Genomic DNA, 251,247 nt, shown 5'->3' with positions numbered 1-251,247 from the left:
CATTCAGTGGAAGTTTCCCTATGAACAACCTTTTTTGCGGCAATAAATTAATAGCCCTGGTGACATCCGAAGCTTCAGAAAGTTTCCATTTCTGCCTGAAGGAATGAGTAAATATGCTTTATTGGCATCTGGATGACGCTCTTTATGAAGACGCACAAAATCAAAATTGCGTTACTTCAGCCATTTAGGCTTTATTTTACTGACGTGGTTGCGAAATATGTTCCTTGTGCCATCATAAATGATAGAAGAGCAGATGGAAAGAAAAACTAACTCTTCAATTAAGATTAAAATATGCTGTCGTGCCAATTCCGCTTCATTGAAAGGGTTTCATAGGTTTGGGGTGTGACTGAAGGATACATTGCTTCTGGGGAAAGGGGAAATCCATAAAGAACATGCAGCTTGTTACGGAAATTACGGGGGGGGGGGCACATCTTTAAAGCTAAATATTTCAAATATTATGCCTGAATATATCCTTCCAACTTGACAGCTCAGGGAAGTCACCTAGCCTTAAAACTACAGTGGTGCCTCGCAAGACGAATGCCTCGCAAGACGAAAAACTCGCTAGACGAAAGGATTTTGCATTTTTTGAGTCATTCCGCAAGACGAATTTCCCTATGGGCTTGCTTCGCAAGACGAAACGTCTTGCGAGTTCTTGCGAGTTTGTTTCCTTTTTCTTAAAGCCGTTAATAGCCGCTAAGCCGCTAATAGCCGCTAAGCCGCTAAGCCGCTAATAGCCGTGCTTCGCAAGACGAAAAAACCGCAAGACGAAGAGACTCGCGGAACGGATTAATTTCGTCTTGCGAGGCACCACTGTAATATAAAATCATCTCCTTTCCCAGTTCCCCCCATTCCAAAGCTATTTTCCCCTAGCAAAAGGACTCCAGGAAGTTCCCAGAGGTGACAATTGCTGGGCTCATTGTTAGCCAAAGGAAGCCAAATCTCATCACCTGACTCGCCTCAGGCTCCAGACATGCAAAGGAACTTCTATTGTACTTTTGGGTGGTGGGTACTTAAGACATATTTGTCTATGCTAATCTTATACCTGAGTCTTGCTCTGCCATGTCTGCTTATGCTAATCTTGTACCAAGGACTTGTCTGGACATGTTTGCCAAGGTTAACCCCTCCCCTTCAAACTGTATTCTGGGAAAGTTTTAAAAGTCTTTGTCACCCCATCCTCGGGGTTCAAAATTTTGCTCTTTGAACCTATTGCGCAATAAACTTTGGTCTACAGCTATTTGCTCCGGTGGGCTGGACTCCTTCCTATATTCCGCAGGGACCCGTGGGCTCTGCCCGACGAGCTGGGTGACTGAGCAGCCTCACACCTAGATTTTTCCCTAACAAGCTCATCAGACCGATTTCATAATTTATCATCAACAAGCTGAACACTGTTATCTCTGCTTTAGTGTGGTGAAGCCTGTTGTGGAATGATCCTAGAGTTATATTCCGAAGGACTTGCAGGTCAGAGCTCACTCTCTGTTTCCTGTTTCTGATCATGGTGGCAGATGCCTCTGTTACACTACATGGTGTCCGTCTGTCACTAATCTTTTTCTCTAGAGGAGCAGCAAGAGAAAGTAAAGGTTATTTCAGGGGAAGTAGAATAAATCTCTGGAAAACTTCAGCCAAATACACAGAGAACAGTTTGAATGAGTGACAGTCACAGTTTGTAAACTGGCTGGCGAAGCATTTATAGTATTATTATTGTTTTTTAGAAGAAGCCGTTTTTGTGAAAGGAACGTTAATGAACAGAAGAAGTCCAAGCACATCAGGAGAAATGATTGTGTCAGGAAAAGATTATGCAATCTACCATATTGCAAAAGCAGAGTCCGTCTAGGATTTCTGTAACCATGGTATAAAAATTCTGGCTGCAACGGCAGCCTAGACAGGCCGCAAAATAAGAAGAAGAAGAAGAAGAAGAAGAAGAAGAAGAAGAAGAAGAAGAAGAAGAAGAAGAAGAGGAGGAGGAGGAGGAGGGGGGGGAGATTAACATACTACAGTTTTAAACAGAAAAGACCACTGATGAACAAGATAGACAGATAACACAGAGACCTGGAATTACTGTGCAAAGGTGGTTCTAAAATGGGAAGGTCCTTTACCAGCCTTCTGACCTCACCTGGAAATGAAAGGGAGTTTCTTTCCCACTACTGAAAATGCTATTGGCAAAACCTATTGGTGTTTTGCAACTTTCTGACTAGTTGCAGGAGCAGGACCTTAGCCAGACCTAGCAGAGTAAGCGCAGAATCCACGGATGCAATTGGCGACTTGGCTGCGGACAGGATAGACAAAGCAGGAACCAGGAACTTGTAGTTAGGTGTTTATTATATACAGTGGACTATTTACAGGAACAGAACACGGATCTTTAGCTAGCTCTCTCATACACGACTCACAACTCCTACACTGACACTGAACCACTGAACTCCTGAACTAACACATTCCACTTAGTAGGCCATTAATTATCACTCTCTTGAGAGAGCTTGACCAATCAGGGAGCTGTCTCCATGCCTTCTGCATCACCAGGCAGACTTACTCCTTCAGATTGCCTTCTGGCTGTCTGCCAAACCTTAATTGACTCTGTGTGAGTAGCTGCACGTACACAGTTTCCCAACAAATGCCTGCTCCAAGTTACTGTGCTTTTTACAGCTGACGTTCAGAGCAAGACGCTGCAGGTAACCCCGGGAAACTGGGTGCTTCCCTATCATTCAGTGGCAGAGCTAGATCCATAAATTACCCCCAAAGCATTTAACATTATCAGGTGCGCTGTGACTTCCTCCAGAAGAAGGTATTCACCTGCTCCACCCCTCTACCCGATCCATCTTATCTTTCTTCCTTTGCCCTCTACATACTCTCCTGCTGTGGCTGTAGAAACCAATACAGGAGAGACATGTTTTGTTGCAGCTGGGGCAGATGAAGTCGTCCAGTTGTGCTGATGCATCTGTACCATGGCATTTCTTCTCTCTGTGCTCCTCCTAGAAGTCATTCCTCCTCTGGTCACTGCTGTGGCATGGCAGTCATCCGCAAGGGATTTCCACAGACGGGGGTTGCTATTGCCAGCCTCAATGTCTACTTCTGCTTCATTGACTATGCAAAAGCCTTTGACTGTGTCAACCACAGTAAACTATGGCAAGTTCTTAAAGAAATGGAGTGCCTGATCACCTCATCTGTCTCCTGAGAAATCTCTATGTGGGACAAGAAGCTGCAGTTAGAACTGGATATGGAACAACTGATTGGTTCAAAATTGGGAAAGGAGTACGACAAGGCTGTATATTGTCTCCCTGCTTATTTAACTTATATGCAGAATTCATCATGCGAAAAGCTGGGCTGCATGAATCCCTAGCCGGAATTAAGATTGCCGGAAGAAATATCAACAACCTCAGATAAGCAGAAAGCGAGGAGGAATTAAAGAACCTTTTAATGAGGGTGAAAGAGGAGAGCGCAAAATATGGTCTGAAGCTCAACATCAAAAAAACGAAGATCATGGCCACTGGTCCCATCACCTCCTGGCAAATAGAAGGGGAAGAAATGGAGGCAGTGAGAGATTTTACTTTCTTGGACTCCATGATCACTGCAGATGGTGACAGCAACCACGAAATTAAAAGATGCCTGCTTCTTGGGAGAAAAGCAATGACAAACCTAGACAGCATCTTAAAAAGCAGAGACATCACCTTGCCAATAAAGGTCTGTATAGTAAAACTATGGTTTTCCCAATAGTGATGTATGGAAGTGAGAGCTGGACCATAAAGAAGGCTGATCGCTGAAGAATTGATGCTTTTGAATTATGGTGCTGGGGGAGACTCTTGAGAGTCCCATGGACTGCAAGAAGATCAAACCTCTCCATTCTTAAGGAAATCAACTAAGAGTGCTCACTGGAAGGACAGATCGTGAAGCTGAGGCTTGGCCACCGCATGAGAAGAGAAGACTCCCTGGAAAAGAACCTGATGTTGGGAAAGATGGAGGGTACAAGGAGAAGGGGACAACAGAGGACGAGACGGTTGGACAGTGTTCTCGAAGTTACCAGCATGAGTTTGACCAAACTGTGGGAGGCAGTGGAAGACAGGAGTGCCTGGCGTGCTCTGGTCCAGGGGGTCACGAAGAGTCGGACACGACCAAATGACTAAACAACAACAAATGTCATGTTAGCAGACATCTTTGTAACACAGACCTGAATCTAGAGCATGCCCTTGGGGATCTGACCAGTGAGATACCCACTGGAGATGTGGGAGTAACAAGTGCAGATAATTGCTGGAGATGTGGAAGTAAAAATGCGAACTTAATACATATGTTGATTAATTACCCGACGATCAGACCATTCTGGAGTGAGGTGAGGATATTTATAGCAAAAGTAATAAAAAGAAATTGTTATTTAGGGGAACTGAATTCAATTCTAAATTATATTCCAAAAACCTGGAAGATCTCAAAGGGCAAAAAAAAAGTGGTTGTATTACACTATATTAGAAGCAAAAAAACTTGTTTTGATGAATTGGAAGAGTTGCAAAAAGATTCCACTGAGCATATGGATTGATAATATGGACAGATTAGCTTCATACAAAAGAATTGCTTGTCGATGCAAAATAAAAATGGATAAATATAAATGGAACAAATATCTAAGTGACAAGGAGGATAACAGTGGGAAATAGAGAGGGGAGAGAGTGGTGATAAACAAGGAGTAGGCATAGGGATATTACTGTATTTAAATTTGTGTTGTCAATTTGTGTTATTATTGTTATTATGGTTTTTGTTGTACGTATCTTTTTAGTTTGGTGTTTGTATTGATTGGAAAAAGTGAATAATAATAAAGGCAACCTGTAGTGCTCATACTTTATGCCAATTGGGTTGAGCTCATAACTGCTACCTCCCACATTGTTTTCGCTGCATTAGCAACACTGAAGTGACTTCTTTGGGACGCAAGCCTGGGCAGTGTGTGCGGCAGTCCTGGGGCTGCCCAGATGCCCCTCTCGGCCTTGCTGATGTGGTCCAAAGGAAAGGAACCAGCTTGGCACCAGCTTGGCTGCAGGAGTTTCTGGAAGGAGGTAGGCAAGGCATCATCCAACAGCCTTAGGGACTCCACTCTGGCCTTTTCTTCTCCTGAAGATGCCCCACACGGCAACGAGTATGGATTGTTCCTCAGGGTTTACTCCCAAAGCCTTTGCCGAGAATGAGAATAGCCGCAAGGCAGCAGAGGTTTAGGATCAGAATATTCTTTCTCCTAGATGGGCTACATTTCCAGGTGGACAAACCATAGCTGTCAAGCGTCCCTTCTTTGGCGGGACAGTCCCTTATCCCAGCGCCATGTCCCGCTGCTGTCCCTTATTGATGATGTCCCTTTAATAAGCTACTGAAGGTAATGGGGCCCTTTCTATGTCCAGCTGTCCTTTGTCAACAACAAACTGTTGCTGCTTTTTTGTGTTGAATATATGCTATATGGTAATTTATGGACCGAATAGGTATCTAAAGCTATTTGCACGCAACAAAATATGTATTTTATCAAAGTAATTGTTGATCCCTTATTTTGGCTGCTGATCCCTTATTTTCGAGGCTGCTGGTCCCTTATTTTCAAATCTGTAAGTTGACAGCTATGGGACAAACCCCACCTGCCCCTCATTTCCCCATCCTTCTTGACCATTGGGCCCACTATTGGTCTCACCTGCTCAATCTGCCAGATCCTGTCTTCACATCCAGGGGATGGACAAGTCCCTAACTCACTGACAAGTCCTTAACTCATCAGCTACGCTCACCTGGTTTAGACAGCCAGTCAAAGCTGTTTCTTAGGATGTGGCTGCTAGGAGCCACGAATGCGAGCTGAGAGCAGGGTGGGGATCAAAGATGGAGGAACTACTCTAGAAGAAGCACGATGTGTGTCCCCCACACAGCAGAGATTCTGCCCCTCCCCAAATACACCCCAGTTAGTGAAGACATTACTTACATTCCATTTTCTGGTTCCCACCACCGCCAATATGTGGGCCTCTGTCCTCATGAACCTTGTTTTTTTGTTGACCTCTGTGCATATAAGCAATAAACTCCATTTGTTTGTCTCCACAACTGCTGCCTGTCGTCATCTCTAGACTGCACTGCACTATGAAAATAGATTAATTTTCTTTGGTTGGACATTACCACAATCTCCCTTTCCAGCTGGCGGGAAAGATCAGGCTGTTTTACACCAGCCAGAAGAGGGTTTAATCCTTGATTCCTCCAGCTTCCATAAATCTGTCTGCGTTGTACCACTGCTAAAATTCTTTGTAGCTTGCGTCATAGCTTGTAAAATCTGTTGAGCTTTTCCTGAAGAACACAATCTCTCCCTAGCAAGAACCTTGCTCATGTTGATCTGCGAGCCCAAGAAAGTTCACTTCCTATGGGAATTCTGTTTCAGGGATTAATCTCGTATCAGAAATGTATCACCCCCCAAATTAAGGAAGATGTATGTCTCATGCAGTTCTTTTTCATATATATAAACCTACAGAAATGGATGTGAAGCTTGACTGCTTAATAGGGACAAGAGGAGAATGTAGACCGTGAACGAAAAACAAAAAGCAAACACAAACAAACACACCATTTGGCTTGCGAAAGAGCGCAGGAGATCTTTTGAGGGTTTAATTTTCAAACAGATGCAGGCATCCTAGCTGTAGCAAGCTTTTAGAAACAGATAACATGGTGGGTGGGATGGGAGCACACAGTGTAGCAGCTCCTCACTGCTCAACAAACTGATTTCAGAAAGCTCAAGGAACTACTGAGTGAGATCCCATGGCTTTGTTGTCGTTTAGTCGTGTCCGACTCTTTGTGACCCCCTGGACCAGAGCACGCCAGGCACTCCTGTCTTCCACTGCCTCCTGCAGTTTGGTCAAACTCATGCTGGTAGCTTCAAGAACACTGTCCAACCATCTTGTCCTCTGTCGTCCCCTTCTCCTTGTGCCCTCCATCTTTCCCAACATCAGAGTCTTTTCCAGGGAGTCTTCTCTTCTCATGAGGTGGGCAAAGTACCCAAAGAGAAGGGAGACCAAGATGGATGGGTGTTTCCAAAGGTGAGATATTTAAGGAACAATTGCAAAAGCCGTTCCAACAAGAAAGAAAAGTGGGAGGCATTTGAAGAAGCATGTGTAGCCGCATCAGAAGCTCACGGGTGACCTGAGATTTATTTATTTTTTTTTATAAGATATTTATTGGAATTTTTTTTTTTTTTTGAGAAACACCAAACATACAAATTACCATCACCATATAACATACAAGAATATAAAGTAAAATTGACAAAGAGAAAACGAAGAAATAGAAAAAAAACAAAAGATATAGATTAAGATAAGTATTATTCACCAATCATAGTTTCATAATCTTCAGACTTCCTCACATCTCCCTTCCCTGCGTTCTCAGTCATATCATTACATACAGCAATTTATTGCCTTATTTTCATTCTTATTATTTAAATTTCCAATAGTGTCACTCCCAATTACTTCCTTTTCATCTATTTTCATATGTCTTACAATAAGATCACTGAAGCCATATTTCATTCAATCGTGCATTGTCCTAACATTCATACAGCTTATAATGTTTTTGTAGATAGTCCTTAAATTTTTTCCAGTCCTCTTCCACCATCTCTTCTCCCAGGTCTCGAATCCTGCCAGTCATTTCAGCCAGCTCCATGTATTCCATCAGTTGCATCTGCCATTCTTCCAGTGTGGGTAAATCTTGGGTCTTCCAGTACTTTGCAATAAGTATTCTTGCTGCTGTTGTTGCGTACATAAAAAAGGTTTGATCTTTCTTTAACACCCCTTGGCCCACGATGCCCAGAAGGAAGGCCTCTGGTTTCTTAAGGAAGGTATACTTAAATACCTTTTTTAACTCATTATAAATCACTTCCCAGAAGGCCTTGATCCTTGGGCACGTCCACCAGAGGTGAAAGAATGTTCCTTCAGTTTCCTTACATTTCCAACATTTATTATCAGGCAGATGATATATTTTTGCCAGCTTGACTGGGGTCATGTACCACCTGTATATCATTTTCATAATATTTTCTTTCAAGGCATTACATGCCGTAAACCTCGCCCCGGTGGTCCATAACTTTTCCCAGTCAGCAAACATAATGTTATATCCAATGTCCTGTGCCCATTTTATCATAGCTGATTTGACAGTTTCATCCTGCGTATTCCATTTCAGCAACAAGTTATACATTTTTGAAAGTACCTTAGTTTTTGGTTCTAACAGTTCAGTTTCTAATTTCGATTTTTCCACCTGGAAACCTATTTTCTTATCTAGCTTAAAGACCTCTCTAATCTGAGCATAATGTAACCAATTTTGCACTTTCTCCTTTAATTTCTCAAAACTCTGCAATCTCCAAGTATCTCCTTCCTTCTCTAGTATTTCCCAATATTTCGGCCAATTGGCCTCCATATTGAGTCTTTTCGGGGCCTTGGCTTCCATAGGTGACAGCCACCTTGGGGTCTTATTTTCTAATAAATCTTTGTATTTTACCCAAACCTTAAACACGGCCTTCCTGACAATATGGCTCTTGAAAGCCTTATGAATTTTTACCTTGTCATACCACAAGTATGCATGCCATCCAAAAGCATTATTAAACCCTTCCAGATCCAGGACGTCCGTATTCTCTAAGAGTATCCAATCTTTCATCCAGCAGAGAGCTGCAGCTTCGTAATATAACCTTAAGTCCGGCAGGGCAAACCCCCCTCTTTCCTTTGCATCCGTTAAAATTTTAAATTTTATTCGGGGCTTTTTGCCCTGCCAGACAAATTTAGAAATATCTCTCTGCCACTTTGTAAAACATTCCACTCTGTCCACAATCTGTAGGGTCTGAAACAGAAACAACATTCTTGGCAATACATTCATCTTTATCGCAGCAATTCGGCCCAACAAGGAAAGTTTTAATCTTGACCAACTTTCTAAGTCCTTTTTAATTTCTGTCCAGCACTTTTCATAGTTGTCCTTAAATAAATTCAAATTTTTAGCAGTCATATTTACCCCTAGGTATTTTACCTTCTTAACAACTGTTAAATCTGTCTCTTTCTGAAATCTTTCTACTTCCTCAGTTGTCAAATTTTTTTCCAAAACCTTTGTCTTTTGCTTGTTTAATTTAAATCCTGCCATCCGACCAAACTCATGTATCAATTCTAAAGCTCTTTTCGTACTAGATTCTGGCTTCTGCAATGTCAAAACCAAATCATCTGCAAAAGCTTTCAATTTGTACTGTTTATCTCCGACCTGAATCCCTTCAACCAACCGGTCCCCTCTGATCATATTTAAGAGCACCTCCAGGACCGAAATAAATAACAAAGGGGATATGGGGCAACCTTGTCGTGTTCCTTTCTCTATCTTGAACTCTTCTGTCACCACATTGTTAACTATCAATTTAGCTTTTTGTTCTGAATATATTGCCTCTATACCATTTTCAAACCCCCGTCCCACTCCCATCCCTTCAAGATTTTTCCTCATAAACTTCCAGGAAATATTATCAAAGGCCTTCTCCGCATCTATAAAAATCAACACAGCTTTTGTATTAACATTTGTTTGTAAAAGTTCCAAAATATCAATAATATTCCTAGTGTTATCAAACAAATGTCTACCTGGGAGAAAACCAGCCTGGTCCTTATGAATTACTTCCTTTAAAACTTTTTTAAATCTACCTGCCAAAATGTCAGCAAAAATTTTATAATCCACATTCAGGAGAGAGATGGGACGGTAGTTCTTAAGTTGTGTCTTTTCAGTTTCTGATTTAGGTATCAATGTGATGAAAGCTTCTTTCCACGATTCCGGTGCCCTCTTCCCCTCCATAATCTCGTTGCAAACCTCCATTAACGGCTGCGTCAAATAATCTTTCAGTATCTTATAGTATTTGGAGGTAAGCCCATCTGGCCCTGGAGATTTGCCCAATTGCATATTCTGAATGGCACCTTCAATCTCTTGTTGTGTTATTTTGTAGTTCAAGATTGTCCTGTTCTCTTGAGACAATTTTGGTAGTCCGTTCCTTCCCAGAAATTTATCTATCTCTGTCTCATCTTGTGGCCCTTGGGTGTAAAGTTGCTTAAAGTATCTCTGGAAACACTTTCTAATCTCCACAGGATTCTGTATATTTCTCCCTTCCATCTCTAAATTAGTCACTGTGTTTAGTTTTTGTCTCTTTTTCAACTGCCATGCTAGCAGTTTCCCACATTTATTTGCCGATTCAAATGATCTTTGCTTCATTAACTTAATTTTCCACTCCACTTCCTGATTTACCAATTTGGAATATTGTGCTTGAAAAAGCTTAATTTCTCTCAGAATTTCCTGTGACTTCGGTTTCGATCTTAACTTTTTCTCACAATCCTTAATTTTCTCCAAGATCTTATCCTTTTTCTCATTCTGTGCTCTTTTCTTAATAGTATTCTGTTGTATCAGAAACCCCCTCATAACAGCTTTACTTGCGTCCCAGATTACTCTTTTTTCAACAGTAGTATTCAAGTTTATTTCGAAATAGTCCTTTAAAGTTTTCTGGGCCTTTTTAATAATCTCTTGATCTCTGAACAGGTTGTCATTCATCCTCCATCTAAAGGAGCCGGTTGTAATTAGTCTCATATCCATCTTTACTGCATTGTGGTCGGAGCAAGTCTTTGGGCAGATTTCCACTTTTCTGATCTTAGGTGCCAGACCTCTAGTTATCCAGATTTGGTCAATTCTTGTCCACGACAATTGGGCTTCAGAAAAAAAAGTTCCTTCTTTACCTAGTGGGTTTTTTGTTCTCCAGATGTCAATCAAGTCCATATTGTCAGTCAATTCAAAAAAAGTTTTGGGTAGTCTGCCATCTTTTGAAATGTTTTGACTTTGTGATTTATCCATATTTGTAGACACCACCCCATTCATGTCTCCCATCATAATGATGTTGCTATAGTCCAGATAGTCCAGCATCATCTCATGCAACTTCTTAAAAAATTCCGATTTCCCTTCATTAGGTGCGTATATTCCCAATATCAAAAACTTTTCACCTTGAGTTTGTATTTCAATTGCCAAAATTCTTCCTTGCTCATCTTTAAAAAGGAATTTTGGTGATAGGCTCTCCTTTACATAAATCACCACTCCTCTTTTTTTAACTCTGTCCAATGAAATAAATTCTTGGCCTAATCTTTTATTAATTAACACCTTTCTATGGAGCCTAGTCACATGTGTTTCTTGCAAGCAAATAATGTCCAATTGTTCTTTCTTTAATATATGAAATACTCTTCTCCTTTTTTCCGGAGAATTTACGCCATTAATATTCCAACTAAGAAGTTGCAGAGACATCCTGGAAAAATCTGTTATTCGGTAGATGGGGGCTTTTCTTTCTGGTCGTCAGATCCCAAAGGTGTAGGTCCAGGCGGTGGTGGTGGCCAGGCCTCAGGCCCCGTAATCCCTTTCAGAAGGTCTTCTCCGTAGTCGTGTAAAAATTTATCTTTATCTTCCGGTGTCTTAATTTTCACTTTTTCCCCTCTAAATGTGAAGGATAATCCTTGAGGAAATTCCCACCTAAAAAGAATTGAGTTGCTTCTCAACAATTTTGTTAGTTCCGTATAGGTGGTTCTAAGATCCAGAAGTTGTTTAGGGATATCTTTGTAGATTTCAGCTCTCTTGTCCTGAATTACAAGTGACTTTCCGTAGTGTAAGCCTAGTATTCTTTCCCTTTCCTCCCTTGATCTCAAAGTGATCAAGCAGTCTCTGGGTCTGTCTTTCTTCAATACTCTTCCAAGTCTAAAGGCACTAACAATTTTAAAGTCTTTATCTTCCTCCAAATTCCAGAACTTAGAAAATTCTTTAGTCAAATAGTCCATCAAGTTCCCCTGCTCAGATTCTGCAATTGATCTAAGCCTCAAATTATTCTCCCTAGAGCGTAGTTCAACCATAGACAGGTAGGCCTGATGTTCACCCACCTGTTTTTGCAAAGGTGTAACCTCCTTTTTTACTGCATCCACTTTCTGGTTGGCCTCCTCAGCCAACTTACGATTCTCTGTGGTTGCTTCAAAAAGCTTACCAATTGATTGTGCATGCAGGTTAGATTGTTCAGTCAGTTTATTTAGGCTGGCAGTATTTTGGTCAATCTTAGCCGATTGTGCATCCACTTTTTTATCTAAAGATTCCAATTTCTCAAAGATTTTTTCTAATACTGATTCATTTCCTCCAGATGCCATGCCTTCTAGTGGAGTCAATTCAGTTTCTATTTCTTGTGTTCCCAAAACCGTGGGAACTGATGATCGACGCAACTGGGAAGTCAATGTTGTTTGAGAAAGTTGTGAAAGTTGTTTTGCTTTCGCTTTAGCAGCTCTTGTTTTCCCAGTGCCACTCATTCCAGTCCTGTCTGTATGTCAAGGTCAAGTTGTTTATCTTCCCATGGGAAACTACCAGCCCAGAGAACAAACAAAAAGTTACGGCAGAAAAGGGAAAAAACACCAGTCCCAAGCGATTATAATCCAGTCCAGTAGAGGGAGTTAAAACAAAAGAAAGTTTCCAAAAAAATTATTCCTAAATTTAATAAGTTTCCCTAAAGTCAGACAAAGTCCCACCAGATTTATTTAAAAGAAAAAGAGATAACCTTCCAGCCTTCTTTTAATAGCAGAGAAAGTCCTTGTTTACACACTGTTTCAGGAAAAGTGCCAATAAAACAATGTATCCAAATAACTAGTCCAGGAGCTCAGATGTAGCAATTCAGTGAAACATAGTAAAGTCCGCAAACTGACAGCTTCAATATTCAGGCAGTCACGTACCTGGGTTCCCTTGCCAAATTTGTAAATCCACAGGGAGAGGAAAAAATCAATATCCAAAATCCAAAAAGAAGAAAAAAAGAAGAAAAAATAGGATAGATCCCAAATCCACGCGACAGTTCAGCTCATGCACCGAGTTAATAGGAAATTTAAACTTGTCTCAAAGGCTTCAGAGAAAGGGTCATTGCTTTAAATCTTCCGCAAAATAGGGAGACGGACTTCCTGGTTACATCTCCCGCTTTGACCAAATTTTAAAGGATTAATTTAGGTTATTTTAGTCCCCTTTACTCACGGGTTGCAGTTTCAATCCAATAGTCCAGGAAAAAAGGCAGCGCTCTTCGGCAGCAGCTATGCGGCTTCGCTCACACGGAAAGAGCGATCGACTCACAGCACCGCGCTCCCGTCCACGTTCCGAGGCCCCTTACGGGGTCCCTTCTGCGTTTCGGGGGGCGCTTTTGGTGCCCGCCGAGTCCCACGGCCACAGGCTCACTCTGCCTATGGTTTTCCGATGTGGGTCTCCGCTTCGCCGTAGCGGACGACCCGTTTCCGCGGAGCTTCCCCTTCAGCAACTGAAGAGGACCGCCATTACCGAACGCGCCGCCTCCGGAAGTGATTTAAAAGGGTTTTGTATATCAAATGGACGAAGGGGAGAATCCTGAAAGAAGAGTGTAAACCCCAGTAAGCAAGGCTTTTTTCGGGGCGGGGGGGTGAAATGGGACATGGCACCCCTCAGGCGAGGTGTGTGCTGAGTTTTTGTTCGCCCATGTTGAAGGAGGCTGAAATTAAAAGAGAAGAAATGTCAAAGGAAGTAGCAGCATAGCAAACAGGCCAGGCTAGACCACCTATTCCAGGAAAGAAATAAAAACCCAAGGAGCTATAATTTGGCTTCTATGCACAGGATGAAGCCCATGCTTGTTAAAAGCTGCAGAAAACCTTGATAAAGATTACCATATTTTCGCTCTATAAGACGCACCTTTTCCCTACTAAAAAGTAAGGGGAAATGCGTGTGCGTCTTATGGAGTGAATGCAGGCGGGAGGCTCTGCTCAACGCTCCCTTTAAAGAGCCGCGTGGAGCGTGTGTGCGGCTCTTCGGGGCTTTTCCCCGAGGAGGGAGAAGGGCTGTTTAAAGGGAGCACAGCTCTTGGGGGAGCCTCCCCCTGCCCAGGCTCCCCCTGCCCAGGAGAGGCTGCGCACAGCTATCCCATAAGCGAGGACAGCCAGCGGGATCGCTGCACAGCGATCCCACTTCCTGTCCCGGCTTCTGGGATTCAGAATTTATTTCCCCCTTGTTTTCCTCTTCCAAAAACTAGGTGCATCTTATGGTCTGGTGCGTCTTATAGAGCGAAAAATACGGTATGTTGGAATTTTCAGCATTTTTCGGTCTGTCTGTCTTGACTTTGAAACCAGTTTTATATTTAGTTACCTGATGCAACTAACCAGTATTCACAATGAGTTATATGCTTGTTTTTTTACATTTTTGTTGTGGTTTGTTTTGTTTTTAATTATGTAACCAGCTCCCTTAATGTGACATAAAAGTTAGCTAGAGTTTGTTGCTAGAAAATTGACTTGGAGCTGATGGATGCTTTTTCTGCCTTTGTTACATTGAAGATATAAATAGTTCTGCCTTCACAATAGCTTGCTTCAAGGGCTTCTGCTGAAAAGGTTTCATAAGCCTGCAGTTCCTACTCCCCGATGTCAATGACTGGGGGGGGGGCAGTTAGGATGCAGCGCTCTCACCTCTCTCCCGGAGGATGAGGAGGGGGGGAGTCTTATGGTGAAGGTGGACAAAAAAACCCTGAAACAAGGCATTTCAGGACAGCGCAACAGAGGATTTAGATACGGACTGTATCTCTGGATCGTTCAGCTGTGATAGCTTGGAGCCGGCACAGCCAAAGAAAAAATCCACAAAGGGAGCAGTTTAACAAGTAGTTAAAATAGACCCACTTAGAGGAAGATGGAAGTGTGTTTGAGAAGAAAAGGAATTAGCTTTAAAGAATATGGTGGCATAAGTCCGTATGCAAGAACTTATGGATTTATGGTTGTATGTATGTTTTTTCTTGTTTTTTCTCCTTTCTTTTTGTTTTCTTATTTTATTATATCTTCGTTTGTAGTTCTCCTTTTATTATCTTGGTGATCTTATTGTGTATGTTTGTTTATTCAGTGAGAAAATTAATAAAAAGCATTTTTTTATATTAAAAAAATCCACTTCCCCACTCTAATGTAGCAGGCAAGAACTGGCAGGGTTTCAGGAATAGCACTGTATACTGCACTGGATCTGGGCCACAGCAGGGGGCAAAGGGTTAAAGCCCCCTAATCACCCCATTTGTTATGGATGGTCTCTCCCCCCCTCCCCCGCTAGTGCACACACTCTGCGCACACCCCCCCCATTGCTCGTATTATTGTTTGATTTGGCCTACAAGTGATTGGCAGGTAGAAATTGTGAACTAACTGGCACAATAAACTGATTTTATATGCAGGCAACGTGCTTCTAACCTTGCCTGACTTTAAAGCTTGTCTTCCCCAAAAGTCTGAGGTCAGAGAAACTTAATGGGGGAAATGGCTGAATAATTATCGGTGGGATGAGATGCTGCAAATACAGTACAGTGGTACCTCAGGTTACATATGCTTCAGGTTACATAGGCTTCAGGTTACAGACTCCGCTAACCCAGAAATAGTGCTTCAGGTTAAGAACTTTGCTTCAGGATGAGAACAGAAATCGTGCTCTGGCGGTGCGGTGGCAGCAGGAGGTCGCATTAGCTAAAGTGGTGCTTCAGGTTAAGAACACTTTCAGGTTAAGAACGGACCTCCGGAACGAATTAAGTACTTAACCTGAGGTACCACTGTACAGTCATACCTCGGGTTGTGAACGTGATCCGTGCGGGAGGCACGTTCGCAACCCTCAGTGCTGCGTTTGTGCACGTGCGTGAAGCGATTTGGCGCTTCTGCGCATGACGTTATTTTGTGCTTTTGAGCATGTGCGAGCGCCAAAACCCGGAAGTAACCCATTCTTATACTTCCAGGTTCAGCGCGGTCCGTAACCTGAAAACCCACAACCCGCAGCGTTCACAACCCGAGGTATGACTGTAAAAGCAAGTGAGAGCAGGAAGTCATTGAGGCAGGACACTATTGGCATAAACACCTTCAGTGCTGCATTTATGTATAAGCTAAATAAATTATAGCTTAGGGCCCCACTCCCTTAGGGGCCCCCCAAAAAATTAAAGGGAAAAAAAACTGGATGTACGTTTCCAAAATATAAGATAAAAGAACAAATAAAATAAAACCTACATACAGCAACAGTGTTTTGTGTTGTGTAGGCTCCTATTTTGTTATGTGCAAATGGCTTTAGATACCTATTAGGTCCGTAAATTACCATATAGCATATATTCAACACAAAAAACAGCGACAACTTGTTGTTGACAAAGGACAGCTGGACATAAAAAGAGCCCCGTTACCTTCAGTAGCTTAGGGCCTCATCAAACCTAAATCTAGCCATGGACACCTTCAAGAGAATAACTTTCAGCAGCTGAGCTAACAATTTTTGGGAAGTGGGGCCTTTGCTCTGTGCCTGCAATGGGCGATGGAGCAACCCTAAATCATTCACTGCAATAAAGATTGCACAAGCATTGTTTTCCCCTCACATAGATTGCTCAAGCACATGTCCTGGTGAATGTTCTCCCCAGGGAGACGCTCCTGCCACCAACCTTGTCAGTCTTCAGGAGCCAAGCTAAGACATTTGTGTGTGCTCAGTCCTCCCGCAGTGGTGATCATCTTTTAGTGGGGTGGGTAGACCACAGGGACACAAAAAGTTGCCTGGCCATTGGTCCATTTTGCTCAGTATAGTCGACACAGGCTGGCTGCTCTCCAGGGTTTCAGGAAAGCAATCGACCTGGAGATGCCAGGAGGAGGAGGAGGAGTTTGGATTTGATACCCCGCTTTATCACTACCCGAAGGAGTCTCAAAGCGGCTCACATTCTCCTTTCCCTTTCTCCCCCACAACAAACACTCTGTGAGGTGAGTGGGGCTGAGAGACTTCAGAGAAGTGTGACTAGCCCAAGGTCACCCAGCAGCTGCATGTGGAAGAGCGGGGAAGCGAACCCGGTTCCCCAGATTACGAGTCCACCGCTCTTAACCACTACACCACACTGGCCAGGCATTGAAAGCAGATGTTCTGCCGCTGAGAAGATTTCTTATTAATGTGTTACAGTGGAACCTCTTGTTACGTACCGTCCTCCTTGTGAACACTTTGGGTTACGAGCTCCGGTAACCCGGAAGTAGATGCTCCCGGTCGCGAACTTTGCCCCGGGATGCGAGCAGAAGTTGCGTGGCAGCGGCGGCAGCAGGAGGCACCATTAGCATAAGCACGCCTCATGTTAAGAACGGTTTCGGCTTAAGAACGAACCTGCAGAACGAATTAAGTTCGTAACCGGAGGTACCACTGTACAATGGTACCTCGGGTTACAGACACTTCAGGTTACAGACTCCACTAACTCAGAAATAGTACCTCGGGTTAAGAACTTTGCTTCAGGATGAGAACAGAAATCGTGCTCTGGCGGCGCGGCGGCAGCGGGAGGCCCCATTAGCTAAAGTGGTACATCAGGTTAAGAACAGTTTCAGGTTAAGAACGGACCTCCAGAACAAATTAATTTGTAATTGTTCATTTGTTTTAAAGTTTTCTGGTTTAAAATTGCTTTTGTTTGTCACTCTGAGACTTTGTTTTGTTTTGTTTTGTTTAAGCAACGGATAGATGTAATTATTATTAATAATAATATCAATAACAACAATAGTAAATAGCTTTAGTATAAGAATTTTATAGGGTAATCGATTGCCCTTGTTGTCATGGAATGTAGGAAATAGGATCACATCCTCTAGACAGTGACTGTCAGGCTTCGGGGAATTGGCTTCCTCCCTCGTGGCAGTAAACAAGAAGATCAAACGAAAGGAACATCTTACCAATTAGATTCTTTAATAATCACAGTGAGAGAGAAAAGAACACGTCTCCCTAGAAATGGCGGTGCTCCCAATTGAGGCTCACTCCTTCCTCCTTATTAAGCTACATCACTCTTGTAATCTGAGTTTGCACTTTCTGCGCTCTCCTTGACCTTGGGCTGAGCGGAGGAATGCTATCCAGAGACTGTGTTTCTGTTAACTCTCACTCTCTCCCAGTGTTTCTTAGAATCATAGAATCATAGAGTTGGAAGAGACCACAAGGGCCATCGAGTCCAACCCCCTGCCAAGCAGGAAACACCATCAGAGCACTCCTGACATATGGTTGTTAAGCCTCTGCTTAAAGACCTCCAAAGAAGGAGACTCCACCACACTCCTTGGCAGCAAATTCCACTGTCGAACAGCTCTTACTGTCAGGAAGTTCTTCCTAATGTTTAGGTGGAATCTTCTTTCTTGTAGTTTGGATCCATTGCTCCATGTCCGCTTCTCTGGAGCAGCAGAAAACAACCTTTCTCCCTCCTCTATGTGACATCCTTCTCCTAGCTGTTCCCCATCCAGTATTTCCCAGCTTCCGCCTTCTGAACTGTGCCCCTCTACAAACCACTGTTCCAAATCTATACTGTCCTCCTGCTCCAGGGAAGGTTCAGGATCGGGGGAGGGGGAGGAGGTGGCTCCCATCATTCTTCCTCAGTGCAGCCCTCCTCAGCACGGTCCCTGACAGTGACACTAGCCCCACACCCTGCAATTATGCGCTTAACATCAGTTGTGTGTATGGGGTCCACTAGATGAGCAAGGACATTGGCCTGTGTACCTTTTCCTATAGAGGAACACCTAGATGCGAACAGTGGTATATGCATCAGGCCTGTTTATGTGCACAGCCACCAGGTCATGAGACCAGCTGCTGCAACAAGCAAGCACAACTTGACTCCTTAAATAAATGCCCCAGTCCATTATATTATTGCAAATAGAAATCTTTTTTCTTTTTTTTAGTTTGCTGTTTCCATCTTTATCAAAATGTAGTGATTTCCCATTTTCCTTAGTGACTGGAACGTGTGCAGAAGAAGGCGACCAAGATGATCAAGGGTCTGGAAACGAAGCCTTATGAGGAATGGTTGAAGGAGCTGGGTATGTTTAGTTGGGTAAAGAATCATGGCAAGAAAAACTGATGGACTATGCAGAACTGGCAAAACTGACATATAAGCTACGGGACAAGTATAACTGTGACTTTAAGGATGAATGGGAACCCTTTACAAAGTATCTGAAGACGCAACAAAGCGAACTGGACTCCTTGGCTGGCTTTGAATAAACATTCACAAACTTTTTATTGATAATAATCAGCTAAACAGTTTGAGGATCTATACAACTGTGTAACATGCAGAAAACACCATTCTTAGAGAAATCAAAGACTGGAACTGAGGGAAGTTGGGGGGTGGGTTGGGTGGGTTTTGTGTGGGAGGGTGCGGGGAGGGAGGAAAAATGGGGAAAAAATAAGGATGATATGCTTCTGGATAATATGTTTTGTTTTAATTTTGAATAAAAAAAGTTTTAAAAAAGAAAAGAAAAATGAAGAGAGAAAAAGGGGGGGGGGGAGAAGGAGCTGGGCATGTTTAGCCTGGAAGACTGGAGACTGAGAGGAGATACGATAGCTGTCTTCAAATACCCAAAGGGCTGCCACATGGAAGATAGACCAAGTTTATTTTCTCCTGCTTCAGAGAGTAGGACTCAAACCAATGGCTTCAATGTACAAGAAAGGAGATTCTGACGAAACATCAGGAATAACTTCTGGCGGTAAGAGCTGTTTGAAAGTGGAATGGACTCTCTTAGGGGGTTGTGGACTCTCCTTCCTTCAAGATTTTTAAGCAGAGGTTAGAAGGCCACCTGCAATCAATGCTTTAGCAGAGATTTCTGCATTGTAGGGAGTTGAACTATCAGGGGTCAGCAAACTTTCGCAGCAGGGGGCCGGTCCACTGTCCCTCAGAGCTTGTGGGGGGCCGGACTATATTTTGGAAAGAAGGAAAAAAGAACAAATTCCTATGCCTCAAAAATAACCCAGAGATGCATTTTAAATAAAAGTACACATTCTACTCATGTAAGAACACCAGGCAGGCCCCACAAATAACCCAGAGATGCATTTTAAATAGAACAACACATTCTACTCATGTAAAAACACGCTGATTCCCGGACCGTCCGTGGGCCGGATTTAGAAGGCGACTGGGCTGCATCTGGTCCCCGGGCCTTAGTTTCCCTACCCATGAACTAGATGGCTCTTGCGGTCCCTTCCAACTCTATGATTAAGTGATTCCCTGATTCTATGACTGCAACCCTAACAGTAAAAGATATGCCATTTTTTTCCTGTCCTGTTGCTTTTGTGACAACCTTTGAGTCAAGTGCATAAATGAATAAACATAAAAGGCAAAGAAGGGATTTCAGGGCTCCCAGTCATACTTGGAGAAAGAAAATAAAATAAGAATAAAGAAAGAAAAAGATCTAAGTTCAGCAGTTCTGGAAGGGCAGCTGACTGAATGACCAAGGACTGGGTTTGCAGAAGGTGAAATCCATTTTAATTTAAAAACATTGCCCCTTTTCTATTCCCTTTCTGCTACAAGGTGATCCATTGAAACTACGAGTAACTGTCTTAGTAAACCCAGGCAGCGGTGTAGCGTGGGTTGTCAGCACCCGGGGCAAGGCAAGTAATTTGCGCCCCCTAACCCGGGGCAAGGCAAGTAATTTGCGCCCCCTAAACCCTAACCTGCCGCCGCTGCCAGCTTCTTCTTGCTGCTGCCTGGGCTGGTCTGGTGTGGTTCTCTCCCGCGCTCAGCGCTGCGCTGGGCGGCCGCTGCACTGTCCCTCCCCCAGATAGTCCCTCGCTCTCTCTCCGCACCGCACGCCTGGCACCCACCCCCTCCACAGTGGGCGGCGACCCAGCGGCTCGGATCAGATTCACACAGCCAGCACTGCAGTGAGAGTGAGTGAGTGAGCCAGGTAGGGGCAGAGAGCTGCGAGTGCGAGCGCGCCCCCCCCCCCGATGTTGCGCCCGGTGCGGCCGGCCCCCCTGCACCCCCCACACTACGCCACTGAACCCAGGTAAACTTTGTTCTGTGCAACAGTGCTTTAAATGTTGCTGCTGGACTGTTTTTCTAATCATATACTAAGGAGGAGACGTTGTAAGTCTCTGAGCAGCGAAAGGCCAACTGGCAATTGTATCTGGAGTAGGTTTCCAGAGCAAGATTCATCTTACAATTATGTCTTTAGTCAAGGCTGATTGCCCCAGGGGCCCTCCAATGTGCTCTCCAGATGCAAATGACATTGAGAGCTTTGCTGAGGAGGTTTCACCTCTAAGTGCACTTTTTCATGCCATGAAAAACAGAGAAAAGCCTAGGTGGATTTTCCCCTAAAATACTTGAAAGAGGAAAGTGATTCCACCCCAGGGAGAGAGTGACCTACTGAAATCATTTCCAAGCCATAGCAACAATCCACCTTTAAATGATAGGTGCTTTTCTGCTGGACATGTAACATACTATACATTATTATTGTTATTATTAATTTTTTTAAGAGTTTTTATACCACTCTTCAGCCAAGAAAGGCTTGAGGGTCACAAAAGAAAGTCAGTCCTGCCCTCAAGATTACAGCCATGACACAGAAGGAAAACAGATTGTGGAGGGAGTAAACAAGTTCTTAGTTACAGGTTTTATTTGTCTTTTGGTTTTTTTCATTTCTATATCACAAATGCACATGCAAATATATCTATGCAGTGCAGCACTCTGAACCTCAGACCAAAAGTACATAACAAATAAAATCACAGTAAAATATATTAAAGAAACAGAAGTACAAAATGGATCATCTGAAAATATTATTAAAAACATCGTTTTCATAAGAAAGCTTGCTGAAATAATACAGTCTTAAGTTGGCACCTAAGGCTCATTACAGAGGGAGCCAGCCTGATCCCATTAGGTGGAAAGAAACCAGTTCCACCACTGTTAAATGTGCCTCAGTGGCAGATCGCAATTATCGGACAGGGCAGAGTGAATAAGGCAATCATTTGAGTACATAGACCCCAGGTTGTTTAGGTCTTCATACTCGTATGTATAGCGGAGTACTGTCAGCCAGTTGTCACCATCCGTCTGTCTCGGGAGACAATAATAATAATAATAATAATAATAATAATAATAATAATAATAATAACAATTTATTATTTATACCCCGCCCATCTGGCTGGGTTTCCCCAGCCACTCTGGGTGGCTTCCAACAAAACACTAAAATACAATAACCTATTAAACATTAAAAGCTTCCCTAAACAGGGCTGCCTTCAGATGTCTTCTAAAAGTTTGGTAGTTATTTTTCTCTTTGACATCTGATGGGAGGGCGTTCCACAGGGCGGGCGCCACTACCGAGAAGGCCCTCTGCCTGTAACTTGGCTTCTCGTAGTGAGGGAACCGCCAGAAGGCCCTCAGCGCTGGACCTCAGTGTCTGGGCAGAACGATGGAGGACTGCGCCTTTGGTGGTGAAGTCAAACTGTTTTGAAGGTTGCAGTGCCTGTGGCTGTAGAGATTGATATGGGAGAGACATGTTTTGTTGCAGCTGGTGAAGGTGTCTGGCTCTGCTGATGCAGGGTTTGTGTTGCCAGCCTTCATGTCTTGTTTGCAGATGTCTTGTGCAACACAGAGTTGGTCTGCCAACGGGCCTGGGGCCTGAACTCTCCATAGAGCACATCCTAGGGGAGCCAGCCGTCTTCCATTCTGCGTACATGACTAGCCAGTGTAGGCAGTGAGACAGGAGTGCCAACATGCTGGGAATGTGGACTTGGAAGAGCGCATCTTTGTTTGAGACTCTGTCCTGCCATGTGATGCCCAAAATCTTCCTGACACAGCGCATGTAGAAAGCAATGAGGCGTCACTCCTGCCGGTTGTAAATTGCCTGTGGCTCACTTCCATAAAGCAGCGTGCTCAACACGCAAGTCTGGTAGGCCTTCATGTTAGTATTGGACGCTAGCATCCTGTTCTCCCATACCCTTTTAGAGAGCCAGTGCAGCTCCCACAACACTGGTATTACATGTTGTCAGTGTCAGGATGCTATCAGCGGCTCCCGGCTGGTTGCCCAGGAATTATGAAAACAAGGAAAAGTTTCTTACAGTCCCTTTTTTATTTCAATTGTTACAGAGAGAGGCTATAGCAGGCTTCCTCAGCCTCAGCCCTCCAGATGTTTTTGGCCTACAACTCCCATGATCCCTAGCTAGCAGGACCAGTGGTCAGGGATGCTGGGAGCTGTAGTCTCAAAACATCTGGAGGGCTGAGGCTGAGGAAGTCTGGGCTATAGCCTCTTAGATAATGGCGCTGTCCCGAGTGAATCACCACCCCCATCTCTCCCACTTCCTCATTCGTCATTCTCATCTTCTCCTCTACGGGTGCTGCTAAGTGCCCTCTGTCTTCAAGCTCTTTGCTCTCCTACTTTTAAGGCTCGCCGGGTTCTGGAAGATGGATGGTCTCGAATGCTTTCTAATGACAATGTGTCAGCTGAGTATTCTTCTGGCTCTCCCATGATTCCCTAACGTTCCCCCTCATCTGCCTCTGAGCTGTGACCTCCCCTCAAACCCGTGTTGTAAATCTATACTGTCTTCCTCTTCCTCCTCTCTGGAAGGGTCAGGATGGGGAGGCGGTCTCCCACCATTCCTCCTCATCTGGCCAGTCTGACAGTCGGTAGTCAATGCCTAACGGCAGTTGGACTTCAGAATTCTGCACCAGCTGCAGCTTCACATAGAATCACAGAATTGTAGAAATGGAAGAGACCCAAAGCATCATCCGGTCACATCAATGTCTCCTTCAGGTCACCAGTGGGTGTCCCAGTCCAGTTGCAGTCCCAGTCCAGTTGCAGTCATAGATGACAGACGCACCAGTTGAAGCTGGTAATAATGCACACCAACCTCTGAGGTAACCTGAGCCACAAGCAACAAAGCTGAATAATAATAATAATAATAATAATAATAATAATACCCCACCCATCTTGCCAGGCCTCCCCAGCCACTCTGGGCAGCTTCCAGCAGGATATTAAAAACACAATAAAAGTTCAAGCATTAAAAACTTCCCTAAACAGGGCTGCCTTCAGATGTCTTCTAAAAGTCAGATACAGTGGTGCCTCGCAAGATGAAATTAATCCATTCCGCGAGTCTCTTCGTCTTGCGGTTTTTTCGTCTTGCGAAGCACGGCTATTAGCGGCTTAGCGGCTATTAACGGCTTAGCGGCTTTAAGAAAAAGGAAACAAACTCGCAAGAACTCGCAAGACGTTTCGTCTTGCGAAGCAAGCCCATAGGGAAATTCGTCTTGCGGAACGACTCAAAAAACGCAAAACCCTTTCGTCTAGCGAGTTTTTCGTCTTGTGAGGCATTCGTCTTGCGGGGCACCACTGTAGTTGTTTATTTCCTTGACATCTGATGGGAGGGTGTTCCACAGGGTGGGCACCACCACCGAAAAGGCCCTCTGCCTGGTTCCCTGTAACTTGGCTTCTCACAGCGAGGGAACCACCAGAAGGCCCTCAGAGCTGGACCTCCGGGCTGAACAGTGGGGGTGGAGATGCTCCTTCACTTTGAATTGTTCTCGGAAATGTACAGGAGGAGTACAACCCTATCCTCTAATGACCAGCTGGGATAGAAAGTTCAAGCAGAGAAGGGATCAAACATTGCTGGTTTCTCCGCAGTTCTCCTCTATCTCCGCCTGCCTGCCTGCCTTCCTCTGCTGCAGCCTGATGTAATGACTGCTGCCAGGCGACGGCTAACAAATAAAATATATGCCACTGTGGTGCTCAATAATCAAGACCACTCGACTTCTGCAATGCACTTCAGCTCTCGGGGGCAGACAAACTCAGGACTGCATTTCAGAATTACCGTACTTTTTGCTCTATAAGACTCACTTTTTCCCTCCTAAAAAGTAAGGGGAAATGTGTGTGCGTCTTATGGAGCGAATGCAGGCTGCGCAGCTATCCCAGAAGCCAGAACAGCAAGAGGGATTGCTGCTTTCACTGCGCAGCGATCCCTCTTGCTGTTCTGGCTTCTGAGATTCAGAATATATTTTTTCTTGTTTTCCTCCTCCAAAAACTAGGTGCATCTTGTGGTCTGGTGCGTCTTATAGAGCGAAAAATACGGTAACTTCGTAGCAAAAGAGTAACAACTCACATGATGTGTACACTGCATTTTACTTCTAGGTTAGGTGTAGAAAAGTCTGCATCCATGCCAACTCAGTTTGCATCACACGTAGAAACAGCGGCCGAAATCCCCTCATTGTGGGGACCTTTACGTGACCAGTGTTTTCTGTCTTAAACAAAGAGCAGAGAAGTCCCAGATGGTGGTGGCTTTTATGCGTCATCCCGCAGGGCGATAGTTCATCCTCTTCCTTGCTTAGCTCAAATGAAACAGCTATGGCGATAATGTCCTGTGGAACTAAAACTGAACTTTTTCAATTAAGGAAAAACAGCGTAGAGAGGAAGAATCAGAGGAAGGGAATGCTGAGCTCTGCCTCTCTCACAAATTCCGTGTTTGTGAACACACGTCTGCTGGGAGAACAGTTTGTGTGAAGCAGGCATTGCATGCCAGGATCCATTTCTGTGATAAAAGAGCGCATGTCTTTTCCAGCAGCTGGAAATCACGGAGCCAGATGCGACTGCAGTGTGACTTGGCAACATGAACATTCGCGTACACGTTCATAATTTTAAAATAAATAAAAAATATCCATTTTCAGGTTGCAGTCTTTGTATTTAACCCCCCCCCCCCATTACTGCTTGCTCTTTGGCAATTCATACACAATAAGAAGGAATCAGGGACGCGGGTGGCGCTGTGGGTTAAACTACAGAGCCTAGGGCTTGCCGATCAGAAGGTCGGTGGTTCGAATCCCCGCGATGGGGTGAGCTCCCGTTGCTTGGTCCCTGCTCCTGCCAACCTAGCAGTTCGAAAGCACATCAAAGTGCAAGTAGATAAATAGGTACCGCTCCGGTGGGAAGGTAAACGGCGTTTCCGTGCGCTGCTCTGGTTCGCCAGAAGCGGCTTAGTCATGCTGGCCACATGACCCGGAAGCTGTACCTCGGCCAATAAAGCGAGATGAGCCGCAACCCCAGAGTCAGTCAGGACTGGACCTAATGCTCAGGGGTCCCTTTACCTTTACCATTAAGCAGGGATTAGCAACGGCATACTCAACACCATTCAGCGGGCCCAAAGCATTTTGCTGCCTGGACGATTTGTTAACTTCCTATGTCTTTAATATCCTCCTTTTCATTGAATGCAGTTCCAGTCGCGGCGGAGGAAGGGGGTGCGGTGGGGGTGGGTTGCCCCAGGTGTCACCACAGAGGGGGTGACAACATGCCAGGGCGACACTCACTGCGGGGCTTGCAGCACACCCGAGCCACACGTCTCTCCTGGGAGTGACGCGGGTTGCTTGGGTGCCTGCAGGCTCCGTGCTGCCCCAAACGGTCCGCCCGCCAACTTCCCCCCAGCTGTAGGGCAGTTGAGTGGGAGGAGGCAGGCGGACTCCTCGGAGGCCCCACAGAGCATCCTGCCTCGGCTGGCCCCGCCCCATGGATGGCTGGCCCCGCCCCTGGGTGCAGGGCAGGCGCGCCATCCTAGGCGCCCGATCTGCTTGCCCCGCCGCTGGGACCCATATCAAAAGAATTGTGCAGTACAGTGGTGCCTCGCAAGACGAAATTAATTCGTTCCACGAGTTTTGTCATCTTGCGATTTTTTTCGTCTTGCGAAGCACGGTGTCGGGAAAGTTTTGGAAAAGCTTCAAAAATCACCAAAGTCTTTAAAAACCTCAAAAAAGGCTACCACACCGCGTTCTATGAGTTGCTCCTCGAAGTCAAGTCGCAACTGTATTAACGGTGTTAAGAAAAAGGAAACAAACTTGCAAGACGTTTCCGTCTTGCGAAGCAAGCCCATAGGGAAAATCGTCTTGCGAAGCAGCTCAAAAAACAAAAAACCCTTTCGTCTAGCGAGTTTTTTGTCTTGCGAGGCATTCGTCTTGCGAGGTACCACTGTACTTTCTCACTTAGCCTTGGTTGCTATCTTGATATTATTATTATTATTATTATTATTATTATTATTATTATTATTATTATTATTGCAGCCACACACGCTGGGACAGGTTAACTCTTTAACATATCTTTAAGTTAAATGGGAAAGAAGAAAAATGCTTAAAGGTATCTAAAGAAGTACAAGGGCATGGAACACTTTCACATGTTTTCTCGTTTTAACAGTTAAGCCAGACCCTAGAAATTAGGTTGGAAGGAAGTGATTTTGCTTCTTCTGCTCTGGATAAAGTGGGGAAATCTATCAAGCTTCCAGGACGTGCAAAATCACAACAGGACAGAAGAAAGGTTAGTCTCTCTTTTGTCAAGTTGCTAACGATCGATAACAGTAAATCTGCCTTCTTGTCTCAATAGGTTTTGGGCATCTTAATATGCAAAATGCCGGCTGCAAAGAATGTACTGTATTATAATTACCGGTTGTGTGTTGCACCCCAAAATCAGATGATTTTGTAACGTATCTCAGCATGAATACATTAATACAGTATTTTTGCCACCTAGTGGTAACTACCAGTAGCTTAAATACTTTTAGCATCTTCACCTTTATGGGAAACATAGGAAATACGTGGCATGATCCTGCCAAAGTTCAATACTTTTTTCAGACAAGCTTCAGGACTGCCACACGATCCATCACTCAGAATCAAACGAAACCATTTCTTAGCTGACTCTGGGGTGTAATGATAACCAGTTCCACACTTCCTGATATAAAAGGACTAGTAGGGAGTGACTGGGCTGCCTGGGGAATCTGTAGAAAGCAAAAGACATTTGAGGGTTTTGTTTTTTGTTTCTAACAGGTAGTATAATTTGCGAGTTTGGACTGGTCATGTCAAAAATCAGGTGGTGTCGTGCAAAACTCATGTTTCAGTTTGCCAACTTTAATCAAAATGGCACCTGGCATCCACATGGCAACAAAGCCCTCTGCTGCCCCCACTTTGGGTACCCGTCTGCTGAGTTTGGCCAAAGCGACATTTTGGTCTACCATCTTGGTTCAAAACGGGGCCAGTGTCCAAACGCCAGCAAAGATTGCCACCCCCACCTTGGGGACCCTCGTGCCAAGCCTGGTGACAATATATTGAGAGGCGGTTGAACCTATGACCGAAAACGGGCAAAGTCACACCAAAGTGACGTTTGGGGCCACCATCTTGACACAAAATGGCACTATGCATAGAAATGGCGATGAACCCTGAGCTGAGTTGGCTGGCAATATCTTGAGAGGCAGCCAAGCCTGTAGAAAATAAGACAGGCAGGCAGACAAGCCGCTTTCCAGATACATAGTAGACTGTCTGAAATCTAAATAATCTGGAGGGATGAGGGTTAAGAGGTAGTTAGGAAAGGGAGGGACAAAGCCATAATGCGAAAATGTGGAAGCCACCATTTAATCAAAAGATAGGAATGTAATTACAAGATCTAAGGGGAAGAAGAAGAAAAATGAACATTTATGGGCATCAACAGAGCATATTCAAAACCCAATAGTATTGCTGGCTGCTCCTCTTGCAGAAAATAGTGTAAAATAAAGAGTGATCCTTTCACCAGGTTTTTATTTCACCATAATTTGCTTCAGTGGCTGACTGAGGTGAAGGAAGGACTGCGGGGAAGGGTGTGTGAAATATGGAAACATTTCCAGTAGGATTGTGTTCCATATTTAATCCGTTTATTCTTACTCAAACTAGTTTTTTTAATATGCACATGAAATGTTTATGCCACTGTTATATTAGTTTGCAATGAGAAATAGATATATAAAAAGCTGGCTGTTCTGTGGCTAGTTGATGCTCTTTCAAAACCAAAACTTTATGTCCCAAGATGTAAGAAAACCGATTCGCATAGCTGGAAAAAATGAAACGAAAGCTGTTCTTTTCCAATACATCATTTCCAGCTTTCCAGTCAGTAAAAACAGAGATGCAGAAGCTGTCATTTTCCATTTGCTGTTAGATTTCAGCTTCCGTTTTCCTTAACCATCGACAATGGCTGCAAAGGCTGGGGAGTCTGAGCTGAAGGCCAAACAAATCCCTATCCTTGCTGTAAAATAGGTAAAGGTAAAGGGAGCCCTGACCATTATGTCCAGTCGTGGCTGACTCTGGGGTTGCGGCGCTCATCTCGCTTTATTGGCCGAGGGAGCCAGCATACAGCTTCCGGTTCATGTGGCCAGCATGACTAAGCCGCTTCTGGCGAACCTGAGCAGCGCACGGAAACGCCGTTTACCTTCCCGCTGGAGTGGTACCTATTTATCTACTTGCACTTTGACGTGCTTTCGAACTGCTAGGTTGGCAGGAGCAGGGACCGAGTAACGGGAGCTCACCCCATCGCAGGGATTCGAACTGCCAACCTTCTGATTGGCAAGTCCTAGGCTCTGTGGTTTAACCCACAGCACCACCTGCGTCCCTTGCTGTAAAATACTGTATTTAAAAGAACGGCATTTAATGATGTTGTTGTTCTTCCGAGAAAGCATTACAACAATCAGAGCAAAATAAACCTAGGCATGAAGAAGTATCCCTTAATCTTCATAAAAGATGAAGAATCACCCCGAAATAAATATGTATATATACATATATATGGTGCACATGGTATTTGTTTGGAATTTTTATTTCTTGAAAATAATAATTCATACAAATGGACACAGTCACAAACATGATTTTAACCCAAAATATTGCTAGCCTACCACATTACCAGGAAGGAATCCATGTAGGCAATGAAATGCAGCTACTTTTCAGTAGTCTAGTGCCTCTCTCAATCTCTCTCTCTCTCTCTCTCTGCATCCCACCAATAATATATATTAACCGGTGACAAAAAGCATAATGCTCGTTTATTAAAAAAAACTTTTATTTTGCACCTCAAAATCTCTTTGAAATGTCTTCATTCTGAAATAAGGGGAATTTGTGCCGAAATTAGGAGAAACTGTTTTTACTTTATTAAATTATTCTAAAAAAATAAGACAAGAAGGTAGAAAAAACAATGCACTGCGTGGCATAGAAAGAAAAATGGGAAAAATCGTTGTCCTGAGAAGTTCACCAACTGCTTCGCTTTTAGGCATTTTTAAACATATAAAAAACAAAGGATCCCAAATCTCAAAAATGGTTTGTCGAATGCCTCCCTTATATATATATTTTTTCTTGTTGACAACTAAGCAAACAAACCCTTGTTAATGTTCTAAAAACTGTACACAGACAAGTACATTCATGATATAATTAAACTACTAACTTCTCTGGCTTAACAAAGAACCCATAGGACACAGAAACAGTGAGTCAGGTCACTGAACAGGGACAAACTACATTTTTATATGGAGGAATAAAGTTTTCAAATCTTTCATCTCCCACCATTTCTCGTTATACTGCATTTTGGACCACTTTCTAAAACATAATATGGCCTCCTCCGTATGTTCATGATTTTGCATCTATTCAAAGTCCAATCGGTTTTCCGCACGCTTTCCACAGTTGCCCGTGCTGGGAATGATGTTTTCTTAGGCTACAACTGGTCGTTAGGGTGGTCTCTATCAGCTTCCGGTTTGACTGTCTGGCCCGGAGAAGGAGCGTGGGGAGGGTGGGCGACAGGAGGAAGCCCATGCGATAAGGACATGGCGTTGGGGACTATTCCTTCTACGGCGGTAGGTAGGCCAGGTGGAGCCACGCTGACGACCCCGGGAGGATACCTGCTGAGAGAAAGGAGAGCACGCGTCAGAGATCTGTTGAGACCCAGTGTGGCTTTTTATTTTATTTTATTGTGCATGTGTGTAAAGAAGTTTTCCTACAAAATTTAAGGAAGAGTAACTTGTAGCACAGGGACGCGGGTGGCGCTGTGGGTTAAACCAGAGCCTAGAGCTTGCTGATCAGAAGGTCGGCGGTTTGAATCCCTGCGACAGGGTGAGCTCCCGTTGCTCGGTCCCAGCTCCTGCCAACCTGGCAGTTCGAAAGCATGTCAAAGTGCAAGTAGATAAATAGATACCACTCCGGCAGGAAAGTAAACGGCATTTCCATGCGCTGCTCTGGTTCGCCAGAAGCGGCTTAGTCACGCTGGCCACATGACCCAGAAGCTGTATGCCAGCTCCCTCGCCCAATAAAGCGAGATGAGCGCCGCAACTCCAGAGTCGTCTGCAACTGGACCTAATGGTCAGGGGTCCCTTTACCTTTTTATATGGGAGATCAGTCACTAGAGCATGAGTAGGCAAACTAAGGCCCGGGGGCCAGATCCGGTCCAATCACCTTCCAAATCCGGCCCACGGACGGTCCGGGAATCAGCGTGTTTTTACATGAGCAGGATGTGTCCTTTTATTTAAAATGCGTCTCTGGGTTATTTGTGGGGCATTGGAATTTGTTCATTATTTTTTTTCTTTTCCAAAATATAGTCCGGCCCCCCATAAGGTCTGAGGGACAGTGGACAGTGGCTGAAAAAGTTTGCTGACCCCTGCACTAGAGCTTCCCCCCAATAAAATCTGGTTATTCTGGAGTACCAGCTGCCCCCACATGTCCACAAGAGATTTGGAAGTTATAGCAGTAGCATTTGATGGGAGTGGCATTTGACTCAAAATGTTTAAACCTTTTGAATCTCTTCTCCCCGAGCTGACGCCTCACAATGACAGCTCACCGTCAGCATGTCAACAGATACAGATAGTGGATGCTGTCTACAGCAGACAAAAGGGAACGCCATTAATCTGGCGGTGAGAGAAACTTCTTACCTGTACGCAGCTCCATTGAGCTCTGGGTGAACAACTCCTGGGTCCATGCTGGCCCAATGTGTAGCTGCAGTCAAATGTTCTTTGTTGACACAGTTCCTCAGGTTGTCTGGAATGCGACCTAGCCAGACAGTTAAATATTGCAGCATAAGTAAACTCCGCATGCGCAAATAATGTCAGGTTAAAAATAAAAGGCACGCGAATGTGCGTGACACGTTAATAATGGCCGTTTTTCATTGGCTGTTATCAGTTCACCCGGTATGCCCCACGGAGAGCCTCAAGGTCCATAAATAGCAACACCCTAGTGGTCCCGGGCCCTAAGGAAGTTAGATTAGCTTCAACCAGAGCCAGGGCCTTTTCAACACTGGCTCCGGCCTGGTGGGACACTCTGTCTCATGAGACCAGGGCCCTGCAGGATCTGATTTCTTTCCGCAGGGCCTGTAAGACAGAGTTGTTCCGCCTGGCCTTTGGCTTGGAGCCAATTTGATTCCCTCCCCCTCTTTCTTTTTTCTTTGTCCTTTCTCCTCCTGTGATGAGGCTGCATTTTAATATTTTAATGTTTCAATATTTTAATGTTGTATCTTAATCTTGTTTTTAAGTTGTATTCATTCAACTTGTTTTTATTATTGCTTGTTAGCCGCCCTGAGCCCGGCCTTGGCTGGGGAGGGCAGGGTATAAATAAAAATTATTATTATTCTTATTATTATTATTTGGCAAGTTCTCTCATTCGTATGATATGAATCGCTATGAAGTGGTACCTTGAGTTACAAACGCCTCAGGTTACAAACGCCGCTAACCTGGAAGAGTTACCTCGAGTTGAGAACTTTGCCCCAGGATGAGAACGGAAATCGTGTGCCAGCGGCGCAGCAGCAGCAAGAGGCCCCATTAGTGAAAGCATGCCTCTAGTTAAGAACAAACGACCTCTGGAACGTTTGTAACTAGAGTACCACTGTAATACACATGGGGTCAGGTGTGCACCTGGTCCACACCTTCAAACTGCCGGAACAAAACAACCCCACAAAACCTGACTTTGGTGAGGCTCCACCAGCTTTGTAACCGCAGTGGTGTTCAGTTCACATTCAGAGTTGTGCTTAAAAGTCAACGTTTGCAAAGTTAGCAGTGCCACACTTAGCAAATGTTATTCCGAGACAGTTTGGTGTCCTTTGTACAGTGGTACTTCGGGTTACATACGCTTCAGGTTACAGACTCCACTAACCCAGAAATAGTGCTTCAGGTTAAGAACTTTGCTTCAGGATGAGAACAGAAATCGTGCTCCAGCGGCAGCAGGAGGCCCCATTAGCTAAAGTGGTCTTCAGGTTAAGAACAGTTTCAGGTTAAGTACGGACCCCCGGAATGAATTAAGTACTTAACCCGAGGTACCACTGTACTACTCATGTTCTACATACAGAAGAACGGCATGCTCTGTTAAGCCAAAGGAACAGTCAGTAAAACAGTCAGTAAAAGAACACTGAGGGGAACATGGCTGGCACCTGTGATAGCTTTCCGGATCTCTCGGGCTGCTTCTTCCCGCATCTCTATTGAGGCCTGCTCACTGTACCACGCAGCATGGGGAGTACAGATCAGATTTGGCGCATCCTTCAGGGGACCCTGACTAAAGCTGAGAGAAAAAGTAAAGAAAGGTATCATATACTGTACATCATATACTGTAATTAATCATCATCATCATCATCCTGAACGGAGGCTTTTGTGTGTTTATTAAGAATAAGTATAAAAAGGTAAAGGGACCCTTGGCCATTAGGTCCAGTTGTGACCGACTCTGAGGTTGTGGCGCTCATCTCGCTTTACTGGCCGAGGGAGCCGGCGTTTGTCCACAGACAGCTTCCGGGTCATGTGGCCAGCATGACTAAGCCGCTTCTGGCGAACCAGAGCAGCGCACGGAAACGCCGTTTACTGTATTTTTCGCTCTATAAGACACACCAGACCACAAGACGCACCTAGTTTTTGGAAGAGGAAGACAAGAAAAAAAATATTCTGAATCTCAGAAGCCAGAACAGCAAGAGGGATCGCTGCGCAGTGAAAGCAGCAATCCCTCTTGCTGTTCTGGCTTCTGTGATAGCTGTGCAGCCTGCATTCGCTCCATAAGACGCACACACATTTCCCCTTACTTTTTAGGAGGGAAAAAGTGAGTCTTATAGAGCAAAAAATACGGTACCTTCCCGCCGGAGCGGGAAGTATTTATCTACTTGCACTTCACGCTTTTGAACTGCTAGGTTGGCAGGAGCTGAGACCGAGCAACGGGAGCTCACCCCGTCACGGGGATTCAAATCGCCGACCTTCTGATCGGCAAGTCCTAGGCTCTGTGGTTTAACCCACAGCGCCACCCGCGTCCCCAAGAATAAGTATACACAGCCAAAAATGAACTGCAAACACCCACGACTTCCATTTCTCAACAGCACAGCCAATGCTGAGGATAATGGGAACAACGACATGTGCATTTGAGGAAACAGTATTGAGGCAGAGTTTGAAAGCTCAGAGTAGATGTTTCCATAGAGTTCGCTGGAGGAAGATATATGTAATAAAACAGTAAGACAGCCATTTGCCTAGATATAAAGAGAAGTACCGTATTTTTTGCTCTATAAGACTCACTTTTTCCCTCCTAAAAAGTAAGGGGAAATGTGTGTGCGTCTTATAGAGCGAATGCAGGCTGCGCAGCTATCCCAGAAGCCAGAACAGCAAGAGGGATCGCTGCTTTCACTGCGCAACAATCCCTCTTGCTGTTCTGGCTTCTGGGATTCAGAATATTTTTTTTCTTGTTTTCCTCCTCCAAAAACTAGGTGCGTCTTGTGGTCTGCTGCGTCTTATAGAGCGAAAAATACGGGTATTTGTGGTAAACTTTTGGGAGAGTTAGTTCTGGAGTTGCTGGTTCTGTGGTTCTATGAGAGGAACATGGTTCATTTGAACAGCTTCTCCCTGCCTTCATATCAAGTCTCAACCAGGTCAATATCTTGGCACCCCAAACAGATTTTGAAAGTATGATTGAGCTGTATACTGGGGTGGGTGGGCTTCCCTGGCCAAAACTTGATAGTGGAAATGGATCAAACAGCATCTCTGAGGTATCTGTTCCTCACAACTTCACTGCTGACTGAATCCACGGAAGCTATCAAGGTGTTGTCTAAACTTTTGTGTGGATCTGTTAGGTGCTCGCGCATCATCCAAAAACACTACCTGTATCTCAGAGCCCTGCAGGACAGAGAATATAGATGGAGGACAGGCCAAGCAGTCAGGCGGGAACGTATTTTTACTACGAAATACGCCTTTTACCCTTGGAAGATTGTGTAGAACCATTAATTTCCTACTAATCAGAAGCAAGGGCAAGTTGAACCTGCTGCTACCCGAGCCAGTGGGTATGAAGGCGAGCAAAGGATGGTCACCAGGGGCACATAATTGATATTTTCTTTTCAATAAATAGCAGGAAACAACATATTCTGGGTCACTGCATATTCTGATAATAATCAAGAGATGCAAGTATAGGAGACACTTGGAACACTCTAGGAAGGACCAGAGAATCTTCATTTAGAAGGTGGCGCTATGGGTTAAACCACAGAGCCTAGGACTTGCCAATCAGAAGGTCGGCGGTTCGAATCCCTGCGACGGGGTGAGCTCCCGTTGCTCGGTCCCTGCTCCTGCAAACCTAGCAGTTCAAAAGCGTGAAGTGCAAGTAGATAAATAGGTACCACTCCGGCAGGAAGGTAAACGGCGTTTCCGTGCGCTGCTCTGGTTCGCCAGAAGTGGCTTAGTCATGCTGGCCACGTGACCCAGAAGCTGTACGCCGGCTCCCTCGGCCAATTGAGCGAGATGAGCGCCGCAACCCCAGAGTCGGCCACGACTGGACCTAATGGTCAGGGGTCCCTTTACCTTTTAATTTTTGTTTAGCAATAGAACAGGCACTGAACAGGAAACAGAATCACCTGAATGGTTCTGACTCGTGTACGTCCAAGGCTGCCCCTCGTATTCTTCCTTCCTTCAGGGCCTGTGCAAGTGCTTTTTCATCTACTAGCCCTCCTCGAGCCATGTTCACAAGGAAGGCTCCCTGTCGCATCTGCGGGAAGTTAAAATGCCGAGATTAAAAGCGCGCGAAATAAAGTTGATGTTAGTAGAGGAACCAGCCGTCATTGGAACAGCCAACACCAAAAAGTGGACCACTTGCCTTACTACACACTGGAAAAATGCTACAAAAATCTTATTATAAACCAAGCTTAAAAGGTGTAAATAGCCAAGCAAAACTGCATCTTTATCACGGTTAAACTGAACAAGGCCCGGGGAGCATCATACAGATTAATTTTTGCATTTGACAGATGTTCAGTCTGTGTTTAAATGCTATAATTTAGCCTAAGGCAATACAGTGGTGCCTCGCAAGACGAAATTAATCCGTTCCGCGTGTCTCTTCATCTTGTGGTTTTTTCGTCTTGCGAAGCACGGCTATTAGCGGCTTAGCGGCTATTAACGGCTTAGCGGCTTTAAGAAAAAGGAAACAAACTCGCAAGAACTCGCAAGACGTTTCGTCTTGCGAAGCAAGCCCATAGGGAAATTCGTCTTGCGGAACGACTCAAAAAACGGAAAACTCTTTTGTCTAGCGAGTTTTTCGTCTTGCGAGGCATTCGTCTTGCGGGGCACCACTGTACTGAAAGCAAATCTTAAAAATATGGTTTAAAAATACTTTCCGTCTAGTTAACAGGACTTTAAAATGTGTGCCCTGTTGTACTGCACTGAAGTCAGATGACAATTTATTAAATTTAAGACTGTGAGTCGCTGAAAGGAACTGCCGCGGCCTTGGAAAGTGCAGGCTGTTTTCTCTACCTTTCACAAGAAACTGAACCGATTTACTGCAAAAAAAAAACATTTTTTAAGGTAAAGTGAATAGAAATTACTAAAAACAAGACGTGTGAAAACAAGCACCCATTAGCAAACAAAATGTGTTTGCTTACTGAGGCAACAATGTAATTTTCTACTTGCCTTAACATATCAATGGAAACACTTAAAGTTGTACCAAGTAGAACAGCACAGCTGTCGACATAAAAATAAGTGACATATTAATAACTTATCAGAACACCTTTGCATTCCAAGATCCTTTAGGAAAGCGGAAATATTTAATAAATTATAAAACTGACACAGACAATTGTAGCTTTCAGTAATACGCTTATGTTGATTTCCTGTTGAATCAAGGAGTTTCATGGCTTTCAGAAACTTGCAAGCAAACATATCCATAAACTATGTAAATGTCATTCAACAAATGGCCAGCCCATAATGTTGAGATTTCTTGCTTGCTGAAACCCAATTAACTTGAAACCCAGAAAGCTGTAGAAACCAGTTTATGTGAAGCGTATGACTAGATAAAAGACAAATCATGAACTGCCTCAACAGAGAATCCATAGAATTAGCTGCACAGCAAATTCTGTTGGCTGCAATAAAGAAAAGGTTTGTGGCACCTTAAAGATCAGAGCATTCATTTATACCAACATTTCTGCAGCACCATTTTTAAAAACAGAATCGGCACTGTAATTAATATAAAAAAAGAATAAAACGACAATTTGAAGTACCTCATACGATTGCAGGAGCAGCAAGATAGCAACAGGTTAACTAATGCGTTTATATTTCTTTATTTGACATCCTGCTCTGTCCCATGGGCTCAAGACATCTCAGAGAAGCTTTTCTAAACGTTAATACCTCGTTCCCTGGGAATCAAAGCACAACTCTAAAATCTAATGTGCCCTGAAAATGCCTGCTGAAATAAAGGTGGTTTTGCAACCTGCCTAAATAGAGGCCATGAAGCAGCCAGTGGCTATTCCATATTCTGTTCATCACAGCTGAAAAACCCTTCTGCCCAGTCGCCAGACCTCTTAAAGCGGGGGGGGGGGGGGGGCACCCAGAAGTGGATTGAATTCTCATGTTCTCATGCAGGTTCACAGATGAAAAAGAGATTCCTGGAATTACCGCAGCACAAGCTTCCATGAACTAGGTGCCAATACATCAGGTGGATGGTCTGATTACCAAACCTCAGAGAAGTGGCTGCATAACACAATAGTTGTTGTTGTTGTTTTGTCGTTTCTGACTCTTTGTGACCCCATGGACCAGATCACACCAGGCACTCCTGTCTTCCACTGCCTCCTGCAGTTTGGTCAAACTCATGCTGGTAGCTTCGGAACACTGTCCAACCATCTCATCCTCTGTCGTCCCCTTCTCCTTGTGCCCTCCATCTTTCCCAACATCAGGGTCTTTTCCAGGGAGTCTTCTCTTCTCAGGAGGTGGCCAAAGTATTGGAGCCTCAGCTTCACGATCTGTCCTTCCAGTGAGCACTCAGGGCTGATTTCCTTCAGAATGGATAGGTTTGATCTTCTTGCAGTCCATGGGACTCTCAAGAGTCTCCTCCAGCACCATAATTCAAAAGCACAAATTCTTCGGCGATCAGCCTTTTTTATGGTCCAGCTCTCACTTCCATACATCACTACTGGGAAAACCATAACTTTAACTATACGGACCTTCGTTGGCAAGGGGATGTCTCTGCTTTTTAAGATGCTGTCTAGGTTTGTCATTGTTTTTCTCCCAAGAAGCAGGCGTCTTTTAATTTCGTGGCTGCTGTCACCATTTACAGTGATCATGGAGCCCAAGAAAGTAAAATCTCTCACTGCCTCCATTTCTTCCCCTTCTGTTTGCCAGGAGGTGATGGGCCCAGTGGCCATGATCTTATTTTTTTTGATGTTGAGCTTCAAACTATATTTTGCGCTCTCCTCTTTCACCCTCATTAATAGGTTCTTTAATTCCTCCTCACTTTCTGCCATCAAGGTTGTGTCATCTAGGATGCAACTAATTGCAAGACTGCCATTATTCTGTAGTTCTGCCTACAGAACTAAGAAATGGTTGTTTTGATTGGCAAGCATCCACTTCTGATAATGTAAGTTCAATAAAAACTAAGTTACGGCTGTAAATGCTATGGGTGATCTGCAAACATTTAAGTTGAAAGTCCAAAATTATTTCAAGTACTCTCCTCCGCCAGTAGCCGGACAAATAAATTGGGATGGGAACGCTTGTGAGTATTAGCACTGAACACAAGGGGGCAGTAGCCACTTAATCTACGAATTGAGATGTGCAGAAATTTTATCAGAAGGCAACTTTTCAGTTCATGAGTAAACAAAGATCCACGTGATTAAACTGCAGTGGTAGGATGTGACATTTCTTCACCAAGTAGAACCTATTATTAGGACAGACAGCAGACAAAATTGATACCTGGTTGCATGGCAGAACCGCTCGCCTCTCAATATACACTGTAACTATATATCTGCAAAATGGCGATGGCATCATTGGTCTGCCTCGTAAGTACCTCTAAGGCGATGTTTGTGAAGTGCTTAGAACACACGAAAATTGCTATGTAAATGTTAACTCTTATCGTCACTGTGACATTATCCGAAACGTACCTGTTTAATGGTGAAGTCGTTAATAAGGTGATGGTTGTGTTCGTTTAGGCTGCAGTGGAGGGTGACGCAGTCGCTGTGAAACAACAAATCCTGCAAAGTTGTCACCCGCTGAAGTCCAAGAGCACGTTCCATGCCATCTGAGAGGTACGGGTCGTAGAAAATGACATTGAAGCCAAAGGCTTTTGCACGTAGTGCAACCGCTTGACCAACTCGTCCTGCGGGGAGGGGGAGAATTTTTTTGTCTTGCAACAAATATTGTTGAGGCAGGTATAAAGCAACCCACCCATTCATGCAGATGGGGCTTGGATGCAATGTTAAACTACCGTATTTTTCGCTCTATAAGACGCACCAGACCACAAGACGCACCTGGTTTTTGGAGGAGGAAAACAAGAAAAAAAATATTCTGAATCTCAGAAGCCAGAAAAAGCAAGAGGGATCGCTGTGCAGTGAAAGCAGCAATTCCTCTTGCTGTTCTGGCTTCTGTGATAGCTGCGCGGCCTGCATTCGCTCCATAAGACGCACACACATTTCCCCTTACTTTTTAGGAGGGAAAAAGTGAGTCTTATAAGGAGAAGGTTTTGCTTCTGCTTTCAATTAACCATGGTTTATTATCATTATCCCCAAAGCTGAATCTTAAATATGGTTTAGGACAGTGTTTTTCAATTGTGGGTCCCACCTGCGGCTAAGCTGGCTGATGATATTGTCCAACAACATCTGGTGACCCAAAGCTGAAGAACACTGGTTTAGCAGAATCGTAAACCAAGGTTTAATGTTTGCTTCTTTCCCTAAACCATAGTTAAGAATATCCAGTTTATCTGGGTCCAAGGATAACGCGTGGCCATAATTACCGTATTTTTCGCACCATTGGACGCACCGGACCATAGGACGCACCGGATCATAGGAGGGGGAGAACAGGGAAAAATTTTTTTTTCTTGTTCTCTCCCTCTAAAACAAGGTGCGTTCAAGGTACCTAATTTTTTTTTGGGGGGGGGGGAATAAAGAAAAAGAAATTCCCTCCCCAGGCACGGGGCAGGCGCGGGGGAAGCCCGAGCTTCCCCCGACCCTAGCCCCCAGAACAGCCTGCTATCCGCAAGCCTAGGGACCCGAGCCGGTCTCCCCAGGCTTGTGGAGAGGTGCGCGAAGCCCGGGCGCGCTCTTCAGTGTGCACCAGGCTTCGGAATGCAGGCAGCTCCGTGCCACCCTCCCGAGCCCCGCACGGCTTCGCGCGGGGACCGGGAGGGTGGCGCGGAGCTGCAGGAAGCCCTGGGGCGCAGGCAGCTCCGCGCCACCCTCCGGAGCCCCGCGCGGCTTCGCGCCGGGATCGGGAGGGTGGCGAGGAGCTGCAAGAAGCCCTGGAGCTCAGGCAGCTCCGCGCTACCCTCCGGAGCCCCGCGCGGCTTCGCGCCGGGATCCGGAGGGTGGCGCGGAGCTGCAGGAAGCCCGGGAAAGCCTGCATTCGCTCCATAGGACGCACACACATTTCCCCTTCATTTTTGGAGGGGAAAAAGTGCGTCCTACAGAGCGAAAAATACGGTAGTTGCAAGTGGAAGCAAAACCTTCCTATCTACTCCTCCTCATGGTTGCAGAGGAAGAAGAGAAGGGAGCTCACAAAGCAGAGGGCCATTCATATAATGCTAAGCCATAGTTTAGTGTTACGTCAGAATGAGGTTGCAGAGTACGTACACAGTAGTCCAACTTAAAAGAGTTCTAATGAAACATGGAGAAGAGAAATTTCCAGTTCCATTAGGAAAACATCACTGTTACTCTTCCACCACTCCCCAGACTTTGTGTAGGCTCTTGCCCACTATGGTTCAACAAACTTATTTCTGCTACGGAGTGACAAGGTGGTTCTGGAATACATTTTAGAAATGAACTACTGAGCAAAATACAGTGGTACCTCGGTTTACAAACTTAATCCGTTCCTGAAGTCCATTCTTAAACCGATTCCATTCTTAAACCGAGGCGCGCTTTCTCTAATGAGTCCTCCCACCACCGGTGCCCTTCCACAGTTCGGTTTCCGTTTGTAGACCAAGGTAAAGTTCGCAAACACTACTTCCGGTTTTGCGAAGTTCGTAAACCGAATCGTTCATAAACAGGACTATTCTTAAACCGAGGTACCACTGTAGAGGGGTAGATATCTGGTCCTGGTAACGCAGACAATAGGTTTGGAGCATCTTAGGGCACTAGCTAACCCAGGGCAGTGATTCTAAATAGGATACCATCATCCCTAGCAGTTTGTTAGGGTCCCGATTAGCCACAACAATGAATGCATTTAACTAACAAACAGACTTTATCTTCAAAGAGCAGAGAGCAGGACAACAGGGTGGGCCTACCTAACCCAATAATGCCCAGGGTCTCCCCTCGGATTCTTGCAGCCCCAGAAGCCACTTCCCGGATCTGCTCCACACTCTGCACCCTCGTGCCTTCTCGCAAGGCCTGATGAAGCCAGGTGGTTCGTCTGTACAGGTTCAAGATGTGGCACATTGTAGAGTCTGCTGTCTCTTCCACGGATGCAGCCGGAACATTGCACACTGCAATCCCTTAAATAATAATTAGAAAAAACACAATGTGTTGAATCCTAGGGTGGCTCCAGAATGCCACGGAAAACCCCCCCCCACAGCATCTTTATGAATTCAACCAGCCCCTGGCCCTCAGAGATGTTGGAAAGACATATACTATTAAGCACCTAAAGCAGAACAAAAAAATTCCTTCCAGTAGCACCTTAAAGACCAACTAAGTTAGTTCTTGGTATGAGCTTTCGTGTGCACGCACACTTCTTCAGAAACACGAAAGCTCATACCAAGAACTAACTTAGTTGGTCTTTAAGGTGCTACTGGAAGGAATTTTTTTGTTTTGACTATGGCAGACCAACACGGCTACCTATCTGTAACTGCACCTAAAGCAGGAATAGGCAAACTCGGCCCTCCAGATGTTTTGGGACTACAATTCCCATCATCCCTGACCACTGGTCCAGTTAGCTAGGGATGATGGGAGTTGTAGTCCCAAAACAGCTGGAGGGCCGAGTTTTCCTATGCCTGACCTAAAGCAAGACTATGCACCTTTCCAACGATTAAAAAATGGACAGCCCCCACCTGATGCTTCAACCATCTAAAATAAGCCATGCATCAGAAAAGTGTAAGAGAAATTAAGAGGGGTTGCGGAATAAACTCTTGCTTTGGGTAGGGCAGGGGAGAGTGGAGCCGGATGTAAGCAGTTGCTCCAGGGATGGGACCAAGGCTCACTTGACAGAATTTACCGTATTTTTCGCACCATAGGACGCACCGGCCCATAGGACGCATCAAGTTTTTTTGGGGGGGAAATAAAGAAAAAAAAATTTATTTCCCCCCCAGGCGCTTGTGGGGCCGGCAGCAGGGAGAAGCGCTCTTCTCCCCGCCGCCCGCCTTCAGATCAGGTCCGGGCACAGCAGGAAGACGCGCTGCGTCTCCCAGCTGTCCCCGGAGCTTGCGGGGCAGGCAGCGGGGTCTCCCCGCCGTCAGCCTCCAAACCACTTCGGGAGACAGCGGGATGGCGGCGTTCCGCCTCCCTGCTGTCCCCCGACCTTGTGGGGCTGGCGCTGGGGCTGTCCTGAAGCCTGGAGAGTGAGAGGGGTCGGTGCGCACCGACCCCTCTCGCTCTCCAGGCTTCAGTGAAAGCCTGCATTCGCCCCATAGGACGCACACACATTTCCCCTTCATTTTTGGAGGGAGAAAAGTGTGTCCTATAGAGCGAAAAATACGGTAGTTTCTAGGATGCTCCAAGGTTGTGATCCAGGCGTAGCTGACCTGTGGTCCTCCAGACCAGAGCTGGCACCAATGGCTGGCATGCTCAGGCATCAGCTGAGGGCTCAGGAACCCTCATGCCCCTCGTGACGTGGGGCAGTGAGGAGCTGGGAGTCATGGAGGTGGATGGGAGGTGGCATGGAGGATGCCTTGCCCAAGAGGCCTTCAAAACCCAGAGCCAACACTGCTCCAGATCACAGAGTTTGGAAGGGACCACAAAGATCATTTAGTTCAATCCCCCAGAGTGCAAGAATCTTTTGCCCAATGTGGGGCTCGAATCTACAGCCCTGGGTTAAGAATCTCATGCTCGGCCCTGTATACCTGAAGGAGTGTCTCCACCCCCATCATTCTGCCCAGACACTGAGGTCCAGCTCCGAGGGCCTTCTGGCGGTTCCCTCACTGCAAGAAGCCATGTTACAGGGAAGCAGGCAGAGGGCCTTCTCGGTGGTGGCACCCGCCCTGTGGAACGCCCTCCCAGCAGATGTCAAAGAGAAGAACCACTACCAGACTTTTAGAAGACATCTGAAGGCAGCCCTGTTTAGGGAAGTTTTTAATGTTTAATAGGTTATTGTATTTTAATATTCTGTTGGAAGCCGCCCAGAGTGGCTGGGGAAACCCAGCCAGACGGGCAGGGTATAAATACAGTGGTGCCTCGGATTAAGTACTTAATTCGTTCCGGAGGTCCATTCTTAACCTGAAACTGTTCTTAACCTGAAGCACCACTTTAGCTAATGGGGCCTCCTGCTGCTGCCTCGCCGCCGGAGCACGGTTTCTGTTCTCATCCTGAAGCAAAGTTCTTAACCCGAGGTACTATTTCTGGGTTAGCAGAGTCTGTAACCAGCAGAGTCTGTAACCTGAAGCGTATGTAACCCGAGGTACCTCTGAAAGAAAGAAAGAAAGAAAGAAAGAAAGAAAGAAAGAAAGAAAGAAAGAAAGAAAGAAAGAAAGCTCTACCAGCCCCAGCCAGCATGACTCATGGTCCGGGTTAATGGGTAGTGCAGCCCAGCAGGAGCTGGAAGGCAAGGCCACAAGTTAGCCACCTATACCTTCGCTGTCTGCAACAGAGATGACACAAATATGCAATGAAGCTGGGCTACGCTTCACAGCAACGTTACCACAGCAAAACGTTCCATAAGCTTTTGAGTCAATGTCCGCAGCCAGAGATTTTGGTGGATGTAAGGAGCAAGAGTGCGCTGGGAGGGGACAGCCTAAGTCAGTGCAAAGCAATGAACGCCTAAATATAAATAGTGGAACCCCCTTGTGTTCACAGATGTGCTTTTGATCCAGTGCATGCCTCCATTAACAGAAGGAAGAATATTCCCTTTCCTTCTGTAACCTCCAGCTCACATCAAACGCTGAAGACCTGCTCCAGAGTGGGGGGATCCTCCAACAGGACGGAAGGTGCCATGGCTAGTGGGGAAGGGCAAACTGGCAAAAAAAAACACCTCCCCTCCTCTTCCATTAGCAGGTGGCGCTGTGGGTTAAACCACAGAGCCTAGGACTTGCCGATCAGAAGGTCAGCGGTTCAAATCCCCACAACGGGGTGAGCTCCCATTGCTCGGTCCCCGCTCCTGCCAACCTACCAGTTCGAAAGCACGTCAAAGTGCAAGTAGATAAATAGGTACCACTCCGGCGGGAAGGTAAACGGTGTTTCTGTGCGCTGCTCTGGTTCGCCAGAAGCGGCTTAGTCATGCTGGCCACATGACCCAGAAGCTGTTTGCGGACAAACGCCGGCTCCCTCGGCCTACAGAGCAAGATGAGCGCACAACCCCAGTCGGTCAGGGGTCCCTTTACCTTTACGTTGGGTCAAAGGTCCTTTGGCTGGGTCGGGATGATATGAGATTGGGGGGCAATTCCCATCTCTTGCGGGGGCGCAATTAGTGCCAGCACCATCCGTTAAGAGTTTGGGTGTAATCTTCGACACCTCCCTTTCCAAGGAGGCGCAGATTGCAGCTATAAAAAAGGTGGCATTTTTTCACCTCCGCCAAGCTAAGCAGTTGGCTCCTTACCTCTCTCGCCTTGACCTAGCCACTGTTATCTACGTGACGGTCACCTCCAGACTGGATTATTGTAACTCGCTCTACGTGGGGCTGCCCTTGAGACTGACCCAGAAACTCCAGAGGGTGCAAAATGCCGCGACAAGACTCCTTACGGGGTCCTCGCTGCGAGATCACATTCACCCGGTGCTATACCAGCTGCACTGGCTCCCGGTGGAGTACAGGATCAGGTTTAAGGTGCTGGTTTTAACCTTTAAAGCCCTATACGGCCTAGGACCCTCGTACCTACGGGACCGCCTCTCCTGGTATGTCCCACAGAGGAACTTACAGTCTTCAGACAAAAACATCCTGAAGGTCCCAGGCCACAGAGAGGTTAGGCTGGCCTCAACCAGAGCCAGGGCTTTTTTGGCCTGTGGCTCCGATCTGGTGGAACGCTCTGTCACAAGAGACTAGGGCCCTGCGGGACTTGACATCTTTCCGCAGGGCCTGCAAGACAGAGCTGTTCCACCAGGCCTTTGGCCAGGGCACAGCCTGACCCCCTCCTTTGGCTATCCTCACAGAACTCTAGCCCAATGGTTGCCATTAATCTGATTTGAACTGATTTTATAATGAAATGATTTTAGAATGTTGTATTATTTTACTGTTGTTAGGTGCCCTGAGCCCAGCTTCGGCTGGGGAGGGCAGGATATAAATAAAAATTTATTTTTATTTATTTATTTTTGTAAGCACCAACTGGAGTACCCTTACTTGAGTTATTCAATTAATTTCAAATACAGAGTACCACACTTAAGTGCAACCTTCAAACACGTCAGCAAAGTTTGAACACCAACCCCCTTGGGTTTCTACATAAAATTTCACAGACGTGAATTAACGACATACCTAAATCGCCAGCAGATTTAATATCAATGTTATCAAAACCACTTCCAATTCTAACGATTATTCGAAGTGCTTTAAACTTCTCCAGGTCTTCACGGGTTAAAGTGATAGTGTGGTACATCAGGGCTCCCACTGCTTCATTTAGTACCTGAAAAACAAAGGCAAACACAATTCAGTTACGTTCTCAACACGCCCTCCAGAATTCCAATTCCTGGGGTACACGCCATCGTCTCCAATAGTCTGGTCATCTCTCAAGGGAGAATTTCAAGGTGCGGTTGCAGCAGAATGGGTAGCAAAATGATTGCCTGAGACTTACTGTTCACTTGAGAGACCTGCTCACAAATGCTACTATATTTTGCTAGTTCCCCCTGGGAGGTGAGAGGGACGCGGGTGGCACTGTGGGTTAAACCACAGAGCCTAGGACTTGCTGATCAGAAGGTCGGCGGTTCGAATCCCCGCGACGGGGTGAGCTCCCGTTGCTCAGTCCCAGCTCCTGCCAACCTAGCAGTTCGAAAGCATGTCAAAGTGCAAGTAGATAAATAGTTACCGCTCAGGCGGGAAGGTAAACGTTGTTTCCATGCGCTGCTCTGGTTTGCCAGAAGCGGCTTAGTCATGCTGGCCACATGACCCGGAAGCTGTACGCCGGCTCCCTCGGCCAATAAAGCGAGATGAGCGCCGCAACCCCAGAGTCGGTCACGACTGGACCTAATGGTCAGGGGCCCCTTTACCTTTAACCTAGCAAAATACCATGGATTAAGATGTTACGTACTTGGTAATCTGACTACTCTGGACCCGGTAGTGCCCACCAACAGTCTGAGGTGCAGGTTTTGTTTTTAGCATCATGGCAAATCTCAAGACATTTATCAGGTTTCACTGAACTTGAGTGTACCCTAGTTGTTTAAGGCAAGAAAAAAGCCTTTGGGGAAATAAAGCAAAATAGAAAAATAGAGCAAAGCAATGGAAGTGTTTTCTTGTGGAGCTATTAGCACTGTGGAGAACGGTTGTTCCTTTCTGATCCTTTAACTTTTACTAAAAGCGTAACACAAATAAAACAAGTGAAAGGCAGTTCCCATCCCTACCTATCCTTCAAAGTAAAATAACTCTAGAGATAGGCATTATGCAAAGGGCTCCAAAGCGAGCCAAGATTTTATGTTCCAAAACATCATCTGGTGTCAGTTTATACAAGAGGCATCTAAGGTCACGAAGAATTTCCCATCAGCTCTCCAATAAGTGGTCGGCTGGCAAGAGTTTCTCTTGCTGTCAATAGTTTGCTTATTTCTCGAAAGGAGTAACAAAAAAAACCACACCTCTATAAGGATCAAAATTGCCATAAGCACATCCAATGGCACAACTGGTACCAATTGGGGTTTTGCCATCTCCCATTCCACCTTGTGGAATGCAGATGACACAACCTTGATGGCAGAAAGTGAGGAGGAATTAAAGAACCTTTTAATGAGGGTGAAAGAGGAGAGCGCAAAATATGGTCTGAAGCTCAACATCAAAAAAACGAAGATCATGGCCACTGGGCCCATCACCTCCTGGCAAATAGAAGGGGAAGAAATGGAGGCAGTGAGAGATTTTACTTTCTTGGGCTCCATGATCACTGCAGATGGTGACAGCAGCCACGAAATTAAACGACGCCTGCTTCTTGGGAGAAGGGCGATGACAGGCCTAAACAGCATCTTGAGAAGCAGAGACATCACCTTGCCAACAAAGGTCCGTATAGTTAAAGCTATGGTTTTCCCAGTAGTGATGTATGGAAGTGAAAGCTGGGCCATAAAGAAGGCTGATCGCCAAAGAATTGATGCTTTTGAATTATGGTGCTGGAGGAGACTCTTGAGAGTCCCATGGACTGCAAGAAGATCAAACCTATCCATTCTGAAGGAAATCAGCCCCGAGCGCTCACTGGAAGGACAGATCCTGAAGCTGAGGCTCCAATACTTTGGCCACCTCCTGAGAAGAAAAGACTCCATGGAAAAGACCCTGATGTTGGGAAAGATGGAGGGCACAAGGAGAAGGGGACGACAGAGGATGAGATGGTGGGACAGTGTTCTTGAAGCTACCAGCATGAGTTTGACCAAACTGCGGGAGGCAGTGGAAGACAGGAGTGCCTGGCGTGCTCTGGTCCATGGGGTCACGAAGAGTTGGACACGACTAAACAACTAAACAACAATTCCACCTTGTTCCCATCACACTGTTGCTGCAGCCACTGTGCAGACAGACAGAAGAGATGAATAGGATCAGCTGCTAGGCTTAATGCACACCTATGGCTGCTCTCTATTCTTCAGCAGAAGTTCTCCTTTGCCTCTTATTTTGGCTGCCAACTTTACCTGCACCCAAGAGGCTGAAGAAGCCTACAGCTTGTTTCAGAAAAGCAAAGGAAAGCCTAGCATAGGAGCTCCCCCAAAATATAAACTCTTTCCCCCCAGGGACTCCTGCCCAGCAAGGACGTGCATTAAAGGAGCACTTTACAAATCAATCGTATCTTCTGCACAGGCCTCATTTCTTCACATTTTAGCCCTAAGCTCCCAGATGGCTCACTAAAAGCTCTTGAGATGGCGTACAAAACATATGAAAATAATATTAATAATAATAATAATATTAAGGGCAGTGCTTTTTGGGGGGGGGGGTGCCAGTCCTCACATTTTGATCAATTATAAAGTGCCTCTCTTCCCTTCCCTACTGAACTTGTGACAAACGTTTAATTAAAATGTGGATAATAATAATAATAATAAATAAAAACCGAAATAAAAACCGAAATGGTTAACATTTTATGCACCGTGTTTATTGCTTTGAATGATAAAAGAATTAAAAACTGTGAATAGTGCCAAGGGCACCGGTCACAAAAAGGCCACTGCAGGGTGTGTCTTCTGTGAAGGCAAGGCATTGCACAAAATTAGAGAGTTGCTGCGGATTGCCTTCGCCCAATCTCATGTTTACCATGGGAAGTCAGTGCTATGTCCTGTGTTTGTGACAATCACACAATATTTGTGTGACAAACACACACACACACGGGGAGGGAGATAAGCTGTTATTGTCCACTAACAATAGGCAGCATTCACTGGTCCCAGGTACCAGTACACTGGTACCAGATACCAGGTGGTAAAGGACCCCTGGGTGGTTAAGTCCAGTCAAAGGTGACTATGGGGTTGTGGCGTTCATCTTGCTCTACAGGCCGAGGGAGCCGGCGTTTGTCCACAGACAGCTTTCTGGGTCATGTGGCTTCTTTCCACTACTGGCACAACTGAACACTGTGATGTAAGCCAGAGCGCACAGAAACGCCGTTTACCTTCCAGCGACAGCAGTGCCTATTTATCTACTTGCACTGGTGTGCTTTTGAACTGCTAACTGCTAGGTTGGCAGGAGCAGGGACCGAGCAACGGGAGCTCACTCCATCGCAGGGATTTGAACCGCCAACTTTCCGTTCGGCAAGCCCAAGAGGCTCAGTGGTTTAGACCACAGCGCCACCCGTGCTCCTAGGGTAATAATGTATTGCCATTAACATATCAAAGCTATCACATGTTGTAGCCATGGGTGATCTCGCCCAGAAGCTCCATACAAATATTGGCAGTCTGCCACCTATGGTCTTTGCTATTCCACCACGCTCAGCCGTCCCAAAGTCTACCACTTCCTGAAAGCAATGGGTTGCACCATTCCAGAGCCTTGTAATGAACTCTGACCAAAGCTTTTTTAACCTTTTTGAACCCAGCTGCTCTGTAGGCCACGAGTCGCATGTAGGAAAGGGTTGTTGTTGTTTAGTCGTTGAGTCGTCTCCGACTCTTCGTGACCCCCTGGACCAGAGCATGCCAGGCACTCCTGTCTTCCACTGCCTCCCGCAGTTTGGTCAAAGTCATGCTGGTAGCTTCGAGAACACTATCCAACCATCTCGTCCTCTGTCGTCCCCTTCTCCTTGTGCCCTCCATCTTTCCCAACATCAGGGTCTTTTCCAGGGAGTCTTCTCTTCTCATGAGGGGGCCAAAGTATTGGAGCCTCAGCTTCACGATCTGTCCTTCCAGTGAGCACTCAGGGCTGATTTCCTTAAGAATGGAGAGGTTTGATCTTCTTGCAGTCCATGGGACTCTCAAGTCTCCTCCAGCACCATAATTCAAAAGCATCAATTCTTCGGCGATCAGGAAAGGGTATTTAGCAGCAACCGTGTCAGTGGACCTGAAAGTGAGTCTATTGTCTACACCCCAGCATTGCAGGGGGTTAGTCTAGACTTCCAACTCTGCGATTCTACGACTTTGAAGTAGCATCTTGTCTGAAAGGCCCTGATTCCCTGCACACACACCCCTGCCCACCCAAATAAAAAAGCTAGGTAGGAGAAATAGCGCAGTGCTGAACATTCTCCCTTCACTGAATTAGGAAACTGAATGTGCTTATCTTCAGGAAAAATGAGGTCTGACCTATGGTAACCTTGGATTTAAAGGTCAGTCGCCCATATTGGAGTGGAAACATTTGAGTGTTTCTGTCAAGCTACAATCTGAAGCAAGTTATCCTGTGAGATGCTGCCAACATCTCTGGTGAAATCTTCCATCTATTAGAGGAAACAAACCTGACATTTCTCTGAAAAGGTCAGCCATTAGCAGTTTATAGAAATTACACTAATTTATTTGGTAGGGAACCAATTTTTTTGAGGCTTCACAGATAGATCCGGATCTATAGTTCAATACTAGTTCAAATTTATTCTGCAGAGACACTAGCCATTTCTGTGTTGGGCTGTTCCAAAAAGCAAATGTTTAGTGTTCTTACAACACATTTCATATGTTTAAGAAAATGTACACTGTCCCAATAGCCTCTAAGAAACTCTCTGCAAGGCCAGCATTGCTATAAATCGAGATGGGTCTTATATTCAGCCTGAGGGCAACTGTCTTCCTCAAAGGCAAGCTTCTGGGAGTTGCAAGCTAGTGGTGAGCAGTGCCAAAGGCAAAACAAGGAACACAGAGGGACCATGCGGCGCTGATATTTGTAGAGTGGGCTATATTCCAGCCACACAGAAGTCATAGGTTTATAAACACAAAACCCCATTTCCATCCTCTATCCTCCATCCAGGCAAGTAAGGTAAAGGTAAAGGGACCCCTGACCATTAGGTCCAGTCGTGGCCGACTCTGGGGTTGCGGCGCTCATCTCACTTTATTGGCCAAGGGAGCTGGCGTACAGCTTCCAGGTCATGTGGCCAGCATGACTAAGCCGCTTCTGGCGAACCAGAGCAGCGCACAGAAACGCCGTTTACCTTCCCACTGGAGTGGTACCTATTTATCTACTTGCACTTTGACTTGCTTTTGAACTGCTAGGTTGGCAGGAGCAGGGACCGAGTAATGGGAGCTCACCCCATCGTGGGATTCAAACCGCCAACCTTCTGATCGGCAAGACCTAGGCTCAGTGGTTTAACCCACAGCGCCACCCGCATCCCTTTTATCCAGGCAAGTAACAGGCCCTAATCACAGTTCAGGAATGCATTCCAGGCAAGCAAACGCACCACAAGAGGGTGCTGAGAGTGGCTGTGGCCTGAGGAGAGTTGAGAAGAGAAGAATAGAATAGAATAGAATAGAATAGAATAGAATAGAATAGAATAGAATAGAATAGGATAGGATAGGATAGAATAGAATTTATTATTTATACCCCGCCCATCTGACTGGGTTTCCCCAGACACTCTGGGCAGCTTCCAACAAAGTATTAAAATACAGTAGTCTGTTAAACATTAAAAGCTTCCCTAAAGAGGGCTGCCTTCAGATGTCTTCTAAAAATCTGGTAGTTGTTTTTCTCTTTGACATCTGGTGGGAGGGCATTCCACAGGGCGGGTGCCACTACCAAGAAGGCCCTCTGCCTGGTTCCCTGTAACCGAGAAGGCCAGGAACTGGTACAGAGGGGTGCATTTGGCCTCTGGTTCCCAGTCCCTGAAATCATTCAAGCACATACATGACTCTTGGAAGACCTAGAGGGATCATCAACAAAGCAGACTTACTGGTTTTGCACTCATAACCCCTAGCTCAGTTTAGAACCCTTCTCCTGTTATTGTTGCAACTGGTGGGAGCAATCACCAAACCATCCAACCAACCAACCATTCAACCAGGAAAGAGAGCACCTGGTACTGGCAGCTGGTAGCCAGGGCTGGCTTCCCCAGTCTGAAAGGGCATGCCACCAGAGCCCGGATATCTGAGAGTCCTAAATATTTACAGTTGTACCTTGGATCTTGAATGCCTTGGTACTCGGACATTTTGTCTCCCAAATACCCGGAAGTGACTGTTCCTGTTTGCAAACTATTTTTGGAAGCCGAAAGGAGCTTCCTGCAGCCAACCAGAAGCCGCGCTTTGGTTTCCGAACATTTCGGAAGTCGAACGGACTCCCGGAAAGGATTCCGTTTGACTTCCAAGGTACGCCTGTATTAGTTAAGCTTAAGGTCAGGCTTCCTCAACCTCGGCCCTCCAGATGTTTTGAGACTACAATTCCCAGCATCCCTGACCACTGGTCCTGCTAGCTAAGGATCATGGGAGTTGTAGGTCAAAAACATCTGGAGGGCCGAGGTTGAGGAAGCCTGCTTAAGGTTGTTGTTGTTTTTTACCATTTTTGAGATTTGCCAGGATGGACACAGTGCACTTCTAACCAGGGCTGTATGCTCCTCTGAGCATTATCTGTAAAACAGCTTGCCATTTCAGATTATCCTTTTAGGTGCTGCACAGAAAATGGGGAAAGTGGTAGTGGTACATGGTGTTCACAATACCGTATTTTTCGCTCTATAGGACACACTTTTTCCCCTCCAAAAACGAAGTGGAAATGTGGGTGCGTCTTATGGAGAGAATGCAGGCTCCTTGGCTTCAGCGATAGCAACGCGAAGCCTCCGAAGCGCAGAGGGAGAGCTCCCCCCAAGCTCCGGAGGCTTTGCATTGCTTTTGTTGAAGCCGCATGAAGCCGCATGAACTCCCACTGCGCTCTGGGGGCCTAAGGCAGCTATCCGCAAGCCTTCAAAGCGCAGCAGGAGTTCCCGCTGCGCTCCGAAGGCTTGCGGATAGCCGTCTGAAGAGTGAGAGGGGTCAGTGCACACCGATCCCTCTTGCTCTCCAGGCTTCGCTTCGCTGGAGAGGCGCTGCACAGTTTTCCCTCTCTGCTCCGTTTCTCCTCCCGCTTCGCTGAAGGGGCGCTGAGCAGAGAGGGAGAGATTTTTTTTCCCCTGTTCTCCCCCTCCTATGGTCCAGTGTGTCCTATAGAACGAAAAATACGGTACTTCCTAGACGGGTAATTTAAATAAATGTTCAGCTGCACCTTTTCATGAATTTCTTGCGTGGACTGTGCATCGCAAAACGCAACAGTGGCGACGTCCTTCAGGATTGGCATTTCCACTGTGCAGTCCCGGCCATCCAGCAGTGCTACCAAGGGACGCGGGTGCATGGGCCCATTCATGATTGGTGGTCGAATGCCTGAAACAAAAAGGGGAAACAGTGTTTTATACACATGCTAAGTTACATCTAAAAGTGAAATAATGTAAACAAAATATCTTTCTTGAACAGCTTACGGGTCATCAGAAGTAATGACCAGGGGTGGCAGAGAGAATGAATTCTGACTAGCTGAAGCGAAGAAAAATGGTATTTAGTCACTGGCAGACCTTTAAAAGCGACTTCTTTTGAAGCCATGAGAAAATGGAAATAATAGAATCACCGCAGACTATGTACTTCAGGATAGTGAAATTGCGAAGACACGATACAGTGGTGCCTCGCAAGACGAAATTAATTCGTTCCGCGAATTTTTTCGTCTTGCGGTTGTTTCGTCTTGCGAAGCACGGTGTCGGGAAAGTTTTGGAAAAGCTTCAAAAATCACCAAAAACCTCAAAAAAGGCTACCACACCACGTTCTATGAGTTGCTCCTCGAAGTCAAGTCGCAACTGTATTAACGGTGTTAAGAAAAAGGAAACAAACTTGCAAGATGTTTCCGTCTTGCGAAGCAAGCCCATAGGGAAATTCGTCTTGCGAAGCAGCTCAAAAAACGCAAAACCCTTTCGTCTAGCGAGTTTTTCGTCTTGCGAGGCATTCGTCTTGCGGGGCACCACTGCACAAAGGGTCACCAAGAATATTCTCTTGTTGCACTTATTACATGTACAGAGCCACTCGCCTTCAGTGCCGGATTTACGTACAGTGGACTCTCGGGTTGCGAACGTGATCCGTGCGGGAGGTGCATTTGCAACCCGCAACGTCCGCAACCTGCAGTGCCGCATCTGAGCACGAGCGGGTTGCGATTTAGTGCTTCTGCGCATGCGTGAGCGCCGAAACCCGGAAGTAACCCATTCCGGTACTTCCGGGTTTTGGCGTGTCCATAACCCAAATTGCGCAACCTGAAGCGTCTGTAACCTGAGGTATGACTGTATAACCAAAACAAGCTATAGCTTAAGGCCCCACTCTCTTGGGGGTCCGAAAAAATTTAAAGGAAAAAACCCCTGGATGTACATTTGCAAAATATAAGATAAAAAACAAATAAAATAAAATTACTTTGATAAAATACATATTTTGTTATGTGCAAATGCCTTTAGATACCTATTAGGTCCATAAATTACGATATAGTATGTTCAACACAAAAAACAGCGGCAATTTGTTGTTGACAGAGGATAGCTGGACATTATAAAGGGCCCCATTACCTTCAGTAGCTTAAAGGTAAAGGGACCCCTGACCAATAGGTCCAGTCGTGGCCGACTCTGGGGTTGCGGCGCTCATCTCGCTTTATTGGCTGAGGGAGCCGGCGTACAGCTTCTGGGTCATGTGGCCAGAGCAGTGCATGAACCAGAGCAGTGCACGGAAACACCGTTTACCTTCCCGCCGGAGCGGTACCTATTTATCTACTTGCACTTTGATGTGCTTTCGGACTGCTAGGTGGGCAGGAGCAGGGACCGAGCAACGGGAGCTCACCCCGTCACGGGGATTCGAACCGCCGACCTTCTGATCGGCAAGTCCTAGGCTCTGTGGTTTAACCCACAGCGCCACCCGCGTCCCACTCAGTAGCTTAGGGCCTCATCAAACGTAAACCCAGCCCTGCTCTCCCCAACACCTGGAGAACTAAAAATTCCCTTCAGGTGACTAGACATTGAAACATTGCCCATAATGGCACATGCTGGCAAGCAGGCTAGGGACTTGGGTGGACTTATTTACAAGCCTTGCAATAAAGAGATGCTTCAGCTCTTGTAAATTATATTTTAGGATTCCTGTCACGAGAGATTACCTAGTCGTTATTTAACACTCACTGCCCCCCCCAAAAAAACTCACACATACTTTGCCACACAATAAGCTGGCATACATGACAGAATGAAGAAAAATGAATAACCAAAGAGGACAATTGGTGATATTCCTGTTTGTGGTTATATTACATTTAATTAGTGAAGACTATTCACTTTAAAAGCTTCATTTTGAATTCTTATGACCAGAGGGGAGATTTTCCTGCAGTGCTATAATGCACTGATCTGTGGCACTACGATATAAAACCAGCCTAATTAAATAAGAACAAAATTTATTTTGCTTATTTGTAAAAAGAAAGAAAGAATACTCCAGGCATAAGCGGTTTTATGAGTCTTCTACAATCACACTCTGATAGGGAAAAAGCAGGTATGGTTGATGAAGCTTACGGAACCAGAGGCAACAGATGGTCAGAACCAGCACCGCACCCAACCATGTTCAACTTTCCCAATTTCATTGAGCTCCTGAGAATAACAGAATCATAGAACTGTAGAGTTGGAAGGGACCCTGAGGATCATCTAGTCCAACCCCCTGAAATGCAGGAATATGCATCTATCCCATACAGGGATCGAACCTGCAACCTTGGCGTTCTCAGCACCAGGCTCTAATCAACTGAGGAAGACACCCAGGTACAAATTCAACAGGGCTTTGTTTGTTTTGTTGCTACAATGGTGCCTCGCAAGACGAAATTAATCCGTTCCGCGAGTCTCTTCGTCTTGTGGTTTTTTCGTCTTGCGAAGCACGGCTATTAGCGGCTTAGCGGCTATTAACAGCTTAGCGGCTTAGCGGCTATTAACGGCTTAGCGGCTTTAAGAAAAAGGAAACAAACTCGCAAGAACTCGCAAGACGTTTCGTCTTGCGAAGCAAGCCCATAGGGAAATTCATCTTGCGGAACGACTAAAAAAACGGAAAACTCTTTCGTCTAGCAAGTTTTTTGTCTTGCGAGGCATTCGTCTTGCGGGGCACCACTGTATTATGTTAAAGTTGTTTTATAGATATGAATGCTGTCGTGCTTTGTGAATCTTACACTATGATTTTTGGTGTAACTGTGATGTTTAGCTTATTTTTTAGTTGTTTTGTTAATAGTGTTACATAGATGGTAATTCTTTAATTTGTGATTTGTGAACGTTCTACTGATGATGTGTTCAGTATTCTATACAATTTATGCTGTATTCGTGATGTTCCATTATGTTATTTTTATCTTTTGTTTGTAAGCTGCTTTGGGATTTATTTGAATAAGAAGCAGCATAGAAATAGAATAATAATAATTATTATTATCTGTATTCGGTATATCTGAAGGAGCGTCTCCACCCCCATCGTTCTACCCGGACACTGAGGTCCAGCTCCGAGGGCCTTCTGGCGGTTCCCTCGTTGCAAGAAACCAAGTTACAGGGAACCAGGCAAAGGGCCTTCTCGGTGGTGGCACCCGCCCTGTGGAACGCCCTCCCATCAGATGTCAAAGAGAACAACTACCAGACTTTTAGAAGACATCTGAAGGCAGCCCTGTTTAGGGAAGCTTTTCATGTTTGATGTATTATAGTATTTTAATTTTTTTTTTTGGAAGCCGCCCAGAGTGGCTGGGGAAGCCCAGCCAGATGGGCGGGGTATAAATAATAATAATAAATAATAATAATAATAATAATAATAATAATAGTAATAATAATAATAGCAACAACAACCACCTCAGCCAGACATAAAGCAAAGTGAGCAGAGCTAGTTCCTCAATCTGTCTTTCCCAGAGCTAGGTTTGGGGAATTTTTTCAACATAGTTTCAGTTTAATATAGTGCAAACATGCAATTCTGGGTTAAGCAGAGCTAATCGTGGATTCTTAACAGTGCTTTCGGAACCTAGTTAGCTGCCCAGGTTTGACGGCTGTTAAGATACTTGGGCAAACCTTGTAAATGCGATTCGTATTCTGCAATTTGTCATGTTTAGGATGGGCAACACATGTGAATGACCAAGAAGGTGAGTGAGGTTGAGTGAGGCCCAAGGTCACCCAGCAGCTGCATGTGGGGGAGCAGGGAATTGAACCCGGTTCACCAGATTACGAGTCCACTGCTCTTAACCACTACACCACACAGGAAGAGGAGTGAGCCAAACGATGGCCAGAAGGGTGGGGACAGGGCCGCCTTAAGCATATCTGGCGCTGTGGTTGTGGGAGAGGAAGGGAAAGGAGATTGTTAGCCGCTTTGAGACTCCTTAGGGTAGTGATAAAGTGGGATATCAAATCCAAACTCTTCTTCTGTGGGATGGTAAAGGGAAATGGCAAAGTCTTGTTTCTTCAGAGCCGTTCCTTTCCCGTATTTAGCCAGCAACAATGACTTCATGGGACGCGGGTGGCGCTGTGGGTTAAACCACAGAGCCTAGGGCTTCCCGATCAGAAGGTTGGTGGTTCAAATCCACGCGACGGGGTAAGCTCCCGTTGCTCGGTCCCTGCTCCTGCCAACCTAGCAGTTCGAAAGCACGTAAAAGTGCAAGTAGATAAATAGGTACCACTCCGGTGGGAAGGTAAACGGTGTTTCCGTGCGCTGCTCTGGTTCGCCAGAAGCGGCTTAGTCATGCTGGCCACATGACCCGGAAGCTGTACGCTGACTCCCTCGGCCAGTAAAGCGAGATGAGCACCGCAAGCCCAGAGTCGGCCACGACTGGACCTAATGGTCAGGGGTCCCTTTACCTTAATGACTTCAAACTCCACACCTGCCAACATTCTTGCTGGCGAAGCAAAAGGAGGTCAGGGATGGCCTCCAATTACCCCAGGATTGGCTTGATGGGGTAGCAGTGGGTACTGCAACCCGGGTGTTTTGTCTCCTTCACTGGAAGTTTTTAATAGTTATTTTCCTATTTAGTTGTCAATGTTTGTACAGATGGTGCGCTCTCTCTCTCACACACACACACAAAATTACTGAGTTTTGTTCACAGTCTTTCAGGTAAGAAGTCCCGCAAAGATCTGTGGAACAGACAGCATCATGGAAAGTTGCATATCACAGGCTCTAGTCTAGGACTGTCCAGACACATTGAACTTACAAACAGCAACATGGAGAATACAGGCTGCCTAAGAAACAGCTGCCTTCAGTAGCAGAGGCACAGGGCTATCAGTAAGAACGGGCAGTGCTGGAGAACCATAAGGGACACAGGAACAACTTACGGCCCAAGAGCCTAGCAATAATGCAACCATTCAAAACTAAAACCCAGGGTTTTAACGGCCAACGAACAAATCTAAAATACGGAACCCAGCTAGAATGATGCTCCCCTTTGTCTCCCTCTCGCTCTAAAAGGAGGTTGTGGTGTCAATCAGAGTGACCCACCTGTTGAAGACCAACAATATAGCTATTGCAGACTTGTGCAAAACGGGGAAAGGCAAGTTCAAATCCCACCTCTGACAGTGCGCAACCTTGAATATCTCTGTATCTCTTAGTCCATCCTATCCCTCAGGGTTGTTATTATTCTGCAACCCTTGGGCTACAGTGGGGATGGGGAATCTGCGCCCCCCCCCCAAGATATCCTTCGACTACATCTTTCATCAGCCCTTGGCAGCATCTTGGGAGTTGTAGTCCAGCAACATTTAGAGGACCAAATCACCATCCCTGGGTGATTCGTTTTCTCAGAAGCAGGTAGAAGGGAAAAGAATCTGGGTACCGTTGCTCGGTCCCTGCTCCTGCCAACCTAGCAGTTCGAAAGCACGCCAGTGCAAGTAGATAAATAGGTACCACTCCGGCGGGAAGGTCAACAGCGTTTCCGTGCGCTGCTCTGGTTCGCCAGAAGCGGCTTAGTCATGCTGGCCACATGACCCGGAAGCTGTACGCCGGCTCCCTCGGCCAATAAAGCGAGACGAGCGCCACAACCCCAGAGTCGGTCACGACTGGACCTACCTTTACTCATTCACCACTGACAATTTTAAACCTGGGTTTGTCTAGCACCTGGGTTGCCGGAAAGAGCACAAAGAATGTAACAGGCTCTCTCCACAAAACAGGTTACCACTTTTCTTAACATAAACCTTGTAAGTAGCCACAAACCTATACAGGGAAGTTTCTGCAAAGTGGAAGGGCCTTGCATAGTCCCGTCCCCCCCCCCCCCCGGTTATCAGTGTGCCATTAATTCCTAATCTAAGTAATATACTGGGAAATGAGGCTAGTGCGTTTTTTGTGGAAAACTTTCCCCACAAAACTCTCCACAGCATCAATCTCTCCATGCCCCACTCCCAGCGCAAATATTTTCTCCATACCTGTGGTTCTTTTCTTTAAAAGAAAAACTGATTAAATACAAATCCCAGTTAGCTCCCCTTTCTCTATCCAATTTCTCCATACCAGGCTCAGTTGTATAAACTTCTATCGTGTTGCCTCTTACTCGTCTTTTCTCTAAAACTAGAAAGTCCCCAAAAAGTCCCTTTCTGCCCTTCATCATTTTGCTGGCCTTTCCCCCTGAAACTTTTCCAGCTCCTTTTTGAGATGAGGCGACCAGAACTGTATATAGTTTCGTATAATGGCATTAGGATATTGGCAATTTTATTTCTGATTCCTTTCCCTAACAATCCCCAGAATGGAATTTTCCCTTTTCACAGCTGCCACATCCTGGGCTGACGTCTTCATCAAGTTATACAAATTATGCGGTTACAGATAGGTAGCCGTGTTGGTCTGCCATAGTCAAAATAAAAAAATCCTTCCAGTAGCACCTTTAAGACCAACTAAGTTAGTTCTTGGTATGAGCTTTCGTGTGCAAGCACACTTCTTCAGATACACACTGAAGTATCTGAAGAAGTGTGCTTGCACACGAAAGCTCATACCAAGAACTAACTTAGTTGGTCTTAAAGGTGCTACTGGAAGGATTTTTTTATTTTGACAAATTATGCGAACAATCTTGCACAAAGATGTGGGCTTCTGCTCTACTGCATCCCGTGTCTTGTAGTAGCCATGAGCAGATCTGAAGCATCTGCTTCTAATGTTCAACTAACCACAATCCCATATTATTTTACATTTGAACTCTGGGAACTGTAGTTCGTTTAAGCCAGAAGTGGCCCAACTGCCCCCCTTGGCCTAATCTCATGGGCGGGGCGGGGGGATGAGATAGAAGAGGGATGACTAAATTGAGAGAGGAAAAGGTTTAGGTTACAGTGGTGAGATTGCTATATGCGCCAAAGATGGAAGAACCCTACCCCACTATAGAAGAATGGCGGTTAAAACGATTGGAATTGGCTGAGATGGGAAAGTTAACATGTTTAATTGAGAGAAAAATCATTACGGACATTTGTTAAGGATTGGAATTTTCTTATGGACTTTTTGTTTGGAAGAGAAAATGAACTTGTAATATCTGGATTTGAAGATTGAAAAAAGACTGGTTTATAGAAGATAGAATGGCTCAGTGTTAGAAACTGAGATAGGAAAATTGGAAGCTAAATGGCACCTTAAACCGAGGTTATGGGCACAGCAACGGAATGTCTAGGCACGCTTTTTTATAAGAATACAAAGCTGAAAATGAATAAACTGCAGCTAAAATGTTATGTTCATTTTTCACATGGCCCAGTCCTTCTCCTGCCCACCCCCTTAATATTCTTAAGAGGGTCTCTTCTCCAGTCTTCAGAGTGGCTGGAAGTGGGGAGGCAGAAAAAGATTGTCCTTTCCTTCCACTCTGCAGTTTTAATCTGAAATCTTCGGCGCAGTACTGCGCCCGGAGCTCAGAAACTGCTCGCCCTAATGAAATGCGCCAAAATGCGCCTAGAACAATGGGAGTTTTGAACACTAGAATTGGTTGGGTCTTAAGGAATGAATATCATATGTGGCTGCAAGACAGAGAGCCAGAAGTCCTTTAATTTTCTTCTTTATCCTTCTTTAGTTTTTTCTTTCTTTTCCTTTTCTCTTGCTTTCTGTTTCCTTAGGATTCTCCTCTCGTCTTTTTTTCCTTCTGACTTTGTTCTCTTTTAGACTAAGCAGCTGCTTTATCTCTGTATATCGTGCAAATATACTTTGTAATGGGGGGGGTGTTTTTCTATATCTTTGAATAAGCATCAATAAATTTATTTATTTGTTAAGAGAAAGGAAGTGGGGTGCGCAATCACTTTTGGCTCCAAAGCCCCCAAACAAAATTACCCCAAGGGAATGTGGCGCTTGACAAAAAAAACTATTTCCCACTGCTGGTTTCAATTATAGCCTGTGAGGAAAATTAACCATGGATTTATCCTCATTTGTTTGAACAAACCAGTTTGAACTAACCAGAGTTCCTCTACGTTTAGACGTAGCAGGGAACTCCAGTAAGCTTAGGGTTGTGTCTGAAAAGTCCCCAACACAACAATGGCCATAAATATGATGCAGATCAAACCCTCACTGCCACACAACTTGCAAGAACCGAAAATTAAATTAAGAATAGAACTTTAGCCACAAGCAAGCATTTAAGTTTCCATAGCTGGACAAGCATTTCCTTAAAAACAAAGTCAAAGTTGATTAAAAACAGTTGTAAGCTAGTTCCAGAGTTCTAGGAACCCCTACCAACCTGACATTTCTTAAACTGGGTTTCAGTTTCAGAGTCATTAATTCCACTTCTCAGCTATTTACAATCTTCAGTGCTGGAAGTCAACACAGCAACCTGTCATTTGATCCTCCTTCTCATGTCTTTAATTTTTCTTTTCAGCCTCCTGCAATCTTGAACCAAAGCTTTTAAAACTTCTTATCCACTGTGCAAGCTCTGTATCTTGGGCTCGAGTTCAAATTTTTACTAAAAAATTAAAAAACAAACAAACAAAAAATACAGTAAGACAACATTAAGGGTCTGACAACTGCAAAAGCCAGCAAGTTCAAACTTAAAAAGTTCTCACTGAATCTACTTTCCAACTGCAAATGAGCAGAACAGGAAGACAAATTAAGTGCTGGTGGAAAACATGGCATTGTTTAGATCAGGCATAGGCAAACTGCGGCCCTCCAGATGTTTGGGACTACAATTCCTATCATCCTTAGCTAACAGGACCAGTGGTCAGGGATGATGGGAATTGTAGTCCCAAACATCTGGAGGGCTGGAATTTGCCTATGCCTGGTTTAGCCCCTGCTGCTTTAGGTTAAGTTAACACCTATCCATAGAGTGAGCTAATTCCCCCCCCCCCAAAAAAAGACCCCTGAATTTTTGAATTATATTGATATTGATGCTGCATTTTATGCTGTTTTTAAGTCGCATTTTAATCAATGTTTTATATTTGCTGTTAGCCTCCCTGAGCCCGGTTTTTAAACTGGGAAGGGCGGGGTATAAATAAAAATTTGTTGTTATTATTATTATTAAACACAAAAGTTAGAAACAACAACAACACACACACTTTTTCATGTTGGTTGAAGATTGTGGCCAGTGCACTTGAGCCTACCTTCTAGAAGGAAAGCAGAAAGGAAAATAGTTCAAGGCAAGAACCGCTGAATGGCCCACGCTCACCGAGAGGAGCAAACTGTGATTGACAGCAGAGGGTGACATTAGCTTATGTTATCATCTGAAAAGCAATTTCTTTGCAAGGTCTGTAGAACACATTTGGGAGGGGCAACAGCGATGTTTAAAAATGATGTAGCGTGTGCATGTGTGTACGTTTATTAATATATACAACTCAAGAGTACTTGGGAGGGGCTGGGTAGCGATTTCATAAATGCACTAAAACGTGCCGTACGAACTGGGAGGCACGTGAAGACACAGCACATGACCTTCCTAAGTTTACTGCAGCTGTAGGAACTAAAGATCCAGTGAGAAGGCTTAACTTTGAATTTCCTGTACATAGGGAATGACGTTAAACCAGGCATAGGCAAACTCCGGCCCTGCAGATGTTTGGGACTACAATTCCCATCATCCCTGACCACTGGTCCTGTTAGCTAGGGGTGATGGGAATTGTATTCCCAAACATCTGCAGGGCCGGAGTTTGCCTATGCCTGAGTTAAACCCTTAATGTCTTCCAAATGTATTTTTAATTATGTATCTAACAATGCAATTATTAAACCGCCGTTAGTCTACCGACCACTGATGAAGCAGGCCACTAGCATAACCCTACCATGCATGTGTATATGATCCAAGGGTAATATTTAACCACTCTCACATTCTTTTGCAGTGTTTAGGGCACTGTCAGCCCATTCAAGATATTCTGCAAACTGTCCTACTGTTAACCATTTAACCGATTTAAAAAACTTTTCTTGATATGTGATATTTAGTAAAAATCAAGGACAAGAACAATATTTCACCAATATACAGGGCTGGCCCAAAACATTTTGGCACCCGAGATAAACCACAAAATTGTGTCCCCCATCCCCCCTGCCAGGGAATTAAGGGTGAGTGGAATTACAATAAATTTCGTGGGCTCGTAACAATGATTTTATTTTCTGATTCAGAACAGATAAATCAACAAATTCCTGAAGAAGAAGAAGAAGAAGAAGAGTTTGGATTTGATATCCCGCCTTTCACTCCCTTTAAGGAGTCTCAAAGCGGCTAACAATCTCCTTTTCCCTTCCTCCCCCACAACAAACACTCTGTGAGGTAAGTGGGGCTGAGAGACTTCAAAGAAGTATGACTGGCCCAAGGTCACCCAGCAGCTGCATGTGGAGGAGCGGAGACGCGAACCCGGTTCCCCAGATTACGAGACTACCGCTCTTAACCACTACACCACACTGGCAAAACCTCTTCACAACAAAATTCCCACCACACCTTGATCTGACGATAGCACCCCTTATGCCCTGCTATTGCTTAGTTTTAATGCAGCACATTGGATGGTTTTATTATATTTTATTATATTCTGATTACATTCTGAACAGTGCATTGAAGGCATAATAGCAAGGCTCTTTAGCAAATGTTTTAGGCGCTATTCTAAATATTAAAACTTTGAATATTGAAAATCATATGCTTTTTTTTTTTTTAAAAAAAAGTAGTTTTCTCTAAATAATAGCACAAATCCAGAGGGAGATAGGCTGCAATCCTACTACATTTCAACCACGGTATCCTACCACCTAGGAGGGTTGGGAATTGGACTTCTGCTCCTTCCTCTTGAGCCATGTCCAGAAAGTGGTAATGGCAGGTTGGTGTTTGGACCCCTGTATGCTCAGGGCTCCGTCCTCTCCCCCATGCTTTTTAATATCTATATGAAACTGCTGGGATAGATCATCAGGGGGGTTGGGATGGGTGTCCACCAGTATGCGGATGATACCCAGCTCCAGCTCTGGTTTTAATCAGAACCAGTGAAGGCAGTGACTGTCTGGAGATGGTTGGAGGGTGGTCAATGGATTGAGGTTGAATCCCAACAATACAGAATTACTGTTTCTGGGAGAAAGGGGGCGGGCAGGTCTGAGGGACTCCCTGGTCCTGAAAGGGGCAACTGTGCCCCTAAAGAACCAGGTGCACAGCCTTGGGGTCATTTTGGACTCACAGCTGTCCATGGAGGTGCAGGTCAACTCTGTATCCAGGGTGGCAGTCTACAAGCTCCTTCTGGTACATTGGCTGAGACCCTACCTGCTTGCACACTGTTTCGCCAGAGTGATACAAGCTCTGGTTATCTTCTGCTTTGACTACTGCAATGGCTTTATGTGGTGCTACCTTTGAAGGCGACTCGGAAACTACCACTAATCCAGAATGTGGCAGCTGCCACACTGGTGACTGGGAGCAGCCACTGGGACCATATAACACAGTTTCTGAAAGATCTACTTTGGCTGCCGGTATGTTTCCGAGCACAATTCAAAGTGTTGGTACTAACCTTTAAAGCCCTAAATGGCCTTGACTCTGTATACCTGAAGAAGCATCTACACCCCATTGTACAGCCTAGACCCTGAGGTCCAGCTCTGAGGGCCTCCTGACAGTTCCCTCACTGTGAGAAGTGGGAACCAGGCAGAGGGCCTTCTCAGTAGTAGCACCCTCTGTGTGAAATATGCACGCTTATCTGAGTAAATATGAATAGGATTATATGGTTATATTAAGTTCCACTGAAATTAATGGGGCACAAATTAGTTGCAACTAACTGGGCCTATTGCTTTGGGTAACTTTCTCTGGATTTGGCCAATATCATTTCAACCCATGTCTGAATGGAATGAAATTCACAATTTAGAGTTAAATTTAAAATTGATTTGTATGCCACTTCTCCACAGACCACTATAATTACATAGCTCACTGCATCCCTCAGCAAATCCATGATTTGTAGGCCCAACATTTGACCTACCTTTCATTTTCTAACATCTGTTTGCAAAGTCCAAAGAATTTTTTTCTTTTTTCCTCAAAACAAATGCTTGAATTCTCCTTTTTCTGAAAAATATATAAATACCAAAAAAGCACAACACTTATGAGTAACCCTATAAATTACAAACCAGCAAGTGTGTGAAATGAAGGGTAACATAACAGAACGGAGTCCCATGTTTTCACGTCTATAGAAGTTATCGTGCACAAATGACTTAGGATTCTTAATCTTCATAATCTTCCTTGTGGGCACTGCCTTTTTCAGAGGCTAGATTTTAGTTTACTTTTGCTTTAACATGCAATGAACTATGGGTTTTTTTGTTTTGAAATTAACATGCATTATGCAAACATTTAAAAACAAATACTTTTTAGAGATGGCATTGCTGGCACACAACATATGCTAGACACTTAGAAAAGTCTTGCACTCCTACTTGTGATATGTTCCCTGTGATCTCTTAATTTCATCCCACTAGGCTACCAATTCTTCCAAGCACCTGAAGGTTGTAAATCATTTATCATTTACTGCTTATACATCTGGGTGCTTTAAAAACAATGATAACCTGGGTGAATCTCTTATTCCAAGTACCGTATTTTTTGCTCTATAAGACTCACTTTTTCCCTCCTAAAAAGTAAGGGGAAATGTGTGTGCGTCTTATGGAGCGAATGCAGGCTGCGCAGCGATCCCTCTTGTTGTTCTGGCTTCTGAGATTCAGAATATTTTTTTTCTTGTTTTCCTCCTCCAAAAACGAGGTGCGTCTTATGGTCTGGTGCGTCGTATAGAGCAAAAAATACGGTGGTTATTTAAAGCGCTCCAGATGTTAGCTTGCTCTTTTGCAAAAGCTCCACAAAATGTAGGAAAACAGCTAACGGACAAGATACTTGTTGTTACGGAACCTAGGAGGTACTTGATGGTTTTGCCCCCACACTGACCCTGTCATTGTGTTCATGTTAGCAGCAAGCAAGAGGCGCAGTTGACACCTCTCTTGTGAGTGTCTGTCTTACAAGTTGCCTGCAAAGGCACTTCGATGACTGGATAAATCAGACATCTGGGAGTGCCCCTGGATTAACATGTGCAAATGCGTTCTAAGTATGTCTGCATAGGATCCAATGTAATTCTCTGCCTGGTGGCTCATTTCTGTATCTAAGAAACATCATGCACTTCAGGGGGTTCGACTTCATGAGCCCTGGAAACAACTCCCAACTCTACAAGTTTATGGCTCTATCTCATGGGTAGGTAACCTAAGGCCCGGGGGCCGGATCTGGCCCAATCACCTTCTCAATCCGGCCCACGGACGGTCCGGGAATCAGCGTGTTTTTACATGAGTAGAATGTGTGCTTTTATTTAAAATGCATCTTTGGGTTATTTGTGGGGCACAGGAATTCGTTCATTCCCCACCCCCCCAAAAAAATATAGTCCGGCCCCCCACAAGGTCTGAGGGACAGTGGACTGGCCCCCTGCTGAAAAAGTTTGCTGATCCCTGCTCTATCTGCTTTCAGGATTTAAAACGAAACATTGAGAGGGTAGCACAGAGCAGAGACGGCCAACTGAATGCCCATAGCTGCCAGATTAGTGGCCCTTGTGTTGTTGTTGTTTTTTGGAACTAGAAGTCGCTTCCGTCACACTTTTCTGAATTTGTGGGTGGTCAGTGGGTGGGTACATGACTGTGTGCATGACTGAGAGGGATTCGCTTGGGCAGAGAGAGGGGGAGGGGGTTGTGTAGTTTGTCACTATGCAAAGTGTGAAAGTGTGTAAGTGTGAGAGAGAAATTGTGTGTCTGGGTTTGTGTGTGTGTGTGTGTGTGTGTGTGTGTGTTTTCCCCCCGGAACTGGAGAATGTTCCGTTATTTGAAAGCAACAGTGTGTGTGTGTGTGTGTGTGTGTGTGTGTAAAAGCAATATTGTGTGGTGTACACAAATCAGGACTAGTAGGACACAGACTACTTCCCACGACAAGCATGAGGTAGTTCAATGACCGTAAAAAGGGAAAGGTAAAGGACCCGTGACAGTTAAGTCCAGTCGCGAACAACTCTGGGGTTGCGGCGCTCGTCTCGCTTTACTGGCCGAGGGAGCCGGCGTTTGTCCGCAGACAGTTTTTCCGGGTCATGGCGAAACCAGAGCAGCGCACGGAAACGCCGTTTACCTTCGCGCCAGAGCAGTACCTATTTATCTACTTGCACTTTGATGTGTTTTCGAACTGCTAGGTTGGCAGGAGCTGGGACCGAGCAACGGGAGCTCACCCCGTCGCGGGGATTCGAACCGCCGACCTTCCGATTGGCAAGCCATGAGCTCAGTGGTTTAGACCACAGTGCCCCCTGAGTCAATGACTGTACTCTTATCTAATTTAGTTATGCCATGCCCCGCATTTGTGACTGGCACCCAAAGCATTCTCAAAATTCACAATGTGCCCACCGGTCCAAAAAAAGTTTGCGACTCCCAACAGAGAGCTGCACAACACACAATACCATGCAGAAGAACACTCTTGTAAGGTTTCTTCTGCCATCCCACTAAAATATGGAAAACACTACAAAGGCATTTATCACTGCAAGTAAGGAGAAATCATGGTCTTACTGATCCTTTGAAAGTTCAGCTGAGATCTCCAATCTACTTGCACAGATTTTTGAATAAAAGACTGAAAAGCACGAGTATAATTTTACTTACATTTATGTTTTGGCTAACATACGGCCACATGAAAGCAGGGTCTCTTCAAGGATATTCCAAATTCCTTCCCAAAATTTTCAGATAAATAGCACAAAGGAACCAAGAAGATAAATAAAAGGAAGCAAAGGTTTCCCCTCTATTGCCAACAAAATAAGGGGGCAAGACCTTCATACACCCGTACCCATCAATCACAGCACTCTTTTTGTTTCTGTTGGCATCATTTCCTAAAAACCGGCGCTTGTCCTATCACCTCAGAACAAGTTCGAACACACCTTGAACAGAGGGTTGTTGTTGTTTTTTTTAAAAAATGAATAACTTTAAACATATTGAACTATTTGTTTTCACTGTGAGGAATAATGGCATCCACCAACTATTAAGGCAGGGGGATTAAGTCCCCACCTGCTCAACGCTTTTCCCGTCAATCAGCTGATTTGAATAATTACGGCTACACTGCAATGCCTGAAACGGTTTCAGACATGCAAACTGGTTCTAGAGCTGCACAGTTCGATGGGTTTCTACATCCATGACTCGAGCAGAAATTCTAGGGAGCAGTAGAATGGCATATTGAAGGATCATATTATTATTACACAGGCCAATCCTAGCTTGTTTTACAAAAAAAAACCCAACAAATAAAAACAAGCCGAAGGCTTTCTGGGAGATGATATACAATGAACTAAAAAAGGTATTTAAATATACCTTCTTGAAGAAACCAGAGGCCTTTCTCCTGGGCATAGTCGGCCAATCGGTGTTAAAAAAGGACAGAACTTTCTTTATGTATGCTACAACAGCAGCAAGAATACTCATTGCAAAGCACTGGAAGACACAAGATCTACCCACACTGGAGGAATGGCAGATGAAAATGATGGACTACATGGAATTGGCGGAAATGACTGGCAGAATCCGAGACCAGGGAGAAGAGTCGGTGGAAGAAGATTGGAAGAAATTTAAAGACTACTTACAGAAATATTGTAAAATTAATGAATGTTAGAATGATGTTGGATTGAAGTTAAGTGGTTTCTAGCTGTATAGGTACAAAAGAATATGGAAAAATTGGTTTTTAATATGTAAAAATCTAACGTTACAATATATCAGGACTAAGGATTAGGATTAAAAAGGAGGGAAAGGAATTGTTGGATTAACAAATTTAATTGGAATACAAAAGAGGGAGGTATGAGGAGGTCCGGGAAACAAGTAAACGTAAAAGAAGTGAGGAAAAGATGGAATTGTTTTTTAACTGTTTTTTCTTTTTTTTCTACTTTGTATTTTTCCTTTTTATTGTTATTTTTTTTTATTAATGTGATTTTTTTCTTTGAAACTTTAATAATTATTTTAAAAAAAAAAAACAACAACAAGCCGAGTACTTCATCTGCGTTTTCCCAAAAACAAACCCGTTCTGCACTTCTGATTTTCAGCGGCACATTCGGAAGCCACCTCAGAGCTAATTCATCTGATCTGAGGGAGACAAACTTTCCTTTTCTTGAGACATCAACTTCTGAAGGTTTTCTCTGTAGTAAAGCTTTCGCTGTGATTCATCTCCCCCTTAGCTAAACTTGCTATTTGTGGCCGAATAGATAAAAAGGAAAATGTTGCGTTTAAAATCATCTAGTATCCCCCCCACCATTATTCCCTGATGCCATCTGAGCCTATTAAAATCACTTACAGCCCAGCTTTCCGAAGCTTTCTGTGATTAAGTGCTAGAGGTTATTCTTGTGAAACTGGGCCCTGCAATTCTGCGAATCAAAGGAAGTGGGGTAGAAATGGCAACCATGTACGAAATGGAAACGCACTAGAATTTACTATGGAACAGCCTTTGTAAGCATAAAGGTAAAGGGACCCCTGGGGTTGCGGCGCTCATCTCGCTTTATTGGCCGAGGGAGCCGGAGTGCAGCTTCCGGGTCATGTGGCCAGCTTGACTAAGCCACTTCTGGCGAACCAGAGCAGCGCACAGAAACACCGTTTACCTTCCCACCGGAGCGGTACCTATTTATCTACTTGCACTTTGACGTGCTTTCAAACCGTTAGCTTGGCAGGAGCAGGGACCGAGCAACGGGAGCTCACCCCGTCGCGGGGATTCAAACTGCCGACCTTCTGATTGGCAAGTCCTAGGCTCTGTGGTTTAACCCACAGCGCCACCTGCGTCCCACTTTGTATGCATTTGTAAGCATAGTGCCCTCCAAATGTTTTGGACTGTAATTCCCATATTCCCCCATCAACCACAGCCAAGGGTCAGGGCTGATGGGAGCCCAGGATGGAACCAGGTTGACGGAGGCTGCTGTCGTATGCGCCATCTAATCGCTGTTCGAAATTAGCCAGGCGCCAGGCGCATTTGCACCTGGCTATCAGCCTTTTGCAGCCAAGTGATGATGCCTGGGCGCCAGGATGAAGTTCAGAAACCAAAATGCTTTTTATGGGCTGTCTGGGCAGGAGCAGTGAACAACGTTCTAGTTAACTGCAACAACGTTCTAGTTAACTGCTGTCTCTTCTCTTCACTTACCCCACCCCACTGCCCTGCTAACAGTTATGAAGAATATTCTTACATTATGAATGGTTCATGTCGCCATTAAGAAAAAGAGGTCAGAATAATAGTCAATATGTATGTGGGCTGTCCCTGGATTAAGTGACTTTTCTTCTTTAAGTTCTCCAAGTTCTTAGCTTAGCTCAAAGTTGTCATCTAAACTAGCCAGATGTTTAACTCATAATCTATCTAAACTACCGTAAATCCATTAAGAGCGGGCATCAGAAAAGACATTATTTGGATCCATTCTGCTGTATGGGCTCATGACCCTTTATTAAATCCACAATTCATCTCTTCAACCAAGCTCTATCAAACATGCTGCATTAATGCTTGCTTTGCGCACAAGGGGGGGGGGAACGCTGGGGGGGGGGAATATTTCTCCAAGCAATCGCATTTCATATTGAAGGACGGCTTTTACCTAGTAATTACCAGCCTCCCTCTGGGGAAGTTACGGGCACTCAATGCACTATCCAACACATTTAACTGTGCTATGTTCTGGCTCTTCAAGTCAGTGATCTAGCTTGATGTCCTTGTATGTTCAAAGAAAAGCAGACAGAAAACTTTCCATTTCACACCTCCTTCCTTTCTCTACATCACATATAACTGTGCATTACACAAGGTATGCTGCAGACCAGAGATTTTGCATTATGCTTCCAGACGGAATTAAATAACGAATTTAAACCACTTCATGTACAATAATATATGTATTAATTGCTTGCTACGGCAACGAAAATGGATTAGTTTACACTAGTAAACTAATACATCTTCATTGCCGTAGCAAGCAATTAGTACATATTCTTGTATGTACGTGAAATGATTTAAATTCATTATTTAATTCTATTTTCTTATTTAAATAACCTAAGTCATTCTCCTTGATTAAAATCAGCCAACCCTGCATGTATCGCTGACCTATTTGCTTTCTGTGCAGCATTTATGATTATGTAATCATCCAGACGTATATTCTGTTTCAATGGGAGGGTTTCAAGATCCAAGAACGCTGATCGTTTTGTGCCGCATCTGCTAAGACACTCCAAAGATTTTAATGCATTTAAAATCTAAACTCTAAAGAAACTTGACAGCTTGTGTTCTTATTCAGATACGTCACAGCTGCAAAGAGGTATATTGTCAGGCCATTTTAGACAAAGCTAATTGGAATTCTTTAGGGACGCGGGTGGCGCTGTGGGTTAAACCAAAGAGCCTAGGACTTGCCGATCAGAAGGTCGGCGGTTCGAATCCCCGCGACGGAGTGAGCTCCCATTGCTCGGTCCCTGCTCCTGCCAACCTAGCAGTTCGAAAGCACATCAAAAGTTCAAGTAGATAAATAGGTACCGCTCCGGCGGGAAGGTAAATGGCGTTTCCGTGTGCTGCTCTGGTTTGCCAGAAGCGGCTTAGTCATGCTAGCCACATGACCCAGAAGCTGTACGCCGGCTCCCTCGGCCAATAAAGCGAGATGAGCACCGCAACCCCAGAGTCGGCCACAACTGGACCTAATGGTCAGGGGTCCCTTTACCTTTACTTTAATTGGAATTCTTTGATCTGCATGAGCCCTGATCAGCAATTTCCCATATGTAAAAGAAGGTGGGGAGGGGGGAGAATGCTGCTGACCACATCCCTACGTCACATGCACTACATTGGCCCTGCCTTTGCACAAACAGCTATGGTTCTATGTGGTTGTGCATCCTCATCCCCACACAATGGACATTTAGAGAAGGTCTGGCTTCTCCATATTCCATTCAGACACCTTCGGTTTGGTGCAGACTTCCATAGGCACCTCCCCACTTGCGCCTGATCAATACAAGCACACAAGCACAACTGTTTTCAGCACTGAAAGGGGACAGAACAGACTTGCATGCGCCCTGCTGACATGTGCAGTGGTTGGGAACGGAAGCCCCACATAAGCAGAGACACCCCCCCCCCCGCCTTTAACCTTTTGCCTGGTAGCCACAGGCAACAAGGAATCCCATGCAAGCGAGTTTGCTGGTGGAAGGGGAGTGGATCTCTCCATTCCACTGGCATCAGTCAACTTGGGTTTTCCATGTTCGCTGCAGAAGAGGGGAAGACTTTCCTCCTCTGCCAGCCTGCTTGGTAGAGTAATAAATAATAATAAGAGCGGCTAACAACAGTAAAATAATACAGCATTCTAAAATCAATTCATTATAAAATCAGTTCAAATCAAATTAACGGCAACCATTGGGCTAGAGTTCTGTGAGGATTACCAAAGGAGGGGGTCAGGCTGTGCCCTGGCCAAAGGCCTGGTGGAACAGCTCTGTCTTGAAGGCCCTGCGGAAAGATGTCAAGTCCCGCAGAAGACTTTTGCCTGTTAAGAAGCCGGTATCCTACATTTCCATTCTGGCTGTGGAAATGTGGGCTGCTAACCTCTTAGTAGACGTATAAAAAGAGTGCAACTCTGGTTGCAAAAGTTGTTTATTTACCCATTTACAAGTGAGCTTTAAAGTTATTTTAGTTACTTGCTTCTTGCCGGTTGCGGTGGCTGAAGAGTAGCTTAGCTTGGCACATGGAGACCTAACCATCAGCCGCTGCATTGCAGAACTGCCTGTTACCTTCATGTAAGAAGCAATCTGACATCTCAAATCAAGCTCCTGATAAAAACCTCTTAATGCTCTGCTATTAATTACAGTACGGTTTCCTTTTGGGAAACTTGGGATCATAAAACTGTAGAGGTGGAAGGGGTCCCAAGGCTCATCTAGTTAACCCCCCCCCCCAATGCAGGAATTGATTTATATAGCTATGAGAAAGCTTGTCAGGGAATTAATATTTTGCTGCCAAAAAAAAAGCCAGCTGAATTGTAACTCGGCTGGCCATAATCTTTCCCCTGAGGACAGAGAGAAAGAGGCTTAACATCTTCAAAGAAAGGCCAAAATGGTATCTGTTTGCTCTAAGGACTTGCTCTGGGTTACTCAACGCTTCTCGGTCTTTTGGCTAAGACCAAATTTAGATATCTCTTGTTTAGCTCAGATCAGCATCCTCGGAATGCTTTCAGATGATCCACAACAGGGATGTCCAACAGGTGGATCGCTATCTACTGGTAGATCCCCACCAGGTTTTGGTAGATCGCGGTCGATCTCTGGCTCCTTTTCCTTAGCGTCACTAAAACTGACTCCTGCCCTGCTCCCTCACCCTGCCCTCCATTGTTGTATGTTCTCTGGAAGGGAGCTTTCTCTGTGCTGCTGTTTTGATCCATAGCAATCTTTTTTGTGAGTGACTTTACCCCCTTGTCCCTTGCCTTAAATCCGCCCCCTCCCCAAGCTTTTTTTTAACCCCTTAAAAAGGGCCTTTCTCCTCCCCAAATAAAGCTCAGCAACTTAGAGCTGACCCCCCCCCCTTTTTAATTCTGAAAGTAGATCGTAGTCTCTTGAGAGTTAGCCACCCCGATCTACAATGTTGTTGTTTAGTCGTGTCCGACTCTTGGTGACCCCATGGACCAGAGCACGCCAGGCACTTCTGTCTTCCACTGCCTCCCGCAGTTTAGTCAAACTCATGCTGGTAGCTTCGAGAACACTGTCCAACCATCTCATCCTCTGTCGTCCCCTTCTCCTTGTGCCCTCCATCTTTCCCAACATCAGGGTCTTTTCCAGGGAGTCTTCTCTTCTCATGAGATAGCCAAAGTATTGGAGCCTCAGCTTCAGGATCTGTCCTTCCAGTGAGCACTCAGGGCTGATTTCCTTCAGAATGGAGAGGTTTGATCTTCTTGCAGTCCATGGGACTCTCAAGAGTCTCCTCCAGCACCATAATTCAAAAGCATCAATTCTTTGGCAATACTTTATTTAAAAGATGAAGGTGGTAAGATGCTGGTTGTCTGAAGGTTTCTTTTGAGTCTGGCTGTCAGGCAGCGCTACAGGTGTATATTCCAGCACCACTGGCCACCCCAACAATATAGGTATCGCCTAGAGGCCATTAAAGCACCCATCCACTTAGTTCGTCACGAGACTAACTACAGCAAGCATTTCGGAGAACTGGAGCAGCAACAAACCTGACTGTGTCTATATGCTACTGAGTCCACTTTCCGTTCATTTTGTTCTTTCAGTGTACAGTGGTACCTCGGGTTACAAACACCTTGGGTTACAGACTCCGCTAACCCAGAAATTGTACCTTGGGTTAAGAACTTTACCTCAGGATGAGAACAGAAATCGTGCGGCGGCAGCAGGAGGCCACATTAGCTAAAGTGGTACCTTAGGTTAAGAACGGTTTCAGGTTAAGAACGGACCTCCGGAACGAATTAGTTCGTAACCAGAGGTACCACTGTACAGTGAAGCTGCACCAGAATAGAAAGCAGCATATTTGTTCAACAGGCTTTCAGACATTCTCCTGTGTGGGAGTGGGGGAAAATCTGGTGGTTTGCCAAGGATGGACACCAGAAAAGTGATTCTCGGTAGAACAAAGTTTAGGAATAATTTAGCTATACAGTGGTACTTCAGGTTACATATGCTTCAGGTTACACACTCCACTAACCCAGAAATAGTACCTCGAGTTAAGAACTTTGCTTCAGGATGAGAACAGAAATCATGCTCTGGCGGCGCGGTGGCAGCAGGAGGCCCCATTAGCTAAAGTAGTGCTTCAGGTTAAGAACAGTTTCAGGTTAAGAACGGACCTCCGGAACAAATTAAGTACTTAACCCGAGGTACCACTGTAGTTTAAATGTTATTTGTGTTAAGACATTATTAAATTTCCCCAACTATGCACAGAACTAGGCATTTTTACTCCTAAGTCCACCTGTGTTCCATTTATTTTATATATTAAATTTATATACCACCCTTTATATATAACCAGGGGATCCTGCACCTTACAGAACACAGCCCCAATAACGAACGCACAGAGGTCTACTACACATTTTGCCAGTATCAAGCTCTGCCTGAGACCTTTTAGAGCTGTTGCCAGGCAGAACAGACATCCCTAGGCTAGCTGGGCCAAAATCTGACTCAGTACATGGGCCATCCTCTATCCTGCTACACTTTTCAGGCAGGCTCTGAATCAACATCACTGATAACTACTGCAGCACTGACTACTTTTGCCCTCCCAATATGCATAGGTTCCTTTGAATTCACAGCGTTCACACACACAAAAAGAAGTTCTTATCTATTAAGACTATGAGAAGAATGTTTAATAATGCAGCAACTTCAGGGCTGAGGTGATTCTCCACCCCACAGTATAACTTCAGTGTAACTTGGGTACGACACCTATGTATTTCCAACGTAGCAGGGGGTTGGGCTAGATGACCCCTGGGGGTCCCTTCCAACTCTACAACTCTATGATCAGCCTCAGAGCCATCAAAAACACTGATTGTAAAAGGAAGAAGCAATTTTGGGCTCTTCCGGCAAAGGGGGAAAAAAACCCCCGGCCTTCTCATCTCTCACGCATACTTTAGAAAGTTCAAACTGACTGTTACAACCATGTAATACATCATTCATATCTTTGTCTGGGCTAATTACCAATTGCCCCAGGATACAAAGATATGGGGGAAAGGTGACATCATCGTTGTTGTTTTGCGTTTCTTTAGCTGGGGAATAACATGCACCGATAGCCATCTTCAAATATCCAAAAGGGCTGTCACATGGAACAAGCTGGTTTCCTCCTGCTCTGGAGGGTAGGACCCAAACCAAGGGATTCAAGTTACAAGAAAGGAGATTCCCGACTAAACATCAGGAAATACTTTCTGGTGTGGAACTGGGCACCCTTGGGAGGCGATGGATTCTCCTTGGAGGTTTTTAAGCAGAGGTTGGGTGGCTTTTGCAGAGTTTCCTGCATCGCAGGGGGTCTTCGTGGTCCTTTCCAACTCTACAATTTTATTATTCTAAGTGTCAGCTAATTATGAGCTCCATGTATGTGCTCTCATTCCTCAGTAAAGCAACAGAAAACACAGCTTGAGAAACACTGAGCATCACTGAAACAGTAAAGTTACCTTCCCACCTGGTTGTGCACAGATTAATAATAAAAATTATTATTATTATTATTATTATTATTATTATTATTACTACTACTACTACAGTGGATGCTTGGGTTGCGAACGTGATCCATGCGGAATGCACATTCGCAACCCGCAGCGTCCTCAACCCGCAGCGGCGCGTCTGCGCACGTTGCGATTCGGTGCTTCTGCGCATAGCGCAATTTAGCACTTCTGCGCATGCACGACCGCCGAAACCCGGAAGTAACCCGTTCCAGTACCTCTGGGTTTCGGCGGTCCGCAACCCGAAAAAACACAACCTGAAGCGTCTGTAACCCAAGGTATGGCTGTATTATTATTATTATTATTCCATCCATAAATAAGAATGATAATTTATAGGCCACCCATCTGACTGGGTTGCCCCAGTGACTCTGGGCAGCTTTCAACAAATTATAAAACCACAGTAAAACATCACACATTAAAAGCTTCCTGATACAGGGCTGCCTTCAGATGACTTCTGAAAGTCAGCTAGTTATTTATTTTTGACATCTTTGACATCTCACCAGAGGGCATTCCACAGGGTGGGTGCCACTACCAAGAAGGCCCTCTGCCTGGTTCTCTGTAACTTCACTTCTCACAATGAGGGAACCGGCAGAAGGCCCTCAGAGCTGAACCTCAGTGTCCGGGCTGAACAAGGGGGTGGAATACAGGACCGATGCAACAGGCATAAATTCCTCCTTAATGCTCCAATTTAACTTACCAACCATGGAGACATTATGCAGGAAATTAGTGCCTCCCTCACATCAGGCTGTGTATCCACAGCAGTAACCAGAGGAGAAATGACCACTGGGAAGAGCGCAGAAGCAAGAAAAGCCATAGTCCAACTGCACCGGCACAGCCTTCATCTGCCCCACTGCAACAAAACAGGTCTCCCCTGTGTTGGCCCCACAGCCACAGCAGGCCCTGCAACTCTCGATCCCTGAAGGCACTCCCCCTCCATTGTCTCTTGAGACAGATGGATACCAACCATCTGTCGGAAAGAGACTGTTCCTGTCTTAACATCCCATTGCAGTTCATTTTAAGTACAGTGGTACCTCGGGTTAAGTACTTAATTTGTTCTGGAGGTCCGTTCTTAACCTGAAACTGTTCTTAACCTGAAACACCACTTTAGCTAATGGGGCCTCCTGCTGCCACCGCACCGCCAGAGCACGATTTCTGTTCTCATCCTGAAGCAAAGTTCTTAACCGAGGTACTATTTCTGGGTTAGCGGAGTCTGTAACCTGAAGCATATGTAACCTTAAGCGTCTGTAACCCAAGGTACCACTGTACTAAGTAGAGTGCGAAGTTGACTAGACCAGTGATGGCCAAAGTTGGCCCTCCAGCTGTTTTGAGACTACAACTCCCATAGGACCAGTGGTCTAGGATGATGGGAACTGTAGTCCCAAAACAGCTGGAGGGCCAACTTTGGCCATTACCGGACTAGACCATATACAAGCTTTTGATCTAGTCAATCTCACTCTCAGGGGATGCTTAGAACAAGGAAAATGTTCCTGGATGGAATAGCCTTGCAGAAATGGAGATGAAGACTTGGCAGAAAAGTGCTATACTATCGGAATGAATGAATGAATGAATGAATGAAGGCATGTGTGGATATATAGCCAAGTTCTCATCTTTCCACTTTCACAGGAGAGATGTTTTCCTTCGTTTACGAAGAAAACAGTTTTTTTAATAAAAAAAAGTTTCATCTTGGTCGAAACAGACAAACAGCAGAAAGGTTAAGCTACTGGAAACTAATACGTGATCCTTTGAAAATGCTGAGGTGACTCTAATCCCATTGTGAATGTTTCAGAAACTTTACAGTGCACTGGAGAATCAAGAAGATTATCTACTTCACTCCCAAACAGCCCTCGTCCTGAATTAGTTATTTCCTACACAAACAGTACAATGAACCCATTATCGTTAAGCTTTCCCCTCTGGAATTCTCAAATGTTCTTTTCCCTAAGCAGGTGGATCTAAAATACATTGGGCTGCATTCAACTAACTTTCTTGGTTTTAAAGCCCTAAAAACCAAATCGCGCAGATAAAACTACCACCATCAAGAAGCAGCAGCAATCGTCAACTCCAAATCTAGTGACCAGCTGGCAGTTTGAATATTCCTCCAGGTGCAGACATGCATAAAAACACACATAAAATTTATACCAGCAAATCCAATTATTTATCTCATCTTATGAACAGGAAAGGCAATGATATGAGAAGAGATATGCGGCAGCAAACATTGAAGTTATTTGCGAAGTAGATTAAATGAATGAAGGGAATTGGTAATAATGGCACACATGTACATCATTAAGCCGAAGATAACACATTTAATCTCTGTTAATTTAATTATTATATTTTTAATGTCAGAATAATCTGAAGACAGGCTTTTTATCAGTGCCAAACCATGTTGCTTCGGCTAAGGCAGGCATAGGCAACCTAAGGCCCATTTAACCGTTTAACCGGCCCATGGACCCCTGCCGCCCGCCCGGTTGGCTCCCATGCGCCACGCTAAACCGGCGCAGAGCAGAGCCAAGACCACCTTCCGTGACGCTGGGCGGCTTCCCATTGGCTGCAGGAAGCTCCTCCAGCCAATGGGAAGCTGCACACGCCACCTCCGCGCCGGAAGGAGTGCTGGAAATGTGCATGCATGCGCGCGCGCACACACATGCGCACTCCGGCCCACTGTGGCGTCTGCAGGATCACAAACCAGCCCATGCCCCAAAAAACGTTGCCGACTCCTGGGCTAAGGTTACAGTCCTGGCAAAACGTCTATATGACAAAGCAGGAAACCTATGTTGTCTGGGAACTCAGTGCAAAAACTGATATCAGAATTGATGCAGGGCAACATGTCACATTCTTCAATCCAAGGCAGCTGCTCTGAGCACATAGGACACTGTTGCCTTCTCTTTGTGCCAGCTGCTGCATTGGATATGGACCAGCAGCAACATTGCTGCAGATTGGTCTCCATCAGCTGCTCAAAAAATGAGTCACAGCACATTGTACTGCAAGCTGATGCTGCCGTAGGCACCATTTTCCCCCACAGACAGAGGCCAATCTGGATAGAGAAAATACTTATTCTTGCGGCAGCTTTATCCCAGCACTGTGCCCCCGAAATCTGGCATTCCCCATGTATCCCTCCATCTTAAGAGAGAGGAAACTAATGATGTATAACAAAAGAATGCTATGCAGATAGGTTTCTTTTTCTCGGACATGACCCACTCCTTGGCTAAAATACTGATGAAAAGAATATGGCATGGCGCACATGCTACCTGGAAATCTGTTGAGGTTCAATGCCAGTGAACTCTGAATAGAGAGCAAAACATGTTGCACGGGTTAGGGAATGAATGAAGGGGCATTTGTGGTTGCATGCATCACCAATGGCCACGCCACCTGCAGAAATCAGGTGCTGAAATTACTGGCAGGCTGTGAATTCATCTCTGTCCTATCAGATGGCAGTACATACGCACATCCCAGTTGGGAATCCAAGCACCGCGATACAGTGGTACCTCTGGTTACGCACGCTTCTGGTTACAAACGCTTCAGGTTATGAGCTCCGCTAACCCGGAAGCAGTTGCTCCTGGTTGCGAACTTTGCCCCAGGATGCCAACGGAAATTGTGCGCTGGAGGCGTGCACGCAGCAAACGATTACCTCAGGATAAGAACAGTTTCAGCTTAAGAACTGTCAGGGAACTGACATCGGAGCTAGAGGTGGAGGGAAGGCTCTACAATGATGCTGGAGAAGGGCCCAGCAGGGAGAGAGGCAGCTCAGCAGATGGGGAAGCAATTCAGTGCAACACCAGGAATAAGGCGGGGCAGATGGGGGAATCGGCGAAAGGGCTCCCAGACTCTTCACCGGACACCAGCGGGGAGAGCACTGGTCCTCCGCTACCCACGCCCTCCCTGCGCAGAAGACTTCCGCGCAGAGAAAGTAGGAGGAGACTGGGTGTCAAACAACTTTTATGTTGGAAAAGGTTTAAGAAACACCCACTGACGGATTCTGCTAGCGACTGAGGCAGCCACGAATTGAAGGGCTGTCCAGACAGAAAGCTTTAACAAGGCAACATAGCCAGGAGAGGCGGCAACTTACGCACGAGCAACCCCATACCATTATAAGAACGGACCTCCGGAACGAATTAAGTTCGTAACCAGAGGTGCCACTGTACTAGCCATAACTGCTGAAGGGCGCTGCATTTTTTTTACAGGACCCAGAGTGCTACTTCAGACATGGTCAAGGTTGATGATGATGATGATGATGATGATAATAATTTATTATTTATACCCTGCCCATCTGGCTGGGTTTCCCCAGCCACTTCCAACCGAATATTAAAAACAATACAGCATCAGACATTTAAAATTTCCCTAAACAGGGCCGCCTTCAGTTGTCTTTTAAAAGTAAAATTGCCTTGACATCTGCTGGGAGGGCATTCCACAGGGCAGGCGCCACTACCGAGAAGGCCCTCTGCCTGGTTCCCTGTAACCTCACTTCTTGTAGCGAGGGAACCGCCAGAAGGCCCTTGGGGCTGTGTCCGGGCTGAATGATGGGGGTGGAGACACTCCTTCAGGTATACAGGACCGAGGCCGTTTAGGGCTTTAAAGGTCAGCACCAACACTTTGAATTGTGCTCGGAAACATACTGGGAGCCAATGCAGATCTTTCAGGACCGGTGTTATGTGGTCCCAGCGGCCACTCCCAGTCACCAGCCTAGCTGCCGCATTCTGGATTAACTGCAGTTTCCGAGTCACCTTCAAAGGTAGCTCCAGGTAGAGCGCATTGCAGTAGTCGAAGCGGACTACTTGGTTTGTGCTGCGCCAGGTGGAATGGATACTTTCCTCCTTTGAATGGCAGGCCTCTCCCAACCCCACATCACATCGCATGCCATGAGCGTAGGGGGAAACCCTGCTGGAGCCAAAAGATCTATCCAGTCCAGCTTCCTCTTTCCCACGGTGGCCCAACCAGATGCGTTCAGGAACCTGAAGAAGGGCAAAAGTCCTGTCTGACTGTTGTACTTCAGCAACTGAACTGCACACTGCAGCTGAACTTGCCCAGTTCCCACTTAAAAGTTATCTAAGCTAATTGACATCACCATATCCTATAGCAAATATTTCCAGAATTTGGAAATATTGGGAAAAGTTGTTCCTTTTTTATGAAACTGCAGTCAATCGATGCGTTTTGATGACCCCAGGTTCTGGTATTATCCACCAATTTCTTCCCAACCATGTATAGACCTCTATCATGCCCCCTTCCCTTTTATTTTAAATACCATTTTTTTAAATTAATACTTATCCAAAGATATACAAAAGTTCATATCCAATACAAAGTATCTTTTTTATAATATGCCAGGGTAAAAGAAATGCTTTTAAAATCTAGATCCGGGCCTTCGATTCATTTTCCTAAACATTTTAAAAACAAGATTATGACTCCACAGTAAAACACATATTCAAAAGTTGGTTTTCATCCTCCACTCCAATGAATATCCTTGTTGTTACATATTTTTACGTGGCTGTTTATTTATATATATTTTAAAATTGTATATATGGATGTTTTATGATGGCTTTTATTTGTAATGCCTAATAAAGGTTTGGCGAAGTAAGTACAGTGGTACCTCGGGTTACATACGCTTCAGCTTACATTCCCTTCAGGTTACAGACTCCACTAACCCAGAAATAGTGCTTCAGGTTAAGAACTTTGCTTCAGGATGAGAACAGAAATCGTGCTCCGGCGGCACAGCAGCAGCAGGAGGCCCCATTAGCTAAAGTGGTGCTTCAGGTTAAGAACAGTTTCAGGTTAAGTACGGGCCTCCAGAACAAAATAAGTACTTAACCCGAGGTACCACTGTAAGGTATTCATCCACTTCCTCCATCCCAAAACAGGAGCAGGAATGGGAATAATTCTTAGTACTTTTATTATGTTAACATTTTAAAGGCATTTTCCCCATAAGGCTTATGAGGATTTATCAGAGACTCATTTTTCATGTTCAGCTGGAAGCCGTCCCAAATGCAAATGGCCTTGTTCTGCAATATAGAATCAACTGACTACAGTTATTGTTCCAACTTTGGATTTTCATGTTCTCCTCCTGCTCTAGACTCTGCTGCAACCTGCATGTGTAATGCTTTACTACGTTTTCATTAAACAAATGTTGGCCGGGCGCAGGAGGTTTTAAGAAGCTCTGGGTTTTGACTGCAGTGCTTCTTCCGCTGCCAACTACTGCAGGATTTTACAATCTTGAAATGCTGCAAGCCCAGAGGCCAAGTGCATCACCACATCAATGTTCTGGACCGTGAAATAAAAGCCCAAACGTTATCACCCTTGACTTACAAGCCCCTGATGCGCAACTGACCATCAGCGCAAAAATGCAGTTTTTAAAAATGGACCATTATTAATTATCTGTCCCGAATCAAGCTATTCAGCACCTGCTGCTGATTTTTGGAGCTCTCTAACTGCAGCCACAGCTGGGAGAGTCTGGCAAAAAGGAGAAGAGCAGAAAATGATCCATGAGTTCTGTGGAAATGTAGTCTCCACTCCGGATTTCTAATGCAGATTTATCCAGAAATTCCATAGGAACTGTAAGCTTCCAAAATAATCATTGCCTCTTGGAAGTTGCACAGTTCACCTTGCCCCTTGGGAAATTCAGTTTTTGTTATTGTTGTTGGAAATTTACAATTCAGCTGGGTTGGCCAGCTCTTTTGAAAACCAGTCCAGTCCCACTGAAAATCCAAATTCCAATCAAAAGTCTGTTTTGCATAGATTTTCATGGCAGTCCACTATGGATCTACTGACCTTGACTTGGGACAATGTTGTTCTAGGTCTTGCTAGAAAAAACATTCACGCCCTGCATAAATGGCTTTCAAAACTCAAATGACCAAGTACCGTATTTTTCGCTCTATAAGACACACCTAGTTTTTGGAGGAGGAAAACAAGAAAAAATAATATTCTGAATCTCAGAAGCCAGAACAGCAAGAGGGATCGCTGCGCAGCGATCCCTCTTGCTGTTCTGGCTTCTGGGATAGCTGCACAGCCTGTATTCGCTCCATAAGATGCACACACATTTCCCCTTACTTTTTGGGAGGGGAAAAGTGAGTCTTATAGAGCAAAAAATACAGTAAATCTTTGTACAGTAATTCTTCTGCTGAGTAACCCCACAGAATCCCTGCTTGTAAAGATTCTGAAGTATTTTCCAGAAGCCTTTTCAACACAACTGTGGTTCCATACAACTGAGAGGGTGTTCTGCTCCTAATCCCACTGCCCCCACATGACTGCACATTGCAAAGAATATTGGTAATGACGGAAAAGCTCTCTTTTGAGCAACTTGTCTGCCATTGCCAATTTAGAACCCTTGATAAGCTTCTAAGGAACAGAGTCTGAAAACCACCAGTGTCCTACTTACTAAGTGGTCAAATAATTCATTTTCTGCGTTAGGACAAGAGCATGCATTTAAAGTAGGAATGGTAATCTTGCAAATGCAATTTTAGTTAATATATTTGATTCAAGAGCTACTCTACTCCCAATCTGGTTTGCTTTAGAAATTCTACCCGCCTTTCCAGATCCATGGTTATGCTAGAGAGTTTCAAAACCCTGCACAATGTCTAGAATCATTAAATCACGGCAGTGAAAGTCATCCTTAGGATTGATTCAGTCTCAGGGGTGGGGTGCATCGAACTTCAGCTAATTCAGCAACTAAAAAGGATGTGGGTTATCTTCTGATCAGTGGTAAAGGTGTGAAACCAATTCTAACGATGTTCAACAATTTCTTTCGGCTATAATAGTTAGATATGCCAGTTTAATTCTAGAGGCAGACTGCATCAAGCTTGGTTGTGTAAAAGGGTAGCTGAACATAACCTGCAGATATCAAGATTTTCGTGCTCTGCACATCATCAAAATATTTGACTAGTTAGAAGAACCGACCTTAGCTGTAAAGAAAATGTGGGCCTGTTCTAAAAAATAATAATAGTGGAGTCACCCTTCTTCAAATGCTTTTCATTGCACTGATTTAGATTTCCTTTATTATACCAAACTATATTTCTTTCCCTTTCTGCATTTGTTTCCTTCTCCTTTTTTAGTGCTACCTTATACAAGATGCTTTGTCATCCTTTAATATCTCGGTCATTCTTGACAACTTTATCTGCTAATACAATCCTGGATAAAGCAATGAGTTTTCTAGCATTCATATTTTATGTTTCCAGGCCATTTTACTGTAGGGAATAGGGGATTTCCCTTTGTAATTTAATGCACCAATTAAAATATCGAACTATTAACTTGTTCTTGTTAAGTTACAAAATAAATGGGAACGCTGAGTATTTAGGTAACAACTACCCAATAAATAGTAACATATACGGAATCCTTTCCTAAGGTATTTTTGGGGCAAACTGCTTATACATAAATGAAGACAGATTTTCTTCTTGTGAATGTGACAAATTGATTGCAACACGAAAACCATTAGGAGTTTATCCATGGCATCTGCATATTAATAATTTTAATCCTAGGCACCATATTCCATATAAAAATGAGCAATCATGACATACCTCCTTAAAAAAGATCAGAATCTGCATTTCAAGTGTAATTTAAAAAAAAAAAATCTTGGAGCAAGAATTTCTAAGAAGCAGCTTGATACTGTTGTGTTATGCATTTATAACTATGCCATATGTATTTTTTTAAAAAAGCAATTATTGAAACTTGCTTTTAAAATGAAGCTGTATATAACTGCAAAAGCATCAGATCAGATGCGTCTGTGGAGATACTGGCTATGTTTAATCAATAATAACCCAACCTAATATAACAACCGTCTACATTTTATAAAATAAAACGAGTGCTAGGGCAAAGTCTGAATTTTAAATCACTGCACGAAGATTACTTTCTCTATTAGAACATAAATAAACAAAAGCGCATTATTTGGTATAGGAAGCTGCTAATGTGCAAAAAGGTAGTAGATAAATCTGTCCAGTTTATCTAATAAATAACAAAGCTTGTTAACACACAAAAAGTATAAAATACGTATTGATCAGAATATTTTATAGAGAGCAGTATTTTTAAAGCAGCTATGCCGACTGTGTTGCTAATATTAGCCTTGTGCACTGTTAGCGGTGTAACAGCGCAGATACAACACTTAATCAGATTAGAATTAGACAAGCTCTCTCTTGTCAGCTGGAGGAGTTCCTCAACTGTTATTTACTGAACAGCCTGAAAGTATGCCATGCTAGGAGATCCTTCTAAACTGCTGCGAATTATTTGTTTAAACCAGCGTGGCTCTTTCTGTTCCTTCGCCATGCGAAGAGGCTGAACTCGATAATATCACGGAACACAGGCCCTGCTGAGTATAAGGTGCATGAATCATTTCATAAGCGATGGTGCAGCCGAGTAGCTCAGCTTCAAAAACGCCATCACCAAATTTCTTTTGCTTCATTGCAAAAAACAGAAGGGGACGGTGGCACACAACAACAACAACAACATCCCTCCACCCGATTCATCATGCTTCATTTTTTAAAACTAACTAAACGGGGATTTGCTTGCAGTTTCTCCATCTCGGCCAGGAAAGCGAATGTCTTTCTGGCAATCGTTAAAAGTATCTCACAAAACCGTATTTTCAAAGCACGGTTCCTGCCTTGTTCCCTAACCAAAAGGGCAGCGCCAGCCCCTCACTGTCTTTCACAGCATGCCATCTATTACAAAGAGTTACGAGTCGGGGGGGGGATGGTACCCCTTTCCCTTCTACAGCCTCCTTCCATCCATGCGGTGTCAACATCTCATCCTAGCCGCAGGGTTAGGAGCAGCGGAGCATCCCAGCAGAGACGGAGGCCAGCCCAGCCAGTGGAGCTTTGGGGCGCAGGTTGCCATCGCGGCCCATTCACAACAAACGCATCCTCCAGAAGGTCGGCGGACCAGAAGCCCGCCGGCTGCGCGCGGGTCCACGCATACACACGCACACGCGGGGCCGCCCGCCCACTCCAGAAGGCCACCGCAGGCCTTGAACCACCCTTTCCCGTCCGTGAGGCTGTAAGAACAGGGACACGGCGTCCCCGCTCAACTTCCTTCCTTCCTTCCTTCCTCCTCTCCGCCGCGCCTGGCAACCTCTGCGCGCGCGGAGAAGCAGCCTGGCCGGGCAAGGCGGCGGCGCCGGCGCCGGGTGGGCCTTGTTCTCCCTCTCCAGCCGCGGCCCCGACCCCCACACCCGCCCTGGGGGAAGCCAGGGCCGCCCGCCCCTCCTCGCCGCCTTCCCCTCTTACCGCGCAGATCAGACCCGCGCGCGCGCGCGCGCTGGAGCCTCTCCAAGTCCCCCCTTCGGCCTCCGAGCGCCCCCTTTTGCGCGCCGGCGCGCGCCCGGCGGAGAGGCGCAGGGGGGCCTGGCTCGCGCCTCCGAAAGGCGCCCCGAGACGCACAATGCCGCGCAGCACAAAGCCCGGCGGGCGGCGGGCGCGCGCGGCGGCGGCGGCGGCGAGGGGGGGAAGGGAAGGGAGCCTCGCCGGCCTCTCCAAACGCCCGCCGGCCGCGCCACGACCCAGGCAGGCAGGCCGGGCAAGGCAGGGCAAAGGCAAGGCAGGGCCTGGCCGGGCGGGTCCTTACCGAGCGGCAAGCCCTTGTTGAGGAGGTGGGAGCTGCCCATTGAACCGCGCTGTCAGGGGCACGGCTCCTCCGGCGGCGGCGGCGGCGTCTGGGGCGCAGTGCGGCGCATATGGCGGCGCCGTCGCTCTCCCCGCTCGCCAAGCGGCCCAGACGCTTCGCCAAGAACGGAGGCCGGGAGGAGGAGGAGGCGGCGGCGCGGGAGGAGCTCCAGGCAGGCAGGCAGGCGTTGGTCTTCTGGTTCCTGCCTCGCCAAAGTCCCCGGAAAGCAGAAGGGGCGGGAGGGAGCGCGGGAAGGCGGGAGCGCGCAGGGAAGCGCGCGGCGGGGAGGCGCTCTTCGACCCCAGGCATCCCGTTTGCAAGCGCAAGAGGCTCGCCGCGGGTGCAGTCACACATATACTTCTCCTACCATTCAGCATCTTAAAAAGCAGAGACATCACCTTGCCAACAAAGGTCCGTATAGTTAAAGCTATGGTTTTCCCAGTAGTGATGTATGGAAGTGAGAGCTAGACCATAAAGAAGGCTGATCGCCAAAGAACTGATGCTTTTGAATTCTGGTGCTGGAGGAGACTCTTGAGAGTCCCATGGACTGCAAGAAGATCAAACCTATCCATTCTGAAGGAAATCAGCCCTGAGTGCTCACTGGAAGGACAGATCGTGAAGCTGAGGCTCCAATACTTTGGCCACCTCATGAGAAGACTCCCTGGAAAAGACCCTGATGCTGGGAATGATGGAGGGCACAAGGAGAAGGGGACAACAGAGGACAAGATGGTTGGACAGTGTTCTCGAAGCTACCAGCATGACTTTGATCAAACTGCGGGAGGCACTGGAAGACAGGAGTGCCTGGCGTGCTCTGGTCCATGGGGTCATGAAGTCGGACACGACTAAACAACAACAACCAGGGCAGTTATCTTCCCACAAGGGCCGACATTGATGCCGAAATTGCGAGTGCAACGATTGAAGCGCAGGATGAGGACCGGGACATTCGCAGCAGGGAAACCGAAATGCTTGTTTACAAAGCTATTGTACTACCGGCCTTGCTGTGTGCTTATGAAACGTGGACCACTTATAAGCGCCATCTCCAACTCCTCAAAAGATTCCATCAACAGTGTCTCTGAAAAATTTTACACATCACTTGGGAAGACAGGCGAACTAACTAAGAAGCAAAGATCACCAGTGTCGAAGCAATGATTCTTCAACATCAACTTCGTTGGACTGGTCATGTTGTGTGGATGCCTTATGATTGTCTTCCAAAGCAACTACTCTACAGTATTCCGCACTTAAAAATGGAAAGTGTAATGCCAGTGGTCAACAAAAGAGGTTTAAAGAATTTCTCCAGGGAAATCTTAAAAAAATGTAGTATAATTACCAACAACTGGGAAACAGTGGCCTACGAGCGCTCCTGTTGGAGAACAGCCTTTACCAAAGGTGTCATGGACTTTGAAGACACTCAAACTCAGGATGCAAGGGAGAAATGTGCTAAGAGGAAGGCACACTTGGCAAACCCTCACCATGATCAACTCCCATCCGGAAACCTCTGTCCCCACTGTGGAAGGAAGTGTGGATCCAGAATTGGCCTCCACTGTCACTTAGGGACTCATTGTTAAGACCATGTTCATGGATACAATCTTCCTCATCTACGAGTGATTGCCAAAGAAGAAGAAGGGTGTCACGTGCAGGGTGGACAAGTCTTTCCTACCCCTGATAATATTCACAATTAATTGGAATTGGCAGGCAAGTCCTGCATATTAGGGAACAGGGAATATTACCGCTGTACGACCTCTTTTACTTTCAGCAGGCCTTGAGTCAACAGCCGAGTTAGTGCCCTTGAATAATCACACATGTACACACACAGTCTCCCACTGTAAATTGTAGTTGGCAGAATTGGGAAGTGGGCGCCTCTGACACTGCAAATGCTGAGTAGGCAAATCAGCTTGTTGCGTTTCCCCCTAAAAACAGGTCATACTTGGGCCTTTCTCTGCCTACTCCTCTGCATTTTTTTCTCCTAGCCCTTGAAATCAGGGCAATTGTATGAATGCACCAAATGCAAAAAGCTAAGTACAGTGGTACCTCAGGTTACATACGCTTCAGGTTACAGACTCCGCTAACCCAGAAATAGTGCTTCAGGTTAAGAACTTTGCTTCAGGATGAGAACAGAAATCGTGCTCTGGCGGTGCGGTGGCAGCAGGAGGCCCCATTAGCTAAAGTGGTGCTTCAGGTTAAGAACAGTTTCAGGTTAAGAACGGACCTCCAGAATGAATTCAGTACTTAACCTGAGGTACCACTGTACTGGACAATGCCACAAAGTTGGCATCTGGTAACAGAAATTTCTAAAAGAGAAGCAAACTCCTTTCCACATTCCTAAGGAACCACTTATAGGTCATTTAAGGAAAGAGATAAATTTTAGAAATATAATAAGTGCTTTGGTGGGGGAGGGGGTACAAGGTCTACACATAAAAATGTATCAGTCTTACCAGCTCCAAATTAAAAAGGTGGAAGGAGAGCCCTTTGCTCAAACCACCCTACTAGATTTTAATTATATTTTCTGCTAAAAGCGCAGTCATTTCTTTTCATTTATTATTATTATTATTATTAAGGCAACTACAATGTTCGAAGTAAGAGATTACTTTTGTTCTAGGACAACTAGTAAGAGGACTACAAGACAACTCTAATCAGGAGACCTTTTGTGTTCCCTAGAGCTTCAGCTATGTATGTAAAAAGTACATAAATATATATATAGTGAAAAAGCAAAACTGCCTCCAATTAGATTGTATGGGCTTTATGAAAAAAGGCTGAGGAGCTGGATGTCAAACAAAATATTCAGTTCAGCTCCGCTGCCTGGCTGGGTCAGCTGACGCATAATGCAGTACACACTATACTATAGAAGAATACAATTAACTCTCAGAATGGCTGTGCACTTCAAGGCCTAATAATTTACCTGACTGGAGATGTAGCCATTGATTTCTAATCTGATGCCTTCCAACTGTTTTCAGGAAGCTGCTCACATTGGTTGCAGGAGCAGGAGCAGTCAATTCAACAGCTTTAAAATACCTTTGTATTGCTTTCAGTTTCAATAAGGAGACAGCAATAAAGGAAATCAAAACATTTTTTTTTTTTGCTATTCATCAATAAAACCTGACTCTGTACACACCCACACACTCACACCCACCCAAGTGCCTCTCATTTGCTGTTTGTATTATGCAAAACAATGGCTTGAGAAAGCAGTTTTTGTTAGAGGCCCAGGAAGAGGCAGTTTTTGGTTTTTTTAATTATGTCAATAAATTGGTGTTAGGGCGGAAAGAGTTCCAGCAATATCAATCACCAGATTTCACAAGACTCTCCAGAACACACAGTATTACAGTTTTTGGGAATAATAATGAATAGGGGATCATCTAATTATTTTTTATTTTTTTAATTGACTGAGGGATTCAGGTCTCCTTTGATCTGCCACTAGTCAGGCCACTGCAAATAGGAATAGATTATACTTCCTATTATAGAGACAACCTTTAGTTTAAAAGGTTCATCACTACAGTGGTACTTCGGGTTAAGAACTTAATTCGTTCTGGAGGTCTGTTCTTAACCTGAAACTGTTCTTAACCTGAAGCACCACTTTAGCTAATGGGGCCTCCTGCTGCCGCTGCCGCCGCTGCACAATTTCTGTTCTCATCCTGAAGCAAAGTTCTTAACCCGAGGTAATATTTCTGGGTTAGCGGAGTCTGTAACCTGAAGCGTATGTAACCTGAAGCATATGTAACCCGAGGTACCACTGTACTATAGGAAAGAAACAATTCTGCATTAAATTTGTTGTTGTTGTTGTTGAGTCGTTTAGTTGTGTCCGGCTCTTCGTGACCCCGTGGACCAGAGCATGCCAGGCACTCCTGTCTTCCACCACCTCTGCATTAAGTTACACTGTTGCAAATTAATGATCCACATTGAGTTAAACATTATTAAGGTGCAATCCTATACAGCATAACTTGTAGACCAAGTTTAGACATGTCTACTCAGGAGTAAGTTCCATTGAGTTCAGGGCATTTGTTCCCAGAAAAATGTGTATGACTACACTGATGTAAATTAGAGTTACAAGGGCTTAAACTGTGACAGGTTCGCTCCCTGAATGGCTATTTTCGTTCTGCCATTCATGTTTTGATAGCCAGAAAGCTAGCTATAACCTAGATGCAGTGCCATAAAGTCAACGCTTCATATATCCCCAAACCTTTTCTTTGCCTGTCACCAGATGTATTTCTCATGATCCTTCATTGGAGCCATTTTGGAGCCTTCTAATGTGTCATTTATCTCAGTGTTCAGTCATCATAAAGTTACAGACATTTTGAATATGCAGTAGGCATTGCCCTTAAAGGTCTGGAAAAAAGGGAATAAAATTCTCTTATTTGAAAGGGGAAATGGTATTATTTAATATGTGCACGCACGCACACACGCACACAGCCACAATAAATGACGAATAGGGAAGATTTCCCCCGATAGATTCTAATAGCCCTTAGCAGATCTCTCTTTGCATCCTTACATTGCCCATCGAACCAGCCTCTTTGATTTCTCTTGTATGCTATTTGTGGTATTGTGCTTGACTAGATAAACCACAGAGACTAGAGCTTACCGATCAGAAGGTCAGTGGTTCGAATCCCCGCAACGGGGTGAGCTCCTGTTGCTCAGTCCCTGCTCCTGCCAACCTAGCAGTTCGAAAGCACGTCAAAGTGCAAGTAGATAAATAGGTACCGCTCTGGCGGGAAGGTAAACGGTGTTTCGGTGCGCTGCTCTGGTTCGCCAGAAGCGGCTTAGTCATGTTGGCCACATGACCCAGAAGCTGTCTGCGGACAAATGCCAGCTCCCTTGGCCTATAGAGCAAGATGAGCGCCACAACCCCAGAGTCGTCCACGACTGGACCTAACGGTCAGGGGTCCCTTTACCTTTACCTAGATAAGGTCTGAGGAGCATGCTGATTTGTAGAATATCCGAAACTGGGTTTGTTGAGATGTTTATGAGGCGATGTCATAGCTTCTTCATTAAGTCACTCGCCAGGATCTTATGTATTTCATCATTCACCATCAGAGACCATTTCACTCTTGATGTGCCCAAAGATTTACCGACTCATGATGCTATTCAATTTAACATAATACTGTTTACATTCCAGTCAGCTGCAAAACTCCTAATTGGCCACAATTTGTTGAAAGGGTCTCTTGTGCAAACCTTCCTACTGAATTGAGTTTTGTGTGGGTTTTTTAAAAATCAGTTCATGTACAAAGGAATCTGAAGGAAGAAAACCCAAAAATCATTAATCTGAATAATTTGTTGAGTATATTAAAAGTGCTGTGGCCACAAACTAGATTGGAAGGGATCCAAATATCACTGTTCTCCAAGACCAACTTAAGTTGAGAGAACGGCAGGTTTGATTATAGTTATCACAAATCAGTGGATTCAAGCAATGTTCTCTTCACTGACTCTGAGGAGTGGGGAGCCACCCGGCCCACAGAGTGGAATTAACTACCTTAAAATCCAGCTCCTTAAACACCCTGGCAGTTGTGGTTATCATCACCATCATCATTGCTACCATTGCTGTTATTAAAATTTATACCCTGTCCTTCCTCCTCATTTTTAATTTGTATACCGTCTTTCTGTCTTACAATACTCAAGACGGTTTACAAGCTGAACAAACAAATATGTACATCTTATAACAATCCAATGCAACAGTACATGTGATAATAAAACATAACTTTAAAATAAGCAACCTACATCAAAAAGTAACATTCAACAATCATTAGGGTAGTATAAAATAATAATAATATCAACATATAAAAGTTGAACAGAAATCCACTCAACAGTTACAATAAATAATTTCTGAACTATAATCAATAAAACAACGGCAAGCCACAGTACATAAAATAATACAACAGAAATTGAGAAGCAGAGGCTAGAGTGGGCACAGAAATTCATATGAATGATTAAAAAATAATAATCTTGGAACTCTTCTTCTTTCTGGTCGCGGATTCTTCCAGTCAGGTCAGCTAGCTCTGAAAAATCCATCATCTTCATCTGCCAATCTTCCACTGTTGGTAGTTCTTGTGTTTTCCAATTTTTAGCAAGTAATATTCGGGCGGCCGTTGTGGCATACAAAAACAATTTAACATCTTTCTTGGGCAATTCCAAACCTGTTATTCCAAGAAGAAAGGCCGCTGGTTTCTTAATAAATGTATATTTCAACATTTTTTTCAGTTCATTATAAATCTTCTCCCAGAAGTCTTTCACCTTGGGACAAGTCCACCACATATGGAAAAAAGTACCTTCTTTTTCTTTACATTTCCAACAGAGGTTATCACTCTTGTGATAAATCTTTGCTAGTTTTACTGCGCAAATGCTATTTCTGGTGTGGTGGAGGTGTGTGCAGCTTCCCAGTGGGAAGCCGGCCAGCATCGCAGAAGGCAGTCCCCGTCTGCTCCGCGCCGGTTTAGCGCGGCGCATGGGAGCTGACCGAGCGGGTGGCAGGGGTCCATAGTCTGGTTAAAGGACCCCCATGGGCCAACCCCTGCCCTAAGTCCATGATCGGTCAGAGATGAATGGATGGAGGCAGGAATGCAGTGAAAGCAAGGCAGATCTTTATTTTTCTGTTGCAACAGAGTACCCCTCTCCCTTGCAAGGAGCTAGGAGAGATACAGAACCAAGAAGAAACATCTATTTTAACACAATTAACACAAAGGAGGTTCATAGATATGGGACAGGAATCCCTTCAGGAACTTCCCCTTTGCTATCTGCCTAACTAACTAGGGTAGCACTGTGGGTTAAACCACAGAGCCTAGGGCTTGCCGATTGGAAGGTCGGCAGTTCGAATCCCCGCAATGGGGTGAGCTTCCGTTGCTCAGTCCCAGCTCCTGCCAACCTAGCAGTTCGAAAGCACGTCAAAGTGCAAGTAGATAAATAGGTACCACGGGAAGGTAAACGGCGCTTCCATGCACTGCTCTGGTTCGCCAGAAGCAGCTTAGTCATGCTGGCCACATGACCCGGAAGCTGTCTGTGGACAAATGCCAGCTCCCTTGGCCTATAGAGCGAGATGAACGCCACAACCCCAGAGTCGTCCGCGACTGGACCTAACAGTCAGGGGTCCCTTTACTTTTACCTTCTTACTTTGCTTTGTTTAATGAGCTACTCCTCTGATCAGGGCACACCTTCAAACTTCCTTGTTGCCTCCCTAAATCAATAAAAATCAATAGAAATCTGAGGTTCTGCCCCCCCCCCCAAATCCTGGCTACGCCCTTTTAGCCACCAATGATTTTGAGGGCCGGAGAACCATGCCAAAATCCGAAAATAACAACAAAAGGCTTTAAAAATGGCACGAGAATAAACGGTTGTATTGCTTGACATCAGTACCTGACAAATTTTGAGCTTTCCATCCAATCTGTCTAATTGCGTTGGTGAAATCTTCAAGCAAGGAAGATAATCTGACAGGGTGAGGTGATTCTGTATGTGTCAGAACACTGCAGTAGCATTGAAAATACTTTTGTATTATTGGTAATGGATTCTTTCGGAAGCCCCTTTGGAATTCCTTGATTTCTGAATGGCTCAATGCTCTGACAAGAGTTTATATACAGTGTTGAAAGGGCTGTCATACTGCTATATGTATGAATTAAGCAGAAGACTCAGTCACAAGAAAGTGCTTTGCAAAAAATTATCTGCATAAACTCACTGAAGAGTTGCATATTTAGCAGATTTGTAGCAAAAGGATTCTTAAAGAGAACATGTGATAGATTATGCATCATGTTAGCTAGTGTATTGTAGTATCGTATTATCCAGAAACTAGCAAAGAAGAGTCAGTGGATTATCCTTATGTATCCTATGCATAAATATGCATGTATATAAAAAAACTTTTTTTTAAAGGGTGCTATACAACTCTACAGCTTTTCAGGCAAGACAGTCTCTCAAAGTAGTTTACACTGAAGAATGTACATCAGTAAAACATTTTAAAAATTAAATTTCACACACACACACATATATATATAACATTAAATATTTAAAGCATACTACATTTAAAACTACAATCTGACGCCCAGCATCTTAAATTAAGCCCCGTTCCCCAGCACAAGGAGCTGGTAAAATACAGTGGTACCTCAGGTTACATACGCTTCAGGTTACACACACTTCAGGTTACAGACTCTGCTAAGCCAGAAATAGTACCTCGGGTTAAGAACTTTGCCTCAGGATGAGAACAGAAATTGTGCTCTGGTGGCGCGGCAGCAGCGGGAGGCCCCATTAGCTAAAGTGGTGCTTCAGGTTAAGAACAGTTTCAGGTTGAGAACGGACCTCCGGAACGAATTAAGTACTTAACCCGAGGTACCACTGTACACTGTTTGCAGCTTTAGCAATTAGGTATGGATGAATCTCTTAAATTTGGCTTTTCTCCATTTCTCATTTTTCCAGTATTAAGTTCTGTTTGTTGCTTTTCCACAGCAATTTGCCATTAAAAGTGGGGGGGGGGGAGTGTCCTCACAAAAATTCTGCAGCACTTCAATGTGCTAATGTGCTAATGCAATATACACATTTCCACTGGCAATGCATTTTGTATGTTGTTTTTACTAATTGTTTCCTTTTGGGGCACACTTTCTCTTAATACATACGTTGCTGTTGCTGTTGCTGTTGTTGCTGCACTCCATCACAAAATCAGAGAAGCCCACTGTTTGCAGGCATGGCCAAACTTGGCCCTCCAGATGTTTTGGGACTACAATTCCCATCATCCCTGACCACTGGTCCTATTAGCTAGGGATGATGGGAGTTGTAGTCCCAAAACGGCTGAAGGGCTGAATTTGGCCATGCCTGGTTTAGAGGAACCCAATGGATGAAGCTGATGTCTTGGCTGATCCTAGTCCTCCCAGGACAAATCTGGCATTGGCGACTGGGCCCTTATAGGATGTGTTAGGTTCCTCCAGTCATCTCTTAACATCATGTGTGCCATACCTCCCATCACTGCTTTCTTAAGATTTACCTCATCAATACCTCTCTGTTCTTCTTGAGAAGCTGTTCAGATATTCTAAACTGAGCACTCCAGAGGATGTCTAGCTTCTCTTCATTGTTGTTGTTTAGTCATTTAGTCGTGTCCGACTCTTCGTGACCCCATGGACCAGAGCACACCAGGCACTCCTGTCTTCCACTGCCTCCCGCAGTTTGGTCAAATTTATGCTGGTAGCTTCGAGAACATTGTCCAACCATCTCGTCCTCTGTCATCCCCTTCTCCTTGTGCCCTCCATCTTTCCCAACATCAGGGTCTTTTCCAGGGAGTCTTCTCTTCGCATGAGTTGGCCAAAGTATTGGAGCCTCAGCTTCAGGATCTGTCCTTCCAGTGAGCACTCAGGGCTGATTTCCTTAAGAATGGATGTGTTTGATCTTCTTGCAGTCCATGGGACACTCAAGAGTCTCCTCCAGCACCATAATTCAAAAGCATCAATTCTTCGGCAATCAGCCTTCTTTATGGTCTAGCTCTCACTTCCATACATCACTACTGAGTAAACCATAGCTTTTACTATATGGACCTTTGTTGGCAAGGTGATGTCTCTGGTTTTTCACACCCACTGACTTCAACCTTTTCTCAGACTAGACCCATTGAAATTGATGGCTCAAAGTCATGCCTATGAATGTGAATGGGTTTACTCTGAGTAGGACTTACACCAGTGGTGGCCAAATTTAGCTATACAGTTGTTTTGGTATTACAATTCCCATCATCCCTGACCACAGGTCCTGTTAGCTAGGGATGATGGGAGTTGTAGTCCAAAAACAGTTGGAGGGCCAAGTTTGGCCACCACTGACTAACACGGAACACAACCTAATAGCAATGTGAAGTCATTCCAGTTTTATTCTTGGACAACAATGAGACATTGTTGACTTCTCACTATTCATCTTTGAATTGGAATGGCGAAATAAACGTACAGTTAGAGATGTTTCACAGACCAACTATGTTAACTGTATGTGTTACCAAAATCTCCTGTACTTTTTCAGCAATTCAGTAATTTAAGCCATTACCCCTGAACAATGAGATTAAAAACAAATAGCTTAAATAATGCTTAATTAGAAAACACTCTAGCACTAATGAGGAAATTGTTTAATCAACATAAAATAGTAACGGCAATATGGCTTTTATGTAAGGATGCAATAAAACATCTGTAAACATTACTTTGCTCATGTACAAAGCAAAGTACTTTTTACAGATTTTTTTTTTGCATCCCCCTGCATAAAACTGATTGCTATCACTGTTAAATTTCATGCATAGGTCGTCTTTTTAACTGAGTTTAAGGGAAGAACATAATCATTTTGGGCTCCCCATTAAGTAGGCTTCAGCCTTAAACACCTAACCATAATTTCTGCCTGGACTTAAGTGCTGTAACTACTTTAATATCATAACAGGGACTAACACTTGCATTATAAATTAAGGAACACTTTTTTAAACATTAGACAAAAGGGCCATGAGTCTCAATACAGAGCGCGTTACACAACAGGGAAAATTAAACAGTTAATATGAAGACTCAAAGAAGTAGTACGCCAGGAATTTTGTGGTGTTTGAGTCTCTATGTTTGCCTGGCAGCCCCCAGGAGGAGGGCTTGAATCTCAGGTGAGCAACAGCACCTTAAAAAAAGAGGTCTCTGTTTGCAGTTTGCAAGTTTTGGCCCAGCAGGAACCAGATGCAAATTATTGCCAATATTTCCTGCGCTAGAAACTGAAACAGCACTGCTTGTGTCAAAGACAGGTCAGAATTGAAGCTGCAGTCTTCTTACACCCCTAATGTGCGTCCTTATTAGACACTTTTCCTGCCTCTTTAATGTTACTTGTAGTCCCATAAATGCACTAATGGTTCAATGAACATTTTTTGGAAATGTGAAGTGTGCATCTAAGATGGCAAAGTACACATTTCCGGGGGGAAAACTGAAATCTTCTTATTAGGGATAATAGGGAAGGAAGTAAAAAAAGAAGACCAGCTAGAATACTTGTGGCCCAAAAATGGAAATTACAGGAGACCCCAACGTTAATAGAATGGCAAGCCAAATTTTTTGAATATACAGACTTCGCTAAAATGACATACAGAATTTGAGCCCAAAAAGGGACAAAGTTCGAAGGAAAGTGGGGTAAATTTGTGGTATATATAAGATCTAACTGTAGAAGTTTAAAAACTACGGCAGGGTTAACATAAATCCTGTGATGTGTATAGAAGGTGAATAAGAAACTGCAAGAAAAGATATATATTAAGAAAACCAAAGCAGGGAAGGAAGGAAGTCGGGGTGTGAATATACGCAGTGTAAGTAAGATGACACAAAATGTAGATTGTAAAAGATTGTTTTATTTGTTGCTTGTGGAAAATTTAATAAAAAGCATTTAACAAAAATAAAATAAAATGGCAAAGCCGCAAAGCCACACTGCATCTGATCCATTGCCAACGGTTATTTTCCAATCACGACTTTTCGCCCATCTCTCCCATTTGCCTCCCCCTTACATTGCAGCCTAAATGCACAGTCAATGATGTCACCAGTAACCGGGAAGAGACAGTGGAGGGTGGAGAAGAAACTGTTGCTGGAACCAGATTCCTCATCCCACACACCGTCTGTTCTCGTGTGCCCCATACAATACTCCAGTCCTCGGTATGGAGGGCAGATGGCAGCCACAATCAACCGTCCAACAGGCTGCCTCATTGACATAGCTGTCAACTTACAGATTTGAAAATAAGGGACCAGCAGCCTCAAAAATAAGGGATCAGCAGCCAAAATAAGGGATTTTAGTCAACCAGCAGCCAAATGAAACCTCAAGCGGTGGTTCCCACAGCGCAGCAACCCGAGCAAAGGGGACGCAGCAAGGAAAACCACCGTCACCTCTCCGCTGGGAAGCGCTGAGCAAAGGCGAGTCCCCAGGCAACGCGGCCGATTTGATCGGCACAAGGCATGCAAGCTCCACCCCCCAGTCGTTCTTAGACTCCTTATTGGGTGAGCAACGCAGCCAAGCAACACAGTTGAAGCCTCCCTCCTCCCTGGCCTGCAGGGAGGGAGGGAGAGGAGCTGCTTCCTTTGTAACCCGGGGAATTTAAGGGACATCATCAATAAGGGACAGCAGTGGGACACGGCGCTGGGATAAGGGACTTTCCCGCCAAATAAGGGACGGTTGACAGCTATGCTCATTGAATCATAGAATGGTAGAGTTGGAAAGGACCCTGGGGGTCATCTAGTCCAACCCCCTGCAATGCAGGCAACTCATCAAAAACACCATGGAAGGTGGCCATCCAACCTCTGCTTAAAAACCTCCACTGCCTTCCGACGGTGAAATTCCATTGCCTTCCACTATCACACAGCTCTCACTGTCAGAAAGTTCTTCTGATCTTCAGTCGTACCCTCTGGAGCAGGAGAAAACAAGCTTGCTCCATTTCCCATGTGGCAGCCCTTGATATAGTTGAAGATGGCTATCCTATATAATAATAATAATAATAATAATAATAATAATAATAATAATAATAATTTATTATTTATACCCCGCCCATCTGGCTGGGTTTCCCCAGCTACTCTGGGCGGCTTCCAACAGGATATTAAAATACAATAGTCTATTAAACATTAAAAGCTTCCCTAAACAGTTGTCTTTTAAAAGTAAAATAGCTGCTTATTGTAAGGTTACCATATTTTTTTAATGAATCCGGGGACACTTTTCAAATTCAATGGCTTTTGTACGGGGCCTGATTTGTAAATCCGGGGACTGTCCCCGGGAAACGGGGATGTCTGGTAACCTTAGATTATTGCCTTGACATCTAGTGGGAGGGATTTCCACAGGGCGGGTGCCACTACCAAGAAGGCCCTCTGCCTGGTTCCCTGTAACCTCACTTCTCGCAATGAGGAACTGCCAGAAGGCCCTCGGCACTGGACCTCAGTGTCTGGGCTGGATGATGGGCGTGGAGACGCTCCTTCAGGTATACAGGACTGAGGCCGTTTAGGGCTTTAAAGGTCAGCACCAACACTTTGAATTGTGCTCAGAAGCATACTGGGAGCCAATGAAGATCTTTCAGTTATATGGTCTTGGCGGCCACTCCCAGTCACCAGTCTAACTGCCACATTCTTAATTGCAGTTTCCGAGTCACCTTCAAAGGTAGCCCCACGTAGAGCGCATTGCAGTAGTCCAAGCGGGAGATAACTAGAGCATGCGCCACTCTGGCAAGTCTCCTCTTTGCCAGGCTAACTATACCCAACTCCTTCAGCCATTCCTCATATGGCTTGGTTTCCAGACCCTTTTTCATCTTAGTCGCCCTCCTCTGCACACATGGTCTACTAAGACCCCTAGGTCCTTTTCACGTGTCCTACTGGCAAGCCAGGTGCCCCCCCCATCTGATATTTGTGCTGCTGGTTATTCCTCCCTAAGTGTAGAACTATCGCTATCTTGTGCCATGCAGTTTTGTATTCCATCAGTGCAAGAGGATTTGGGAATGATCTTATCCTTGTCCAGTTGGTATAACTTAAGGATGGGCTAGAACTATCAGTCTTCTTCAGTTAATTTTGCTCAAGATCTCTCTGGTTTCTTACATAAAAGGTTTATTTGAGTAGCTTCCATTTGCCTTTTGGCAAATGAGAAAAATCTGTCAAAGCGAATTACTATCAAATCACTCATGGATCAAGATTTCTCTGACTACTTTTAAAACCCTCTAATAAGAACGTTTGCTTTGAGCATTTTCCACATTAACTTTTCATAATTTTCTCATTTGACTGAGGAAACAAATGGAACCATTTTAAGTTGCTGTTTCATTGTTTTCATCAAACAAAATCAAATGCACAAACAAAAACTATACAAGGCAGCTGATCTGCCTGGATCCCGAATTAAATTGGATGATTTGGACCGAACTGGGGCTGCTCCAGAGTGGATTGAGGCTGCCTTGGATTGCTCCAGAGCAATTTGGATACACCCAGAATTCTTGAAAGTCACCCAGAGTTCAAAGCACTCTGTAAAGAAAGCAAGACAGCCTATCTTCCGTTATTAATTGCAATACTATAGAGAAGGGTGCCTGGAGGAGGAGAGCCAGACTCTGAGCACTGACAGATCTAGCTTCCAAATTAAGGAATAGAATCTCATTCAGCACTCTTCAATCAGGGGGGCAAGGTTGGTGAAGACTTTAAAAATCACAGGTCTCTCCCATTGGCTCCATTCTTTTGTTGGTTCATTGAACATTAAAAATAGCTTGGAGGTAGTTGCATTCAGCTTGTATTATTATTTAGCACCCCGCACACCCTATTTTTATGTTTGTTTCCCATGCTGTCCCAATCAGTCCCAATCCCGCCTTTATATAAAAAATGTTTCTTGGCTGTGTCTTAACCCCAACCCTGATTCCCCCACCCCCCAAAAATGGCCCTTGTTTTTCAGGTTAACTTTGCCTTTTATTTATTTATTTATTTATTTATTTATTTATTTATTTAAATAAATGAATTTTATTAGTATTTTCCACACAACAACAACACAAAAGATATCAAAAAATAACAATACACAACACACAAAAATCAACATTCGAAAACTAAAAACTTTGCATTTTATTTATAGCTGTGTTGTATCTTCCAAATGTGTGTGCCTTTGTGTAGTAGTACTTTGTCTTTTGTGAGTATGTCTATGTATATATCTTTTAAGTACATTGTACAATGTCAAAAAGTACAGTGGTACCTCGGGTTAAGAACTTAATTCGTTATGGAGGTCCATTCTTAACCTGAAACTGTTCTTAACCTGAAGCACCACTTAAGCTAATGGGGCCTCCCGCTGCTGCCGTGCCGCTGGAACACAATTTCTGTTCTCATCCTGAAGCAAAGTTCTTAACCCGAGGTACTATTAGCAGAGGCGTCTGTAACCCGAGGTACCACTGTACATTGTACACAGTCCACAAGCAGCACGCATACACCAAGGGCCTTCTTGGTAGTGGCACCTGCCCTGTGTTACGCCCTCCCATCAGATGTCAAAGAAATAAACAACTATATGACATTTAGAAGACATCTGAAGGCAGCCCTGTTTAGGGAAGTTTTTAATGACTGATGTTTTAATGTATTTTTAATCTTTTGTTGGAAGCCACCCAGAGTGGCTGGGGAAACACAGCCAGATGGGCGGGGTATGTATGTATGTATAAATAAATAAATATTATAATTATATAATGCACAGTGCACAAGCACAAGCACACATACAGTGATAAGATGAGCACCAGCAGGAGACATCTATGCAGCCATGGTGCCACAAGAAGAGGTGCTGGCAGTAGCAGCAACGCAACTGCTCTGCTTTACTCCTAGTCAGGCTAATCTGTCCTACTGCTTTTGGTGGTGGTAGGAGCAAGCCAGCTCCAACTTCCAGGCGGCTACTTGAGTGGCAGTAGCCTGCTAGGGATATCCCTTTTGGTGGTGGAGGAGGAGACCAGCCTGGTGATGGAGACTGGCATCTCTGACTCCGTGCCTCATATTTTCAGCTTGGTTGAGGATATCTTAAGCTCCTGGGCATCAGGGCAAGCAGACTCTCCATCAGTGCCATCTGGAGGTATCTCCTCTGATGCCTCCACTTCCCCTGTGATGGCACTGCATCTGGAGGTATCTCCTCTGATGCCTCCACTTCCCCTGTGATGGCACTGACCCACCTCCCACTTGAATGGAAAGCAGCCAGTCTAATGATTCACCACAGAAGTAGCAAAGAGTTGTGTGGGATCACTATGCGGTGCAAGTAGATCCAGCGCTGCTATTTACTGAGTGTTGAGCACAGAGTTTCCTCCTAGCTGCCATCTGATACACCTCCAGCTTTATCATCTCCTTCGTTTGTAGGTGCATCTCGAAGCATCTCCAGAGGGAGTTGTAAGGTAAAGGGACCCCTGACCATTAGGTCCAGTCGTGACCGACTCTGGGGTTGCAATGCTCATCTCGCTTTATTGGCCGAGGGAGCCAGCGTACAGCTTCCGGGTCATGTGGCCAGCATGACTAAGCCACTTCTGGCGAACCAGAGCAGCGCACAAAAACGCCATTTACATTCCCGCTGGAGTGGTACCGATTTATGTACTTGCACTTTGAGGTGCTTTCGAACTGCTAGGTGGGCAGGAGCAGGGACCGAGCAACGGGAGTTCACCCCGTTGCGGGGATTCGAACCGCCAACCTTCTGATCGGCAAGCCCTAGGCTCTGTGGTTTCTATTTCTAAAGCAATCAGCAAATCTGCCACCTCCTGGCTGTTGGTCAGAGAGCCAGTGTGGTGTAGTGGTTAAGAGCGGTAGTCTCGTAATCTGGGGAACCGGGTTCGAGTCTCCACTCCTCCACATGCAGCTGCTGGGTGACCTTGGGCCAGTCACACTTCTTTGAAGTCTCTCAGCCCCACTCACCTCACAGAGTGTTTGTTGTGAGGGAGGAAGGGAAAGGAGAATGTTAGCCGCTTTGAGACTCCTTAAAGGGAGTGAAAGGCGGGATATCAAATCCAAACTCTTCTTCTTCTTCTTCTTGGTCCCCTCAGCGGTTTTGTTCACCTCATGGCCACCAGCTGAAAAGGAAAACCCCATCTATTCCCACCTCCCACAATTAACTGGTGATGGGCTTCAGATCTCGTTATTTTTTAAGAGTTTCAGGAGCTAAATCATGCAGCACCGTTATTGTCCGGTCGTCATGAGAGATATTTGCACATCCTGGATCTTTCTTCCCAAGTTTAATTTATCAAAAAAATAAAATAACAATGAAAAAAGAAAAATGGCCATAATTTTCTCTCTCCTGTCCTCCTGTCCCCTGCATAAATCCATGTAACATAGAGACATGGTGGCTACCCCAGAGAGGATGAGGATGGTGATTAGAGTTTATATACTGCCCTATACCTGGAGGTCTCAGGGAGGTTCACAGAATAAAATCAAGATATAAAACCACAAAATACATAATAAAAACAACCCAATAGCCCACACCCCAACCAGACACATTTTAAAGGGGCATAGGATGTCAATCAATCATAGAATCATAGAGTTGGAAGAGACCACAAGGGCCATCGAGTCCAACCCCCTGCCAAGCAGGAAACACCATCAGAGCACTCCTGACATATGGTTGTCAAGTCTCTGCTTAAAGACCTCCAAAGAAGGAGACTCCACCACACTCCTTGGCAGCAAATTCCACTGTCGAACAGCTCTTACTGTCAGGAAGTTCTTCCTAATGTTTAGGTGGAATCTTCTTTCTTGTAGTTTGGATCCATTGCTCTGTGTCCGCTTCTCTGGAGCAGCAGAAAACAACCTTTCTCCCTCCTCTATGTGACATCCTTTTATATATTTGAACATGGCTATCATATCACCCCTTAACCTCCTCTTCTCCAGGCTAAGCATGCCCAGCTCCCTTAGCCGTTCCTCATAAGGCATCGTTTCCAGGCCTTTGACCATTTTGGTTGCCCTCCTCTGGACACGTTCCAGTTTGTCAGTGTCCTTCTTGAACTGTGGTGCCCAGAACTGGACACAGTACTCCAGGTGAGGTCTGACCAGAGCAGAATACAGTGGCACTATTACTTCCCTTGATCTAGATGCTATACTCCTATTGATGCAGCCCAGAATTGCATTGGCTTTTTTAGCTGCCGTGTCACACTGTTGGCTCATGTCAAGTTTGTGGTCAACCAAGACTCCTAGATCCTTTTCACATGTACTGCTCTCAAGCCAGGTGTCACCCATCTTGTATTTGTGCCTCTCATTTTTTTTGCCCAAGTGTAATACTTTACATTTCTCCCTGTTAAAATTCATCTTGTTTGTTTTTGCCCAGTTCTCTAATCTGTCAAGGTCGTTTTGAAGTGTGATCCTGTCCTCTGGGGCGTTAGCCACCCCTCCCAGTTTGGTGTCATCTGCAAATTTGATCAGGATGCCCTTGAGTCCATCATCCAAGTCGTTGATAAAGATGTTGAATAAGACCGGGCCCAAGACAGAACCCTGTAGCACCCCACTAGTCACTCTTCTCCAGGATGAAGAGGAACCATTGATGAGCACCCTTTGGGTTCGGTCAGTCAGGTCAACCAAAGGCCTGGCTTAAAAGAAACGTTTTGCCTGGCGGCTAAAGGTGTATAATGAAGGCGCCAGGCGAACTTCCCTGGGGAGAGCATTCCACAAATGGGGAGCCACTGCAGAGAAGGCCCCGTTCTCATGTTGCCACCCTCTGGACCTCTCGAGGAGACACACAAACGAGGGCCTCAGAAGATGATCTCAGGATCCGGGTAGGTTCATATGGAAAGAGGCGGTCCTTGAGGTATTGCGGTCCTAGACTATTTTAGACACATAGTCTACAGGGGTTTAGTACTACCCCGTCCCAATGTACAGTTAGCCGAGTGCTCGATCCTGTCAATTCTTGTGCTCCTATCTGGCCTACTCTATGAAGCTTTTTAAAAAGAAAAACAAATTGATTTAAGAGTTGTACTCCGTCTCCCAGGCAACTAATTCAAAGGAAGACAGACACCTTAGCCAGGTGGGCACTGAGAGCATCTTATAATTGCAGAGTTGAATTACTACACTGAAAGGCAGGCAGGTGGGCAGGCAGAGGATAAGCTGGCAATGGAGTCCTAGGAAGACAGTCTTGCCAGGCAGGCATAATGAATCTCCTTAGCAGTGGGGAACATGATGCTTGTGGGGCACAGAACGCCTTCTGAGTTCAGAGTGGAAGCACTGTTTTTAAAGGCAGCCAGGTAGGTAGGTAGGCAGCAGCAGTGGGCAGGCGACAGGAAGAAGCTGCAGTGTGAGAGCGCCACTCTTGTGGTGGTCAGATCTGGGTATCCCAGCAGCAAGAAGTGTCCCTTCAAGAGCACTAGGTAAAAGGGTAAAGGACCCCTGGACGGTTAAGTCCAGGCAAAGGCGACTATGGGGTTGCGGCACTCATCTCACTTTTAGACCGAGGGAGCCGGCATTGTCCGCAGACAGTTTTCCAGGTCATGTGGCCAGCGTGACTAAACTGCTTCTGGTGCAATGGAACACTGTGACGGAAACCAGAGCGCACAGAAATGCTGTTTACCTTCCCACTGGCGTGGTACCTATTTATCTACTTGCACTTTGATGTGCTTTCGAACTGCTAGGTTGGCAGGAGCTGGGACTGAGCAATGGGAGCTCACCCCATCGCGGGGATTCAAACTGCTGACCTTCTAATCTGCAAGCCCAAGAGGCTCAGTGGTTTAGACCGCAGCGCCACCCCTGTCCCACTACCTCTCCACTAACTCAGCATCCAAGCTGGTGCAGTCGGGTGTAATTACGTGGGGGGGGGGGGAAATGGCCAAATACTGCAAAAGAATCATATGCATTTATATATTTATTTATAGCCTGCCGTTTTGGCTTACATAACCATAAAGCATATATACATTTAGTGGGAAATCCAAATATTCTAAGACAGCTTCAATACACAAATCTTCCCTTTTTAAAAATCAATATACAGTGGTACCTCAGGTTACGCTTCATGTTACATATGCTTCAGGTTACAGACTCCGCAAACCCAGAAATAGTACCTCGGGTTAAGAACTTTGCTTCGGATGAAAACAGAAATCGTGCTCTGGTGGTGCGGTGGCAGCAGGAGGCCCCATTAGCTAAAGTGGTGCTTCAGGTTAAGAACGGACCTCCGGAACGAATTGAGTACTTAACCCGAGGTACCACTGTATGTTGAAAATTAACAGAATGAATATTGTTGAGCAAAATTCCACCCTTTTATATGAAAACCAGGAAGCAAAATTTAAAGGAAAGCTAAGCTATACTTCATTGGAAGAGGTACAATTTAACATATATATTTTTTAAAAAAACATCATGTACGCTTAAATATGCAAATTTCATTGAAGCAATGCTGGGATGAATGAAGGAAGCACAACACTGGAAGGTTCAGCTATCCAAGTGTCAGACTAAATATACGGACTTACATTTTTGTTTCAGTGTAAATTGCAAAAACAAAGCGAGATATTAAAACCTGGTTTTATTAGAAAACTACCTCGTCCTTTAAGAATGTATTAAATCAGAATTTATTCCCATTAAGTAAAAATAATTTATTTGGTGTAAGCCAAACAGAGAAGAGAAACACTGTTTAAAAATTGCCTAAGGTCACTTCATGGGCAAAACAATGCATTTAAAGTGAGGAGATGACAACTTATTTAATATTTCTCTACTGAAATTGCTTCCTTGATTACAATACATTAAAATCCTCATTGAATATTCATAGAATTTTTGACAAGACTGAGTGACATATAATCTTAGCCTCAGAAAGCAATAGCGTGATATTCTAACCATTGGAATAGATGCCAGACTAACTGGATCGTCATCTTTGTATTCCTGGCTGGGCCAGCGGAAGCTGTACAAAATGTTCCTCCTTTTCCTATCATGACAACATATTACAGGCATAACACAAAGGAACGAAGCCCAGTCTAAACACCTTTCTAAGTTACTGTGCGAAGGACAAAAGAGAAATCATGCAACCTTTGTATGTGCAATATGCTCAACAAGAATAATTAGTGAGACAAAATTAATAACTGGATAAATCTCAAAAGGACTTTTACCTACTGAGTTACAATCTATCTAGGCTTAATAGGAAACAGCATTTATATAGCACAAAATATGCAACTTTCTTATACAATCGGTTGTCATTAACCACATCAAATGCACTTGCTGTCTTCCTGTATAAGTGCAGATAAATGCCGGAGAGTTTTGTTAAACGAGAGCAATTAATACTTCTTTGTTCAGCGACTTCTGTGCTTAGATGCACATCTTTTTTCTGCTAAATTAAAAATTAAATCTACGTCACTATTATTTTTTGTTGTTTTCTTACATCTAGATGTTTTATTCACTAGGCAAGTCAAAAGCAAATGGTTGGTGATTGCCTACATTAGAGTTATGATTAGATAACTCATAGAATCATAGAATCATAGAACGGTAGAGTTGGAAGGGACCCTGAGGATCATCTAGTCCAACCCCCTGCAATGCAGGAATATGCAGCTGTCCCAGACGGGGATCAAACCTGCAACCTTGGCATTATCAGCACCATGCTCTAACCAACTGAGCTAAGTCCCTATGGACCAACTCAATGTCCTACGGATTGTGCTTTGCTACTCTGCTCCACTACACATACACAAACAATCCTACACTCTTGGGCTTCTGAAGATACAGTGTTCATTCCACAAGAAAAAACAAAAGAGGAAGTTCCATGCGTCGCTAGGTATGGACAAATCTATCCCAATCTATCTCCTCCTCCTTCTGGCTATGGACATCTTAAGGCAGGAGTCAGCAACCTTTTTCAGCCGTGGGCCGGTCCACCGTCCCTCAGACCATGTGGCGAGCCAGACTATATTTGGGGGGGGAAAACTGAACAAATTCCTATGCCCCACAAATAACCCAGAGATGCATTTTAAATAAAAGCACACATTCTACTCATGTAAAAACACCAGGCAGGCCCCACAAATAACCCAGAAATGTATTTTAAATAAAAGGACACATTCTACTCATGTAAAAACATGCTGATTCCTGGACCGTCCGCGGGCCGGATTTAGAAGGCGATTGGGCCGCATCCGGCCCCCGGGCCTTAGGTTGTCTACCCCTGTCTTAAGGTATTTTTCACTCTATAGGACGCACCGGACCATAGGAGGGGGAGAACAGGGGGGAAAAATTCTCCCCCTCTCTGCTCAGTGCCCCTTCAGTGAAGCGGGAGGAAAAACGGAGCCCCTTCCATTTCTCCTCCCGCTTCGCTGAAAGGGCGCTGCGCAGAGGGAAAACTGTGCAGCGCCTCTCCAGTGAAGTGAAGCCTGGAGAGCAAGAGAGCTATCCTGCTGCGCTCCGAAGGCTTGTGGATAGCTGCCTGAAGCCCCTGGAGCGCAGCGGGAGTTCCCTGCACTCTGGGGGCTTCAGGCAGCTTTAGCGAAAGCAACGCGAAGCCTCCAGAGCGCGGGGGGAGCTCTCCCTCTGCGCTTCGGAGGCTTCGCGTTGGTATCGCTGAAGCAAAGGAGCCTGCATTTGCTCCATAGGACGCACACACATTTCCCCTTCATTTTTGGAGGGGAAAAAGTGCGTCCTATAGAGCGAAAAATACGGTATGTCCTGCTTCGTTCTTGAGCAGATTTTAAACAATTTCTTAGAAGCGTGAATCAGGTTGTCTCTCATAAAGATTTGAACTGAACTGAACTTTCCCCCCACACTCTCCCTAACAACAGGTCACAGGAATATCAGATCACTGGTCCATATCTAGCTCAGCATCTATACTAACAGCAGCCCACCACAGTTTCAGAGTTTGAACATTCACAGCCATACCTGGAGATACTGGTGACTGAACCTTAGATCTTCCGCATCCAAAGCAGAGGCAGTGTTGTGCAGTGATAGTCTTGGACCAAGCCAGGGTCTACTCAGCCATGAAAACCAAATGGGTAACCTTGAGCCAAGCAGCCACTCACAGCCTCAATGGATACCTCAATGAGTTGCCACCTTGAATTGGACTTAGATGGGCTACTGGTCTGACCCAGCAGGCAACTATATTTTTAATTGATACAAAAATTCCTGGTCTCAGAATTGGGGCAGATACCTGCAGAGCGTTGATATGTAGCTTCTCAAAATCACCACCATGAAACACCTTTCTGTATAAAACAAAGAAGTACGTTAATCATAATGTTGCACCATGTTGTCCAAAAAAATGTACCGGTGCTTTTCTACGCAGATGTATTATTTTGTTTTTTGTTTCTGAAAAAACTCGGATGATTTAAAACTTCTACCTGTGGACTCACTTTCCCCATACAGTGGTACCTCGGGTTAAGAACTTAATTCGTTCCGGAGGTCTGTTCTTAACCTGAAACTGTTCTTAACCTGAGGCACCACTTTAGCTAATGGGGCCTCCTGCTGCCACCGATTCCTGTTCTCATCCTGAAGCAAAGTTCTTAACCTGAGGTACTATTTCTGGGTTAGTGGAGTATGTAACCTGAAGCGTCTGTAACCCGAGGTACCACTGTAGTTATTTTCATGCTTTTATTTAAACCCTTCTTTACATTTTTGTTTACATTTCCCCCACTCTGCTGATTTTTTAAGTACCTCATCATTGGTGACCTCTACAAGCTGTGACCTCCATGTTCTTTTTCTTTTTGCCACATAATATTTTATTAAAGCTTTTTCATAATACAGTAAGATGAAAGAAACCAATCTAAATAAAAACAAAACCAAAGAAAGAAAGAGAAAATCAAATGCAGAGTCCTCTCTCAAAAGAACCTCTTAACCCTTGTCTCACACAGAAAGTGGGAGACCCTCCCAGTTCTCACCTGGGAGATTTCTTTTCTTCTCTCATTCTCTCACCTTGGATGGTCTTTCCTGCCCTGCCTCTCACTTAAGAGTTCGGCCAGCAACCATCCACTACCTTTGTGTGTGTGTGTGTGTGTGTGTGTAATCCGTGGACGCCAATAAACCCAAAGCAGAGGACACCAAATAAAAAGAAAAATAAGAAAAGGAAAAGAAAAGAAAGGGGAAAGAAAAGGGGGGAAAGAAAAGAAAGAAAAATAGAGGACTTCTGATTTTCCCTCTGTCAGTTACGTAAATAAAATTATTCAAAACATCCAGTCTAGGGTGACATCCTACTGTTCTATTTTCTGTTAAGCAATATTTTCTCAATCTTCAGACCCAAATTTCTCAAATTTGTTTGTTTTCCTTTTCACACAAAAGTCCAAAAGGGGTTCTCTAATTATTGTAATAAATGTCAGCAATGGTTTTTCTCTAATCAAACATCTCAAATTTGCCTCCAATAACGTCAACAACCATGAAGAGGGGTGGTAATTAAGGAAATGCAGCACAACCAAGGATTAATTAAGAACCCATGGAGGGAGGTGCGGGGGAGCCGAAGAATGTAGGATAAATGAAGATAACTGGAAAGTGGATGTCTCAAATTATTAAAAATGCATAAATACTGTACTGAAGTTCTCACCCTGGGCCAGCAGGGGGATACTTTAGATAGTTATGCAAATGAAGGATGGAAAGTGATGTTCAGTGATTGGATAGTTTTAGAAAGTTGCTACAGTAACGTTGTACTGGAGCTCTATATAAGCAGGCTGACTGAGCCCTTCAGTTCAGTTCTGTTCTGGCCTCTGAATAAACAAGAGCTATTTGAAGAATCGCTGTGTCATCTGATATGTTCACCCACAACTTAACAAATACTTTTTAAAAATAAAATCAACAAGCATTCCTCCATCTTACATAATAATAAATGTTTCTGTCTTTGTCCATATAAGAGTCTCTCAGCTGTGATCCTGTACTGAGATATTATTCCATAGTACTTTTCTTGTTATGTATCCATTAATTTGCATCTCTTGGAGTAGCCATGGTGGTGGGAAAAGTGCCTCTCCTGTGCAAAAGGAATAAAAGGAAAGAAAGGTTGACCCACTGAGCATTACCCCTAAAGAAAATTTAGGAACAATGGTTTTCAGTAATAATAATTGCAAAGCAGATTTGAAAAAAGAAAGAAAGACAAACTATTGCTTACCTGGTCCAGGGAGAGCAGAATAAGAAGCAATTGCTTCAACATCACCTTCCTCTTAGTTTACAGTTAAACATTAGGAAAAACGCTCCTAAGGACCTGCTCAGCATCTAATTTTAACAGGGCCTTTCTTTTCAACTGGGCAAGGGCTAAGGGGTCAAAAAACATTGACTTTGCCTGCTGAGTCACTGCCAGGCAAGTGGAGACACAGGCCTTAATTTGCTGTTGAGGGGCTTAAAAAAGGGAAAGTATTGTTCAATGATGTTTGTTGTGGCCATTGCATATATTTCTTTAGGGATATTTATATACCACCTGTCATGCTCACAATTCTAGGTGGAGTACAACAATGAAATACACAATACAAAATATACAATATCATTAAAAATTATTGAGTAAACCTGCTACAGAGACCTAGCAATCTGTAATTTGCAAAATTCCTCATGATTAACATCTGTATTTGGTTAAACATATAACCACATTGTACAAATAAAACAGCAACACAACGGTAAGCACTTTATGAATCAAAAGCCACAAAATGAACTTTGCTGAACAAACAAATGTTCTTATTCCTCCTGTCTCGTGTTCATTAAATCTGACAGGAAATCAAATATCACCATCTGTGTACTTGCAATAAAAACACTGAAAACAGCTCTAAACTAGTAAGAGTACCACAGAAGTGCAGACTTAACTTTTATTTGCAAATGAACAAAAAAAAAGCTCAGTTTTACATAAGAATAGTATTAGAATTGTAGAGTTGGAAGTGACCCCTAGGATCATTTGGTCCATCCCTCTGCAAGGCAGGAATCTCAACTAAAGCATGTTAAGTTGTGGATGAACGTATCAGACGACACAGCGATTTTTCAAACAGCTTTTGTTTATTCACAGGCCAGAACAGAACTGAACTGAAGGGTTCAGCCAGCCTGCTTATATAGAGCTCCACTAGAACGCAACAGTAACCATTTTCTGTAACTATCCAATCACTGAACGTCACTTTCGATCCCTTATTTGCATATGTGGACCTGAACTATCTACAGTATCCCCCTGCTGGCCCAGGGTGAGAACTTCAGTACATAACAGCATCCATGACAGATGATATCCAACCTCTGCTTAAAAACCTCCAAGAAAGGAATCTAATACCTTCCAATGGAGTCCATTCTACTGTCAAACAACTCGTTATCATCAGAAAAATCTTCCTTTCTTTTAAAGCCATTAGTTTAGTTCCTACCCTCCAGAGCAGGAGAAAACAAGCTTGCTCCATCTTCCATGTGACAGAGCTTGAGATACGGTCATACCTCGGGTTACGAATGCTGTGGGTTGCTCGTTTTCGGGTTGTGAACAGTGCAGAACCCGGAAGTACTGGAACGGGTTACTTCTGGGTTTTGGTGCTCACACATGCGTAGAAGCGCAAAATGACATCACGTGCATGCGCAGACGTGCCGAATCACGTCACGCGCATGCACAGACTCGGCGCTTGAGGCTACAAACGCTGCGGGTTGCGAACATGCCTCCCGCACAGATCACGTTCGCAACCGGAGGTATGACTGTAATTGAAGATGACCATCATATCTCCTCCCAGTCTCCTCTTTTCTAGGCTAAACTTACGCAGCTCCTTCAACCGTTCCTCATAAGGCTTGGTTTCCAGACCCTTGACCATCTCAGCGGTCATCCTCATCTGCACATGTTCCAGCTTGTCCATATCCTTTTTAAATTGTGGCGCCCAGAACTGAACACAGGACTCCAGGTGCGGTCTGACCAAGGCAGAATAGAAGGGTACCTGCAGACACGATAGTTTATGATGTACCGTATTTTTCGCCCTATGGGACGCACTTTTTCCCCTCCAAAAATGAAGGGGAAATGTGTGTGCCTCCTATGGGGCGAATGCAGGCTTTCGCTGAAGCCTGGAGAGCGAGAGGGGTCGGTGCGCACTGACCCCTCTCGCTCTCCAGGCTTCAGGAAGCTGTCCGCAAGCCTTGGGAGCCCGCGGGAGTTCCCGCCGGGCTCCCACGGCTTGCGGAGAGCTGCCTGCACTCCGAAGCCTGGGCGCGCTGAGCAGTCGCGCCCAGGTTTCGGGTAGCTCTGCGCAAGCCGCGGGAGGGCTCCCACAGCTTGCGGAGAGCAGCCTGTTCTGGGGGCTGGGGTCGGGGGAAGCTCGGGCTTCCCCTGCCCCAGCCCCGCGCCTGCGGGAGAATTTTTTTTTTTCCTTTATTTCCCCCCCAAAAAACTAGGTGCGCCGTATGGGGCGAAAAATACGGTACTTTCCCATTCATCATTCACAATAGATGCAAATACATTTACAAATTTGATGCCTCTGTCATTATACTTATTTTTTTATTTACTGTTGTCTGAGTTACATGAAACATCTCATAAGTATCTGAGGATCAAGGGCAAGGGCTCAAATCCGAACTGCTTTCCTTCAGAACATTTAAAGCCATAGAAAGCTATGCAATGTTTCTTGAATAGGGTCTCTGTTACCATGAAGCCTGAGTAATAATTTGTTTCTATCCCTCTCCTGCCAAAAGTGCCATGAACATCTGCTAACTCCTCATCCTCCTCATCCGTCAACACCTTGTCGTCGTCCTCCAACATACCATATTGTTTATTTGATCATGGTATTTTGAAAAATCCAGCACCATCTTTGCTTTAAAATGCTGGAGGCCTTCACAACAGAAGTCTCAATGTCTGTTTATGCCCAAACAACTTCAAAAAAATAATGTAAGAATAATTTGTGTGTAAAATTACTAAGCCTACTCTGTACTGATTTTTTTTTGGGGGGGGGGGAGAGACAAAAAGCTGTCAGGAATATGGAAGTCAACCTCCCCATCTTCATTAGCAGTCAGTGGGGTGCAACAGGCAGGTCAGGGTTGATGACCTGCCTTCACAACACCTGTGTTAGCTTTCCCAGGTTTGGCACCAAGCCCCATGGCCGGATTTAGGTTTGATGAGGCCCTAAGCTACTGAAGGTAATGGGGACCCTTTATATGTCCAGCTGTCCTTTGTCAACAACAAATTGTGGCTGTTTTTTGTGTTGAAAATATGCTATATGGTAATTTATGGACCTAATAGCTATCAGCTTCTGCCTTCTGGAAGAAGGTACAGGGTTATAAAGACTAGGACTAGCAGCCTGAGAAACCCAAATGCAATTTTGGTTTTAAACGCATTGTAAGGAGTCTGTATGGAAGTATATTGTATTTAAAAATGGGGTATCAAGAGTTTTTAGGGGGCTAACCAGGTTGGGATAGCTGGGATAGCAAGCTTGTTGGGTTTTGAATGTCTTAGGTAGATTTTTCAATTTCGTTGGTCTGTATGGGACAATGACAAGAAAGATTATCGTATCGTAAAGCCATTTGCACGTGCAGAATGTAGGCACCCTATATATAGAAATGAGCAAACCAGTGGTATTTTAGGGAGCAGGCTGGCAAGTGGGGCCCATTACTTACATCATAGGAGCCTACGCAACACAAAACACTGTTGCTGTATGTAGGTTTTATTTTATTTGTTTTTTATCTTACATTTTGGAAATGTGCATCCAGGTTTTTTTCCCTTTAATTTTTTTTGGGGGCCCCCAAGAGAGTGGGGCCCTAAGCTATAGCTTGTTTAGCTTATACGTGAATCTGACACTGCCAAGCCCCCAAGCAAACAAGCTTGTTCCCGGAGAGTGTGCCACTCGCTGTCTCTTAAGCACAGCTGTGGAGTTTGCCAAAAAGGTGATAGTTCAACTGGTGACTGACAATGCAAAACACTGGAAAGTCCCCACAACCCCTGCTGGCTTTCTACCTGCATGATTGTTTTTGTAGTATAACTGACTTTATTGAGGGCTTGGTTTTTCTCGATGGCAAACAAAGAAGGGGCAGAGGGGGGTGCCCTGACCTCCTTGCCCTGCTACCAAACTCGCACAACTGCTTACCCCGCTTTACGCATTGTCAGCTGGTGCCAAGAAGCTCTGTCAGCTGGGGCTCCTCCTAGCTCTCGGTGCAGCTGCCTCCAAATTAATATGCCTGGCTAATTCACCCTATAGGGACGCGGGTGGCGCTGTGGGTTAAACCACAGAGCCTAGGACTTGCCGATCAGAAGGTCGGCGGTTCGAATCCCCGCAACGGGGTGAGCTCCCATTGCTCAGTCCCAGCTCCTGCCCACCTAGCAGTTCGAAAGCATGTCAAAGTGCAAGTAGATAAATAGGTATCGCTCTGGCGGGAAGGTAAACGGCGTTTCCGTGTGCTGCTCTGGTTCCCCAAAAGCGGCTTAGTCATGCTGGCCACATGACCCGGAAGCTGTATGCCGGCTCCCTCGGCCAATAAAGCGAGATGAGCACCACAACCCCAGAGTCGGTCACGACTGGACCTAATGGTCAGAGGTCCCTTTGCCTTTATAATTCACCCTAGCTTCTGTAGGAGCCAATTTGAGCCAGGAGGCGTGGCTCAAATTCAATCAGCTTGCTTTTCTTCCTGAGAGTCCTGTTTTATACACTCACATACCCTCCAACTTTTCTCCGATGAAAATAACAACAACAACAACAACAATAATAATTTATTATTTATACCCCGTCCATCTGGCTGGGTATCCCCAGCCACTCTGGGCGGCTTCCAACAAACACTAAAATACAATAACCTATTAAACATTTAAAAGCTTCCCTAAACAGGGCCGCCTTTAGATGTCTTCTAAAAGTTTGGTAGTTATTTTTCTCTTTGACATCTGGTGGGAGGGCGTTCCACAGGGCGGGTGCCACTACCAAGAAGGCCCTCTGCCTGGTTCCCTGTAACTTGGCTTCTCGCAGCGAGGGAACCGCCAGAAGGCCCTCGGCACTGGACCTCAGTGTCCAGCTGAATAGGGATATCCTATTCAACAACTTTATTATTTATACCCCACCCATCTGACTGGGTTGTCCCAGCCACTCTGGGTGGCTTCCAACATATATAAAAACACAATAAAACATTACACATAAAAAAACTTCCCTATACAGGGCTGCCTTCAGATGTCTTCTAAAGGTTGTATAGTTACTTATCTCCTTGGCTTGGGGGTCACATAACTCCACACCCTGCAACATCGAGAAAAACCAAACTCTGATGAAAACAGGGGAAAGCGGGACATTCTGGGATCAAATCAGAAACTGGGGTGGCTTCTGTAAATCTGGGATTGTCTCTGGAAAACAGGGACACTTGGATGGTCAGCACTCTTAGTAATGCTACTGAAAAGCTTTTACTTTCTGTTTTATTTACTGGCAAGAGCACTTTTAAAAGTGCCAGTTACCCTATAGGTTTGTGCACTACCTTGCACTTTACCTCAAGTAGCCTAGATTTTAGACATTTTTAATCTGCACTGACAGCTGAAGCTTTCAGCTGGGTTTTTCCCACTGACAACAGCTTAACCTTTACATTCTAGGAAAACAGAGTCTTTGGGGTTTGTGGATTTTGAAAGAAGGCGGAGCCTGCCCTTTTAAAAAACTAAGTCACCTGAGTTATGTTATGCCAGCCCCATCTGCTGGATATTAGAGGAAGAACCAGCTCATAGTTGTTATTTGGTCAAGCACTCCCTGCTCCCCAAAATCAGGATAAAAAACTCCAGGCTTGGTTGAGAAAGTGGGGGGAGGTCCATGCGTGGGCAGGATCTCAAGTTCTGAGTTTAAGTCCTGGCTGCCAGTTGCAAAAGAACAAGAACTCAGAGGAGGATTCTTTTCAAAGCCTTTAATGTTGAGATTGGTGCGCTGCATATGGAAATTGCTAATCTAAGGACAGCAGGCATTACACAGTTAATGGAAGGCACAGAAAGGCAGGTGATCTAAGTAATCAAAACTTAGAGGTTGGCATCACCTTAGCACAACAAGTGGTTCCGCTCCTTAGCCAAGGAATCTAGCACATTGCCAAGAGGGCAGAAAACTTTGAATTGTGCCCAGTCAGGAACCTGGGCACAGAGAGAGATAGATAAAACTATCAATTTCAGAAACTCTATGCACCATCTTTATCTTCAAGGCCATAACACGGTACATTTAGAGATTATGCGTTGAAATATTTTAGTTGATATTTTAGATTGTAAAATGCTATTGATTTTATCTATTGATTTTTATCTATTGATTTGTTTTACCTTGTGGGCTTATAGCCGAATAAAGTATTATCTATCTATCTATCTATCAATTTCAGGTTCTGTTTCTCATTTTCCCAATCTTACCGGCAACATTTTGAAGATGATTTATTGAGCCCAAAACAGGTAAAGGTAAAGGTACCCCTGCCCGTCAGGGCCAGTCGTGACCGACTCTAGGGTTGCGCGCTCATCTCGCTCATGAGGCCGGGAGCCGGCGCCGTCCAAAGACACTTCCGGGTCACGTGGCCAGCGTGATGAAGCTGCATCTGGCGAGCCAGCACCAGCGCCACACACAGAAATGCCGTTTACCTTCCCGCTAGTAAGCGGTCCCTATTTATCTACTTGCACTTAGGGGTGCTTTCGAACTGCTAGGTTGGCAGGAGCAGGGACCGAGCAACGGGAGCTCACCCCGCTGCGGGGATTCGAACCACCAACCTTTCGATCAGCAAGTCCTAGGCTCTGTGGTTTAACCCACAGCGCCACCCACGTCCCTACCAAAATGAGCCCAAAATACCAAGCTATAAATGTGAAACATCAATTATATTGTCAGATTCGGCCAGTATAAACAGCCTGGTGCTCTTTTTAAAACAATCACTATGTTTATGTTGGGAAATCAAAATAATGTCCTAGATATGCTAAACAAGACAATATTTTCTCCAGAAGTGGGCTATTAGTACATTTTAACTAAATATGAAGTAACTATCCTATCTTGGGCAACATGAGAACGCACAGCCTAATTATAAACTCGTACTCTTCCTATTAGAGTGCCATCTATTCAATGTCTTATTAGAACAAATAAGCTATCAAGAAAATGATTTCATTGTTATTATATTGTTTCCACACATAACAATGCCATTGCAACTTGAATGCCCAGAACTCCAGTTTGGAAATATTTGAATATTTGCATTTGTCATCGATGCTTTTCAGTCTCTGTTCTTACAGATGCAGATAGTTAATATGCAGCTGCTTTTGCTTACTGAAAGCAGAAATTAATATTACTAAATTATTCAAATGTGATAGACAGTGCATGGTCATGTGGATGTATCAAGACTGCCATGGGAATGTTGTTCCCACTATTAAAGCAGGGCTGTTTGGTGCCCTCTTAGTGCCCCATGTATAAGGGACAGAAGCCAGGGTCCTTACCTGGATAGGAGAGGATCTCTGGACCCTTTTCCTCCCCCCTGCCTGGGGAATACACCTCATCCATATTCTTTCCTTCCGTAAAGGGGACGGGGTTGCACAGGAAATGGTCTCTGTGAAATACATACCCTTTGAGGAGGCAGTGGGGGTTGTGCTGCTGTCAAAAGGTGACATCAAGCCAGCCTCTCAGGTGCTGCCTGTGCACCCACGAGCCAGGGACCTGTCGGATGTCCTGTTTCAAGGTCAGTACTGTTGAGAGCTATGCTCATGAGCTGCTCTGCCTCCTGTTCAGCCTTCAGGGGCTTTAGTATTTTCCTTGAATGGGTGGTGAGGGTTTAGCCAGGCGGTGCCCCTACTGCCCGTTATCTGGATAGCCTTGTCAGTGTGCACACAGACCTGATTAGTTATCTGGATGTTTGAGGCCCCATAACTTGCTTTTCTTTTCTTGGCATTGGGCTTGACACCATGGATCTGCAGTGGAACTGTAGCTTCTGCTCGCTTTCCTCCCTACTACAGCCAAGGGAGCCAGATTTCTTTTCCCCTCTGTCTGCCTTGCGCTGCTTCCCTGCTCATGTCGCAGCTGTGGGAGGCTGGTTGCCACCCTGTTCTCTTCTCCTTGTTGTGGCAACTCAGAAAAGAGGAAAATCAATCTGCCACGGTCCTCTCAATGCTGCTACTGTGCATGCAGGAGTGAGGGAAGTGGAGACACGGGGAGGGCCTCTGTGTCGTGGTTCCCTCCCTTGAGAGCCAGCAGTTTTTGGCTATGTGTGGTTTTGCAAAGACGTACGTACTGCTTCTGGGGCAGAACCCTCACATGAGATGGGACCACACTGTAACAGATTTTGTTTTGCAGAGCTTTCCATAGTTAGGATGTGTCTCGGGGGAAGGATATGGTAGATGTGTAAGAAAATGTATAAAAATACTCAAGCGTAAATTGCTAGTTTATTGAAACAACAATAATACAATTTGTATGTGATCTGTAATCCGTAAAGATAGAAGGTATCAAATATGAATTACTTTATTAAACTTTATTGCACTTGCACTACTGTTAACTGCTTGTCACACAATTCAGAAACAATCTAAATTAGATTTCATGTGTGTTGCCTATTTATAGTATTATATTGTAAACAAGTCATTAAAGGTAAAGATAAAGGGACCCCTGACCAACAGGTCCAGTCGTGGCCGACTCTGGGGTTGCGGCGCTCATCTCGCTTTATTGGCCGAGGGAGCCGGCGTACAGCTTCCAGGTCATGTGGCCAGCATGACTAAGCCGCTTCTGGCGAACCAGAGCAGCGCACAGAAACACTGTTTACCTTCCCGCCGGAGCAGTACCTATTTATCTACTTGCACTTTGACATGCTTTCGAACTGCTAGGTTGGCAGGAGCAGGGACCGCGCAACAGGAGCTCACCCCGTCGCAGGGATTCGAACTGCCGACCTTCTGATTGGCAAGCCCTAGGCTCTGTGATTTAACCCACAGCGCCACCCGTGTCCCATAAACAAGTAATTACACGCAACATATTCCTGCTGATGCATGCTGGACTTCCTGACAATGTACAACATACTCACCTGCCAACACTTGCTTGTTAAGCCCTGTCAGCGAACTTGACCACTGATCAGTTATAACTTGCCTTTTGTGTGTTTACTTGGAAAATAAAGTAATCACTATGACTTTAACTCTATGTTACATAAGTAAACCCATGGGGCGGATGAGGACCAGAGTGAAGCCAGGGGCGGAGATCACAGCCCACCTGCCATTGGCCAAGTAGGCAGACAAGCTGTGATCCATTTCCCAGGCCTGGATGAAGGTGAAAAAGGACACAAAGATTTCAAAGCTCCATATGGAAAAAGGATTGCCAGAACAGGAACATGAAATGGTAGAGTTGGAGGCAACAGTGGGTGAAATGGAAAAGTCCTTCACACAGGTGCTTAGAGAAATGAGAGTTGTGATGTTGCAGAGGTGGAAAGAAGCCATGGATGGAGAGTGGAAGAGATATACTGATCTGGCAGAGATAGAGTTGAGTGAGAAAGGACTCTGTGCACGACTTGGAGTGAAATCAGAGGAAAGAGCTATCAAACCTCTGGCACTTTTTTAGGGGAAGGGAAATGGAAGAAACATAAATGGAAGGGATTAAAAAAAACAGGATGGGAAACCACAGAAAATGGGAATATGGCACTGGATTCAAATTAATGAATAATAATAAGAAGAGAATTGTGGGATCTTATTTTAATCTACACTCACAGTGGACTCTTGATATTATGCATTTTGTGTTTTTATATTGTGATTTTATGTTGCAACCACCCTGAGACCTACAGGTATAGGGCGGTATACAAAATAAGTAAATAAATAAGTTTGATTACAGAAAAACTACTGTTGAAATTTATTAATAAAGATAATTAGAGAACCCCCTTTTGGAGTTTTTGTGTAAAAAGAAAAACGAATTAATCTGAGTCATTTGGGTTGGAAGACTGGGCAAATGTTGCCTAACAGAAAGTAGATCTGTTGGGTATCATTCTAGAGTGAGTATTTGGAACAATTTCATTTATGTAACCAATAGACTGAAAATCAGAAGTCCTTTTTATTTTTCCTCTTTCTTCCCTTCGCTGTTTCTTCTTTCTCTGTGTTTTCATTTCATTTCATTTAGATTTGTTTCCTTCATCTTATTGTACTATGACAAGGTTTTAATAAAATATTTTTTTAAAAAACCTCCGTATAAAACATTTGACTTCATTTTACACACACACACACACACACACACACACACACAAAAATCACTATGAGAAAGCAGTATGTAAGTTTAATAAACCCATTAAGGCCATTAAACACACACAGAAACTCTCCCCTCCCCCAGCCTAGAAAGAAAATAACTCTGTACACGCTCAGAAACACTCCCGTCGCTCCAACCGGAAGAAACAATTGTGGAACAAACCAGGCCCGCTGTCCTCGCTGCTCGACGAAGGAGACCATCGAGACAGCCGCCTCGCTCGCTGAGCGGCCGCCGCCAAACTGAACTCGAAAGCGCCGCCTCAGACTCCACGTCTAGAAAGTCCCGCCCACCGTCGGCTTGGATTGGCCGACGGCGCGCAGCGACCGGAAGATGTCAATCAGGTCGAACCCGAAGCCTCGCCTCGATTCGTCAAGCCCCTCCCCTCCCGTCACTTCCTCCCCAACCCAACCTGCTTTTACGGATTCCTGCTCGGAAAGCGAAAAACATCGCAAAGAGAGAGAGACGGGCAAGAGAAGAGAAGAACGGGTGTCAGAGGAGCGCTCTGATTGGCTGCCTTGCTTCCCTGCGTCAGCCCGTCGCGCTAATGGCACGAACCATCCTGCTTTGAAGAAAAAAAAAGGGGGGGAGCGGAAGGAAGGAAGGAAGCGAGCGAGGGCCCTTGGGCTGGACTCGTCTGTCATCCGAAGGCCGGGGGGGGGGGGGGAGGCGGAAGCGCTTTCTCTCCCAGGGTGCAGTTCGCGAGGGGGTACCGAAGGCTCCCTCAGGATTCTGTGAGGAGAAGGAGCAGCGCGGGCGGAGGCGGCGCCGTGGCGGCGGCGGCGGCGGCGTTTGGTGCTCGGTCCAAGATGGCGGTGCAGGAGTCGGCCGCTCAGCTCTCGATGACTCTGAAGGTGCAGGAGTACCCCACGCTCAAGGTGGGTGGGCCGCTCTCCCCGGCGAGGCCCCTCCGGGAGGCCCCGCTTCCTCCCAGGCCTCCGTTCCCTGCCTGGCGGGGGGAGACGCCTCCCGGCATTTCGCACCAACGCGGGCGGGGGCCTCCGAGGCGCTCCCGAGAGGAGCGGGGGAAAGGGGGGCCAGAGAACGAGAGACGCGCCTCTTGTTATCGTGGGTGTGTGTATATGTATTTACATATGCATGTGTGAATATATGTATAAATATATACACTATATACACACACGTATATATAATATACAATGTGTGTGTGTGTACACATATATATATATATGCACACTATATACATGTATGTGTATATATATATATGTGTGTGTATATACACGTATAAGTATATACGTATATATGTATATATGTGAGTATATATATATATATGTGTGTGTATATACGTATATAAGTATACATGTATATATGTGTGTATATATATATGTATATACGTATATAAGTATATATGTATATATGTTTGTATATATACAGTGTATATGTGTGTATGTATATATACACACAAGGGACGCGGGTGGTGCTGTGGGTTAAACCACAGAGCCTAGGACTTGCCGATCAGAAGGTCGGCGGTTCGAATCCCCACAACGGGGTGAGCTCCCGTTGCTCGGTCTCCAGCTCCTGCCAACCTAGCAGTTCGAAAGCACGTCAAAGTGCAAGTAGATCAATAGGTACCGCTCTGGCGGGAAGGTAAACGGCGTTTCCGTGAGCTGCTCTGGTTCACCAGAAGCGGCTTAGGCATGCTGGCCACATGACCCGGAAGCTGTACGCCAGCTCCCTTGGCCAGTAAAGCAAGATGAACGCCATAACCCCAGAGTCGGTCACGACTGGACCTAATGGTCAGGGGTCCCTTTACCTTTTCTTATATATATACACACACACATATACAATGTACACACACACAAAAGAATATATACATATGTATATACACCCCACCCCCACGATACACACACACATATAAACACCTCCATAGATATATATACACACACACACATATGGTGAGAGACTTAATCTTCATTTTGTGTGTGTATGTGATGTGGCGAGAGGCTTCACCCATGCAGCCTTGTCTTTGCTATTCGCGGTATTTATCTTGCTAGGTTAGCTTAAAAAAAAAACACACCAAAAAAAAAATCACACACACAAAACATCCGACACGGCTTCCACTTGAGTGCAGGAAGTTCCTGCAACCAATTGGAAGCTGCGCCTTGGTTGTTGAACATTTCGGAAGCCAAATGTTACGTTCGACAACCGACAAAGCTTACGTTCGACAACCGAGGTTTGAATATCCAATTCAAATTTTCACAGCATCAGCTGAATTTGATGAAACAAAGAAGTGGATATGGTGTCATTAGAGCACTGGTGAGTCTGGCCCCCAAACCCCTAGATGACTTTCAGTGCTTTCATTACGATTAGGAGGAACATATGGCCAGCCAGATGTTGGACCGTGGTTCCTGATGTTCCTTACCATAGGACACGCTTGCTAGGAGTTAAATCCTACAACATATGGAGGGTTACAGGGTCCCCATTGCTGATGTAGATGTAGTACCCCTACTCATCATTTTAAACATTGAGCAGGATACCATGTTTGATAGTTGCCAAAAACTACCAGGAGGTCCAGAAGCATTAATAGGACTTTTATTTGCCTACACCAGGATGTTGAATACTGTTTCAGTAACAAAATGCAGCTGGAAATCAGATTATGGAAAATTCCAAAATCCAAGTGTAACCACCTGCTCAATGAGCACCTTGTTTCCAAAGACTTTATTTTTTACCAGCTAATGCTTGGAATAATCTTGAGGGTTCCATAGAGGCAGGGACAGACTAGAATAAGAATAAGTATAAATTAGAGGGAAAATAAAAAGTTTGCTTCCAAGAGCATGTTTCTTGTGTTGATATACAGAAAGGGAGGCCAAGGGCTATCTGGGGAAAGCTCCTTAGAACTAAACTGATGCAGAAAAGAGGCAAATGATTCATTGGCATGGCCTTTGTCTTAAAGCCTAAACGGAGGATCTTGATAACAAGGTACAAACATTTTAATGGAAGAGAGCTATTAATAAAAGGTGTAGCTCTTCCTAGTACACAATAGTGATGTCAAAAGTATGTTGGCTTGAGTCATAGTATCATAAGGTGAGTAAATCAAATTGTATATTGTATATAGGAGTCTTATAGTTGGGATGGAAATAATTCCGTCATGATTAGTGATAGAAAATGAAAAACAGAAAGGCCTCTCATCTCTTAGGTATGTGTAGCAAAAATTGCACAATTGACTGGAAAAAAACAAGCCTAATTTTTCTCTTTGAACTTCTCATGTATTGATAACATCTTCTGTATGCTTTCCCTTTTTTCTGCACCTTTCCTCTTTTTTAAAGCATATGGCTGAATCAACATGATCTCCTGCTTGAGCTTTACAAACTTTTTAAAATCCATGTCCATTAGGAACAGAAGGGAAATTGAAGAACTACAGTCCATTTTAAAGATATTGGTCATTGTGTTATAGCTTCAGAGGACATGTGTTTTTATTTCGTAGTGGGGTTATGAATGTTGAGTGAAGTCAATTTAAAACCAGGTATACTTATTTGATTGTATAAGGCTTTTCTAAAATACCCCTTTTATTAAGGATTTTTAGTTGTATATTCCAGCTAATGAATTAAACATCAGAATTAATACACTTTTTTCAGTTCTTGCAGTGTTGGATCAGTGAGAACGGTTTAATGGTGATCCAACTTTTCAAGCCAAGTAATAATAATAATAATAATAATAATTTATTATTTGTACCCCGCCCATCTGGCTGGGCTTCCCCAGCCACTCTGGGCGGCTTCCAAAAAATATATTAAAATACTCTAATACATCAAATATTAAAAGCTTCCCTGAACAGGGCTGCCTTCAGATGTCTTCTAAAAGTCTGGTAGTTGTTGTTCTCTTTGACATCTGGTGGGAGGGCGTTCCACAGGGAGGGCGCCACTACCGAGAAGGCCCTCTGCCTGGTTCCCTGTAACTTGGCTTCTCGCAGTGAGGGAACCGCCAGAAGGCCCTCAGAGCTGGACCTCAGTGTCCGGGTAGAACAATGGGGGTGGAGACGCTCCTTCAGGTATACAGGACCGAGGCCTTTTAGGGCTTTAAAGGTCAGCACCAATACTTTGAATCGTGCTCGGAAACGTACTGGGAGCCAATGTAGGTCTTTTAAGACCGGTGTTATGTGGTCTCGGCGGCCGCTCCCAGTCACCAGTCTAGCTGCCGCATTCTGGATTAGTTGTAGTTTCCGGGTCACCTTCAAAGGTAGCCCCACGTAGCCGCTCCCAGTCACCAGTCTAGCTGCCGCATTCTGGATTAGTTGTAGTTTCCGGGTCACCTTCAAAGGTAGCCCCACGTAGAGTGCATTGCAGTAGTCCAAGTGGGAGATAACCAGAGCATGCACCACTCTGGCGAGGCGGTCCGCAGACAGATAAGGTCTCAGCCTGCGTACCAGATGGAACTGGTAAACAGCTGCCCTGGACACAGATTTGACCTGCGCCTCCATGGACAGCTGTGAGTCCAAAATGACTCCCAGGCTGCGCACCTGGTCCTTCAGGGGCACAGTTACCCCATTCAGGACCAGGGAATACTCCACACCTGCCCGCCTCCTGTCCCCCAAGAACAGTACTTCTGTCTTGTCAGGATTCAACCTCAATCTGTTAGCCGCCATCCAAGTTGGCTGCAAGAGTACTTCAACATAGAACCCATGGACCTTGTCATATGCAAGGTGGGGGGACTGAGGCCAAAATTTGATAACCTCCCTGCAAGCCCTCATGGTGCTTTCCCAAAGCCAGCTAAGCAAGGTGTAGGATCTTTGGAAGGAAACATGAGGCTCCGGCACAGTCCTAGAGCTCTTCCAACTTATTCCCAAAGCTGGGAAACTGCTAATTAGGCTTGGGAAGGAGGTGAGAGACCTCTGGGGAAGAGGTGAAAGGACTCTAACAGTGTCCTAGATTCCTCTCACCACCTTCCCAAAGCCCACCGCCTTGCTTACCTGGCTTTGGGAAGGCAGCATGAGGGCTGTGGGGCATGTGCCAAATATTGCCGAAAGCTGCATGCATCCCTTGGACAGTTTGTTGGACTGCCCTGGTTTAAGCTGCTGTTTACATTTAAGGAAATGAACTCTGAACTATTCAGACCTGCTTACTTGGTGGTTATCATTGGTTACTGTTAGAATTGCTGTTTATATCGTTCAGATTTTCTATTGATGAATACCACCATTTATTTATTTACAGTACTGTGCTATATTATACAAAACTATTCAGAAGTAAAAACAAAACACAATGGGATTGCTGAGTGTATATGTGTGTGTGTGTGTGTGTGTGTGTGTGTGTGTGTGTGCGCGCGCGTGTGTGTACACACACACACACACACACACATTTCCACTGATGCATTGCTTTTTTAGTTTTGCAAATAAAATGAAATCACAAAATAGTTTCCAGCATTAAAATAAGGCAACAAACATGATAAAATAATCAGACAATAGCTAATTCTTGTTAATTATACTTTACGGTTAGGTAGAAAAGGGCAAGGAGGAGTAAGTAGGCAGAAAGCAAAGCAATACAGTGGTACCTCGCAAGAAGAATGCCTCGCAAGACGGAAAACTCGCTAGACGAAAGGGTTTTTGGTTTTTTGAGTTGCTTCGCAAGACGATTTTCCCTATGGGCTTGCTTCGCAAGACAGAAACGTCTTGCAAGTTTGTTTCCTTTTTCTTAACACCGTTAATACAGTTGCAACTTGACTTCGAGGAGCAACTCATAGAACGAGGTGTGGTAGCCTTTTTTGAGGTTTTTAAAGACTTTGGTGATTTTTGAAGCTTTTCCAAAACTTTCCCGACACCGTGCTTCGCAAGACGAAAAAAATCGCAAGACGACAAAACTCCCGGAACGAATTAATTTCGACTTGCGAGGCACCACTGTATCCTTTTCGTGGTCCATCCAGCAAGCAGCAGTTGAAACATCTCCACTTTGGGCATTTTCTTTGAACAGTCCACACATTAAGGAACTCAGTTCATTTTACATCTTTCCTGGTTTTTCATCTGTGTTGTCAGTTACTTGACTAATACAGTTCTAGTACGTTCGTCAATTCTCCTTAGGTTCCTATAGTGATCTCAGTTGATGACATGGTGCAGTATGTTCCAGAATCTCAAGAGTATTGTGTGAAACAAGTGAAGTGCTCAACAGTGTATAAAATGTAAAAGGTTTAGTGGTAATGATACATTGAAATTTAAAAATGTTACATATTTCTAGAAACTTAGTTTGATCTGTCTGGAGCAGAAATTAAGAAAATGGTGGTGTACAATCAGGCCTGGTGGTTTGAAGAAAGCAATGAAAGGAATACAATACCGTTCCCTTCTGCCAAACCAGTTGTGTGGAGGGAAGCAAAACATTGTAGGTCATTGCACTCCCCCAAGCTGGTACCCAGCAATCTCTCTTCTTGATAGAAGTGGCATGAATGCTTGGAGCATTAGTCATACTTGGTCTGTAATTTTATTTACTTACACACCGTATATAGCACTGATTTTATTCTCTTTGTAGATTTCCCTTTCTTGCTTATTTTATGTATAGGTTTTACTTTATCTTTGATAATGGCAATATTTGTGATGCCATTTTTTGAATTTTTTTATGTAAAAAAAGATTAATCAAAGGAAATTCAGTTTTATTACCAGATATTTTGCTTCATGAGGGGGTCTTTTGGTGCAGGTTTATGGGTAGAATGCTGAATCTACATTTATTTGATCAAGCATGTCTTTATATGTAAGCTCTGTAAGACAGCTTACATATAAAATAATGAAATACAATTAAATTAGTGCTGCCTATATCCCATCAGCTGTGTAGTTCTGCTCTGGAGTGGCACCACCCCATCCAGATGTTAGGTTGCTTTGTCTGATTCCCATCTCACCTAGTTGTTGGAAGTTGAGTAATCGATTGCCTTGTTCCATCTCCTCCCCACCCCCGTTACATTATCAGTGGCAAAGATGTGTTCATGGGTGGATAATCTGTGGCCCTCCAGATGTTGTTGAGCAGCATCCTGGGAGCTGCTTTTCATTCCCTGGTATAGTTGAATGAACCAAGTCTAGGAGACCCAAATTCGAATACTTGTTTGACAATAAACTCATTAGGTAATGTTGGGGCAGTCATGTTCTCATTCTCACCATACTGCTAGTATAAAATCACTCAGACAACTATGTGTGTTCTTCTGAACTTCTTGGAGAATGACTGAATAAATAGGTAATAACATTTGTTATGCTTTTTAAAAATGAAATTTAGCAGTAACAGCTAGCAAATTTATTCAGGGTGTGTATATCATATATATTTTTTTATCTTTGTTCCTATAATGTCAATATTTTAAAACTATTTGAACTGTTAATGTCCATCCTTATGGCAGGGGAATCCTCTGCACTTTACTAATTGTATTCATATGTTGTGTGAATATTTTTTTTTCATACTGTGCACTCAGGTTTAGAAACTGAGATATGAAAGCTAGGAGCTAAATGGCACCTTAAACCTAGGATATGGGTGCAACAATGGAATGTCTAGGCACCCTTTTTAATAACAAGAATACAAAGCTGAAAATGAATGAACTGCAGCTAAAATACTATGTTCATTTTTCACATGGTCTAGTCCTCATCTGAAGACTTCAAAAAACAAAGTTATGCTTCCTCTGCCCCCCCCCCCGCCATATTCTTAAGGGGGTCCCCTTCTGCAGCCTTCAGAGAGTGGCTGGAAGTGGGGAGGCAGAAAAAGACCCTCCTTTCCTTCCACTCTGCAGAGAAACCCTCAATTCTCCCCACACCCCCTTTCCTTCATATAAACAGTGCTTTTTTTCCCTTAAAAATGTTTAGGGGTACTCTCATTTTCCCACTCATATTGAAATACTGCCCCTCAATGAGGCCAAACTTAGATTCATAAAATGTTCAGGGTATGCATTCCCCACGCCCCCCCCCCCCAGAAAAAAAGCACTGCGTATAAACATATCTTTTTGGCACCACAATTAACACAAATTAAGGCCTGTGCAACTAATGGCAAAGACACCCACCTTGAGTGTCCAGTTCGCAAACCTAAGACTTAAGGGCCTTTCAATGATCCCACTCCAAAATTTGTTTTGATTTTAAGCATCACTATGTGACTGAGGTAGGGACGCGGGTGGCGCTGTGGGTTAAACCACAGAGCCTAGGACATGCCGATCAGAAGGTCGGCGGTTCGAATCCCCACGACGGGGTGAGCTCCTGTTGCTCGGTCCCTGCTCCTGCCAACCTAGCAGTTCGAAAGCATGTCAAAGTGCAAGTAGATAAATAGGTACCACTCTGGTGGGAAGGTAAACGGCGTTTCCGTGTGCTGCTCTGGTTCGCCAGAAGCAGCTTAGTCATGCTGGCCACATGACCCGGAAGCTGTACGCCGGCTCCCTTGGCCAATAAAGCTCCACAGTCGGTCACGACTGGACCTAATGGTCAGGGGTCCCTTTACCTTTACCTTTATGTGATTGAGGTAGATAACACTTTAACATGCACTACTTAGACCATCATAACTAACTGGCTAGTATATTTCAAATTAAAAGCACACCATACATTAAAAGTACATTAAACAAGGCAACTAAAACCTAAACAAAGCATGTTGGGTTTAAAAGAAAAGAAAGTGTTCAGGTTCCCAATCCATGCACGTTTTACTTGGGAGGAAGCCCCATTGAACTTGGTTGGGATTTACTTCTGAGTCACAGTGGCAATTTTAATCTGAAATCTTAGGCGCAGTACTGCGCCCAGAGCTCAGAAACTGCTCACATTTATAAAATTCCCTGTTGCAAAACGCGCCTAGAACAATGGGAGTTTTGAACGCTGTGTGCACTGCAGTATAATCCTCTGATGAAGGGTGGTTAAGAAAAAAATACATTAAATAAATAACCAAAACAGCTTGCAGGGCTGATCCTATTCATTGTGTGATCCTATTACTTCGTTTCCCATGGCAGCATAGTCCATTCTCTCTGTCCTCCAGATCCCACTGCCTTCAGATGTTGCTCAGTGGGCTCCCTGTAGTTTAACCTCTACTCAAGTTGACAGAAGCATTTTAAGGGTGCACAGGTTCTGCCCAGCCTGTGTGAGGTCTTGTCTTAACAGCAGATAGAGAGAGGCTCAGCTACACCCACTGATATGAAACAATTGCATTGTGATGCAAAAATCATTGTACTGGGAAAACAGAGACGGTGCTACTTGCTGTCGGTTGTCTTGGCGTGTGGAGTATTTTTGAATCCTCTGGGATTTGCACAAAGGTGGATTGTAAGACAGTTGGAACAGCTTATAGGTTTGTGTTGAGGAACTGAAAATCCTCTCTCCCATTTTTTGCTCAGCAGTGGTATTATGGTATTTTAATCCACTCTGAAAAGAATAATAGGGATATTTAGATGGGTGACCTTGTGCAGTGGGTGAACATATGAGGAATAGTGAGATTGTGCTCAGAAGCCATTCTTCATGCTCCCACTAGCCATTCCCCTCTCTCATGGCCTTGTGTCTATGAAGGGGGGGAGCTCTGTGACAACATTGTGCATGTGTAGTGTTCCTTTCACGCAGAGGCCGAATGCACAGCCACCATAAGTAGGTGGCCAGCTGATGCCCTGGAGGGACATGGCTTCTCTGTGCCATCCCATCCCATTTCCTCCTCGATATATAATGGTGCTTATCTGAAGCACTATTCAAAAATCTGGCTAAAAGTTGATTATATAGGCAAATACTTGGTTACAACAATAACACTTTATTGCGGTCGTAGACCAGCATAAGGAGGGAGGGGTTAGGTTTCTTACGTTTGCTGTGTTATACCTACAGGCTTCTCTGTGTTTTATAACAGTTGGGGGAAAAGGTATTTGCTGGCACTTCTGTACTAGCATAATTGTTTGCGTAGTTCATACTGCTCTTCAGCTAGACAAATTTCTGAAGGCTGGGATTATTGAGTGACAAGGTCAAGACAAATACAAAGAATTCTTTAGAGTGTATTGGATTTCAGGAAGCAAATAAAGAATGGTCTGTATTGTTTTTCATATATGAATGGAAGGGAAGTTTATTAGTTTTCTATCAATGCATACATTTAAAAGATATATTAAATGTAAACATATTAAATGTAAAAAATGTACTGTTTAATTGTGGTTTTATAGTTGCAGTTACCTATAATTTGAATCAAAACTTTGAATAAAGAGCACTGAATTTATTTTCAAACACTATTAAATAAGAGGATTCCAAATTCTGATAAAAGTATCACATCTTTTGTCTCTTTTGTTCTAATATATCATAGTTGGGTCATAAGGGCAATACCTATGTTTTATCTACCTAGTCTCTATTTTTAGTATCCCTGCTAAGTAACTCTAGGCTCTAAGCATTTAAGGTGCCCTGCACAATATGCTCCTACAAAAGCTTCTGTACAAGCCTAGATGTTGATTGTGGTCCAACTTCATTTTGACTCTTATGCTCATGCCCGTTTAATCATTTGGGGCATTTCATGTATAACTAGCAAGCAAACCATTCCTGTGGATGTTTAGATAAAGTTATTGTAAATCTCCCATAAATTCTGAGTGAAATCAATAAATTTAAAACATTTGTAGCATTGTAGCCTTTTGGGAGGAATTCAGTTCCTGCCCCTGAGGCAGCATAGCAATGCATATAGCTTGAGGCAAAATCTGGTCCAGATGTGTGCTCACTGTGGTAGACCTACTTGACGTGCTGCAGGAGGCCTACACTGTGGTTTTCACAAGAAGTCTTCATAGATGTTAGCATTTCATGTGCTGAGGAATATAAACACCTAATTTAGACTCTATCAGAAGTAAGTGGAACACAAAATTTAAACTCAGATTGCAGCTTCTGGATTGGAAGGCAGTTTTACAGACATTTATATCTGCTTCATTAGATACTTGATCAAGACTAATCCAGCAAAGGATACTACATAGAACATATCAAACGCCTGAGTGCTTTAAGTACTTTGACATATTGAGTGAGACCTGCAGCTAGAGATACAGTGATTAGAACACCTTTATGGAGGGAGAGCCAACTGGGTTTTTAAAAAATATATTATTTAAAAAAATTTATTGAGAGTTTTCCACATAAGATACAGTAAACATCCCCAAGTAGGACTGGAAAACACACCTTCAATTCTATGGAAAGTTGTTGTCCATCAGTGGAGACCAGGCTTCTCCAGCTTGGAGTATGTGCTGTACATTGGGCAAAGGCTGGTGTAATGAGCTCAGCGGGCCAATGGTGTGACTCAGTAGAATAGAAATCCTAAATAGAAATAGAAAGCACAAGAGTTTTGATGTAAACACTGTTTTCTTCTTCTTAAAGGTGCCATACGAAACGCTGAACAAACGTTTCCGAGCTGCTCAGAAAAACATTGACCGAGAGACCAGCCACGTAACTATGGTTGTAGCAGAGCTGGAGAAGACGCTGAGCAGCTGCCCAGCTGTGGATTCTGTGGTTAGTCTCCTTGATGGAGTAGTTGAAAAACTCAGTGTTCTGAAAAGAAAGGTAAGTTGGGTGGCTTTAAAAGAGGATTAGACAAATTCATGGAGAAGCAGAGGGCTCTCAGTTGCCACAAGCTGCAGTGGCTATGCTCTGCCTCTACAGTCAGAGGCAGCAAAGTTTCTGAATGCCAGTTGCTGGAAACCATGGGAGGATAAGACGTCTGGTTGGCCACTGTGAGAACAGGATGCTGGATTAGATGGGCCATTGGCCTGTTCCTGCAGGCTACTCTTATGTTCTTTAGGAGCTATGCCAAGAAAGAGATTACATCATAAACACAAGGACTTACTAAGAGGTGTCATCTTTTAAAAGGTCTAGGAAGCTACAGATTTGTTTTTGATGAAAACTTAACTTCTAAATGTTCGTTTAAAAAGGTTAATATTCTTCAGCCCCCAAATGACCTAACAAGGAACTCAACGTAGAAGTAACATGCAGAAAAAATGAGGAGTAAACCAGGTTGGAAAAATGCAAATCCTTTTTGCACATAAAACCAAAATCATGTATTTGCATTGCTTACCCCCACCCCAGCAAGGTGGAGAGCTTTTAAGATTTTAAGCTCTTCTGCCTGCTTACCATGTGATGCCTTCCCAGAACCCAGTATGCAAGCCTGGGAGCTTTTAAGCTCGCTGCCTTCCATGTGCTTAATTTGTGTGATATCAGCTGGTTGGCCACCAAGCACTGAAGTTGCAGTCGTGCAAGTTAAATGTGTGCAGATTGTGAGTCGACTGTACATAGTGTTGCACAGGTTCTGGACCATAATTCAGCACAATTGTGGCTGTAGTTAAGCCCATTGATTTAAGTGAGATGTGTCTATCTTTGTATTGGATTCGGGTTATAAATTTTTGATGGGAACATTTCACGAGGTTCTGGTCCCACCAATATTTTAACTATACGTGTATGATGACTGCAAAATAAGCACCGTGTGTTACTGAAAAGTCATGTTCTGCCCTTTGTCAGAAGCCTCAGCTTCCTTTGTTAAACAGTTGCACATTCATGGTATGACAGTTGATTCCTCCAGTATCTCCTTTAATTACAAGGATGTCAACAAATAAGTGGTAAATGGTAATAATGGCTGTTTGTGTGTGTCCCATAGTCCTGGGTAGAATAGAATATGTTTCAGCTATGTATTAATACTGTGACTTGACTGTTGCTGTCAGGAGCTCGTCTTACTCTCGAGTAGGACCCTGGCAGAGACACATGCCCGACTGGCATGTTCTCTCCCTCCTGGTCGATCGTTTGGGAGCTTCAAAAGCTTTCTTCAGCCCGAACATCACAGTGACCAATGCCAACAGACATCGGCCCACTTAGGGATCCGCAGAGTCTTCGCAGCTTGCGTAACAGACCTCAACAACTCAGCATTTTGGCTAATCTACTTTATTTACATATAAACTCACACGGAGCACTGCAACATGGCTCCCTCTCTCTCTAGCATCAGACAGCAAAGAGAAAAAGAACAAAGGACGATAGTCCCACTTCACGGAACACAGTAACACAAACATCCTGTCTCCGTCACTTCCCACTCTGTGGAGTCAAAACATACACCGTCATGTGATAGACAAAAATCCCATGACTGCAATCATGGAGCAGGAATTCTAACGGTTGCCAGGGTGGGGTGAGGATGCTGTATTTCTTAGTAGGTTGTATATATTATTCTACATTTACATGGTAGAAAATGTGAAATGTGGAGTACAGACCTGTTCAATGTAACTTCTGACTGAATGATGGGTTTCTTGATATAGGCAGTGGAATCAATCCAGGCTGAAGACGAGAGTGCAAAGCTATGCAAGCGCAGGATTGAACATCTCAAGGAGCACAGCAGTGACCAACCAGCTGCTGCTAACATGTGGAAGAAAAAACGCATGGATCGTATGATGGTGGAGCATCTCTTGCGATGTGGCTATTACAATACAGCTGTAAAGCTGGCCAGGCAAAGTGGTATTGAGGTTGGTATTTGCTGTGATGAAGTACAAAAGGCTGCTTTATTTGGTACTGTCTGGAATCTAGATAGCTATCTGCTCCCCCCTTGGCTACTTTCAGTTATTAGATTGTTATTACTACTGCTTATCTGGAAGACATCACTTTCCTTGAGAAATGAAAGGTTGTCGTGGAGACCTCACAAGGCAATCGTTCAGTGCTGGGGTGCCTGCTGAGTCTTTAAGGCTGGGAGACTAGATCCTGATTTTGGGGGAGGGGGTGATGTTATGGAGGCAGCTTTCTCTTGGGGTCAGGCATGATAAAGCATGGTAAGCCACAAGGCGGAAGCAAACTCTCTATGTTCACTGCCTTGTGTTATTCCTGTATTGCTGGGGGTTGGACTAGATGTCCCACAGGGTCGCTTCCAACTCTGCAATCCTGCAATCATGCCTCTTCTCTTCCCCCATTCTTCACTCCGTATTTGACCCTATGCCTGACGGGATCAGCTATCGAAAACCAAACATAACCAACAAATGGAAGACTACAGCATATCAAAGAGAGTACTAAGCTTGCGTCTTCCTCTCTGTCCTTCAGTTTCCAAGTACAGGAAGGTTTTATACTGGAGAGAAATTGAACATTTTCCTGGCTTGCAGCTTGAAACTGCAGTTCAGAAAGTATTTTCATATACCATTTTAAGTACCGATGCTGTATCTGACTATGTTTCAGATATAAAATAGTAGCAGCTTCTTACTTGGGCATTGGGAATTCTAAGAAACCAAAAAGAATCTGCAGTTTTGAAAGCCTCATTTTTTCCCCTTTTTTTATTATTTTTAAAAAAGTGAACCCAGTTTTCTTAAGTGTATACAATTTCACACATCAAAAAGTGGCCTTTTGTCCTGTGAAATGTTGAAATTTGTAAAGCTTGGGAAGTCCATAATCCCAAGAGAGAATGCACAAGCTCCATCTGTCTTCAAAGACTCACCAGCAGTTTTTCAAGCCAGTCCTTCAGAAATCTGCATTGGCATTTTTAGCTATTGAGCAGAGGAATTAGCACGAATTGTAACATCTTTAACATTATGTCATTAAGGGGGTGGAATGTATTCTCGCTCACTGGCAATTTGATTACCTTCCCAAATAGTGTATTTCTTGTCCAGGTGTGGCTGTTTGTCATAGGTGATGAAGAATTGGGATCCATTTGTATTTGGACCATTATTTGCCATGGAAACAATTCAATGAACACTGTGTTTTAAGTATCCACTCTATTCATCTTCAAATCTTATGCCCCAAAAGCTCTTTCCTCCTTTTCTTTTAAACAAATTTTTAATGGTTTTTATACAAATACAAGAACCATTCAACACTTATCCAGCAGTACATCTAATGGTGTCAGTTTCATCCATTGTCTCCAGATATACGCTTACAAATTCAACATTCAAACAAATTATTTAACGTAACCTCTCCACTGAGAATATTGAGTGATTGGTACAAGGTCTTGATTTTGGTTAATAACATAGTTCCTCCTTTTCCAGAACCTGTTGGATCTTTGGTCTGCACCATAAATCCTTTGATATTCCAGTGAAAAAATACAGCCATTGTAGTAGTTACTTGTGCAGAGTGCCAGAAATTTTTCACAAGCCTTGGGTGCTTTTCCACAGAATAGCTCTCTTTTAATTTATCCCACATCGGTATGTAGGGTCACAGTCATCTTTGCTGACTAGGAATGCAGAGCATATCAGTCAGAAGGGGCAACACCATTTGAATCTTTCAGGATTTCACAGCTCTAAAAAGGTGGGGATGGGACTACAGGCAGCCTTCCTTTGCTCCTCTTTGAAAGGCTCATTCTGCCATCTTGATTCAGTATGGAATCCAATTATATCCACTTAGACAAAAACCTGCTTCTTGGTCTCAGAAATCATCATGCAAAAATTTGGTTTCAATATCATAGGAGTCCAAATGCATAGAAAACGAATAAGTTTCCAAAATACACTGTATATGTAAAAATTCTCATACAGTGTCGACAGCCCCAAGGACAAAGAAGGGGAAGAGTTGAAAAGTGCTCTCAAAGAAGAGATCTCTAAACCTCATTACTGTTTTTCTTTAATTTTTCTTTAAGCAGTAACTATATTACAGTACTCATATTAATAACTTGTTTGTTGCACCTGTAGTATCTTATAGCTTAATTATTTCAAACCTTCTGCTACTGAAGACACTCTGGAGAATAATCCAAAGTCTTTAATCTTACGATTGACATTCTTCTAGTTTACAAAATTTCTCTTCTTTGGTGAACAGTTGTGGAGTTGAGATTTTGTATGGTCCTCTAGACACAGGTCAGGACTTGAAGGTAAAGCGCCCCAAACTTGCCAGAAGCAGGGTTATTTTTTCATGCAATGAAAAGATGCTTTTGGCATTAAGAAATGCACATGGTATTGTGTAATTTGCAGTGCTTGACTTCAAATCACACATCTTTGCCTCTGTTTGTTCTTCTGTATAGGAAAGCAGACTAACTCATCGTGTTTGATAGAGAGGCAGGGGTCCATTTTGTTTGGATATAGACTTCCGTATGTTTGTATTGAATTCCAGTATTTTAAATCAGGTTATTTTAAAAAGGAAATACTTTAAAGCTTGGAACCAGAGCACTGCACAACTAGTTCCACATGTTCAGGGAACTTTAGCTATGTTTCTTGAACAGCAGCCCCCCACCACTGTACATGGCAAACATTCTTTGACACTGAAGAAGTTTTAAAAAGCAGTTCGTGACAGATTATTGGGGCCTATTCCTCAAAGGAAAAAGCTAAGATTCCCTAGACACGCCCAAGCCCTTGAGTGTACTTAAAATAGCTCTTCAGATTTTGCCCAGTATAAATGTTTTACTTTTTTATTTCATAGACATTGACTAGGATTTGGATAAAAATCTTCCTTCATTAAGGAAAAGGAGTTTGACTGTCCTTATGTTGGTGCTCTGCAAATCCCTCCCTTGTCCCCACAAAAAGGAAAAACCTCAATGTTTGGGTCATCTTGAAAAGCTTATTAGTTATCTTAACGAAAGCTGTATATGGTGTCATTCTTCTGGCTCTGGTGAGTAACTACATCGTCTCATTTTTTCTTTCCCTCTCCCACCCTCCTATCTCTGTTTAGGATCTGGTAAATATTGAGATGTTCCTGACTGCCAAAGAAGTAGAAGAATCCTTGGAAAGACAAGAAACGATGACTTGCTTAGCTTGGTGTCATGATAACAAATCTAGGCTCAGGAAGATGAAGGTATGCAAACTGGATGATGCTTTAATTTAATGTAACCTTTATAGGTTGCAAAAAAATTATGCCTGAATGAGCAGAGGTGAATGGATAAACAATAATCACTACCACCAGGAAATGTATTGGTTAAAAATGCATTTAATGTAATCTAGCTTGATTCTTAGAAGTTGTCCCATGTGGTGAAGCTGTATCATGGGCAAAATTTGTTTCCAGTTGATTAAAGTATACTTACTAAATTAACTTTACCTAACAAAACAAGTTTTATAAATCTTGTGTGTAAAAATAACTTGGGCAAGTATATGGAGAAGTGCAGGGCTTACATAGCTACAATTTTGTATTCTACTGAGAAGTTTTCTATAAGCAAAGCTCAAGTTTTATAGTAGGAAAATTGAATTGGGTACGAACAGATGTAATTTCATATTGGGGAAAGGTGTCTTTGGTAGAAGTTTGTTTCTGGGCAGCATAACCACATGCAGTTACATTTCCTTGCTTTAAAATAATTATAGTGCTTTAAAAAGTGTTGAGTGCACTTAACATAGGTAATCCTTGTTTTTACAGCATTCCTCTAAGGTAAGTCAACATTATCTACACATTGCAGATAGGCAAGCCACTGTCTACTTCAGCTCCCTAAGGCCACCTAAGGAGTTCTTGGCAGAGACGATGATTGAAACCAGGTACCTCTTGATCCATGGCTGTGTCTTAGCCAGAAGTGGTGTGTGTGGTGCTGCAGAGCCAAGATCCCAGTACCGGCATCCCTGTTGTTTACCTGGATGGGAATGTGGCGAGGCAGTTTTACTAGTGAGGCTGCTGGTGTTCACACACAGCCTCCACTCCGTCCCAGCACCATCTAGGTAAAAAGTAGCAATGCCAAGTTAGCAGGGCGGCTCTGCCCCACCACATGCTGGTGTGGTGTAAAGCAAACATTGGTACTTGCCATGATAAGTTCTTTCTCTGTAGAGGAGGAAAAGGATCCTGTGTGGGTTGTCACCGCCCACCTCTCCACTGGCAGAAAGTCAAATTTTTGAGGGGGTACACCTGGTGGGCAGGGCACCCCCCCCCAGTCAATTCAGCTTCCTGCTAGCTCCACTGAAGGTTGCTCTTGCCAGGAGCTCCAAGCACTGCAAAAGAGAGAAGGTGGGAACACCATTTTGAAAGGCATTTTCCTTTGATCTTTTGTTTGCTTTGTTCCTGGATCATCTTTCTACTCCCGCTCCTCTTCTGCCTGCCTCTTTTTCACTCACTCCTAGCACCATCGATCTCTCCTCTTCTTCCTTCAGGTATCCCTTTTCTTTGGCCTTTCAGGCCTACAGCCCTTGGAGGCTTCTGGACCTTCCATGGTGGGGAGAAAGTTTCAGAAAGGGGTGAAAAGCGACGGAAGGGCTTTTTGCCAAGGAGGAGAGCTGCTTAGGAGGATGGAGCTCTCTGTGGACTCATCAGAAGAGTCGTTGGGATCCCGGGCAGGGCAGACAATGGACATCGTAGCCTGGACCAAGGGCTCTGCCTCAACACCTTTGGCAGACAAGTAGCAGCCTTGGGCTCAGTGTTTAGGTCAGCAGGAGCCCCTCTGAGTTCCTTCTCCTTGGTCAAATGCTTCTTGGCAGTGCTGCTAATACTGCCCTGGGATCTTTGGGTGAAGGGTGGTATACTACTGCTCCTACTACTACTAAAGTGCACAGGTTCCCCACCTAGGACCTCCATATGGTACTGAAGGTGCTCACTGGTCTCCCCCACCCCTTTGAGCACCTGCAGATGGTACCTCTGAAGTTCCTGAGATGCAAGGCTCTCTTCCTAGCGGCTATCACCTCAGCCCGGCAGGTATTGTAGATTGCAGCCCTTTCTGTCCACAAGGAGTTATGTATTATTCCGAAGGAGTCTGCCACGCTGTGATTAGACCTTCATCCCAAAGGTTAACTCCAACCTCCACAAGGCTCAAGAGGTGGTCCTCCCTTCCTTCTGCTCAAAGCCCAGGTCCGCTAGGGAGAAGGAATGATACTCTCTAGATGTGTGAAGGCCCATCAGGATTTAGTTCAGGTGCACAGTGGAATTCCACCTATCAGAATTCATCTTTGTTTCCTTCCAGTCCAGATCCAAGGGACACAAGGCCTCCCCAGCGATATTAGCATGATGGATAAAGGCCTGCATCACCAGGAGCTGTGATGGGTTCCCAGAGGGGGGACGGGCTCCTTCGGGTATCACAGCCCATTTCCACCAGGAGCGCAACCGCCTCAGCGGTATTTCGGACCCAAGCCCCTCTGGGTGACATATACAGGGCAGCCATCTGGTTCTCATGTCCCACCTTCATGAGGCATTACTAGCTAAACATTTACAACTCAGCCAAGGCCTCCTTTGGGAAATGAGTGCTTCAGTAGGTGGTGAACACCATTACCCACAGTTACCCAGTCTGGTAATTGCTGAGATACAGCCCACACAGGATCCCCCCTACTAAAAGAAAAGTAAATGTTGGTACTTACCGTGTTAAGTTCCTTCTCTGTAGGGAGAAAGGGGATCCAGTCTTCCCAAGTGACCACTGTGGGGGGAGGCCATTGGACACAAAGAGCTGAGGGTCGACCGGGGGTTACAAGAGCAGTGGACTCGTAATCTGGTGAACCAGGTTCGATTCCCTGCTCCTCCACATGCAGCTGCTGGGTGCCCTTGGGCTAGTCACACTTCTCTGAAGGCTCTCAGCCTCACTCACCTCACAGAGTGTTTGTTGTGGGGAAGGAAGGGAAAGGAGAATGTTAGCCACTTTGAGACTGCTTCGGGTAGTGATAAAGCGGGATATCAAATCCAAACTCCTCCTCCTCTTCTTTTTCTTGGGACTGGGCCTCAGGAACAGAGTGGTATATCCCACTGTGGGGCAGCTGAGTACCTTTCTCCTAACAAGTTGTGTTCCTTTTCCTTCCTGTCCTGTTAAGTTGTTTAATTTTTGGCTATACAGTTACTTGCTTAAGCACGAATTGAACTGGTGAGGGGGTTTCCCCGCCCACCAGGCGTGCCCTCTCAAAAGTGTGACTTCCTGCCAGTGGAGACGTGGGCAGTGACAACCCACATGGGATCCCCTTTCTCTCTCCAGAGAAGGAACTTACCATGGTAAGTGCCAACATTTGCTTTGCCACACCAGCTCTTTGTTTTGCAAATTCTCGGTACAGTCTAGTTGCATGCAGAAACCTTACTGCCCCAGGTCCTGTCGACTTTGGCAGTATAGGATTTCAGTGGCATACAATCATTACGTAATGTTTTATTGAAAAAGATGAGCAGAAGAGAGCAGAATATGAATGTGTAGTGTCCTTTAAATTCATGGGGCAGGGGATTCTTTATAGTGCAGTATGCAGTTAACTATAGTGCAGCCCACTCCCCAAGTATAAAATTGCAGGATATGTGATCCTGAAGCTGTAACTTGCCACAGTGGTTGAAGGAGGGGACCTGCCATAGCAGTACAGACATGTGATAATGTCTGGTGCAGTGCAAGTTGTAGCATTTATGCATAAATACACACGTTGCTAAAATGGGACACGGGTGGCGCTGTGGGTTAAACCACAGAACCTAGGACTTGCCGATCAGAAGGTCGGTGGTTTGAATCCCCGCGATGGGGTGAGCTCCCGTTGCTCGGTCCCTGCTCCTGCCAACCTAGCAGTTCGAAAGCACGTCAAAGTGCAAGTAGATAAATAGGTACCACTCCAGTGGGAAGGTAACCGGGTTTCCGTGCACTGCTCTGGTTCGCCAGAAGCGGCTTAGTCATACTGGCCACATGACCCAGAAGCTGTACGCCGACTCCCTCGGCCAATAAAGCGAGATGAGTGCCGCAACCCCAGAGTCGTCCACGACTGGACCCAATGGTCAGGGGTCCCTTTACCTTTTTACACACGTTGCAGTGTGTTCCTTAACTCTTCCTTCTGCAACTTGGTGCCCTTCAGATGTTTTGTAATGCAACTCCTATCAGCTCCATACAGCATAGTCAGCAGATGGGGCTGGTACAGGTTGTAGTCCAGAACATCTGGAGGGCGTTAGGTTGGGGAAGGGTATTTTAACTCTGCCTTGATGTAAGCAGACTGCAGTTTTAAACTGAAAGAAACTTCAAAAACAGCACCCCTCCACACACACTTACTGATATTTTAAAAAAACTTTAGGCACATGGATAATATTGCAGTGCAATTAATTAATGATTGTATATAAAAAGAGAACATTAGAATCAGTTTTAAGTGAAGGTTAGTTTTAATACAAGCCCTTCACATTGCAATGAACAAATGTTAAGAGAACTTCAGTACGAAGTAATTTGATCTGTTATCACCAAGTACTGTAAGCATTTAACCTGCGGATGACCTCAGTCCATCTAATCCCCCCCCCCCCCCGCCGATGAACAAATGCCTTTAGATTTTCTTTAAATTTTATTAAGTAGTGTGGAATAATAACTTATTCCTGTTCAAAGAGGTGTCATTGAAAGATGCAGATCCTCCTATTTCTGATTGTTGCTTCTCAGAAAGTATTTTCAGTTACGGCACAAAATTCAAATTTAAAATGCAGATAGGTAACACTGGCTAGAAATCAGACCTTAGTCATAGTAACAGGATTTTTAATAGCATTCAATTCTGAGGTGCAAATAGATTTGTTTTTATGCAACTCAAACCTATATTATTATATTATATTATATTATATTATATTATATTATATTATATTATATTATATTGTAATCTAGTGGCACATCATTATTGACATAAACACCAACAAATAGAACTGCATACACCTTAATCCTAAATATATTAACTCAAAACTCCTATTGATTTCAGTGTAACATAATGTAAAGTAAGTATGTCTAAGATCACGGGTTAAATGTGGCCACATCTAAGACCCTGTCTTTTCTTTAATCTTAGAGCTGTCTGGAGTTCAGCCTAAGGATTCAGGAGTTCATTGAACTTATTCGACAGAACAAGAGACTGGATGCTGTCAGGTATGGAAATAGGATGTGCAGAATTTTGTACTGGTTATAATCCTCAATTTCTACATTCCAGTCATGAGTCTCATCCCACTAGGTCTCAGTGATGCCTATTAGACTATATTTGCTCCAAATTGTTTTCCTTGGTTCCTATACCCTATGTGTTAATATAGATACAAGTCATTCCCTCCAGCTGCTTCCTCCTTGTAGTTTCCTGCCCTTTAGCAGGTTTCTGGAGTGCGTCATTGAAGCTATTATCCCCAATACCAAGTGTTCCCGTCGACCAACTATTGTCCTCTTTCCCCATAGGATTTAGTTTAAAGCACTCCTGATCAGGTTTGTGAGACTCTTAGCAAACATATTCTTGCCAACCACTTTGAAGTGCAACGCATTTCTTTCCAGAAATCCTTCCTTAAGGAAGCAGAGACCATGGTCCAAGAAGCTAAACTTTTCCAAACCTAAACTGGAAATATTAGACAGCTAGAAAGGCCTTTGCTGCATGATACGTTAAGACTTGCCATCCTATTTTTCTGCTAGGGACAGTGTTGGTGTTAGTAGTGTTGTAGATGGTAGGATAATGTAACGGCGATGAGGTAGAAATAAGTTCCATCATAGAACATGATGTCAAAGAAGGTGTCAGATACTACACTTGAACACCATTGGGCTAGTGATTAACTATCCCAAGTTACTCAAACTGATGAGGATCAATATTTTTCCCTTCTCAATTGTATCTCAAGTTGCAGATTGATTTAAATACAATAAAAGTAAACTGTGGGAACCATTGAGAATTGATCCAGTCTCTATCATCACTGTTCCCTCTTTGCCATTTGTTGGCGTTGTGCGATATAACCCTTGGAACTTTGATATGAATGTGTAGAGTTCAGTTTGCACGATGAGTCATCGAATAGGCACAATACAGTAGACTATTAGAAGGAGCCATTAGAATATGTGACTTTTCTAGCTGCAAGCCAGCAGGTAGAATGAATTTGCTCAGATAACCTTAGCTAAACACCTATCAGGCCTTGTATTGAGGGAGTCCTGCTTTTTGGAGTTAGATAAACGACTCACTCTGTATTAGTCTAACTCAGTATTCTTAGATTTTTTGTGTTTTTTTCTTTAGACCATTTTAGAGCTGTTGTACAGCACCATTACTGCTTTGTCAAACTGACATGTTGTGTCTCTAAACTAATGCCTTAAAATACAGGCAACTCTCAACTTGCATGTTCCAGGGATAGTGTGTAAAAACCAAATCACTTTTTGTTCAATTGCAGTTGGGATTGCCAAAGTCTGTCTTCCCAGACACCCACCCTCTTTCTGCCCTCTTTTAATTTTTTTTAAAATGACAATAAAGTTGAATGTGTGCAAGTTAAATGCGCCTATGTTGTGAGTTACCTGTATTCAGCAAATTTTTGTTTTTCTTACTCAGCACCGTCTTATCCCAGGACAAGGGGTGCTGCAAGGAAGGAGATTGACGACATACTAGCTGTATTGGTCACACAGAATCAAAAGCAGAGGTTGTGAGATGATTGCATTGAATGGACCAGCTGATGTTCTGAATGCCGGAACTCTTCTTCTGGCACCTGGTTGTTGCCACAACAGCAATTCTTGCTGTTCTGCAACAACGGACTTGACAGCATGTTGGTCCTCATCAGCCCTAACACTGCTACATGAAAATCAAAAGTGTTTCCACACCATTCTTGCTATGGTGGTGACATTGTAGATGAGGGGTGCACACACCCCTCAGTCTCTTGACAATGTTTAGCACTATATTTGAATCAGACACTCCCCAGGACTTGCAACAAAAATTGTGTTTTGATGGATGATCACGGCTCATTGGATTCTCTTCTGGAATAAACTTTGTGGCTCAGACATGTAGTACTTTCATAGATAAGTGAGAAAACTTCCTGGGGTTGTAAGATTTGCTTCAAAAAATGTTTCTCTTTGCAGGTAAGGGTTGGTACTTTTTAAAAAGAACATAAAGCAAATCTTGAGATGCTGAGGATGCAAGCAGAGTAATTTTGCGTTCTGAATTTCAGACATGCAAGGAAGCATTTCAGCCAGGCTGAAGGAAATCAACTGGACGAGGTACGACAGGTGATGGGAATGTTGGCCTTCCCTTCAGATACTCATATCTCTCCTTACAAGGTATGTGTCAATTTAATGAAGCTAAAAAGATGGGCAGAGGATTTTTTTCTTTTTTCGCAGTGTACTGATGCGCTAACGCTTACTGACTCTAAATTGATGCCCATTATTAAATATTGAGGATTTCAAACATGCATTTAACCCGCTTGTTGCTATTGGCAAAACGTTCTGCTAATCTGCTTCTCGATATTGACAGCTGGGAACGGTTGTGATTCCCCGCTGGTCTATTTGAAAGTATTAAAACTGAGATGCACAAAAAAATTCCAGGTTCAACTGGTTGCAGTACATAATTACATTCCCAATACTCAGAAACTATTGAAATATCACAGTCTGCCTTTTGCATTTTTGTGTCTCTGTGTTCCCCCCACAGGATCTTCTGGACCCTGCCCGGTGGAGGATGCTAATCCAGCAGTTTAGATATGATAACTACAGGCTGCATCAGCTGGGGAACAACTCTGTCTTTACTATAACACTCCAGGCCGGGCTTTCAGCTATAAAAACACCGTATCCTTCAGTGCATCACATTGGGGTGCTGAAACTTGGTCCTTAAAAATTCAGTTTTTTGTAGACTACCTGTTTCTTGAGCTGCGTTTGGCCAATTTATGTCCAAATTTAAGACATACGTTTATGCCTTGAATATTTTTAAAAAAAACAACAGAGCAGCCATCTTTCATTGTTTGTGTTCTCCAAAATGCAGATCGCACGACACACAGGCTCTTAATCTTGATATAAATTGGGATTTTATTTAATTTTTTTGTAATATAAGAATTCAGAAAGGACTCATTCATTTTTACGTCCTTGGTAAAAAAAGATGAGCAAGCCTGAGCCATCGGGTGTCTTGGCCGCTGTTTTAGTGAGCTGAAAATTTAACAGGTTTAGGAGGCTCAGAAGTATACAAAAATAAAACTTGAAATCAACATCTGCACCTGCAGATCCACTTTCTTCATATAAGCCTAAAAGCCGTCTTCTGTAACAGATGAGTTCTCTGTTCAGTGTTTGTTATTCAAATATGTAATTTATCTATTATCCTTTAACTCACTTTTAAATAGACAATGTTATAAAGAGGATGGCAGTTCCAAAAACCCTGACTGCCCTGTTTGTAGCAAATCCCTAAATAAGCTGGCTCAGCCTCTGCCAATGGCACATTGTGCCAACTCCCGACTAGTCTGCAAGATTTCAGGAGATGTGATGAATGAAAATAATCCTCCCATGATGCTTCCAAATGGATATGTGTATGGATACAATGTAAGTGTTTTTCCATAGATGTTTCAAACTATTGTGATATACTGTATGTGGCTTCCTAAAACAGGTAATGGCGTTAAATTTGTTTGGAAATAATAATAATTTATTTGTACCCCACTCATCTGGCTGGGTTTCCCCAGCCTCTCTGGGCAGCTTCCAACAAAGATTAAAAATACATTAAAATATCACACATTAAAAACTTTCCTGAACAGGGCTGCCTTCAGATGTCTTCTAAATGTCAGGTAGTTGTTTATCTCTTTGACATCTGATGGGAGGGCGTTCCACGCGGTGGGTGCCACTACCGAGAAGGCCCTCTGCCTGGTTCCCTGTAACCTCACTTGTCGCAGTGAGGGAACTGCCAGAAGGCCCTCGGAGCTGGACCTCAGTGTCCAGGCTGAACGATGGGTGTGGAGATGCTCCTTCAGGTATACTGGGCTGAGGCCCTTTAGGGCTTTAAAGGTCAACACCAACACTTTGAATTGTGCTCGGAAACATACTGGGAGCCAATGTAGGAACTTACTGAACCTTCCAACTTGTAACTTGTACAGCTTTCTGCTTTGCTGAATTCCACAAAAGCCTTCAATAATTTGCTTAGGCCTTTAGTTGATTTCAGCAGAGGACAAAGCTTCAGAAAATTATCTTTGTGGGTTAATGGTAAGAAGTGCAAGACGCTCCCGATGAAATAACTTCTTAATTCTTGAATATGTTGAGCATAATAAAACATTTTGGCACTTTGAGAATTTATTCTCTCTGGGTTTTCTCCTGCATCTAGTTGTCTTTTTGGTTTTGAGCACAGTAATGGGCCCTGAGACCTCAGACTCAATCTAGCCAGCACTGAATGCTGTGATAAGGTGGTTTGTGTGCCTGGCTGAGTGGTGCTCATATGGACTACAGGTGGTTACATTCCCCTTAAGGCAGGCATGGCCAAACTTGGCCCTCCAGCTGTTTTGGGACTACAGTTCCCATCATCCCCGACCACTGGTCCTGTTAGCTAGGGATGATGGGAGTTGTAGTCCCAAAACAACTGGAGGGCCAAGTTTGGCCATGCCTGCCTTAAGGGCTCACATGCAGTTTTGGTCTACTCTTTCATTGTCACTAGAGGCATAAGTAGACTCCGTAGCTCAGAATACCTTTTATTAGCTTAATCTGAGGCGGACAAAGATAGCTTTGCTACAACTTTTGATACCTGTTAACCTCCTGTTTGGATTGCTGGAATGCATTGTACATGGGGACCCTTTTGAAGATGGCTCAGAAACTTCAGTTTGTCTTGCATCTTCATTTGCTCCAAAATAGAGCAGCAAGCAACTGAGACAGATTGATAATGCTCATACACCAGTGCTTCACCAACTTCACTAGCTTTATAGTCCATTTTCAGGTCCAGTTCAAAGGGTTGTTATGAACCGTTTTAAGCTCTGATTGGCTTTGGTTGACAGTTACCAGAAAGATCACCTTTTCCTACCTGCACCTATTCCAGAACTTAAAATCATCTTTCAATGCCCTTCCCTGGATTCCCATCAAAGGAAACTCAACACCTGGAAACTCAGGACCTTTACAGTTGCAGGGCGCCCTCCGTGGAGAAACTTGCCTGGTGCCTACATTGTGAAACCTTTTCAAAATATTCCCAGGCTTTTTAATATTTATATTTTATTGCTTTTTAGATTCTTATGCTAATGTTAACTTGTTGCAAATTTTTACATGGGTTTGATGCATTTCCTAGTTTTATTCTGTGTTAGCATGTCTCTTACTTGATTTAAACCTTTAAACCACCCAAATAAACTTTATTAGGCGATATATAAATATTGTATATAATAATAAAAAAATCAGTCAAAATAGGATTACGAAAAGGCTGAACAGACATTGGCTAGTGTGTGTATATAGCAGTGTGGAGTCTTGGATTGTGTATAGCTGTTGCCAGCTCTTAAAACTTTGCAGTTAAGATAACAGAAACTGAAGAATGGATAAACACTTTATTTCACTCTGGGACTATCATAATTAATCCCTCTTCTTTTTGTTTCAGTCTTTGCTTTCTGTTCGTCAAGATGATAAAGTAGTTTGCCCAAGAACCAAAGAAGTCTTCAACTTCTCACAAGCTGAGAAGGTCTACATTATGTAATTCCCTCGTACATACAATGAAGTGCCGCTGGAATTTGACATAATATATTTTGGCATGACTTGTAGAGAAAGATCTTGAGTGTGGCTAAGAGAGCTGGGGTGGGAATCAGATTGGTTGGTGGCATTTTTTATTGCGACCAAAGATCAATGAACAACAATATACACTCTTAGAAACTGAGGAAGTGTGACTAAAAGGTTGTACTTGGAGGGAACAAATATTGAATGTTTGGATTTTGTTACAGTAATTGGACTTTTCTCAAATAATCATCCAGCAAAAACTCAGCTAAAAAAATGGACAGTTTCACATGAGAAAAAAGTTACAGTGAACCTCAAAGGGCCATTTCACACTTCCAGACCTGTTTTCAACATCACCAATATGTGCCCATGTATGGAAGAACTTATTATTTGAAGGGGCCAAATATGCAAAACTGTGATACATGCACCAGGGAACTGGGGCCAGTCACGGCCTCTGAATGTGTGTCGACCTTGTGGCCTCAGGTGTGTGCACGCACACACGTGCATCTCCCCTTCAAATGTGGTTGTCAGCATGAGACACATAAACTGGAAATAGATTTGCAATGTCAAAAGTGTGATGTAGGTCTGTGTGCTTCCTTTTTCTGTGTTAGCAATTGGCTAAGACCCTTTTGTTTGAAATCCTCTTCCATTCTGCCTTTGAAATGATCCCATGGGCCATAGTAGATGCTTGACGACAACACTAACACAAGGCTGATTTAACTGGATCAGTTAGGAGTTCTTTGAAAAGTACTGCAAGGGTTTATTCTCTTCCAAAAACCCTCCAGACATTGACCATCTTGGGAAGACTGCATAAATACGAAGTAACTGAAAACATTACAGGCACAATGCACTGCTTGTATGTCTGTCCTTCTTCCAGTTGACCATAGTGTTAAAATTCTTCATTTATTAGTTACTATGTGCATAGGATTCAATATCAAACCATTAGTGCTACTGCCTTATTTCTTACTTTGAGAATGTACTCACATAAAGATCAGCTGGTAACCTTAAGTGTTGGGCAAATTTTGAAGATGCCTTGCAGGATTAATTATGTAATTTTAGGGTATTCATTACACAAGAGATTAGTTCAGTTTTAACAGCTGCAAATCACATCCTTATCACTCTCCAAATAAAACCATTGTAGTTGGAAAAAACCATATGGTAGAAGTTTGTATTTAGCATTTATTTTTGCATGTTGATGTTGATTAGCTAATAAAGACTGTAAACACAAACCCTTTTATAATCATTGTTTCTTTTCCTTCGTTGACAGTGGAATGTTAATTTGTTCTTGAAACTAGGAATTGGTGCGGGGAGTTAACCTTCACTACTAAAATGGTCACATTACAGATATTTTACCTAATACTGGTGACAACGCAGTATTTTCTGGATACTTGTCTGATTATTGGATTATACAGATACTGTATTTTTGAAAACTGAACAGCTATCAATAAGTAAAGGGACAGATGTTGTGCTCATCTCTTCTAAACACTTGATCCAGTACACCTTCAAAATTCTGGGAAGGGTGAGGAATTGGCTAGGAGATACATTTAGATGTGGAATTGGGATACTCACATGATCACAAAATTAAATACAGAATCTATGTTTCTAAGTGAAAGACTAATGTAGGGAGACTTGATTTTCTAATTATCATAGACAAGCAGTGATTTAAACTTGATGCAGCTTTATTGCATTCAAAGGTCCAAGTCTTGTGTTTACAAATGCTGGTCACCCAAAACTTGGCTGAAATCTTTCTTTTTGGCAATTCAGATGGTTGAAGTCACAGGTATTGCAATGCTATGCATTCGGCTGTTTGGGTGAAAATTCATTATTTCAACACTTTTAAAGTTTCAAGATTTTAAAAGTTCCCATTTTAAACCTGTTAATTAAAAACAAGGAGCTCAACTGGTGTTTCTTTGGCAGTGAAGCATCTCTGGTAAACATTGTTTCCCCACAGGGGGAAACAACATTTGCTGCTGGAGGGAACGGACTGTAGCAATGTAATATTTTACAGAATGAGAAGGGGGACTGCTCCAGGTACATCTGCCTGTGAAAGGGGGCGAAATTCCACAATTTCACTTATCTTGCAGCCTGGCTTCGCTCAATTGCTCTGCATCTCTTGAGATTTATCTGTTATAACAAATCGCAAATCGAGAGATAACAGTTGGCTACATTCTTGTTTTTAAAACACCCAGCTTTGCAGACACACCCCTCTGAGTGAAGGACTACTGGATGACTTAACAGGGCTTTTGAACAAACCTGTGAAGATTATAGGCCATTTTTAATCACCATTATTTCTGTCATAAGCTTGCAAGACCATGTACAAAGTACTTTGAGGTGAGGGAACCTATTGCCCCCCAGTTGTTCCTGGATTAGAGCTCTCATTATCCCTGATGTCTAAAAATATCTGGTGGGCTGCCTATGGCATAGCTGTCAACTTTTCCCTTTTCTTGCGAGGAATCCTATTCAGAATAAGGGAATTTCCCTTTAAAAAAGGGAAATGTTGACAGCTATGATCTATGGGCTACCTAACTCTGCCTTCAGAAGTTTTTGCTATTTTTAAAGAATTAAAGCATTTTAGTGAAGGCACATTGTGTTCCTTGCCCTGAAGGGTCAGGAATTTTAGATTAATCATGCACCAAGAACATAAGGAGAAACTGCAAGTTAAAGGTCTGCTGTTAACCTCAGTGCCATGTAAGTATAAAACATGTATCTTAGTGTATTATAGCAGCTATTTCTTAGAATAGTTGGTGCTATTCAGTTCCACTGCATGCATTTGGAGTAGGTTAAACTGGGAGACAGGAGCCATTCGCCATCTTTAATACTGGTGCAGCAAAGGGAAGGTTTTTGTGTGTCACCAGAGTAAGACTGAATGACTTAAAAGTTCAAGTTTCTTCTTGCGAGTTTGGAATTGCAGCATGATAAAGAAGGCTGATCGCCGAAGAATTGATGGTTTTGAATTATGGTATGGAGGAGACTCTTGAGAGTCCCATGGACTGCAGGAAGATCAAACCTCTCCATTCTGAAGGAAATCAGCCCTGAGTGCTCTCTGAAAGGACAGATCCTGAAGCTGAGGCTCCAATACTTTGGCCACCTCATGAGCAGAGAAGACTCCCTGGAAAAGACCCTGATGCTGGGAAAGATGGAGGGCACAAGGAGAAGAGGACGACAGAGGATGAGATGGTTGGACAGTGTTCTCAAAGCTACCAGCATGAGTTTGACTAAACTGCGGGAGGCAGTGGAAGACAGAAGTGCCTGGCATGCTCTGGTCCATGGGGACACGAAGAGTCAGACACAACTAAACGTCTAAACAACAACAACAAGGAGACAATACTCATTCACTAACATGTTGAAATTTCCCCCAGCAGGTGTGGTGCAAGACATCTGTGGTTACTTTGGAACCTGAGATGCTTGTTGGGGATAAAACAGGCTGGGTGGCATGGTGTTGTAGTTGAAAAGAAGTGATGAATAGACGGTTCAAGATTGCTCTTCTTTGCTTCAAATTGTGTCCACTCAGTGCCAATTTGCAGTGGGGAAAAAGGTGGGTGAAGATTTGTGAACTCTGCTTTATATTCCACTGAAATCCAGGTGAGCATCGTTTAAAGGGGAAGCAGCACTGGCCTTTGATATGTGCTGAAATACAAATAATTTAGCAGCCCATTCCTGCTCAAAATCAGTATGCTCCTCACCGTACACTGCTGAGATGTACCCTTTAAATTTATTTAAATCTATATTCCACCCTTCCTCCTAAAGGAGCACAGGGTGCCTTTTCAAAATCTGTGCAACAGGATTATTATTTTCAAAACTTGCTTTGACGTTTTTCAATACTGGAACCATCATTGATCACAATGGGCTAGGAATCGTGTCTACAACCCCCACATCACACTCAAAATTGTTTTATTAGTTTTCACAATATTATAAACAAACAAACAAACAAACAAACACACACACAAGACAAACAAACAAAAATCATAGCCTTATTGAAAATTACAGTTATTAACTTTGTTAAGTGACTTCCTCGCTTCCCCTTGGTTGAATTTCATTGCATGGCCTTTTAACAGTTTTCCAAATCCCAATTTTTATAAAATTTAACTTAAACATTAACATCCTTAGATCTTCACCTTATGGAATTAAACATATTAATTCATCACTTAACATAAATAAAATCCTAAACCCATTAAGTATCTGCAAGCTGTTTTCAGTTAGTTTAACTCAGCAAATTTAACTAAATAATCATTAAATTTATTCCACTCTTCCTGATGATACTCCTCCTTCTGGTCACAGACTCTTCCGGTTAGGTCGGCTAGCTCCGAAAAATCCATCATCTTCATCTGCCATTCTTCTATTGTTGGTAATTCTTGAGTTTTCCACTTTTCAGCTAACAAAATACGAGCAGCAGTTGTGGCATACAAAAATAATTTAACATCTTTCTTGGGCAATTCCAAACCTGTTATTCCAAGAAGAAAGGCCTCTGGTTTCTACAACCCCCACATCCCAAGTCATTAGCAGTCCCCACTCCATCAGAGGAAACGCCATCTCCTACTGTTTAGTGAAGACTTTCTCAATGTTGATGCTCTCCAGAAATGTTGGTTAACAACTTCCATCATCCCCAGCTGGCATGGGAGCCACAGTCTTAACACAATGGAGAACATCAAGGACAAGAAAGTCTGGTTTAACTATCCTGCAAACAAGCATGAGTCAACACAAGAGGATTTCTCTAGCGATGCAATCAGTACAACGTGAGGTTTCATTGCTGGTCCAGGCACCCCATTCTCCCCACTGGGATTTGGGCCTGAAGGACTGAGGGAAAGTGTGGGAGCAGCAATGGAGAGTAAGTTGAGAGCAAGCACGATTTATGACATTGCGCAACCTGGTTTATACCCTCCAACATTTCATTGATGAATACAGATGTTCCCTCCAACATTTCTCCAATGAAAATAGGGACATCCTACCATACCCTCCAAACGTCCTCTGATGAAAATAGGGACGTCCTAAGGAAAAGCGGGGCATTCCGGGATCAAATCAGAAACCGGGATGGATTCTGCAAATCTGGGACTGCACCTGTTAAATAGGGATGCTTGGAAGGCCTGCATCATTCTTGATTGTGGGGCATCAGCCTTAGCAACAGAATTATTGATTAGGGGGGCATCAGCCTTAGCAACAGAATTCTGGATTGTGGGGCACCAGCCTTAGCGATAGAATTATTGATTAGGGGGCCATCAGCCTTTGCAACAGAATTATTGATTGGGGGGCACCAGCCTTAGCAACAGAATTATTGATTGGGGGGCACCAGTCTTAGCAACAGGATTATTGATTGGGGGGCACCAGCCTTTGCAACAGAATTATTGATTGGGGGGCATCAGCCTTAGCAACAGAATTATGGATTGGGGGGCATCAGCCTTAGCAACAGAATTATTGATTGGGGGGCATCAGCCTTAGCAACAGAATTATGGATTGTGGGGCATCAGCCTTAGCAACAGAATTATTGATTGGGGGGCATCAGCCTTAGCAACAGAATTATGGATTGTGGGGCATCAGCCTTAGCAACAGAATTATTGATTGGGGGGCATCAGCCTTAGCAATAGAATTCTGGATTGTGGGGCATCAGCCTTAGCAATAGAATTATTGATTAGGGGGCATCAGCCTTAGCAATAGAATTATTGATTAGGGGGCACCAGCCTTAGCAATAGAATGATTGATTAGGGGGCACCAGCCTTAGCAATAGAATGATTGATTAGGGGGCACCAGCCTTAGCAACAGAATTATTGATTGGGGGGCATCAGCCTTAGCAACAGAATTATGGATTGTGGGGCATCAGCCTTAGCAACAGAATTATTGATTGGGGGGCATCAGCCTTAGCAATAGAATTCTGGATTGTGGGGCATCAGCCTTAGCAATAGAATTATTGATTAGGGGGCATCAGCCTTAGCAATAGAATTATTGATTAGGGGGCACCAGCCTTAGCAATAGAATGATTGATTAGGGGGCACCAGCCTTAGCAATAGAATGATTGATTAGGGGGCACCAGCCTTAGCAACAGAATTATTGATTGGGGGGCATCAGCCTTAGCAACAGAATTATTGATTGGGGGGCACCAGCCTTAGCAACAGAATTATTGATTGGGGGGCATCAGCCTTAGCAACAGAATTATTGATTAGGGGGCACCAGCCTTAGCAATAGAATGATTGATTAGGGGGCACCAGCCTTAGCAATAGAATGATTGATTAGGGGGCACCAGCCTTTGCAACAGAATTATTGATTGGGGGGCATCAGCCTTAGCAACAGAATTATGGATTGGGGGGCATCAGCCTTAGCAACAGAATTATTGATTGGGGGGCACCAGCCTTAGCAACAGAATTATTGATTGGGGGGCACCAGCCTTTGCAACAGAATTATTAATTGGGGCCATCAGCCTTAGCAACAGAATTATGGATTGGGGGGCATCAGCCTTAGCAATAGAATTATTGATTAGGGGGCATCAGCCTTAGCAATAGAATTATTGATTAGGGGGCACCAGCCTTAGCAATAGAATGATTGATTAGGGGGCACCAGCCTTAGCAATAGAATGATTGATTGGGGGGCATCAGCCTTAGTAACAGAATGATTGATTAGGGGGCACCAGCCTTAGCAACAGAATTATTGATTGGGGGGCATCAGCCTTAGCAACAGAATTACTGATTAGGGGGCATCAGCCTTTGCAACAGAATTATTGATTGGGGGGCATCAGCCTTAGCAATAGAATTCTGGATTGTGGGGCATCAGCCTTAGCAATAGAATTATTGATTAGGGGGCACCAACCTTAGCAATAGAATGATTGATTAGGGGGCACCAGCCTTAGCAATAGAATGATTGATTAGGGGGCACCAGCCTTAGCAACAGAATTATTGATTGGGGGGCATCAGCCTTAGCAACAGAATTATTGATTAGGGGGCACCAGCCTTAGCAACAGAATTCTGGATTGTGGGGCACCAGCCTTAGCAACAGAATTCTGGATTGTGGGGCACCAGCCTTAGCAATAGAATTATTGATTAGGGGGCAACAGCCTTAGCAATAGAATTATTGATTAGGGGGCACCAGCCTTAGCAATAGAATTATTGATTAGGGGGCATCAGCCTTAGCAATAGAATGATTGATTAGGGGGCACCAGCCTTAGCAATAGAATGATTGATTAGGGGGCACCAGCCTTAGCAACAGAATTATTGATTGGGGGGCACCAGCCTTAGCAACAGAATTATGGATTAGGGGGCACCAGCCTTAGCAACAGAATTCTGGATTGTGGGGCACCAGCCTTAGCAACAGAATTATGGATTAGGGGGCACCAGCCTTAGCAATAGAATTCTGGATTGTGGGGCATCAGCCTTAGCAATAGAATTATTGATTAGGGGGCAACAGCCTTAGCAACAGAATTCTGGATTGTGGGGCACCAGCCTTAGCAACAGAATTCTGGATTGTGGGGCACCAGCCTTAGCAATAGAATTATTGATTAGGGGGCACCAGCCTTAGCAACAGAATTCTGGATTGTGGGGCACCAGCCTTAGCAACAGAATTATGGATTAGGGGGCACCAGCCTTAGCAACAGAATTCTGGATTGTGGGGCACCAGCCTTAGCAATAGAATTATTGATTAGGGGGCAACAGCCTTAGCAATAGAATTATTGATTAGGGGGCACCAGCCTTAGCAATAGAATTATTGATTAGGGGGCACCAGCCTTAGCAATAGAATGATTGATTAGGGGGCACCAGCCTTAGCAATAGAATGATTGATTAGGGGGCACCAGCCTTAGCAACAGAATTATTGATTGGGGGGCACCAACCTTAGCAACAGAATTATTGATTAGGGGGCACCAGCCTTAGCAACAGAATTATTGATTGGGGGGCATCAGCCTTAGCAACAGAATTACTGATTAGGGGGCATCAGCCTTTGCAACAGAATTATTGATTGGGGGGCATCAGCCTTAGCAATAGAATTCTGGATTGTGGGGCATCAGCCTTAGCAATAGAATGATTGATTAGGGGGCACCAGCCTTAGCAATAGAATGATTGATTAGGGGGCACCAGCCTTAGCAACAGAATTATTGATTGGGGGGCATCAGCCTTAGCAACAGAATTATTGATTAGGGGGCACCAGCCTTAGCAACAGAATTATGGATTGTGGGGCACCAGCCTTAGCAACAGAATTCTGGATTGTGGGGCACCAGCCTTAGCAATAGAATTATTGATTAGGGGGCAACAGCCTTAGCAATAGAATTATTGATTAGGGGGCACCAGCCTTAGCAATAGAATTATTGATTAGGGGGCATCAGCCTTAGCAATAGAATGATTGATTAGGGGGCACCAGCCTTAGCAATAGAATGATTGATTAGGGGGCACCAGCCTTAGCAACAGAATTATTGATTGGGGGGCACCAACCTTAGCAACAGAATTATTGATTAGGGGGCACCAGCCTTAGCAACAGAATTCTGGATTGTGGGGCATCAGCCTTAGCAATAGAATTATTGATTAGGGGGCAACAGCCTTAGCAACAGAATTCTGGATTGTGGGGCACCAGCCTTAGCAACAGAATTATGGATTAGGGGGCACCAGCCTTAGCAACAGAATTCTGGATTGTGGGGCACCAGCCTTAGCAATAGAATTATTGATTAGGGGGCACCAGCCTTAGCAACAGAATTCTGGATTGTGGGGCACCAGCCTTAGCAATAGAATTATTGATTAGGGGGCAACAGCCTTAGCAATAGAATTATTGATTAGGGGGCACCAGCCTTAGCAATAGAATTATTGATTAGGGGGCATCAGCCTTAGCAATAGAATTATTGATTAGGGGGCACCAACCTTAGCAATAGAATGATTGATTAGGGGGCACCAGCCTTAGCAATAGAATGATTGATTAGGGGGCACCAGCCTTAGCAACAGAATTATTGATTGGGGGGCACCAACCTTAGCAACAGAATTATTGATTAGGGGGCACCAGCCTTAGCAACAGAATTCTGGATTGTGGGGCATCAGCCTTAGCAATACAATTATTGATTGAGGGGCATCAGCCTTAGCAACAGAATTATTGATTAGGGGGCAACAGCCTTAGCAACAGAATTACTGATTAGGGGGCAACAGCCTTAGCAATAGAATTATTGATTAGGGGGCACCAGCCTTAGCAATAGAATTATTGATTAGGGGGGCACCAGCCTTAGCAACAGAATTATGGATTAGGGGGCACCAGCCTTAGCAACAGAATTATGGATTAGGGGGCAACAGCCTTAGCAACAGAATTCTGGATTAGGGGGCAACAGCCTTAGCAACAGAATTCTGGATTGTGGGGCATCAGCCTTAGCAATAGAATTATTGATTAGGGGGCACCAGCCTTAGCAATAGAATTATGGATTAGGGGGGCATCAGCCATAGCAACAGAATTATGGATTAGGGGGGCACCAGCCTTAGCTTCCAACTTCCTGGAACTGGAATTTCTGCAGCAAGGGCAGCGCAAACAGAACGTGCGGCTGTAATCCAGCCTCAAAGTTGCCGATAAAGGGACACGGCTATCTCCGCCCGGCAACAGCCGCGGCCGGCGAGCCGTGCGAAGCTGAAGTGAAGCCAGCCGGCAGAAGAAGAAGAAGCAGCCCACCGTCCTTCCCGGCGCTCGCCCTCCAGCAGCTCCCAGAAGCCCGGCTGCCTTGAGGCCGCCGCCCCTCCGGACTCCTCCCCGCCTTCCTCTCACGGAACCCGCCCCCCCAGCAGCCTGACGAGCCGGGCCGGCGAGCGAAGGGGGCGGGCTCGGCGGGTGGGAGAGGCCGAGGCCTTCCTCCGGCTCCTTCCGCGGCCTGCGTCTCCCAGCGCAGAAAGCGGCCTTGGGAGGGATGGGCTCCGGACGAGGCGCCGGCGACGCCCGCCCCGCAGGGCAGCGGAGAGCCGCGGCTTCGTTTCCTTAGCAAGGCGCCCCTCGCTTCGTCCTCGTCCCTTCGGACAGCCGGGTTTCCCCCTTCAGAAATGGACGGCAAGCTGCCTCAGCTGGTGGAGGAGCTCACGACTTCGGGGGAGCCGCGCCTGGACCCCGCCAAGCTCAAGGAGCTGAAGAAGATGTGCAAGTAGGAACCTCTTAATGTAGAATATCCCCCCCCCTTATTTATATTATTATTTAATATTTCCATTTCATAATATACATGCACATCATTCTTTACTTCCCTGGCTCTTTCGAGCCTATCGACTTCCTTCCCTCCCCCCTCATGGCTTTCAAAATTAACCTTGCGTTTTGTACGTTCCCCAGTTCTAACTGCACACATTGCAGAATAACTCAAAATTTATTTTTTATTTTTTTAAATGATTTTTATTAAGGTTTCAATAAAAAGTTAGACAGAAAAACATAAAAAAGAAATCCACAAATACACAATACATAATCCAAAAAAAGAAGAAAAGCACAGAAAACAAAACAAACAAAAAAAAAGAAACAGAGCAATTAAAAACAATATCACCTTTTCATTTCCGTTTTTGAATTTACTTATTTTCTGGACTTCCTCATACCTCCCTCTTTTGTATTCCAGTCCAAATTGTTTGTCCAGCAATTTCTTTTCCACTTTTTTAATCCCAATCTTTAATCTTAATATAATATAACATTAAAATTTTACCTCTTAAGTACCAAATTTCCATTTCCTTAATCTTCTTTAATCCTAATCTTTAATCTTAATGTAATATAACATTAAAATTTTACCTCTTAAGTACCAAATTTCCATTTCCTTAAACATCTTTAATCCTAATCTTTAATCTTAGTCTATCTATAACTTTATCCTGTACAGCTGGAAACCACTTACTTTCAATCCAACATCACTCTAACATTTAAACAAATATAGAATGGTAGGAAAATCCTCATTACAAATGTTCAGGCAACCCCTACTAGCGATGTTAATTGCTTACAATGGTTAATTACAATTTACTCCAGTCCTTTTGGAATACTTGATCATGCTGCTTTTGGATTTTTCCTGTCAGCTTGGCCAGTTTTGCAAAGTCCATCATTTTCATCTGGGAACCTTTCCTTCCTCTTCTTTCTTATTTCCTTTTTGGATATATTTTTACTAAATTTCCAAAAAGTTCACATCATTCCAATACATTTGTTTTCTTCTTGTCCACTTCCCATCCCATTTTTCCATGGTGTGTTATATTCCTCCCCTTTCCTGCACCTTGTCTCCCCTCTTTTATTATCATCACAATAACGCAACAATCTCTCATCCAGTTCTGTTACTTATGGTTCAAACCCTGCTCGCAAATTCATCATACTGTAATATTTCTTTAAATGGTCCAAAAAGGGCTTCCCTTCTTTCATAAAGCAATCGTCGTTGAGTTCTCTTATTTTAGCTGTTAAATTTGCCGATTCCACATAGTCCTTCTCTTCACTTATCCATGCTTCTTTGGTGGAAACTTCTTCATCTTTCCGTTTTTGTGCATAAAAAATCCCAGCTGCTGTAAAAAGCAAATTTGGGAACCTTTCTTTTAAAAAGAATTTGTTAAAAAGCAAATCTGGGAATCTTTCTTTTAAAAGCAAATGTTTCCATGGTGTATGTCCGCTGTTCTTTACATTATTATTGGGGGCGGGGGGTGCAATCCTGTGCACGCTTGTTCAGAAGTAAGTTAAGTGTGGAGTAACAATTCGGGAGAATTAGTTTTCTTCTTGTGCCGGGTGTTACTTTAAAAAAAACAAAAACTTCACTGTTGACGGTACTGTATTTGCTTTCTTGCTAATCATGCCGGTTACTTTTCCAAAGGTCCTCGGATGAGCATATTACTCATGTTTATCACTTGCTGATGACACAGCTGAATCAAGAGCACGCAGAGATACGGCTGTCAGCATTTCAAGTTGTGGATGAACTCTTCACCCGTTCCCATCAGTTTAGGACTTTAATCATTTCAAACTTCCAAGAGTTCTTGGAACTCACAGTGGAAACAGACCATGATCAGCCACTTCCCCCACCGGTGGAAGTGGCACAAAAGCTAAAAAGAGCTGCCATTAAATCTGTACAGGAGTGGCATGAGAAATATGGAGAGGCCTACAAGAAACTTTCACTAGGATTCCATTTCCTAAAACAGAATAAGAAGGTACTTAAATATTCACTTTCATGAATGAATGCTTAGTGGCTTTATACAAATAAGGTGTTGGAAATGTTTAATTCATTGCTAGCAGATGTGAATATATTAAATGTGAACAAAAAAATAATATGGTTCTTTATAAATAAGTAGACGAAAGACCCATATTATATTACTTTAAAGTGCTGCTGCACATAGACTGATTGGTAATACTAAAATACTTATTATTTAACAAAGACGACACTGAAAAATGAATTTCCTGCATCAGATGTGTGTTTCTACTGAAAGTTTACATCGTTTAAGTATTTGAAACAAAAAAGGTAAGTATTCTTAAACCGGAACGGCTTAAGAAAATCTGTGTGCCTTCCCATGCACAATCTGTATTAGTATCACCTTGTGCTACTTCTAGTAAGGACTTGCTGTGAGATTTGCCCTAAGCTTCTGAGAAGAAGCTTTTATTGTTAGCTCAAAAACAGATGCTTAAGAAATATCTGAAAGTATTATTTTGTGCAGTCTGTTCCTTTCAGATGTTGACCACCCAAGAAAATTTGCCTTGACATGCACGATACGTTTTCAGCAACGGCAAAAATAATGAAACATATTCTACAATTCTGTAGGTAGATTTTCAAGATACAAATGCCAGAACTCTAGCAGAAAGGAAGAGAGATGAAGAGAAACAAAAAAGGTTGGATAATATTTACAAAGAAAAAGCCAAAAAAGCCGAGAGGGAAATGGCAGGTGAGTGCGGTTTAGTGTCTTAATGGGTGGTTCATTAGTTCTAATTTCATTTGAAGATGTCAATACAGTCATACCTTGGAAGTCGAACGCAATCCATTCCGGAAGTTTGTTTGACTTCCAAAATGTTCGGGAACCAAGGTGCGGCTTCCGATTGGCTGCAGGAAGCACAAACTGGAACAATCACTTCCGGGTTTGTGGTATTCAGGAGCCAAAATGTTCATCTCGTAAGGTGTTTGACTTTCGAGGTTCGACTGTACTAGTAATTTTAATAAGGAAAGTACTTATTTATTTATATTATTATTACGTATTAAATTGGTATATCGCCCTTCATCCGTAGATATCAGGGCGGTTCACATAATAAAAATACAAGATAAAAAACAATACATATGAAAACATTTATATAGTGCTATCGTTATGAAAGAGTTTCATAGGCAAAAAGTAGACTAAACTCTGTCCCAAAATAACTTCTGTGGGAACAAACTTATTTTAGTGTATGTGATATTTCTGTATTTTTATGGCAGTATTTTAAAACTACCACCACTTGACAGATATGTCACAAGAAATCGAAGCTGTGCTGACTGAGATGGAGAATTGTTTTCAGCTTCTGATGCCGGATCCCTTTGACTTCATGGCAAATGACACGGAAACAGTCAATTGGAGGACGGCTGAACTGGACAAAACTGTTTCCTGCTCTTCTATGGAGAGGGCAGCTCAACAGGCACATGACGATAATGAGCAGCCTTGCTGCAGCAAGGACCTTCCTTCCATCTCTCTGGTTCCGAAAGCTGGTAACAAAAAAGACTTGAATAGCGAAATGGAGGAGAATGGAGGCATGGAAGACTCTTTAAATTCTGAATTGACTTCTGCTGCTGCCAGTGGAGAAGATGACTATGCCACCTTTGTTCGGAGCCATGGTCTTGGATCTCATAAATACAGTCTCAATCTTGAAATAGCCACAGGTATTGGGATTCTGTGGAACGTAATCATTAATTACGATACACTGCTTTTAATTAAAGTTTAAATGATCATCTTCACTTGTCAGCTAATAACCAAGTATTTAGAATCTGTTATAAGTACAGTCATACCTCGGGTTGAAGTAGCTTCAAGTTAAGTATTTTTGGGTTGCGCTCTGCGGCGACCCGGAAGTAACGGAGCGCGTTACTTCCGGGTTTCGCCGCTTGTGCATGCATAGACGCTCAAAATGACGTCATGCGCGGAAACGCGACACGCACAGACGCGTGTTACATTTACTTCAGGATGCGAACAGGGCTCCGGAACAGATCCCGTTCGTATCCAGAGGTACCACTGCATGTTGCCGTTCCTGGGTGGAAAATATATTTCTCCTGGCCTGCTTTCCTCTGACTGTTGATTTTTGCGAGTAGGACTTGAAAAAAAGGTTGGAAGTCACAGATTTCAAATTAAGACCTATCAAGAGATCATTCGGCCTTTTTTCTACTGTTTTTCAGTAGCTTCCTTATTTCAAGTGTCTAGTCATAGCAGAATAGGTCATAGCATAGCACCATAGCATGAGTGTCTACTTCGTATTGCTTTTTTAAAAAATATCTGCTGCTGTTTTCTTTTTTCTTTTTTGTTGTTTACTGTACTTTGTACATTGCCTTGAGAAATGTGTGGAAGGTGATGTATTAGTATTACTAATAGTTATTTAAGCGTCTAGTTACTTACCAAACTCTTGTGGTGGCAGCCACTGAATTATAAAACCAGATTGGTGGGAGGAGAGATTGTGTGGAGAAATATTCTATTGCTTTTAGGCGAACCTACTAAGTTGGAGGCTGCTAAGAGAAGAGAGCCATGTATGCCACCTTGAGGTTAGAGGATAGGTGAGATATAAATGTAATAAATAAGTAAATAAATTAATACTGTACCAAAACATTCTGTGAATCTGATATGCACTTGCTCATTGTCTGTTTTTCCCCTGCTAGATGTGAAATTGCAGGAGAATGAAGACAATACAGCTATAATAAATAACGCTACAGACGCTTATAAGCTCATCAGAAACAAATTCATGCCTTCTGTACAGTCATGGATTCAGGTGAGGAAAAACTCTTCCATTGAGAATAAAAATAAATTCTGTATTTTGTTTATTCTCTGTGTGTCAAAATGCTAATATGCTCATATGGTGTTTTAGTTCCCCTGGGCTCTACACTTCAGCATTCTTGAATTGAAAGCACATTTAGCATTGTTTTTTGTGAACTTGGAGCCTTGCAAACTTATACTGTTGTTTTATTTCTGAGCTGTGTTCAGTATTTGAGGGAGGTGTCACACATTCCTTTATTTCCATCTCCTCTGATTTCAACCAAAACTTTCATAATCTCACGCTTTAAAAAGCTTTCATAAATTTCTATTCAAAAAGTTAACCTAGTGGAGAGAAGATTCTGTGTGTGTGCTTTCTTAATGGTGCAGTCAGCGTTATAGTTTCCCTGACAAGTACAGTAATGCTAGTTAAGGCAGAAAATGGACATTTATTGTAATCCTTGGTACTAGGATCTTAATCAGATGCAACAGGAAAATCTAGCCAGTCATTGTTCTTTTGGATTGGGAAAAGTAAGCACTGGTGGTAAGACAGAGTTACTTGGCCCCTACTCTGTTGTATTTTGATTGAAGAGAATAGGGTTTGGGTGGTTTCCAGGATGCTTGTAATATACCGTATTTTTCGCTCTATAACACGCACCCGACCATAACACGCACGTAGTTTTTAGAGGAGGAAAATCCGTAGGCATGCCACCCGTAGGCATTCCCTCCATAACACGCACAGACATTTCCCCTTACTTTCTAGGAGGAAAAAAGTGAGTGTTATGGTGCAAAAAATACGGTAGTTAATCTTAGGTAAGCCTTTCCTTTCTAGAAATTCTTGATATCAGATACTTCTGCTTTGGAAATCGCTGTTGGAGGACTGGCATTACATAGAATCAGAACTGCAGAGTTGGAAGGGACCTCAGGGGTCATTTAGTCCAACCCCCTGCAATCCAAGAATCCCAACTAGAGCATAGATGACATATGGCTATCTAACCTCTGCATAAAAAACCTCCAATGAAGGAGAATACACAACCTCTTGTGGGAGTCTGCTCCACTGGTGAACAGCTCTTACTGTCATAAAGTACTTCCTGATGTTTAACTGAAATCTCATTTCTTGTAACTTGAAGACATTGGTTTGCTTTTTCATCTGCAGCACTTTAGATATTTGAAGGTGGCTGTTATATCACATCTCAGTCTCCTCTTCTGCAGCAACTTCCTCAACCGTTCCTCATAAGACTTAGTTTCCAGACCCTTTATCATCTTGATTACTCTCTTCTGCACATGTTCAAACTTGTCAATATCCTTCTTAAATTGTGGTGCCCAGCACTGGACACAGGACTCCAGGTGTGGTTTGACCAAAGCAGGATGGCACTGTGGTCTAAAACACAGAGCCTAGGGCTTGCTGATCAGAAGGTCGGCAGTTCGAATCCCCACGACGGGGTGAGCTCCCGTTGCTCGGTCCCAGCTCCTGCCAACCTAGCAGTTCAAAAGCACATCAAAGTGCAAGTAGATAAATAGGTACCGCTTCGGCGGGAAGGTAAATGGCGTTTCCGTGTGCTGCTCTGGTTCGCCAGAAGCAGCTTGGTCATGCTGGCCACATGACCCGGAAGCTGTACACTGGCTCCCTCGGCCAATAAAGCGAGATGAGCACCGCAACCCCAGAGTCGGCCACGACTGGACCTGATGGTCAGGGGTCCCTTTACCTTTACCTATTACCTCCCTTGACCTGGACACTAGACTTATGTTGATGCAGCCTAGAATAACATTAGCTTTCTCCCTGCTGCATCACACTGTTGACTTACGTTCAACTTGTGGTCTATTAAGACCCCTAGATTCTTTTCACATGTACTACTGGCAAGCCAGGTGTCCCCCATCCTATATTTCTGCAGCTGGTTCTTCCTGCCTAAGTGCAGAACCTTACATTTGTCCCTACTGAAATTCATTTTGTGAGTTTGGGCCCAGTTCTCCAATCAGTTAAGGTCATCTTGAATCCCAGTTCTGTCTTCTGCAGCATTAGCTACCCCTCCCAGTTAGGAGTCATCTGCACATTGGATGAGCATCCCGCCAATATTTTCAGCTAAGCTCACAACATTATAAACAACCAGATCCTACCCCCCCCCCACATTATTTACCATCTCATCTAATAAATGTATTTCCCTAATATGAGTTTGGTGGTGACGGTGGCTACCTTTACTTTTTATTAACCAGCGGTGTGTGAAGCTGAATGGCACACAAATTAAATGTGCATAAGTTGCGAGTTATCTGTATTACAAATTCCCATGGCATGCCAAATGTGCATGAAATCTTGGCATGTATTTGAATGCCAAGTCAGCTAATGTTGCGGTTTTTATTTTTTAGTTGTTCACAAGGGCTGGAATAAATGATGAACATCTAAGACAAGCCATTGATCTTAAAAACAAATTGGAGCGTGCCACAGAGAAATGTAAGGAAATGAATATTGGTTTTAAAGACAGGAAGATGACAGTGGTGAGTTAAGTTAAATATTTCTGGTATAGTTTGACCTGAATGTGACCTGAATTTAGAACATAATGTCGCAATATGGCCTCAATATGGCATATTGTAGTCTTGTATATACCTTGGTTATGCGGGGGGGGGGGGTGTCCTTTCTAGAGACCAGGATCTTTCATTGTCTTGAACTGTTTGTAACTCATCCCAGAATCACGCTGCAGTAAAAGGTGGGATTATAAATTTAACATGCAAATTGTTTTTTTAAATCTCTTTAAACTTTTCATAAAACTTAATATCTTTGAACCTTCTTTGTATTAATTATCTAGATTTCTCTCTGAGCTTCATAGTTTGCTATGTCTTTAAATAGCAGAGGATTAGATTTTTCCTTATTGGCTTTGCTAAATTGTATGAATGAAGCATTCATGCACAGCAGTAATACAGTAATTAAGCTTTTAACGCAGTATATACTGAACACAGTGGTAACTGAGATGGGGTGAGAGATTCCTGTAGAAAAATCAAAGGGGTCTCATCTTTTTATCAAATTGCTTTTCTTGGGGTAACTGATTTCACTTGTCCCCTAAAGCTTCCAGTGTTGAGTACTTTCACACATCAAAAAATCAACCATGCATTAGTCCTAGTCAACATGCAGTATAGTTTAGTCTTTTTGTGGAGGTTTTCCCATAGCGTGAACTCTTAAAAAATGATGTTCCATGATCATTAAAACTTTAATAACTTCTACGTTTGCTTCCACATTTTTGTACCCCCACTCTACCTGTCATTATATGGGGGGCCGCAATGCCTAAAGAGGGCTATGGTCAGCCAATTTAGGACCAATTGATCTTGGTCCTAAAACTGAGGAGCTGTTGACACACTAGTCCTCTATGTCTAAAATAAAATTTAAGTCAGTTCTGAGTAACACAGATTAGGCAAGACACAGGAAAGGAGAGCCTATGCGCTTACATCCTGAACATGTGGGTATTGGGGGCGGCGGCGTTGAGCTGTAGTCCTACTTCCCTCTCCCCACCTGTATGGTATACGCATAGAGAGGTACTGTGTAAACACCTCTTAAGAAAACATAGAAAGCACTAAGTTCTCACTGGCTTATGAAAGAAGTTATGATCTACCCAAAAAATGTTCAGACATTTGAGTCTCCAGCAAAAGGGAATTCGACTGAGGAACCCCTCTTCACATGCAGGACAATACTATTTGTTCACTAGCAAACAGAAACTGCAGAATGAAGGGGTGCAGTTATGACAGTGGTGAAAACAGAACGCGTGTGATGGTGGATCATTCTTGCCATCAGTTGCCCGTACAGTGATGCCACAGAGATCTTTATAAGAACACAGTTGACAAGTCCGTATGTTGTAAACAGAGCACTAAGTTCAGGATTCACAAAGGTCTCAGTAATAATAATAATAATAATAATAATAATTTATTACTTCTACCCCGCCCATCTGGCTGGGCCTCCCCAGGCACTCTGGGTGGTAAAATGTCACGGCAGATGAAGCGATGCTCATAATTATAGGTTGTCAGTTTGGGCCCTATGCTAAGCCATGGTTAAATTTTCTTAACCATTATCTGTTGAAATGTCTGAATGGAACCTTACCTATCTTTTTAAATTGGCACTGTATATGCCAAAACTGTGTTGGCTCTAGGCCCTTAGATTTATATACAATAAGATTCTGCAAAGGATGATCTGAATGTTTTTTAGGTTGAAGATGTAGCTAAAATTATTTCAGGTGGCCAGTAGAGGGAGCACATCCAGCATGCTGGGAGCTGCTTCTGCCCACATGATTTGAATGTGTTTGTTTGTGGTGAATAGAATATTATAGCTCCCATCAATATTTAAATTGAAAATGCACTCATTTCTAGACAGTACCTTAAATTAGCTGTTCTTAACTAATGTTTTTATCTGTATGTATGGCATGAATCTTTTCCAAAGATCTTCATAAGGCTAAAGTGTTAAATGCAAAATATCTCATAACTGCCTAGTATTTTTTACCTGTGCTACATTTCTCGGTAGTTATGCTTACTTATCATCTAATTCATTTCCAGTGCTTAAAAACACAAAAGAAATTGGCTTTTGTAGCTTAAAATAAAAATAGCAGTATTTCTCTTCCCCTGCTTTAGTTTTGTGAAGGATATTGTTAAGAGTAATCTTCTTATCAAAAATTGTGTTGTGAAGCATTGATAATCCACAAATTCTGTAAATAAGAGCTGAAGAATAGTTTACAAATGAAGGCACACATATAAAGCTGTCACATGGAACTGACCTGGTGTACACATAATGTTAAACATGTGGTGGGTTCATCCAAAAAAACCCATATGCAGAAGCTCCCCCCCCCCCCCCGTGCTGACTGTAATAATTGTTGTTGTTATTTAAATTTATATACCACCCTTCATCGAAAGATCTCAGGGTGGTTCTCAGAATAAAATGCAACATAAAAACACAAGTAAATAATTAAAACAAAGCAATGACCCCTCCCCCCTTCTTCCCACAGCCTCATTTAAAAGACTGTAGAATATTAATCTGCCAATTGGCAGAAGCGGAAGATTTGTTTCATCTGGCAAGCTGATATTCAGTAGAGCGGGATGTTGAATTCCACCCATGGTTTATTACCTATAGTTTATTAAACTATATTTTAATGTTACATGAAAGATCTGCAAAGAAATGCACATTTTTACATTTTCCCTCCATATCCACTCACACATGTAGTATAAACTTAGGGGAAATGGCAACTTTTTCCCTGGTCAAGGTATCAGTTAATGTTCATTTGACCAAACTGGTTGCTGTTGGTTTAGTACATAAAAGGGGTGCCACCTATTTTCTGTGAATTCTCTGGGTGACATAGGCTATAACACGAGAATTTCAGGGTTCTTGGGCAGCTCTTTCTCTGACCTTGGGGTGAAATGTGATCTCTAAATTTCAAAGATGCTTTCAGTGCAGGTGTGGCTAGTCCAGCTGTCCTCATCAGTCCCAGCAAAGGTGGAGCAAGGCAAAGGGTGAACCAATGAGACGTCTCTTCTCCCCACTCCAGTGTAATGTGCAAACTGGCTCTAAGGAATATTGACAGTCTTAGTACAGTACAGGTCAGAAATAAGATGGTACAAGAATGAGTGCAATCAGGGGTGGAAATGAGATTAAAAGGCATTTTAATACATTGGGGGGGATTGTCTAGGGGTGATTAGAAATGAGGTTGTGTCACTTAATAATTTGGCAAAAGTATATCCCTTAATAGTTACCCCTCACTTATTTTCTAATACTCATATGGATAAATTACAGTCCTTCCCCCACAAAACATTCATAGAACTAAGATTGCTAAGATTTGTCTCAGATTTCGAAGCATTATTTTTTTTTACTACACGGTTCTAAAGGCACCATGTAACTTACTAGCATATTGCATCAGGTACAGCAGAGGAATAATAGCATTATTATAATTCCCAGAGAAAAAATTGTCTTTCTTCTCTGGTCTTTTTTCTCTTTTTTTAGATTTTTAGATTTATTGTTTATCTTTTGTAAGATGCTTTGAATATTGCTTTTATAGGCCAGTTTTCTGTTATATGCTCAAAATAAGTGATGCTATTATTCTATTAAAATCTGGCTTGCTACATTGCAGATCAGGCTTTATATCATTGCTATGGAATCATTATCATTATTATTTATATTTATATACCACCTCTTCTTCCAAGGAGCTCAAGGTGGTTCTCCTCCCCATTTCATCCCTACAGCAATCCTGTGAGGTAGGTTAGGCTAAGAGATGGTGACTGGCCCAAGGTCACCCGTTGAGTTTCATGGCTGAGGGGGGATTTGAACCCTGGTCTCCCAGGTCCTAGTCCAACACTCTAACCATTATGCCACCCTGACTCTAGAATGGCCAGGTGAAATACAATTTCACTGCTATGTAGCTGCGTTGAATCACATAGGGGTATTTGGTTAGTAAGTAATACTCGCCTACATCCATACTGGAAAGAGGTTTAAGATGTTCTGAGCATAAAAGCTTTTCCTTGGAAGAAAGCGTGGCACAACTAAATAGATGCATGAAGGTGGCATTCTGCCCAGGTTTGTAGTTCCTAAGAAGCATCTGTCTTCAAAGCTTGTCTAAGCGCTTGGCAAGTTTACACTGTCTGTATGGGTGGGTACCTTCTTTTGAAGCCTGTGATTTGGCTGTGTTGTATCAGGGAACTAGAATGATTTGTCTGCTTGTAGCACATCATGGCTTGTATTTCACTGGTGAATAATTGCGTCATGTGGATGGGTTTGCATTTGTGGTAGAGGATGGTTCTAGGTGTGCCTTGCACCTTCGTTTCCGTGAACTGGTTGTGTGGTTTTGCTGACATTCTCCACCCATTTTTCACGTAGCAAGCTACCTCTGAAGGGTCAGAGGTCACAGGAAGGGCCAGAGCAGATAGCTCTGTGGGGCTCTGCTGGGCTCTTGGCTCCAGAGGGCTAGCCTTTGTTTGACTCTTAAGCCAGTGGTGCACAGCATTTAATAATGCAGCAAGAGGAAAACAAGGGTTGGTCTTCCCTCATTCTCCAGAGAAAGGGGGCAGCAGGCAAAGGCTGTTTAATCCCAAAAAATAAGCCTTGACTATAAAAGAACTTGGAGTTACTGTGGCAGTGTCCACTAGAGGGTAGGCAAAGGCAAGAAAAATAAAGCTTTTTTAAAAAAATTTGGGAGGGGGAGGAATGGAAGTTTCTTCATTCCTAGGTTAGAGTCTTGCTCCCACTGCCCTTTTGCCTTGTGGTCTTGCTCTCTTTCCCAAAGGAGGGAGATTTGCATCTTGGTGCCATCTCAGTCCGTAGTTTTCTGGGGCTGATGACTTTCCTCCTTGCTTGGGTCGCTGCTGAAACCTGTTTCTCTCTACCTAACAGTCTCTAGAAGCTCCTCCTCTGTGAAGGAAACAGGTTCATTTTGACTGCCCCCCCCCTTTTTCTTTTGGCTGCAGGTGTTTTTTCTTCAGTGAGGAGAGTGTTGGCCCAGGGAGGAGTTGCCATCTTGGGCAACCTGAATCAAGTTGGGTGAATGGGAGAACTTACAGTACCCCATTACACTGCTCAACTTTGCGGTCCATTTTAGGGAACTAATATTCAGGGTGCAGATCATAGCCCTAACTGCCTTTTACAGCAGATGATTCCCACTGCAGCCTACGAATATTAGCAAGATGCTTGTCTCTGTGATGGATAGATTAAAGAAAGAGTCCCGGTATGTTCTCAGTAGAGACCACCCTTCTTTCCCTGTTAGAGATGAGGGGAGAGATCTTGCCTATTACAGTGGTGTCCTCAACTGCTACACTTTTTTTCATAGGAGTAAACAGCAGGGGTTGACTATGGGAATAATTTAAAGTACATTATAGAGGTCCCAACATTCCTATCCTCCTTCTAGCTCAGATCTTAAAACCAGCCTCTTGTCTGTTTCACATTAACCAAAGTTGCCTGCATTCCAGTTCTGGGCAGTCTTCTCTTTCTGACTTAAACGATGTTGTTGGTAATTAAAGCTTGCCAAATCAAAACACTTATGCAACGTAACATGCCTAGGGAAATAATTAGGCAAAGCAACATTTGTGTGAAACAGAATTTCAGGATGTTGCTTAAACATCTTGCTCATCTCAACATGGGTATAGGTGGGTCACTTTTTGCTGGATCGTGCCCGGTCTTCCATACTAGTCCTACTCAAAATAGACCTATTGAAATTAATGGGCATTACTGACTTAGGCTCGTTAATTTCAGTGGGCCTACTCTTGAGTAGAACTTAATTGGATACAACCTCATTTTTCCTGGTAACATGGATGATCAAGAAAGTTGTAATTTTTTTGTCTGATAAAAATTAGAACCCCACCATAGAACTAACTCATAGCAAAATGGAGGAGGATTAACAATACTTTGTAGTGCTTTGTGTTTAAGCAAGGTAGTGCATACAATACTCCTTTATCTCAGTAAGCAATAAAATTGTTCCCAACAGGATCTTGTTGGACAAATTTGGAGCTACTTAATAGGCTTAATAGGGAAGGAAAGGGAAGGGGAAAGGGAAATACAGTCGTACCTCCGCTTATGTAGCCCTCCAGTTACGTGAACTTCAGGATACGTAAGCGGCAAACCCGGAAGTATATTTCTGGGTTTTTGCCACACGCGCATGTGCAGAAGCGCTCTACTACCATGTGCGCAGAAGCGGTCTCTCTGGTTGTTCTCTCTGGTTGTGAAAACCTCAGGATCCGGCTGGATGTCCGGAACGGATCCCATCCGCAACCGGAGGTACCACTGTAATGGTCAGACACTGATTTCCCACCGAGAGGAACAAACTCTAGTACCATAAAGCCGACCTGGAAGTTCTGCCACCACCCTTCTCCATACATTTTTGATATATACTACAGGCAAAAACAGATATATGCGCCTCCAATTGATGCACGACTGCACACGTGTGCATCGCAGCAACTTGAAAGTGGCCGGAAAAGGAGGTGGAACCAGCTTATGGGTGTTTCACTATTGTGCGCGGTGATACAACCCAGGTGCAAACTGGTGGTTGCCTATGCAGATAAAGAGCTCTTCTAAGAGAGCAGTCTTTTAATTTTGTACAAGAAAAGCAGCATACAAATACAGTAGGTAGTATTCTGAATTCACAGCGAATTCCTAGCCCACTGTTTTACTGCAGTTTTAAGAAAGAGAAAAGCAAATTGTTTACAGATTGGTTAATGTGACATTTACATTTATGATTTAACAGGTGTAGAAGTTGTAAAAATCTCATTTCCAGTAAGGTACCTTGTTTTGCCCTATATTGTCAGTCATTCCAAAAGGCTTTTATACTCTGCTAATGAACACTACGTGATTTGGTTACACAAATTGTAGTTTTCCTTCATTTAAGATGACTTGACTATATTTTACATCATGGCTGAATTCAAAATGCATTCACATAAAGTTGCCCATATAAATTGGTTCCACTGCAGTAAGTATTAATTCCTTGGCAAAAAAAATTCCCCCTCTCTCCTCTTGGAAAAAATATTTAGTTGACTGTGAGTAGATGCACGTGAAATATTGGTAGGTGGAATAATTTGCAAGATCTTCCAGTGAGGGTATTAGCATATAAATAGCAGATGCAATGATGACCATCACAGCTGAGTACATTTAATTTTTAGTTTATAAGATAAAATGGGTTTTTAAATGCATAGTCATCAAGCCTGCTGAAAGACAAATGAAGTTTAGAGTTCACTTATCTGAGGAGGCCTTACATCATGTTAGAGGAAGGAAAACCAAGCCTGCCACATAGCCATACCTGAAAGAAAGAGATTTGATTTCTTGGGCTGGGGGAAAGGAATGAAAAGTGTTCAGAAAGGCAGAACAAGGAATCTGGCAACAAAATGTTAATGATCCCAGATGCAGTGAACAATTAGCTGTAGCTTCTTGTTATATACACATGCACCTCACCATATCTGTGAATTCTTGGCCATTGCTTTTGCTTGTATAATACAGCTTTTTCAAGAGTCGGCTCCAGAAGCAGTAGAAAGAAAAGTGAATATAGAAATGCTATGTCTCTGGCAATATGGCCACTGCACATTGATCAAAAGATTGCTCATAGGCTCCATCCTCTAGCCCTAGTCTCTTCATGAGGGAGCTATTTTCAGAGGAAGAACTAGGAAGGGAGGGAGACACTGTTTGCCATCAGGGGGTGGTTGGTTTCATCTGTGCTCGGGGGCATAGCTGATTTTAAAGGTACCACTTTAGCTAATGGGGCCTCCTGCGCCGCCGCTGTGCGATTTCTGTTCTCATCCTGAAGCAAAGTTCTTAACCCGAGGTACTATTTCTGGGTTAGCGGAGTCTGTAACCTGAAGCGTCTGTAACTCGAGGTACCACTGTAGTTGCTCTTAAAAAGGCATTTATGTGTTATCTAGTTGCCTCAAGGTGGGGGTGCACTTCCTCTTGAAAAGAATGCTGTGTGGATTGGCAGAATTGACAGCTGGATGTGGATTCTGACGTGCCTTGGATGAGCTTCAGCCATGTTTGTTGTACTGCAAGGGATGCACCAGCTAAATCCTGCTTATTCATCTTAGCTGGATGGAGTGTGAGCTTTACTTACTTCATTACTTAGTGCTTCTTAATGGAGCTGGGGGTCTTTTTAAGGGACTATTGCTAAGGATTTACTGGCCCTCAAGGGCGGCTGCCAAGTGTGTGCTTTCGGTGGAGAGAGTCAGAACTGGAGTGCTGGGCTGGCTGAAGTACAGTGAGTTAGCAGAGGGAAACTGAAGCCCTATGAGTGTTTGTTGGCACAAACCTGCTGCTTAGGTGTGGAATCCTAGGCATAAGGTTTTTCTGGCTACACAGCACAGGATTTTGCATCAAGTAAGCAGATTTTTATGGAAAGAAAGGGAACTCGATACTGCAAACTGAAATAGTAAAGTTCATTACTACCTCCTTTTACCTGCCTCTTTTAAGCACTTATCTTTGCTTACTCACAAATGAAGAAAAATGTGACTTGTTTTAAAAGGATACAAAAACGAATCTTTTCCTTTTCAGGAGCTGAGGCTTAATTTCTCATAGTTATCTAAGCAGTTAAATATTTTTTAGAGGAAATATGAATTTAATAAATTCCTCAGTGAATTCAAGGTGCAGACAATAAGCATAATATTTTATGAAAATGACCCTCATATTTAAAACCTGGCATTATATGTTATGCATTGTAGCACCAAGTCCACATCTACCTTTTAGAAAATTAAAACACATAAATTCTGTTTAGTGTTTGATATGCACTGCACTAGCTGAAAGCTATAATGGCCCTAAAACCTTGGGTTGCTTTTCACCTTTCATAAATTCCTGGGTAGATTCTATACAAAAAATAATTTTCAGCTCCGTGGCTCATTGTTATTCAAACGTGATTGATTGTCGTCATTTACTCAGTGAGGAAGTTAAGTGCTCCTGTCATTTCCAAAGAGTATAATTGGGACGTTTCACAGGTCAGTGCTAGTGACAGGTTTCCCTTTTGATTAGTGTTGGACTGATAACAAAAATTACAGTTTCCTATGATTAATGCTTCCTATAGTGCCTAAATGCACTGCTCATGGATTGTGCCTAAACAAAGTGACTTTGCATCTTATTATTTCTCTTCTCAGCAGAGCTCTGCGAGGGTCTCAAAGTTTGGGAACCTGCAAGTGTGCAGCAGTGTTGACCCTTCTGGTTTCCGATCAGGTTCTTGCACTAGGAATTTGACTGAGGCCTCTTTAGCCTGGCTTCTCTGTGTGTCCATGTGAAATAAAATCTGGGAACGTCTTTAGAAATGTTGTGTTGACTTTTTCACATTTGCCCACCGATTACAGAACAGGCAACCTTAAAAAAGACATTTGCCGTATTCCCCATAACCATACACAATTTAAATTATTTGTATTCTGTCATACATGGATGCTTTGCTTGTCAGTGGTCCTTAATACAGGAGAATTGGACTGTTTTTGCTTTTGGTTTGAAAGGTGGTTTTTAAACTTCTGAGTTAAAACTTTTCCTATGAAATACACTAAAAAACAACAACATTTCCCTATAAAAGAATTGCCTAGTAATTATGTCCCTCAGAGTTCTGTTATCTAATTTATTTGACAGAAGCTGTTACATCTCGATATATACTCTTCTCAGCTGGTTTGGAAAAAGTAATGTACTCAGCACTGGAGTTTAATGTCGACCCTATAATTAGTTAAGCTAGGAGAAACTTTGATAACTGTTATAGGTGAATGGCCTTTCTCTTATCACCAGGTAAAAGTTAAAATGTTTAAAAGAGAGCAGGAAAGAATGCCTTCTGAATCTAGTGTTAAACCAGGCCTTACTTTTTGTCTTAAGTTACTGTTATATAAAAGTCTCCAAACATCCTCTTCCCAAAAATCTTCATCTCTCTCTCTCTAAAAACACACTATGTTTTATAAAAGTGTGGGTAGTTGTTGGTTCATGAGTAACACAGCAGCTCAGGGGCTTGATCCAGTGTAGGAAATGAAAGGTGTGTGTGTGTGTGTGTGTGTAAGTGTAAGTGTGTAAAAGTAAGGCTGCCTCTGCATGCACAATTAGATGCATTCCTAGGCTGGACAGCTGGAATATGGCAGATAGTTGTCTGAAAAAGTAACTGCACCACAGTCTATGCAGAGGAGAGACTAGTCACAATCAATTACTACCATTTATTAAATACGGAAGGGACGTGGGTGACTCTGTGGTCTAAACCACAGAGCCTAAAGCTTGCTGATCAGAAGGTCGGTGGTTCGAATCCCCGTGACAGGGTGAGCTCCCGTTGCTTGGTCCCTGCTCCTGCCAACCTAGCAGTTCAAAAGCACATCAAAGTGCAAGTAGATAAATAGATCTACTTCCGGCGGGAAGGTAAACGGCGTTTCCGTGCACTGCTCTGGTTTCGCCAGAAGCGGCTTAGTCATGCTGGCCACATGACCCGGAAGCTGTACACCGGCTCCCTCGGCTAGTAAAGCGAGATGAGCACCACAACCCCACAGTCATCCGCGACTGGACCTAATGGTCAGAGGTCCCTTTACCTTTATTAGATACAGAAGTAAAGAGTCCTCTACAACTGTAAGCCAAGTCTACAAAGGCATATTTGTGCCTCAGAGCAAGGGCTTAAGCTTCCACGTGCAATTTCTAGCTTTCCTTGTATGCTGTAAGTCAAATAAACATAACTGAACACTGTTTGTTATTTATATTGTCAGAATTTTGGTTGGGTTTTTTTAAAAAAAATAATGGGGGGAGGGAGAGGATAAAAGCGATAACTCTAGCTTTGATACGGACTTGGAAACCTACTGGGAGTAAATGCATATCAAATAATGATGAAATACCAGCCCCTTATCAACAGCCCAGCAGCAACCATCGGAACCAACTGTTGTTTCCGAATATTCTTTAAGGGCAGTCCCACATTGACTAGGTATCGTAGTTCACCCTCAGTGGTCTCAGACCCTGCAGCAGTGGGAAATCCCATCTTCCTCTTGCAGTTTAAGGACTAACAGTTGGCATGAATGTTAGCCTGAGTGTCAGGGGTTCAGGGACAGAGGCACAGGGTAGGCAGGAGATGGAGAGCGATGGGGATGAATCCCAGGACAGCGAGGAAGAGGATGACAATGACTCAAGAGATTCCATGAGTCTTTCCAGCGAATCAGAGGATTCCCAGAAGGGGGCGCCGGTGGTCAAGGCCAGGGGAGCCCCAGGGGGGACGTGTGAGGAGCAGGGGGCCAGCGGGGGATCCCAAAGTGGCAGCTGGGCGTCAGGACCAGCCTCCCCGCCAGAGTGCAGCGAAGGGGGTGGAGGTTTCAGTGTATCAGGGGAAGCGGCTCCGGCAGCAGAGAAAGGAGGGAGGTCAGAGCAAGCCACCCTCCCGGAAGGGGAGGGGAGTAGTGAAGGGAGTAGTGTAGCTGTTAAAAGGAAGGTTAGAGGTTGGGCGCGCGCGCCAAGTTCAAATGTAGAGGCGCGCGGAAGTACAGGGAGCCCGGAGGAGGGGCCAGGTCCCAAAGCCCGCAGGAGGGGGCAAGAGCAGTCTGATTCCGCGTCAGAGGAATCCAGGAGGGGCGAAACCCCAGCGGGCAGAAAGACCCTGCGGAAAAGGAAAGAGAGAAAGAGGTGGAGCAGCGCAAGCCTCTTAAACTGGTGCAGGGGAGGGACGGATTCAGAGGGGACTTCAGCGGTCTAAGCCTAGCAGACGTAGGGCTGCGCGCCTCGGATGTGAAGCAAACAATGAACTGCAATAAACACTTTTGTATATAAGAAGAGATAGGCGTTGGTCTTTTGTGAGCTGAGACTTGAGGCAGCCTTGACACTGAGAGTTTAGCAGCATACTGTTTAGTAGGGGGCGGGGGAGCAAAAGAGAAGGCAGGTTTTAAACGACAGCAAAAGTTGGAGTAAGTCATGGGTTGAGGGAGACAAAGGAGCTATGAAGGAACGTGGAGTTAGGTGAAGTGTAAAGGGAGAGGTGGGGACTTGGCAGACAATGGGAGGCTGCCCCTAGTTTTTTATATATTTTAAATTGCATAATTCCTGAACTTGCATATTGCTTAGAATTCTCTGGGTTAGAGACTTAAAAGGCACTACTGTATGTTTCTTTCTATTTTTGCACTGGATGTTTCCCAGTGAGACACAGTGAGTTCACAAAGTGATAACTAGTGGATATAAGATTTACCTATCAGCTATGTTTTTTTCCAGTTCAGTTTAATCAATGCCCCTTGTATATATTCTTCATGCAAGACTGTACTATGGTGGTTGGGAATTCTTAAGGAGTTACTTTAGGCCTGTTGCCACTGGGGGTGAGGGACTGTAGAAAGCAGAATGACATGCTTTCATTTTTAAAATTGCTTAAGTTTTATTTATTTGCGTTTCACTTTTTTACCTTGACAGGTAAAGTAGTAAGGAAAAGCATACAGTTAGTATTTTCCTTAATAGCTCAGTAAAAAAGTAAAGCTTACTGCCACTTTCCAGTTTCTGCCCCAGCAGCAAAATCACTGAATTATATTAACAGGGTTTTAAAATGTTGTAAAATATATTTTATTTTAATGATAATAATTTAATTTAGTGTGTTAACTTTTGGTTTTTATACCCCTCTGTTATAAAATGACATTAAACGTGGTGGACTGCCAGTATTGAAGTTCTTCTCCTTTCTCACAAGAAAGTCAAGGCTGCAATCTTGTACCCACTTACCTGAGAGTAAGCTCCATTAAACACAAAGGGACTTATTTTTGAGTAAAAATGTATAGAGTTGTACTTTAAGTTAACTATACAGTAAATTCTTAATGAGTGCCTGGACTTTAGTTCCTGCACAGCAAGAGACATGCCTGTGCCTTTTTGGAAAGCTTTCACATTTTGTATTTGCACTTATTGTGTAATAAGAGAGTATCTGAAGAAGTGTGCATGCACGCGAAAGCTTATACCCAGAACAAATTTAGTTGGTCTCTAAGGTGCTACTGGACAATGTTTTAATTTTTTAATTTATGTAATAGTTTGCAGAAAATAAGTTGTAGGGAGTACCTGATATCAGGTGAACCCACCACAGGAAAGATGCCTCCTGGCTGCTAGGATGAAAGGAGGGGAAAACTTGGAGGCAGCTCTAGGTTTTTGTTAATCAAGTATTAGTGGGGCTTGAACCAAAGTGTATACAAAACTGTGAACTTGTATTGATCCATTGATTGTGCTGAATTTGTGTTGATATCCTTCAAACTATCCAGATTCAACCGTACGTTCCAAACACAATTACAATAGCACCCCGGCTTACGTTACGCTCGGGTAACGTAAACTTCGGGTTGCAGAAACGGCAAACCCAGAAGTATTTTTCTGGGTTTCGCCGCAAGCGCAGAAGTGCTCTACGCGCAGCGTGCATGCGCAGAACAGGCACCTAGAATCATAGAATCATAGAGTTGGAAGAGACCACAAGGGCCATCGAGTCCAACCCCCTGCCAAGCAGGAAACACCATCAGAGCACTCCTGACATATGGTTGTCAAGCCTCTGCTTAAAGACCTCCAAAGAAGGAGACTCCACCACACTCCTTGGCAGCAAATTCCACTGTCGAACAGCTCTTACTGTCAGGAAGTTCTTCCTAATGTTTAGGTGGAATCTTCTTTCTTGTAGTTTGGATCCATTGCTCCGTGTCTGCTTCTCTGGAGCAGCAGAAAACAACCTTTCTCCCTCCTCTATGTGACATCCTTTTATATATTTGAACATGGCTATCATATCACCCCTTAACCTCCTCTTCTCCAGGCTAAACATGCCCAGCTCCCTTAGCCGTTCCTCATAAGGCATCGTTTCCAGGCCTTTGACCATTTTGGTTGCCCTCCTCTGGACACGTTCCAGTTTGTCAGTGTCCTTCTTGAACTGTGGTGCCCAGAACTGGACACAGTACTCCAGGTGAGGTCTGACCAGAGCAGAATACAGTGGCACTATTAATCTAGATGCTATACTCCTATTGATGCAACCTCTGGTTGTGGAAACCTCAGGATCTGACTGGAGCTCCGGAACGGATCCCATCCACAACCAGAGGTACCACTGTACTATGAAGCAAACTCCCACACTGAACTTAGTGGGACTGAATTCTGAGTAGACATACAAAGGTTTGCATGGGACAGATTTGGGTATATATGAGATTACATTTTGGGTATCTTTCTAAGCACTACCTTGTGCAAATGTTTTAATGGTACTCTTTAAGTTTTCTTAATTTCTGCAATGTTAGAACTCTGGATCCTCCAATGAAAGGGAGCAGTAGATTAAGAGAAAATAATTCTTTACACTGTGCGTTTTCCTGCCATTAGCCTCAACAGCTTCAGCTTATTCAGTAGCAGACTGCCTGTGAACCTTGAGGTTCTATGTAGCAACATTTGCTAAATATCCATTGATGGACACCTTTTATATTTCAGGTTTGGGGGCAGTCTATCTGAGTATGGTGAAGTAGGAGAGACAGACAACAGGGTATTCCTGTTATGGCATCCGGCTGCCATTGTACAAAGCAAGATGTTAGAGCATATGGACCTTTGGCTTGATCCAATTAGGTTGCTCTTATATTCAAAGGGAGACTTTCCCAGCGCAGCCCCACCTATTTATTTTTTAAATAAGATTAATTGTTTTTGGTTTCTTGAGTCCATTTTTTTACGAACCTGTGAATACATCTCATTGCCTCAAGAACCCAAGCAAACTCCATTGTGCTTAAGCAGCAAGATTTTTGGCATACTATGCAGCTAGCAGAAAAATAAAACAATTTTATACCACTCTTCAGCCAGAAAAGGCTTCCAGAGATTAGTCACAAGAAAATCATAATCAATAATGAAAACCTTAAATGTTTTAGAAATAACCCTCTGTTTTCTACACACCTCTCACTTTTATCACTTTTCTTAGAAGCCCAATACAAACTTAAGAGGCAAAGCCTAACTCTGTCCAGATTATACGTAGCCAAACTCTTAAACTTTGCTTGCCCAGAATACTCAAAACCACTTCCTGTTCTCCCACCTCCAAACTTTCTCCCCATTTATTATATTTCTTTTCTGTGGAGTGATACCCAAAACAAAATTGCACAAAAAAGGGGGAAATAGCAGCTCTTCAGAAATGGGGGTTTTCTATCGCCTGGTACTAAAACAGCTAACTTGTCAATCACAACTTTGACTTCTCTCATTGGCTAAAAACAGTGAAAGGCAGGAGCAGCCGAGCTAATTTACCTGCTTCTTCCTCACTTTATTTCTAGGAAGCCAGTAGACAGACTTTTTAAAAATGAAATCTCAGAGTCAGAGACTCCTTGCAGCCATTCGTCCTGGTGCAGTGCTTAAGTAATTTTTTGTAGTTAAAAGATGCAATGGGAATACACTAGAGTAAAATGTTGCTTGTAAATGATTTCCTAAGGCTGCTTTTGCAAGGTAGGTGCACGAAGCCCCACACAACCAAATTGATGGTGGTTCAGGCTTTGTTTGATGGACGCGGGTGGTGCTGTGGGTTAAACCACAGAGCCTAGGGCTTGCCGATCAGAAGGTCGGTGGTTTGAATCCCCGCGACGGGGTGAGCTCCCGTTGTTCGGTCCCAGCTCCTGCCCACCTAGCAGTTCGAAAGCACATCAAAGTGCAAGTAGATAAATAGGTACCGCTCCAGCGGGAAGGTAAACGGTGTTTTCGTGCCTACTCTGGTTTCACCAGAAGCATCTTAGTCATGCTGGCCACATGACCTGGAAGCTGTCTGCGGACAAACGTCGGCTCCCTCGGCCTATAGAGCGAGATAAGCACGCAACCTCAGAGTCGTCCGCAACTGGACCAGACGGTATGGGGTACCTTTACCTCAGGCTTTATTTATGTTACATTGCTTATTGAGGAAACCCAGTTCCTGACAAAACACGAAGCGGCAGTAAAGTTCATGCATAAGTAGGATGGAAGATTTCATCCCCTTCCAGGAGAAGGCAGTAAACACTACTTGAAATGTTGTTTTTAACAGTGCTTTGTATGTTCCATACGGTGTTCTGGTTAACGCTGAAAATAAAACTGGATGGCAGATCTTCAGAGGTGCCCATTGTAGCTGAAGCGTTTATGTGAGGGATGTTCACATGGGGTGTCTGCTGGGTGTTTTCCGTGTTTCTTCAGTGCTTTTGACTTTTCTTCATAGATGAAAGCAACAGATGACAGTGACGAGGAGGATGAGTTTGTCGACGTCCCTGAGAAGGAGGGCTATGAGCCCTACATTCCAGACCACCTTCGTAATGAATACGGTGAGTTTGCTCAGCTGTGAAAAGCTTCATCACTGCATGTTACTACTGCGGTAAAGCAAATAAACAGCCATTACAAGGTAATAAAGCGATCAGTGGGGTGGGTAATCTTTCCGACTGCTGTGAGGAAATCAGTACATAGATAGGGGGAGCAAGACCGACTTTACAAAAACAGAAATCCTCTAGGAGTCAGCTTTGATCAGGCCAGGAGGCTTATTTTATTCACTCATATTTCACTGTAGCTTTGAACCACGAATTGCAGCGTAGGTACGTGTGTGCACCTGTGTGTGTATGTGTGTCCATGCACAGGATAATTGTTTACTCAGGTGCACAGAACAGGATACAACCATCTGACCGAGCAGTGTAGAATTTGTATTACTTGTTGCAGGTCATGCCAGTTTTTCAGGGGACCGATAAACCAGGGTGTCTGTACAAAACCTCATACAAAGGTTGAGAAGAAAAATATTCTCCTGGCTTTTATTTTAAAGCCTCATTTTTTTAAAGTCACATGCATTTTAGATCACATCCCTCATTGTATAAGGCCACTGTTTGTGTTTATCCCCAGTTATTTGTAATCTTTTTCGTGGGTCTGTGGCTTTTCAAAGCTTAGCAGCTTTCAGTATATCACAGAGGAAGAAAACGTTTTAATCTGGAAACAGTTAGAGCTTTGACTGCTGAGCGTGTTTTTGGTTCATATTTTAGAATACCTTGGGACTTGCTGAAACAATGCTATGATAAACTGAAACAACTTCTTCCAGGAACTAGTGTTTTTTCAGGGATGTTAGTAACATAACTGCAGAAAGGACAGGCTGCAACATTTCATAGTGACATTGTGAGCAGCAGCAATCTTTGACTGTCATCTAAGCATCAATTCAGAGCGATCTCGAGACTGGTCATGCATAAGCAAGCCATGTTTTGTCAATCTTTAATATGCCAGAGTTTGGCACCACATTTGCCCGGATTATTTGGCTCAGGAAAATCTCTAGATGTCGTAGCCCCCCAAACCCAAGGAGTTAATTATTCCACCCCAATGTGAAATGTGAGTTAATACAGCTTCATTGGCTCTCATGCATGTCTTCAGATTCCAGTCAGAATGGAATTGCCATTAAGATGTTCATGTTTATTAATGATCCTTAAAATTCTATATACCGTATTTTTTGCTCCATAACACTCACTTTTTTCCTCCTAGAAAGTAAGGGGAAATGTCTGTGCGTGTTATGGAGGAAATGCCTACGGGTGGCATGCCTACGGATTTTCCTCCTCTAAAAACTACGTGCGTGTTACGGTCAGGTGCGTGTTATAGAGCGAAAAATACGGTACTTGATTCTTTACCTGTCTAAAATTAACTACCAAAATAACCTTAACTCCTCTGTCTTTATTCCAACTCTATGGTCTCGAAAAGCTTCTTAGTGACCTGAGTTCTATTAATCACATGCCATTCAGTTTTTGTGACTGCAATTTTAGAATAGTAAAAATGATAAATTCAGTTTAAATTTGCTACTCGTTCCAAAGCCTAGCAGGCTCTCTCTGCTCTCTGGAATGTGTGCTACTCTTCTTTGTAACATTTCAATCTTTCTTATTGTTCTCTTGTGGAATCTTCAGAGCACATTTTTGTGCATATTTACTCAGAAGTAAGTCCCACTCTATTCAGTGATACTTAATTCCTGGTAAGTGTGCATAGGATTGGAGTAAGCGCCAATATTGGAGTTAAGCTCCAATATTCTTGTTCTGATAAGTGTTCATATTTAATATGTGGATATCAGCTGCATAAACAACTTTTAAATGCTTTTTTGCCTTTGCTTCCAACCAGTTGATTGATTAATGAATCACATTTAAATGAGTATACACACTGAGATTTTTTTCAATTAAGGTTTGTTTTGAAGATTCTAGAAGAAATTGAGATTTCTCTTAAGGGTGAAAACTTGCAGTGTATTGCGCAAAAGCTTGTTAGGATTAAAGGTGATATTTAATACTTAATCACTTAATTGGATAATATTCCCGATTACTTTGGATACAAACTTGAAGAAAAAGGCTGCTTTTAATTAATTTATTTTCTTTCATCAAATTTGGTACTGGTATGAGGAAGACAGCAATATGGCAGGCCCTTGAAGAGTCCATAATCTTTATTCTCAGCTTCACTGATTAATCTGAGGACATTTTTAAGGTGTGCTTAAGGCTTTCATTGATTGATGACACCAATTAATCAATTAAAGCCTGCAGCCCTAATTTAACAATGACATTTAGAGCTTTCTACCTCCATGAAATCTTTGCTTTCACACTCATCAGCCCTTTCCTGTTCTTAGAGCTTAGTCAAGATTCTGGCTGACATCCCCTGTGCTTTATATATCTAGCAGTCTAAGCTTAGAAACCCATTTGAAGAAATGGGGCTGTTTTCCAAGGGCACGTTAACCAAAATAAGACTTGTATTCACTTATGTGTGCTGATTTTTAACGAGTGGTTTGTGCATTGAAGTGGCACATGATAGTGACTGAAACATATACACGCATACATGAAATCACGATAGTCTTGGTTTTTGTACTTCTGTTGAAAGCAGTTCCGTAGAAACTGCTTTTGTAAACCACATAGAGGTTTCTTCCAATCAAGCGGTGTATTATAATAATAATAATAATAATAATAATAATAATAATAATAATAATAATTCATTTATACCCCGCCCATCTGGCTGGGTTTCCCCAGCCACTCTGGGCGGCTTCCAACAAAACACTAAAATACAATAACCTATTAAACATTAAAAGCTTTCCTGAATTTTATGAAATAAATAAATAATAAATATGGATGTGTAGCTAGGCTATCTGTGTTCAGAAAGGACCATAGTTGACTCACCAGCCAAAGCAGATGTGGGCCATTGAGATCACCTGGACTTCAAGTGACAGTGATTATTCCTAGAGTACTCTAAACTCCATCAAGTGGACCATTGGTAGGCAAACTAAGGCCCAGAGGCCAGATCCAGCCCAATCGCCTTCTAAATCCAGCCCACGGACGGTCCGGGAAACAGCAGGTTTTTACATGAGTAGTAAGTGTCCTTTTATTTAAAATACATCTCTGGGTTATTTGTGGGGCCTGCCTGGTGTTTTTACATGTGTAGAATGTGTGCTTTTATTTAAAATGCATCTCTGGGTTATTTGTGGAGCCTGCCTGGTGTTTTACATGTGTAGAATGTGTGCTTTTATTTAAAATGCATCTCTGGGTTATTTGTGGGGAATAGGAATTTGTTCATTCCCCCCCCCCCAAAAAAATAGTCCGGCCCCCCCATAAGGTCTGTGGGACAGTGGACTGGCCCCCTGCTGAAAAAGTTTGCTGGCCCCTGAAGTGGAGTAAAACCGCATCAAAAGCAGACTTTACCACGGAGCTTGCCAGATGAAACAGTCTCCCTGTCCTTCCCACCCCCTCCCAACAGTGTTCTGGGGGTTCTCCAACCCCCACCCCCTCGTGCCAATTTCAGGGAGCGTGGGGAAAGGAGGCAAAGCTCTTGTGAAGGGCTTCTACTCACAGTGAATACCACCCTATAGGAACCGCCCTGAGACCTCCGGGTATAGGGCGGTATATAAATTCAGTAAACAATAATAATAGGAAACTTGATTTAAATCAGTGTTAGTCTTTGTTTCATTGTGATTTTTCAATCAGTGAATTCTGCTTCCTGTCTAGATGGCTGATTGTTGATTTATTCTTTTTATTTATTTATTTATTTTCTCTCTCTCTCGTTTTTTCAGTTACACCCTCCATCGAGATATATTGAGTTTTTTTGGTATGGGTGTTGGAAATGTGTTGCGCAAACTGACTGTTTTAATAAAGTTACTGCCATCAAGCATTAATTAGGACCGAATGTAGTCATGCACAGCATTGCACACTGTGTACGCACATGAGAGTTACAAACAAGACATGTGACATGTACAATAAAGTATGGAATATTTTCTAAATGAATGAAATCTCTTTATCACGGTCTTATGATCTATTCATATTGGAACACATAATGCAAATAAACAACAACAAAGTAGGCAAGAGGGAGTCTTCTCTTCTCATGAGGTGGCCAAAGTATTGGAGCCTCAGCTTCAGGATCTGTCCTTCCAGTGAGCACTCAGGGCTGATTTCCTTCAGAATGAATAGGTTTGATCTTCTTGCAGTCCATGGGACTCTCAAGAGTCTCCTCCAGCACCATAATTTAAAAGCTCTCATTGTTGCTTTTGAGATACCAAGTAGGCAAGTTTTATTTACAACCTAAACCATTTAAAAAATAAATGAATTTAAAATGGTTGGGCTCTTTGTGCAGTCAGTGGGTGGGGGTTGTGTTGGTGTCTAAAGCCATCAGTTCACAATCCTTGTACTAACCAATCCCGATTCACACATGCACAAACCCACAGACCTATAAAATGCTTTCTTGATGAGTCAGTGTTCAAATACGCCAAGTCACAGTCTTAATTTAATGGACAAAATATATGTTTTAAGTTAGTTATTTTTTGCTTTGCACTGGGGTTTCCCCCCCCCACTAAGGTAAAAAGTTACATAAATAGTTTTTAATATGTCAAAAAGTATATTCTAACTGCAAATTAAGGCAAGAATTGAGAGTTTGAATAGATATTATAATAAGAGAGAGAGGAGGAGTGAGTGGATTTCAGTTTCCATGTGCAAGATAAAATGTAAATTTGTAAAAGAATTTAGGTGATTAGACAACTGAAGTGTGAAGACATAACCCATTAAGGGGTGTCATGCCAAATTAACATTACCAGGGTTTTTAATGACCTCTCATTTGTATAATCCTTATTTACACTTGCACCTGATCTCTCAGGATGGCAACCATTTTGCAGTTTGCTTGTTGTTTTGTATGCCTGTAGTCATATAAGCTGACACCCCAGTCTTCCTCTGTCTGGAATGCATACATAAATGGACACCAAGAGTGATTTGACTTGTGAAAGAATGGTTTTAAAGAGCATGCAGGCAACAGTTGTAACAACAATAGAAGGATGTGTTCTCAGGCAAAAAACTGTTGTGTGTAAAAAAAATATATGTACCTCTGCATGTAATGCGATACTGAATATGCAATAATAGATCGATAATTTTCCAGGGTGCAGACTATCACTTCTTCTTACTAGCAAACTCAGGTGACAGGTGAAGGCAGAAATGGAACCAAAAAAGAGCTACTGATAAGCAAGACTGAAAGGTCAGAATGCTTGGAGAAATTTCTAGGGTTGCAGAAATACACTAAATAATAAACTTAGCAGGGCAACTCCCTCATATTCCTATAAGAAGGGAAGATCCATTGCAACATTTTCTTGCAGATCCCACTCCCCCCCCCCTTACATGTGGTTCTCTTGGAATTGTAATTTCCAGCCTATTTGTTTTAATTACATTGGCAAAAGTTTTATTCTTTATACAATGTCCTTAATATAATAATAATAATAATAATAATAATAATAATAATAATAATAATAATAATGTTGTTTAGTCGTTTAGTCGTGTCCGACTCTTCGTGACCCCATGGACCAGAGCACGCCAGGCACTTCTGTCTTCCACTGTCTCCCGCAGTTTGGTCAGACTCATGTTTGTAGCTTCGAGAACACTGTCCAACCATCTCATCCTCTGTTGTCCCCTTCTTCTTGTGCCCTCCATCTTTCCCAACATCAGGGTCTTTTCCAGGGAGTCTTCTCTTCTCATGAGGTGGCCAAAGTATTGGAGCCTCAGCTTCAGGATCTGTCCTTCCAGTGAGCACTCAGGGCTGGTTTCCTGAAGAATGAAGAGGTTTGATCTTCTTGCAGTCCATGGGACTCTCCTCCAGCACCATAATTCAAAAGCATCAATTCTTCGGCGATCAGCCTTTTTTATGGTCCAGCTCTCACTTCCATACATCACTACTGGGAAAACCATGGCTTTAACTATACGGACCTTTGTTGGCAAGGTGATGTCTCTGCTTTTTAAGATGCTGTCTAGGTTTGCCATCGCCTTTCTCCCAAGGAGCAGGCGTCTTTTAATTTCGTGACTGCTGTCACCATCTGCAGTGATCATGGAGCCCAAAAAAGTAAAATCTCTTACTGTCTCCATTTCTTCCCCTTCTATTTGCCAGGAGGTGATGGGACCAGTGGCCATGATCTTCGTTTTTTTGATGTTGAGCTTCAGACCATATTTTGCACTCTCCTTTCTCACCCTCCTTAAAAGGTTCTTTAATTCCTCCTCACTTTCTGCCATCAAGGTTGTGTCATCTGCATATCTGAGGTTGTTGATATTTCTTCCGGCAATCTTAATTCCGGCTTGGGATTCATCCAGCCCAGCCTTTCGCATGATGAATGCTGCATATAAGTTAAATAAGCAGGGAGACAATATACAGCCCTGCCGTACTCCTTTCCCAATTTTGAACCAATCAGTTGTTCCATATCCAGTTCTAACTGTAGCTTCTTGTCCCACATAGAGATTTCTCAGGAGACAGATAAGGTGATCAGGCACTCCCATTTCTTTAAGAACTTGCCATAGTTTGCTGTGGTCGACACAGTCAAAGGCTTTTGCATAGTCAATGAAGCAAAAGTAGATGTCTTTCTGGAACTCTCTAGCTTTCTCCATAATCCAGCGCATGTTTGCAATTTGGTCTCTGGTTCCTCTGCCTCTTCGAAATTTATTATTATTTATACCCCGCCCATCTGGCTGAGTTTCCCCAGCCACTCTGGGCGGCTTCCAATCAAGTGTTAAAAACAATACAGCATTAAATATTAAAAACTTCCCTAACATATATACTCCTTTGTATAGCTACAAAACAATGTGATGTACAGACATGGTTTTGTAGACATACAAAGGAGAACATATGATTAAGGACATTGTATAAAGAATAAAACTTCTGTCAAAGTAATTAAAACAAATAGGCTGGAAATTACAAGAGAACCACATATAAGGGGGGACGGGACTCATTCAGCTGCTACTTGATAAATAATTTCTGCATGGTGGACCAATTGCGTGCTCAGAGTGCACTATCCATTAAACATGAATTGTTGCAAAAAAAACCTGTTTGTATGGAGTAGGATCCCAATGTCTCCACTTCACTGTCAGTGCTGCACCTCTTTTACAGCTGCCACACACTGGATTGGCATTTTCATCAGAGCTATCCAATACAATCACCACATCTGCTTCCTGGTCAGTTACTTCTATTTCAGGCACCATTAGTGTATATATATGAAAATAGGATTTTATGTCACAGTGTGCGTCATTTTAAACTTGCTTGTATTGAATTGCATATCCCATGTTACTTCCCATTCAACCAGTTTGGAGGGATCTGTTTGGAGCCCCTCACAAACCCTTTTTGTTTTAACCACCCTGAACAATGCATTATTAGCCGCAAACTTGGGTGCCTTGGCACCTTTAACTAGATCATTTCTGTAAAAGCACAGGTCCCAATATGAATCCTTGAGGCCAGTGCTGGATTTACGTATAAACTAAACAAGCTATAGCTTAGGGCCCCACTCTCTTGGGGGCCCCGAAAAAAATTCAAAGGAAAACAAAAAATGTACATTTCCAAAATATAAGATAAAAAAATACTTTGATAAAATACATATTTTGTTATGTGCAAATGGCTTTAGATACCTATTTGGTCCATAAATTACTATATAGCATATGTTCAGCACAAAAAAACAGAGACAATTTGTTGTTGACAACGGTAAAGGGCCCCATTACCTTCAGTAGCTTAGGGCCTCATCAAGCCTAAGTCCGGCCCTGCTTGAGGAACTCAACTTTCTGCATCCCACCAATGGGAGACTTGTCCATTTATTCATACTCCCTGTTTCCTGGTTCTTCACTGATACATAAGAAACTCTTTCCTCTTATTCCATGACTACTAAGCTTATTCAGGAGTCAGATGAAATATATGGTGATGTATTTTGTCAAATGCTTTTTAAAAGTCCAAGTATACTTTATCAGCCAGATCACCTCTATCTAACTGCTTCTTGACAAATACCTCAAATAGGTTAGTGAGACAGGAGCCATACTGGTTCTGCTTCAGTAAGACTTGTTATTCTATATGCTTGGTAATTCTACCTTTGAGAAGGCTTACCACAAATTATCCCAGAAGAAACTTCAAGCTTCCTGCTTGTAATTTCCAGGACCTCGCCACTCAGCAGATCCCTTTTTAAAATTGGTGTTACATTGGCCACTTTCCAGTCATTAATAGATTATGATTGTTGGCATCCATCTGTCTTGAGAGACAATGGAGTGCACCTCTGGGGGTGAAGCCAGACCACTATGTTAGCAGCAGTGAAGAGGCCTCCTCAGGCCATAAGCCTGGGCAGTGTATAGGGGGGTCCTGAGCTGTCAAGACAACAAGATATGGTCCAAAGAAAAGCAGAACAAGACATTTGGCACCAGCTTGGCTTCAGGAATTGCTGGAAGGAGGCATATAAGGTGCCACCCAACCCTCTTAGGGACTCCACTCTGGATTTGTGTAGGGTTTACTCCTTAGCCCAGGGGTCAGCAACCTTTTTCAGCTGTGCGCCGGTCCACTGTCCCTCAGACCATGTGGTGGGCCAGACTATATTTTTTTTGGGGGGGGGGGAATCAATGAATTCCTATGCCCCACAGATAACCCAGAGATGCATTTTAGATAAAAGCACACATTCTACTCATGTAAAAACACCAGGCAGGCCCCACAAATAACCCAGAGATGCATTTTCAATAAAAGGACACATTTTACTCATGTAAAAACACTCTGATTCCTGGACCGTCCACAGGCACATCCGGCCCACGGGCCTTAGGTTGCCTACCCTTACCTTAGCCTTTCCTTCTCCTGAAGATATCATGCAAGACAGCAGAGGTTGAAGAAGGTAAAGGTACCCCTGACCGTTGGGTCCAGTCATAGACGACTCTGGGGTTACAGCGCTCATCTCACTCATCTCACTCACCGGCATTTGTCCGCAGACAGTTTCCAGGTCATGTGGCCAGCATGACTAAGCCGTTTCTGGCAAAACCAGAGCAGCGCACGGAAACGCCGTTTACCTTCCTGCCAGAGCGGTACTTATTTATCTACTTGCACTTGATGTGCTTTCGAACTGCTAGGTGGGCAGGAGCTGGGACTGAGCAACGGGAGCTCAACCTGTTGTGGGGATTTGAACTGCCGACCTTCTGATTGGCAAGCCCTAGGCTCAGTGGTTTAGACCACAGCGCCACATGCCTCCCTCATAGCAGAGGTTTAGGATCACAGTTTTCCTTCTCCAAGATGGGCCACCTTCCCAGGTGGTCGAGCCCCATCTGCCCCTCACTAGGAATGATGATTTCAGTGAATATAATACCACATGGTGTGTTCATGCATGCACATACAAACAAGATTTTCCCAACAGAACATTTTTAACCAAACTATTGCGGTAGCTGCAAGGAACGGTTACAGTGTGGAGTGCTTCTGTTGAGAACATCAGCCGGCCACCCATGCCTTTTTGGAGAAAGTCCACTCTGTTCTGTTCCTCCTGTCCCTCACCAGATACTCAGCATTCTGTGGCCACAGAATACCCAATCACCATTATACAGGGATTTTTTTTGGGGGGGGGGTTGCAGGTGGCTGGTTTCCTCCTTTAGTTTTATTCTTCCTATTTTCCCCCTATTTCGGCAAGCATTATTAGTAGTAGTAGTAAATCATGGCCACTGGGCCCATCACCTCCTGGCAAATAGAAGGGGAAGAAATGGAGGCAGTGAGATATTTTACTTTCTTGGGCTCCATGATCACTGCAGATGGTGGCAGCAGCCACGAAATTAAAAGATGCCTGCTTCTTGGGAGAAAAGCAATGACAAACCTAGACAGCATCTTAAAAAGCAGAGACATCACCTTGCCAACAAAGGTCCGTATAGTTAAAGCTATGGTTTTCCCAGTAGTGATGTCTAGAAGTGAGAGCTGGACCATAAAAAAGGCTGATCGCCGAAGAATTGATGCTTTTGAATTATGGGGCTGGAGGAGAGTCCCATGGACTGCAAGAAGATCAAACCTCTTCATTCTGAAGGAAAACAGCCCTGAGTGCTCACTGGAAGGACAGATCGTGAAGCTGAGGCTCCAATACTTTGGCCACCTCATGAGAAGAGAAGACTCCCTGGAAAAGACCCTGATGTTGGGAAAGATGGAGGGCACAAGGAGAAGGGGATGACAGAGTACGAGATGGTTGGATAGTGTTCTCGAAGCTACCAGCATGTGTTTGTCCAAACTGCGGGAGGCAGCGGAAGACAGGAGTGCCTGGCGTGCTCTGGTCCAGGGGGTCACGAAGAGTCGGACACGACTAAACGACTAAACAACAAAGGAGTAGTAGTAGTAGTAGTAATGTATTGGGACTTCCCTGAGCATAGTGATATCCCTTTTTCGCCTCAGTAGCCCTGTTTTGGTTACACAGTCATCATAACTCAGCACCCAAATCGTTTAGGATAAATGGTAAAATGACAACAGTGCGCAAGAGCCAAAGAAAAATGTAACTAGCTTCATGGGAAGTATGAAAATCCATTTCTGGTAAGGAGTGTGTGTGCATGTATGTGCATACATGCTTATGTTAAAAGGAAAAAGGTAATGAAAATTCTCTTCAGCACACACTCGTCCTTGGGCATGCCTGAAGTAGTCATTTGTGTGCCGTGTTGTGTTGATAGACATGTATTTTGGATTAGCAAGGGCTATGCGCAGAACAGAATGGAGGAAAGAGAGCAAAACCTTTTTCTTCAAATCTTTTTGTTCATATTATTTACATTCTAGTTCGGTGGGATTCCCCCCCCCCTTTTCAATTAAATATATACTGCTTACCCACTTCTGATTCTCCTAAGTCCAAATGGCTGATGAAACCTGTTCTTTTACTTTCTCTGAATTTTCATTGAGGAGCTTTTATCTCCCCTTAATCCCACCATTTCTGTCAGGACACAATCTCTTTCTCAAATTTACATTTTAATTACAAGGCCAGCTGAACTAGCTAAAATCAATAATGTCAGCATTCAGCAGCCTAACTTTCAGCTGAAATCCCAGCCTCTCTATTTCCTACTATTGATTTATCTCTTTAACGCTGTCTACTTTATTGCTTCAGGCAAATAGGTGCCATTTGGTCAATTTAAACAACAACAAACACCACCAGGAGATTGGACTTAAAAAAAAAAAATATTCCTAAAACCAAGTATTGCAATAAATTTGAACCAATGTATTGTAGTAGTGATAATATAAAGGATATTTGAAAACGGAGGGGTTTGGATGGGGGATTAGCTTTAGCTATAGAGCTTTGTTCTGTTTCTGGTACAGACATGCTTCTGCCCCAAAATAGTATTTTTCTTTGAGTATTTGTTTTTACTCTATGTAATCAAAATTAATTTGATGCCTAATTATTAGAATGAATTTGGTTTAATTTGCTGGAAACAGATTATCTTCAACTGACCAAGCCTCTACCCTCCATTAGCTAAAAGTTCTCTAGTCTTCCCCCACCAAAAAAAAATATGAGACTGCCAAAGCCCATGAAAGAGAAAATTATTGCACTTACATGTAACTTGCTGGTCTTTGAAAGTCTTTCTGCAGCCCATTTGCCTTCCTCCCCATAGAGGCTTCTCTCATTTGAAATTGACCTTAGTGGTGTCTGGGGGGAGGTGAGGTGGTGACCTGGCCCTTCAGCTGAGGTCTCTGATACCAAAGCCATCATCAGTCAAAGGGAGCGGGGCTCCAAGCTCTAGAAGATCCAGTGACTTCACCTACTCATGTGTAGATCCCATATGTGGGACTGCAGTGTGTCCTGAACAGTAGCAGGTGGTTGTTTGGGGGTGGGTGGGTCAGTATTACCTGTAGATTCATCCTTGGAGAGAAAAGAGTTGCATGTCAAGTTCTCCCACCCCATCTCATTGCATAAACAACACTTTCAAACTTAGTAGAAGTTGAAAAGTTGGGGGGTGGGGAAATGATAGTAGGTAGCAAAGAAGAGCCCACTGTTTTGAAGAGAGTTTTGTTTGTTGTTGTTTAGTTGTTTAGTCATGTCCGACTCTTCGTGACACCCTGGACCAGAGCACGCCAGGCACTCCTGTCTTCCACTGCTTCCCGCAGTTTGGTCAGACTCATGCTGGTAGCTTCGAGAACACTGTCCAACCATCTTGTCCTCTGTCGTCCCCTTCTCCTTGTGCCCTCCATCTTTCCCAACATCAGGGTCTATTCCAGGGAGTCTTCTCTTCTCAGGAGGTGGCCAAAGTATTGGAGCCTCAGCTTCAGGATCTGTCCTTCCAGTGAGCACTCAGGGCTGATTTCCTTCAGAATGAAGAGGTTTGATCTTCTTGCAGTCCATGGGACTCTCCTACCAAAGCAACAAAAGGGATATTGTTGTGGGCAGTCTCACTATATGCAGTGAAACAAGGAATGGATAGAACAGGCATAGGCAAACTCGGCCCTCCAGATGTGTTGGGACTACAACTCTCATCATCCCTCGCTAACAGGACCAGTGGTCAGGGATGATGGGTGTGGTAGTCCCAGAACATCTGGAGGGCCGAGTTTGCCGATGCCTGGGATAGAAAATCACAAAATGCTTAACCTACTAACAATAGCCAACATAATAGGGTGGCCAGACCAGCTCCATAACTGGCAAAAGACAAAGTTCAGGACTCCTTGGGGCTGTCATTTGGCTTCCTTATTATTGGAGCTGCAATCACAGTGGCAAATACAGATCTTGGCACACTAATTGTTGTCCCGTCACTGTAAAACAAGAGGGTTCTGTTAGGACTGTCCCCTGGGTTGGCCTCTTCCAATTCTCTTTCCATTCCTCTTATAGTGTCACAAGTTCTCAGATATGCTAGATCAGACACTGTATTTCTGAAAGAGTACAAAACTTTTTCTGCTGCTGACAGAGAGGGAAAAGTATTTGGTTGGAGACATTTGTTAATGTGGAGTCTAAATTGGGCAGTGGTGCTTTTTCTTGGACTTTCTAAAGAAATATGGGTACAAATGAAATTTTGTCCTATACAGCTAGAGTTAGTATTTTGGTGAAGACCAGAATTTTGCCTCAGATCAGTATTCCATTTCTGAAACGTGCTGTACAAACTGACCAGCTGTTACTTTCCAGAGACATAGGTTTCCTTCATACAGTATGTGTCAGCAAATGTGTGCTTACCCCAACTTTGCTTTTCTTTTGTAGGGTTGGAACCAGTATCACCTTCAAAACCCTTTGCGACAGGAAGAGCATCTGCAGCAACCTCCCAACCTAAAAGAAACAATGAGGAACTTGATCCAACCTGTGCAGCTGCAACATGGAAAATGATCCAAGATAAACTGCCTAGATTACATCTTCCAGGTGCCAGGTTGTAAGGAGACCAATATTCCGTTGGCAATCTTGCCCTTTGCATTTCACGTCCAAAACAAAGGCAGGCCTTAATATTTACAGAGCATTAACCTTGCTTCTCTCCTGCAGAGAAGAGGTTTTATTTAGCGTTTGGGATTTTTGCTCTGGTTGCCCCCACCATCTACGATGCCTCAGGGAGCTAGTGATTGCCACCACCGAAAGGGCAAGGCCAAGTTTGAGCAGAGGAGGAGACTTTGGGCAAAGCTGTGGAGAAGATGCTGTTGATGCAGGAGGAGGCAGTCCTGTCTGTCTCCCTTTTTTTGAGGGGATGGCGGGTAAAGGGGATCCTCTGAACTGTCTCTAGCCCCTCAGTCTTCTTGCCTGCCCTGTTTTCCCCCCTGTGGCTGTACTCATCAATCAGCCTGCCTTGAACATTTTCTTGGGTCAGGTCTGGTTTTACAGGTATTATAGTAGTAGTAGTAGTAGTAGTAGTAATAATTTATTATTTGTACCCCGCCCATCTGGCGCTGTGGTCTAAACCACAGAGCCTAGGACTTGCCAATCAGAAGGTCAGCGGTTCAAATCCCCGCAACGGGGTGAGCTCCCGTTGCTCGGTCCCTGCTCCTGCCCACCTAGCAGTTCGTAATCACGTCAAAGTGCACGTAGATAAATAGGTACCATTCCAGCGGGAAGGTAAACGGCGTTTCCGTGCGCTGCTCTGGTTCGCCAGAAGTGGCTTAGCTGTACGCTGGCTCCCTCAGCCAATAAAGCGAGATGAGCGCCACAACTCCAGAGTCGGCCACGACTGGACCTAATGGTCAGGGGTCCCTTTACCTTTACTGTCTGCTTCCACTTTTCTTTTTGCCAAAGGTTATGTTCCTTTTTGTTCTCTTCATTTGGACACGACTTGGACAAGACCTTGACATTCCATTGTTGCACCCATAACCCAGGTTTAAGGTGCCGTTCAGCTCCTAGCTTTCATATCTCAGTTTCTAACACTGGTTCTATTCCCCTCAAAGCACTGCAATTTGCAGAGTGATTAAAAGTCAATTCCTCTTTCCAGGAAACTCTGGGAATTGTAGCTCCATGAGGGGAGTAGGAGTCTCTGAACAACTCCCAGACCAAACTACAGTTCACATAACTCTTTGGGGGAATTCATGGCTGCTTAAAGTGGTATAATACTGTTTTAGAATTCTAAAGACAAAGGCAGTATTTAATCAGCATCGTGGTTCTTGCTTGGTTTGTATTGTATTGTTCTTGGCTTTTCTTGTTCAAGTACCTTGGAAAATCATCTAAGAGTTATGCACATTAACTCGTGAATCGTTAATTCCTTGTTATAGTAAAGTATTTGCTTTTCACAGCATTTTGACCTGCTAAAAGTTGAAGTAGGTCTAAAATGAAGTGGATGCCAATTGTTGAATGTTTCCTGTCGTTCTGGATAGTAACTGTTGTCTCTTCATCATTTGTATTTTATCCTACAAATCTAGAAATTCTGAACCAGCGTCACCCAACAATAAGTCTGAAGAAGAAAAAGCCAAGGCCCCGGTCGTACCATTTGGGTTAGATCTTTTCTACTGGGGCCAAGAGCAACCAGGTTCTGGGAAGATTATTAAGTAAATATACTGCACGTTTTCTTTTAAAATATGTAAAAAAAAATCCTCTCTTAAATTGTGATGCATCAAGCCTTATCTGCTCATTTTTACTGAAACCTTGAAATGTAAAAACTTTCTGCACATTTGCAAATTTTATGAGCCGTCTGATGACAGACAGCGTTTCTGACATAACCTGATCCATTTCTAGAATTCATTTTATTAAATTTATATGCCACGCTTCATCCAAAGATCGCAAACCTATTTACAACGTAAAAACACAAAATGATAAATTGACCTTACAAAATATGTGATGAAGCTGCTTCTGGAGAAGTGAATCACTTGCAATCCTCTTGAGATAGTAGTTTCATTCTATATCTTTTTTAGCTTGCAGCTGAATTAAATATATTCAATATTTTAAAAAATCAAAGTTGTTTAGGAATTTGAGCCCAAGCAGTGTTTAGATATTTTAAAAGCATATGTCATATATCAGGAGAAGGTGTTAAAATGTCTCTCTAGAATTTATGTTTATATTAATGACAAAGCACTGATGTAACTGTTCTGTTTTCTAGATGTTCTTCTCAGCATCGCTTCTGGGCACCCAGCGAAATGGAAGAGGAAGTGGAAAACAAAGAAGTTGCAGAGATGCTGAAGAGCAGATGTATAACATTTGCTGGCAAGTTTGAGCCAGTGAAGCACAAATGCCGGGCCCCAATGCCTAATGGAGGACTTTGTGAAAGGCAGGATAGATTTAAGGTGGGTGCTTAATAACACCTCTAGAGCATTCCACTTGGTCCTATTTTGCCATTTCTTTAAAATATTAATACTGTAATGTGCTTGGCCAGAGATATGAGGCAGCAGTTTGAGGGAAACTCTAGAAGGGAAGAATTGAATGTAATCCAAAATGAAGTCCCACATAGTACACCTGTTGCATTACTTGGAATTGAATTAGGTCTCCTTTCTCTAAAAGCCTGCCTCCGTAATTCATGATTAAATGATGGAAAATAATCTTGTTGCTGCCAGACCAACATGGAGCAAAATTAGACTCGCAGAATGGAAAGGACTGGGCCCTGGACACAGCCTTTTAACAGTTGGATGCCGAATTATTCAGTACCACTATAATGTCTACTCAGGATATTTCTGACCATAAGATTTGTGGTGTAAGATCACTGAGAATGCCAAAATGGACTTTGACTATGAAGAATTTCAAGTCCTCAATTTGGTATATTAAACTTAAATCCAGCCATAAAAGAACTGTTTGAAGAAATGCTTCCCTGTTTTCCTAAAAGAGGGAATGACCTCTGTTTTCCTAAAACAGAGGATGACCTCAAGTTCTACTGCTCTGAAAGAGTGAAGGAATTCCACTAGTTGTTTTTATCTTGGAGTTTGGGGTTGCAATTTGTTGATGATTGTAGCTTTTGTGGGTTTGTTGTTGTTTTTTTTAAAAAATGTAGGTACTTTTAGCATTCTTGCAGAAGGAAAAGCAAGGTAGTTTTTAAAAATAAAACATAATAAAATATTTCTGGGAGGATAGCTATGCTCTGCAGCAGCAAAACAATGAAGGGTCCGATCACTTCTTAAAGACTACAGCTGCAATCCTGTACTTGTTTACCTGGGAGTAAATCCCATTGAACTTGGTTGAACTTTCTTCTGAGTAGGCATGCACGTGATTGCGCATTTACTGTGAATACTATTGTATTCAGATTTTCCACATTGATGTTCATTGCTGTATAATCTCATTTTAAACATCCTTTCCCCCACCCCAAAACTAAGAACACAAATAATTTAAGGCCTTTCTTTGTAGAGCAAATGCTTTAGCCTTGCCCTTCAAGACGGGATGACCAGATTTTTTTTCCAGAAGGAACAGACACATTCATAGGTTGTAGGTTGGATATTTGGTCTGATCCACTAAGACCATTCTTACATTTTCAAGCAGAAAGTACAGATGAAACTCGAAAAATTAGAATATCGTGGAAAAGTTCCTTTATTTCAGTAATTCAACTTAAAAGGTGAAACTAATATATGAGATAGACTCATGACATGCAAAGCGAGATATGTCAAGCCTTTATTTGTTATAATTGTGATGATCATGGAGTACAGCTGATGAAAACCCCAAATTAACAATCTCAGAAAATTAGAATATTAAATGAAATCAGCAAAACAAGGACTGCAAATAGAGCAGTATTGGACCTCTGAGAAGTAGAAGCATGCATATGTAGTCAGTACTTGGTTTTTGCCCCTTTTGCATCAATTACTGCCTCAATGTGGCAGTATGAAAAAGCTTGGAGTGCATTACATGTATGTTGAGTGTGCAGAATTTGTACCAAACCCTTGGCTCAAATAAACATTTCAGGGAACTACAAATAGGAGTTTTCAGAACTGAGATGAACTGTGGTTCCAGTGATAGCAGAGCAAAGTTCCCTGGATTTCATGACCACCTGCTGTTGGGATATTCCCATATCCAGAATGATATGAATCAGTCAGCCATGTACAGTGGTGCCTCGCAAGGCGAGATTAATTCGTTCCGCGAGTTTTGTCGTCTTGCGATTTTTTTCGTCTTGCGAAGCACGGTGTCGGGAAAATTTTGGAAAAGCTTCAAAAATCACCAAAGTCTTTAAAAACCTCAAAAAAGGCTACCACACCGCGTTCTATGAGTTGCTCCTCGAAGTCAAGTCGCAACTGTATTAACAGTGTTAAGAAAAAGGAAACAAACTTGCAAGACGTTTCCGTCTTGCGAAGCAAGCCCATAGGGAAAATCGTCTTGTGAAGCAGCTCAAAAAACAAAAACCCCTTTCGTCTAGCGAGTTTTTTGTCTTGCGAGGCATTCGTCTTGCGAGGTACCACTGTATCTCAAATAAACCCACTTGCAGCTTCTCTGTTCTGTCCATAAGTTACAAAAAAATGGTCCTAATCAGGCCTAACTTGTTATAAATATATATATATAGAGAGAGAGAGAGAGAGAGAGAATGTGTGTGTAACAGCACAAATATCATTGTTTCTTTCTGAAGTGCCCATTTCATGGAAAAATAATCCCCCGGGATGATTCCGGGACTCCTATTGATCAAGAAGACAGAGAGAGAGAAGCAAAGCAACAGTTTGAGAAAAAAGAAAAGCAACCAGGTTTGTATGTTTAATGAAATCTGTGATTATTGAGTTTAAAATATGTGCAAAGTTAATTTAATTTAATTTATAAATTAAAACATGGATTTATCCTAGGTGGGAATTTGGAGAAAAAATAGATTATTCCTGGTGCTAGAAAGGACAAGTCATCTTTACTAATACCTTTTTTGACAGCATTTTGGTTGTACCCAAAATGCTTTTCATAAACTAAAGCTCTATATTTTGTGTAGCAGAAGCCATTTTCTAAATTCCAAAGGAAACGACTAATTTGCTGCTTTTAGATAATAGTGCACAAACTTCAACAAATTCATTTCGGGTGAAATGTTACATTCCTACACTTCATAGCCTAAGTATAGCTACAGTCAAAGTCATAACTGGAACAAGAAAGAAGCTAAATTATCAGATCCTCAGTAGCAAAACTGAAAAGGTCCCTGTGCCTCAGGCCTTGTAGCACAAATGCCAGTCTGAGCTGGATTAAAGTAGGGGTGGGAAACCTCTGGCCCCCAGGCCAGTCTTGGCCTGCCAAAAGGTCTAGTTTGGCCCATGAGGCCATTTTCCCCAAACCACACCCAACTTCTCATCGCTAGTGACATTAGCTCAGGCATCCCCAAACTTGGCCCTCCAGATATTTTGGGACTACAATTCCCATCATCCCTGACCACTGGTCCTGTTAGCTAGGGAACATGGGAGTTGTAGTCCCAAAAAACATCTGGAGGGCTCAGTTTGCCTATGCCTGTGTTAGCTGATGGGCGGGAGGAGAGGGCTTAATCCCGCATTGGCTTGTACACCTTGTTCCCAGCAGGATTTAACACACGCTCCTTAGCAAAAGCACTGTTTGAAACGGCTCACGCTTCTCCCTCAGCCTCTGGCCACCCAGTTACTTCAAGGAGAAATACAAGCTGTTTCCAAAAACACTTGCAAAATGCTTCAAGCACAGAGCAGGTTCTCTCCCCTCTTCCCACTGAGTGATATTGCAGGAGATCAATCCTGTTTGGTCCAGGTGCACAAGAGAGCTCTCTTCAGAGAGTTTGGTCACACACACCCCCCAAACCTAGCAGGAAACCTTCGCTACCCAGCAGGGTGGATTTGACTTAAATCAAATTGATTTAAATCACTAGTCAGTAAGACTTGATTTAAATCACTAGTCAGTAAGACTTGATTTAAATCATTTTTATTTTTTTACAGAAAGATTCATTCTTGCTCTATAATCTTAATATTTACAACCAGATGATCATTTCATTTTTGGAATAATAAATTTTCAGAGCAGTTTTTTACAGTTATATCAAAAATTACTGATTTGCTTATACCATTAGAAATACATGGACAGATAATTATGAAATTATTGTGAGGTTTAATAACTTAACTGTTTATATTTGGACAACTTTTCTGCTGTACTTTATTGGAAGGAGAAAAAAAAATCATTTCCTTACTAACAATTTAAACAATTTATTTAACTAAAGCAATAACATTATGGCATATGTATCCATGTTTATTAACTGATGTGGTTAACTTAAAAAAAAAAAAAAACTTAGACTGAGTTTTAGCGCACATGAAAAGCTTAAAATAAATCCTTATTTCCTGATGAATAGCCTTTGGACTATAATGTGTCCTAAATAGAAAACTATCTTTAGAAAGATTTTTCCTCCAAAAGCGTTTTATTTTAAAAATCCAATTTAAATAATAAAAAAAAATTTATTTTTTTAAATCATTCATTTTTATCTACCCTGTTACCCAGTGTCAGCTGGTGCTAGGGGAGGGTGACCCAGCTTTCTTGTGCACCCAGACCGATCTGTTTGGCTGCACACATTGCAGAAATAAAGCAAGACACTGCCAACGGGAAGGTTTTTTCTCCTTGAAAGGAAGGAAAGAAATTTCCCTTCAGCAGTGCCATGGTGCCCACTACCAAATCCCCTGACATCATTTGCAATGTCAATTGAGAGGTGTCTTTGGAGATGCCACCTGTCAAATTTGGCCTATGAGGCAATTCTTGATAGGACTGTCACCTACGGAGCCAAAAAGGTTTCCCACTCCTGGATTGTTTGTCTGTTTGTTTTTTTAAATTTGCCTACCGCCTTTCAAGGGACGCGGGTGGCGCTGTGGATTAAACCACAGAGCCTAGGACTTGCCGATCAGAAGGTCGGCGGTTCGAATCCCCGTGACGGGGTGAGCTCCCTGCCCACCTAGCAGTTCGAAAGCACGTCAAAGTGCAAGTAGATAAGTAGGTACCGCTCCGGTGGGAAGGTAAACTGCGTTTCCGTGTTCTGCTCTGGTTCGCCAGAAGCGCCTTAGTCATGCTGGCCACATGACCCGGAAGCTGTACGCCGGCTCCCTCAGCCAGTAAAGCAAGATGAGTGCCGCAACCCCAGAGTCGGTCACGACTAGACCTAATGGTCGGGGTCCCTTTACCTTTACCTTTACCGCCTTTCATCCTTGTATCTCAGGGCAGTTCTGAGCATAAAGATAAAAACACAAAATGCATAATAAAAACAAGAACAAAACAAAACCCCTCCAACAAACACATTTAGAAGGATATAGGATATTAGTCAGCCCAAGGCCCAGTTGAAGAGTAATGTTTTCGCCTGGTTCCTGAAGGTGTGTAAGGAAGGGGCCAGGCAATCCTCCCTGGGGAGAGCGTTTCACAAATGCGGAGCCGCTGCAAAAAAAGGCCCATCATCGTATTGCCACCCTCTGAACCTCTTGTGGAGAGGGCACACAAAGAAGGGCCTCTGAAGATGGATCTCAGGGGCCAGGTCAGTTCATACGTCGATTGATTGAGAAGCAGTCCTTGAAATATTGCGGTCATGAGCCCCTTGAGGCTTTATCGGTCAAAACCAACGCTTGGAATTGGGCCCCTGAAACTAATTGGCAGCCAGTGCAATCGGGCCAGTTAAAGGGCTGGTTTGGCAAGAATAAGGCAGCAGTTGTTCTACGTGGTCCTTGGTGTCTTTGCAAGGGAGGAGAATGTCTAGCAAAATAGAATCAGCTGGCTCTGCCCCACCTGTTAAGACACCTGGCCCTCCCTCAAATGGACGCTGGCCTCACTGGTTCAAGGTTTCAGAAAGTGTGTCCCCTTTTTTCAGAATCTGGTTCCCCTGAAAATAATGGCATCTACCATGTTTGCAGTACTAGAAATAAAGAGTTGGGACATAAGGCAAAGTACCGTATTTTTTGCTCGATAAGACTCACTTTTTCCCTCCTAAAAAGTAAGGGGAAATGTGTGTGCATCTTATGGAGTGCAGGCCGCGCAGCTATCACAGAAGCCAGAACAGCAAGAGGAATTGCTGCTTTCACTGCGCAGCGATCCCTCTTGCTGTTCTGGCTTCTGAGATTCAGAATATTTTTTTTCTTGTTTTCCTCCTCCAAAAACTAGGTGCGTCTTGTGGTCTGGTGCGTCTTATAGAGTGAAAAATACGGTAAAAGACGAAGCATTTTGAGTCCCCTCTTGTGCCCTTTATATCTTCCTGTCCAGGTAACTGAAAGCAAAAGGTTGAGCGATCCTCACGCTACAGTGTAGTAGTGATGAAGCCTTGATTTCTGTTTCTTGACTCTTTAAAAATATTACATCCTAGCCCAAGTGTCCACAGAGCTTCAGGCTCTCCTGAAACGACGAATCATGAGGGATTAGGCTGACCTGCTAATCTGCAGTGTTCATCCTTTTACAATAGTTCACACAGAGGAGCAAATTAAGTGCCTATTTTTTGTGTCAGCCCTGAAGAATATCTGGTTTTCCAACCCTTAGTGACTTGTTAACAAACAGGTATCAGGACAAGGTAGTGAAGGCAGCCCCTGGCCAGTCAGATGTGAAATAGTATCTCTTTACTAACTACAGTATTGATTCCGCCCTACCCCTTGCAAACTGTGTAATTTTCTTTTCCCTGCTGCTAAACCAGTAACAATGTATGAAGAGCTTTAGGGGCCCATCAGTGCTCAAAAAGGCTGCTCTTCCTGGCACGCTATCGATTTTTCTCAAAGGCTTTTAAATTGCTCCTTCATTTTACTCAAATGCTCATTTCATCTCTACTGAACGCCAGCGTTTTTTTGTTGTGTTTAAACAATCGCTCCATTCACAGGGTTCCTAAACTGTGTGTCTGTGCTGCCTTCTTATTTACTGGGAGATAAACAGTTTAGTTTTTGTTAATCTTGGATTAATAGTTCCTGTATCTGAATTGTTCTGCTTTGTATTCCTTTACTTCAAAAAAAGTAAACTGTGTCATCCGTCTGCTGCAAGTGAGTGCTTTAATTTTGCCCTTCTAGGCTTCTTGCCTTGGAATTTTTCTAGAGCTCCATTTGCACTTAATGCAAAGGTTCATCAGCGCTCCCCAACCTGGTGCCCTCCAGATGTTTGGAATGCAGCTCACACCAGCTGCGCTGATGGAAATCATTCACCAAAAACACCTGGAGGGCAACAAGTTGAGGGAAGCTGCTCTAGATGATATCTCTTCGGTGTGGAATGGTTTGATTTTTTCCTGACTCGGCCTCCATTTTTAATTCGGTTCTGACATTCTGAAAATTCAGCAATAAAACACTTGTTGGTGTTTTTGCCTTTGTCTAGAGTGGCAAGACCCAGAGTTCATGAGAGAAGTTGAAGCAGCCACCGGGGCTGATCTTGGATCCTCTCGGTACAGTGGAAAAGGAGGGAAAAAGAAAGGGAAGAAAAAGAAATATGCAAACCTCACAGACCTGAAGCAGCAGGCAAATACTTCTCGCTCCCGCCTGGAAAAGAAAGTTTTCGATAAGTAAGAGGCTACTTTGCTTATAATGCCTATCTTGTTTGTTGCTCTGCTAATTTAGTTTTGTTTTTATCATAGAATTGGAAGGGACACCAAGGGTCATCTAGTCCAACCCCCTGCAATGCAGGAACATTGCCTTACTTCTTTAGAGTGTGCCTTTTATATACAATATACAATATACAAAAGGAAAATACAGGTTTTGGTACCAGAAACGCTCTTGCTGGAAATCTGAAATTATGTCACTTGAGTCAAAAATATGAAGTTTTACACAGTATTAAAACTGTTTTATTTTAATTTATTTATTTTAAAATTATTTGTGTTGATTCATAGAATATTGCTACATAAGAACAGCTAGTTTTTGTGCTGTCCATATTAGGTATGTTACTGGTAACATCATTGTCATCATTTGAACAGTGGTGATTGGACTTTATTGCACATTGTATGTATTCCATATCTCTGTGCATTGTGTTTGCCTTAAAGTAATGGATATCTGTTTTTAATACACATTTTTATCAAGCATTATTTCTACTACAAAAGACTGTGGAAGTTCTGAGTTTCCTTGACAATGTTACAGAAGAAAGTAGCAGCTTATGCATACATCTGATATTCAGTTGCATAAGATACATAAAAAATTCAATAGCATTCATTGATTACATAAAACATGCTACTTTTTTTAAGGAAAATGGGATGGAGCATAAGAGATATTAAGAATAATATGGCACATGCTCATATTTCTATTTTCATTTATACCCAACAGAGCTATTAAGTGTTAGGGTTGGATTCCACCCTCTCTTCCTTATTCCCAAACTGGTCAGCTAACAGCTTTGCTGGTTGTATAGATTGCTTCTTTGTGTGAGGAGTCTGTTCTTTAGATCCAGGAATCTATGCTTACGAAATAGCTAAGCGCTCCCAATTCAAAACTGTAATCCTGTGCAAGCCAGTATGTTGAACCCCTCTACAAATCTGACTATACACAAGGGCAACTACCTGCTCAGTGCCTGGGTGCTGATCATTTAGAAATCTGGTCCCAAGAAATAGGCAGCAAGAAGTCTGAAACTGTAGCATGTTTGTGCAGAAAATATATGCTTCGTGTCTGTCACTAAATAAGAATTCTTTCTCCTTTTTTTGTTTTGTTTTCTATAATTTTTACTAAATTTTCTGTTTTATATTTTAGAATATTCATTTAAACAACCTTAAAATATCAGTGACCCCTTCTTCTCTTTCCATGGTTCATTTTGCATAACATAAATCCCTGCATATTTTATATAAACTAAACCATTCAGTATTCCATTATTACATCCATCAAAACTTATTTACACTGTTGAATTTCATCTTAATGCTGCCCACGTTTTCAAATATTTCCCTCCATATATTCAGTAAACATTTTCCAATCTTCTTTAAACATCTGTTTTTCTTCTTCTCTTCTTCTATATTATAGGTCCGCAAGCTGCGTATATTCCATCTGTTTGAATTGCCATTCTTCTTTAGTTGGGACTTCGCTCATTTTCCATTTTTTCCCATTCTTGCTTCTTCCCTATATTTTGGAAACAGGCATATACAGGCCAAAGCCAAGAACGTTCTAGAGTGCTCTGCACATGAGATGGAGTAAGGAAAGGCCTTCTATCCATCTTTCTTCAGAGTAAAAACGTTAGAAAACTTTGAGACTTTTCATACCCTTTGAATTGGGTCAGTTAAGTGTAGTTGCATGAGCAGTGCACACCAGACATTTTCTCAAATGGGATTTCCCTCTTCTCCAGCTCACTCTTGTTCAAGGAAGCTGGAATTGCATCTTCTGCAACGAAGTGTCCTCAGCTCTGATGCACAATGTATCATTTGTCTGACCTGATGTTTTAACACAATTTATTCATGCATTCAAAATGTTATCGCTAATGTTTCAGCATCTTCCTATTATTATTTATCCCGCTTTTATTCCTAAAAGGAGTCCAGTGCGACAAACATTAAAGTAGCACCAATCTGTAAACAGCAGCTGTTTTCAAATAATACACACATCCACAGTGTCTGTGACTTGAAATGACATCCTTGTGGCTGTGGGTCTGTGCCTAAGTAGCCACAGCTCGTTCCACAGCTGTGCCAGTCACTACCACAAATGTGGGCTGGTGACATGAAAGCTTCATTCCCAGACGTACAGATCTGCCTTCGTTGCGTGTTGCAACCAGTGCATGTTCCAGCCGTGCCACAGTGACTATTTGAAGCCAGCCTCTGTGTGGCAGAACGACAGCAAGTGTGATCAATCCAAGTGGAGCAAAACAAATGCCATTAAATCGAGAAGCAAAACACTTTTTGTTTGCAACAAAAATACTAGTGTTTACAATATTATATAACCTCAGAAGCCCGAATGAGCCAGTTTGGAGGGATGTTCATTATTTTAAAATGGTGTTGCTTTCCTTGTCTTGATGTAATGGTTGTTATGAGTAATGAAAACTCGCCTTGCTTTTCTTCTCCTCGCAGAACAACACATTGTCCATGACAATCTTGTATTATCTGGTCTTATTTTGAGGAGTCAATAAGCCATAAAGTTCTAATAAGCAGAATTTCACATCAGCTTTAGAAAATAAATTTTAAAAGTTGTTTTTAGTTTACTGTGCTTCGTGCTAATGATTTTGAATGTGTGTTAGTGCCAGGCGTGGGAATTCAATCTGTCATGTTTTAATAGGTTTCATAGTTTGCAGCACTAAACAAGATGATAACCTTGGCTTTATATAACAGTCCCAAATTACTTGAAATGTACAGGTGATAAACCCAGGCTCTAGTCTGCCAATAAAGTTAAGTGAAATTGCACACAGATCATCAGAGTGGGATCTCATTTCATTTACAGTATCTCACAAGCTAGTGCTGCTAATGTAAAACCTACATGACATGAAAGTGCCAAGGCCATTGTACCCTGCTAAAGACTCACTTTTCTCCTGCCAATTAAATATCATTCCCGCTCCAAAACCATGACCACATAGTTGTCGTTCTTTTATAGCAATGCCTCCTGTAAACTCCTCAAGCCAGAGGAGTTTCGCTTTTAAAGGGGCACCTCTTTTAATCTGTTGTATTTGCTCCATGTGTCCTTTGCCCTTAGACAACTTTAAAAGGTTTAAAGCAAAAGCAAAAACGTGCCCAAAGCTATCTCCATTGTTGTCCTAGTTTCCAGGAAATACAATGGCAAGCTCAGTAGGTGGTTGGTATCTAATGGGGAGCTTTTTAAGCAGAGGTTGGATGGCCATCTGTCAGGGATGCTTTAGTTGAGATTCCTGTATTGCAGGGGATTGGACTAGATCACTCTCGGGATCACTTCAAGCTCTACAGTTCTGTGATTCTATGAATAACGAAGTGTGCAAGGTTTGGGGCACCTGCAGATTGACTGCCATCAGTGGCTGATGTTAGTGCCATCAGTTAGTTGGTGCGCGAATTCAGCCAAGATGCATGTGAACAGCACACATGGGCGTATGGTGTCTACGCCCATACAGCTGCCAGTCATCTTGCAACTGGAGGGGATGGTTGTGCTAGAATATTACAATACAGGTTCATAGAAAATTTGTCTCAGTTACCTTATTTGCAGATTGGAGAAGCTAAACTTTAGGGGCATGTTGCAGGCCAGTAGGAAAACTAGGCACCTGTCTCAAAAACTAGAGATTTCCAGAAATTCTAAAGCTGACTTGGTGAAGGGTTGGAATATATACAATAATTTTTATCCTCGAGCCTGTACTTGGAAAAAACACATGAAATGCAGGAGGCGGGAGTTTTGTGAAGTCGATTTGACTGAGAGAGTGTGATTTGCCCAAGTTCATCAAGTGAGCTTTAGGACTGAGTGGGATTTTTGTCCCTCTAACCGCTAGACCACACCCGGTCTGTAATTTGTGTAGTTTAACACATATAGAATAAGTATGGAAATAAGATTCAGTGGCTTCAGTTTATTGAAATGGATTGAGATCCTTCCCTTTGTGTGGTCTGTAGAATAATAATAATAATAAATTTTTATTTGTACCCCGCCCTCCCCGGCTGGAGTTGGGCTCAGGGCTGCTAAAGCCCTTCCCTCTGATCTGAGCAACTCTTCTCAGTTTATGCTTGGGGGTGGGGTGTGAAACAAAATTTGTTTCCAGAAATGATTTTATGCAGATGCTTTGAGTTCTGTTAAAAACAGCTATTTGCAGGTTTGTGGGATGAATTGAATGGACGCATGCATGCACAGGGCCTGTTAAGACTTCGTGGTTTAGGGGCCCCATTAAACTAATTTGATAGTTTCAAAACAGTTGCTGTTTGTTTATATTGCTCTGGTTAATTCCGTTTTAATGTGCAAAACGCTTTCTGCTCACTGCAGAAGATCATAAACATTGCCCCCTAGAGGTACATGTTCCATATATTCCCACTTCAGTGTTTAAAATTTCACTAAAGCAATTGTGTAAAAATGAATGTGGCCATAAAAGGTGTGGTGTGCGATCATTACAGTGAAGGACTTTGCTTTGTTTATTTCTCTTAATGAGCCCATTGCTAAATTAAAACTTATTTCTGTAGCTAATTTAATTAAGATTATAAATTTGCTCTGCTTCGTCATCAGCGCAGTGTTGTGGAGGCTTGATTAGCAATTAATCACATCCCACTACATTATATTTGCTCACATGTTCATAAATGCTGCTCACATTTGTGTGTAACCTCACTTTAGTTCTCTCCTTTTCATCTTGCCTTGTTTTCTTCTTACAGAACAGCCATGAAGCGCGTGGTGAAAGCGATGAATCGAATGGATCAAAGAAAACACGAAAAGTTTGCAAACCAGTTTAACTATGCACTAAACTGAGTTGCCGTAAATGGCAAAACTGCAAGGACCTTTGCCGGTACTGCCACTCTGTAGAGGAAAGCATTTTATTGGACTAGTTTACTTAGTATCAACTTGCGTAATCTAATACATTTTACAATGAAGATGAATTGTACACATAATTTTGTGTCTGCTTATATTGATAACTGTTCTGTTCTCATTTTAAACAGAAGACTTGTGGTTTGTATATATTCTAACACCACTCTAGATTTTTTACTTTTTGGTGGACTGCAGATTTTCAGCCTTTAATACCTTGACTCAGTGGTCACAGATGATGGGAGTTGTAGTCTATGATGGGAGATGATGATGGGAGTTGTAGTTCCCCACCCTCTATTCTTCAGGAGCCACACTCCCCCCTTTTTTTTCTTTTGGTACATTCCATTTCCAACACCTGCATTTACTTTTCCTGAAAGAATAACATCTGGGATAAACTCCCCTTGAGCAGCTTTTGTGTCAATCTGGATGTGTGAGTTCATTCCTGCGATTCGGCAATTGTCCAGTTGTCTTTAGGTGAGAAGGTGTTCTTCTGTAGTCAGCACACTTGTGACTAACTGAGAATACAAGTGCTTTGCCAGAAACATTCTCTGTGGCTGTAACCGGAGGCATAAAGTTTTGCTGGAACGGCTTCCTTTTAAAAGCATGCCTTGGCCCTTGGGGGCACATGATCACACAGTCATTGTCTAGGTTTCGTGGATGAGATCAGCCTTGCTCACAATTTTCATTTCACGGGAAAGTCTAGCATCACATGAACAAGGCAAGGAGAAATTTATTACTTGTGTACCATTTTAAATGCTCTTGTTCATGATGGTTGTCAGATCTCTTCATTTTTGTTGTAGGCGGCACTTGTAAGTATTTGCATGTAAAATTGTTAATAACTCCTAAAGAGGAACAACTATGTTCTGTGAATGGCCCTGAGACCTCCGGTTATAGGGTGGTATATTAATAATAATAATAATAATAATAATAATAATAATAATAATAAAGTTAATTCCTGCCTGGGGATCTGCAGACTTGCAAAATGGGCCCAGTGGAGAGAGCATGAGTGGACACTGAAATAAACAATAAATCTTGTTTTTTTGAAGCCATTCCACCTCTAAAAAAGGAGAGAAAAAAATATCTATGGGCACATGGAAAGGACAGTGGCCGCTGAGGGAAGAGCACTAGTGCAAGACTGGTGAAAGAAAGCTCAAGACTACTGAGGTTCTGGGTGCAAGAATTGAGCATCAAGCTGGGCGCATAGAAAGCGGCAGAGTGAAAGGCTTGTGTTGAGCAGGAAGCTCACTGTTCGCTCCTCACTTACACTGCCAGTTAGGAAAATGGATTAGCCAAGCTTGCTCTCATTCACCACACCTGACCCACGGCCAGGTGAGTGCACCTTCGCAGGAGGGAGAGTGGTAGGGTCAACGCAGCGGGAAGGACCATACTGGGTAAATTCTCTTTTAAATGACATTAATTAAAGGCCTTGTAATGACAAAAGAGTTGAAGAGCTTATATAAAGGAAATAATACGTAAAATGAAAATTAATATTTAAAATCAGAATATGTATTTTATTATAGGAGGAGGAGGGCCTGGTAACAAAAAAAATTTGTGAAAACGTTTATGGATATTGCACTTATAAATAGTGTGTTTTGCTTTGGATACTTTTTTCTTAGTTTTTTTTTAAAAATTATGATTGGGTTTTATAAACAAGAATAAGGTTATACAAACAAGTATACCAAGTTTTCTCATGTCATTTGTGTATCACAAAAAAGCATAATAAATGTGGGGAAATATCTACAACATGTGTTTCATTGTTAGTGGTCAATGTACAGGTTCTTGGTTCATGAATTGGTTTAGAAAGGAAGGAAGGAAGGAAGGAAGGAAGGAAGGAAGGAAGAAAGAGGGGAATGGTGAGTGGGGTGGGGTCGGGTGGTTATGCTTCTATTCTTAGTATTCTTTTCTGTTAGCAGTTTTTGCTTTTTTATTTTCCAAAGTGGGTCCCCTTTCTCCCCCCCCCCCCAACACTCTGGGTAAGGCTAATTTATTCAGGACGCTGATCAGGAGGGGGAATGGCTAAAACATAGCTAGCTAACCAGCCTTAGCGCAGCTGAATGCGGAGTAGGGCTGCCTGTCTGTGGTGCATAAGTTGAGAAGTGGCACATAATTCTATACTGAGTGTTCAGTTCATGAATGTCTTCAGAAGCAATGTGCTGAAAATTCAGAAGACAACTGAAAATTTGGATTATCTTGGTAAATGACTTTTTAAAAATGCAAAGCACATCTACAGTGTTACCTCAGGTTACATATGCTTCAGGTTACATACGCTTCAGGTTACAGACTCCGCTAACGCAGAAATTGTACCTCAGGTTAAGAACTTTGCTTCAGGATGGGAACAGAAATCATGCTCCGGTGGCACGGCGGCAGCAGGAGCCCCCTTAGATAAAGTGGTGCTTCAGGTTAAGAACAGTTTCAGGTTAAGAACGGACCTCCGGAACAAATTAAGTACTTAACCCAAGGTACCACTGTGTCTGGAATACGACAGTTTTTTCTCAGAAAGAGCTGCATTTCCTTGAAGTGGGAATGGGGGGGGGAGAGAACCTGTGGCTCACGAATTAGTCTTGGCCCAACAGGGAGTCCAATTTGGGTTAAATCTTGTGTTTCCAGCAGGAAATCGGCATTCAGCCATAAGAGCAGGATCCGCCCCCTGCTTGTTAGCTGGGAGTTGGGGGTTAAGCCCTGCACAGTTTGGCAGGATTCCATGCAACACTTTCGTGATTCAGGACCCCCCTGCTCCACTTGCCGTATTTTTCGCTCCATAAGACACACTTTTTTCTTCCTAAAAGGTAAGGGCAAATGTCTGTGCATCTTATGGAGCAAATGCGTGGTCCCTGGAGCCGAATTGCCCAGGGGCAAAAAGCAGATTGTGCTCTTTTTTTTTTTTGGAAAGAGGGAAGTGGGTGTTGAAACAAAGCCGCTGATCGTTTGCCGATTGGGGAGAGAGAGAAGGGACGCTAGAGATAAAGGAGGCTGCCTGGGAGGGGGGAGGTAAAAGCCCATGAATCCTCAGGATTTTGCAGTGGGTCACCCCAAATTCACTATCAGATCACATAGCATGTCCATGGCTACATCCTGCATCAAAAAACACATGCATCCACTGTTTCGTGGGGCTGCAATGGTGCAAAAACGTGGTTACAAAGCATGGATCCACATGGATTCTCAGGATTTTTGCATTGGGCTACCCCAAACTCACCACCAAATCACATATCTGTGGCCACAGCATGAACCACAAAAAACAGCATGAACCACCCGCTGTTTCGTTCAGAATATTTTTTTCCCTTGTTTTCCTCCTATAAAAACTAGGTGCGTCTTATGGTCAGGTGTGTCTTATGGAGCCAAAAATACGGTAAGCAGGAGAAGAAGACATTCAGATGAGCAACTCTGCCTACGGAGACTGGAGCTTGATGCAGGACCAGCTTTTCAACACAGCGAGTCCTCTTTCCTCTGGAAGCATCTCTTTCGCAACTGTTTTATTAAAAGGCTGCAAGTCAGTTCCCAGGACTAATACACTCCTAGTGTGAGCTTGAAAAATCAGAGCACTCCAGGGTTGTTAAGATTGTTTAAATTTTGAGTTAACAACGCCTCGAGACAGCAAACGATGCTAGGTGCCCACTTCATCTGCTGCTTTAACAACCATTCATGCCCCAGTCCCAATATTCATGGGGTTGTGATGATGCTAATGCAACCTCCATCCATTTCCTTTATTTCTAATGCTGCTGTAGAGCTCACATCCTTGCAAACTGTTAAATATTATATAGAAAGCATCAGTCTCACACTATGGAGGGTTTTTCGGAGCTTTCATCTGCTGGAAGCTTCAGAAGTAAATAGACATGTTTGTTGTTTAGTCGTTGAGTCGTGTCCGACTCTTCGTGACCCCATGGACCAGAGCACGCCAGGCACTCCTGTCTTCCACTGCCTCCCGCAGTTTGGTCAAACTCATGCTGGTAGCTTCGAGAACACTATCCAACCATCTCGTCCTCTGTCGTCCCCTTCTCCTTGTGTCCTCCATCTTTTCCAACATCAGGGTCTTTTCCAGGGAGTCTTCTCTTCTCATGAGGTGGCCAAAGTACTGGAGTCTCAGCTTCAGGATCTGTCCTTCCAGTGAGCACTCAGGGCTGATTTCCTTAAGAATGGATAGGTTTGATCTTGCAGTCCATGGGACTCTCAAGAGTCTCCTCCAGCACCATAATTCAAAAGCATCAATTCTTCGGCAATTGGCCTTCTTTATGGTCCAGCTTTCACTTCCATACATCACTACTGGGAAGACCATAGCTTTAACTATACGGACCTTTGTTGGCAAGGTGATGTCTCTGCTTTTTAAGATGCTGTCTAGGTTTGTCATTGCTTTTCTCCCAAGAAGCAGGCGTCTTCTAATTTCGTGGCTGCTGTCACCATCTGCAGTGATCATGGAGCCCAAGAAAGTAAAATCTCTCACTGTCTCCATTTCTTCCCCTTCTATTTGCCAGGAGGTGATGGGACCAGTGGCCATGATCTTAGTTTTTTTGATGTTGAGCTTCAGACCATATTTTGCACTCTCCTTTCTCACCCTCCTTAAAAGGTTCTTTAATTCCTCCTCACTTTCTGCCATCAAGGTTGTGTCATCTGCATATCTGAGGTTGTTGATATTTCTTCCGGCAATCTTAATTCCGGCTTGGGATTCATCCAGCCCAGCCTTTCGCATGATGAATTCTGCATATAAGTTAAATAAGCAGGGAGACAATATACAGCTTTGTCGTACTCCTTTCCCAATTTTGAACCAATCAGTTGTTCCATATCCAGTTCTAACTGTAGCTTCTTGTTCCACAGAGAGATTTCTCAGGAGACAGATGAGGTGATCAGGCACTCCCATTTCTTTAAGAACTTGCCATAGTTTGCTATGGTCGACACAGTCAAAGGCTTTGGGGAAATAGACATAGCGCAGTAAGTTACAAATCCTGGAATATGGCAGCAGAGAGCTATGGGCAAAAACTGCTTTCTGCCTTGAGCGCATTGCTCCCCTGGTTAGAGAAGACAGTAACATGTACATGCAATTCTCAGTAATTTCAGTATTTATCAGGTGAGTGACCTTGAACCGGTTGCATTCTCTCAGATAGACATGGCTCACAGAGAATATTAAGAGGATTAAAGGGGGGGGGGAGAGATCTTGTTTATTACCCTGAGATCCTCGAAGGAAGGTGCTTATTTATATCTTTATTTTATATGCCACTCTTGATCTGAAGGGTGGTTTGTAGCACAAAAATATAAAATGAAACCGCGGAATACATAACATAATAAAAACAAAGAAAAACCTATAGCCCCCCCCTCCCACAAACCATTTAAGAGGCCTGAAGTCTCATGGAGGAGGCACTTGAATAAAGGCTTCAGATTATGATCGCAGGCCAGGGTCTGTGTCTGTTCATATGGGGAGAAACAGCATTTGAGGTATTGGGGTCTTGAGCCGTTTTAAGGCTTTATAGGTCTAAAGCTTTATAGGTCTTTGGGTCCAATCCCAAAGAAGGGCAGTGCCAAAGAATGCTCCAACTACCGCACAATTGCACTCATTTCACACGCTAGCAAGGTTATGCTTAAAATTCTACAAGGAAGGCTCAAGCAGTATGTGGACCGAGAACTCCCAGAAGTGCAAACTGGATTTAGAAGAGGCAGAGGAACCAGAGACCAAATTGCAAACATGCGCTGGATTACGGAGAAAGCTAGAGAGTTCCAGAAAGACATCTACTTCTGCTTCATTGACTATGCAAAAGCCTTTGACTGTTGACCTTTTAATGAGGGTGAAAGAGGAGAGCGCAAAATATGGTCTGAAGCTCAACATCAAAAAAACGAAGATCATGGCCACTGGGCCCATCACCTCCTGGCAAATAGAAGGGGAAGAAATGGAGGCAGTGAGAGATTTTACTTTCTTGGGCTCCATGATCACTGCAGATGGTGACAGCAGCCACAAAATTAGAAGACGCCTGCTTCTTGGGAGAAAAGCAATGACAAACCTAGACAGCATCTTAAAAAGCAGAGACATCACCTTGCCAACAAAGGTCCATATAGTAAAAGCTATGGTCTTCCCAGTAGTGATGTATGGAAGTGAAAGCTGGACCATAAAGAAGGCTGATCGCCGAAGAATTGATGCTTTTGAATTATGGTGCTGGAGGAGACTCTTGAGAGTCCCATGGACTGCAAGAAGATCAAACCTCTCCATTCTGAAGGAGATCAGCCCTGAGTGCTCACTGGAAGGACAGATCGTGAAGCTGAGGCTCCAGGACTTTGGCCACCTCATGAGAAGAGAAGACTCCCTGGAAAAAAACTCTGCTGTTGGGAAAGATGGAGGGCACAAGGAGAAGGGGACGACAGAGGATGAGATGGTTGGATAGTGTTCTCGAAGCTACCAGCATGAGTTTGACCAAACTGCGGGAGGCAGTGGAAGACAGAAGTGCCTGGCATGCTCTGGTCCGTGGGGTCACGAAGAGTCGGACACGACTAAACAACAACAAGGTCAAAAGCAGCACCTTGAATTGGGCCCGGAAATTAATTGGCAGCCAGTGCAGTCGGGCCAGGATAAGTGTCAGATGCCTAGAGTCATTGGGGCACCCGAATCAGATGGATGGGGTACAAATGCTGTTATTTTATGCTCAAACTGTCTTGCCCTGGTGAACAGCCTGGCCACTGAATTCTACACCAGATGAAGTTGCTGCCTTCAGAGGCACCCTCTTATATAATGCGTTGGAGTAATCTAATTTAAAAGTTTATCACAGCATGAATGACAGAAGTTAGGCTATCCTGTCCAGATAGGGCATGGCTGGGCCACCAGTCAAAGCTGATGGAAGGCACTCTGCACCACTGAAGCCACCGGAGCCTCAAATAAGCTACAAAGACGTTCCTTCAGAGGGTGTGTGACGGCATAAAGAGCAGGCAACATCCCATCCATCTGGTCTAGGGTACCGCTCACAGTCTTATCTGGATTGAGCTTCAGTTCATTGGCTCTCATCCAGTCCACTGAGGCAAGACAACGTTCCAGTACTCCCACTGCCTCACCTGCAGATGTAAAGGAGAAACAGAGCTGAGTGTCATCAGCATATTGCTGACTACGTACTCCAAACCTTTGGATAACTCCACTCAGTGGTTTCATGTAGATGCTAACAGCATAGGGGCTAAAATTGAATCCTGAGGAACCCCACGTTGAAGGCTCCACAGGGCTGAAGAACATTCCCCAAATATCGCCCTCTGGAAACATCTATCCCAGTAGGACTGCAACCACCTCCCTGCAATGCCACCCACCCCCCAACTCAAATTTAAACCCAAAGACATGGGGGGACGCTATTGGCTATCTAAATTAATGCAGAGAAAATAGTTCTAAGATGGCAGGCAATAAATGACTTTCTGAGCAGGTTTTTTTCCCTGTTCATCTGATGCTTAGCTGCAATAACAGCAGCCTAAGGGCTTATACACACTTAACTTTCTTTTAAAAAAAATGTTATTGAAACATTTTCATGGATGACAAAAGTGCATATAACACCTCTGTTTTCAAGTCATAAGAGTCCTTTTTACAGGTCAGTTACATTCAATGTGAGACACTTTTGTAGAGGCATTGTGAGGTTGGAGGGGAGATTATTATTATTATACATGCATACATACCCCAGCCACTCTGGGCAGCTCCCAACAGAATATTAAAAACACGATAAAACATCAAACATTAAAAACTTCCCTAAACAGAGCTGCCTTCAGATGTCTTCTAAAAGTCAGATAGCTATTTATTTCCTTGACATCTGATGGGAGGGCGCCACTACTGAGAAGGCCCTCTGCCTGGTTCCCTGTAACCTCACTTCTCGCAGGGAGGGAACCACCAGAAGGACCTCAGAGAGAGAAGTGGGGAGAGAGGAGCCAGGGATAATGATCTTTCATTCTTTTGCATAGTGTATGTGCAGAGTCTTTGTGTCAGCATCACGTGTATAGGTTCTTTCTTTATTTGCCCTCCTCTTCCCAGGCATGGTTCTGCACTTAAAAGCTCCATGTCCCGGTGTTTGCCCTGAGTTTTCCCCATGAAACCTGCTCCCTTTTGCAGGGAAAGCTCCGGAATCATAATTTTTAAAATGGAGACGCTTGGAAACAGAGCTTTAAAGTGCTTTGAAAGAGTGGAGGAAATGTTAAGTGTGGATAAGGCCCTACAGTGTTCACAGCAGTTGAATTAAAGCCCCAGACATCTGGGTTTAAACTGCTAACATCACTTTTATCAGGTTGAGGTTTTTTCCTCACTTGTGCAGATATTTCTTTGCTGGGCTGTGTGAACCATGCTGTCCCGATGGACTTAATATACCGCCCTGCACTAATATTTCAGTCCACCTGGCTTCCATAATTAGTTCAATATTTAACTGTTTGGTCTTCCCCTTGCATTTTGACGGTGTCATTTAATAAAGGGATTAAAGTATTACCAGTGTCTCTCTGAGACTTCACTAAACAGCTATCAACTGGTAATGACCTCAAGTCGCTGCTGGAACGAGTGATGTTCACACCAGTGAAAACTAAGCTGAAAGTCTCCGGGTCTCATTACTAATCCCCCTGAGCTCATCAGTTCATCAGCCGTCATCAGCCCTTCTTCACCTGCTGTCGCTGGGAAAAAGCTCATTTAGGGTGAATCCTACCTTATAATCACTAGCCACTAGGGAAATTGGTCCCTGTTCACCAAGAGCCTTTAAGAACGCTCATCCTATCTCCACCAGCCATGAAGGTGCTGCTTGCAAGCCCTTGGTGCAAATATACCACAGCTGTTTAATTGAGTGAAAGTTGTCAGTCAGCGTAGCCTGTGCAGCCTTCCTAATGTTGCAGGCTGTGACATTAGAACAGCTGAACTGGCACATCTAGAAACCAGTATGGTCTGAGAGGGAGAGGAGAGCAGACACAACCAACCAAGGCCCCCAGACTGGGGACCCCAGGTTCTGGCAGAGAAGGGGTAGCAGTTTGATTAGCCTGCCCAAACTACATCCCTTCCCTCCGACTTTTCCATATATTTCTTTTTTTATAATAATTTTTATTAGTTTTTTTTACACACAGTTTATCATTGTTCAATTCACCTTCAATATAATCATTTCTTACATTTTGACTTCCATCTTTATGTCCGTGACGCTCCTGTTGTAATCCTTTATCTGCTGCCATCACTACCATAATATCTATTATATTGTGACTTACATAACAATCATTTATTTATTCTCTTTCCCTTGCCTGTAGTTTGAATCCTGGTCACAATTTCATAGGACTGTAATTTTTTCTTAAACAGCCTGAAAAGAATCATCACTCTTCGACAAAGTGTTCATCTTTTGGATCTCTTATTTTTGAGGTCAGCTTCACCATCTCTGGATAGTTCGATAACTTTAAAATCCATTCTTCTTTAGTTCGAGCTTCTCCTTCTTTCCACTTCTGCGTATACAGGATTCTGGCTGCGGTAGTAGCATGCATAAACAATTCAACCATTTTTTTTAGGACCTCTGCCCTTATAATCCCCCAAAGAAAAGCTTCGGGCATCTGGGGAATCTTTTTAAATTCATTATGTATCGTTTCCCAGAAGCCTGTCGCTTTTTTTACAAGTCCTCTTTTCCATTATCTTTCTTGAAATGGCTAAAACTTCCTCAACTACATTGACTTACTCAAACGAAAACAAAAAAAACCCATTCTAGAATCATGCAGCCACCGTGCTCCAAATAAGGTTTCTGTGTTTTGTTTTTATGACTTTATTTTTCAGTTTTTTAAAATTCATATAACAAGCAACCCTCATATACCCCACCCCTCTAAAAACGTTTCATGCATACACAATGTAAATGTTAAGTTGTGGGTGAACATATCAAACGACACAGCGATTCTTCAAACAGCTCTTGTTTATTCACAGGCCAGAACAGAACTGAACTGAAGGGTTCGGCCAGCCTGCTTATATAGAGCTCCACTACAATGCAACAGTAACCATTTTCTGTAACTATCCAATCACTGAACGCCACGTTCAATCCCTTATTTGCATATGTGGACCTGAACTATCTACGGTATCCCCCTGCTGGCCCAGGGCGAGAACTTCAGTACATAACAGTAAAGAATACAGTCAAACATACAGAAAGTTGGTAAATTGTTTAGAATTAATTTCATCAACTAGGTGTCTCCTACTGTCCATTTTAAGATTATCCCAAGGTGAACCACGGCAAATAAAGTGCCTCTGGCTTGCAAGGAAACCCTCCCTGGAGCTCAGTGAGGATGTCCTCTCTGGGGTCTTGATAGAGTCTCCTCATGAGCCTGGGGGGTGCTCCCCGCTTCTGGGTTCCCAGTGCCGCACATGTGTGCAGTCGCGCACGGGTAGATGGTGTGCTAGTGGGGAGTTGTCTGTGTGGCATGTAACATAACCAGTCAAATACAACATTTCCTGTTTGCCTAGAGTGGACATGCAGGAGAATGTTGGTCCAGCCAGTTGAACTTCCTGTTACACCTGGTCTGGAGCATCCTTCCTTTGCATGTGACCAGGTAGGTGGGCGTGACCCTTTCAGACCCCACAGAAGGTCCAGTCACACAGCCATCTGCCTCTCTTGAAGCCTTTTCTTCTTTTGGACAGCAGCACAGGGATATACCCACATGGGGTAAATCCACTCCTTCTACTTACTTGTAACTTCAAGCCTAAAGCCCACCTTCAGGGATCAAACTGTGCTCTGATGGTGAGTAAACTTCTTATTGTTACTAATGAACAAGACTGTTGTGTCTTTATTAATTTATTAGGGAATCAAAGGGGTCTTACCGGGAATAATATAACTTTAGAAAGTCTAAGAAAGCCAGTGTGGTGTAGTGGTTAAGAGCGGTAGACTCGTAATCTGGGGAACCGGGTTCTCTTCCCTGCTCCTCCACATGCAGCTGCTGGGTGACCTTGGGCCAGTCACACTTCTTTGAAGTCTCTCAGCCTCACTCACCTCACAGAGCGCTTGTTGTGGGGGAGGAAGGGAAAGGAGAATGTTAGCTGCTTTGAGACTCCTTCGGGTAGTGATAAAGCGGGATATCAAATCCAAACTCTTCCTCTAACGAATCTGCAACTAGCTTCCTGCTGTGTAAAAGGGGGAATGTACTCTGCTGTATGAATAAACTCACTAGCATGAGTTAGAAAGGATAGTATTTAATCAATATATCCTCTCCTGCTACCCACAACATTCATGCAGTCTATATATATATATATCTTTTTTATTGGAAGTGTTTTGTTGCCTAGTTTTATGCCATTTGCCCAATGGATGCTGGGGGCCACTAGGGATATTATATAACAGAAATATTAAAACTTTCCAAGCACATTCCAAGGTTCCAGTTTGAACTAATCTACACACACACACACACACACACACACCCTTCAAATTCTTGCAGGACCACATTTGGTAATTGGTTGTTCCTGTATTGCAACTTCCTTTCTGAACACATCAATAGCTAGTATAACTGTAGATGCCATAACTGTCATAAAAAGAAAAGCAAAAGACAGAAATTATTTGTTGTGAGTTTGGTTGAGGAGTTCATCTGCACAATACCCGAGTCCCTTCTCATTCCTGGACTCCTGGATTCAGCAAGTGTTAAAATCTAATGGAGGATCCTATTATTAAACTAGTTAGTCCAATTTCTTTGTGAGACAAAGTACTAAGTGGCCTAAGTACTGTTGCTGTTAGTATTACTATAGAAGTTGATCTGTGCCAAAGTGCAATTGGGTGGGCTGGCTCCCTCTCCTGGATGGTGCTTATAAATGCCATCTCCAACTCCTCAAAAGATTCCATCAATGGTGTCTCTGAAAAAAATTACACATCATTTGGGAAGAGAGGTGAACTAATGCCAGTGTACTGGAAGAAGCAAAGATCACCAGTGTCGAAGCAATGATTCTTCAAAATCAACTTCATTGGACTGGTCATGTTGTGCGGATGCCTGATGATCGTCTTCCAAAACAACTACTCTACAGTGGTACCTCGGGTTACATACGCTTTAGGTTACATATGCTTCAGGTTACAGACTCCACTAACCCAGAAATAGTACCTCGGGTTAAAAACTTTGCTTCAGGATGAGAACAGAAATCACGTGGAGGCGGCCCCATTAGCTAAAGAGGTGCTTCAGGTTAAGAACAGTTTCAGGTTAAGAACGGACCTCCGGAACGAATTAAGTACGTAACCAGAGGTACCACTGTATTCTGAACTTAAAAATGGAAAGCGTAATGCTGGTGGTCAACAAAAGAGGTTTAAAGACTGTCTCAAGGCAAATCTTTTAAAATGTAGTATAAACACTGACAACTGGGAAACACTGGCCTGCGAGCGCTCCAGTTGGAGAACAGCCTTTACCAAAGGTGTCATGGGCTTTGAAGACACTCGAACTCAGGACGCAAGGGAGAAACGTGCTAGGAGGAAGGCACGCTTGGCAAATCCACACTGTGATCAACTCCTGCCTGGAAATGTCCCCACTGTGGATCCAGAATTAGCTTCCACAGTCACCTATGAATTCACTGTTAAGAACATGTTAATGGAAAACAATCTTACTCAGCTACGAGTGACTGCCAAAGAAGAAAGAAGACTTTGAAGACAAAAGGCGGAGTGTGTGTGAGCTGAGCCAAAAGCAGGCAGAAGCTGGAAGTTATGTTGGAATTCAAAGCCATGGCAATGGGAGAAGCAAGACCTTTTTGGGAGTTAATGCTGTCAGCCGCTCCATCCTAGGCTCAGGTTGTAATGTACACAGTGTAAATAAACCATGTATCCTAAAGACACCACAGTCTCTGCTGTCCCACATTCCAAGGAAACCAAATCTTGGGTAAGTGCCTGGAACTCCTGCAATCTCACACCGCTTGGAGATTGGGTGTGTGTGTGACAATATAGTTCCCTGTAGCAAAATCAAGGGTTTCAAATGCCTGTCTATTCTCAATTCATTTTTTTCAAATGTTGCTATGGTCATTTTCTGGGGGATTCTGTAAGGATGTGAAGCTGCCATATATTGAGTCAAGCTATTGCCTATTTTTTTAGGGACGTGGGTGGCACTGTGGGTTAAACCACAGAGCCTAGGACTTGCTGATAAGAAGGTTGGCGGTTCGAATCCCCGCGACGGGGTGAGCTCCCGTTGCTTGGCCCCTGCTCCTGCCAACCTAGCAGTTTGAAAGCACGTCAAGTGCAAGTAGATAAATAGGTACCACTCTGGCGGGAAGGTAAACGGTGTTTCCGTGCGCTGCTCTGTTCGCCAGAAGCGGCTTAGTCATGCTGGCCACATGACCTGGAAGCTGTATGCCGGCTCCCTCGGCCAATAAAGCAAGATGAGCGCCGCAACCCCAGAGTTGGCCACGACTGGACCTAATGGTCAGGGGTCCCTTTACCTTTACCTTATTGCCTATTTCGACTGCCAGCAACTCTACGGGTTTTTAGCACCCGCTGCTAATGTAAGATGCTTGGGATTTAAGAACCTAAGGTGCATGCAAACCATGGCTTCTAGCTGATGTGGGCTGTTGTTATAGCTATTTTTTATTTCATTTGAACTTCCCAGCAGCCTAACTTACCACGCACAGGAAACTCCATGGATTAGCCTTTTCTCCCTGCACATTATGAATTTTGCTAGTCTCTTAATAGTTCAGATTATAGGCTATGAATCAATAGCAGGGAGCAACAGGCTCTTGTCACTCAAACTATCCATTAGTTGACATCTTCATGGGAGGGGATTTGGCAGGAAGCAGAAGTCAATACTGAGCAAGCCAACAGAATTCTCCATAAACGGGATCAATTGACTATATATCTAAATCTAATATAGTATCCAGAAGAGGGGGAGGGGGAGGCCTCATGTTGATAATGAAGGGGCTGTGGGCAAGTACCGTATTTTTTGCTCTATAAGACTCACTTTTCCCCTCCTAAAAAGTAAGGGGAAATGTGTGTGCGTCTTATGGAGCGAATGCAGGCTGCGCAGCTATCCCAGAAGCCAGAACAGCAAGAGGGACTGCTGCTTTCACTGCACAGTGATCCCTCTTGCTGTTCTGGCTTCTGAGAATCAGAATAGTTTTTTTTTCTTGTTTTCCTCCTCCAAAAACTAGGTGCGTCTTGTGGTCTGGTGCGTCCTATAGAGCGAAAAATACGGTACACGTTTTCACGCCGGAGTAAGAAAAGTTGTACCTGCTAAAAAGCCCTCTTTGCACAACTAACAAAAAGATCAGCATCTGTTGCCCTTTGGTTACCTGGAAATCGGGGGGGGGGGGGATCATGATTAGTAACCGCTTTTGCTAAATGTTGTTCCTTACCCTTTTATCACTACTGCACATTTTCAAGGTCAGCTGACTAAAGGAACACCATGGCTAGAGCTTTAGGCACACTTATTCAAGAGCACGTCCCCCTTGTTGGTGCAATGTGAACAATGGGTTGAATTACACAGTGCTTGGTCTCGTGTCTTGAGTAGCACATCCCCCAAGTCTGGATGTTCTGAGATAAGGGTACCAGGTGCACTGGGTTACCATAGCAACAGAGCAAGGCATGACTCGCTGAGTCCTTCACATCCCCATTGGCTCAGGAATGTAGAGACAGGTATAATAATCTTTTATTATGTCCTGTTGCATATCTATGTCCTGCCACTGCACTGTTGGCTTCTCAGGGTCTGACTCTGAATCTGTGAAAGTCAGAGGACCAGGCTGTGGGTTTTACACAGCAGCATTAACTAGCAGGGTGACAGTGTTAGCAGATCTCTCTGTACATATGTATCTTTACTTCAAAGTCCCGAGGAACTGTATATCGTGTTTAGTTTTTGCCTTGTGTCTGGAAGCAATAAACACTTTGTTATTTCGTCACTTTGAACTGTGTGGGGGAGCAGTTTTCCCCTTAACTGGGGACTCTGGAAGAAGCAGTCTGCCGGGAGCAGGAAATCTCTGAAGTCTCTGCTGGGGCTCCGCATCCTTTGCTGACGCATCACACTGGTTGAGGTGTGGTGAAGTATCAGCTGATTCTCACAAGTCATCAACACCCTGAACACACTGAGATTACCAAGTTAAGATGTACAGCTGAAAGGGTGTGTTATGTGGGATGTGAAACACAGAGCAGTGAAATAGAACATTCCTAGAGTGGACATACAGTAAAAGGGGGGGTCTGGACCAGCCAGTCGGAACTTCCTGTTTCCTCCTCTGCCCAGGTGGGCATGACCTCACCTATGCAGGTAACAAAAGAACACAGGGGATGCAGCCAACTCTCTCTCTGACTCCATTCCTCGAAGAAGCAACATCTTCTTAGTCTGAGAGGCTTCCAGCCAAGAGAGGAAAAAGGAACTATCTCCTTATGGGATAGATTCCAGGTGTATATATTTTGTAACCCAAGTCTGCCTTCTGGGATCCATCTGTGAACAGAATGTGTGTGAGTAAACTCTTTTATACTTTTATACAAGGTGTCATGTCTAATCTTTTTAAGACGGAATAAAGGGGAATTACCAGGAAACTTATTTTAGAGGCTTAAACAAGCCTGGCAAGACGTTATCCACTGTACAAGTTTAAAAAGGGGACTGTTACTCTGCTAAATTGTAGAACTTGTTAACACAAGTTGGGAAGGATATAATTAAACAATATATTCTCTCTTGCCTCCCTGAACATTCCCACACTTTACAGTTGCACTTTGATGGGCACTCACCAACTATATTTTCTGTGGCACTGGCAATGTTTTCTATTAGGGGTGTGTGGTTGCGGATAACTGTTGCACAGCATTGCAAAGGTCCATTGAGAAAACACACACACACACACACACACACACACACACTTCTGCAAAAGGTGCAGGGAAATGTAGGATAACAACAAACTTTTATCTCCCCTGCAGTGAAAAGTGAAGGTTTTGGGGAAAGTGTGTATTGAAAACGAGCATTAAAATAAATAATATAAAATAAATATGGTTCTGTCAGTTTTGGGGAGTAAAAAAGAAGGTAGCTCTTCCTTCCTAAGGATTCCATTCCACCTATCCGAGGTCGGAGGTTTAATACAGGTGAGAGGAAAGTGGCAAACCGGTTCTGCGGTGGAAAGCCACCAGCCCCAACAATAGTGAATAGTAGTTGGTTCACATGGAAATCTGTCGCAAGAGTGCAGGGGAATAATAAAATGAGGAAATTCCTAAAATAAAATCCTAAAATAAAAGGGCAGAAGCAGGAGCAACCAATAAGTAGCATTACTGCAAAAAACAAACAACAACAACAAAACACTCTAATCTTGATGAGATCTGGGCCTTAGTAGGAAAGGAGCCACTGCAGATCTAGGATTGGAGGTGGTAGCCTGGCAGGGATCCCCTTGGCGTTGCAGATCCTCTGGGGCTTGCACGTGTTGCAGGCTCTTGCCCACAGCTAAGGTAACACCAGAAAGGAGGTTTAAATTCCCGGTAGAATCCTTTTCCCGGACCAAGCAGCAGATGGGGACACTGTGCAGCAAGTCAAATCATAAGAACCCAGCCCAAATCTATCCCTCTAAAGCTCTTTCTTCTGTGGGACTTGGAATCCTCAGATAAAGGGTGGTATAGAAACATAATAAATAAAAACATTTGGGTGCTGTATTATGAGCAGATGAAGAACATTTACCAGCCCCTCTTTTCTGCCTTGGCTCTCAGAGCTGCTACAGGGGAAAGTACTGGCTCTCTTGAAATGTGTTTTTGTGCTCATGGGTCGGGGGAGGGCGGAGAGAGGGGGGGGCAGTCAGTTTGGGCCTAGGAGTTGCTGAGGATACAAATACGCGCGTGCACACACTTGAACTGGGGGGGGGGGCTTACTTCTGAGTAGCCACGTAAAGGGTGGGATTCAGCTAAGGAGTCCTGTCAGCTGCTCAACGGGTCCTGCTGGGGCAGCAGCGCCCTCTCTCCTTCCCCAAGCCCCCCCCCGAAATTGGCTGCAGGGGGGCGGGAGAACCCCAGAACAATGCAAGGGGGAGGGGTATTATTATTAATATTATTGCCTTGGGCAAGATAAGATAAGATAAAGCGGCTAAGAAATTTAATAAATAATAAAATTTCAAGGCATGCCCCGCTTGGTTTCGATGCATTGATGCGTTTGTTTGTTTGTTTGTTTGTAGGTCGCTTTGGGTTGCTTTATGGGACGCGGGTGGCGCTGTGGGTTAAACCACAGAGCCTAGGACTTGCCGATCAGAAGGTTGGCGGTTCGAATCCCTGGGTGAGCTCCTGTTGCTCTGTCCCTGCTCCTGCCAACCTAGCAGTTCGAAAGCACGTCAAAGTGCAAGTAGATAAATAGGTACCGCTCCGGCGGGAAGGTAAATGGCGTTTCCGTGCGCTGCTCTGGTTCACTAGAAGCGGCTTAGTCATGCTGGCCACATGACCTCGGCCAATAAAGTGAGATGAGCGCCGCAACCCCAGGGTCGGCCACGACTGGACCCTTTACCTTTAACTTTAAAGTCACAAACAAACAGTTCCCACCCAGCGCTGACGACATAGCACTTGGTGGATTTCCTCCTCCCATTATCCAGTCCTGTTGCCATCCTCCCTAACCAATGGCCACGCTGACCGGCCTGGGGCCGGTGCAACTTTGTATATAGTTTTTTTATAGCCGTGTCTGGATATGTCAGTAGCAGAATTCCGCGTTTTATTAGCGGAATTCTTTGCCTTCCTTCGGCCTTAGCCCTCTTGGTCCCCTAGCCCCGTCACGCGCTCCTCCTGCTCCCTCTGGCGGCCGAGCGCGCCCAGCGCAGACCCAGCCAGCTGCGCGCCCCTCCTCCTTCTCCCTCTCGCTCCTTTTCCATTCCCAGCCGTCGAGGCCGTCTGCGCGAAGCTGTAATTTCTCTGTCAGAAATTATAACTTCCTCGCTCCTCAAGTGTCAGCGGTGGCAGCAAGAGGCTGTCAAAAATGCTCAGCGGAGGAAGCAAACGAGAGGAAGGAGCTAATGGGATTAGAAAGAAGTCGTTTAATTCTGTCACCGCGCGCCAAGGAAGGACCGTCCGTGCCCAAAGGAAAGCCCTGTCACCTGAACGCCAGGAGCCATCGGGGACCCCTCGGCCGCCCCCTCCGGCCCCGGGGCTAGCAGGACTAACGCTGCCCAGCCGGCCCCCTGCAAAACGCGGCGGGGTTTTGCGCCTCGCCAGCCGGAATCTTGCGCGCCGTCGAAAACGCGCCGGCAGCTGGAGGGCGCAGGAATGCAGCCCGCGAGAGACGTTTTCCCCCATTGCAAGCTAAAAACAACCGCACCTCGCAAGTCCAAAGGCTAACATTGCCAAACTGTGGGGATCGGGAAGGGAATGCAAAGTGCCCCCCTCGGCCTGGCTGCAAAACCTACTGACCTGGGTTGAACTCCGTCCTGCGCGCCTCCCGACGCGCCACAGCGCTGCGGAAGATAAGCCAAATATTTCTGGCTTTTAATAAATAGCTTAAATGACAAATCATTATTATTGATAATATGCATCATCTCGTTTGACTTCTAAATTACACCGGCTACTGAGAGGGAAAGCGGAGTTTTTTTGTTTTTGGCGTGGTGGGGGTAGGAATGGGAAATGAAAAAGCTCCCGAAACGCAGCTTGTTTTAAGGAGGGGGAAACCAAATATTGGCTAAGAAACTGATTACATATTTTATGTACACAAATAATGGCAGTATTGGTACATTTAAAAAAACAGCCAAAATACAACCACGACCGGTTTATTACACTTATTTAATCCCAACACATTATATTCGCTGTCTTTGGAAACTACCAAGAGAAGAACCTTTACACGCACACACGAATTATTGGAGAGGGGCCAGGGAATAAACGATGGGAAATAACGTCCACACAGAAAAAAGTCTACATGCGGAATATGTTTCTCTCCAAACCAGAAACGCTGGAGGTGTTGGGGAAGACGCGGCAGCCTTTTCGGTGGCTTTGGGCTTATTTGAAAACTAGAAACATTAAAGGCAGCCGGATCCAGGTACGGTTAAGCGGCCTGCACGGTTGCAATGGGAAAGCGGAGCGCGCGCCTTGAAATCTTCCGGAAATCACAAGGGGCGGGGGACTAAGAACTGCTTAACTTTGGCTGGATCGTAAGTGACCTAGATTATTTGCTTCTTCTGTCAGCGCCAACTAACTCTGGCGATGACCGCAGTGTTTTTTCTCTTTTTCTTTCTTTTTTTTTAAAAAAAGGTTAAAAACAGTCGCTCAGGCAGAACAAAGTCGACTAAATCAATTCTTTATTGATTTAGATTTCCAGCAAAGTGCTTTCTATACCTTTTGGATCAATGTTTCCTGCGCACTTTATACACAAATTATAAAGTTAAAATTTGTATAACATCCAGAAATATACATAGTTGACTGATGTTACAAAAAAAGCTTGTCTCTTTCTCCCTCGGTTTTTTTTTTTTTAACGCATTTCCGGTAAGACAGCCCCTTCGGTTTTCAATTTTTAAACTCCCTCCTCCCAGTTCCTCGTCCTTTTTGAAAAACAGCGACGCTGAAGTGCGTAAAAGCGCGGCGTCCCGAGGGCGGAGAGCGCCTCATTTCTTCGACGGCGCCTAGAAGGGACGCCGCGCCCCGATTCACCCTGAGAGTCTGCGGGACAGAGGCATCTCGGACAAGGGGCGGTGGAGGAGGAGAAAGGGGACCCGGGCAAAGACGGGGCAGCGAGCATTATTTACATGGAGAGACCGAGGCGGCCTCCTTCGGCCTCTGCTCAGTTTGTCCCGCAGCTCAGAGCAACGTGACGGCTGCCCGCAGGCGAGAATCGTCCGTGGACCAGGCGCCAGGACACCTATCCTTTTCGCTCCGTCGGGTGGACGCGGGGACCGTAGGCCGGGGAGCGAGGCTGCCTCGGCCCGGCCCCGCGCAAGTCTCCTGCTCCGCAAGGGCTGGTGGCAGCGGCGGGGCCCCGTCGGTCCCTCAGAGGTGCGGCGTGTAGAAGGCGGGCGCGCCGTAGGTTTGCGAGCCCAGCACGAAGGGCGAGAGGACGGCGGGGCTGGGCAGGAAGGGCAGCTGGGCTGCGCACACCAGCCCGCCGGCCGGGTGGCTGCCGTAGGCGCCCGGCGGGCCGTGCATGGCCAGGCCGTGGCCCCCCATGGGGGGTGAATGGCTGAGGGGGCTTAGCGCGCCGGGCAGGCCTCCACCGCCGCCCCCCACGCCACCGCCGCCGCCCGTCGGGGCGCTGGTGTCTGCGCCGGGGTTCTGCTTCTTCCACTTGGTGCGCCGATTCTGGAACCAGATCTTGACCTGCGTCTCGGTGAGGCTGAGGGACAGCGCCAAGTTGAGACGCTCGCACACCGACAGGTACCGCGTGGCCTTGAACTTGTTCTCCAGGGCCACCAGCTGCTCGTACGTGAACGCTGTCCGCGCCCTGCGGGGCTTGCCCGACTTGGAATCCGAGCCCGGGCGCTTGCGCTTGGCTTTGCCCGACGGCGCGGACGCCGCCGACGCTGCTTGCTGGCCCTGCGCCTGGGCCTGAGGCTGCGGCGGCTGCCCTCCGGAGGCGCCTCCGGGCTGCTGAGGCGGCGGGGGCGGCGGGTGAGCCCCGAGGTCGTCCGCTGCGAGGCTGCCGCCGCCTCCCGCCTCGAGGGCGCCCCCCTCGCTGTGGCTGCTGCTCTCCTCGCTGCACAGCTCCTCTTCCTCCTCGTCCTCTTCCTCCTCGTCCTCCTCCTCGTCGGGGGCTTCGCTGCCCGCGCAGGGGCTCCTCCGCTTGCTCGGATCCAGCTCGGCCTCCTCGCTCCGGTACAGCTCGCCGGTCTCTGCACACAAGGAAAGAGAGTGAGCCGGGCGGGCTCCTGCGGCCATCCTCGCCCCCACCCCTCCACGCGCAAAGCATACATACAGCCCGGCCGGGCCCGGGTGGCCGGCCCAGAGCCGGGCCGGGTCCTCGCCCCCAGGACAGCAGCGCCAGGCGCAGCCCGTCGAACACGAGAAAGGAGGAGACATTCCTTTGCCAGCCATCCCGTCTTGGGCACATTTCGCCACCCGCACAACCGAAGTCTCTCGGTTCTAGTTTGCTCATCCTATTCCTCCCCCCATAAGTTCCTCAGACTACAGTTCTGTAAACATACGTGGATCTGCGGTTCTACCCTAGTAGGGGTCAGAAATGTGTCGTTCAAAAGCGAGGCGCGTCTACTTAGCCACTTTTTCATTATTCGTGATCCTGATGGTGGGCATTGGTGTCCGCACCGCGGAGGGGGCCGTCTCTCCTTCCCCCACCTTAATACTCCAGATTCCCACTTTTCATTTAAAAAAGAAATTTTCTAGTAGCCATTCTCATTTGTTTCGTGAGAAACTTGCCTCCCTGCCCGGCCTGCTCTCGGTGCTTTAAGAATTAAGTTGTATCAGGGACCGAGATCTAGAAAAGCAGAGCGAGCCAATGAAACAAACAGAAGGCGAGACTCTTGGTCTTTTATAAAACCTTTTCTGCTGGTCTTCGCTGGCAGGAAAAAAAAAAGATTGCTGCCCCACAGGAAAACAACTCGGGGGTCTGGAATTTTGGTTTAGCTTTAATTAGGGTAGTATTGTTTACTGATAAATTTATTCATAATAAAAGCGTGTCAGCCAAGGTAACAGCCAAGACGGGAGCTCATAATATTTCTAACTTGGGTCTTTTTTCATACCAAAAAAAATTGTGATTTTCTTCATTCTGTTAATACCAATGCGCATAAAATCCTCCATGTTTCTGCCATATTGCAGGGGACAGGAGGGTGCCTGCGAAATTGAGGGGTCTCGCCAGCGCTGCAAAGTAACCTAGTGTCGTTATACCCATTTTGCTGAAGTACTTTAGGACAGCCCTAAAGTATAGCTCAGTGTTGTTAACCTGGTATTTGGGTCGTGTGCTTTTGTTGTGTTTTGTTTTGTTTTAAAGATAAATGCAGCGGGCTGTGAAGTTGATTGTCAGAGCAATGCAATTAATAAAGGCTGGAAGGAAGTAAATGGAGTCAGGGAAATAATTCAGGTGGTCAGTGGTGAACGGACAGAGAGTGGTCTGGACGCCAAGTCCACCTAGTGGGCAGCAGACCTGGAGCACCAGTTCTCAGAGACCAGGTCTGTCCAGGCGTCACCGCTGAAGACCTGCTCTCTGGTGCAAGTTAGCTTTGTCTATTTGTTTTTAGTTTTTACTTCCTTCGCCCCCTTCAGAAAAATAACTGTGAATGCCCCCTTTACTCAAAGCAAGGAATGGTTAGTTGGTTGGTTGTAAGTCACTTTGGGTTACCTTGGGCAAGATAAAACTACTTCAAAATTATTATTATTATTATTATTATTATTATTATTATTATTAGTCCCACCCTCTACACGCCTTACTCCCACTCCTTGTCCGCAACTTGCGGCCTTGAAAGTTCGGGGAGTGGCAGATGAAGAAGCAGAAGCGGGGCCCGGGTGTGAGGTCAGCTCGTCCAAGCCATCGGAGGGGCAACCGGGGAGGCCCGCTGGCCGGAGGCTCTGTTTGGAAAGGCGAAACTTGAGCGCGGCAGAGGCCTTTGGACGCGGCCTGAAGGTGGGTGGCGTCGCCTTTGAGCCCCGGGACCTGTTTGTTGAATGCTCTGCCGCTGCAATTTAGGATAATGCTGGCGGGGAGAGGGAGGGGGCTGGCGGGGGGGGCGACACCAGGAGCTTCCTCCTTCGCGGCAGGCCGCCAGGCGATGGTCGCCTCTGTTGTTTTGGGGGTCTGATCGCGCGCGTCCAGAGCCATCCAGGGGGCCCGGAAGCGGGGGCCTGCGAGTCGCGCTGGGAAGCGCCCAGAGGACCCCCAGAAGGGGAGACCAGGCCCAGGGGGAGGTTTCACTCCCCTGCTTTGAACCGCCAAACCACAAAACTCCGGGTCCCCCTTAAGTACCCAAAGCGTGTGTTCCCTGGCATGGCTTGGAGATGGGACGCCTGGGGTGACTTCGTAGGCTGCTGGCATCTTGCACTATAGACTTCAGATTATCAGTCGACGGAAAGAAGACGTTGTTTTGGCTTCCTAAAAGTACTGCCCTGCCAGGAACGCGCGGGCTCAACTTGGAGGACGAAACTCCAACTAAATAATATTTTTTTATTTTTTAAAAAAGCTTAATGATTATAAAAATAATAAGCACGATCTCATTGGTCAAAGGATCGGTGCCCTTCGCTTGCTGCCTTGCAGCCTGCGCAAATCGAAGCCGGAGAAGCCGGGAGCGGACCGCGGGGGAAGCCCGGAGAAACGCTTCTCTCCAGCCAGCTGAGCTGGGCGAATGGCCGGCACTCCGTCCCGCAACACCCAGATTTCGTGGAAATAATGGCCCCCTCATTCCCTACTGAAAATGACTTGTTGAAGGCAGGCAGAACACATGCAGTTCATGGCCTGATTTTTAAAAAGCTTGCTGTTGTTCTTTGTTTTTTAAAAAAAGGTCAGAAAGTGCCCTTCATCCGAATGGAGCCGGAGAAGCAAGCAGTACGTCGCTCAGTTCCCATCAAAGCTTTGTCTCTCCGTTATTTGCTTATTCGTTTTTTTTGTTTTTGTTTTTTTGGTTATCCCCTGGAAGAAGGATTTAATTGGACCAAATACTTGTATCGATTGCTAGAGCAGATCCAAACTTAATTAAACCAATTCTGTGTAATGTACAAAGCAGTTAGCGGTCACTTAATTTGTTTGGGGTTATATATTAATCGCCAATTAATGGGACTCGGGCGAGAGTCGGGCTCTTGCCGGTGCCCCCAGACCTCCCCAGTGTTTTGCTTTCGCCGACGAGGCAAATGAGCGAAGAAGAAAATCTCACTTTTCGGAAGCGAGCAGCTCCCGGGTGGCAAAACGCGGCCTGGGGATGGTTTGTTTGTTTGGTTTTAAAAGCCTTAAATCGCCAAGACCCCCCAAACTTCTCAGGGAAGTTCGCGCACTTAAATTATTGGAGGAAACATGAAATCCAGGATACAAGGCTTGGGCGTAAAATACACAGATTTCCCTCCTGTGCAATATCGACCTCCTTTAAACCAGAACTAATTGTACAGCGGATCTCAAATTTGGCTCGGTGTAAACGAATTTATAGATAAATTGTTTAACGCCGGCTGTTGCTGGATCCTCGCCGGACAAAAGAAACCACAACCTCATTTCTGAAGTGGGGAGTTGTCGGACAATCGAGCTTTCCAAAGCTTCGCTTGTCGCCTCCCCGGGGAAAGGGGCAGAAACTCCAGCGCGCGATCGGGAAATTTGAAGCTCAGTGAAAGTTTAGGCAAACTGGTTTGATTTTGCAAAGCCTCTGGATGTGTGCGGCATTTCTTGCGCGTGGGCATTTCTTGCCACAAAACTGTATCCTTTCGGGGAGCTTCGGTAGGAGGCTTTCCGACTGCGCCCCAAAGTTTTGCCTAGAAGAAAAGTGCGAGCGCAGCAGTCTCGCCGATCGAGGTTCCCAAACTCCTCGAAGTCCCTCTCCTGCCCCACCACGCCCTTAGGATCTGGCCCCAGGAGGGGGGGTCCAGACGGGCCCTGGCACTGGGAGTAGGAGAGCTGGGCCTCCGCGCCTCCTGGCCAGGAGTGTTTGGGATACCCGCGGCCCCGATCAACCCGAGGACCCCTCTGGGCTCCCTGGCCAAGTGGCTGGAAGCCGGAGTGTCCCGGAGCGCGGGGCTCAAGAGTAGACGCAGGCCTTGGAGACTGGATGCGAACCGCGGGGCAGGGAGTTGCGCGCCTGCTGACTTTGCGCAGGCCTCCGGCGGCTCGCGCTTCCCGGGGATGTGGCCGGCTCTGCTGGCGGCAGAGACCAGCCCGGCTTCGGAGCGGAGCTTCTTCCAGCACCCCGGGCCCCCCCGGTCCCACGCAGGGGTGTCCCAGCCTAGGAACCGGAGGGGAGCAAGGGCGAGGGAGGGGGCGTCGGGAGCCTAGCAGGGACCCGGGGAGGCAAAAGCAATCTGGCGCCCGGGTCGAACGCCCTTCCCGGTCGATAGGCAGCCCTAATAAGTGTAATAGGTTTTAATCGAGTAATTATCCGAATTTTGACCCTATAATTTAGATGTTAGGCGAGAGTTTGCAAGGTGCTTGAAAGAGATATGCACAATTCGATAATAGGATATCGACCCGCTCAGTCCTACACGCCACTCTGGGGCGATTTCCCCCATTATGCAGCCTCTTTACGCTGCTAAGCACATTTTACTTTAAATGTAATCGAAGGAATTTAATTGTTTTTCCAGAGATAACCAGCATTTTGTCACAATTAGTCTGATTTGTCCTTAAAAAAAGCTAAAGAGGGAGGGAGAGAGAGAAAATTGAATCTGTCGCCGGGAGCAAAAAGCCAGCTCTGTGCTTGTGTGTGTGTGTGTGTGTGTGTGTGTGTGTGTTTTTAAAAAGAACATCCCTGGACCTTAAAGGCACATTTTACCCCGAAAAAGGTTAACCTGGGGAACCAGAACCCGCGCAGGAAAGGCGGCGGTTGCGGTTCTGAAGCAGTTGGAGGGCTCTGGCAGGCTTCCCGCTAACGCCAGCCGCTCTCCAGTGGGCCAGGCGGTTGTCGGGGCTGCCTCCCACTCAAAAGGGGACTTGGCTGCGTGGTGCCATCTCTTGAGAACCTAGCCGGCCACCTGGAGTTGCAGGATGCTGCCTGGCTTGCCCGTTCCCTTCAGCCTGAGTCCAAGAAAGCGGCTCGCCGAGTCTGCCCTGGCCTTAAAGCTGAGGAGCGCACAAAGCAGGCATCTTCCAGCGCGGGAGCGCCGGCCCGGGCCCCTTCCTCTCCGGCAAGAGAGATTCTCCAGGCAGAGAAAGGAGGCTTCTTCCTCCTTTCCCAGGCTCCCTCTCCCTCTGCCTAGCATGGGAACCTGGAGGGCGAGTTCCCCACTTGGTGGCATTGCCTGGCACAAAACTTTGGGCGCGACTGACCGGGATGAGTTCCGCCAAGCCCTCCCTTCCCCTCTCTTCAGAGGGCCTCGGGGGCTTGCCCGCTCTCCTGAGTGCCTCTGCTCCCCTTGGCTGGCCCGCAACAACAGAGGAACGCCTCCTGCGCGGACACAGAAGTGGCGGACAAGTCAATGCAGGCGATTAGACGGGACCCCCTGGCTGCTGCTGCTGCTGCTGCGGGGTCGGGGTTGCCAGGAAGGCGGCGAGGGCGGCCCGTGGTACTTACTGCGCAGGTCGGCCGCGGACTTTCTCCTGGCTGCCTGGAAGTCGTCAGCCAGAGCCTTGGCATCCGCGCCCGCCTCGTCCAGCTTCTCCTCGCTCACCAGCGTGTACTCTCCGCCGGCCGCGGCTTTGTAGAGCACGGCGCAGTGCCTGCGGCTCTTGCTGTTGAATTTGTTGGGGTCCAGGATGTCCAGGACCGAGAAGGAGGTGGTTCTGTGCACCACGGGCAAGGCGCCGCCCGCCCCTTCGGGCCCGGCCGTGTTGTTGGCGTTCTCGCTGCCCTGCCTGTCCCTGCTGACGGGGCACGAGTAGACCGGCGGCAGGTCGCTGCTGGGCGTCAGGCGCTGCTCCGCCGGCCCGTCCATGCTGTCCCCCCTCGGCCAGCTGCACGACCCGGGCTCCCCCAAGAGGCACTCCGGAGGGCTCGCTGCCGCCGCCGCCACCGCCGCCGCCGCTGCAGCCGGAATAGAGACGTCACCCACCTGAGCCTTGTCTCGCCTCACGTTCATGACTCCTCACAGAGCAGCCCTCCCCCCTCCACCGCCCTCCCCCTCCGGATGACTTCCTTCTGCAAACTTCGCCTGGAAACACCCCCTCCGGAGGAGGAGGAGGAGGAGGAACTTGGCAGAGAAAGCGAGGCGCGGAGAGTGTGTGTGCGCGTCTGTGCGCTCCGCTCCAAAAGGTCCCTGCGCTGCTGCGGCTTCTGACCCCCGCCCCTCCTCTCTGGGGGGCAGCCTAGACATTTATCCCACCCTCCTTTCCCGCAGGAGGGGGGGGGGGGGGCTTCGTTATGCATTCATATTTAGCACCCGGTGGTAATTGGCTGCAAATTAATCCCTTGCCCAGAACGGCCAGCAACCTTCGTCCCAGAGGAGCGCGCAGGAGGGTGGAGAGGGGGCGGCCGGGAGGGTGAAGGATAGCGGCGCTGCCGGAGATATACTTCGCTGTCAGCTCGGTTTCAGCGCCCTCCACTCATCTGGAAAGCATCTAAATAGCCTTATTTGGCGAGGTGGGAGGAGAAGGAGGCGCTCGCTTTGAAATAATTGCGGGATCCGCCGAAACGCCGCGCTTGGGCTCAGCGACTGGAGAGGCTGCTTTCCACCCCGAGGCGCAAATTGCGCGCAAAAGTCACTCGCTCCCAGTCCCACGGTGGGTCTTTACCATCGCCGCCCTCCAGATCCGCCCATAAGTAGCAGCACTTACTCACGAACAAGGACACACTGACGTTCAGAAGAACTACAGATACGTGGGAAGCTCGGGACCTTTTCACAGGAGGGTGGAGGGACGCCAAACGGATTATCCGGCCCTCTTAGCGCAAGGAAACCCCTCGAATTCCACATTCAGGTTCCCCTCCTGACCCTGTTCTGGAATTAGTGAGAGAGGGGATTGCCCAGGAGCAAAGAGCCCGAGCCAGAAAGACCTGGGATGCCAAGACCTCCTGCAGAGCAGTGTGGGGAGGGCGGCGGCATTCGAACTCCCCACCCAATAATTTGCACTGGAACATACAATAAAAAGAACAGGACTTTTCAGCCCATGGGGTGGGTAGGGGAAAATGCAATTCCTTTGCTATCTGGAAATTTCTGCAATTTGCTTCTTTGAGGGCGTTAATTCTGTTCTTGTTTTGGATGTCTAGATCACGGCGGCTTGAATTAGCTGCCAAAAGAAAGGCCGGGACTAGAGACAGAATAAACGAAAAATTAGGGGGGTGGGTTTTTTTCCCCTTTTCCTTTTTTTCTTTTTTGCCTTTGAGTCTAGTGACACATACAAGGGCAGGTCTTTTGCAATTACCGCGAGCAATGATCCTTTGGAAAGCAGAAATTAAAACTTGGAAGGAATAATGGGTAAAGCAATCAGCTGTAATTTTGGTCGGGCTCGGACATGATTAGCCCATCAGTGGGCCGGGCCCAGGGGAGTCCCTGCAGGCAGGAGAGCCGGCGCGGCGCGGCTCTTTCTGGACACCTAGCTCACCGGGTATCCGAGGGAGGCCTTTCTTCTTTTTTACTTGGAGCCCCCCACCCCCACCCCCGGCTCAAGAAGGGTCCTTTAGGACTTAGTAATATTTAGGACGCGTGGGGAAAACTCGTCCCGCATGATCTCCATCCACCCCTCTTACACATCTTGGCCACTTTGGGCGAGCAATTAATTGCGCATTAATCCGACGCAAAGCCCCCCAGGGGAAGAACCAACGCCGGATTTCTGTCTTTGCTGACAGGCCCCAGAGGGACCTTCTGGAAGCGGGGAGCCGCCTCCTGGGCCTCCTGCCTCCACCTCCCCCCCCCCCAAGCCTGGCAGGAGGAAGGAGCCAGGCGCGCGCAAGGAAGGCCTTCCATTGCTCCTAATCACAATTGATTGTCAATTAGAGGCTCATTTGCGCAATCTCCATCCATCTGCCATCTCCGGTTATCTGTTCTCGGGAAAGTTGGCGCTGATTCTGGGGGCCTCGACGAGCTGTGGCAGGCAATAATATCTCCGTTCTTGCTCGGGTCGGGTCTCAGCCTCATCCCCGGCCACAGGCGGGGCAGGAGCCAGGCGGCCACAACCTTTTCCTTTCCGTTTCTCGGAGGCAGGAGGGGAAGGCAGCCCGAAGCAGGGACAAGACTCTCCTGCTCTCCTCCCGCTTGCGCGGTATGGGCGGTCGCAGGTGGCACCGGATCAGAGGGTCCCTGGCTTGGGGGCGCTCCTCTCGGACATCCCTTTCCCGCAGGCACGTCTGGGCCCTGCTGGCCCCGGAGGGCAACCCCAACTGCCTCCCCCCCCACGGCCTCTTGGGCGAGGCAGCAGCTTGTCTTGTCTTTGAGCTGCCTTAGGAGCGATGCCCTCGGGGGGCGCCGCGTTGTAAGGCAGGTGGGTGGGCAGGAGAGAGCCGGGGAAAAGAAACTGCGGCAACCGAGGGGGATCTTGGCCGAGCTCGTGGGACTCGCGGGTGCCCCGGGGCTTTTCAAGCGAGGCCCAGACGAGCGTCGAGCCGGCCACCGCTTGGTTCTCTGCCCCGAGGGCTGCCCAAGCGACGGGAGACCGAAAGTCTTTTCATGCCCCTTCCGCCGACCCCCTCCCCATCCCCGCAGCCGGTTCCGCGTCCCGCTCCGGAGTTTCAGCGCCAAACTTCCTTTTTAATTAGATCTTCCCAAGTCCAGTCAACAAATGAACCTTTTCTTTTCCTCCATTCATCATCGCCCTGCAGCGGCGCAGGCAGATCTCAGGGTAATTAAGGACATTTATCGTGGTGGTAAAACAGTTTAGCAGCCCTTGTTATATTGGGAAGGTCACTTTGATGGATTTACACGGGGTGGGGGGAAACTGGGCAGAAGGGGGGGTGTGTGCTCATCCCCCCTCCTCCGAGCCGCGAGCATTGATCAGAAACGTGTGCCGAGAGCACGGAAAGGTCATCGCGGGGGAAGGAGACACGCGCCCAGGCTCCGGGCGGGGGGGGGGGTGCTGTCCTGCGCGCCCTGCACCCCAAGGTGCTCAGAGCGTGGGAGACGCGGGCGGGGAGGGAAGGCGTCTCTTCCCAAACCGGCCAATTAATTAATTAACGAATTTAAACCCGTGCCTTCAACGCCATTTCCGACGGGAAAAGGCGAGAGCACCCCGTCGCGCGTTCGCCCTTTGTCCTGTCTTGGCTGCACTTATTTGGAGCGCCGCGTAAAGAAGCGATTCTCTTTCTTCCTCGAGGCCGCCATCATTTCCCGAGAGCGCAGAGACGGCCAATATGATGAGGACTGTGTACTGGCGAGAAGAGCACAGCCAGGCGGGTCATTTTGCCCCAGAAGAACCACCAGACGCTTTCAGTTCTGCTTGAACTCCTCCCCCCCCCCAACACACACTTTGCAAAAGGCAGAGACATTTCCACTGGTGAAATCAGAAGTCACAACAGAAAGACAAGCAGCTTTTACACCAACAGCGCGACGACCAGGTTTTGCTTAAAGAGCATCGCTTGCACCCTATGGCACTCGGGGGCTGCCCCGTTTTTATTCTCGCCACTCACTCGGGGTAGCTTCAACCGGAGGAGCGCCCGGTTGCAAAGCTCAGCTGAGCTTGTCAGTTCTTTGGTGCAACTCACGTGCTGCAATTAAGTCTTAGAATTGGAGAGTTGGGTGGGACCCTGAGGGTCATCTAGCCCAACCCCCTTCAGCGCAGGAATCTCAGCTAAAGCACCCATGGCAGAGGGCCATCCAATCTCTGCGTAAAAACCTCCAAGGAAGGAGAGTCCACAGCCCCCCGAGGGGGAGTCCGCTCCTCTGTCGAACAGCTCGAAGTATCTGCAGCTGAGAGAAGGGCATAGGCTTGCTTTCTTTATCCCTGACTTTCAGTCCCTTTTAGGAGTCATTGTGCTGAGTTGTAATAGACTGGTAGCTCCTAGAGGGCAGGGACCATTTTTTGGGCACTTTGAAAATCTCCAGGCACAGTGATGTAACCATGATTGCTTGGGCCAGATCCAACATCAACGGTTAAACAACGTTTCAATCCTGAGAGTCTTTCCTCAGGGAAAACGAATCTGGAACTAAGCGAATGAAAGAGCAGCAGACTGCTGCTGTCCAGCACCGGTCCTAATCGCAAACCTGAATATTATTGTTCTTCCATTGGCTTTGCTGCTGATTCACTTCCCCCGAGGAAGGAATTTCGTGTTGGGAACGCGTCGGGAATTGGCAGCAAAAAAATTAAGCTGCGTCCGTTTGGTTTCTGCTTGCCTCGTGGTTCCACACTCCCCCCTTTCGTAAATATGCAAGCTAGCCCGGCCCCCTAGGCAGTCTCTAAATAGGCTGGGTTGGAAAGGACTTCTTGCTCTTGTCCGTTTGGGGAGGATCGAGTCCCTTTGAAAAGCAGCACCGTCCCGGGACACCACAGGCAAACCTCTGCGCGTGCAAGGAGCTAAACTTTTCGTGGGTACTTTTCCATTCTGGAGAGGGGAGGAGTCCCCACCTCGCTGAGTCCCAGACACTTTGTGGCTCAAGATAGAGAATGAGGTCTGGCTACTGGAGTTTTTTTTAATTGCTCGCAGGTTCTTATAAAACTCTCAGCAGTGGCAAAACCAGCTGATTCTCCTCGTCCCCACTTTTTTTGCCCCCGTGAATTAGGGCACAGGCCTTCGCTCCGGACATAACCAAGCGGTATATATATATATATATATGGCACCCAACGAGATGAGCTCCATGTTGTTTGGGTTTCTCCCACTTCCTGAAATGACGCGAGCAGAGATTGTTTTCACGATAAAGGTTAAAAATTATTTAAATTGCTAATCAAGCCCCAGTCAAAGAGACATTAATTCTCCCCAACAAATGGAATGGGGGTAGGTGGGAGGGAAGGAAGCTATGGAGCTGATCTTGCCCTCTATCAATACATTGTCAGCTCTTCATCCTGGAAGATTTAAAAGCTCAGGGGATTTTCAGGTTAGGCTAGTAATGAGCTTAATTGAGGTTAATGCTTCCTGCACATCTCCTTGATTATTAAATTAATATTATCACACGCATGAATCATAATTAGAAGTTTAAATAATGCTCCGGGAAATCCTCCGAGGACCTATTAAAACGGGGGTATCCCCCCCCTTCTCGCTGGTTTCCCGGGGAAAGAGGCGCGCACTGGCAGCTGGGCTTGCGGGATCCAGGGGTGCTGCGCTCGGGGATGGGGCCTGGGAACCTCGCGCGCGCGCAGATGAAACTCTTCCCCGCCAGCCCACCCTCGCGGACCCTGCTAGTGCCTGCTTCTCCCATGACGTCTGGGCCAGCGGCGTAGCGTGAGTTGTCAACACCCGGGGCAAGGCAAGTAATTTGCGCCCCCTAACCCGGGGCAAGGCAAGTAATTTGCGCCCCCCCCCAACCCCTAACCTGCCGATCTGAGTCGAGTTGCTGCTGGCGCTGCCGCCCAAACCACGCCGCTTGCCCGGAGGAGGAGGGGGGCAGAGAGGCGAGGAAAATGCAACATGGCCCAGCAGCTGCAGCAGCAGCAGCGGAGGCGGGGCTGTGAGGAGGGGCTGCCTGGCACGTCCTCCGCGGCCCTGACGCGCGGGGCTGAGAGCCGCTGCCTGCCGGACGCCTTCAGCCCGGGCGCGCGCACAGCTCGTCGGTTCCACGAGACATGGGGCTCTGCTACAGCCTGCGCCCGAGGCTCTTCGGCGACTCCGGAGGCAGCGAGCGCGCCCCCCCAGATGTTGCGCCCGGTGCGGCCGGCCCCCCTGGCACCCCCCACGCTACGCCACTGGTCTGGGCTCAGCTCATCTTACGTGGTTGATCACCCCTGTACCAGAGTCAACCAGAATCCTGCTTAACGTCACCCCTCCTCTGTTGATCGGACCTCACACCTGATCTCTCCAGTCCCCGGAGCTGAAACAGACTATTAATATAAATGTTGTTGCCATGCACTGATGCCGTCGGAATGATTTCGTCTCCTGCCCTCTGACTTCTGTAGGATCCCCTCCCCTCGTAACTCAGCTAGACCCGGGTAGATCCCTCGGAGAGGCCAGGCTGCCTCTCCAAAATCTGTCCCCGTTGGGGCGCAGGGATCCTTGGAAGACGCCTCTGCGCCAGCGCCTTCCCCCAAGGAGCAGCGTCTCGCCTCGGCCCGGTGGAGTCCTCGGTGGCTCAGCTCCGAGTCTGCTCTGACCCTGCATAACGCCCCCCCCCGAATCTGAACAAACCCAAAGCCCCCCAAGGGCCTCGGTAGCGGAACTGCGCGTTTTGCCTTTCCAAACGAAACCAAAACGGGAGTTGTGCGGTTAGAGGTGCGCCAGCCCCGCTTGGTTGCTGGAGTTTCTTCCTCTCCAAGGCCCAGATCCTAAACTCAAAGGGAGCCCGCAAACAGAAGCCCCGCCAGCCCGGCGAAGTGACCGGCTGAGCCCGAGGGGAGGCGCCGCGCAGCGGACTCCCGTGCGCGCTTGCCCGGCAGCCGGCAGCCGCGGAGGGGACGGCGAGAGCAGCTGCCTGGCTGCCGCCTCCCCTCCGGGAGCGAGAGGGAGGTTCCCCCTCTTCTTGCTTTAAATAAAACCGGGCCGATCTCGAAATAAAACAAAAGAGGCCAAAATTAGCCGCCGGGACCATTCGTAACGCTCGCCTTTTTGTCAGGGAGCGAGCGCGAGGGGAGAATCAGATGACTTTTCCCTGCCACAACTATCTCTTTTCTCCTCCTCTATTTATTTTCCTCTCGGTTGCTGCAACATATTGAAGGGGGAGAAAAAGGAAACATTAAGATCAACCGGGAGCTCTGCCGACGGTTTAACGATTTCAAATGAGCGTTGACTCGGGTGAAAATCTGACAATTACCCATCAGGATGGCAGATGATGGTTAAAATTACCAGGAATCAATATTCTCACCGGGTGTCCCAGCCTGATAAGAGAGACCAAGACAATGTTGACTATTAAAGTCGACAGCTTGAGATATTACACTATTAGTTATGCTATTTTTAATAATCTATAATATTTGGGCTATAATTAATTAATTATACGGGTCAGATAATATCTGGGGCTGGAATTAGGTCTGAAAGGTCTATTAAGGTTGGTAATGAGAAAGGAGAAATCTAATCTAAGGACGAGGAGCCGTGAAGGAACAAATAGACAACCGACTTCAGCTAGACAGAGCGGGAGAGATGGGCTGGCGCAGACCCGGAGCGCGCGGCTGCCTGGACCAGAAGCGCCCTGCGCCCGCCGGGGACGCCGCAGCTCCGGCTGCTTTTGCCTAAAAAGTGCTCAGGGTCCTCCTGTGCAACGGGAGAACATTCTGCTTAAAGAAACATTAAAACATATTTTTTTAAAAAATGCAAAACAACCCACCATGCCTTGGTAGGTGTCTCACTAAAACGAGGAGGGGCAGCGACTGGGGTAGAAGCAATATTTTGGACGGTCAGGGCACCCAGAGGTTCCCCAGTAGCCTGCTGGGGGCCCTTTTCCTTTCAGAACATCAAAGATGCCTAATATTCTTGCACTGCAAAGAAGATGGACATTTCACAAGCCCATTCAAGAACAAACAGACCAGAAGGGCGCATTCCCACAGGGGTTCTTTTTTTTGGACACGTGTCTGTGCGCGCGCTCACCCTGAAAGACACCGTCACGTGACAGCCTCTCAACCGGACCCCGCTCGCCGGATGTTTATCCACTCTTCACCGGATTCTAATAGATTTTCTATATTTTGGATATAGAATACTGCAGTTCCAACCTTTATAAAGTGAATTTATTAAAATACATATTAATAAATACTGGACTAAATACAACTGGCTTCCTTCAAGGTTGTTAGGTGAGGGGTTTTAAAATCACCTTATAAATATGCCAGCCAAATTATTTGTGTTTTGCTTATATACCCATGACTTTTCTATAGATGCAACCCCCCAAAATTAGTTTATCTGCAGTTTTGGAAAATCTCACGTTAAACTGTATCAGTATAATTTAAGTCTTCTGCTTCCTGAGTATCTCTAGGTTTGCTAACCGTTGCTATTATTTTACATAGATTCTGAAAGCAGAGAGGACACTCCTATCCAGAAGGAGGTTCCTTATCATATGTATTTTGCCATTATGTACTCCATCACTTTGAAACAAGGCAATAAATATCTCAAAATTTTCAGCCAGGCGAACTAGAGTTTTGCTACTTAAAAAAAAAATCCATAGATAAATAGATATATATTTAGGAAACAGTCAAAATATATGCTATCTAATACATTTGATTTATTTTTTCATGGTTTTCTTACTTTGTTTTTTTATCTAAAGCCTGGATACACATTTTCTTAATTTCCATTGTTATACGTACCATGAATGGCTAGCAAGGGGAGTTTGTGAAATCTTGGAAACCTTTGTCCTCACCAACATGAGAGCTTATGTTGTTCTGCGTGTGAACCTGTCCTTTACTCTTTGTGACTTTATAATGGGTGGCCCTTTGGCACTCCAGTTGTTGCTGAACTACAACTCCCATCATCCTTTGCTATTGGCCACACTTGTTAGGGCTGATTCAGTTCAGCAACATCTGAAGGGCAAAAGGTTCACCCCTCTTGTTTGGAAGAACATTTGGGCAATTGGCAGAAGTTAATTTTTTTATGCACTGGACAGCTTGAATTTTATACAAGCTGCTTCTTGTCCATAACCACCTATTCCCACCCAATACAAGCAAACAAAACCTACTGTATGTAAAGACTTAAACTTTGAACCTCTCATTTTTCAATTTAGGGGAATTAGTCACCACCACTGTTTAACACATAAAATCATGCTATCTTTTCCAATAAAACCACGAGAAAAATAGTACAATAAAACATGTTGTTCAGCTCTCACATAAATAATATTTTCATTTGATGAAACAAAAGGGAAGGGAATAATGAAACAAGGCACAGGAAACAGGCATTTTGCTGTTAACAGAAATGAAACAAGGGGAAGGGAGAAATGGCCACTTTTTATTGAAGCATTGGCTTCATTTATTTAAAGGTGCCATTTTAGAAAAATAGCGGCATGTTCAACCTTTTCACATTGCAGTGATTATCTAACTTTTCATCTTAAATTAGTGCTGTGCCAAAAAGCCTTGCGTTTTATTTTCTCCAGCAATTAATGCCAAAATAAATTGCATATGAAATTACCATGCTAAGATTCTCATGGGTGGGATGTAGGGTTTTTAAAAATTGCACTTAGCTTACTTTGTGAGTGCCCTTTCTTTCGTTCTGCAAATTGTCTTTTTCAGCACCCTGCAGTCCACATGGGTGCAAGTGCTTTCTGAAAACACTATAACATCCTAACCTGCGTTCTCCTGCAAGCCTCATGTGTGCCTGAAAGCTGTTCATTATTATTTTAAGTCAAACCTTTGAATGAAGAAATTCTAAAATGCTCTGAGAATGAGACAGAAACATTGAAGCCTCTTTGCAGGGGGAAGAAAAGTTGTGACAAATTGGAGGATGGGTTTCAGCACAGCCCTATTTCAAACAGTTTTTCTTCTTTGGGCGCTGTGTGTGCTTTGGGTCATGTCTTCTGGCACCCAGAAGAACGAAGATCAGGATCCACAGATTCTTAATAATAATAATAATAATAATAATAATAATAATAATAATTTATTATTTAGACCCCACCCATCTGGCTGGGCTTCCCCAGCCACTCTGGGCGGCTTCCAAAAAAATATTAAAATACTGTAATACATCAAACATTAAAAGCTTCCCTCAACAGGGCTGCCTTCAGATGTCTTCTAAAAGTCTGGTAGTTGTTGTTCTCTTTGACATTTGGTGGGAGGCCGTTCCACAGGGAGGGCGCTACTACCGAGAAGGCCCTCTGCCTGGTTCCCTGTAACTTGGCTTCTCGCAGCGAGGGAATCGCCAGAAGGCCCTCAGTGCTGGACCTCAGTATCCGGGTAGAATGATGGGGGTGGAGACGCTCCTTCAGATATACTGGACCGAGGCTGTTTAGGGCTTTAAAGGTCAGCACCAACACTTTGAATTGTGCTTGGAAACGTGCAAAGAGGGCACGGCTTTACACATAAGAGCATGTATGCTCTCCCTTGCACTCTCAAACAGATAATTGACACTGTCAGTTTTGACAAGACTGACCATTTGTTGAGCAAGATGGACTGGGATCAGTCACCCCAGAACATGTGATGGATGTTGTCAAAACTGGCAACACCTGGATGGAGGAATCCAGTAAGGAAACTTGCTTATCTGGAGCAGTTTTCAAATATCATTCATAGAGCTTATTATTGACCATAGCGTCCTCTTGGACCAGCTCTAAGGAATGGGAATTGGGCGCAGTGTGTTACAGTAGTTCCAATCGTACCTCTGGGATGGAGTCCAGAAAGTAGCATTGGGAGGGTGTCTTTCGGCTCCAACTTTATGGGGTGCACAGAACACTCTCTTAGTGTTATATACCACAAATGACTGTGTCCTAGAACAGATGGGAGTGAGCAGAGGGATGGTGCCCAGGACCCAGTGTAATTGTAGCTGAACCAATATGGAACCGTGACCACAGCGCCATCACATTCAATGTATCTCTAAATGAACGATTACATTGAAAACCAAAATCCACCACAGTCATATCCAAGTGTGCTGGGTTCTGCCCAACATTGTAACTAGTCACAGTTGCAGGCCTGGGCAGTCCCCCTTCTCCAAGGGTTATCAATCTTAGATGGTTGTTTCGTAGGGCTCAACCCTAACTGAAAACAGAAGGAAGCCATCATCACACGAAGCAGATTCCAAGAAACCAGAGCCAGATTCTGGCAGGTTCATTAGGCCCAGGACAAGTGTGAGAGAGGTAGCAGGTGGGAATGCAAATATTGTCAGCACAGGAAGTATTGATCTGATGTGTAGAGATCTTTCCTGTTCTACTTAATTCAAGAGTGTTCTGGAAGGTTTCTTTCCATGTGGAAGAAGCAGGCAGAAGGTTTCTGATGTTTGGGTTATTCCTTCTGGGAAGCTGAGTACAGCTGGTTTAAACTGGTTCTGTTATCCTTTCTGTCAAGGTTATGCTGACTATAATAGTCAGGCCAGGAGGAGTCTGGGTCTCTCACTTTCTCTTTGTTCTGGTGTGGTGTTCTGTTGGACCTCACAAAATCACTGTTTACATTCCTTTGAGGGAAGAGACTACTTTTGGTTCTTGGCTTTATGCTTCGTGTTTGTCTTTTCCCCAGTCTCTGAATTTGAAAGTGAAGTTGGGGGCAGATGCATTTTCAGTTATCCTAAGGGGATTCCCTTCCCCCAGTAAGAACCCAAAAATATATATCTAAGACTCACCTCTTTACCCACACCGGATAAGATAGTTTGCTTTGGGGGACACACTTTTCTTGCTGAATTTATGGTTGTTTTTTCTAGTTTGGAACAACTTTATTTGTTCTATCATCGTAATGGTTTTGTTTTTATACTTGCATATTTTGCAGTTGTAACCTGTCCTGAGACCTTGGATGAACACACACAATATTTTATTCTAGTATCAATGGAGGATTGGGTCCCTCCCCATGAAGTCCTCACACTGTCTAGATCAGGGGTAGGCAACCTAAGGCCTGGGGGCTGGATGCGGCCCAATCGCCTTCTCAATCCGGCCCGCGGATGGTCCAGGAATCAGTGTGTTTTTACATGAGTAGAATATGTCCTTTTATCTAAAATGCATCTCTGGGTTATTTGTGGGGCATAGGAATTCGTTCATCCCCCCCCCCCAAATATAGTCCCGCCCACCACATGGTCTGAGGGATGGTGGACCGGCCCACGGCTGAAAAAGGTTGCTGACCCCTTGTCTAGATCTATCACATACTCTTTGCCCCCGAGAAACTGGTTTCATTTCAAAAACAATAATGTTTATTGCTGGTTGAGACTGCATTAAGCAGAGCTGGCAAGGTCAGGGTGAATCCACATTTTCCCGTTGACGTTGGGTGGGAGGGCAACACTTGCTTCTTCATTCACCTGGGGCACGTGCAGGGAGAAAAAGGCATGGATAACATAAGCATGGGGCAGCTTTTCAAATGGGTATCAAGTACCCGTGCTCACCCTTGCAGATGGCAGGATCTGGAACAGTGGGAGATTTGTGGTCTACAGGACTTTGTGTACAGTCCTATGGGGAGGCTGTATTCACCCACCTAGATCATGTGACTATGTCTGAAAACACAACAGAGCTAAAGCCATAAGTATGATTTAGTTAATAGCATAAAAAACAGAACTTTTTGTTTCTAATTAATAATATACCCGTATATAGAGAGGTAAAAAGAAAGCACTTCTCTTAACCCAAAAATGAACTTTATTTAAAGGAACAGAATGAATTAACATTCGTAGTTTTTAATAGGATATTCATAGTAATACAATTTATATGCATTTTTGTTCTACATTTCCATTGCACTTCCCATAATTTCATCTGGCAAAGCAGAACTTTTAATTACTTAAACTGCCGAACTTGTTAAAGTAGGAGAGTGAAAACTTACACATGCATTTAAGAGTGCTGAACAATCTTTCACCAGTTGAATTTGATATGGGTAATGTTAAAAGCTTTTAATGAAGTGTCTCTGTATTTGGAAAAGGGACACTTAAACCACCAATAATGAGCTCGTACGGTGCAACGGGAGACTTTGGTGACATAAAGGTCTCGTTGCTGACAAAATGCACAAAGTGTTGCAATTCATCTTCAAAAACATCAGAATCTAGCATCCGAATACCCAGTAATTCTTCAATGCTCGTCATCTTTCTCTGCCTGGATTATATGCTATACAAAAACCACCAGAATAAGTCCAAAACTGATTTCTTAGAATCTCCCTGCTGTCCCTGTTGTATAACTATCCCCCCCCCCTTTCTAAAATAGGTTTCTTGTCATCCGCTTCATAAAAAAAGTTTCCCTCTGCCTTAAATGATTCTCATTCGAGTCCTCATTGGGATTGACAGTATATTCTGTTTTATTTTTATTTTTTATTAATTTTTTATTATTAATTAAAAAGGATTTTTAATGCACATATATTACAAATATACACACATACAAACATACATTTCATACAATCCTTAGTAAAGGTAAAGGTACCCCTGCCCGTACGGGCCAGTCTTGACAGACTCTAGGGTTGTGCGCCCATCTCACTCAAGAGGCTGGGGGCCAGCGCTGTCCGCAGACACTTCCGGGTCACGTGGCCAGCGTGACAAAGCCGCATCTGGCGAGCCAGCGCAGCACACGGAAACGCCGTTTACCTTCACGCCAGTAAGCGGTCCCTATTTATCTACTTGCACCCGGGGGTGCTTTCAAACTGCTAGGTTGGCAGGCGCTGGGACCGAGCAACGGGAGCGCACCCCGCCGCGGGGATTCAAACCGCCGACCTTTCGATCGGCAAGCCCTAGGCGCTGAGGCTTTTACCCACAGCGCCACCCTATACAATCCTTAAAAGTGTTCAAACATACCTACACTCAATCCCACGAATAATTCATTTTCCCATCACCATCCACCACCCCTCACCCCACCTTTGTGTTTGACTTCCAATCTACTCAATTGCAATTTCTTTCCACTTCTATTGCTTTCTTTCACACCTTTAACCTAATTTCATACTTCTTATTCTTATTCTTATAAGACAGTATATTCTGTTTTAAAAAGTGCTTCTATTTCATCCTAAATTTCTTTCAGTGCAAAAAATGGCAGAGACTCTTGCAGAATACCTTGTATTCAATCCTACTCAGAGTAGACCCTTTACAATTAAGAAACACTAACAACTTAGGCCCATTAATTTTAATGAGCAGGGCTAGCATAACGTCACAAACTGAGCCTGCTGCATCTGGTACTTCTGCTATGGGACAGCTCTATAAATTAAATAGGCAGATAAATACGGGGAAAGCAAAATGTCAGAGAAAGATCTGAAATATTTTCCTTGAAGCTTGACTTTGCTTTATTCTGGGTTGTTTTATTTAATGTGTTGTAAGCAGCTTTGAGATCCCCCCTTTAAAATATAAAGCGGAATAGAAATAATAATAATAATAATAATAATAATAATAATAATAGCAGCAGCACATCATCCTGTCTTCACAGTGGCTGATCAGATGCCTGGAGGAAGCCTGCAAATTGGTCATGAGCAATGCAGCACTTTGCCCATCTGTGATTTTGAGCATTGGATACAACCCATCATTGCCTGTCCGTCACATGTTACATGGAACCTGTCAGGCTTCAGGGAATCCAACCCCCTCCCTAACGGGTGACTGCCAGAAATAGGAAAACAAGACTTTCTTACCAAGATATTTTATTCAATATTCACAGAGAGAGATGTAGGCTGTTGCCTATTGGATAATGGCGTTGCTCTGAATAAGTGCCACTCCCTCCATCTCTCTTAATATACATCATCCCCACATCGGCTGATCTGAGCTTTCGGCCTCTGAGCTTTCTGTTCTCCTACTCTCAATGCCCGCCGGGACCCAGGAAGGGGGGGGGGGACTGGCATGCTTTCTAAAGACACTGAGTCTGTTAGCTGTCTCTCCCCGGTGGTGCTTCTTCTTCCTGCTGCTCTCCCAATATTTCCCAGCTTCTCCCCACTGCAGCCTGTGAACTGTGACCTTCTGCAAACCACTGTTCTAAATTTATGCTGTCTTCCTCTTCTCTGGGTCTCCACCATTCCTCCTCAGTCCAGTCCCTGACTTAACCATGGCTATTCTTTCATCAGAATGCCAAGAAAAAACTCAGAAGCAGTTAGTGGCTGTAGTACCAATAGACAGTAATCACTGCAATGTCATGGGAATCCACTCAGTGTTTTTCGTGTTCCATTTCCAGAGCCTAGAGTAGCTCCACTCCAGGTTTTACAAAACAAGTTGCAAGGTGTGCAGCATCTCCTGCTGAACAAAATCCATTGCTTGCCCCAGCATGCCTTGGAAGAAAGGAAGCTAATTCCCTACCTCAGAGGAAGCCAACTTGGTGGGGCGTTCTTCTGAGTAGACGTGCATGAGATAGTTTGTATGTTATTCAGCATTTTTAAGAAGACTCTTCTGCTTAGAGGCATTAAACTACTCACATTAGTTTTCTGCTGTTTCAGATTATTTTATGATGTCAACCCAATGTACCTTCACACTCCCTTGAGCACAAAGATCCTAGAAAGACTTCTGAACAGGGGCATCCCTAGGAGCTGGTTAGGTTGGCCCCTGCCGAGGGCACAGGCTCAGTGGAGCACCAAAATCACACCTCTTCACTCTGGAAGGCAGGCAGCCGAATGGACCAACAGAGGAGGAGGAGAGCAGACCTGACCCCAGTGGCCATGGAGGAAGTCACTGGTGGAGCACAAAAGTGAGAACTTTTTCAGTTTCTGGTCCATGGTCTCTCCTGAATTTGGAGGTGCCAACATATCTCCTTGCCAAGGATGCAAAGGGGCCTAGGTATGCCTCTGCTTTTGAAGTTTAAATAGAAAAATAAGCTTCTGTTTGAGAAACCCATGGTCCTCATCACTCAGCGTAAAGATTCCCACAAAGTGGGCCAAATGGGCAAAATTGGTCTTAATTAGGTAAACCTACTAAATGTGCGATTGCTCCACATTTACATCATTAAGAAAACATATGTCTCAGGGAACAATTTGTTGTCTGTTGGCTGCCCCTCTCCAAAGTGTTCGGTTATTGTTTTATTAAGGCACCACAATCCCTGATTGATGCTTTCATTCACAAGTTGACCTTGTCATTGTTTCCACAAGTACTCGTAATTGTTACAAAGGAGAACGCTGGGCTTTAATTATCTGTGCTAAAACTCATATGCTCTGGTTACACTCTGCTGATTGTATTGGAAACACTGCAATATTTATTTGCCAAAGAAGAAGAAATGGCAACCGCAAGTCAGTCTGAGGGCTCTCACATGGGAAAGTAATGGTGGGTATTACAGGTTCCTAAAATACTGTAATAGCATACAGTAATTCAGGCAACCCCAGTAATCTGTTGATGCTTGGGTTCAGTACAGATTTCTTGCTATTATATCAGGCAGTCTTTTCAGCGGAGAATATATTTGTTAAGGTATAAACATTTAAGTGTAAGAAGAATAGAGTATCAATATTGC

At 44.4% G+C, this 251,247-nt stretch overlaps 4 protein-coding genes, 3 long non-coding RNA genes and 1 pseudogene across 16 annotated transcripts; 3 read left to right on the top strand and 5 right to left on the bottom strand.

Moving 5' to 3' along the window:
* The first annotated feature begins 24,356 nt into the window (after positions 1-24,356).
* On the top strand, positions 24,357-210,640 carry LOC308477279. 2 transcript variants are annotated; one of them, XR_013986436.1, is made up of 2 exons: positions 24,357-24,773; positions 209,846-210,640. It is a non-coding gene; the product is annotated as an uncharacterized lncRNA (long non-coding RNA). The 2 variants fall into 2 exon arrangements; XR_013986437.1 differs by lacking the exon at positions 24,357-24,773 and adding an exon at positions 64,898-65,614.
* CTBP1 (C-terminal binding protein 1) lies at positions 29,267-86,664 on the bottom strand. 5 transcript variants are annotated; one of them, XM_081005617.1, is made up of 11 exons: positions 86,483-86,658; positions 64,808-64,890; positions 61,141-61,362; positions 52,708-52,862; positions 45,451-45,595; positions 41,129-41,335; positions 38,796-39,010; positions 35,295-35,425; positions 32,856-32,983; positions 31,369-31,486; positions 29,267-30,348 (listed from the first exon to the last, which is right to left on the bottom strand). In XM_081005617.1, exons 3-11 carry the CDS (start codon positions 61,145-61,147, stop codon positions 30,162-30,164), a joined length of 1,293 nt encoding a protein of 430 aa, XP_080861743.1. In that variant the 5' UTR covers positions 61,148-61,362; positions 64,808-64,890; positions 86,483-86,658; the 3' UTR covers positions 29,267-30,161. The 5 variants fall into 5 exon arrangements, with proteins under 5 accessions (XP_080861743.1, XP_080861745.1, XP_080861744.1 ...); XM_081005619.1 differs by lacking the exon at positions 61,141-61,362 and having other exon boundaries at positions 86,483-86,659; XM_081005618.1 differs by lacking the exon at positions 64,808-64,890.
* Positions 110,613-129,876, bottom strand: LOC308477282. Its single transcript, XR_013986441.1, has 2 exons — positions 129,745-129,876; positions 110,613-110,764 (listed from the first exon to the last, which is right to left on the bottom strand). It is a non-coding gene; the product is annotated as an uncharacterized lncRNA (long non-coding RNA).
* On the top strand, positions 121,271-149,124 carry MAEA (macrophage erythroblast attacher, E3 ubiquitin ligase). Of its 3 annotated transcripts, none has more exons than XM_081005650.1 (10): positions 121,271-121,750; positions 132,115-132,297; positions 134,031-134,234; positions 137,338-137,460; positions 138,013-138,024; positions 142,323-142,399; positions 144,421-144,529; positions 144,897-145,030; positions 145,576-145,771; positions 147,786-149,124. In XM_081005650.1, exons 1-10 carry the CDS (start codon positions 121,682-121,684, stop codon positions 147,879-147,881), a joined length of 1,203 nt encoding a protein of 400 aa, XP_080861776.1. In that variant the 5' UTR covers positions 121,271-121,681; the 3' UTR covers positions 147,882-149,124. The 3 variants fall into 3 exon arrangements, with proteins under 3 accessions (XP_080861776.1, XP_080861777.1, XP_080861778.1); XM_081005652.1 differs by lacking the exon at positions 121,271-121,750 and adding an exon at positions 126,970-126,992; XM_081005651.1 differs by lacking the exon at positions 138,013-138,024 and having other exon boundaries at positions 121,272-121,750.
* On the bottom strand, positions 134,242-137,331 carry LOC308477267 (peptidyl-prolyl cis-trans isomerase-like 3; annotated as a pseudogene). The gene is made up of 2 exons: positions 135,713-137,331; positions 134,242-135,495 (listed from the first exon to the last, which is right to left on the bottom strand). The product of its transcript is annotated as a peptidyl-prolyl cis-trans isomerase-like 3 (transcript).
* LOC308477327 lies at positions 144,924-145,565 on the bottom strand. The gene is made up of 2 exons (XR_013986491.1): positions 145,097-145,565; positions 144,924-145,064 (listed from the first exon to the last, which is right to left on the bottom strand). It is a non-coding gene; the product is annotated as an uncharacterized lncRNA (long non-coding RNA).
* On the top strand, positions 157,636-210,640 carry UVSSA (UV stimulated scaffold protein A). Of its 2 annotated transcripts, none has more exons than XM_081005492.1 (13): positions 157,636-157,964; positions 159,633-159,963; positions 160,569-160,689; positions 161,238-161,648; positions 162,630-162,739; positions 165,082-165,210; positions 181,263-181,365; positions 194,463-194,628; positions 196,094-196,219; positions 196,768-196,951; positions 199,204-199,315; positions 203,868-204,051; positions 208,750-210,640. In XM_081005492.1, exons 1-13 carry the CDS (start codon positions 157,867-157,869, stop codon positions 208,841-208,843), a joined length of 2,169 nt encoding a protein of 722 aa, XP_080861618.1. In that variant the 5' UTR covers positions 157,636-157,866; the 3' UTR covers positions 208,844-210,640. The 2 variants fall into 2 exon arrangements, with proteins under 2 accessions (XP_080861618.1, XP_080861619.1); XM_081005493.1 differs by having other exon boundaries at positions 157,637-157,964; positions 194,463-194,625.
* A 17,510-nt stretch (positions 210,641-228,150) lies between these two features.
* On the bottom strand, positions 228,151-235,344 carry NKX1-1 (NK1 homeobox 1; the record flags this gene model as incomplete). The annotated part of the gene is made up of 2 exons (XM_081005890.1): positions 228,151-229,526; positions 234,840-235,344. 2 exons carry the CDS (start codon positions 235,342-235,344, stop codon positions 228,688-228,690), a joined length of 1,344 nt encoding a protein of 447 aa, XP_080862016.1. The 3' UTR covers positions 228,151-228,687.
* Between the last annotated feature and the right edge of the window lie 15,903 nt (positions 235,345-251,247).

Source organism: Podarcis pityusensis, assembly GCF_964106645.2.
Source record: "Podarcis pityusensis genome assembly, chromosome: 5".
NCBI classification, from domain to species: Eukaryota; Metazoa; Chordata; class Lepidosauria; order Squamata; family Lacertidae; genus Podarcis; species Podarcis pityusensis.
The sequence above is the reverse complement of the archived record's forward strand: the minus strand, read 5'-3'. Positions and strand labels throughout refer to the sequence as shown.

Coding starts and splice junctions, on each gene's coding strand:
- CTBP1 (XM_081005615.1), bottom strand. CDS start 86,522: ATGGGCAGCTCCCACCTCCTCAACAAGGGCTTGCCGCTCG. Junction 52,863..86,482: donor CAACAAGGGCTTGCCGCTCG/GTAAGGACCCGC, acceptor TTTTTGTTTCAG/GCATTCGACCACCAATCATG. Junction 32,984..35,294: donor CACGAGTCAGAACCATTCAG/GTGATTCTGTTT, acceptor TTTTTCTCTCAG/CTTTAGTCAGGGTCCCCTGA.
- MAEA (XM_081005650.1), top strand. CDS start 121,682: ATGGCGGTGCAGGAGTCGGCCGCTCAGCTCTCGATGACTCTGAAGGTG. Junction 132,298..134,030: donor TCAGTGTTCTGAAAAGAAAG/GTAAGTTGGGTG, acceptor TTCTTGATATAG/GCAGTGGAATCAATCCAGGC. Junction 145,772..147,785: donor GATATGTGTATGGATACAAT/GTAAGTGTTTTT, acceptor TTTTTGTTTCAG/TCTTTGCTTTCTGTTCGTCA.
- UVSSA (XM_081005492.1), top strand. CDS start 157,867: ATGGACGGCAAGCTGCCTCAGCTGGTGGAGGAGCTCACGACTTCGGGG. Junction 162,740..165,081: donor CTGTACAGTCATGGATTCAG/GTGAGGAAAAAC, acceptor TTTATTTTTTAG/TTGTTCACAAGGGCTGGAAT. Junction 181,366..194,462: donor CCACCTTCGTAATGAATACG/GTGAGTTTGCTC, acceptor TTTCTTTTGTAG/GGTTGGAACCAGTATCACCT.